The following is a 247,060-nucleotide window of genomic DNA, read 5'->3' as shown; positions in this document are numbered from 1 at the left end:
TGCAATGCTTTCTCGCCAAGCCTTCTCCAGTTCCTGTAAACCTGTGAAGCACCCAGAGGGCATACTGCCCAAACAATAGTTGCATCTATTCTAAAAAAAAAAATAAATAAAAAAGGCGTCCAATAAGGAGTTCCGGGAAGATTTTCAGCCAATTTCTTCGGTGACATTTCTTCCTAGGGGCCGCTTCCTGATAGGACCTTTCTGGACGATTATTCCGGGGCTATATATTTCAGGGACCTTTTTTTCGGGACTGTATCTTCTGAGGAACTCTTTTCTGGGGCCGTTTTTACCTTCACCCGTGATTCCGTAGTTAGGGCGGCCCAGTTCGGTCTCGGGCACTGTGACCGCGTTTCAATGTAGGATAAACCCCACAACTCGCATTCACAATCAGCCGCTGTGAATACAAATAAAAGCGCTCGGCATAAATACAAAATGCAGCTCCAATCCAAATCAGTAGCTGTCAACGTGAAGTGGCAATCTTCATCAGGAAGTAGATTAAAATAATTTGGAGTGAACGCGGCAAAGTTTAGCCATGCAATATGGTACATCACGGATCGAGGAGTGCTACACAGATCACTTGCGTAGCAGCTCACTGCGCTTACATACACAGCGAAAAAACGGGCTTGAGGAACAGTTTACAAAGGTAAAACATCTACGCATGCTCCAACAAAGAAACGCGCAGGTACATATGTTACCTGCGCACCCGCGCCCGCACCAGCACTAAAACAGTACCAAGATCCCATCACGCGTCGTAAAAAGGCCAAACTCGAGATATTCGCGACCTTTGATCCGATAGACCGCTCTGGCGTAAAGGTGAATAAGTTTCAGCTTAGCCGTGACGAAGTATTTGCCACATATTCGATGAGCAGGCGTCGGTATCCAGCCTTGGCGCTTCACCGCGGCGGCCCACCACTGTTTACGGCGACCATTGTCGGCAAGAAACCTATGCAAGCTTACTAAACTTCCTCTTGTTTGTCTTTCAACACATGTCATAGCGACGCGATTAGTCGGCATGGTGCTCTGCATTCCTCGGCAGCAGCAAGCCATCGCACAATCACGGTAGGCAAAGCGACTGAAGCGTGTTTTTGCCTACCACGCAAAGTCACTAACGATGACAGCGCCACCGCATTTTCGTGACGTAGCCGGAGTGAATGAGGTCTCGTCAGCTCCTGCGCCGCCTCAGTATTAGCTCCCGTCGGCCGCCAGGTGGCGCCACATGTCTCAGCTACCCCACTCCCAACTCAACCTGGGAGGGTGTGGCATCATCCCTTCCGTGCTCCTCTTTACCCAATCCTATTTCCTTTTGCGTGTTAGTTCTCTTTCTTTCTTCTTTCCTCCTTTCACTTTTGGCCTATGCACCAATTCTGGTGCCAACCCGTTTCATAGGGTATGACCAAGCATCATCGCCATCTACAACAACGAGCCTTAAGGCAACGGCCTGAGTCTAGTATAATACTGTTGCGTACAAGAACCACACAGAAGACTGTGGCTGGTATCCACAAGATATATGGACTCGTCCCGCTCTACCAGGTGAGAGCGGGGTAGTGCACTATAGCTGCTGGCGTTCGGTCCTGTAGCCGCAGCAACCTCTGGATGGATGGATGGATGGAATATAGGAGCGTCCCCTTTGAAACGGGGTGGTAGCAGTAGCTATCATGCTCATTTTTCTCCCTATATCTTAATTATTGATTTAGAATGGTTAACTAAACCATCATTCTATTTATTAAATTTTGTTCCTACATTACTAACATTATGTCACTTCTCTGCTTTTAAGCCACCAATCTTCCAGTCTGGCTCGCGCTCGGCCAGCGCACACTGGAGGTCGTCATCAGCACCAATGTTGGTCAGCACTCCCCACGACGCATACAGACGCGCTACAACCAATAAAGCAGCAACAGCTGTTTCGCTAAAATAGAAGCTTGGGCGTGTTTGTAACCCATTGCGAAAAGGTTGGTTGGTTGGTTTGTGGGGTTTAACGTCCCAAAGCGACTTAGGCTATGAGAGACGCCGTAGTGGAGGACTCCGGAAATTTGGACCACCTGGGGTTCTTTAACGTGCACTGACATCGCACAGCACACGGGCGCCTTGCTTTTCGCCTCCATCGAAAAGCGGCCGCCGAGGCCGGGATTCGGTCCCGCGTCCTTGGGAACAGTAGTCGAGCGCCGTAACCACTGCGCCATCCCAGAGCGCGAAACAATACATGTGTGTGCGTGTGTGTGTGTGTGTGTGTGTGTGTGTGTGTGTGTGTGTGTGTGTGTGTGTGTGTGTGTGTGTGTGTGTGTGTGTGTGTGTGTGTGTGTGTGTGTGTGTGTGTGTGTGTGTGTGTGTGTGTGTGTGTGTGTGTGTGTGTGTGTGTGTGTGTGTGTGTGTGTGTGTGTGTGTGTGTGTGTGTGTGTGTGTGTGTGTGTGTGTGTGTGTGTGTGTGTGTGTGTGTGTGTGTGTGTGTGTGTGTGTGTGTGTGTGTGTGTGTGTGTGTGTGTGTGTGTACGAAGAAGGCACCACTGCAGCTGTGCTCTAAGACGTACACATATATATAGACATATGTTGCTACAGAAACGAAGTAACGATTGCCATCACACTTTGAGGACGTCGTTTTGCGTCTTTTAAAAGCGGTTATCACTGCAATCCACAGTGAACAATTACGAGCGAGTATTACAATAAAAAATTCGAGGACACTTTGGCGCCTAAAGTGATGAAAGGTGAAACCCTGAGTGCTGCATTCTGCTACGCGACTGTTGCGCATGTAGCGATGAATGCTGCTACGAGTAAAGCGAGCGACTACTCTTTCACATTCTGCGAGTGTATTTATTCAGTGAATTCTGATTGGCAGCGACGAGATCGCACTCCTTGTATCTTCGCAGTTGTCTACGTTTACAGTTGTGTGGTTGACCGGGTGCGCGGCATTAATTAGGAATTAAATAGTTACGCAACTGCCACCAATTAGCAATTACTGAGCCATTAATTAGTAATCAACGTTTATTATTTAGTAATCAGTACTTAGTATTTAATTTACTGATTAGTCATTAATCAGTAATTGGTCATTGATTGGCATATGGCCATATAAGGAACGCATTCGCGTATACTGTGGTGGTGCTCTGTGTGGTCGAGACCTCCATGACGTCATCCCGTCTCGACCAATCAGAGCCGCCGCAAAAGCATGACACTTTTGCTGACGACAACAATGAGGCAATAAAGGCTTTCGCCTTAATATATAAAATGTACTAAAAGCAGTTATTTGCGCCATAAAGAAGAACTACTTGCAGCCTGTCATGCTTTTATTCATTTCAGCACTTTCGAAATGAAATAGTCTTTCGAAATGAGGCAGAGCTTGCTCTTTTATTGGTGCAGTGTTGCTTGGCAAGGTTTCTGCCTCGAATAAGTGAAAAAGGAAGAAGTTTGCCCAGACCTCGACGCCAGAAGAAGGCGTTACCCACAAAGAGCAGACAGTCCCAATCTCGAGGTTCCCGATGGAGCTGCCCGAAGACCCCCCGGAGGAATTCCAGCGCCGCCCTAGCTTGGCCCGCCTGCACAATAAGGACAGGCATCCCAAGTCATGGAGCCTGGACAAGGCCAGGACACGTCGTCCTGACACCGTGGTCCAGACGCTGGTGTCCGACTCGCCGCCTGGACCGGCACCCATCCTCGAAGGGGAACAGGTGCGCAACCTACACAAGCCGCAGGCTTACCCAGGTAAGCCAAGACGGATAACATGTCCCTGTTGTGACGTCACAGCGACTTCGTATTGCGACGCCCATGCTGGTGTCCAGAGTCACGTGCAAGTGAAGTTCATTCTGGGAAAAGGAGTTTGCATACCGACAGAAAAACACCTGCGTACTCATACCTAGAAGACACGAACATATATATGCTACTCTGAATTTCATTGTCGTGTGGGAAATCATATATATTGGACAGACAGAGAGAGGGGCGTTGCTTGAATGACTGACTTAAGGATCATAAAAAAGGTAGAGAAAAAGGTGAGCGACTTGTCTAACACCGCAGGGCTTGCATAAGTAGATAATAATTAATAAGCCATTTATTAGCAATTGAAATTTAATTACTTAATTAGTAATCAGTAATTAATTGATTAGTCATTTATCAGTAATTGATCATTGATTGGCGTGTGGCCATATAAGGCACTCATTCGCGTATACTTTGGTGGCGAGGATCATGGGTAGAGGCAGACAGCAGACCGATAAGAAACTGTGGAAGCCCTTTTCATCAAAAAATAGGTTTCGGCTGTGTCAGTGACACGTCGATTTTTCTCCATGAGGCTCAGCAGAAATTTCTTTTGCGCCTATACTTCGATAAGATTGTATTTTCCTGTCCGCGTACCCATCCTTAGGGAGGGCTACAAATATAAATATATGTAAATTCTTTGGATGGCAACATTCGTGCACTATCAATCTCTGATTTTGCGTCGGCAATTGAGTCGTAGCATTGTATGTTGTTTTTCTAGCGTTTATATTTGTAATGCTTGTATGTACTTTTGTATGCGTGGAATTGTTCCACATTTTTTGTACCCACTCCTGCTATAGCCCCTTGAGGGGCTGCAGTATTTTCAAATAAATAAATAAATAAATAAATAAATAAATAAATAAATAAATAAATAAATAAATAAATAAATAAATAAATAAATAAATAAATAAATAAATAAATGTCAACTGCATATATTTGTCGACTGCATATATTGTATGTATATATTGACTGACAGTTGAGTAAGCGTCCTCGTTGTTTTCTTTCTCGCGTTTGCCTTGACTGCGTTAAAAATCCCGTTATTAAAGTCGGTAATCAGGTCGGGGGAGTCTTGGTCAGATAAGAACAGCCCAGCCCGAGCATACACAGCCATGACCCCAAGACATCAGTCAGTGGCGCACGTCTCATATGACATATTCTTTGTAGGTGTATTCCCAGTTGGGACAGCACGGCAGAGTTTTGAATTGCTTGAATCCGTTTGTGAACGCTCCCGCGGAGCGTTCCTCTACGCAGTGTGTTGTTTTTGTCCCTTCGGATCAAAATAGCCCATATTTCCGCCTTAAACATTCTAGCTCTGTCTTTAGGAGAAGGTGACTCAGTGTGGTGTGCCAACAGATAATTTATTAACAACCTTGTCCCGGCCTCCTTGAAATTTGTCCATGTTGTGTTTGGGAAGAGTGGAAAGTGGCGATGCGGCGCTTAATAAAATAGATACATAAGTCAGTGTCGTGCTAATTGAGTTCACATTCTGAGCTATCTCCCGTTTATCATTTCAGGTGAATTCAAGCGTGTGTAAGTACAAAAATGACTTTTTGCTATCTGTAGCAAATGCGGATGCAAAGAAATGCATATACATCTGCGCGCTGATTCGCACTGCACTAAAATGCGACAAAAAGACTTTTCAAACAGGGCACAGTTCTGGTCTATTGCGAAACGGTCAAAAGTAGATCTGGTCGTTAAATGTGCAGCTCATTGCTGGAACCTGCAACATCCAAATTCAAAAACGTGTACCCGACCTTCTTCAATATTATACATAATCGACGTTCGCTCGTATTTCAAATGTATTCCCACTCCTTCCATAACACCTTCAGAAATGGGGGCTTTTAAGGAATATCATTGAATTGAGCTAAACCCACCTCACAAAGACAACTCGTAGTTGGAAAGCGGCGGTGCACAACAAAGCCTTGCGAGAGGAAAGGAACGCATGTAGATTACCAGGAATTCGGGACAGTTCTCATCAGTTCACTTCAGTTGTTCAGTCGTGTCCGACTCTTCGTGACCCTATGGACCATGTCACGCCACGCTTTCCGGTCTCTCACTATCTTCCTAACATCACATAACTTCATCTGCAGTGCCTCGAGGATGCCATCTAACCAACGCGTTCGCTGCCTACCCCTTCTCCGGCGACCCTCAACCTTTCCCAACATCAAATCTTTCTCCAGCGACTCCTCTCTTCTCATCAGATGACCAAAGTAGCTGAGCTTTAACTTTAGAATTTGACCCTCCATTGAGCAGTTATAGTTAGTACCAATAAGCCTGGCAGACTGTCGCATTTTGTTTTGCAGCCACTAGGTCACTTTCTTACTTCCTTATGTCACTTATGATGTCAACGGGCTATTTCCTATCTTTCAGAGCCATGCACTTTGTGTGGTGTGGCAGTGCTTGTACAGTCCCTATAGATTATTATTATTTTTTTTTTAAATGGTGATCTAGGGGAGAATGGCCTGCTGAAGGCGCTTCGATGTGTGGCTCCTTTGTACCGTCCACTTTTGTGCCGTGTCGAGCGGAAGAGCGAGAGGAAAACAATTAAAATAAAGTATACATTCGAAGGACGTATTGGTTAGGCACACGGCCGCTCAGTGGAACCGAACTATACAGTGCGCTCCGACTGAGTGGCCATGGTAGGCGTAACGCTGCTCCCATTCATATTGTTATTCACTCTATCACTCCGTTTTTTTGTAGCTCCCATTCATATTGTTAGCTATCACTCCGCTTTTGTTTTTATTTCAGATAGAAAATTCGGATGGTCGTTCTAATCGCGGATATCTGTCAGGCAGCACAGGCTATACGGGTAGCTTTTTGTTTTCTTTAAGTGTATACAGGATATCCGCATATTTATACTATTGACAAAATATTGGATCTGAAAATTTTCCCATCATTACATTCAAGCGCGTGCCATCCATACCGAAAATGACTCCGTGATCGCCGTTTAGCAGTGAGGTGCGGTATTACTAGCCTCTAAGATGCAGGCGCGAAAATTTATCTTGACACTCAGCAGTTTGCTGGCGAAAGCGGCCACTGTTGCGACATCCACCATTCCCTTTTTAAACGTTTTATAGCTTATAAAAGGTTGTTTTTTTTTTTTTTTTGCGAAATTGGCACGTGTTTGTCATTATAATGCGGCATAATAGGCATTCGCCCCTTTAGGCCTCAAAATAATGTTCTCTGAAAACAAAAAAAAGAGACATTCCAAACTTCCATTCCAATGTGAGATATTTATAAATTATATCACTCACAATTGTCGATAAAGTCACGGCCCAGAAGGCGTCACTTCTGAACACATCCCTCACATTTGCCCGTAGCACAGACAACATTGTTCAGCCGTGCCTCCATTTTTTACTTCGCGGAGTACAGAAGTTTCCACGAGTCTGAGCTGGGGACGCCAGATACTACGACGCAGCTTACCCGCTTCGCCATCGCCCTGGCTACTCTACTCACCATCCTCCTCGGATCCGTGGCGTACAACTACACGCGAGGTGAGTACCATCACGCAGGTCAGGTTCTTACTCGACCCGTTAAACTTCATGCCCGCCAAACGGTACCTATACAGGGTACACACTAAGCCATTGCGGCCACTATTTTGACGTACAGGCTCAAATTAACGACTGTCTAATCGGTTTATCCTCGTTTGGGCCGGCCTGCATCGCATATGATGGACCCGACTGCGGAGTCGAGTTGAGTGGACTCGACCCCACCGGACCCGACCTGACAAGCGTAAAACCTCTCAATAAACTAAATGTAGCGCCATCTCCTCTCTCCCCCTCCGGCGCCGACGCACCTCTTCTCTTATTTCAATCGTGGCTCCATCTACGCGGTGCGCGGCTAGCAGACGCTCTCCGGAGCAGGCGCTGGTAAAGGCGCAGGCGCCGGTAAAGGCGCAGGCGCCAGGTCTCACCAGCACATTTCAGCTTGCATTTTCTCGTAGTGTGTTCACGTTACAATATTACTCGCTGCTGAAACATCAATACAGAATGTCGAAAGGGATTTTGCGCTGAAATAGTTTCAGCTGTCAGTGTCTTACACCATACGTACGCGATTTCGGCGTCGGTTCAACTCACCTTCACCTCTGTGCGTCTTTCGTTCGTCAACCGTTGGCCAAACTGCGCGGCATGCGTTCAAAAAATGTAACTAGGTGGCAGCGGAGATCAATTTAGGAACAGCGTGTATGGTTTCTTTGCAGCTTGAGTGACTTGTGAGCTGCCTGTAAACTTGAGAAGCGTGGCAGCAGTTAGTTGTTTTCCATGTGTTTTTGACTTCAGCTACAGATCTATCACCGCTTCATGCATGGCGGGCGAAATCGAGAACTAGCACACCGAACGAAAGCAAAGCACGAAAGATGTGGCTTTACCCAGCTGCCCAAGAGTCGTCACTGCTTCGTTAAATGCGGCGACACAATCAAAACATGCAGTTAGCTTACATTTACAACAAAGACAACACCAGAAAGCATGGCTGAGTCGCTGAAAAGCAAGGACTTTATTCTATACCTAATCGACATCGAACGGGAAAACTGAAAAAAAAAAAAAAAAAAAAACATTAAAAAAAATATGATGCACAGGCAGTGTCCCTTGGCAGAGCGAAAAAAATGAACGTATCCGTACACAGTGTGTGGCGGCATATTAAGTTAGAGATGAGCAGTTGCTCACTTAAACAGAGCCGCGACCATGGTGTTGAGTTGAAGTCAGCCGATCCGATTAGGTACAGCGAAACCTTCCTCGAGCCGCATCTCGATTCGCGGACGGTATCCTAAATAACCATTTGCAATCATGATCACGTGTGCTGCACCCAAAAGCGCAGCAACATATTTCAATCAACGCAAGTTAAAAAAAAAAAAAATCAGCGCGAAAGACATGCATGTCCTCTTATATGGCTGACGTCTGGGAAACGCGGGCAACACTGCCTTAGGTGTAAAGAATGATGCTAATACTTATTCTTGTCCATTTCAGGTAGCGCCGAGTTTCCCACAGGTAAGTCAGGACGAAAATAAGTACCGGAAAAGTTATCGCGATAACGCTGCGTTTTCTTTCAGCTCCATCAACATTTGCCATTCCGGTTCCTATGAACGCTTCCAACGTAAGTCGATTAGCAATGTCTCCGGAATTATAAGGCGACAAATACGCACTTTGAACCGCATACTATATAGCACATATATAGCCATCGAGGACATGTTCGTAATAAACGATTTGGTTAAGAGAAGCTCGCGAATATAGGGGTAGAAACGAAACAGCCACAGTATGTGTCTGAGAAGTGAAAATATATAGAACCTATCAACGTTATCACGTTCTTTTTTAACAACGTTGCTTATTGCCACAGGGCATAAAGGAAGATGTAGAAAGAAAATTATAAGGGGTATTAAATGAAAGAAAAAAGGTTGGCTGTTCTAATAAAGTTTAGGAGGAAACGATGAGGCCCTTGCGTCCACGTGGACACCTTTAGCTGTATTCCGAGTTTGCGTCTTATCGAAAGTGTCGCTATCACCCTATCACCCTGACCTCGAGTCATGCGAATTACAGAACTGCGTTCAGTTCGGAACGCTGTGATTGGTTGGAAGCACTTCCGCTCAAAGCCTTAGAACTGAACGCTTTTCCTTTCGGCGAAAGTGCGTATCAGGTGAGGTAAAAGCGTTCAATTTGCGTTCACTTTCTGTAATACCAGCCCCGTATCTGTCACACTTTTTCTGTGGACACCTGCACCGTGCCGGAAGGGAAGGGAGGAAGGTGGGAGTGAAAGCGGAAAGAGAGAAAGGAGTGCCTTAATGGAGGGCTCTGGTTGATTGATTGATTGGTTCACAGGAAGGGAAAGGCGCAGTATCTGTCACACTTGTTTCTGTGGACACCTGAACCGCGCCGTAAGGGAAGGGAGGAATGTGGGAGTGAAAGTGCATAGGGAGAAAGAGGAGCCGTAGTGGAGGGCTACGGAGTAATTTCGACCACCTGGGGATCTTTAGCGTGCGCTGACATCGCACAGCACACGGACGCCTCTTCGTTTCGCCGCCATCGAAACGCAGCCGCCGAGGTCGGGTGCAGGGCTCTGGAGTAACTCGATAGAGGCCAGGGAGATAGCAGCAAGTACGTTCGACCACCTGGGGTTCTTTAACGTGCACTGGCATTGAGTGCGCTATTTTTGTGCGGTGGTAGTTAGCTCCTGATCCTACGGGGCTGGGACGTAGGTCAACGCCGCTTGCGGCGGGGGCCAGCCAGCCATCGAATTTTTATCTGTTGTAGGCCGTCATTGCACTCGCCACCGCTTCGGGGGCGGTGGACAACGGCCGTTGTTGCGGCGCGCGTCTTTCTTTCCCTCTTCTTTTTTTCTTTCTTTGTTTTCTCTTCAGTCCGCACGAGGTGGCTCGGCTACACAGCCAGTAGCAGGCACGAGCATTTTCTTTTCCTTCTTCCTACAGCCACGGCAACAACTGGCATCGCACAGCACACGGACGCCTCTTCGTTTCGCCTCCATCGAAACGCAGCCGCCGGCATTCGGATTCGAACTTGGTAAGACGCCCGACTACTGTGCCGGAGTTCCCGGGATCGAATCCCGGCCTCGGCGGCTGCGTTTCGATGGAGGCGAAACGAAGTGGCGTCCGTGTGCTGTGCGATGTCAGCGCACGTTAAAGATCCCCAGGTGGTCGAAATTCCTCCGTAGCCCTCCACTACGGCGGCCCCTCTTTCTCTCTTTCCACTTTCATTCCCACCTTCCTCCCTTCCCTTACGGCGCGGTTCGGGTGTCCACAGAGCAAGTGTGACAGTTACTGCGCCTTTCCCTTCCTGTGAACCAATTTAATTTAACTTGAGCACTCACGGTTCAGTAGCCGGGCGTCTTACCACTGAGTCACCGCGGCGGGGCCGCTACATCGTCACCCAAAACATGAGAATATACAGTTCGGTCGAAAAGGCGTCGCCGTTGCCGAGAAAAAAAAAAAATTAGCACGGTTTCAACAAAGGTTAAACCGAGTTAGACGTGCTAAAGCACGGTTTAATTCGGTTTAACTGTTGGTCGGCATTTTTTGTTTTTTTTTTTGCTCTAGGTTATGCTCTAGGATACACACATTAGGCATCGTGTTCACGTTTACGGTGTCCTCGCGTTCCAACTCAGCTCACCCGCTCAGCTCTCCTTTTTCCCTCCACTCTCCCCCCTCGAATACTCCCTCCTTATCTCTCTATAGAGAGAGCAGAGAGGGAGACTCTCTCTCTTCCTAGAGAGACGGAGACTCTTCCTCTTTATCTCTCCCTCTCGAAATAGGGGGCGTTCCAAGGATTGCAGCAGGGTAGTCAAAATGCTTTCTGCTGCACGTAAGGCGATTTTACGACGAAAGCCTTTCTAGGCTCATGCAACGAAATCCCGAGCGTGAGATCTGTCATATTCCGCGAGATTAGCGTTCCTGCAATCTGCAATGCCCACACTTGAACGTGCGCCAAGGAACGCCACGCGACAGGAGTGATGATGTACCCTACCCTCCAAACACACTTGTGTGACAGATATTGCGCCTTTCCTTTCCTGTAACCCAACGAGAAGCAAACAATGAGAGGCAAATGATAGGAGAGGAAAGGTAGGCTTTCGCTATTCTCCTCTTGAGAGAATCTAATTGACCATCTAATTTCTTTTTTGTGTGTGCGCTGAATTACGATGGAGGAGAAATGCTAAAGAGGCTTGTTATTTAACCTCTTCAGCTTCCCTTTAACGTCCCAAATCGACTCAGGCTATGAGAGATGCGTTCTGGAAAGTTTGACCACTTTGAGTTCTTAGCACTGACATTGCACAGCAGACGGGCGCGTAGCTTTTCACCTCCATCGAAAAGTGGCTGCCGCGGCCAAGATTCGATCCCACATCCTTCTGCACAGATATCTAGCATCCTAACGAGTGACTACTGAACGACCGTGGCTGGTTAGATTATTAAGGGGCCTTCACTTTAGCCTCTTCCTCCCACCCCTGCACATGTGATGCGAGATATCATTGTATAAAAACGACTAGTCCTTTTGGTATCACTAGATTAGTTGTTACCTACTTGATTAGAAAAAAATTATTCCATTTTGTGAATAACCTAATGTCACCATTTTATCTTTCCAGGCATCCCTTTTTGAACTCTACCGCTGAACCACTCATGCATCGCTGGGGTGCCTTGCACTTCTCATATCTCTATTTATACTATATATCAGCACTTAAACGTTGAAATAAACGAACATTTAAAAATGGCCCGCAAAATTCACAAGCCTCATATACTTAATCATGGTCAGTATGTGTGCGAAACCAGCCAACAAGCTTCAGAACCATAGACATTCCTGGAATAGCAGAGCTATCCTAAGAATGGAAAATCTGGATGCTGCACACTGACACATTTCCATACTTGGAAATTCTTAGCTACAGCTGGTACCATGTTTGACTAAAGTAACCAGGCAATGGGGGTTGCTCTTCAGACATTTGCCCCCTTACAGGCCTCTTAAAGACTAAAAGGTCCCAAAAGATGAGGATAGGGGGTTCTGCTTGCGTTCCACAGATTGTGAGTTTGAGGGGTGTAATAAGTAGCCCACTACATGGGTGCATGGGAAACAAACCCAAAAGCCTGGTGGTTTCTTTTGGCAAGGATTGCGCATATCAGCTGCATTTAGCACGAGTCTAGCACTTGAAACATATTGTTGGCTTTCATACTTAAAAATCCCAGCATGCAAAAAATTAACAGAAAGAGCTAGTAACCACTCTCTATATTGCACTTTTCACACTAAACAATTTGAGCGCTAAGCAAAATATTCATCTAAATAAAGATTAAGTTCACTATCCAGCACACAAAAGATTAAGTAAGTTTTGAGGAAGATGTACCAGCAGCAGTGATATAATCCACAAATTTGACTCAAGGTGAAGACGCCCCTTTCTTCTACACATGCACGGCCACATGAGGTGTAAAATTTCCCCTGGGAAAACCACATTAACCCCATTTTCTCAGTGAGAAAAGTTAAATAAATACATTTGTGCACACAAACTGCGGAAAAAATTAACTTGAACATTTCAACCAGTCATGTAATTCACAGGATTCGTTGCAGTCAAAAGCCTGCAGTGGGCACGATTTCCTGGAAAAAGATAACCTCTGCTTGGTGCTAAATCAACGTTTTGTAGCAAGCATGATTTCCCAGATATCTAGGAAATATCTCTGGCCAGGACAAACATTTTGAAGATGCAGAGAAGGAACTTTTATTCAGTCATGAAGTGTAGCACTGCATTACATAAAAATGTCAAGAAAAACATCATAGTGACTTCTCTACTGATTATGCTACATATGCTACAGCAGCAACAAAGGAAAGAGGAAGCCTCTCTGCTATTTACAGCCAGAAAACTTTCATTCCATGGGTGCTAAAGGTAAAAAAAAAGAAAGAAAAACAAATGTGTGGACGCTATATATGCTTCAAGAAACATATATATGCACTGACAACGCAGATACTAAATGTATTGCAGAATAAATAAGTATACAACCATGGCATGCAAGCAAACCCTGGCAGTGTGGGAATCCTAAACCGGCTCCAAGCCACCTCATGATGATACGCTGAGAGGGGCTTTCACTGAATCAGTAGACTGCTACAATCACAGAAGACACCTGACTTGAAAATGCAGTCTCTGCTGGACCCTACAAAACATTTCCGCAGAGGCGCACGCAACTCTGCCCACATTAACACCCTTCAGTAAGTGGCTTTATGAATAACTAACATTTCAAAACAAAAAACTTTAAAAAAGTGCAGCTTGTCTTTATTCTAAGCCACTTCAATGCGATGTTGAGGCATAACACAGTGGCATTAACGAAGCAAACAAACTCAAAGAGAAAAACTGGTAGCTAGCCTGGTGATAGCACCAGTGAGTGGTACGCGCAGACCAAAATTGTTGCGCACTGCAAAATAGCTGCACAAATGGTGCAACTCAACAAAGCCACACTGTGCTTTGCTATTTGTGCAGAGACTACCTAGGATGAGATATGTCTGATGAAAGTTTATGACACTGAAGCACGTACGATGAAAAACATATGAGAGTTATAACATTGGTGTAGAAGGTAGAGCACTCACAAGTAGCCCCCACAAACTCGTTCATACAGCAGCTCACTGCAGTACAATTCTTGCAATGTTTCTGTTACAGAGCAATGTCCACTCATACCTTACGCAGACCAGAAACGCACAGCTGTTCAAGGTGCACTCTTCGCAAGTTGTCAAGGTCTACCTGCTAGTATACTTCAAGACCACTGCTTACTTTGCAGCTCTTTCCAAGGTTAAGCCATGGCCGAAATTTACCAATGTTTAGCAGTGCCATATTTGCCACGTTTAACAGCTTCAGTGACCAGATCAAGCCATTGCTAATAAAACATGCAGTCTTGAATAACACAAAGTATATTTCAAAAAGTGTTCTTGTAACATAGAACTGACTTGGTTACATGATTGAACGGAGGCGTAACCAGGAAAATTTTTTTTTCCGGAAGGGTGGGGGGAGAGCGGTTAAATGCCGCCTGTCGAAAAACAAACGAAAAAAAAAAAAAAAAAAAAAAAAACAAACAGGAAGGCCAAAAGGAGGGTGGGATGCAGCTCTCAGAAAATTTAGGGGGGTGTTCTGACATCGAACCCCCCCACCCCCCCGGCTACGTCCGTGATTAAACATTCACATACAAAAAATAAAGAATGCTATTGGTGCCTAATGCGACCGCAAGAGTTCAAACATCAAGAAATATACTGTTGGGGAGAATACAGGCCTGTTTTGCTTTCATTCATAAACAGCTGTCACAGCAGCGTGGAAGTGAAAGTTAAGCATCCAAGCCCTTAACAACCTTCAACTAAGATTTGACAACTTTTCTGCTATGCTTAGAAGTGTGATTTGTATTTTAACATGCAGTAGCATATGCCCATGCTGCTAAAAGACCAGCTAACATGATAGCTTGTCATTAGGTTCACCAACAAACAACTGAAAAAAAAAAAAAACTGTTAGTACTGCACTGTAGTCTTCCTGGTAGGTGGTGTTTGCAATTAAACGTAACACACTCACCCAGCTGCACTGACTGTGGAGATCATTCAACTGACACTAAACTTCCTTTACATATATCTGACTAGTTTCATTGGCTACATGCATTTTCTTCGTTCCCAGAAGTGAACGTAATGGTGGAAAGAAACGCATTAGTGTACATTGTAATGTAGACAAGGCTGGTTTGTTGATATAGAAATGTTCATGGCAAACACTGCACTTTATTTTTTGAGCCCTGAAGTAGGTTCATGATTTAAACTAAGCAAAGTGATATCTTTTCACAAGGAATAGATAAAGCAGCCAAAATTTCAAGGAATAAGGGGAGGGGGGTGTAAGATGATCCCAATAATCTGCATTCCAGTTATCTAGTGAGCTACTGATCATGCCCGCTAGTTGGACAACAATACTTAAAGAACATTTTGATGTAGTGAAGCTAGAAAAAACTCGAATTAGTACACACTTTGCCTATCAACATTAGTACAAAATGTCAAGATCTCCATCCAAATGTCACTAAAAAGTATCTTCTCTGGTCTTTCAGTGTCACTCACCGAGATCGCCTGCAGCTAAAAGTCAACATGTTTGTCAAACTGATGCCACATGGCTTTGACAACACTGTAAACATACATCAGTCTTCCGCTCTTTCCACAATACGGCATACAAAGTGGTCCAACAAAAAGAATGTTGGCAGCAAAATAAATATAACACAAGACTAAAGGCAAGACACACCATAGGCACCAAATAACCCCATAAAGCAGCAATTTTATGCTTTACAAGTATTCTGCTTTTACTATAAATGAGCTCTGTAGATGCAGTGCTTGTTTCCTGCATCCTGCATAACAGCATTGGACCACACAGGACAGAAGCCAGCACACCTGGCCTTCACCGGTATTTCTCTCAAGATATGTTGCCTGTGTATCCAGTCTGTCCCTGTAGAAAGCTGCCTGAGTGGGCTATCAAGTTGAACAGTACTTGTGAACTATGAGCATTTCCTGAAAAAAATTACCAACATTCCAATGCACTTAAGTCCCCATCACAGGATGGTTTAGTTTGTGATAACAGCTCAAAAACAACGCGCAAACATGTATAACACAAGGGTCTTGTTTCAAGCAAGGATTTTAGAACCGATAGTTATGACAACACGAAAAATACTGCAAATAGTGTAACCTGCACTCTGACTTATTCAACCCTTTGCCATATATTCGCAGAAGAAGGCATCCATATGTAGCTCGATGCCTTGGTAATGAAACATGACAATTCTCCTTTGATAGTACACAATTTGCCTAAATATGCTGATATGTGTGTGTGTCACCCTCAATAAACAGTTCGGCATACCATTCAGATAATAAACTCTGTATGTGTCTTGAAGTGCGGTATGAAAGAAAAAAAGAAAAGAAAGAAACGCTCGATTCCAACTGACCACATACCAGTGCGCCCAACTAGATGAGGATTAAGCAAAAGTATTCTGCCTTCACTGGCACGGTCATAATGTACAACATATAGCAAATAAACACAACTGGCAGTTTTGTTGGAAAAGCATACTGCGATTCAGCCCAGCTGAATTCACTGAGCTCATGACAAGGATAGCTAGACATGTAGAACTGTCAAAAAGACAACTTGGTAAATCTATTATGAATATAATAATGCTTGATATGTTCCATAATGGGGCTTGGAACAACTTCTTTCCATCCCAGTTGCCACCTTTGAAACCTGTCAATAAAATGTTCATGCCAAAATTTGTCAAGTCTCAAAACCTGTTCATGATATGTCCCCATTCTAAAGAAACTAAAATATAGCATTCAACAACTCTGAAAAACTGCTGTGATCATTGAGAAACACTGCGTTTTCTTCCATTCAACTCAGAGTAAAATTTATGAACTTAATTTTCATGCACTAGAACACCGGAAAGCAAACAGGGTCTCTTTTTCGCAGCAATCAAGCTCCGAGTAAAGGTGAACGCATGCCCCTCTCTTTCAGAGCAGGAAAGTCGGCAAATGCTGCTGTTCTGTTTTCAGTGATATGCACTGGAATACGAGCATGCTTATGCATAACGAATGTGGCAAGACATCTAATTAAGCACAATGACAGGCCAAATGGAATTTCTGTAGGACCTCTTTATGGATCCATATCTCAGTCTCAGGTTCAGCCTGGACTTCGTCAGTATTGCAATGGCAGCTTTTTGTGTCATGACTATGAAGGCTAATTACTTGCTGCCAGGTAGTCATGTGAACAAAGTACAAAGTAGACAATTACGACATGCTTCAAAATGATGAAATGTATTCGCCGTTTGTGTACGATTCTGGCTTTGTCCTCACTCCTTTGTTTTGGTCGGTGAACAATGTGTTCCACAATGTGGACTTCTGTGAAACTGCCCCACAAGCAAGGGTCAAATCAGTAACTCTTTTTTTATTTTTTTAAGTTACGATGATGTCATTTCCTTGTGGCAGATTCCCTGCAAAAGCCACACTGTACAATCAGCAAGTGCTAGATGTTATTGTGACAGATGCACCTTCCCGGCAGCAACACTCCTGCACGGCAACCAACCAAGGCAACTTCACACAACGTAAGCGGGGCACATCTTTCCACTTGCGCTACCATTCGAGCTAAAGCATGCTTCACCTGCCAACATGTAGGCCCTAAAGTAAGATAAGGGCCCACTTAATTCGCAGCTGCCGAGAGAGGCTTCACACCACCGGTGGTGGCAAGCTGGGTGTGATCCTGGCGGCAGGTGGATCGGGAAGTTCGCGCGTTTCCTCGCTATCGTCTGCCGCGTCGTCACTGTCGTCTGATGACTGCGGTGGGTCCAGGGCCGTGTGGACAGTCAGCTGCACGTTGCGGTTGAGGCTGAACGCCGGGAAAAGAGCGGTGTTGGGTCCCTGGACGGGGGGCCCCAGGGCAACGGGTGGTCCCTGGCGCTCGTCGTTGACGTAGAAGCAGAGCTGGCGCCTTTCCAGGTCGAGCAGGATGCCAATGACTGAGCCCCTCTCGACGCCACCGTCCATGCGGTGTTCGTGCCGGTCGGCGTGAAGGAACCAAGAACGCTGGTGGTCTATGTACATGCTCCAGCCCTTGTCATCCTTACCTGCAACGGGTGATTGAACACTCACATCACTCATACGAAATACCGCAATTACCCGATTTTAATGCGAAACTGTAGGAAAAATAGAAAAGGCCCAATTTGTGCAGGGGCCAAAAGTGACATATGTATTTGTGTCGCGTTGCTCCTCGTGGCACTCTCAATGGTATTTCGCGACAGATGCGTAATAACGCAAGCACATGGTCTGCGGTTGAAAGCAAATGGAGGTCCATGGCGATAACACAGCACATTTTCCATGCTTTGTGTACTCACTGCTGCAACCCAGCCATCTGCCTGCAAAGCAAACTGTCCCATTGTTTCGGATTCAGGAACGACGCCACGCTCCCCTGAGATTACCGGATGTAAAGCCACTAGTTGAAAGTTTTTCAGTCACACGCCTCCTCTGTGAAAACAACCGCCACAGTATGTGAGCCGGGTAGAACTTTCTTAGTGCAATTGATTCACATGTATAGTTAGAACTTTTCCTCCCCACTCCCTTTTTTCTTGCATAGAAGGGGGAGGGGGGGGGGAGCAGAGAAACTCCATGCATCGCGGCTAGAGCGGCCTTTAGCACGGGCACTTGTAAATGGTGGCTTGGTAATGCAATTTTAGATGGCCATTTTTGCAAAAACAAAAACAGGTAGACTAATTATATACAAGCCAATAATGCAGTTCAACTTAATGGCTCCAAAGTACTAGCCATACCAACTGGTAGGGCAGAAAAACTTGACTGGCATACTGTAGTGACGCCGGAGCTGTTCGCAGTTCGGTTTCAGCTTTGCATCAACGAGAATGCTGTTTTGAGGAAAAAAGCGGTCATGCGAACTGGGTGAATATGTGACTGAAAATGTCCTGATATGTTCTCTTCAGCATTTTGTGACGAAAAACTGCTCGATCAGCGCAATAGTGGAATATCGTTGATATGATTAACACGCTTATTGAATGTTAAAACTTATTATCCGAAAGTCGTATCATCCGAAACAAGTACCAAAAGGTCGCGAATGAAACATACTTGGCATACAACTTACTTTAATCACTGCGCTTTGAATAACCTGTCATTTTGTGCCTGACTTTTTGTATCTCAAAGCCAGAAGGAAGCCTTTTTGAAACTCGCAGAAAGGAGTCTCAGTTTTATAACTTAACTCCGCAGCCGCGGGAAAGCCAGGAAGAAAAAAACTTGGCGCCCTGCCAACTTTGCCGAGATCGTTACCCCCGCGGTATACCCGTGGGAGATCTGGGCAAGAGATAAACATGCGGAGATGTTATCGGCGCACAGCATCTTGACAGGCTGCCAAGGTCAGCACTATGGGCTGCGATAGCGAGGGCACAAAACACAAGGACCACTAAAAAAAAAAAATAATAATAATAAATTTTCAACTACAAAAGTGAGAGGAAGGGGGAGGGGGTCATTATGTGAGCAAATAGTACTGAAACATCGGCCACGACCGTTGCCGTTATGCGGCTACTATCGCCCACCCTCTCACTTAGACAAATTTCACTGCCTCTTCGAAGGAATTTCGAAACTATGCGAGTTTTTCATATCTTTTCGCGATCGTATAATCCAAACCAACGTGAAAATAGGATCGCGTTATATTACAATTGTATTTTGTGAGCCCGGATGAAAATGCGTTGCTTTTATATGACGTCGGCCGAGAACGCAAAAAAAAAAAAAAAAAAACTTCGAAAAAAAAAAAACGTATTAAGCGGGATCGTATCAACGAGATTTCACTGTTATGAGTGTTTACGTCTCTTGCAACCAAATAATTGCATATAAGTTATTAGAAGATCTGGGAGAACCGATTATCGCCCATCATTGCACAATAGAGAACGCATGACCATGCCGATCTCCATGAATCCGGAGTCACCTTTCATCTGCAGCCTGTCTTGTATCCGCGAACTGCGCCTATCTTCATCCATCACAAATAATTTAAATGCAAAAAAATTTGCGACTGTCTTTCAATTGCTTAGAGAGCACCGCGAAAAGACCCTTCTACTCACCCAACATGATGTCCCTGGCCACATCGGCACGTGCCACTCCAACCACGACGTCGGCATTGTTATCGCAGCGGTCCACAGCAGCCTCCCAGTAGTGCACACCACGAGAGAAACCCAGGGAGCCGAGAACAACACGGTGCTCGTAGCTCTCGCAGCGGGCTGTGGCGTTCTCCTCCGACAACACTATGTCGGGATGGCATGCTACCGGGTCCAGCGTGAACCATGCCACTGAGTCGGGGTAGAGAGAGAGAGAGAGGAAGATATAGTTTAGAGAGAGAGAGAGAGAATACGCAGACTTATTTACGATTCCGATTTTCGGTGTTGTAAAAAGCTCGTGGAAAGGGGACAACCACCCAATCAACTGCCACCTACCTTCGGCTGTGTGCAGCACGATGACGTCACTGTAGGGACCCTCGCCGGTGGCGTTGTAGGCCTTCACCCGGGCCCGGTACGCACTGTTGAAGTGCAACCCGTCCACCGTGCACAGGGTCTCCTTGCCACAGTACACCTCCTGCAAGCATCGCGCGTAGACAGGGAACGTTAGGTGCGCCGCACAGCTTGCGACCGCGCATACAGTATGCGTCACCACTGTGCAGAGCGCAAGGGCGACTATAACCACGGTGGAAGAAGTGGCATTGTGGTTTGCGGCAAAACGATAGTTTAACAAACCTGTACTTGAGCGAGATAGTTCTCACCGTAACTATAACTATCCTTCAAACAAAGCCACGTCTCATCGCAACTGCTAGGTTCTAGAGGGAGCACTGTCGCGGAAGTACAGCCGCGTACAGCCGCAAGCCAGGCGCTACATACGAGCACTTTGCCCAGAAATGATGAGTTGCTGTCTATTGTCAGTTTCTGTTCGTCGGTGCACGCTTTCCAGCGCTTTACACGATGCTGGCGCAGACTGCGCCCACACCCCATTTTGCTGCCGCCAGAGCGAGGTCGTCCCAATAAATTAGCCCAAGTTTCCATACTACCACTGACAGGGGCGAGTCGAGCAAACCGCACTGCCTGGTTGCTTTTTGCAAAGACTGCGCTTAGAAATATCCAAGCGCTCGTCCGCGGTCAACAGCTTCATCAATACGCGTTGTACGGATAGTCGATCGATCCACGATGCGGCAATTCAGGACTAGCAAAGAAAAGAAAAAAAAAAGAAAAAAGAAACGCTGTAAACCCAGGGAAAACGTCGAGCGGCATAAGCTACGACAAAAGACAACGAAGAAGGCGAATGAGTCGGGAAAGCAGCTCGACAGAGGAACGATGAGGAACCGCAATGGCTGCAGAACGATCAAGGGAACTCCAGCCAGCCTACACTAAAGTGAACTATACTTGCATCCCGCTCCCCCGCTTGTGGCTCGTATATGGACGGCCTGCTCTCCCCTCCATGCATTGTATATAACTATAAACTATAAACACGGGGAGATGAGGGTGCGGGTTCTCTGGCGGGAATTCGGCACGCAAAGAACACAGCTAAAGCGTGAGCTGCTGCGCCTTGCAACGTATGACGTCATTGCACAGGCGAGCTGGCGCCCGCACTTTTGTCGAGCTGCTGAAATTCTCTTTCGCGTGATTTTCGCCCGCCTCTTAGCTTCGTTTTGCCCCGTCACATAATTGTAAAGTTACGGCATCATCCAACCACCACGCTTCATTATACGCGCACTCAAAGCCTCGAGCTTGGCCACCCTGTTAGCAGTGCTTGACCACCTGCTCCCGTGTTGTTCAACCAAATGGCCCTTGTCACCGATAGCTACAAAGCACTTTACCAACCCGGCGATTTGAGCAGCCACTCCGCAAAGGGCGCCACAGCAGCCAAGTTTTGTGGCTGCCCCCGATTTTAAAATATGTTGTCAGTTGCTCCGGCAACACTGGGCCGCGCCAGCCATGTTTCCCAAGGCGGGCGGCGCGAGGAAAGGGAACACGGTACTCCGAAAACGTATCCAGCCACTCAGCTGGACCCGGAGGGGACGTTATACTGGCAGATAAACTTGGTTGCAATAATGTTGTCGCTTTCAACTCTAGGTCGTTGGGAAACTCCCCTGTACCGTAGCTAGTGGACTCAATGTGGTTAATGATGATGATGATGATGATGGCGGAAAGACTCTTTCCGAAGCGGATATAAGCGTCCAATACGACCAACAATGCGGCGGCGACCGAATTTTTATCTGTTGTAGGCAGTCATTTGCACCCGCCACCGCTTCGGTGGTGAACGACGGCTGTTGTTACAGCGCGCGTCTTTCTTTCCCTCTTCCTTTTCTTTCTTCTTATCTTCTCTTCTGTCTGCACGAGGCAGCGGAGGTGGTTCAGCTACAGAGCCAGTAGCAGGCCTGTGCATTTCCTTTTTTTTCCTGCCTACAGCCACAACAATAATAACAACAACGATCACACACGCACGCGTATCAGAAAATAAGTGTTGACAGATGAGCTAGGTGGCAACGCCATATCTGGGAAACATGGTCGTGGGAAAGACCATCCCGATGGCGAATCTCAAGAGCCGCGCAGGTCGAACCGACAATGAAACAAAACTTCGCATACAATACCTCCAGTCCCCTGGAAATTGGACGCTGCTTTTGAAACGCGTCTATTTACGGTCCGCACTCGGACCTCGCTCCTGATAAACACTTGCAATTTGCGGGCCTTATAAGAAGAGGTCCCAGAGGAATACTCCACCACCCCCGCTTTCAGTATTGCTCGTTTTCAATATTTCCTTTTCCAATAGTCTCTCAGTGCTAAGCTCTTACGCGGATTGCTCGGAGCAGCAGAAATGAAGCGCAGGGATGAAAAAAAAAAAAAGCAAAAGAAAAAAGAACAATAAGACATGAACATGAGGCAACAAGCCTCCGCCTGCGATTTTACTTCACGCTATTTCTTAGCTAGAAGCAAAGCACAGTGCTTCCCATTTTTTTAAATATTACCTGGCAACAACTTCTGGGACAGGAAATAACCTACAAGTGCTTGATGGTGGTGGTAATGAAATATTTATTACAGGTACCCCTCCTCAGTCCGGGAACGTAAATAAAGAGGGCAAAGAAAGGAAGATATAGTTCGAGGACGAGGCATAATTCTCCGTTCGCTGCCGCACATACGAGGATAGTGATAAACGAAATTAAAGAAACGGAGAAAAAAAAAAAAAAGTTCTGTGACTATGGTACTGGGTTATAGGCGACAAAAAAAAAAAAAAAAAAAAAAGAAGACCAGAAAGCGCCGACAGTGCAACAAACACAACCAGCTAAACAAGCATCCAGTTCGGCGAAACCGGGGTTCGTTAGCTTACCATGGAAACGGGAAATAGTAAAATAAAAGGAGGGGTAAAGGAGGAACATACGCGCATGCAAGAAGTACGACGCAATCGAACACATTCGGAGGGACCAGTCGCCAGTAGGAAACGCAGCGATGCCTAATAACGGCCCCGATAGCCGACTAGTGGTGCGGAAGCGACGGCCAAGAAGTGTCTCCTCACAATGTCATATCCAGCGCCCAGGATTTTAAGCGTCCGAGTTGTCACCGCGGTTTCCCAGCGTTCCGATATTAATCCCTTCTACAGCGTACGACGGAGGCGGAGAGACCGCCGCGGCTCCACAAAATGCCCCCCTTCGCTCAGAACCAGAGGAGCAGCTGGGCTCTGCTCCGCAAGAAAGGAGTCCGCGTCTGGCGTACGCGCTACACGCAACAAGAGGACAAGGTCCATCCGTGGTGCCACGAGGAAGAACAAAGATTGAAGAGGAGGCGTAGCGCACTGCATTCGCGCCTCGGCACCCGGCGCAGCCTCCGAACTGAAGTCCATCGAGTTGGACAGGCGGCGGGGTCCGCGCGTGCGGCTCAGCCAACTGTCAACGCGGATCGCCGACGACCATGCAGCATCCTCCCCACCGCTCTTCATCTACCAGCGCGGCGGGAGTGTGACAGGCAACGGCGTGATGGCAGGCGGCAGAATCTCTGGCAGCGCGCAGCTGTCTGCACCGTGTGTCGCCCACTCTGCGAATCTCGAGAGCGGAGCGACAGCGGCTGGTGCTGGCGCAACGCCGAAAACAAAGCCAAACATATAAGACAGCTAAACCAACTAGTAGAGCGACCCGCGCGGTTCACTGCAAAATTCACTTGCTCGACTTTCGCCCAAGCGACGACCAACGTTCAGTGCGCCCCCCGACAGTGCGATCAACCACGCGCCATGCAGCAGCCGTACAAGAGAGGCAGAGAGAAGGGAAGCTTCGCCGTTTCGGAACGCGGCGGCGGGTATGACGCGGGAACGCGTTGCGTCGTTCCCCTCGTCGATCTTTGCTGTGCGCGCGGGCCTCATTCGATTACGCCCGTCCACCGCCGCGGCCGACCCAAAGGTGAAAGCGCCAAAGTCAGAAAGAAAGAATGAAGGAAAGAGGAGAAGGAACATGTTTTACGAGCCGTCGGGACACGGGGCCCCAAGAAAACCCAATAAAGCTAATGCTCCGAGGGAGACGCGGTCGACAAGCGCGCCAGGGTGCCATCCATCTGGAGCGAGCAGTGCATCCATCCACCTGAAACCGGCCGCACGTGTTGTTGGTCGGCGTGTGTGGGTTAGCCGCGGCGGCTGCCCTTCGCCCGTTGGACAACGCAGAGCGCGGCCGGAGCGAGCACGAAGGCCGCCGTGGTCGGCGGAAAACATGGCCACCTCATTATCCGGCAATTATGGGTAGAACGCTCGCGAGAAACACTGCAGCGTGCAGAACCGGTGAGAACGGCGACACTGGATCCCAGATGGGTGTTTCACATTTAGGCGCAGCTACCCGAGAGCTGCAGCCGCTTCGAAAGTTCAGAACAAGAGTCGAGCTTTCACTGCGTCTACGTCACAACCACCTTTAGCAAATACAATCACTGAATGCACGCGAAAGGGGAATCAAGAGCTCGGAATTGAAAATTGAGTTTGTTTTCACTCAAGCAATGTTCGAGCCACGAAAGACGTGAAATCGACCATGAGCGTAGAAGAGACAAATAACGAAAAATATCCTCACTTGATCTTTTATCGTTGACTGCGCGCTGATAATTCTTATACCTTCGAGATACGCGTTGTCTTCCCGGTTGCCCTCAACGATCATTGGCCGCTTCGAATAATCAGGTGGTCCAGTTTAGACATGATGCTCACGTTATCCCCTCTTCAAACTTTTTCTTTGGATCGTGTGCCATCGGCTCTCGGAAAAGAAACGTAACTCCAAAACGCGCGCCAGGGATGTGATCGATCCAAAGAGTGCTTCCCCGCGCGGCCCCGTCTCAAGCGTCAACCACATCGGACAGGGACAAACGATCCAAACACTGCTCACGCTCGCTAATAAACCGCGCAGGTATTGTTCACCAGGCACTGCGTACGTTCGCGATGAAAATAAAATTGCAGTCATTGTCATGCGCTGGCCCGTCGTGCTTTCTTTGATGTCCACACAGCACGTACCAAGGGCAGTGGTATGTCAGCTATTTCTTTTTTCTTTAGCTTTAGCATATTCTTTCGCAACGCTCCACATTGGAGACCAGTGAGGCACGTATATTTCGTACATATAGAGATTTAGCTTACTGGAGACGTACTCACATAGACGTATATCGGTTTACCGTACCCCTCTCACGCAGGCGCAGTGGCCGCGATTGCACTCACCCTGTCAATGCGCGTGCGCAGGAAGGGTCCGGCAAACCGGTATACGTCTACGTCTGTACGTCTCCGGCAAGCTAAATCTCTCTTAATATGCTGAAATAACCTTTATACTCGGGGACACTTTTTCTTGGCAATGGGCGCAAAGGTAAGGAGGCGGGGCATCTTTAAACGTGTTGCTCCGCCATGTAGTCCGACCGCGCGGCTTTCGGCCTGCATAGACATTGCAGATCATTTCTTTCGTTTGCTTCGACAGCCAGCGTCTCTTGAACTTGACTCGAATCTTGTCTGGTGAAAACGCTTCCAACCGTTGCAGAGTGGACGAACCAGTACCAGAACGATCCCGAACAGGCGGCAGCCGCCATCTTGTCTGCAAAGTCGGGGCGTCTCTAAAACCCGTGACAGGCATCGCACAAGAAAACCCGGTGGAACCAAGACAAGTGTTTTAGGCATAACAGTTTCATTTCGGAAAATCGTTATAAAAAATTACCGTAAATAACTAGCGCTATGATTTCAATTTGTTTTTGCAGAGACTGGTCATGTAACTAGGGACTATACTCAGCTGCGTAGGAAGATGATGCGTTTTGGTTGTGTAGCTTTGGCTCCATTGCCAAGAAAAAGTGTCCCCGAGTTTAGTGGTGTACAATGATGTCTCCTTACCCGGAAAGGTCCGGCGTTGCCGTCGTCCAACTCGAGTACGTATCCCTGGACGAAGCTGCCGGCGTGCTGCTGCCAGGCGACCGTGACGCAGTTGTTCTCTGCCGTGGAGTCTTCCGGTATGAGCTGCGGCGCGCCCGGTGCTGTGGCGGGGGAAAAGGGGAGAAAGGATAAGGGACGTAACGCGCATCGTTGCCGCAGGCTCAGTGGTGCTTTACAGATGTCAGTGAGAGAACATATCCGGCTCGCAAACAACCGCAACTGTAAACAAAATCTACAGCTGGCGCAAGCCAATCAGGAGCCGAACTTTCAAAGCCACTCTAAGCAAGAACTGCGCGCGATTGGCTCATATTTCCTTTACGGTGAAGCCTCGTTAGGTCCAACCTCGCGTAGCTTGAACTGCCGGTTTATAACAACTGACGTTTTTGTCCTGACGGCATCACGCGCACGACACAGGCTCCCGCTATTTCGAATGCTGCATAATTCAAACAAATTTTCGGTAAAGTTTGATTTTTAATTATAGCAACACGACTGTAATGTACCGGTAGAAGGAACACATAGTGGAACACTTCATTCTCGAGCGGCTACGCGCCAGTAGAGTTCTTTTTTTTTTTTTCTTCTAGTAAAGTTTCTCTCCAGCTATATATGACGGCGTTGCATGGAGCATTTTCAAGTACCACACAGAAATATTAAAACAACAGGTTTGGTCCATGGGCGTGAAGTATTTGTTGCCATTTACGATGGTCCAACTTATACACGCTAGCAATCGACTGTCAAAGTGATGGAAGCAATCACTCGGGAACCGCAAGAGAGTGCATGAAATGCGTTGCCAGCTGGGATTATGACGTCCGTTAGCTCAAGCTGTAGCTTCTATTTCAGTAACAGCGACCAACAACAGAACACTTGCCTCCAAAAAAAAAAAAGAAATTTAAAATAAAAGGGGGGGGGGGGTATTCAAAATCAGCCGTTAGAAAAAATAAGTTTTCATATATACACCTAGGCGCGCATGGGCAGATGATAATGAAGGGCGGCAACGTTCACGATTTATCCTACAACACTGTTCGGTATTTTCCCAGAGTGGATTTATATCCGATTATCGAATGATGGTAATCGGAGTTTATAAACAGTTATAATGCGAGCATTTCCATTTTTCGGCGCTCTAGAAGCCTGGAATCTCTTTCTATCAGTTAAATGCCCATCTACCTTTGGTGGAGAATAACACGAGTACATGACTAAATCCTTGCCCTCCCTCCCGCCTTTCCATCATGAAAAAAAAAAAAAAAGAGGCTGCACGGAAGATGAATCACATAGCAAAGAAGACAGCTAAGCCGAACGCTTATCCCATATCGCTGAGGGGACTGAGCTACTAGGATGTTGAAATCGGCAAGCGGGGCTTTATGTCGTTTGGTAGCGCATGTAATGCATTAGCTTGCGACTTTATGCTAATGACTACGTGTGAGATAGTAGAGGCACAAATTACGGGACTGTGGGCCCCCCATCCTGCTCTTCTTGGGAGGACGCTGTGCTAGCTGCTAAACCATCCGACCAGCTGAGGCTCACCGACAGAAACAAGCTGTGAGGGAGCGGATGGAGGATGCTAACAATTCCGGAAGAGGGAACAGTCGCCCTAGTGAAGGGCTAGGCAGTAATTTCGACCACATGGGTATCTTTAACGTGCACTCACATTGCGCAACACACGGACGCCTTTGGTTAGGGCGCTCGACTACTGTGCACAAGAATGTGGGATCGAATCCCGGCCTCGGCGGCCGCTTTTCGCTGGAGGAGGAAAGCAAGGCACTCGTGTGCTGTGTGAAGTCAGTGCACGTTAAGAACCCCAGGTGGTCGAAATTTCCGGAGTCCTCCACTACGGCGTCTGTCATACCCTGAGTCGCTTTGGGACGTTAAAACCTCATAAGCCAAAAAATAATTAAAAAAAACAGCCTTTAACAGTTCGTCACAGAAAGAGCCCAAGAGTACAGACTCTTCTCCGAGAAGAGCGACCGAGAGGGTCATCAAAAGGGGACGCAAATCGACACTCGTACATAAGCAAAATGCACCACCCGCGCTCTGTGTACACTGTTATTTACGCACGTGACAGCTTGTTCGCAGTACGCGAAGCTCATCGCGTTCTCCTAGAGTGCGCCGCATTTCATATCAAAACCCCCACTCGCTTCTGTCGCGACGAGCCGAGAAGAACGAAGCACTACACCCTCGCAGCTCATACAAGCCGCCCCATTCTCCTACCAGCCTCTTACAACCTCCCCATTCGCACGACGGCTCTGCCTGCAAGAAAAGAAGGGGGAAGGGGGGCGCAACCTGCTGGCGCTGCGCCTTTTAAAATTGGCCCACCTGCTTGATATGCAGCGGCGGCACCAGCGCGAGGAAGAGAAGCGGGCTTTTCGACGAAGCTCCCGTGTTCAACGGTGCAGCACCGGTTTCGCGAGCCGCCTTCCCTCCTTATCCCTACACACACCGGAAAGACGGGGTAGGAAGGGGGGAGAGGGGGGCACGCGCTGACTCACCCTCCCGACACCTTTTGCCCCCTTCTTCAGAGAGTGCCAGAGGAAGGCCATGCCTTGCTCGCGCCAAGGGCTCGCAACCGTGGGGGCCGTATAGTCGCCGCAGTACCGAGTTGACCCGATGGAGACTCAACAGCACCACGCAACAGAAGAGCGAAGGGAGGTCGTGCGCCTAATCGAGACCCAGGGTTGCCAATTGAAGTAGCGGCAGTAGCGGCGCTGGCACCGACCATAAAATAATGAAGTAATCAACACCCTCCCCAATTTGCGACATTTTGTTTCTTTCCTCAGCTTCTCATAATGGCCGCCGTTTCGGGGCCAAACAAGTAACAGCAGCATGCCTGGCTGAAGTAGCTGCACCGATCCTGTAGCGAACAACATCTCGCTCACGGCGCAATTAAGAGAGCGCACCATGGGAGCGCACGCTACCAGTTCCTGTATGCTAAACTACAGGTGTCAAGAAACCTTCGGGCCGTCCATTACGGAGAGGCAGAGCGTACTAAAAACCGTCCACGTTTGCCATACTCTTTTCTTCGCTGATATACCTGCCCAAGTGTCGCTTGCAGCATGGCCTGCAGAAGCCCGTCATCACAAGGCATGCTGCGAGGGCCACCAACAAAGCGATGAACTTGAGGCAATTCAGCGCGCCTCAGGAACGACACTTTCAAACTGCAACTATATAAACCCCTCGTTATACCGACTACTCCATCTTCCTTGTCTAGGCGGAAGGCATAAAGAAAAGCAAACGGTGAGAGCAGCTAAGTCCCTCGAGAGAACTGTTTCTCAAGTTAGGCTTAGCTTACAAAACTACGGCCGCCATCTGCACGGAAAATCTGATTAAAATTAATCAATTTTGCTTTACGCAAAGTTTAGTTAGAGACGATTCCCACTGTCTGGCAAAGGAAAGAGTCCACTCAGGCCGCGACGGCGGGAGCGGCGGTCGCGCCACTCTTCGTCTCGCGCACCAGCCAGCCAGCCAGCCAAACACCAGTGCAGCCAGTGTTGTTGATTCGCGCCACTCATCGCTCAAAGGCGCGCAGAGGAAAAGAGCGCCGGGAGCGAGGAATCGAGGTGCACGGATGAAGGCGTTGAATCGACGGCTCCACCGCAGTACACCGGCCTTCTCTTCCTCATATTTATTTTCCTCCGGAACGCGCGTCGGCGGCGAAGGAGGGAGAGGGAAGGAGCTTTGAGCACGAAGCGCCGATGTGCGTTGAGCGCTCTTTCTTGCGCGCAGTTCGTTACCGTAGAGCTCCGTGCTCGCTTAAGATTCCGCCGGCGTGTGCGTCTGAGAAAAGTGAGCGGCGGCGACGAGGCAAAAGCAACACCGGCACCACCTCCTTTCTACGAGCGGCGCCCCAATCTCCATACACGAAGAGGGCCGACAGGTGCGATGCCCCGTGCCTATATGTACATGTCCCCGCTTTCGGACGACCTACGACGAACAAGCCGAGTGTGCGACTGATCCTGGGTCACGCAGGCGGTGTCTCTTTTTCGTGCAGCACCCTTTCCTGATCGTCGAATCGCGCTGAGTATCCTCAAAAGGCGACCTGTGTCAGCGAAGACGCAGGCGCGAGCTGCACTCAAAGAATCGCGCGCGATCAGAGAGATAAAAGACGCAGTACTAAAATCAGAAGCAAAAACAAGCAAGCAAACAAGCCAAAATAATAATTACGAGGGACTTTAGCGACTAAAGTAGTGAAAGGCGAAAGCCTGAGCGCCGCATTCTGCTACGCAACTAGCATTGATCAGTAATTATTAACGAACTGATTAGTGGTTAGGAAGGTAATTATTAATTTAGACAATTAATTAATCATTAATTAGCTAGTTAACGAGTTACTTTATTATTATTTATAATTAATTAACTTATATTTCATTGACATATGGCATATAAGGCACGCATTCGCGCATACTGTGGTGGTGCTCTGTCATTGGTCGAGACCTCTATGACGTCATCCCGCATCGGCCAAAGGCTTTCGCCTTAAAAGACTTTTCGACAGAATGAGCGCTGCTCCTTTGGAGGATCGTTCCGCTACAGGTTCCTGTCATTGCAGCCCGACGTGCTCGTTGTCGTTCTTCTACTGTCCGCTGTTCTACTGTTTTTACTGCTGTTGCAGACTACCAGCGCACCTGCAAACTCCTCTAGGTCACGTGATATCGTGACGTCACGCACCCACCGGCCAATGAGCACTTATTCATGTCACGTAAGCCTGTGACGTTACAAATGCCTTGACCAATCAAGAAATTTCCTGAAACCGCCGTTTTTTTTTTCTGCTATCACATTAACAAGAGGAAACAGGCGGCGAGGCATGCACAGGCGCGACACGTTCGCATTTACAAGCACTCGTGTTTACCTGCAGACTCGTCTCCGTCAGCTGCATGAAAGTGAAAAAGAGAGAGAGAAGGAGAGAATGAATGCAGTCGGATGGGAAGGGCACTTAGATGCTCCGCTTGTAAAAAAGAAACAAGACAGAGGTAGATGCTACCGCTTAGGCAAGCCCATAAAGCAACTAGCCGTGCTTTGTCGCTATCTAACGAAGACACGTCCTGGGGAATTTGTAATGATGGTGGTTCATGGTGCACAACTCCGGAATGCAAGAATCAGAGAAGCAAAAGCCTGCATACACACATGAATGGTGCGTTACGTCATCACGGCGTTCCTATCACAAACAGCAAGGGACGATAAACTGAACAGGTCGCGCCTGTAATATACACATCGCCCCAATACTCCCCGACTGCAGGACCACCTTATTTCTGCTTAGTTTTTCCGTGTTTATTGCATTTGATTAAAAAAAAACAATAACCCCGATTTTTATTCTGGCAGATTGGTTCTGAGAGGCGGGGAGACGCGCGTGCACGGGGTGAAACAGCCACTCACGCTTGAGCTGCGTGAAGGTGAGCTGGTTGACGGCGTCCAGCACCGAACGTTGGTCCAGCGTCAGGTCGAAGTCCGGAGAGGCCCAGGGCGTGGGGGACATGTCCTTGTGCCACGTCACGTCCACGTTGGCCACCCGGTTGATCAGGCCCGGCCCAATCTGAAAGGAGTGTATACGTTTTCTATCATCGTTACCTTCTTAGGTGCCAGAGTCCGCGATTAAAACTGGCCGCTAGGTACCTGTCCTGACGTCACAGATGGTATACAAGGTGTTTTCTAACATTTATAGATTTTTATTCAAGCAACTATCAGAAATCAGTCACTGCGCTCTGATAGATTCTGCTGCTGGACAGGCATAATGTGCACTTTGAGGTAAATGATTATACGATCAATTTGCGAAGATTATATAATCATTTTTTATTTTGGGAGCAAGGCTATATTGCGAAACTGAAGACTGTAAACGTCAAAGTGAGCGAATTTTTTTTATAGTTATATTAACCGAGAACGTGGATCGAACTATCACGCGTCAAAAATACTCATCTGACACCTCGCTGAGTTGGGCTGCCCCGCAATGAGCTTTTAAAGAATTGTTAGTATTAAATACAGACGCCGTCTGTGTATTTGACGGTGCACAAGTTGACCTGATTTTGGCGACAATGGCCCGCGCAACAACGCCCCTTTATCATATATATGCAATACGGGAAAGCAAACTGCGTGAGTTTTCAAATTAATAGTTGTGACTTTCGATTTTCGACCCACATTGGTGATCACGATCATTAAAAACTAATCTCACTTTCGACGTCAACGGTCTTCAGTTTTGCAATATAATCTTGAGCTCACAAACTCCAAAATTAAAAAGCCGATTAGTGAATTAATTAGTCGTTCAAACTATTTACTGAGCTATATCACGTTTGTAATCCATGCAATCTTTTATAAAAACGACCCGCAACATAGCTGCCAAAGATAATGTAGCAATGAAAGAATAACCAGAAAATAATCGTTAAAATAAGCTGTTGCCAGAGAAAAGGGTACAGTATGTGGTATACGAGTGAATATGCTTTAAGTGATGAAGTAACACTTTCTCGAATTGTGATGCTGATCGTAAAGCTACCGTAAATTAGGCCGCATGTGTTTTTTTCAATGTGTCCTGACATATGGCACAGCACACAGGCGTGGCCTATAGCGAAATCTTGCTTATATCGAAATGCGCTATTCGCGGCCGAGATTAAAATCCGCGAATAATCCCTTGCTCAGCAGCCGAACAGAGAATCGTCAAACCACCGCGTCGGCGTGAGAGTGCGTTGCAGTGCAGCCTACCTGTAGGAAGGCTGCGTGGTCTGTCTCCTTGAGTGCCTCGATGCAGAACTGGAGCAGCGCCGTGGTCCGCTGCAGCGTGACGGTGCAGTTGGACAGCTGTCCCTTGAGCGCCTTGAGCTTGGCCTCGCGCTCACGGCGCGCGAACGCCAGCAGTTCTCGCCGGCGGGCCTCCAGGGCCTCAGCCAGGGCGTCGCACTGAGCCGATATCTGCGCCTCGAACGCCGAGCAGTTCTCCTGCGAGACAAAGATCTAGGCTTACTCAAACAGAACAAGATGCGCACTGCACGATCAAAATAAAGCGAGCGTATGCAGGGGCAACGCAGTTGAGGACAACACGCAGAGGGCTATGGAACGAAAAATGGTAGGGGTAACGTTAAGAGATAGGAAGCGTGCAGAGTGGGTCTGAGAAATAACTCAAGTTACTGACATTCTAGTGCAAATCATGAAGAAGAAATGGGCATGGGCAGGACATGTATAGTGCGAAGAGAGGATAACCGATGGTCGCTTGGAGTAACAAACTGGATTCCAAGGGAAGGAAAGCGTAGCAGGGAGCGGCAGAAAGTAACGCGGGCGGATGAGGTTAAGAAGTTCGCAGGGGCCAATTGGATGCAGCTAGCACAGGACCGGGTTATTTGGAGGAATATGGGAGACGCCTTCGCCCTGCAGTGGGTATAGTCAGGCTGATGATGATGATGATGATACAGAGGCAAACCGCAACTCCAGAGGCAGCATATATACTTTGCAACCTTCCATTTCCGTTACATTTTACGTGATCGTCACGTGACGTGAGTCAGAGCGAAAGCAGTAAAAAAGGTGGCGACCAGTATACCGCACGACACGGCCGCTCTGGACGCAGCGCCGCCGATAGCAGCGTCGAGATCGGCCCAGACGTACTCTTCAGCTCGCATGCACTGCGTTTAGCCGGGTACATCTTAACGAATTCGGTTAAAAAGCTTATCATCAAACAGCTCTGTCAAAACAAAGACCCGGTGAAACTGGGGACCGAAACCTCCCGAATGCAGGGCGGATGCTCACGCCACTACGCTGTTTACGTTTAACTATTTATATTTTTATATTGTTGGACTCTACGATATAAAATACAACAATATTACATCGTAATAATGGTGCGGGGGAGGTCATCTTCTTCGGCTTTAATCTACCTGCTGTTGAACCCATCCCTATGTATAGACAATGGCTGCAGATTCAGACAGTGCTGAGCCATGTACGAACTTGTAAAGGTGGCGCAATTAGATCATTCTCTCTGGCCTTAATGTACCCTCTGGTGAACTCGTGAGTGACTATATACAGCTTACGGATACGGAGATTCAGACTGTGCTGGGCCACGCTTATATCGCATTAACTACAAGACTCACCGAAGAATTGGAATCTGAAGTAATCTGAATGCAACACTAACAAGTCATAACATTGGTGCAATTAAGCCGAAAGAGAACGGCTAACGCTTTTATTTTTTTATTTATTTATTTTTTTTTTTTTTACAAACCGCAGCGACCGACACGGCCGCTGACGGCGATACTGAGGAATTCGTGCCTGCAGAGACCACGACCAAGCGACATTCTGTGCTGTGACGCGCGGCTCGAATACCACGCATACCCGGAGAATGGACAGCATAAGAATGCACCACTTGAAAGAGCGTCAGTTGAGGAAAAAAAAAAAAGAAAGAAATAAGAAAATGCCGAGAACGAAATCCTCTTAAAAGGATGACAGCGTATCACGCAGACTAGACTGTGAATCAATCGGGATTTGTCGGGAGTTATGCAACGGTTGTAATAAGATCGCGCGCTCTCTGCCGGGACCGGTACCGAGAGCGGCGGGCGTGTGCACGCTGAACGACACCTCCATACGAAGAGAGTGCGGACGCATTCCACGCTCTGCTCAAAAAAAGTATTTTTTTTTTTTTTGCGCATACCGTGATTCAGTAAAAAGCATCGGAAGGCTAAAAGTGAGCCTTTCGAGTCCTTCCGCGCTCGTGCCTTCAATTTTTTTATTATTATTATTTTTGTACACTCTTCGTTCGGTATTCAACCGTATATTTTGACACTGGCAGCACGCAAGATTAGGCTACAGTGGTGTGGATTAAACTGAGTACGAATGGGTATCAAAAACGAAAACGATAAGGGAAATGTTAGGGTACATAGCGAGCAAGAGCACAAAAGGAAATTAATGGCATCCACAGAGAGGTTACAAGGTATACGCGGTTGTAATCACAGGGTTAATCGAGGCCGATAGAAGCTGGCCTCATTGTATGGCGGACGCAGTCACGCCTACGACGATGCTGGTGGTGAATGTTGCGCCACGGTTTAGGTGATAACGATGACAGGCATGCTTCAACACGCAAAACCGCCTTGACGGCAGCGGCACCAAAATACAGAAACAGCCGGTTGCCGAGCGGCCATTATTTATAGGGCCTGGTTGTTTGCTGACTAGAAGTGAGCAGCAGAAACACAAAAAGGTCAGGATTATTATTGCAAAAGCAATACTACGCCAGATCTAACCGCTCGTCGCGTGGTCCCACCTGCAAGAAGAAGAAGTTGAAGAAGAAGAAGGAGGAAGATGAGGAGAAGGAGAGGAAGAAGAAGAAGAAGAAGAAGAAGAAGGAGGAGGAAGAAGAAGAAGAAGAAGGAGGAAGATGAGAAGATGAAAGAGAAGAAGAAGAAGAAGAAGAGAAGAAGAACGCTCGGTCACCGGAAGCTAATGCTTTCGCTCCATATTCGGTTCAGCAGCGTTGAACCCTTCTCATTTTTTGGTTTATTCAATGGATAACATCTAAGACCCTCACACTGCCAGCTGGCGACAGGCGCCCTTCGGCAACATAAAAGTGAAAACGTATACAGCACGCAGTCCTCTGCAAGGCCAGTGAACTTGAGAACCAAATCGTCAATCGACTCAGACTCAAGGCGGCCTACGTAGCAAGCTTGGAATTGTCGTCACTTGCGCTTTGGGAGGGAGGTATACGCACAGAGAGCGAAAGTGGCGGAGCCATTTCGTTCCTTTCTCGCTCATTGTTCACGGTTTGCCCAGCTTGCTGCCAGTCGGTCTCTCGGCGCGACATGTCGCGCTGAGGGCCTCGCAACAACTGTAGCCAGAACAGAGGCGCCTGTACTACCCAGAAGTGTCGCGCGCGCTGCATCGACCGCGCCGAGCGCCTGCCGAGCTCGGGGCCGCGCACATTAGATGTGCCAGTCTCCTAATGAGCGGCGGGGAAGAGGAAGGGGAAAGAAGGAAACCCGCGGAGGCCTGCCGAAGACGCGCGCTCACCCTGGGAGGGCTGTTCGCTTGTCCATCTCGTCGTCGTCGCGCGCCCTCGCACGTCGTGTGGTGCGATTGTTATTAACACCGTGGGGGGCGGGGGCCTAGCGGGTCATTAAAGCACGCGGAAGCGCGCGCCAGCCAAGGAACGCGTCCGCGCCAGCGGGGAGAGCTTGGGGACACTGGGGGGAACCGAGTGCTACCGCTAGGGGAAAGCGGGAGGAAAAATAGGGAGAAGAGAGCGCAGCACGCTGTCGCCGCTTGACGACACCCCCGAGGGCGGCGGGAGCGAAGGGAAAAAGGGGGCAGAAAGGAAGACAAAGGGGAAACGAAGAGCGCTGGTCGAAGAAGCTAGTAAACGACGCGAATGAATACAGACGGCCAGAGGAACGAATACGGAACGAGACGAAGATGGTCACCGAAAAGAGGTGGGGGAGGCGTGCGCGAAGGAATGATGGGCGCTTTATTTAGCTCCGGCTGGCGAAGGAGAGGAAGATGGGCCGGGTACGGTTGCGGGGACAAAGCGGAAGGAGCAAATAGGCAGACAGGAACAAATGCGACGAGCGCTTGCGCCGGAACGAGAAGAGCTCGCAACAAAGTATTATGCAGGCACGAGAAAGTACCACGCGAAGAAAAGAAACTGACACGCGGGTCACATGCCGTCATGAGAGAGATTTTTTATTTATTTATTTGAAGATACCTTGCAGGCCCATTAGGCATTGTGTAAAGGGGACATAAAATCTATACAGTGCAATTGCATGCAGTGCAGTGCAGATTGCATGAATGAATACAGAAATATCAGGTTAGGGAAGAACTACAGCTAAGAGGGATTAACTCGGTTAACGTGCAAATGTTTGGAGATATAGATAAGAGGTCTGTAAATATAAGTGTCCCCGGATGGTTGCTCCAATTTGTACAGAAAGCGAAACAGAAACCCACCAAAGAACTGATCCACCAAGGGGAAGACGGCGAGGTAAGAAGTCAGGAGGACGGCTAACAATCCAAGAACGGGACACGCGGACAACCAAGGCGCTTGTCTTGTACGTTGTCTGGATACTGTCGCATCTGTTCACGTCTTTGTCTAAGCTTGCTGAGCCAATGGCAGCCGGCACTAGGCACGATGCTCCCGGGAGCACCGCTTTTCAAAAATTCATCGCGTTTCCGCCATGACCCCGCGCCCGGGCTCCCGACGGTCGAATGCGCCGACGGAGGACGAGAAGGGGAGCGCGAACAGGCCACTGACCCCTCCAAATGAACGCCTCCGTCTTGTTGGAGCACCCTTATTTGTTTGCAGCCGCGGGGTATTTCCCCCAGTTTGTTACGAGACACTTGACCAGTAGAACTTTCTCGGCGTGTCGAAGACGAAGTTTTCTAACTAGCCCCGACTCTTACATTACGGAAGGGGCAAACTGAACGTTCCGGCTTCGATCTCGCCAGGGGCACTTTGGAGTGACGCTCAGGTTCCACTCTACATGACTGATATGCCAACATCGTTGGTCCCCAGATGCGCGCTGAATGCGCTATGCCGATGTTCAAATTCTTTCAAAGCAATTCCAGATCTGCGAGCCAATAACGTGGTGTGAACGCCAGACAAGAAGTCTTTAACGGAATGCACGTCGCGACACAATCCTCACTTATGAAGTGACGGCGCTGCCAGTAGCGCTTGAGGCAAGCAAAATAAAAAAAAAAAAAATCAAGCGACCTTACAACCCCGTGATGGAAATCCCAAAAATGGCATTGTAACCAATTAAATGGAAACCACGGAGAATCAGCCAGGTTAGAATTTCTGCCATCCGTGTTTTCGGACGCTGCAGTTTTTTTTTTTTCCTTTCTTTTTCTTGTTTGATACTTGGAAGGCGGCACCCTGCAAATGGCTCTTGACCACCCTCGCTAGTCTGGGTCATTTACATTTATCGACGGTGATCAGTGAGGCAGCTCCTTCAAGAGAAGAGCATGTGTACACTGTCGAAACTCTACGTCGGAGCGAGGTACTACTTGCTGAAAAGCGTCCACCGGCAGTGAGGGGAATCGGGAGCGTCAGTCACGGCTGCAGTCGTCCCACCAACTAACCACTAATAAACCCCCTGTGCGAGCACGCGCGGTTCGCCGATCCCTTGGTAACGGCTGCTCTACTGAGCTTGCACGTAGTCCTGACACCGCTACACCTGGGGTGCAATGGTCTAGATAATGAACCGGCGACAAGCCGATAAAGAAAAAGGAGCATCAAACAACTATCAGTATTCTCCTTCTCTAAAGAAAACAGCGTTCCATGGTGGCACCAAAGGACAGTTCATTCATAATGCCTCGTCAGCTGACCCCAGGTCAAGACCCTGTTGCGCGCAACGCCCTATACGTATGCCGCGCGAACCACGCTTCGCTCGCGCCTCATTCCTTTGCCAATGCCAGCCAAGTGCCCTGTGATGGTGCCAATATATGATCAAGCACAGTGACCGTAATGCACCGGATTACAGCGACTTCTCACCTACACGCGACTACGCACATATACGCATGCCTCGCACCTCCCTCGGTTACACGCATTTTTTTGCTCATTTCCCCTAGGCAGGGAAAGAAGCGCCTCGGACAGCGCTGCTGAAGCGCAGAGCGGCGCGGAATGCGGGATGGCGACAAGCGACGGTGGGCGCGCAGAAGGGGACACGTCGGAATGTGCCGTCGTGCAAAGTCGCCTCCCTGGACGGCGAAAGAGGATCTCCCGGCATCCGCTCGATTTGCTCGGGCGTTCCCCGCGCTCCCCTCTTCCGTCGCAGAGAGGAGCCAGGTCATCGCCGAAAAAGAAGAAAAGAAAACATACAAGAAACAACGGATGAGAGACGGTAGACACACACGCGCGCGCGGGCGAAGTGGAGCTGCCTCGCGAACGGATCCCGCGCCAAGAGGACGACGCAAATGAGCCTATACTGTACACCATCTCGCAATTTACGTGGAAGCCAAGTGGAAAGTATACAAGAGGTGCGATGGGTATTTTCTACAATGCGACTACCCCTATCGCTCACTGAGACTTGTCCATCATTGCGCGCATTTTTTTTTTTTTTTTTTGCGCGTTTCTGCACAAATGACGTAGCTTTTGCTGATTACGTTAACTTCGTTCATAAAATATCGATCGGAAATTCGAACTCACTTGATACGAATCTCCGGTTCATTCGAACTGACGATTACGGCCCCGTCAGCATCAGGTGCACCATGAAGGTTACCTTCAACTTGAACTCAACACTAAATCGAGCAAACATTCGCACCCACTCGAGTTCCAGCTAACGAGTATGCTTAAGTTATTACACTTCTTCAAGAGGTGCGTGCGTCGTTAATTGCGTCGACGATATAAGTTACCGCCGAGTGTGCGGGAGATGTTCGGCTGCGTCAAGCCCTCGTTGGCGAGTGACTACCTTTTCTGCTGGCCCGGTTCACGACGAGTTTCCATGCTTTTTCATGTGCACAAACTAAAGGGGTCATATTATGTAAGTAAAGTATAGGGACGATGCTCTAACTTGTCTTCGTTACACCTGTTCAATAAGCCGCTACCAAAGATGCGTTCCAGCTCGTCCAACTCCAACGCTTTTTCGAAAGGGCGCAGCAATAAATTGCTCGTTCTTGAGCAATCAGATGCGGCGAGTTCATTCGTTCCGGCGCGTCAAGGTTCTTGTAGCTACCCATTCTTCCGCCGCTTCTTAGCCTCGACTCCGATGCAGAACCGGCAAATGGCACTGCTTACCAGCTATCATGTGTTGACGTCACAGGTCGCACCTACCGACAGTCGACGAAGAAGGACCAAGCAAAATATGGTTCAGGAATTACAACAGAGAGAGAGAGAGAGAGAGAGAGAGAGAGAGAGAGAGAGAGAGAGAGAGAGAGAGAGAGAGAGAGAAAAAAAACAGGCCTTCGTTAATTAATTTTAAAATATGTACTCGAATTCAGTCGAAAGGTCACTTCCACATGTGAAGGCGTATAAATAAATGAATGCCGAGATGCCCGGCAATCTTTCTACATCGAGGCACAACCGGACTGTTCTACACACACAAAACACATGCAGGGCGGAGGTGAAGGAGGTTGGGCTGTATAAAGGAAGTCCAATGCTCAATACCCTTGACGCCGCCTTTTATACGCGCGCGGGTGACGTCATTTCGCGACCCTCAAAGCAGCTACGCCGAAGAACGAAGCGTTTCAATACCTTTGAGAGAAGACCGACAGCGATTCCGGAAGCATTTGGCAGACTCGAATTCCCTTCGTTTACCACGGGGGCAGGAAAAAAAAAAAAAAGGCAGCTTCTCGCTCCTTTCCTTTTCGTTTTCCTGTACCAGCTCTCCGACTCTACACGGCATGCTGGCTCAGAAAACTAGGGAGGCGTGGGGAAAATAAAGAGAGAGACCTTTTCGCCGGGGCAATATTTTGCGGACTCGGCCGAGGAAATGAGGGCCGTGTGAGGAGCTGCACTCCGCTGACCCATCGCCGCTGATCTTCCGACCCCGGTACCGCGGTCCGCGGCCGTCCGTAGACGTCGGTCTTTTCCTTCATTTTTCCCCTTTTTCCTCGGACTTGGTGGGGAAGCGTGGCGGCGGAAGTCGTGTTTCGCGGCAGCCGATCAAGACTCTGCCGTCCCTCCCGGGGGACCCTCGGGTCATTTGCATCGCACAGGACGACGACGCTCGAGCGTGGCCCAATCGAAAACGGGAGCCTTGGCAGGCTCTCTTTCTAAATGTCCTCGCCATTTTCATACGCTCCACTCACGCTGTACCAAGACCACGGCAAAGGGAGAGAATCCCAACTCGGAAACGACGACAGCTTTTCACAGCAGCGGAGAAACACGAACGGAGGGTGCTGTGCGCGGAGTAGTCGGATAAGGTCCCTGTGGAGGGTGATGAATGTAGATGCACCGTGCAAACAGATAAGAACAAGAACACCTCATTAACACATCGTTAATGATCTCTTCCTACTCGAGTGAGAAGAACACTTCTCGCCCCTTTATCCTAGTGCGAAATATAGTTCAAGAAGCATTGGTTTCCGGATTGTTACATGTTTGATAATCGATGGTATGGAGGATGACGTGGCCAAAAGCGGCGTACCGTGACTTGCAGAGACAACTGCAGATATGGTGCAACCGCAAAGTGGATGGTGAAGTGCACTAAAAGAATGACGGGCTGCCCCGATCGTTACATGCATTTACTTGAGTGACGACGCAAAGTTTAGACTTCAGCAGTCCTACTGCTTATCGAATACGAACTAAGAGTTCCATTCGGTACCAATCGCACGTATGCGTACATTTAACGATGCAAAAAGGCAAAAAAACAAAACAAAAAAAAGACTTTATAAGGCTTCCTTACGGCGAACATAGACTTTAATTTACCAGTTGCCCGAAATACATATGGTAAACAAGCAGATAAATGAAGGAGAAATGAGGGTGCTCGTTATAATACATGAAGGAAAGAAGCCAACAGTCGGCGAGGCCAAGGAAAGCATTGGGGATTGTACTTTGTACTTTGTCTTTTTTTTTTTATTTTTTACTTCGGTAATCAAATAAAGCAGTAATGTAATCTGTTTAGGGGAAAGATAAACACAAAGTAGAAGGAAAAACAACGTGCCGATGATGGGTTCGGTTCCCACCGGTAACACAGGACGTTCCACGTCCACCGCTATGGTTGAGGGTGGCGCTGGTGAACACTCTCAAGGTTCATATACAGACACCAATAATACCCAAGAAAATAGCAGGGGGGACAGCGGCCGATGTAGCTCAGTTGGAAGAGCACCGGACGCGATAGTCGGAGGTCGTGGGTTCGGTTCCCACCATCGGCACGTTGTTTTTCCTTCTACTTTGTGTTTATCTTTCCCCTAAACAGATTAAATTACTACTTTATGTGATTACCGAAGTAAAAATTAAAAAAAAAAAGACAAAGTACAATCCCCAATACTTTCCTTGGCCTCGCCGACTGTTGGCTTCTTTCCTTCATATGGTAAACGACTAATTCAGTATCATGGTATGAAGATATTTAACACTTTATACCAACAGAGTTGAATGTTGCCAATAACTTTCAGTTAGGCATGTCACCCCGCCTCCATGTTGCTCTTGATTTGTAGTCATATTATCTTATTCCTGGAGTTATGTTTATTAAGGCGAAAGCCTTACTTGGCTGTTTGTGAAAACATGTCTGCAACACGCGGAAGCAAACAGTGGAATCATAACACGGAAGCAAAATGTAACGTGTGATATGACGTCACATTAAGATGAGACTTGTAGTCATGAATGTGTATGTAATGAGGAGTGGTATAAAAATGGCATGTCATGTGAGTCATTATAGCTTATTCATGAGTCATAGTCGCTTGTCATGAGTCAGGACGGTCAGGTGTGGCCAGAGTTAGAGATCGGAGTCTATGACTTGTGCAAGTGAAAGTTATGGTCATGACTTAGTGTCGAGCCATGACATTCAAAAGTGCTGTCATGACATATAGAAGAGCCGAGTCATAAATCTCAAAAGTGCTGAGTCATGGCACTCTGGGAGCCATTAAAGAGCAGCCAACGCACATGCTTTCGCATTTGTACAATGCAAATATCTCTATAGTGCCTTCAAATCTTTTTTGTGATTCTAGTTGATTTTCAACCAGTGCGCGATTGTTTATCTCTGTCTTGAATCCTGATCGCTGCTGCACATACGCATATATGCATATATACCATATGAGCCTACACTAGCTTCGACTATGGGCCCTACAGTTGTTTGCTTATGTTGTTGTAAACATTCATGATGCTGAAATAAATAATGCCCAATGTCTAAAGTGACTCGTTCTCGGGGCATATCGGAGCGAAGCCGCAGCATATTGTAAAGCAAACGTAGGCGTTGAACATTAAACCGCGTCTGATGGGCTACGTCGACTAAACAAACAACCTTCATCCTGACAAGCCGACTCGTTGGCATGAATTTCCAATCTCGCAGCTCCTCCAAATCACACAAAAATTTATGCGAATGAACACGAGAGACGACCACAACGCATGACGGCTCGCGAAGGAAAAAAATAAGAGTAAAAATAAAACGCGAGACAAGACAGAAACGCCATCTCGTACGGCGCGGCAGCGAATATACCGCGAACAGCGTGTCAGGAACGTGCGCCAAGCGCGAGCCCTCCGCCGGCATGCGTGGCGGGATTGCTCTCGATTCCTGTGCATCCGCGCTTGCCCGATGCAATATCCGGTGGCACACGTGGCGAGCATACATAGCAGCAGCAGCGAGTGAGCATTGTTTGCGGGTGCTGAGTCACGCCGCACTCCATCGGCCAGCCAGGCTTCTACCCTCGCAGCAGACATCCGGCCGGCCCAGAATCGTGCCAGGTTGGTGACCTCTGCACTCCGTCTACTACCACTACGGAGGACAGCTCCCCTCTCTTCACCCTTTCCTCTCGGACCGGATGGCTCCGTTTCTCGTGGCCGACAGCCCACGTGACCCAGCCTCTCTCTCTCTGTTCCCAGACAGCCGAAAGGGCGCTGCACGAAACAAGGAGGCCCCTGCGATTGCCGCGGTTACATTTCTCTCCCGTGTCACACAATCGAGTGGTCTGTTGCGACGTCCGTGAACCCAGGCGGGCAGCACGCGCGTATCGCAAGCGAAGGCGAATAAGAAAGGCGGTGCTCCACTTCTTTCCGTCACGACACGGGAGGGCTGGCTGACACCTGCCACGGCAGCTAACCCAACGGAAAAGAATCTAGAGCTGTGGTTTCAATCAAAGGGCTAGGCGTAACTACCGACCGTGATGATAAGGACATCGTAGACACTTGCGGCACCTGCAGTGACGCGCACAACGCGACCCCGTTGGCAGATGAAAGCGGGCATTCCTCCGGAAAACGACTGACCCAGTCCTGTGCCAGATGTGGCCAGCGGCCACAGTATCACAACAAACTCTACCGTTTCCTGCTTTACTAGAATTTTCTTGGAATTACGTCAATTAGCAGGCTATATATTACTTTCCATTTATACTATATACGTCCTGCCCACGCCCGTTTCGACGCGTCATGTTTGAAGGCTCCGTTCTACAGAAAATCCGCCTTCGTCACCGTTTTGAGCGAAAAATCGCGAACATGGCCTCTAGCAGGTGGTAGCTGGGAGGCGGCGTGATCAGGCACTGATTGGTCGGCGGATCGTATGACGGCACAAGATCACGTGACATTGCCGAATTTGCAGGAGCTGTAAATTCGGGGGGAAGCTCTTTCGAAATGAAACTCTCCGGAACCCTTGGATTGCGATTCCGACATGTATGCCCCCCACAGGCTATGCAGGAACATTAGTATGATTTGGTTAAAACAAGTCTTTATATCTATGTGATGAGGCTTTTCACATAACTAGGTGGCTTAAGAACGTACGTTAATGAGTGCGTGTGAGATAACAAAGACGCAAATTAGGGAATTTGCGATTAAGCGAGTATAGCAAGATGCACGAACGCGAGCGTAGATCCGCAAGCAGAGCGGCAGAAAGAAATGAAAGCTGCCGCGGCACGCCCTTGAGGCCGACGCCGCGCTTCTTCATCAAAGTCTCGAAGCAGATGACCTTGGCTCAACGAGGCCGGTGAAGCTTTCGCTTTAAAAATGGAAGTAGGATGTGGATGAAGAAGGAGCGGCGATCCAGTGGGCACAATATCCCCACAAATGAAACAGCTACTCTTCACTGCATGGCTTCGCCGCTCAAGGTGAAGCCAGCTTGCGGGTGTGAACAGCAACTGGCCCGCAGGCCCGCATCATGTGCTGCGCCACACAGCGGCTCGCCGCAAACAGGATTGTGGATCGTTCGATGCAGGTTTTGGTAGCTGCAGAGCTGCAAGCCATGGGCGCGGACAGAGTGCTGCAGTAAACGCCGTTCTGTCATTCTTTCGAGGCTCTCATGCACTGCAGCGGCTCGCATCCGCTAAAGTGGCGACACTTGTGAAAAAACCATCGGAAGCAGCGACGCAAAAGAGAGGGCCTCCTCGCCAGCAGAAAAAAAAAAAAAAAAGAAAAAAGAAAAAAAAGCGCACTGTGGCGGTTATCAAAAGCGCTGCAGTTTATCCTCATCAAGCGGGTTACGCTCACTGGAGGACATATACCTCTCTCGCTATATTATTGGTGATATAATGAATGGGACAGTAGCAGTTCTCCCTCACAGCCATTGAACAACAAATTTGAAACCTCGGCTCTCCATAAGACCATCCTACGACTACAGCCGCGCATTCAGCGAATGCAGCCAGTTCAGCGAGACAGCTTGATGGCTTTCGAACTGTTATGATGGAAAACTCTGCCCGCCTCTATAAAGCCTCGGTGGGAATTAAGCAGCAAAGTGGGAGAGGAAAGAGCCAGTGGGACAGTGAGGGGTGGGGGGACAGTGAAAAGAGGGTACGGTATACGTCACACTTCAACTGCGGGGTTGGCCTGGGAGAGTGGAGCAAGGAAAGGAGAAAGAAAGGCTGACAGACCGGATCACGACACCATCTCGCACGGTTTGAACCCGTCAGCGGCCGCTTCATGCAAATACATCACTGATCGTTTATACTTTCTTTGAAGCTGACGGTGTGTCAGACACAGGCGGGAAAGAGAGTAACTAAAGATAAAATTGGTAATTATGGACATTAAAAAAAAAAAAAAAACGGCCAAAATAACAATCTGCGCGACTAACCGTCCGGAAATACCAAACGCAGCGCCAAACACTCTAATGAAAAAGGTTTAGAACGAAAACTAGAGGGTCTCTTTGATGTATCTTAAGAGGAGAACGGCGAAAGCCTAGTCATAGAAAGCCTAGTTTCGCATTGATGATGTCACGGCTAGACACTGTAGTCATTACCACTCATAGCTAAACATTTTTACTCATTTTCAATCAGTTGCGGTGACATACTGATCATTTCGTAGTCATAAGCAGTCATGATGAGTCATACCTAGTCATTTTATTCATTTCCAATCAGTTACGTTCATTTCAAGTCGTCGTTTGACATACTGGTCGTTTCACAGGATGAGTCATGCCTAGTCATTGTAGTCATTACCACTCATAGCTAAGCATTTTTACTCATTTCCAATCAGTTCTGGTCATCACAAGCCCTCGTTTGACATATTGGCCATTACAAGTCATATATTAATCATCATTATTAGTCATTAGTAATTAGCCATAAACTCTATCGATGTCTATTTATAACTTGTATTCATTACCCATCCCCATCAATCGTTTTCATTCTTACTCTTCCTCCTCACAAGTCCGCAATTTGCGAGTGACATATCAGCGCACAGATGCGATGCACAGCTCCCGCGCACGTATTTTCACTCAATGAGCCTAGATAGGCTTTCGCATTAATAACAGAGAGAGAGAGAGAAAGAGAGAGAGAGAGAAAGAGAGAGAGAGCACTTTACCCGGCTAGCGCGCGCCTCGCCGTGGTGTCTCGGGGGCTGAAGTAGGCAGTGGAATGCAGCACGCGCGTGCACGGATAGAGAGAGAGGAATGTCTTGACAGATTGCGCCAAATGTGACAGGAACGACGAGAATTCATCTAACGCACACAAGCACATATCATAGAAAAATAGAAGGAATAATAAAGAAAAGAAAAAAGGAGGGCTACCCGCAGTTTCACGTTCGCTCTCGCTGATGGCGAGATTAACAGCATCTTCAATATTATCACCTAATGCTACAATCACGCTCAGTGCGACTCGACAGCTTCGGGGTGAAGAACAAAAAAAAAAAAAAATTATTTTGCATTTTTTTTTTCCGTCGCTTCTGCAGTGCGCTGGTGTATAGTAACCATCTCTTCCCATCTGATTGTATTCGTTTCTTTTCAATTTCCCCGCGCAGATAGGCAAAATTCTGCGATGGGAGAGGCGACAATCTGTCATAATCAATAGCGAAGAACGAAAAGAAGTGTGCGTAATAATTATTAACACCCACCTAAGCACACCCATAAGGCTGCAGAGAAGAGGTACATGGCTTTCGTAGAATCGTTGTTGATAGAACAAAAATTCTTTCTGGTCCGGGATTGCAATAAGCAATTCCTCCCTTATAACAAATCTACGCCACCTTGCCGGGAATGCCCTAACAAGTTGTTAAACCAGCAAAGTTCATGCAACGTGACCGCATTTCAGAGTCAGAAGGGTTATCATCGATACTTTGACCGATGACAATGGACCACGTGACTCCGCTGTGTGATGACGTAATTTCACGCGGACGGCCACCAAGAAATTTCATAAAAAGAAGGGGGAGGGGAATTCTAGCATGCACCAACAGCTTACAGGCTGCAATAAAAAGTACAATGCAATTAGAAAAGAACCGCGATATTATCCGGGCCCTGCTACTCCGCTTAGCGATCCGTTTTCCTATTTAAGAACACGACGAATGCGAGCGTCAATTTTCGCAAGAATCCAGAGTGCGCCTTCGTTTTAACGTCGAGAGGAAGAAGCTGCTGACACGGTCACGTTTGCAGAACGAGAACACGCGTAGGACGCAGCGTTCCCGGGGGAACGCCCCGCGGCGAACACGTGAGGCGTCGGGAGCGTCCACGTACTCCTCGTGCGCCCACGTCTTCCGCACGTACGCGCGTAGTACAACAACACGCGGCGAATTCGGTCAGTGGACGCTTTCTTCTCATTGCGAGGGAAGCGGACACGAAGCACACCCGGCGCGCTTCACGGCTCGTTTGGCGCGATGCGAGGCGGCAATTTGGAGGGAGCGCCTCCGCCCCGCGCATCCCGCGGAAAGCCCAATTAGAGAGACGCGCGCTCGAGAATCGAGGATAGAGCGGCATTGCTCTTTTATTTTTTGCCCTGCTTCGCTCGTTCTCTGCAGCCGGACGAAACGAGGCCCGCGCAGTACTGGCAACCAGCGCACACTCGGCGGAACCGCCGTACGATCTCGGAACAGACAAGTCCTGGGTACGGACATAAGAGCATCACGTGCGCTCCATTCTTGAGACGTCGCACTGAGAGGACCGGGTCGTCTCAGAAGCCAAGGAACATCGCGGTATAACGCCGACCGTTGTCGCGAAAAATCGCTCACTGTCAATTAACACCTTCTGTCACGGTGTCTTCACGTGGGCATGCAGCGGCATGTTCGGTCTCGGTTACATGGCTGATGAATGCAGCTTATATCCGGGAAGTTTTGAGACAAGCAGCGTGGTGGAACCTTAGGAAGCAAGCGTGAGAGCAATGGGCGCAGCAAACCATTTTCGAGGCGGACACGTTTGGGTTTGACGGGAGTTGCGATAGTTGTCCGCTTTCGTCTGCATATTAGTTACAAGCCCGAGTGCTTTAGAAGGCCGACTGATATATATTGCTTTTATTATCACAATGAGAACAAGTATATTTGGGAACATCGAAGGAGCGCTGAGTCACGATGTATACGTATGAAGGTGCGGCGAAAATTGCAAAGTTAGTCACCTAGACGGAAGGTAATCTTTTCTTCTATGCATGCATGGGGCTGAAACGTGGAGGCTAACCAAGATAGTTATACCTAAGTTGAGGGCGACCCAGAGGGCTATGGAACGAAAAATGGTAGGGGTAACATTAAGAGATAGCAAGCGTGCAGAGTGGGTCAGAGAAATAACTCAAGTTACCTACATTCTAGTGGAAATTAAGAAGAAGAAATGGGCATGGGCAGGACATGTAGTGCGAAGAGAGGATAGCCGATGGTCGCTTAGGGTAAAAAACTGAATTCCAAGGGAAGGAAAGCGTAGCAGGGGGCGGCAGAAAGTTAGATGGGCGGATGAGGTTAAGAAGTTCGCAGGGGTCAAGTGGATGCAGCTAGCACAGAACCGGGTTAAGTGGAGAAATATGAGAGATGCCTTCGCCCTGCAGTGGGTATAGTAAGCTGATTATGATGATGACGATGATACATTTTCCACCAGGTGCATAGTTACCAGAGACTGAATGACGTTAGAGGAAAAAAAAAAAAAAGGTAAGCTCGACGAATATGATTTTCTACCTCTCGAGAGGTACGCCAAAGTGAAACTTTCTTTTCATGTGTGCTGCCTCGTCTACTTGCTCTGCGATACACACAAACACAGGCACCAATGCTCTGCTTCCACAGAGCGCGTGGCCGGAAGACACAATGCGCTTAATTGAGATCACTGCAAGGTGCACTTACGTGGACGCGTTCAGACATGCCCTTCAGCCCCTGGATGAACTCAGTGGCGGTCTTGGCCTTCTCCGAGAGGGCCTGAAGGTTCTGAGACAGCTCCGTCTGCGAAGAGAAAATAGAAAAGAGGAAAGGTGTGAGCAGACGACGAGAAAACAGACGAGGAACTGTTTAAGCAGACGACACGTCTCTGCACCGCTTGGAGCAGATAAAAAAACATTGTCATCGCTAACTGCTGCAAAGTTGCTATTTCTGAAGAGCGACAGAGCAAAAGAAAACGCATGTCACGGCACAATTCAGCCTGCAAGTCGAGTATGGAGCTGTAGTTAGTGCAACGCGTCATATGCGGATGTCGCGTTTTCACTGAGTATATTCAACGCCACTTAGTTGAGTCTAGGGGCTTTGATTTATTGCGGGTATAACGCATTTGGTTTCGGTGTTTTACGGCAAAATGCGCCGGTTGTTGCCACCTTGTGTACGGCTTCGAACTCCCCGCTGGTCCTAACCAACCAAACGGGTTAATCAATAGGGTTCATTAGTAAAATATTAGTTGATTAATTACAAAATTAACAAGAGTTTGATAGAAAAAATTATGTGCGCCGCTGTGAAGAGTAGTCTTGAAAGTACACATTTCTTCCTATTTCAAACACACTTTGGGAGAATTAAAAAAAAAAAAAAAAAGAACTCGTCAATACACCCGATAAATCCAACTTCCCCACTACTATCATCTCTCCATCCACGTTCGCTGAAAGCGTTACCAGTCATTTTTCTTTGGGTTAAGACGTCATTGCCAGGAACATTTTCAACCCAAACCTCAAGTAACAGCCCCCAAAAGGTAATTCAAGATACTGGAATTGAAAAGAAAAGTCATTCCGCACTTATTTTTTTCCGGTGAGCCCTGGATGCAAAGTTCATAAGTGCAGTTTGTGCGACAGTGCTATTGAGCTTCCCTACAGCGTAGTACAGGTAACGGGAGTTGAACAGACAGTGCGATACCTGCAATGAACCAATTAGTGGTCCCTGACTGCAAGAAAGTAGCACATCACTCTCTTTCTATTTTTTGTTTTAAACTGGAATGCGGAAACAAACGTTCGAGGTTGCACGCGAACTGCGACTATACCTCGCGTAAAACCTCTGTTATGGTACCTTTGAGGGTTCAAGGACTTTGAGGACATTGCTGATATTACAGAGATATGCACTGGAGAAATGCGAAAGCATGTGCGTTGACTGCTCTTTAGTAGCCCCTAGACTGTCATGAGTCAGCACTTTTGAGAACCATGACTAGACACTAGTCATGGTAATGACTTTGAATGACTTACAAAAGTCTCATGGACTTTATAGTCATGCACATTGGATCGCCGATCTGACTGACTCAATACAAGTGACTATGACTCATGACCAAAACTATGACTCACATGACATGACATTTATATGTCATTTTTCATTACATACATATTCATGCCTGCCAGTCTCACCTTAATGGGACGTCATATCCCACGTTACATCTTGCTTCCACGTTTTGCGGACACATTTTCGTAAGCATATCTAAATAAAGTTTTCGCCTTAATAATGAAAAACGAGCGTACACGCATGCCCTAATATCACTGCGGACAGTGTCCATAAAAACAAGGAGAGAAAAGAAAAAAACCGCGCTCGTAAAATAAAACCGACAGACATGTTGGCTCTATCAGAGTGCCGCGGTATTTTGCGGTAGTCGTGAACGGGCAGCATCGCCCTCCCTTCCTCTTCCCTTTCCCAAACGGCTCTGCCCATGCTAGAGCTGAGCGCGACACCTGGCCGGTCACCTTTGTGTTCCGTATCGTTGCGTGTCGCTAGAGAGAAAGAGAGAGAGAGAGAGACGAGGAAAGGCCGCTGTGTACGAAGCAGTGCAGAAAACCAGGTCGACGGCAGCTTGCGAACATGCAGGCACCCGAAGCCAGAGTTCGGGCCCTGCACACCACAAGCCCGCGTGCCAGGCTCGGAAACAATACACCCCGCGGGGCCGCCTGATTAATAAAAGCGCTCGGGTAGCTAGGAGGGAGGGAGCAACTCCATCGCCTCCGGGTCCGCGGTTAGGGCAGTTGGCGTCAGCTGAGTGCACTGGCGGGCATTGCTAGCGTTCCACGCGGCACACATCGCGGAGGCGTCGAGAGCCCGGTGATTAATCGTTAGCCGGGGGCGCCAGTATGGCGTTTTCGCACCACGGCCGGAGGCAAGACGCCCGCGCGACGGGGTGGCGAACACGCGCTGCCCGCCCAGCGACTTACTTGCGCCTTTTAACTATAACGCGCGCGCTTTGTATAGTTAGAGCTTTCTCGCGACCATTGCGCTTTACTATGTGCGCCCGCGCTTTCTCCACACTTGAGCGGCAGAGGCTATTTGGGCGTGCACGCGGTGCAACGACCTCGGCATGCCTATTCATTACTGAAGTGACGACCTTCGTCGCTAGAGCAGTGATGTTAATTAGTGAAGTTACACTAACCCTGTAACGACCAGCCATTGCAAACCGCAGATAAAAATAACGAGCTTGCCGGATTTCGTCCCTAATGGGTCCTTTATTGATCCAATGTAATAAACAGTGAGACTGATTAGAAAAAACAACAACAATGCTATGGCAAATTAAATCCTGCTAGTTCTGATGATTCCATAATAATTACGGGAAGTAAAGCTGCGGGCGAATACACAGGCGCATGCAATAAATAATTTCGAACTGTTCAATTACCTCGTAGTGCGGCGCTAAACGAAGATAATCTTTTAAGCTGTTTTTCTACCGAGGTTACGTATACATAAATCTTTCAGCAGGCCTCTTGAATCAACGCCAGCCGACAATTTGGCCTTGCAAAAGCGAGTCGGAAAGGCGGTTTCTGTAACTACGTTAGCAATGAACGTAGTTCTGTAAGCAGAAATAGAAATACTATTTACTTCGGCATTCTATGTCACAGTAGAGAGACTGGGAACTGCGTGCTTAATAAACATTGCAGAGGCCCCCAACGAGACTCACAACAGGGCACGGCAAGACAACGTAAATAGGACGGCTATAATGTTAATATTGGCAGAATTTCCCGATGAACGTCGAAGTACCAGCGCCAGCCTGCACGAGTCGCAGCCAAAGAAGAGTCTGTATGATTACCGGGAGGCTTAGCGCGGAACGCACAAGGACAAGAGAGGCACACAGGACGAGCGCTAAGCCTCCCAGTAATCCTGTCTTAACTAGCCCAGCTACTTTGCTCAAGAGTCTGTATTGCCGTCGCTTGTCGATCGTCCAATACATAAGGTGGAAACCCTTAAGATGTTTCTACATTATGGCGTCTGGTGCATGATGGCCTTAGCAAAAATGTACCATCAAAGCCAGCTCAACTCAAGTTTTAGACGTAAATATAATTTTTTCTGCATAAAAATTAAGCGAACATCGCATAAGAGCGAAGAATACATGACAGACGTGAACTTCGGTTTCACAAATTAAATAAATAAATAAACCTAGCAAGACGTGTACATAAAATCCTGTCATGCGAATGACCCTATATATCACCATGTATAACGTGACAGTTTTGCAAAAATTAGTGCCACCATTTTTGCTACTATTTACAGGCCTCCCTACACACGTACCAGAGGAAGGGATGCGTATACGCTGGCGTGTTCAGCACTATCGACAAAATGGGCAGCACATATAACCCTGCTCAATAACTGCTGCGGTGCCAGTCCGCAGTCAACCACGAAATACTCGGCACGCCTATATATATACATATATATTTTTTTTTCGCTCCGTTTTTATCTTTCCTGTTTTGCGCATACCTATTCAGGAAAACACCGGGGCGTGCCTGCTGGGTATGAAGTACGTAAACCACCACCAATGGTTGAGGCGGCAGCTGAAGTGCGTACGACGCTACAAAAACGGACGGAGCGTCGGCGATCACGCCAATCGCGCACAAAGAGGACGCAGACAGCGCAAAGAGAAGAAAAAAGAAAAGAAAGAAAGCGGTAGCTTTCTGGACAAGCAGCGTGGCGTGGTCGACTGCAGTTTCTTCGTTCGCGTCTCATTCTCTCATTCTGGAGCGATGGCAGAAAAGCGAGTTAGAAAATGCGATGACCCTCGCGACGGATACCACTCTCTCTTCTCTCTCTCTCTCTCTCTCTCATAGACACATGCAAGAAGCACGCACACACGAACAGGACGCTTGTTCATCGTCAGGGAGCAGGTGCCTGCCGAGCACGCACAAAGCAGCAGCAGCAGAAAGGGGCGGTACCACTCTAGTCGGGGGAGACACGCGTGTAGCGCAAGGGAGATAGGGGGGAATGGGTTACAGAGGGGGAAGCCCCGGGTCCCAGGAAGAGGCCCGGGTGTGTTGCGACGACCACACCCACCGGAGAGGCGAGAGCCGCCACCCGGGCTCGTTAAGGAGCTTCATTAGGGGGCGCCTAGGCGAAGAGGAGGCATCAACGCCGATGATGCTGCTGCTGCTGCTGCCGTCGCCAGCGTTGTACACATACAGGGCATGCTATATAGCGCGCGAGAAAGGTGTCCGCACTGCACGATACATACGCCGCTCCTCTGTCTTCTCTAGTTCTGCAGTTTCTTTAATTTCTTGCTTTCTTTCCGACTCAATCGTCGCTTCGTAGCAACGGCGTAGTAAAGGCAGGAGCTGGCCGCCGTGATCGAGATGCCTCGGGGTGGGATGAAACCCAGGGTTCAAGCATTCTGCGTCATTTTATTTCAGCACTGCTGGCACGGCATATGACGGCTTGTCGAAGCGAATACAGATCGAGCTACGATTCGAGTGATCATCATCATCATCATCAGCCTGACTATACCCACTGCAGAGCGAAGGCCTCTCCCATATTTCTCTACTTAACCCGGTTCTGTGCTAGCTGCATCCACTTGACCCCTGCGAACTTCTTAACCTCATCCGCCCACCTAACTTTCTGCCGCCCCCTGCTACGCTTTCCTTCCCTTGGAATCCAGTTTGTTACCCTAAGCGACCATCGGTTATCCTCTCTTCGCCCTACACGTCCTTCCATTCGAGTGATCGTCATAAGACAAATCAAGATGCGCTCCTACAGCTAAGCCTGGTCGAGAGAAGAACATCAGGTTTGCGAGCGCTGCATGGGCGACGGGTTGACACCGGAAGCGTGCAGGGACTTAGAGCAAGCGAAGAGACCACAGCGGATTGCTTCCGTCCAACGCTGGCACGTGGTGCTGGACCAGGCACGGAGCAATGGGAGCGGAGCGCGATCGCAGGCTCAGGAAGGGTTTCGGATAACTCTATCATTGCCATTACAAGTATAACATGGTTTTCCATTATGTATACATATGAAGCCAGTTTCGGTTTCTACTTAGTGTTTGTTGTGCCGGAGACAGGACGAGGAATTTAATTCAATCAATAACAGAAAATGATATAAAAAAAAGCACCGGAGTTGCATGTCACCAAAGAGGCGCCAGCAAAACTTCTTACGGTATCCCCTGGTTCATTCTCCAACCTTCGCGAACATCACAACAGCAAGAGACGAGCACAACATGAGTGCACTTAGCATCACGTCTCCTGTGTATGTGGTTGCCTATCGTTGGCACAGGTTTTTTTAACATCAAAGAACAATGAAGCTGGTACATGTGCGCTCAGCGGGACAGGACATGCAGCCTCTGCCCGTGACCCGAGCCCAGGTGCCGGCAGCAAGGTCGATGACCTCTGGCGCTGCGAACCCGCGTACATACCAGCCAGCGGCGATCGCAACCTGTCCCCCTTCCGCGCTCTGCGCCGAGCCGGTGCCTTCGTGGCGTCCAGAATGTGTCGCCGGCTAGTCGGCCCACTATTCGTCAAGGCGACGGCAGCTCTACGAGGCACTCCCGCGGCGGAGTGCAGGGGACATAAAACAGAGGGAAAAGGGTCGTGGTTACCGACTTTCGTTTCTTTTCTCCTTTTTTTTTTTTTATTCTCTGAACATTCTGCGGACGAGTGCGAGGCTTACGACAACCAGGCAGGAGTCGCGAGCGAGAGAGACCATCGGGACCGTGGGATCAGCGACAGCCTGCCCGCGGTGCCGTGATTAACTACCACCGTCGACTGGACTGACTCTCCACAGCGTGCACCGTGCGCGCCCTCCGAAGTTGCGGCCGCACCTATATGTACGACCGACGACTAGTTTCTCTTTTTAGTCTTTTCGTACTCGCTTTGAGCTCACGGGCCGCTGGGAAAAAAAGAGCCGCAATGGAGTGCATGCTGCCAGCGACAACTTGCGAGCACGCTTTATTGCGTTAGACTTAACCAAATAACCAAAGGTGTGCACAGTGAGTGAGATATTAACGAGTACATGGGTGGAGCAAAGACTGCGCTGAAAGGGGTGACGCTACCGGACAGCCAGACGAAGCTATAACAGTATTGGAACTTCGTGCCCTTAGAAAAGCACGGCCCTCCCTGCCGCAACCCTGTATAAGGTGCCATGGTCATAGGCGTCGTTAACATCATTAGTGCGTGACAAATTATACGAAGGTAGACCTGTACACCGCATTTTCCGGGTAATAAGACGACCAGCCGCTGTATAGCTCGAAAGTAAGGAGAGGACACGAAATTAGGAGATTGGATGCGGTCATCTTTAGTGCGCGGTATATAAGCACTAGTCAATGGAGACTATTGAGAGATAATTGATCGATCGATCGATCGATTGATTGATTGATTGGCAACTGGTAGCTCTTCTTTGGTAGCGATCAAACGTAATCTGGCTAAGTGAGTTGCATGCTGCTTCTATGCACGATGCTAAAGACAACAGCGCCCCAGCTGCTGACAACACAAAACACCTCTTGCGATGTCTTTCTTCGCCGCTGCCTCGTGATCAACGGCGCAGTTCCGGCGGCGCATCTCGACTGCTCACTCAGCGATTCGTGGCATCCACGCATTTCACGACCCCGGCTCAGGGCCTGACAAGACTGCCCACCAGAGATCGTGCAGAGAGAAAACGGAGTAATCCGAGCCGCGAGAAGTGTCAACGACGCGGACCTTAAAAGTGAATCCGACGTTCCAAATCACCCCGGAGCTCCCCACGCGCCCTTCCCATAAATTCCAGTTCAGCCACTCGGCGCCGCCTTCTCCTATATAAGCTCGCGGGGCTTCATTTATACGTGCATTTTTTCTTCATCTCGCACCGACGCGGACAATTACCCGTCTATATATATGACACGTGAGACAATCAAGGCCGAACCGGACGGATAAAAAGAAATAACGCAGAAAAACGGCCCAGGAGGACGCATACGGAAAATAACGAAGCACGGAAATGCTCCCCCCGGAGGCAATTGACACCGGCGAAAAATGCAGCGGCGTCATTAATATCTTTTTTCCTCCAGCTATCCGGTGACAATTTTTCGCCACGCGCGAGTAACGTAGAAAAATAAATATAAAAAGAAAGGATACGGGCCAATAGGGAGGGGGTCCGAAACTGAGCTAGAGGCGGCAGGATATGACACTTCTTCGCCACTTCTCCCGCCGCTTCCTCTTTCCAACTCTCGACACGTATGCCCAGGAGAGAGAGCGCGATGGCAGTGCGGCTGCCGCGGTGTTAAAAAAGCCCGGGTCCACAAATCATGAGCTGCCCCTTCAATTTTCTCGACCGCGAGAAGGGCGCGCAAAATAACGAGCTCGTCGAGAAGAAGGCGGGCGCTGAAAAATGTCCTCCAAGTTGCATTACTAATTGTCGCCGCCGACACGGCAGCCCTGAATATATTGATCTGAGCAGGAAGAACCACGCCAGCTTGCTCACGCACACGGTGTAGTGATGCTGTAGTCAGTGTGCTGCCAGTTGCAATCAATGACGTTTCATGGACGCATGCATGTGGTGACACTTCGACTCGAGAGGTGTGGTCATCTGGTGGGACTCGCTGCACGCCCCCCCCCCCCCCCCCCCCTTCTCCCGCAAAGCAGTCGTCGTGAAATTCATGTACCAGGATTTATTATAGCAATGCATAACGCGCCTCATCGGTCCGTTCAAACTTCGCTTTCAGTGTCTGCGCGACGACACTGACAGTTTTGACCGCGCTTTTCTCTATTGAAAACATGGCTCTTTAAAGGGACCCTGCAACACTAGTCAATTAAGTTCTGGTGCACCTGAGAAGTTAAAGGACGCTGCCTCGCCAATATCTACGAGCGAACATTTCTTTAAAAATCATTTTGTACATAAATATAACCTCTTCGCGCTTCGCATCCTCCTCTGGCCACATTTTGAACTCTCAAAGGTCGGCGCTCTTCTTTCGGCTTCGCCCGCTTGGCCCCACCGCCGAGCTACATAAGTAAGCGGGATCTCCCCAAGGAAGGAGTCGGGGCTTTTGGGTTTAAAAAAAAATGTTACAGATATCCACTTCATAACCGACATATATAATAAGACGCGCGACATGTAGGATGGCGAGAGTCTGAACAAGACTTTGGAAAGGGTCGCCAAGTTTGGTTCGCGACTGGGGGATATTGCTTTCCCAATAATCCTGGCAACTTTTTCTTTTTTAACACTCCTTCATATTTTCTCCTCGAAGAAATCAGCATTCACAACTGTGGACAAGCTGCTTTGTTTTGAGGCATAACGCTCGCTCTTTTAACCGCGTACCTATACATATCCTTCTGGACATAAACAGGTTGCAAGCGACCTTGAATCAGATGGAATGGCACGAGGTTAGGTATTTCGGAGGTAACAGTATGCTTTAGTATAAAAACAAAACCAGACCTGCATCGAAGCGTGTTCAAAATTAAAAAAAAAAAAGCACTTTGCTCACAAGCAAAGCTCTACCTACCTAATACGAACCAGTTCACTGGTTCGGATTAAGCTCCTTAGTTAGAACCTACATTCCCAGGCCATCTTTGCCGCGGAAAAACCCTCTATTGTTAGCAGGCATTCAAGGACTCTGGTGCTACACGTGCAAGGCTTTAGTTCGTTGGTCTATAGATTAAAAAAAAAAAAAAAAAAAACGGGAGGACACTTAATCTATATATATACACAGCCCAAGGATGCGCGATCGAATCTCAGCCTCGGCCGCCGCTTTCCGATGGAGGCGAAAACCAAGGTGCCGTGTGCTGTGCGATGATAGCATGTACGTTAACAACCCCAGGTGGTTCAAAGTTCCGGAGCCCTCCACTACGGCGTCTCTCACCGCCTGAGTCATTTAGGGACGTAAACCCCGACAAACCAAACCAGTCCACACACACACACACACACACACACACACACACACACACACACACACACACACACACACACACACACACACACACACACACACACACACACACACACACACACACACACACACACACACACACACACACACACACACACACACACACACACACACACACACACACACACACACACACACACACACACACACACACACACACACACACACACACACACACACACACACACACACACACACACACACACACACACACACACACACACACACACACACACACACACACACACACACACACACACACACACACACACACACACACACACACACACACACACACACACACACACACATTCAAACAGGATGGCACACAACTTTTCCAATTATGCATTTTATTCTAACAGTTTCAGACGGTGGGCCGTCCTTCTTCAGGGTAGAATATTCTCAATTCTACCCTGAAGAAGGACGGCCCATCGTCCGAAACTGTTGTTAAAATAAAGTAGATAATCGGGAAAGTTGTGTGACATCCTGTTTGAATTTAACTCTGGCCCATTAGTCACAAGCAAACCATGTCTATAAACACATGACCCATGTCACGTGGTCTCATGACGTCATGCAGGCAACAACACTGCCATTTGGCTTCCGTGACGTCACACCGCGACGTCAACACACATCACTTTCCGCAAACTGCCGTCAACAAACGAGAAGTAGCTGCGCGCCGCAAATAATAACGGGTTTCGTTTCCCAAACCGGCAAACGATATGTCCCACGCCTCTAACCCATGTGGTGAGCGCTAAAAAGCAACGCGAAAAAAAAAAATAAGAGAAAGGGGGGGGGGGGATTGCGGAGGTGGATTAGAAACGCCGACTGGAGCGCGCCGTACATTCCGAACCAAACCGAGCGGCCGACCGAAGCGCGGCCAGCGAAAGCAGCGAGCAACTGAAGCGGGCGGTAATGGAGAGGCGCAACAACACAAGTTCATTACAGGCTGTTTCCCTCGTCTTGGTGCCAGACCTTGTGTAACCGGCGCTTCCCCCCCCCCCCCCCCCTTCTTCCGGGCCGGGGCAGATGCCGGGCGGCGGTCAAATGGGTTCTTCCCTTCAAATCAGGGAAAGTGAGGCGCCAGACATCGGCAGCTTGCGTACCCGGCCGCGGGACCTGGGGAAGAGCAGACGGGTGGGAAATAAAAGGGAAAAGGGGAAAGCATCAAGAAAAGAGGGAACACGGCGCGGAGGCCGGAAACCGAAAAGCGCGTGAGTGCGCAACGGAGGGAAGCGAGCGGCGGCAGAGAGTGCATGCGCGCCGCGGGTTCAGCAGGGCTCCGCCGGCGACGTAATGATCGTTACCTAGTTCGTTAATCATCGTTAGGCCTAATTTGCCCGTCCCTCTCCCCCACCCTCCTCACTTCACTGCTCCTTGCTCCTGCTTTTCCCCCACTGTAGTCCACACGCAGTATCCCCAATACCCGAGAGAACGCACTCTCCTCCTTGTCCCCCTCCCTTTTCTTTCTTCAGAGTCAGCAGCAGGCGATGGTCCGAGACTCCACACATTCAATACGAAAAATCCCGTGTACGAAACGGCGGCTCGCTTAATGTGCCGCTCAGCAAGCTATCCGCGAAAAGGAAGTGAGGGTGGCTCGTTTGGGAGCCAAGCGTGCTGCACCCAAATGCTCCGAAAAAAAATTAAAAAAAGATAAAGACAACAGGAGTTTGCCGACGGGTCTACAAGTCGAGGCGCTCGCTCGCCTTACTTCCCCCTCAGCTGTTATTTGCAGTACGCTCTCCTTTTCTTTTGCCACGATCGCTTCAAGTAGTAACACGATTACTGAACAGACAACGGTTCTATACGCCCAGCAACGCATGCATGTATATGTGAACGAGAGGCGAATCGTGTATATTAAAACGCGCGTGGCTGCACTGCAAGAGGGCAGATGACGTCACGAGGCCACGTGACATGGCCGATTCGGCAGGAGTTGCGAGCTCGGTTAGCTCCTTGAGGCGGGAATCGGACGCAAGACCATCCTTGGTTCTCGAGTCAGAGAGGCTGCCCTTATGCTATGCCAGCACGTTCGTTTATGGCTTAATTAAAGCAGGGCTTAATATCTATGCCGGGAAGTCTTTTCCATAGTGTGGTAGCGCACGACGGCATGCAAATGCGTGTGTTCACAAAATAGGCATAAATTAACGGGGTTGGTAATGAGTATATATGAGCACGAGGAGCTTCAGACAGGAGTCATTAATGCTGTTACTTCAAGCCTTTAAATTAAGTGTCCTGAAAATTGTTTTCCGTTATAGCGCCCGTTATTACGAAACCACCGTCGTAATTGTGCGCTGCTGAAACACGGCATGCGGAAACAAAAGCCGCCGTGGCCAATCAGCAGTTGTAGCCTGTTGGTATACACTGACCATAACGCAGCTGATTCGACCCCGACATGTCCACGGAACCAAAATATTCGGGTATCATCGTCCGCAGAGTTTCTGGTACGCGTTAAAGACTGCCAGGTGGTAGAACTCAATCCGGGGCACTGCAACACGGTGTGCTTAATACTCGCGCGCACCCTTCGCTACGGAAAATGAAGCCTTAATAGCCTAATAAAAAGCCAGTGCAAAATCTCACGAACCTCATAATCGTGCTGCCCACATAGAAACTCGGGTTACAACCGCAATTCACAAGCATTCCAGTCACGGAAATCAATTGTTCCAAACGAACGAGTACCGTTTAGTTTGTTTCTCCACACGGCCTCACCAAGGCAGAAACATGGCGGCACAGCCTGCTCTGGAGCGGTGACCTAGACTGCGTAGCTGGATAGGTTGCCCATCGACACGATGTCGGCCCCCCGCGATTAAACAACGCGCGCGTTTCAAGTGTCCACCGCACGCGGGCCCAATACTTAATCTTCATTTGATCCACGCTCCCAACCGCCATTAGCAGGGGACGCGGGGAAATTCGGGGAAAGCTACCTTAACGACTACGGATGAGGCTTTCCTGCACTTAGTGTGCGCGTACGCTACGATTATGACTCCCCACTCCCCTAACTGTAGGTACCCGTGCCATCCTCTCCGTATTAAGGATTAGTATTCATCGCGCAGTATAGCAGCTCAGTTAGGTTTACTCTCGTGAACTAGGCGAAACGAAACTGTATTTTCTCCCAAAGCGTCTCGTGCGTCTCACGAACTTCGTGGAGAAAAGTGTGTGCGGGCTTCCATGTATGTCCTGTTCGACTAAACAAAAAACAATTGCGTACATCACGCCTGCAGCGTTTTAAACGTATACACTGCACGTGAGAAGCGCCAGGGGTGTGGACGGGAATCACTAAAGACGTATGAGAGAGATCGAAGAAAAAAAAAAAGACAAAAAAAAAAACCACTACACTCCCGCATCAGCGAACCCTCGAAGCGAGCAGTCGGGCATTAATTTTCATTTATTAGCTTTGTGGGAAAGAAATGCAAAATTTGTTTGGGAAGACAATTTGACTGCAAAATAGACGCGCTCAGGAGTGAGCATATCGTCAGAGTTGATTTTAGAACTGGCATAGTTACAACACCTGTTTCACGTGCATGGCTAAACAAAAATAAAACGATATATTTCTCTCTTGTACGCATTGCGCATGCACCGCTGACGTCAGCGGCAGGCTGCTACCTGATGCTGAACCACTGCTGACTCGGCACTAACCAACGTTCTTAGATACAGAGCTGACACTCGCCGACTAGGCCGTAAAAAAACATCGCACTCTTGTCGTATAGAGAAACTCCGTCGACGCAGTGCACCCAGAGCAAAGGGACGGTAGCGTTCCTCCCAAACAAGTCGGCAACATTCGCGCTTATTTCCAGAGCGGGGGAGAAGACGACGACTGTCACAGCGATCGAAAACGAGTAGCTGGTCGCCTCCGTTCGGGAACACGAACAACTATAACCACAACCGCGCTAGACCAACACCACGCTAGACGGGCTCCCAAGACAAACACTGGATTCGCCAGGAGCATCCTCCGACGTAACGCAGAAGCAGCAGCCGAGTCATGATGACAGCCTCGCGTACGCCGGAAAGAACGAAACAGCCCGACAGGCGAACAGGCAGCCACGAGTCTACCGACAGAACTCCTATGTTGGCTATGTTGACTGACTACTGCGCGGTAGAACACATATACGAATTGAGCAACGAAACATGTGACGGCAGTCCTAGCTAGCACGGTAAAAAGCAGAAAACAGAGATACGCGTTTTCCATGCACAAGCTGCAGGTACGGCTTAAAGACGAGAGCCTGAAAGTTGAGACCGCAAAAATTTGAAGGACAATACACTGGACAATGTTAATATAAATCGAATAGGCGTCGTTGTTTTCACGGGATTAGGGTGGTGGTATAGCCGGTAACTATCGAAGACCCCGAAAAGCAGCTTGCACTAAGGAGAAAGAGTTAACAGAAAAAAGAAAAACGAATAAAAACGCACAACAGACCTCAACCAAGAACAGCAGTCATGGGGGACCGTATTTTTCGAGTATAACTTTCCCAACATTTTCTATCAGCCCCGCCTTAAATGATACAGTTGCCAAGTGTGGAGTAAGGGAACACAGCTAGCAAGCGGTGCCAGTCGACAGCAAGGGTGGAACAAGTTTCAAAGCGTTACCTCCATAAAAAAAAAAGATCATAGGAGACTCGAGATATAGCGTTACGTCCAGGCGAGTCGGATGAAATCTCTATTTAATTTAGCGGGTCTCATAAACAAATGATAGCTCATTAGAGAGTCCTCCCCGAAGGTATTTCTGCCCCAGCAAGGCACTCGATCGGTACTGGCTGTGCTCGCCTATTATATGTGACGCCTACTCAGAGGCCATACAAGCACCGCAACCTTGTTTAAGTGCCAACAATATGCCGTAAGAATACAGCATGGCAGAGGTGAGAAAAACGTTGTAGCAGCAGAGCCGTCGCCTCAGGCGCGAAATCGAATAAAGAAGGACTGGTCGCCAACCAGAAGAGCTCCGCTCGGTCGCCACACATGGCATCAATGCTTCTCGCGAGAAACCGGGCCACCATGACTCCAAAGAAAGCGCAGCAAAGTTTCGGGGTCGAAAATCAACCCTATATTGAGCACACAGTGTCGCTGTCCGCTTAATGACTGTCGAAGGCCTGTACACTGCATAACCACGTATCATCCCAAAATGCAGCCGGCAGGTACGAGCTCACGTGCAGCTGATAAATGAGAACACGGAAAGAAAAATCCAACGCCGAGGCCAGTTAGACATGAGTGCGTGTTTGCGCGCTTTTCTTGTCCCCCCTTTTCCCGATTAAAAAAAAAAGGGAATATGGGGAGGACGCCGATGTACGATAAGCAGCGCACACAACAAGCTGAACGACGAGTGAGTTGTTCTTTTGCCGTCTCGCCAGCGACTGTCGCCAGTGCCGACGAGCAGAAGCACCAGCAGAAGGTGAGCACACGCCAAGACTCAACATTTGGAGCACACAGAACGATCAAAAAGCACGCGAGATCGCAGCAGCAAAGAACGCTTGTCTCTATTCCCCTTTCCCCCAATGCAGTTTCTTTTTTTTACGTATGCCCTGCCAAAAGATCCAGCAGGACTCCGTTCCCTTTCAAAAGCATGTATCTTGTTCCCCGCACCGCAGATAACGCGGCTGGCTGCAGAAGTCAGAATAATGTTATGTATTTTTTACAACAGCGACAGACAAAAAAGGCGAGGCAGAAACCGCAGCTCCCAGGAGGGGAAGCGAACGGAGCGCACCTTTTTCCCTACGCACCTTTCGCAGAAACGCGGGTAGGAAAATGGAAAGAACAAGAAATCTTTTTTTTTTTTCGAGACGCGCAACTCCGAGGGGCGGTACACAGTGTTGCAAACCGACTCTCCCGAGCTTCAGCTTCGCTTTACAGCCGCGCCAGCTTCCCCAATTTATGGCGCACAGTAACAGGGCAAGGGGAAAACGGCGGAGATTGCGAAGGGAATGGGGACTCGATCCCTAAAACCAGCGGATATAAACCACAGAAGTCAAAATAACAGACGCATAGCCGGGGCGAGCTGAAATAAAAAGAATAGCAAAAAAAAAAAAACAACTACAACGATCGAGGCTGGATCTCGCAGGTAAATGTCGTGAGCGCGGGAAACTCGGAGCGCCGATTCATGTGGTGAGCTGTGTGTGCCACCTCGCCCCGCGCATTGACGGGGATGCGCGTGCTCCTGCAAAGTCAAATCCACGCCTGATTAATAAAGCACACACGTACTACATCGGCGGAATGTACCGCCACACCACGACACGACACACGGCATAACAGTTCCTATAGATCGCCCGCCTATTCCCCGGACGTACGTCGTCCCACGGGGCCGGACATTCCGCCAATTTACACACAACGCAAACAGTCGACAACGAGCGAGTTTCCATCAGGTTCGTAAAGAGCGATATAAGAAAAAGCAATGAAAGAAAAAAAAAATGACGCAAGGCGGGAGAGCGGTGAAGAGGAAACGGAAACTGCGACCGTTCCCGCGGGTGCATCGGCGCGCAGGGGTGGGAAACGAAATGTGAAAAAGGGAATATAGGGAAGAAAAACCTATGACGCGATACAAATGAAAGGGGACAAGAGTTAAAAAATAAACAGAAAAGGACAATCGGCAAGAGAACGACGCAGAGTTACAGAAAAGGACAAAGGGGCGAGGGAATGAAGCAGAGTTACAGAAAAGGACAAAGGGAGCAAGGGAATGAAGCAGTCACAGAAAAGGACAAAGGAACGAGGGAAAGAAGCAGAGTTCAGCAGCGCGGCGGCCGCCCACGGCGCATTTCCCGAATCAAATGAACGTTTCATGGCGGAGAATTAAGCGACTGAAAGCGACCGTAAGACAGGACCACCTGCCAGCGCCACACGCGAGGTCCTTTCCCCTTTCCTTCCCTATACCGGGCCGCGGACGCGTTGCGTGTGCTTTACGTGTATACCTGACGGTTCGAGAAGTCTCGGATTAAAGAACGACCGAATCAAGAACAAACGGGGTGAAACAAAATGGGGAAATTAAAGTAAGAAAGACGAGCCTATAGGGTCTGGTCAGAGCTAGCGGGATGGAGATGGGGAAAAAGGGAAGGTGAAACGCGCCGCGCGAGCCAACAGGGCCGCCCCTTCTCGGCCGTGATAGGAACCAGGCGCCCCCACTCCCGACGTGTACTTCATTCCGGCGCATTAAAAACACGCGTCCCGGACAGCGAGCGAGGGAGAAAGAATAAAAAAAAATCGGAGCGGTGCGCGGGACTGGGGATAAAAGGAGGCGGAGAGCGGAAGGCTAGCTCCCTTCTTCCCCCGTTCTTGTCCTGCGCCCCAAGAAAGGAATAGCGGAGACCCGCAAGAAATCCCCGTCGACGACGTAATAACGCGGCCCATATTTAATGCATACACGAAGGGCGCGTACGAGAGGGAAGAAATATGGCGTTTTCCTTACAAGCAAGCCGCAGTGTCGTCGACCAACGATCTTTTCCCCTTTGTTCTTTTCACTCCCGCGCTGACTGTGCGCACCGGAACTCGTCTGAACAGAGTCCGTCTTCGGACGCAATCCGTCTAATCGACGCTGAGGCAGACATTCATCCCTCTATTCGAGTTCGGTATGCGTCATTGATCCATCAGGAGTGCCCCCTACGACCCAATTAAGTCCGGTGGATGCACAAACTTTCTCACCCACCCCAAACCAGAAACGGCTAGAAATGCTACAGCGTCTAGTTTTTTGGGTTACTAACTGCACCACCTACCCTCTAGAGGCAACCGCTATCCCCTTCGATCTCCCCGCGGACTAATCGTTCGCAGCGAGGACTAAGCGCTGCCATTAGTCCGACTCTCCTTAGTTAATGTTGCAAGTTGGGTGTGTTGGTACTATAGTTTTCAGAAAAGCAGCGCAATAAAGACGCGGACGAGACGACAAGGACGGGCGCTGAATCCGATTCTCCTCTTTTCTCGCAGGGACTGCGGGTGACCAGCGACCTTAGTCTAAAGCTCCCACCAACCCACCTAACTTGTATAGCCGGATACAACTCAGCAACGAAGCTTATAATGCCCCCGGTCAGCCAATAATATCAATCAAATGTCATGAAATCGCGATTAATCTCAATAATAGCCTATCTGATATCGAAGGAGACTGACCGCGAAGCCATGACAATCGGTCGACGCCACTGGCTGGATGGCTAAGTCACGACGGGCATCAGAAGTTTCATTAACTGCAGCTGTTTCCGAAAATCGGTGACATCGCTCACTCAGTGGGAGATAAAGAATACATAGATGGGAAGGACATGACGCAGTTTGGCAGCCGACTTTTTGTGAGGAGTGATATTTGGGGAAGAAAAAGGGACGAAAAAAAAAAGAGCTCTCAAACTCTCTCAAACGCTCTCTCTATACGGCAGCGGTATACTGTGGCTGCGATAGTTGCACCACGCTCCGGCGACGCCTCTTCACCCCTTTTACATAACAGTGTCAATTCCAAAGTCCTACACGTAGACGAGGACTCATGCATGGGTAGCATGAATACACAGGGTCGACCCATTTTTGGCGACCACAGTGGTACAGGAAAAACCCTCTGGCTGGCTAGGTGATGAACTCGAACATTTCGCTTCTGGCACAAGGGTCTCCAACAGCAACACCTACTCCGTTAAACTCGAAGATAATACTGCACAAAGTTTTATCCTTCATAAAGAAAGAAAACGTCTCTGGCAAAAAAAAAAAAAAAAAAAAAAAAAAAAAACTGAGCGCAGGCGTTAAAGCGCTTAACGCGCCGTTACAAAATATCGCGCGCCGACTGAGAGGCTACGGTTGCCGTAAGCTGTGCAAGGAGCTTTGTCACGGTGGTATCTTCTTGTCATGAAGTCACTGCTTGCTTAGGCGGCGTGGTAGGAGTGGATCCACGTTTGATTTTCAGCTTCACCTCGAACACAGCAAGTTGCATCACAGACCTCTTCGCTTTGGACTGATACACGAGATGACGTTTGGCATCGGTGGTGCCAAACTGCAGGTGAGATCGCAGTGGGTTATGTACGAACTGCATCCCAAAACAAAATGCATGGACAGCCCCAAATGGGCGGCCCGCTGCGACGAACAATGGCATGACGAAGTTAGTCGCGTTAACAGATGCCGATGAGGAGTATAGAAGCCTGGTACGACGCTGCGAGTCTCTGCCGCCTCTTGGCAGATCCTCGCATCTATTTCTAAGCAGCAGCCACCGGAGGGACAAACTTGCGAGCGAGAAGGTAAGCCGAACGACAGAGGAAAATTCCAACTGGGCAGCGGTGCTGATTGCAATAATAATGAAGTCAATACGCTAACCAATATTTAAAACATGGACCGACGATGTGGTCCATAAATGCAGGAATAAATAAATAAATAAATACGCAAGCAGATATGGAAGGAAGTGAAGGAAAGGAAGGAATGTATGAACGAAGAAAAAACAATTCAACAAACAGATAGACAGAAAGTAAGGACAATGGAGAAATAAATGCCGCAAAAAAAAAAAATAGAAAACACACATTCGGGGTATACATAGCCTATACGTAAGTATCATAGCCAATAAACCGCCAACTTGCCAGACTTGAGAAAGTAACCAGAACCGGCTCAGGTTAAGTACACGATCGAGCTTATAGTTCCTGACCCTGTCTTGCGCCCGTCGTATTCAACGAGAGGGGATCAATTATTCCGGAGCCAATTCCGGTCACGACGAAACCCTCGAAATATTTCAGAACGTCCGTCAGCACGGCAAACGGACTGCGCCGCCGAATACGAAGAAAAAAAAAAAAGTAAGTTCGGCGGTTCCCAATCAAGTCAAGACGGAACGGAGGGATCGCGCTGCGCAAACGAAAAGAAAGTATCACTCTCATATGCGTCGCGAAGTTTGACGTCCGAAAGCCTAATTTCCTTTTTTATTTGGTAAGTTTTTATATTCGAAGCAAGGATCGCGCGGCTCTTTCATTTGAGGCACCGGAAACCACCGATGCCAGCCTCACCACGTGCGGCGCACCTTTTCATAAGAGGCCGCCGAAAGGAATCAAAAGAAGCGGCGCGACTCTTAGTTTGAAAGAGAGTGCGTATCGTTTCGAGGCGTACAGCCAAAGTGACCTAGAATAGATGGCGCTGGTACAGCACGGCTCTTCTACACTAGTAGCTCCACGGCAAAGTCGACGTTCCGCCCAAAATGAAGACGGCCAGCAAAAAAAAAAAAAAAAAGAAAAAAAAAGTGATGACGACAGAGGTATCGAAAGGGCACGTCTACTGCGCACTTGGAAAGAGGCGGGACCCGTAATAGCGAATGAAGTTGGAGCCAGTCCCTTATACCGCCACTAGCGAAGCGCCACGACGCGAGAGTTTCTGCTGCGTTGGTGTTCGCCTCACGTCCTCATTTGGCCCGTTCGGTATGCGCAGAATTCGGGATGCATGTATGCTCGAAGAGGAAAGGTATACGTGGCCGAACACACAGAAACGAAGTTAGAAAGGTAAAACAAAACAAAAACAAAAAAAGACTAGAGAGACGTATACTTTCCTCATCGCAGTTATGTTCCTCTTTCACTCCGGGTTCCTCCTTGAGTTAAACGAAATACAGAAAAAAAAAAGACTGTTCCCTTTCTTGGTATACGGCACTGAAGTGCCCCATATCCACAGCGATAGAAAAATAATAGGGAAAAGAAAGCGGAAGGCCGAAGAGAGCTCGAGCAGCCTCGCGGGAGAAACGGCAAATTGACGTTGTCTATCGGCACGCGCGTGAGACTTCGCAACACGGCAACAGATGCCATTTCCGACACGCTGTTCGCAGAGTCGTCCTTCGGTGTTTCACAATAGACTGCCGGACAGCGAAAACAGGAAAGTGGGCGATATTGAGAGAAGCTGAGCCGAGCGCGAGGTTCTTTGAAGAAACCGGGGAACATCCTAGCGATGGGCCTTTTCGCTCTCGAGCTGAAAGTGACGAACGCCGAGCGCCGCGAAAAAGATGGGGAAAAAAGCGTCATCTGTGGGAGTATATACCATAAATATCCTTTCAATTTGATTTTTTCACTCGTACAGCTTTCCAAGTGGCCACTCAAGCAGAATGGTTTACTGTTACAACTCCAAACAAAGTGCGTTTCATTCCAAATCGACGCGTAAGCGATTCTGACCGTATTCGACTCGATTTCTAGATTTGAATTGAAAATTGAATTGAAAAAAAAAATTATTTCCAGTAATATACAGGAAATGGGCCTCGGGCGAAAAGCTACAACAATAGCTTGAGAGATGCCTGAGGCCCAGTAATGGCAGAGCAACAGGACGTGAGACATTAGGGTGAAGATATACATATATAACATGAAAATTATGAAGCACAGAAAGAGCACATATATACAAATGAAACAGCAAGTTAAAAACCAGCCCAGTAAATTAACGTCCCACAATGATGTAACAGTATGCATGAAACATGGCAACATGGCATTTGACTCGTGTTAACGTACAGGCACATGAGTCTACGAAAAAAAAAAAAAAAAAAACTTTGTCCAGATGACAGAAACCGATAAGTCTCTGAAGGTACGGACGCACACTTTATCAGTTTTAATCATTTTTATTTCGAACACTGAAAGAGAATCTGAGATATCGTGGGATGGCCGAAAAGTGCCGCTTTCAACGTTTCTCGCGTGTGGTTTTCGAACAAAGTCCCTAGCAGGCTCTTCGAGAGCAAAGTACAAGTTATGGGGCATCAAGCTGGTCGCTCCAGCCACTGTAGCGAGATCCGCTCGAAGTCGTCCAGGCAATCTTCCGCATCTTCATACACGCCGCCGTGAAAAGATAATGGTGTTCGCGGCGTGTGGTAGAGGACGCGGGCGTCGGGGACCTGTTATCAGTGGCCATTTCCGGTGGACCCGTACGTCGAGGCTGCATCGTCCTTGTCGGCGCGGCGGCACGGGGCCCGAATTCAGGCTATATTGTCTACGGCGGCGGCGACTCTGGTGCTCGTGGACCAATAGAGAGATTTAGCTTACCGTGATCCGCGATCCGCCACCATGACTCTCTACCGCGCGTGGGCGGGGCGCTCAAGCTGATTGGTCCCGACGCGGCAAGTCTGTGTGTCGACATCCAGTATGTGGCGCCATCTATCGGCGTCAAGGGGGTCTGGGCATGCGCAGTAGAACGCGCGGTGGCGGATCACGGTAAGCTAAAACTCTCTAATGTGAGATCATGGATGTACCGCGCTCGTATAGACGTGCGCAGATCTGGAAGCCCGCTCAGCACCTCCACCAGGTGCGTAGCAGATGGTACACGGAAGCACAGAAGGCACACAGGCGGCTACTGTGCAAGCGTGCGAAAGAGGGCTCTTCACTACCGCTAGCTCGATTCCTAAAACACGTGCCAATATTACGGTGGCCCCGAGCCCCAGCAATAACAGCGCGTTATTCTGTCATCAAGATAAATCGGCAAAAAAAAAATAATAATAATAATCCTTTCACGGAACATCAGGTCAGCGCGGGAGTATTTACGGCGTACATGTGGCATCACATATGGCTGCCTCTTTCATAAGCAACAACAAATAACAGTAATGGCCGCTATAACAAAGATGTAGACAAAAAAGACCAACTCTCTCTTCATCCAGTTCCGCGTAGCCCCATACCAAGCCTACATCTGTTCGTAATTTGCTGTAAACCTCCTCGTAATTAAAATTTCCACAGCAACGTACTGCCTTACCCTAACGCAGTACACATACCAACGCCCAAAACGAAGTCTGGACGGCGGAGGGCTGAGTCAACTTGGCTTCGGGTAGCAAAAGTTGATATAACTGGCACGTCTCTGGCTCACAATGCCATTTCAGCCTCAGAGATGAGCGGGCCTCTCTACTGCAAGGACTTGGACGCACTCGCTTCGTATACAGACTAATCCACCTACGTTGCCTCCCCCCCCCCCCTTTCTTTCTACTATCTTCTACGTAACTCTTCACTATATAAGCACCTAGAGCGAAGTTCGTCGAAGAGATTCAGTAGCTGCGAAATTACGTCTCTAAATGGCAATGGAGAGTTCAGCACGATATATTTTTATCGCTACAGCATCGCAGTACGTTTTAAGACCCGCACCTTGTAACTGCACGCACGCAATTGAGTTGCGTTCAGCAACGTTTCGAGCAGTGCGTACGAAGTCCTCGTAAGTCGTGGCGTTTCAGCGCGGAGAAAAAAAAAAAAAAACACTGTAATAGCGAAGCGGCTACAACGACCGCACTTGAATTCTTTGCGCAGCCAGCCGTACACAATCACGAAGAGAGAACCGAGTGGCTTAGACCGGAACGCCATTCACACGTGTCCTGGTGGGAGCCTGGCGGCGTGGCTTAAAACGGCGTCCACATCGCCCAACTCGCAACCCACTGAGCGATGCTCGCTCACCTCTGCTTCGCACAGGGCTTTCTTAAAGAAGCCATTCGGGGTCTTCAAAGCCCGTTTCATTCGCTTACTTTGAGGGAGCGCGGCATCGTCCCGTAAAAGGAGCCCGTAAACAGCAACCAAGTTTCCGCGCTCGAAAGATAGGGGGCTCAGCGGTAGTGCGAACGTGCGAGAGGCCGCCGCCGCCACGGCCGTAACAACATGGGTCGGTAATGCCACTCTGACCTGATGACAGAGGTAATCAGTACGAATTACGTCGTTTCTCGAGCGCACTCTTTTATGGCCCGCCGTACACACGCAGTTGCCTCGCCACTATACCGCCGTAAATCTCCGTTGTTCGCGGCAAAAACAGGCACAAGCATTGTCGCTGACGTAGCGTGTAATGGCCGCTACACGAATGACTCACGCACGCGCGAGAAAAAGCGCGACCGAGCGCATGAGAACGAGAGAGAGAGCACGACACATGATGCTCGTTGCAACAGTGCGCGAGAGCTGTCTCTATACTCTGCTATCCTTGGACACCGATTTCTAGTTGATTTTAGCTTCAAAGTGTGGCGCTGCCAGCTTTTGACAAGACATATGGCCTTAGCGAGCAGCAGGATTAATCGAGCAATGGAATCATTTGTCAAGGCACAGATAGAATAAACAAGCACGGAAGACACGAACCACGAGTCTCTCCATGAATATAACAACGCTTGCGAAAGGTCGAACGAATGCGATCGAACTAATTGCTCATTATGCAGGGAAAATACAAAGTCCCCCCCCGTCCCTCTCCCTCCTGCCCCTGAATCTAAAAGGAAAGAAATAGCAAGGATTGACAAATACAAGCCCACCCAGTCCTTCCTCACTCCTTGCCTTATTTTGTGCTACGTATTTTTCCCTGAATCAACTAACGAGACCAAACATTGCCACCCGATCATCCATACTCCCTGACGGGTGGCAATAAAGTGCTTCCTCTCTCTCTCTCTCTCTGTTCTATCTCAGATTGATCATGACTGGCATAGTCTATGAAGTGGTATCTTTACAATTAGTACATTAAGTCGTAATGATCGACCGTTTAAGAAATTATTGGCCGTGCAAACGCAGTTAGCTATTCTTTCAGCGTACAATCATGCGGAACGGACAAACTATGCCTTGTTCGTTCAAGTCCATCTTTCTAGGACACCCCTTTAGTTGTGAGACTACTGCGGGATATTGCAAGATGGGAATGGACTAAGTTTCAAATGCTAACCATAAATTTGCTTTTGAAGCTTTTCCCGCGCTCTTGCCGACTAGTTAAATCTACCACAGAAAACAATTGGGCCACGTTTACGAAAAAAAAAAAAAAAAAAGAGGGAAAAAGTGAGGCAACTGTGAAATATTGTAAGAAATGTTCGTGAACATATCGACTGAAATTGTCTAAATTCAGATGCGCAGCAAAGTTCTTGCTTCTGAAGTTTCTCCTGCGATTTCACAGCGAGTAATTAAAACTGCCAGAGAAAACCAATGAGGCGTTTTTCATAATTAACAACAACAAAAAATAATACAAGCCTGTCAAGGGAGGGTCTGCGGATATATATTGTTTGGTGCAGGTTTACAATGCGCGAGAAAAAAAAAAGTACGTTCAAGAACTCTTTTGGGAATTTGACCCAAATCTCCGCGTTATTAAAGCTGAGATGGGGTCGCACTGAACACATACCGCCCTAATCGTAAACACAGCCGTATGTTCTTCACGACAGACGCAGCGCACTAATCCAACTAATTTTAGATAAGCACTACTTTTTTTTCTTTTTTTTTTTCTTGCGCACGCCGTATTAGGCGCACGGACAACGGATAACGGGGCAGCGGTTCATCGAACTGTGAAGGGCAGTGGCTGTGCGCTTATTGGTTCCAAGTCACGCGCGTCATTCGAGTCGTGTCCCAGGAAAGCACCGGAGACAGCAAGGTGCGACGGGCGCTTGAACGCGTACATATATAACAACGGTCATCGCGCGAACCTTTGCTTCGCCGCACGCACGCCCCTGAACCCACCCGTTCGAATGGGGACGACAAAAAAACATGTACCGACATGCCGACCAGAGGCCACTGTGACAATGGACTTACGCGGACGCATTTTCCCCTGGTTATATACGCTTCAAAACAAATGCAGCATTTAAGAGGCGGTGACACTTTTGCAGCCTTTAGTTTGCTACAGGCGTCTCGGCGAAAACAAAAGCTATAATAGGCTTTGAAGCATCTAAAACTCGTCTCAGCTGCTCCTCTGTGAACGGTGTGCCTCCATTTCTGCAGACCTCGTTTCGGTAGCGGTCATTCCCTCGGATGTCATTGAGGCGAGACCGAATTTTCTGGCGCTCTTGTAAAGTGCCACTCCTAGCCGAAATTAGCATAGTAACAGCCAGCACGGCCCATCGGGGTCCAGCCTGTTGCCTGGAATGATCAAAACGCCCCATTTTTAAGGCAGGTGGCATCATCATCATCATCAGCCTGACTATACCCACTGCAGGGCAAAGGCCTCTCCCATATTTCTCCAGTTAACCCGGTTCTGTGCTAGCTGCATCCACTTGACCCCTGCGAACTTCTTAATCTCATCCGCCCACCTAACTTTCTGCCGCTCCCTGCTACGCTTTCCTTCCCTTGGAATCCAGTTTGTTACCCTAAGCGACCATCGGTTATCCTCTCTTCGCACTACATGTCCTGCCCATGTCCATTTCTTCTTCTTAATTTCCACTAGAATGTCAGTAGCTTGAGTTATTTCTCTGACCAACTCTGCACGTTTCCTCATCTCTTAATGTCACCCTATACCATTTTTCGTTCCATAGCCCTCTGGGTTGTCCTCAACTTAAAGGTGGCATGAGGTATCATCATATAGCGCGCTGCCATTCTGCAAGGCCGCTTTTATGGATCTGTAGGGCCCGGGAGACCATGCGCGAGATTTGAAAACTTGTTGCACACAGCACAGGTAACAAACGACAGACGGTCAAGCTCAGCCGGAAAATGGCGGCACTTCCCTGCCGTAAACGCCGCAGTTTACACTCATTTCCACTGTCAATTGAAGATTCGCCCGACACGCGAGATGCATTTCATCAACTCATTCTGCGAACGCGGTCGAATGTTTTCCAAGGCGACCTAGCACTGACCAGAGAGAACAATAAATGCGACCCGAGCTTGACGGTTGTTGGGCCGGATCCACATTCAACGCATCCATTCGAGAGCTTACTCGACAGCCCGGCTGTGTGGCCATCACACGTTTTGGCGCGTAAATCTCCCGGTCACGCGCCAGCCCGAAGAAAGGCTTGCGCGTCAAAGACAATTCCAAGCGTTAGGTGCTCCTTAGCGCACACGCCCATCAAACGGCACAAAACATCGCAGGCTTCGTCTCTCTGCCCCCGACGATACAACATCGATGCCGACCGCCGCGGGAATATATAGCTGGTGGACAGATTAAAACGCAGGTGTCATTGGTTACACCGCACCGCTTATTTCCCGCGTCAGAACAAAAGAAAAAAAGAGGACGACAGGTGTCACCAAGATCCCAATACAAAAACAAACAGCAGGTATACGGCGCATAAATGCAGAGTACACGAAAAAAAAAAATGAAAAAAAAAACGAGCACACAAGGATCCTTCCAAGCTCAGTGCTTAGGACATCTCAGTGCTTTGAGGGGGATAAATCTTTCTGGTGTCGACAAGTAGTGGTTTACTAGCACGAGGAGGAAGGGGGGAGGGGGGAGGGGGGTTACCAGTCCGCCAGACTTCTCGCAGACCCTTCAAGTGGCCAATGAACCCATGGCGCAAGGCGATTTCGAAGGACCTTGCATGACGTTCGAGTCGGAACTGAGCAGTGCGGCCTCGCACTGGCCCGGATTCGTGAGCTGCAAACCTGGACAAGGTGTGTCCTGAGGGCAAGTCCAGAGTACGAGGGATAAAGTGGTGCATATTGGCCACACAGCTTACAGGACGGAGAGTAGACCCCACGGTATAAAAAAAAAAAACACCCTTACACCCTTTGAGATAGGCGGGGTGCATTTTACTAAATGAACCTTTTCAACACCCCTGAAATTCCGAGTGGGGGTAGAATGGGTGCGAACAAATAAGAACACCCATTTCACGAAAAATAAGGGTGTTATAAGGGTGTTATAAGACAAATATACCATTAAGGGTGCAAAGTGGTTTACAGCGTATACTGCGGGGTTAGCGAAGAAATTCGTTCAGAGTTGCCTCAGTGCGACTTCTTGAGGCTTGGGTGAGGGAAATATTGCCGCGACACATCGTAACCTTTATTTGCTGCCAATAACCACTGGCATGCATGCGGCCTTGCCGCTTTGCTTGTATAGGGAGCAGTACTGTTCAGTAATGCCGCGAACATTTTTGTGCTCTTTGCTTGTTCACTTGACGCTCAGTGATGGGAAGGGAGCATGCAACTAAAGGCCATCCACAGTGGTTCATAACCGCGAGCAAAAAAGCATCGCGGTCGGGGTATTCGGCGGCGTCGACGTAGACCGAGGGTTCTATATAGGGTTTCAGAAAAGGGAGTCAAAGCTAACTTCAGCCACGGCCGTTCGATCTGACGTGCTCCATCAGTTTGCCAGTGAGGGAGATGGGGCGGAGGTTGCTCGAGAGACGCGTGGTACGTTTGCCGGGCTCCGGTACGAAAATAATCTGGGCATGTTTTCACGCTACGGAATCGACCCTCTGTCAAAAACACTTCTTTAAACGATTTTACGACAAAAAAAAGGAAGAAAAAAAAAAGTCCCAATTCCAGTACCCGAAGTGGGCACACATACCTGGAATAGACCTCAGAGATAACGAAGCGCTCATTTACATTAGGACCTGAATGTAGAATGCCGTCCCTTCAGGTAAACAGCTTTTTTTTGTGCTTGTTTTTGCACCCTTCTCTGTGTAGGGAGCAACAAGACGTATCGGAGTTTCTAACTACACGGGACGCGTAATAAAACACCGGCGTCCACGCACCGTCTCAGGTGCACCGCAGCGAAAGGGCGCGGGCAATAAATAGCGCGTGTAAGGCGAAGAGGCACCCACGTACGATTTCGGCGTGGAAGAAGCAGGGGAGCACCCAGGTCAGCTCTGGCTCTGCTCTCTAACGCCCACGCACACAAGCACGACGCCTGGGCGAGCACGGCCTGCGGTGGCCGCTCCGTAGAGGAGGTTCGCGAGGAAGGCGAGGCGGATGCGCATATGAACAAAATAAAAAGAAGGAAGCGGGAGGAAAAGTAAAAGGCCCGCGCCATATGGACCACTTTGTGGCGAGGAACCTGGCTTGCTCTGGAGGTAATGTAGCGATCTCGAAACCTAGAACCCTCGGTGCCATTTTGATTCTTTTTTTGTCTAGAGCCGAAGGTGTCTTATAGTCCTTTTCTTCTTTTTTTCCTGTCGTTGCTCGTTTCATGATCAAATTTTTAGACGGCTGCACAAGGGAAGAAGGCGTGCAGTACGCATTAGCGCGTACTCCGGGCAGCCCCTAAACTGCGTATAAGTTCACATCGAGCTACTGAATCTCTACGCAGCACCTGCAGCAATTTATATGCATCAGTGCTTTGCTTTCGGACTACAGTGTATACATTATCTTTGTTTTCACACACACACACACACACACACACACACACACACACACACACACACACACACACACACACACACACACACACACACACACACACACACACACACACACACACACACACACACACACACACACACACACACACACGCGCGCGCGCGCGCGCGCGCGCAAATCAACTTTTGATCTCCATGTTTCGATTATCCAATGAGCCAGAAAAGAGCACGAAGGAAAACAAGGGGTGAGGAGGGTGCTTATCAGCCTCGTAATCCCCTAAACCCGCGCGGCCGCGCCGGTCGCGGCCCGAGCCTTTCATTAGTGAAACGCGGTTTCCCGGCGGTGGGAGAGTAGTAGTAGTTCTCGGCGACGGCTCCGGTTCATCTCTCTCTCGTCGGCGCCGTCACTGCTCCCAAGAAATTAAAGGGTGGAAGAAAAGGAGAACAGTTCCGATCTCTTTCGCTCTCGCCTTTTCTCCTCGTTTCTTCTATTGCGCCGCGGAGCCGCCCTGACGTTTCCCGTCCATACATATATACTCCTCAGTACTGTGTCTCGAACGAGCCCGCAAAATCTTCCGTCGCCGATAGGTCGGGAAAGAAAGGAAATGACAAAGCGAGGCCGGAGAAAGGAAAGCAAAAGGGAAGTTGAGGGTGCCGAAGAAACGGGAAGACCGAAGCGAATCGAGATAGGAATTGGGGAGTGACGAGGGCCACGCAGACACACGCGAGATTGGAAAACGCAATAAAGCGGATTTGCGGCGCGCCGCGCTCGCGGCAACCGCAAAGCCCGCCCGACAGACAGACCGACCGCCCCGTCACTGCTACACTCCCCCCCCCCCCCCTCCCTTTCCACCTCTTCTGGCGCTAATGGGCTCCAAAGCGACCGACAACTGCGAGGCGAGAGCCAGAGCTTTGACGGCGAACTGGCTTAGTGAGCGGGCTCAGATTGTTGGACAGCCCTTCTTCCCCACTGCTTTGCCAACCTTTCCCTCACTGTCCCATTTTCGCCTCGCTGTGACGGATCAGAGCGCCAACTCCGTGACAGTCGAAGCTTCACGGATTGTATACCATATAATCGACGTTCGATTTTTTGCCCCACCTACCCGATTCTATAGTCAGAGGCGCACATTCAAGCACTAACGCCATCTCATAATGGCGTTCTGCGAGTGGGGGAACGGGGCCGGAATATGGAGAGGGGGGAGGGGGCTAATGGTGGCTTTACCGTCAGCCCATATTACATAACAATATGATTCGCAATAGCCGCTAAAAAAAAAAAGAAAAAGAAAAAAAAAAAAAAAAACAAGATTGAGAACGGAAGCCGGCTTCGAGCCTGTGCGCTGCTTCCAGCGGATCGAAGATACGCTAACGAGCGCTAAGCCGGTCCCCACTGGCGTTCGTCCAACACTTTTCAGCGTTTTTGAATGACAGCTACTCTGTCTGTCTCGACCTGCGTAATGAGCACAGAGGAAACTGGGCCATTACGGCCCCTACCGGACTGTTACACATTGCCCTATCCGACATAATAGTCAGAAGCACATTTTCTATGAAGGCCACTTTGTTTTTCGCCTATTTTTCACCATTTCACTGTTCCCACTTTTTCTTAGGCCAAATGAATAACACATAAATAGTGTATAGTTCAACCAACGCACCTTCATGTATATATACACAGCATGCTATACGCGAACAAATGTGCAGCGTACGCTCAAAGTAGGCACAAATGCAGCGTGCAAGGATGATTATATTAAAGGAGACAAATCGCAGCATAAATATAGAAGGCTGCTTCCTTTGAGGAGACATGGATAGCACAGTCCTTGCTCTTTGGACACCTGCTAGCAGGTGCGCTACCGCCTCTACCGTGCCTGCGCCAGTCCAGAGAGCAACGTGCATGGAAACACCTATATGGAGCTGGCGACTTCCAATCTCGGAGTTGCAGCATTTCTGGGGCAACGCTTTACGCCCTTTTCAGAGCAACTTTATTCCAGTTGTAGATCCGGATCGCAGATCGCCTCTTCCAATCGTAGATTGGGAGCAGTCGCCGAGTCAAGTCCGGACTCCCTTGCCGAAATCGGTGAATCCGAACGAAAATCTGCGAAACGTACAGGGCGCTTCTTTACCGTGCTTCCTTGTCACGCGATCCGTCGACGACGCACGCGAGTGCACTGGGTACGCTCAGTATTTTGTACGTTAACAGTGAATGAGCGCACTGGCTTGCTCCGACCGGAGCAAACGCTGATTCGTGGGGATAATAATAATATTAATTGGTTCACAAGAAGGGAAAGGCGCAGTAACTGTCACACTTGCTATGTGGACACCTGAACCGCGTCGTGGAAATTGCCCTATACCGGATTCAGGAGCTATGTCACGGCCGAGAAGGAACAGTTTTTACATTCTATAAGGATGTTTCTTTTTTATTTGAGAGGGGGGGGGGGGGGGGTCGCACTTAGCTATAACGGACATCAGGTTGTTGCGTGCAGTATATATATATATATATATATATATATATATATATATATATATATATATATATATATATATATATATACGCTATTCCACCTGCTGCACATGTAACAAATTTGCAACTCACACAGACAACCTACAAGCTGGGTCAGCATGCAATGCTGTGTGTCTGGGCTATGCCCACGCATATTTAGCGCCCAAGGCAGCCAAGGAATGCATGTCCAAACACCTGCGCGAATAAAGCAACAACGCCTGCTCAAAAGGCTGTCCGCGCGCAACAGACGTCCCGGCTGCGACACTCCGCAGGTCCTCACAAGGGCAAACATTTGGGCGGCAAAGACACACCGCCGAGTAGCTGAGGGCGAGGGGGGCACACTATATGCCGTTACACGTCGCCTATAGAACGAAGCGTGTACACTAAACACGCGTCCATTCCGGGCTCTTTCGAAGAAGAGGCCGCGGGAAAATGGCCAGGAGTGCGTTCGAACCGCTCTCCAAGCTGCCGGAATCGCCGCGCGCGGCGCACGAAGACACCAGATGCGCCGGCGGGATGACAGAAACCAGGCGGCAGCCCCGTTTGTACAGCACGGCGCGCGCGCATCGTGTTTGGCGCACAGTAGATCGCGAGCCAGTGCCTTATACGGGGCACGTGGAAGCCACATGACAAGGGAGGGGGATGAAGAGGGTGGGGCAGCTTTTATACACAAGCGGTGCATTGCCGTCGTTTCGATACACAAAGCGGTGCTGCGCGCAACCTCCGAAGATTCGCAGACCCGGTAGCGGAGCTTGCCGCAGCACCCTCCGCGTTCCTGCTCTCGCCAAGATTTGTGCCATATCCCCGTGCGTGAGGAAGGCAGCTGGTGGCGCACGTCTGAACACCGAAGCGCCCGTAGCAAATGCCAAGCGACTTGCGGCAAGTGACACACTCTGGCGTTTTCCCTCAGAACCTCCTTATCCCCCCACATGGAGCGTCTTCGGTCTTTGGCTGCCAAAATGTAAACATTTAGCTCCAGCGCGGACCCAGGAAAGGCAGTCGCCTTTACACGCATTCGTTATGTTCCAACGGCGCTGATGCAGTCAAGGCGGTAGCAGGCATAACACATGCGCTATTCGGTGTTGCTTGTGCCGCGGGTCTAGCGATCACCTTGGTGCTAATCACGAACTCAACGCTCACGCAATTTTGCGTACTCGTTTTCTTTTTGTTTTTTTTTTTCGCTCTGTACGCGTCGCACCAAGAGCCGCGCATGTCACCTCATCCGGAGTACCTAATTACGCGCAGGTGCATGTTCAGGTGACTGACACAAACGTGGACCGGCGAAGGCGTTTACGTGCAAGTCGGACCGCGTTTACTCGGTTAGAGCTGTCTTGCATAATCCTGCTGAAGTATGGCCCCACGGTGCCCCAAACGTCGCTCCTTGCGTAACCCGATGGTGGCCACTGCAACACAGGCGTCGCAACACCTACTGTGCGAGTGGACCCACAAAGAACGATAGGAGACTACACACACACACACACACACACACACACACACACACACACACACACACACACACACACACACACACACACACACACACACACACACACACACACACACACACACACACACACACACACACACACACACACACACACACACACACACACACACACACACACACACACACACACACACACACACACACACACACACACACACACACACACACACACACACACACACACACACACACACACACACACACACACACACACACACACACACACACACACACACACACACACACACACACACACACACACACACACACACACACACACACACACACACACACACACACACACACACACACACACACACACACACACACACACACACACACACACACACACACACACACACACACACACACACACACACACACACAAGGGGGGGGGGCAAGTGCAGGCAGACATAGGGCAGACAGAGGCAGTCGTACTAGTACCAACCATAGGGTGCGATATAATGCGCGACGAGGTCTGAGTCCACATTGCAGCACCTAGCGGCGGCACGCGTGGGTATATCTAGCCAAGCCGAGCCAATCGAGAGCCTTCGCTGCCCCGGCACGGCGGCGGGCGGGGGAAGCGAAGCATCTAGCAAATTGGTTTCCAGCCTATTGCCACGGCACGGGCCACACCGGCGGGGTCTAGCTTCGCCCTGCCGTCGATATCGCGGTGCGTCACGTATGAAGTTGCGTGCAGGGGCGCGTTGGAAAACGCACCCTCGGGTACTCCCATCAGGTCGGCGAGCACGTTGAAGCAATGTGTCAGCCCGATGGTGACTTCACATGACTGTAGAGAAGCCGCTCCCACGCATGAGGCCGGGCACTTACCTAAGCTTTCCAGCCTCTACTGCTACGCCTCAGCACTGGCGGGGAGACACGCTTGATGTGACAGCAGATACACCGACTTCCCTTCCACACCAGGAGATGTACGGTGCCAGTCACCTACTGGACAGTTTACTCGGGTCATAGACAAGATACTATACATGGTGAATTGTATCTGTGTTGACCTGGTAGTGCGTCTAGTAAAGATTTTTCTTATAATTTGGTCGTTCGCGCCCGTGGTTAATATATCTGCCATCTGAGATTTGGGGGATGGTGTCCAGTCACTTGTCATGCCTCTCCATCCAATCGATATCGATCGCTTCAGTCTAATCCATACGTAAGGCGTGTAATACGAAGGGGCAGTAACGAATGGCTCCTCAGAGTAAACGAATGAATTCCAAGAGGAAACAACGGAGCAGTGGCGGCAGAGATCAGGGAATTTTCTCGTATACAAGGTGATCCCTAGCTCGCTCAGGAAGGGTTTAAGTAGTGGGATTTCCAGAGGCCTTTGTGTTCTCCAGTAGACGCTAGCTGGTGCGTTCGTGCGCGGGTCGTTATGACGTCATCAGCGCACCGGCGAATTACGACTGAAGACAGGACAGCGCTGGTGAGCCTAGCTCATTCCGATGTGTAAGTATCGGCTGAGTTTTCGCAGTACTGCGCGGCATTAGGTTAGGGAAAGAGATGGCCGAAATAAAGGCTGGGGCAGGGTGCGGGAAACGGAAAAGAGGACGATGGAGGAGCAACGAACGTATACGTGTTGTGGATGCGGGCCGTGGCGTATACGGCTCGTAGATGGCAGCCGCCGTTATCCCGACACTGTATGTACCCCCCCCCCCCCCCCCTCTTTCTTTCTCTCTCTCTCTCCACATAGGCTGCTCTCCCACTGAACACGAAATGCCGGGACATATCCCCACCGCTGTCGCGAATGGCTCGCTTTCAACGATAACAGCAGCGGCGGAGGGATAATCAACGAAGTGACGGAAACACTCGTGCAGCACTCACGTCCAGGGATTCCCCATGGCGGCGCGCCATCTTGCGAGATGTGACGTTAAGTTATAGGTGCGCTGTTTCGCTAAAGACTAATACGTATTTCAACATCTCTTTGCTGACCTGACAGTTGTGTGACGCGAGTCAAAAGCGTCGTCATTTTGCCGAGAGCATCTTCCCTCGTGCGGGAGCTGACGCATATAATCAAGCCGCCCTATCAAGGCCGCGACAACCCCCATGGAGTGTCGGCAGGCGACGCTGACGTAGGCATGCTCTTCGTCCTTAGGATGCACCGAAAGAATAGAACGGAGATTGAGATATCAACAGAAAGAAAGGGCAATCACGGGAAGTGATGAGGGGAGGGGGAATGAAAGGGCGAGAACACGCGACAGCGACGGCAAATAAAGACCAAGGCCCGGCATCTGCGCTTCAAAACGCGCCTGTGGCCTACGCCACACTATCACAGTCACTTCACGGAAAGACACACGGCGCCGCATCAGATCATACAGTCACGTGAAACCATAGGCACTGGCGCAGAGCAAACTGACCGAAGTGGGTAGATTCCCGTGAAATGTTTCTCGGAAGCTTTAAAACGCGAAGATATGACCTTAGCTGAGAGAGAGAGAGAGAGAGAGAGAGAGAGAGAGAGAGAGAGAGAGAGAGAGAGAGAGAGAGAGAGAGAGAGAGAGAAATATGAGGTAAATTACTGCCCAAGACAGGCACTGCGGACGCGCCAAAGTTCTTCTAGGAAATTATGGCTCCTTGCTTCCTCCGCTAGCATGCCTCTAGCTCCCTACACATAGCCGTTGCGGCCAACGGGAGCCGACCTGTCCAGTTGAGCGGCCCACGCAGTCGCAGCGCAAGTCGAGGCCTCTTCGCACACCCCGTAAGTGCTCGCGTGACCGCCGTTCTCTCCCGAGACGACGTGCTTCCGAGCTCGCCGCAGAAACGAGCCGGGCACATGCCATCGGCGATCACGGCAGCAACAGCGGCAACTCGCCCGCATGGACTCTCCCCTTCAGTACACACACACGGGGGACTGCTGCTTCTGCTGCGTGCCTGCCCCTATTTATATATAGGCCGCACGGCGGCAGTTCCCGCGTAAGCCAGCCACGGGGCCGATCGAAGGAGACCAGGCGGGCACGGCGCGAAAGCACTGGGTTTGCTCAGGCCGATGCTCTCCATGGGCTACGGGGCAGCGTTGCACTCTTGCCCTCCCTGCTTATACTTTCCTTACTTGCAGTCGTTCGAGGTATACTTCTCTATCTCGTCCCAATCACAAATGATGCGCTACAAATGAAGCTACCGTGTTTCTATTTTGTCCCACACCCATTGAATTAGGTTCACCCGTAAAGAACCATCTTTCCGGTTCGTGCGAGGACACGTCTTTGGAGCAGATGGTTACAACATAATAATCTTTATCTCCAGCCTAAATTCGCTCAGTGCAGGGGGGGGGGGGGGGGGGGGTGCCTCTCCCATATCTCCCCAGGTAATTTTGTCCTGTGATATTTGCGGCCACCATGCTCCCGCAATTCTTAATCTAAACCGCCCGTCTAAGCCTGACTACCACCCCTCGCAAGGCTTGGCTTTTCTTGGATTCCAGTCATGTTACCCTTAACGACCACTGGCCATCTACAGTCTTCTCATAAATGCCTCGCCCGTGCATGTTAATCACTTCCTCTTGATTTCGACTAAGACATCATCAAGTTCAACTCTCGTTCGCTCTCACAAGAACTCTGACCTCTTCGTGTCACTTAATATTATAACCACTGCACGTTATCCTTTGGGGGCGCCAAAGTACAACGCCTTTGTCAATGCATATCATCCTCCCACAGCACTTAGAACAGTTAGAATTCAGCGTGGCATTCTTTAATCAAACCAAACCTTCTTCGAAACCACCTGCGCGCTTGAAGTGCATGGATAAACACTAACCCTATATCTGCGCCACACATCGTGCCGTCCACAGCTACGACTCCTTTACATTGGGAAGTGTACAACCCACAAGGTCCCTAATCTTGGTGTGACGTAGTACAAACCATCGCGTGTAGTGCATCCTATCTGCAAAAGCTTCGCAAGGTTTCGTGCCCTCCTGCAATCCGAACAGGCACGACACCACTGACACGACAGGTCCGCAGAGCATGCGTGGCGTGCGATCAGTGTACAGAGAAAGAGAGACACGGGCCGTCGCAGCGTGTCGTGGAAAGATCGCGGCCCGGCTATCTTCGGGAGACCTACTGCTCTGCGGGGGCGACAGCACGTTCGACCGCCGTCCACGACGGCGGGGGCCTCTGGGCGGCACACGCCGCGCTTATCACTCGGCCAGCACGGGTTGTGACGCGGAAGCGCTGCATCACGATCCTGCCCGCAGTGGCCCCGTTATTTCCGGTTCCGCTTCCGGCCTCTCACTGAAATGCGCGCGAGTGACACGAAGCAAGGCTTGAACGGCGTCTTTGGAACTCGAAGCCGCCGCGCAGGCGCCGGTCTGAAATCACAAGCTGTACTAATAGAACACGCGGATAGGCTCGGTAACATCATATATAAGTTAGTGAGTGACAGAGCGGTAAGCCAATTAACGCCACAGACGTTGCCCGCCGTTGAGATAGGCGAACGAAGAGCGGTGGAGAAGAAAAGACCACTGGCAAGCTAGGCTTCGCCACCCCTTATGTATATGTATACTGTGAAGCTTATGTACACATAAGCGTCAATTGGTCCAAAGGTGATCAAAATAGAGGGGGAGGAGGGAGGGGGGGGGGACAGGGCATAATTGGCGGTGAAGAAATAGAGTGAAGACGTCTCGGCCTTCCTCCTCTTGCTTCCAACCGATGAAAGCATCCCATCCCATAATGTTGTAACTGAAGCCATTCTCCGTAAGTGCGCGGTTAAAGTGTCGTATGCTTACAAAGAGGAATAAAGCGTTCAAATTGCAGTATTATTTTTTTTTTAAAAAGGAGCGGTTCCTCTAAATGAGCAATTCCGATTCCGTTACGAATCCCGATGCCTACACAATGATGCGTCAGAATTTGCTGGTGCGCTGTCATACCCACAGCTGCAGTGGCGGCCCGGCGATAGGATAAGTCACTGTCGACACTGCCCTTCCCACCTTACTTTGTACAAAAGGAAGAAATTGAACACTCGCGGTTCAGGTTTACACTCAGGCAAGGCTTTCATTTTTAGTGGTAAGAACAAACAAAAAACAAAGGGCTGCAGAGAAGAGGCAAGAGAGAGATGGAAGCAGCGGAAGTATCAGTCGGCAACGAAAGGTGCAGAGCCTGGCGCATGCATTCCTGCCATCGTCACGGACTCCGAGAGCCATTCGCGACACCTATGCCCGCAGGTATACGCAGATGGGAAAAAGCGAGGGGGATCAATAGTGGGTACCAAGACGACGTGTGGACTGAACGCGACGGCAAATAGGTGGGAGCGTTGAAGCACTAAGCGAGTGACGCGTGAAACAACAACAACAACAACTACAACAGCAGCAACAACAACGGCAGTGAAGGCGTGAAATTCTGAAACGCGGAAGGGGCCGTCCGTCTAGCGCCGTCCGCGATTTATGGGGATTTTCCGGAGAGATCGATCCTCCAGGCGCACAACAGGCAACAGCCACAAACGCTATAAACGCGCGCGCGCCAGAGAATAAAGGAATGTAGAGAGGAGAATCAACATAATGCGCGCTGTCGGGAACTGCATAAGAGAAACGCACGCATCAGACGCGCACTCTCTGACGACGAACAACACGCGTATGCCGTCAATACACAACACATGGGAGAGGAGAAAAGAATCGAGCAGGGACGGAGCGCACAGAGCGGTCGAAATCGCGTAAAAGCTCAAGGAAAAAAAAATAAATAAAAAAAATAGCGAGGCAGCGATAAAACAAGGAGCGAGGAAGCCTGACGTAGACAAAAGAATGAACTGGAGTAACAAATAAGTCGCGGCAGGAGCCAGGTAGAAAGGAGAGTGGAGGAGAAAAAAAGAAAAGAATCCTTCCGGAGCAAGAACCAAAGGAACAATAATAAAAAAAAAAAAAGTCTCACGACGACACCGCGCATTGGAAGCATTTCGTGCCATCCCTGTGGACGCAGCACCATACCGTGGGGACTCTTGGCTGGCGAACGGGCGACGGCGCGGTCTCAAGCCGTGTATACAAGCGAGAAATTCCACCGAGGCCCGAAACAAATAGACGAAAAAAAAAGAGCTCGTACGAAAAAAAAAAAAACACTAAACTAAACCATGCGGTGTTACACGTATACACGCGCATGCCTCGTCCACTGAGGCAAAAGACGACGAACGTGCTCTGCGCACAGGCCTGCACAACCTGCGCGCGAAAGAAAAAGGGGGAAAAAAGAAAGATGGAAAGGGGAGATCAGGAACGAATCACCGGAGAGAAAGGCGGCAGAGATTCCGAATAATAATAATAATAAAATCAGGTGAAAACAAACAATCTCCGGCCCGCCGAAAGCACGCGAGGCAGGAAAAGAGCATTCCACGACGTCGCCCGACTTTCTTTCTCCGCTGGAAATCAAAAAGCTTTCAGATCGTTTTTTGATTGATAGTTTCGGAAAAGGATCGGCAAAGGAGGGGGTGTAGCTGTCTCGCACGCGGAGCCGCACATCGGAGACTTATGCCATATCCCTACAGCTTATTTCCCTACGTCTCCCGCAGACGCGAGGGGGAGGAATAAGAGGGATCTAAGAGGGGAAAAAGGGGAGCGGGAAGACGAAAGAAATGCACGAGGGCCGTACACGAGCCCCGAGCGAGACGGCGGGAAGCAAAGCCCTGCTCGCAGAATCTGCTCAGGAGGGGCCACATTTACCTGTCCTACCTGTAATGCTATCGTTTTTCTTCTCTTCTCCGAGTTGATAAACAAACAAGATGGGATTTTTGTCGTCACGCGGGAGTATTGCGCTGTTACCTGCTGCCGTGGCGCTGACATCGTAAAAGCGTTCATGGCCACGGTGGGACGTAAGCCTCAGTTGCCCTCTGAATTCTTATACCTTCTTACTCCTTAAGGTATCAATGTTTAGTGCTCACGATATAAAAACCTCCAGATGTCGTGCCCATGCTACACACTTTACTCATTACTTTACTCATTACTGCTCCTCAAAAGTAATGAAAATACGTTACAATTAATTCAACTGAGTAATTCAAATACTCTAAATTACTTTCTACTTGTCATCCATGTAAAAACTAAAGCTAATAAAGAAAGCAACAACATGTTCTCGCAGACGCGAAGTTCTGTCGTCTTCCCGCCAAATTCCGTCCCAGAGAGCTACTTCTTCCCTCTTTCCTACAGCAATTGCCATTACAAAAATAGAACAAAAAAAAAAGGGAAAGCAGAAGCATGGTCGAACGGTCGTGAAATGAGCGGCGAACCGAGCGGCGAACCGAGCGTCTTGCTGGCCCGGAGCTGTCTCCGTCATTTGAAGGTCCCGAATTGAAGCTAGGTTTTTTTATTGCTTACGCAGTCCCAATAATCGACGCCGGCACCTTGCGCCCAGTAATGCTCACGCCACAGTGGCTAACGCCATGGTCCCTTCCGCCTGTCTCCCCTCGCCCAAATCCTCCCTCGTCCCGTGGTGACGAGTGTAACTAGGCGCAACTGTGCCCTATAGCCGACGCAACTGGGAGTGCCACTGCACCGCGCTCCCAACTAGTTTTCAACTCCGGCCTTCTTGCACTATCTGCCCCTTCGGCATTCCCTTGACGCCTTGAGTTTCCTGCTGCTTGGAGAATGGTTGCCATGAGATAGCTATGACGCTGCTACACACGAGGTCTCAGACGCACTGTTCTGCTCAATTCAGTCTCCTTTTGCCGATCACTGGCTTCGGCTTGCCGCACGTCGTTCCTGCTTTCGCGGTGCTCTACTTTGTTGTCTACCTCGCCGGGGGGGGTGCAGTGGTAAGATGCCCGACTACTGTGCCGGAGTACCCGGGTTCGAACGCGACCTCGGCGGTTGCGTTTCGATGGAGGCGAAACGGAGTGGCGTCCGTGTGCGTTGCGATGTCAGTGCACGTTAAAGAACCCCAGGTGGTCGCAATTTCCGGAGTCCTCCACTACGGCGTCTCTCATAGCCTTAGTCGCTTTGGGACGTTAAACCCCACAAAACCAACAAAACCAAAACCAACTTTGTTGTCTATTGAAGGAGTAGTGGCGCGCTGTAGTAAACGCAATTTCGAAACGAATTAGTTACTTTTGTTGCGAAATTACTGCCAAAAAGTAATTCATCACATTAGAAATTACAGGAAAAGGTAACTAAATTATAGTAATTTCATTACTATATAACTATTGCAGCAAGGAAATGCTGGCGGTTCTGCTAAGGTGGTAGATGGGGTAGAACGTCCCAAAGCAACGCACGGGCTTTTTGAGGGATGCCGTAATGGTGGACTCCGTGTTTATTTGAACAACCTGATGTTCTCCTTAGTGCGAACTGATGTCGCACAGCACAGGGGCGTCCTTTGCTTTTTGACTCCATCAGAATTCGGGGGCCTTGGTCAGGTTCCAACCCGCTTCCTTGGGCTCAGCAGTCCAGCTCGGTAAACACCGAGCCATCGCGGCGTGTACGGCTCTGTGAAGAGAGTCGACTATGGCAGGAGGTACGCCAGGCAGCGCTAACCTAAAGTGCTGTTCTGTTTACCCTGCATTACGTCAGGCTTTCCCGAGCCCCTAACAGAGCGAGATAGGTTGTGCCCCTCAAGAAGGATCAAAGAGTTGATCCCCATTCTTACTACCCCCCTCCCTTTACCCCCCCCCCCCCCCCCCCCCACTTACACCCCTACCACGTCGCCCTTCCTCCGGTTACGTCATGCCGAAAGTACGCCCGAAGCCGACCTCGTTCCGTTGCCTGTCAAGCTCGCCACGTCGGGTACCGCTGAAAACCGCGCGTGGGAGGCTGCAAAGCCCGTGCATAAAGCAAGGCATAGGAAAGCTGTTTTGGCAGGCGGGAACAACTGTCAACGACAGTGCGTGTGCGCGACATTCTATTCGAGCCGGATCGCGGATATCAACACGCTGCTGTGGTGCGCCTATGTAAACTGGCTCTTCTGCAGGGACTGCCGCTGCAAGCGCCCTGGGTGCACCTCCGCATCGGCAGTTTCGAAGTGTGATGCTTCCAGCTTTGAAGTTTGGAGATGTCACTTCGCGTTACGTACTGTTCAAGGCGTACGGATTACGAAATTTTATTTATTTTATTTATTTATTTATTTATAGATACTGCGATCTGGTACAGATCATAGCAGGGTGGGAAGACCAAAAAGAAATACAAGCATATAAACGCCCTCAAATTCAAAAAAATTGCAGGCACTTTTCAAGCATTAGTAAAGAACTCTCCTCGCAATTGTCCTCGGAAAGAAAGAATATTTAAAACAGTTATTTCGCGCGTTCACAGGGCTTATTGCTAGTGCATGCCTTTGTCTCGTATTATAACCTGAAGAGTAAGTAATATAATTGGAAGTGTTAATATTATAATGACCTTTTACGAGTTGGAAAAGAAACTTTAATCGGCAGATACGATTGCGCTCAGTCACAGAAGGTAATCCACTACGCTTCACAAGCTCGCTGACAGACGCACGGCCATATGAATTAAATACATACCTAACGACCTTATGCAGTATGCGCTCAAGTTTATGAATGTTAGTTAAGGTGAAAGGGTCCCATATAATTACGGCATATTCTAACAGTGGACGGATGAGGGAGTTGTAAGCTAATAGGCGGACACTGGGCGGAGATGATTTCAGTGAGCGCCTCAAGAAAAAAAGTTTGCGCAGTGAATTAGCTACAACCGTATCTATGTGTTTTGTCCATGAAAGGTTGGAATTTCTTTCTTCCTCTCTTTCTTCTTTAGTTATTATTATTATTATTATTATTATTTATTTTTATTTTTTTTGCTGCAGAGTTTGTATGAGCCGTCTGGCGATGCGCTTGCAAACATTTCGCGAACGCAGAACGCGCGTGAGACAAGGACGCAGGCGTGGCGCCGTATGTGCTACCGCGTTCCTTTCTTTTTAAATCATCATTCAGCGCGTTATATGGGGAACTTCACTTCCAGCATCCTCTGGCGTCGTTCCGAGAGGCGTTGTTCGCCTCTCGGAACGACGCCTTGAACGCCTTGAACGTCGCCTTGAACGTGCCGTCACACAAGAGCACCAGACTTGCGCGCCGACAGTACCGCTCCCAAGTGGTCTACTCTGGTTTTAAAGGAAATCATTAAATGACCCACTCAGCAACGAAACACGGCGTGGTCCGTCGTGTGGGAGATTGATTGGCCACGGGGAAATCGGGAAACAGGTCAAATGGAGATCGAAGACATTCGATTCACGCCACATTTCTGAGCAGTGTTCATATAACCGAAGGAAAGTATAATCGAGTCGAAGGGAAAACATGTGTTAACTTGCATAGCGTGGAAGGCGAACCCATTCATGGCCTCGGGATTGCGAGACGAGCACGCCATTCGCAGGCCACGAACGCCAAGCTGAGTAAAAGCGGACCCAGTGAAAGCGCGATGCAGGTAATGATAGCTGAAACGAGTAGATCTTTGACCAGCATATGATGCACAACGGCTATAAATGCTTTCACGTTCACAGCGAGCAAGCAGCCTTACGTGCTAGGTTTTATCATCGTCGTCACTGTTTCTCACCCTCACCTTAAAGGCCTTCGTGTTAATTAAATGAAAACGAGGCGGGGGAGGTTAACAAACGGCGATCCCCAAGACGTATGAAAACATGTTTGTTGTCATTAAGCATAAATACTCCATTGTGCGCAACGTCACTGGCGATCAACACTGTGAGGTTCGCGTTGCTCCGTCCAAATGAGCTCTGTCCTCGGACAGTGCATCACAGCACCGCGCAGCGTGCTAGAGTACAGTACGCCACGCCCACTTTATGTAATCCTGTACCCTCGTCGTCCCTGTTTCTCACCCTCACCTTAAAGGCCTTCGTGTTAAATGGAAACGAGGCGGGGGAGGTTAACAAACGGCGATCCCCAAGACGTATGAAAACATGTTTGCGGTCATTAGGCATAAATACGCCATTGTGGGCAACGTCACTGGCGATCAACACTGTGAGGTTCGCGTTGCTCCGTCCAAACGAGCTCTGTACTCGGACAGTGCATCACAGCACCGCGCAGTGCACTAGAGTACAGTACGCCACGCCCACTTTTATGTAATCTTGTACCCAGAATTATCAAAGGTGCGTGGTTCCCTTACAGGTATGCTCTTACAGGTATGCACACTTATAATAATATACTGCAATCGAATAGGCACCTCCCGCGGACTATTGCAGATTGTTCACACATATAGTGACAGTGGAAATACTTTCTTCTCCATTCAGGAGCTCTGTATACAATTTGCAGACGTCACTGAAAACGTATACATAGACTGACTAGAACTGTCGAATGTTGTTGTTGTGGCTGTAGGAAGAAGGAAAAGAAACTGCACGGGCCTGCTACTGGCTCTGTAGCTGAGCCACTTCCGCTGCCTCGTGCGGACAGAAGAGAAAATAGAGAAGAAAGAAAAAGAAGAGGGAAAGAAAGACGCACGCCGCAACAACAGCCGTCGTCCACCACCGAAGCGGTGACGGGTGCAATGACGGCCTTTGATATGTTTGCGAGGATTGTAAAAAGTCACATATCAAGTGCGACAGTATTATCATTTTTCATTTTACGAAACGTGTTTACTATTAAACCTTCAGGCTGCACGCCTAAGCAGTGCGAGGTAATTAATGTATTATGCGCGTGAAACCTTCATACAGAAGGTGCCCGGCCCACAAGCACGGACGAAAATTACACATATATAGGCCTATATTGCCACAACTGCAACTGTTGCAATGAGCCTGCAACACCAACGTGCGAACGACAAGCTTCACCAATACGACACGGCGCGGCATTCAATTTTCGAAAGAAAACGTGTCGTCGGTAGCCACAGTGGAACTGCCCTAACCCGAGGTCAAAAAAAGCCAGCAACGAAAAAAAAAGGGGGGTTGTGCAAAACCTTTTTTTTTCTTTAGTACGGAGGGAGGGGGGGGGGGGGGGGGGCAGGAAAATACAAAGGTCCTGCGAAAAAAATGCGATCTAGACAAAAAAAAAAAAACAAGGGGAGGGACAAATCAGTAGGAATGAAAGAAAGGAATTCTCTGAAAGCTTTCTAAAATCTACCGCGCGACACGCTCCATGCACGGTTTATTATTTTCCCCTTTTCGCTGCGAGCCCAGACTCGAGGCATTCCATTCTTTCACGTATTCTTTTCTTTTTTTTTTTTTCCTATCGCGCTCCTTCAAGGCTGCCCGATTCCTTTCCTTTCCGCTTTATAATGATAAACAGAAGAGGGGGGAAGCGACAAAAGCTGTGACACAATAAAGCGACGCGGCGGCAACCGACGCCGCGAGGAACAACAAAGTACACGCCACACACAAAGTATTACAAAAAACACATAGGAAGAAGGACACAGCGAAGGAATAACCTCGGGCGAGCAACACACATTACGAGCATGTCTATCTCCTCGTCCCCCTCCCCTTCGCGGGCCTTTTCTTCGCGCCCTGCTTTCTCAGCGGCGTCGGCGAATAAACGCGCGATGAATTATTGAGCATGCTTCCCCCCCCCCCCCCTCCCCCCTTTTATTTCCCTTCTTTGGACTTAATGTCCCCTTTTGCCAGCATCCGTCTGTTCAGTGCTGAATCCTCCCTCCCAAGCCGTCCCCAACGCTGCGGCACATTCCTAAGCGCATTTTTGCTTCCAGCCGAAGATTTATTCACGAAGCGCTGACCAATGTGTTGCCGCCTTCTCCCCCTGTGCTCCCAACGGTAGAACTTGGGCCGCCAGAATTTGCTCGGCCGTAGACGACGACGGAAGATGGAAAAAGGCTAGAAAAAGGAGTGATTGAGAAGTGATTGGGTGGGGTGTGATGAGGGGGGAGTAAGAATCCACTTCAACGACGGCACCCTTTTGAGGACCGATTTCGTTCTGACATGCTTACACTCATTACGTGCTTTTCATGCTCAAGTCAGCTTTGAATACTCCATCCGTAGAATGGGCGTCCAGAGGTAGCCTAGTTTGTGAGGGGGAGGCAACGGAGTGAGCGTTAACTGACGAAGACGCGGGTACGAGTATTCAGCGTAAATCCGTATCTATTAGCGAAGGAGGCGTGGAAGTGAAAATAGGATAGTGTGTGGAAGTTCCTTGCTCCCGCACCGCGGAGGAGCCCGCCACCCATGGGGGAGGAGTCATTCTCTCTGAGACGCACTCCCAGTAATATCGATGGGTGAGCAAAAGACGACAAAAAAAAAAAAAAAAAAAAAGTCAAGGTACGTATGTGGTAAACATCAGCGCCTTCCTACATCCGGGAGCGTCTGAAAACGGCGGCGTGAAAAGACACACAAAGCTGCAAGTGACACGGGTTTTTAAGGACGGTAAGAGACACTGCACTGTAATGGCTGTTTTGTCGCGCAGTTTTCTTGTGTGAGCTCTACGCGGCATCTTTAAATCCAAAACTTACCGTCGCACGGCACAAACGGCGTAGGAAGGACGGGCAATCGAGTTATCAGTGCTGTGTTCCTCCACACGGTTCTACTGCACTCATGAAGAATTCATACGTGCCACCCCGCCCCCCCCCCCCCCCCCCCCCGCAAAAAAAAAAAAGAAAGGAACAAGGAAGGACAAACTACTATTCCAAAGCTGACTGCTTAATTTGCTCGTGAAGCGTACTTTTCCACGGTGCGATGAAGGGAAAACAAATTTACGCACGACAGGCGGATAACCACCACGTAAACGCGACAGGAAAAATGAGAGCCGAATCGCCACGCCGTCACCGTTCCACTATCATTTTTCCAAAGGTGCTCGAAAGGTATCGACGGAGATTAATACGTTGCGCGAAATTAAAAAGCCACGCGCGTCCCAATCAGAGAGCGGATCCTTATAGTTTGCGGTATAGGGCGGGTATTAAAGCTCGACGGAGACCAATCGAAAAAAAACAAACAATAACGAAGTGACGCTAGGGCGGAGAGTACTGCGTGACACTGGCTAAAAGCACGTCCAAACGACGTGTGCCTCTCTCGATACCATACATGCACGCAAAACAAGATAAAAACAGAAAGATAAGCGCAACGCGAAAACAAAAGACACGGGACGCAACGGCAGCAGCAAGGCGAACTCAGTCATCATCGGCGAATGAGAGAAGCCCCCCGCTATACCTTCGAGACACGTGACTCGCACGCGTATGCGCGCGCGCGCGCTCTGACGCGCTTGGCCGCGCCGCCGATACCTCTCGCCGCGGGGAGAGCGCGGGGAGCCAACCCGCAGGACTCTCGTGCCGCGAGGCAAAACGTGCCCCGCAGGCCGCAGCCAGCCAGCCAGCCAGCCCATCCGCCTGCCTGTGCCCACACTCACAAAATGCTTGTGCACAATACAATAAAAAAGAAAGAAAGAAAAAGAGAGCCGATAGAAATAACCCAATTAGGAAAAGAAAAAGGAATGGAGGCTGACAAAAGAAGAAGAAAAAAAATTGGGGGAGTGTAGAGGGAGGAAAGAAGAACGGTACGGCGGTGGCCACGCGTGCGACGGCAGGCACCGTCTCGATGAGATGAGGAGGATAAGATAAAAGAAGACAGAGGCAGAACCAAGTAACGGAACGGACAACGACGACAACGCGGTAGGGCGCACACATTCATTCCCGTCACGATTCTTATTAAACGCAGGGGAGGGACGAGGGCCGCCGGCACTCACGCACACGGTGTGTATGGTATATAACGGCGAAAAACGCGCATGATAACAGAAACCGCAGAGTGCAGCAAGCGAGAAAAGAAATATTATTAATAAGAAAAAAAAAGTAAACGCTAGAGAGATGAGTCGGGAGGTACGTTGTCCATGGGGGCGGCCACGTGCAAGTGAGCACTGTCCTCTCCAACTTCCTCCTCTCCCTTCTAGAGCACCGACCGGAAAGCTTGAGGAGATGGGGGAGAGAGGGTGTTTGGGTGCCCATAGGAAATGACTGCACGATGTGTGCCATCTCGAATTTAGGGGGCTGAAGGTACTACAGTCCCCCGACAAGCGTATATGTGGCACCAGAGGATCCGACGGTGACGGTGATTCGGCACCCGCGGCGTCCTCTACAGACAACTACAGCGAAGACAAAGGTAGAAAAAAAGAAAAGAAAAAAGAAAGCAGTTCTGTGGTCTACACGCATTAGCTATGCGTCTGCAAGCCCTTATTCGAAGCAGCGACAAAAAAGAGTAACGTCGTCTATAACAAATTCAACCGGCAATGGAGTCTACCGTCCATTCAGGGATGAGAGGGTGCCGCCTCTTCGACGTGACCAAAGACACCGATGAAGGAGCGAACTACATTACACTACGCAAACAGAATTTATTCAAGTTGAGGAAGGAATGAGGAGGGAGCGGGTGGAAGCGAGCGCGGCGGACGTTCGAGGCAAAAAAAAAAAAAAAAAAAAAAAGAAAAAAGTGGGCGAAACGTAATTTTAGGCGGTGGTGTTGAGAACGCGCTGTAAATATCAATTACCCGCGGGAAACTTACCGGCCAAGATCCGCAGTTGGTGCGCAACGAAGTTATGCATACGTCGCGCCGGCTTTCGAATATGCAAAAGCGGGCACTCAGAATTTTTCTTTTTTTTTTTATGCAGATGTAATACACTAGGTTTCGCTTAAAACGAACTTAATACGATTCCGAAATTAAACCCGTAATTAATACGAATTGAGCTTGAACTGATGCGTTCGTCCGGACACCATTGCGCATATATATATATATATATATATATATATATATATATATATATATAGAGAGAGAGAGAGAGAGAGAGAGAGAGCGATGAGCATCTGCTTAACAAGAACCCTTCCTAATTCGAAGATGGCGAGGGAACAGCGCGGAAATTCCGAGGGGAATAGCGGTTGAAGGGAAGTGGGTCGTGTGATGAAGGAAGTCACAACTGCAGTCACATCAGGCAGGTTAACCAGACTCCTCCACAGAAGTTCAGAGCACGCTATGCGCCGCATCCCCCCCCCCCCCCCCCCCCATTCCCCCCTCTCTTAGCACTGCATCATCCATCGCGATTTCAAAATGCATTTGTGCTGAGACGAATATCGCGAAATCTGGGTCAGGGCGATTACTGGGATGCCTGCCCATTCAATTCGATATAAGAGATTCGCCGATGGCAGAACTGGCCTTGTCGGCGACTCGTTTTCCATACTGACCCCAGTGACTGAACGGCGTCTAAAGGGAGATCCGCCCCCTGATACAGCAATGCCTGCAAGGCTTGAGGGATCACCCATCATCCATGCCACAGATCTCGCCACTATAGGTATCTCACTGTTTTAAGAAATGAGGGATCATCCAAAGGGTATGCGCTTCGTACCCGACGGAGAGGTCGCCGTAACTGTGCGCCTCTGTCGCCAGTAACCGCTCTGATTTTGCTGTATGAAGGCATGCGGACACAATAGTGCGCGTATGGCGGATGGGCACCGCTCTAGCCTTTCATTGTCACCAGATATGCATTCCCCAGTAAAAGGGAAATTACGTTTCGATGAAGATAACTGCTTATACGCCGCCCTAACCGAACTCTACATCCCGAACCGCACGACTAATTGAACGGCGACTCGTAAACGCAAAGTACGACATGCTGTTCAAGTGCGCACTTCTCTCACGAGAACTATGAGGGACCCGTCGCACCATTTATTGGGTAATGCGGGGCCACATAAGTCAGCCTTCTTTTCATATGCCTTCTCCCACATCGTCACCCATCATGACCTTCTTTCTTCTCTCCTTCCCCTTCCCCAGTGCAGAGTAGCAAGCCAGATTTGAATTATTCCGGCCAACCTCTCTGCCTTTTCCTCTCAATAAATCCACCTAGATTCATGTTTAGCATATACGCGCCCATGCACTGCGCAACAAGAACGCTTTTTTTTTTTTATTTTTTTTTTTTTTTTAATGGGCGGGTATGGAGTAAATCAGATTACCCTTTAAGACATCCACACTTTTCTAGGATTCCATAGAAGCGGCAGCGCAATGGCTGTAGCGCAAGACTTTCAGGGTTATTTTTTTTTTTTTTCCCTTCTGGTTAAGCAGACCGTAGGCAGCATACAAGGGAGCCAACAAGCTGTTTATCGAAACTGTGGCGAGGGATACGCACAACTGGCCCCGTTCCGGACGAACATGTCTGTTACTGGCACTCCGAGTGAACAGATGCATAAGTCTGTTCTGAGCGTCAAGTTGAAAGTGAAGTTGCGAATTTTCTCCTCATCCCACGACGAAGTTCCAACTGTGAGATAAAACGGCACCCACCATGAGTAAATAAATACCCAGGTATTGCTTTTACAACGACTATATATACAGCTGGAATCTGTTATCCTCGTCGTTAGAATAAGTCAGCGCAAGTTGGTTTTAAGCCCCCCATTCCTTTCCCGATATTAGTCAGTAGTTGAGCTAGTCGTGCTCGAGCTATCCTAACGTTCCCGCGTCTCAGCGATGTTCATTCCTAAGCACGCCCACTCCTCTCGACTGCCGGCTTCCTGCGCCCGCAGCCAACAGTGAAGGGTGGTGGGGGCACAGTTAATAGCGCCCCCTGGGCTGTTGTCGGAAGCAGCCAGCGCCGATGCGTGCAATGCGGGACGCGCATTCTCGGGGCCATTAGAGCGAAACGGCGGCAGCAGCAGTGGACCAGAGGAAATGCACCCCGTAATTGCTCGCAGGGGTGGTCGCGCCAGCGCCGGCCAGACGGGGCGAACACGGGAGCACGTCGCACACGCCCTGCGCACACGGCGGGGTTCCCAAGCTCACGCCACCGTCGCCGCACCCCCATGAACCCTGGTTCAACGACGCCACCCTCCTACGAAAGAGGAGAGCGCAAGAGCCCGAGAGCTCTACGCGCCGTCTCGAACAGCCGCAGAGAGGGTGCACATCAAGATAAGAACAGGAAAAACGGTAGAAGCTCGCGGTGCCCGACGCTATGTGAGGGGAGCCCATTAAGCAATGCGACAATCGTTGTGGAAGTCGACGTGGACGATCAAAGCTGCCCCGTGCATAAATAAGGGCACGTGCGCGGAAGTGAAGACCTCCCTAAATTCCCGCCATTCCGCATGGGCGACGTGATGATATCGGCAGTGTGATAGGGATAGCTGCGCCGTATTCTCGGGAGCGAAGAAGCCAGTAGTCCTAGAAATCAAAGGAAGTCTGAGGATGTTGAGCGTTTAGAAGAAAATTGGAATTATTGTGTGCGACAACATTGTTCTTTCTCGTCATATAATTAACACGAAGCAGAGAAGGGAAGCTAACATTCTGCGTCAAGTTTGCGTCCCCTCTACAGGTGCTTAACACACCTAACGTGTGTCCGCTGTGAGGTGTTGTGAGTTGTGTTTTTCCCGGTAAGATGAGAATGTCCAACGCGTGCTTTTAGTAACTTTATTGCACCAGTCAAAGAACAGGGCAACCATCGAGTTTGAGCTGTGGCTTTGAGTAAGGCGCGGAGGCGATTCAGCCACTCTCGTAACACTTCCTCCTCGTCACACTCCTCCCTTTCCCCCTCCTGAAGAAAAAGGATAAAAAGGCACCGCTTGCGAGAGTATAGCATTTCGGTCGCCCCGTCGTCCGGTTCCGGAGTCCGCAATGTGCAACCTTACTAGAACCTACGCACTGTGCTGTGTACATGTGTGCGGTCACATCTGCCACGTAAATCAGCTTGAAGCGATATCAACGCACAAAAAGCTGGCACCATGCACGATGCCACGTAATTCTCTCCCTCTCTCTCTTCAAGCCCTTCACTTTCCGTTTTTCCACCTCCATATGAACGAAACGGAGCGGAACCTAACTGAGAGGGTCGCCTCGCTTACAGCCGCGCAGCTTTCAGCCCGGCTTGATGAGGGTGCCGAGTAAAATTGACTTTCTCTTGTTTTGCTTTTCTACAGTAAGGCCACCTCTCGCCAAAGTTAATCGAATAGCACGAGCAGGTGAAAAAGAATAAACTAAGCAGCGGAACGAATTATAATCGAGAAGGAAGAAAAAGAAAATTGCTCCGGCTTCCGCACGAGCACTCGACTGCGTTCGGTGTGGGGGAAGACCTGGAGAACCCTCTCTCGGAATTAATTCCTTTCCTAGCGGGAGTCCAGGAGAGCGGAATTGCATGACGTCAGCGCCCGTGAGTGCCCAAACAGAACCTGCGAACACGGGAGGCTTGGTGCGTAAGCCTTGTGGAAGCGAAACGTCGTACGAGGGTGGCATCACCGCAAACTCGCGAGCACCGCACGAAACCACCTTACGAGTATGCCGGAGAGGGGGGGGGGGTAACAATAAGCAGCGCGAAATCATAATTCCGTTAAGTGGGGAGAGTAAAGTCGAAGCCGAGCGCCAAAACCACGCCTGCGCGTTGAGACAAAGGCTACATATGGTTAACAAGTTCTGGGTGTCTTGAAAGCAACAACTTTGATGTCATAAATCTGACAGGAGTTGTCTCCCGGGCTACTCTAACCTTAAAAGTAACACACATGTAAACTTAAGTAAGTTGGCCAGATTGGATAACAAAATAAATATACCGCTTGAACAGCTGGGAGAGAAAATAACCGCCCTCTAGGCCCCATATGCTGCACTCACGACGACAGAGAAAGTCCGCTCCGCAGTGGTAGTGCCGTGATTAGGGCGCTCGACTTCTGTGCCCAAGGATGCGGGATCGAATCCCGACCGCGACGGTCGCTTTTCCATGGAGGTGGAAAGCAAGGCGCCCATGTGCTATGCGACATCATGTGCACTTTAAACAACTCCAGGTGGTCAAAATTTCCGAAGTCATATGGCGTCTCTCATAGCCTGAATCGCTTTGGGACGTTAAACCCCACAAGCCAAACCACATGAATCAACCAGGAGAAAGTCCCGAATTTTAAGAAAATATCGTCGCTGGACATGCCGCTCTTGTGGCCACTTAGTATGTAAGGCGGGTTCATTCTGTCAGTGTGAGCTCCGGCGACCATTTCGCATGTGCCATAGAGAATCCAAAAGAATCCAAACTTAAACAAGCCTCTACGAATACAAAGAAACGCATCACAAGATTCAATTTGTCAGGGTACTTTCCTTACGCCAATTACTTGCAGAAGCTCATTTTACGGGCTGCGACACACAGACAGACGTCAGTCAAGTCTCCGCGCTAGCCGCAGTGCTGTGACAAGAGCGCGCAATTAGTTTATTTTGTGTAAACTGAACACCTATATGCCTGACGGCAGTATCAACAACGGCTTGCAAAACCTATCGCACGCAGAAACTTCGTAGCCGGATGGCGAGATCTATTACGGGCGGATGTGGTACCCCGTAACGTTCGCACCGCATAGGTCCCGAGCTAAAAAACCGATAACGCATCGCGCACAAAAGCGTGACGACAAACGGTACCCTTTAACAAAATTAATTCCAATACTAACACAACGATATCAAAAAAGGAAAAAAAGAAATTCAGCGTAATCAAAACTATCGACTTTCAGGGACACCTCGGCTGGGTCGAGTACGCGGGGTGAACCTGACGCGGGTAGTGTCAGAACCCCGACCACGCAGGGGTGAGCGCAGGCGGGCGGGGTGACGTCAGCACCACACAGACACAGAGGGAGGGCCTCGGGAGAGGAAAGCCGACCCTAACACCGAGCTGCGCGCGGTCGGGGCCGTCCCACCCCATCAAGGTCGCACACGACCGGGCCCCGGTCGTGGACAGCATGCTTTCGACCCCGCTCAGCTCGCGGGGAAAGCTTGGGGCACCGCACCACAGGCAAAATGCCCTTGTCCATATAGCTGATCGAACGCCTTGTGGAACACCACACCGCCCCTGCCCAAACACACATTCACGCACGTGTATGTACCGCACTTTCACGCGTACAACTAGGCCCGATAGCAGGCACATCTTATTCGTAGAATAACAATGATTCGTACACGGAGATGACCTGCACAAGTCCACGAGCGATACATCGCGATACTGCCATAGGAGAAAATGCGGAAGTCAGCGGAGCCCTGAAATAGGGGCTCCGACTATTGATATGCCTAACATGAGGGCGGTTCAGTAACCAAATATTAAATAAAGTTTACTGACTCACTCACTCTCACTCACTAAGTCACTCACTCACTCACTCACTCACTCACTCACTCACTCACTCACTCACTCACTCACTCACTCACTCACTCACTCACTCACTCATACTTAACCAGCCAAAAGACGAGACACAGCAAAGAAGAGGACAGGACAAGGCTAGAGTCCAGCCTTGTCCTGTCCTCTTCTTTGCTGTGTCTCGTCTTTTGGCTGGTTAAGTATTAACCCATACCAACGTGCCCAGTCGTCAACCTTGTTGAACTCACTCACTCACTCACTCACTCACTCACTCACTCACTCACTCACTCACTCACTCACTCACTCACTCACTCACTCACTCACTCACTCACTCACTCACTCACTCACTCACTCACTCACTCACTCACTCACTCCAGATGTTTGCACAGCAACTTCTTTCATATCGGAATTTTCAAGTTAAGCAGTAGTAGCACGTGTGGCTGTTAATCCATCAACTATCAGTGCATAGCGCGGTCCCTCTCTATTACCACGGCAATAAAATTGCTGTTTACAGGTTAAATAACGACACCTCTTCGGTACAATGGAGTCGGCTTCTTTTGGCTAATACGAATTAAGATTTATCTTGCGCACCTTCTTATTGTGACGCTGAGTCAGTCTTGTGAAGATGGCGTCAGAATGGGTGCGGTGCAGATCCCGCTGGCACTTTTCTACCTCCAAAAAGGCAACAAAACGGGCATTTTTCCTTCTGTTTGGACGCTATAGTACATCTTCACGCGGTATATTGCCGAGACCCGTTGAAAGTTTTATTTTTGTTGTTTTCAACACAAAGTGGTAGGATGTTCGCATTCCCGATTTCGGCGACCAGCGAGCACGATTGCTGCTATCGCCGCCGCCGAGTTATTAAATTATTTTGCCGGCGCAAGTCAGTTCAATGAAGAGTTTATTTCAGTGACATCCAAGTCTCTTCGATTGTTGCCTACGGTATTGTCGCTACCACGTGACAATATGTGAAATGCGCTCTGAAGCTGACGCTGCCTTACACCCGTCGACTCGCTATTGAATAAGCGTTTTGGTGAGCCAACTGTAGCAAACTTCTTAACTGTCCGCATACATAGAACCAGGCCCTATCCATGTATGAAGGCGGGCAGACTTCTGCCGTTTTGTGCGGCCAATATTGATGGCGAACGCGGAATTAAGGAAGTTCAACGAGTTTTACTCATCAGCTTCAATTTTAACGGCAGCATAATAAGCACTCGGCTGTAAACTTTCCAGATTTAAATTTACGCAGCGAGCAGCGTGCCGTGCCGGCTTCAAATCCATGTATTTGCATGTCATCCATGCATTTCTGAAACGCGACCTTGAGAGCCACAAATTCACAACGAGGTTCGTTGACATGTAGTTGGCTTCTTAGATTTGTCAACTTGTATCATCATCATCATCATCGTCATCATCATCAGCCTGACTATACCCACTGCAGGGCGAAGGCCTCTCCCATATTTCTCCACTTAACCCGGTTCTGTGCTAGCTGCATCCACTTGGCCCCTGCTAACTTCTTAATCTCATCCGCCCACCTAACTTTCTGCCGCCCCCTGCTACGCTTTCCTGTATAATACTATTCTTGTATAATACTATTCAAGGCGGGCTCAAGAACAAGTAAAAAAAAATGGGAACGTAGGTCAGGCGCCTAGGATGTCACAAGGACGGGCAAAAGAACAAAAGGGGGCAAAAATGCACGGTGGTGGGACACACGTGACGTCACGGGGCTGGTCAGTCCCGCTGACAGCCACCTGTTTTATAACGCGCCCTCCCCCTCTCGACGGCCTCCCGCATGACGTCAGCTCGCGGCAAGAACAGCGCTCATAAAGCGGGCGCGCGCAAAACGGGGTTCGATACGCACGCACCACACACGGCCCGCGGTCGCAAACACAACGGGGAGAGACGGACCGGGAGAAGAAGGATGGTGCCGTCATCATGGGGCATAGCTGGAGCGTGACCATCGAGGGGGGAACCTGGCCCCGACATCCGGCTAGGCGTCAGAGCCGCACGGTGAGCAACAGGGCGCCTCCGCCATCCCGTCCAGGGTGCGTGAGTCAGGCGCCGGGGCTTGAACGCAGGGCGCCGCACCTCAGATGGAGCGGAATGGATCGGCGCGTGCCGCACACTGCCTCCGGAGGTACGTTCGCGGTCCTGGGCGTCGCATGGGCGCAGTGGGCTGTGATGGCGCTGTGGGATCTCTTAAACGAGCACACAACGCTATGTAATTGCTTCTCTTGCCTTTGCCTTGTTTGTGAGCGCTGTTTTTCACATTTTGCGACGAACGAACCGCTCGCCATTGCTTGAATTTACGCACAAGACACGACAAAAGAGGCGTTCGCGCGCATGCTCAGTGACGTGATGTTTAGATTTCGCGCTCTTGTACACATGTTAGACCTCGTTACCGCGCCGGGTTCTTTGAATTTACGCTTAGTCTGGCTGGTATACGTTGCTTTGCGTGATGGAAAACACAGGCGAAATCGGTGCGCAAAGATCAAATAAAGCGTTTATTAACCCCCCCCCCCCCAACGCGCACACACACACACACACGTGTGTGTGTGTGTGTGTGTGTGTGTGTGTGTGTGTGTGTGTGTGTGTGTGTGTGTGTGTGTGTGTGTGTGTGTGTGTGTGTGTGTGTGTGTGTGTGTGTGTGTGTGTGTGTGTGTGTGTGTGTGTGTGTGTGTGTGTGAGGAGAGAGAGAGAGAGAGAGATCGTAAAGAGAGCGAACTATTCACCGGTCCATGTGCCCAATTGGTTTGATTTTCAACCACAGGGAATGACCACAGCTCGGTGTATATATGTATTCTGGACATTTGTCGTACTGGACTACTGAATCCACTCAAGAACACAATAATTACATAACTGCTATTATTATTATTATTATTATTATTATTATTATTATTATTATTATTATTATTATTATTATTATTATTATTATTATTATTATTATTATTGGAAATTTGGTTCAGGAAATCAAATCCGCCGTGCCTAATGAAGCCCAGCTGTTCAGCGGTAGCGCCGACCAAAGCGAATAATACTTTTTCAAGATTACTTCGCCCGCTTACTTCCAAGCTGGCAAAGGCCGCAGTCAGAGCTCAAAACTCGTCACAGAATCCAGAGCAATGCGCACGTCGGCTTATATCAGATCTGACATAAAAGAAAAAAAAAAAGGAAAAATTAACAAGAAGACCGCCAGTAGCAAAGTTATGCCAAAAGTACAGATAAGAGAGGAAGAGAAATGAATGGGGCGAGTGCATAGATCAGGCCAAACTCAAGGAGACAGAAACCAGAGGTGCGGAAATGAAAGTCGGCCGGTTCACGGCAGCAGAGGGGAGGGGAGAAAGGAGGCAGCCTGGAGGAGTCATGGCTTCCGACTATATACACTTTTACCTATTTTTCTTCGTCCGGGGGAACCCCCCTCCCCACCTCTCGAGATTAGATTAAAATATTCCGCGCCAGCCGAAGCAAGACAGGCAGGAGATGAGTTTGCGCCAATCCTTAAACCCCCTCCTCTTCCGCATCTGCCGGCTCGTCTCTTCCCAATCACTCGTGCGCACCTTACATCCAGAGTGCACCGACTGAGACCTGCTTCCACCGCACTCGAGCAAGAAAAGCGCGCGCGCGGATGAAGAAGACCAGCGCGCGACGCAAGCGCGAGGGCCTGGAGGATGCGGCGTCCCGGCCGGGACTACGATTACCCTGGGGACTCGAGAGAGAAAGAGAGAGAGCGAGGGCCGATTACCCCGGCCCCGTATGCATTCACAGCCAAAGGGCCGTAAATAATCAGGACCGCACGTAGCAGCGTACACAGCCAGAGACGTCAAAGTCTGCGCAATGCTAATAACCACGAGGCCCCTTGAAGTGCCCTTTTCCCTTTGTGTTTGGATTCTAATTACTTCTTTACCGCTTCCTGTTGATTAAGTTCACTTATGCGTTCAATCAATAAGCGCCGAGGCTTTGCATGTCCTCTCCACCCACTATGAGTAAACAACATGCATAAAAGAATTTCAAAAAAAAAAATACAAAAAAAAATAAAGAGAGAACGCCGTATATAACAGCTGTCCCCATCCCGTTTTCGCCCCTTGGACAGCAAAAAGAACCGGGAATTCCGTCCTTTCTTTTTTTCCCATAAGAGCGCACAGCTGCGCTCAACGAGCCTGAGATCACAATACGTCAAAAAAATTATTCCTTAGTTTCCTATTGTCTCTTTTTTACGCACATCAGCTATATTACTTCGACCGTCGTTAGCAAAATGATGAGAAAAAAAAAGAGGGGGGGGGGGGGGGGTAGTTCTGAAGTAAAATGGACTACAGGGTCCCAGTATAGACATCGTGCCTATCCTCACGAACTGAGGGGGGGGGGGGGGGGGGTATACGTTTGATACCCTGCGTTTATACCTAGCGACAAACTATATGGACACAAGGATGACCTAACTATTCACGTAAAAATAAGCTAACAAAGCGCAGTTACTTTCAGTCGTTACACTATACACTCGCTAACGTTCCTTGTTTCTCCCGGTTTTTTTGCTGGCTGCCATGATTAGAGAGATTCGCGCAGGACAGAGAGCCGACAGCAAGGAGGGCTCACGATGCTGGACATGCAGTCAGCCAGGTCCGTTACGAAAAGGAAATGAACAGGAAGGAAGGCCCGTGAAAGCACTGGAAGCACGGCTGGGGCAGCCAAATGACCAAGGAAGCCGGAAGGGAGCACCCCCCCCCCCCTCCCTCTTCAGCAGGGAGATAATCCGCTCTAATCCGCCGGTCCAGCTCGCGTGGCGCTGATTAATCCGCCTACGGAAGGACCCGAGGCGGTGCAGCGAGGGACGAGCGCATGCGCGCTGTCTAAATGGCTTGAGCTCTCGCGTGGCCCAGATTAGGATCGGAATAGCCGTCACGCCGGTACCTAAGTAGGCTTGTTCCTCGGCCTAACTGCTACGCTAAGCCATAGCGTGTATGCAAGTCAGGAGCCTCCGGAAGGGCTCTGATAGGACCCGCCGCGCACCTGTGTGTACACTTGGCGCGCACGACGACGTCACGTGCCCTGCAGAGAGTGCTCCTTAAGTGTCTCGAGAACAATTAGGGCCGTCGTGTGCGCAGCACGATGTACGGAGGTAGAAGACGTCTTTGCAGGGTAACCTCTAAACAGGCTACAATACGCAGCCATCGCACCTCATCCGACACTTGCATTCTCCTAATGATCCTTTTACATTGGGGAGCTGCGCTGTTCTCGTGCCAGACTATGGTCAAACATCCCCAATGTGCACTACTCTACTGGCATTGGGCCCTGCAGGCTCTTCACTAGTCTACCAGGAAACCTCTTCTTCACTACCCGTACGTATGTCGTCGTGAGCAAAAAAAAACAACAACTAATTAACTGACCAGCTATTTAACCAACTAACTACCTACCTAACCAACTAACTCACTTCACCGCTTCGAATAAGGCCCTACACGAGGACCAATCAAGGATGAAATAAGAAATAATCTGAGAGATAATCCAACTTCAGGGAGCGAATAAGTAGAAACATTTCGTTTAAAATTTAGCTAACAAAAGGAATGGGCAAAGACAAAATTACAAAAGCGCACTCGGGAGACTCTCATCCCTCAACGATGGTGCGAACGGCATCCCAGAACTTGTCCAGTGCACACGCAGGCACTGCACTCTCATGAAAACGCGATTTGCTCAGCGATGCGAGGCAACTCAAAAGCATAACGACGGAATATGCTCAAAGAACCGGCGATTACAGTTCGCCTGCCGGGAGCGCGCACTGGTTCTTGCTGCTCGCGGTGTAGCCTGCCAGCGACAACAGCGATGGGGGAGAGCCGGGTAGCCAGACAATGAAAAGAGAGCTACAGAAAAAGAGGCGCCTAAACATCGGAGCAACAACCACTGCGAGCGTTCAGCATCGCCGTATAAATTCTTCACGGTCGGGTAAGGTCCTAGCGCATACATTCAGGTAAGGCTCTATCCATGCCCCGCAAAACCACACTGTATGTGTAGAAACGCTCTCAAAACATTGAAGAATATATATATATATATATATATATATATATATATATATATATATATATATATATATATATATATATATATATATATATATATATATATATATATACTTTTTGGTTATATTTGTGCCTCCGCAGGAAGAAAGCCGTGCAATGGAGACCGTGAATATATACCACTCGGGCATCAACGGCACTGTCTGACGGCCGCTTCTGTGCAGCGCGCGGGAGATAGCAAGGAAATGGCAGTAGCAGGAATATTTTTCGCCACTCGCGTCAATTGTGAGTAATAATTTGCCGGACGAGCGAAACTTGCTGCGGTTCCCAAATCGCGCCCCAGAACACCTCCAAACATAAAAGCCACGGCTAAATCTAGCGCATTCAAAAGCGTAACACAATTGACACGAATCAATTACTTCGAAAACCGATCCCGTTAACGGAGGGTTCTCGGCTTGCTTCAAACTATAGCAGGCGGCAAGGAACATAGGAAATCACCAACGCCTTTTCTTCTCATTGTCATTGTGGGGATACATATTCTAAGCTGTTACACAAGTCATCACTTTCTTCCACGAATGCAAGCAATCCGAGACCATGCACTCGAAGCAAGTTCGAATGCTTTCATGTGGTGGCGACTTTTGGCACTGCAAGCAGATGTGCGTTCCGGCCTGGTCACTATACGCATGCGCAGAAACGCTGACATATCTATGCTGCGCTATATCTCAGTCATTCAAAGAGAAAGATAGCGTGACGCTCAACAATGTCCACCGATCTCGGCAGTGACACCCGTAGGTCGAATTCACTAACACGCGAAACCCAAGCGAAGGCAAGGGCGACCGGCAATGAAGAAACTACACATCCTGCACTTAGTGGTGCTTGTGTGTCTGCAACCCAAACTCTCACGCGGCGCTGAAGTTTAATTAAAAAGATCGTACGTGCAATTATAATTATACCCCTTCACTGGAAGACTGCTTCAACAGGCCGCACACGCTACGAGAGGTGTAACAAGTATAAGGACTCAAGCTCTGCTTCGTGTCCCGCTGCACGCAACTCCACGGCCAAGTGTCTCCAGTCGTGCGGACGACGACGTTCTCCTCTTCACGCAACACCGACCAGCGCCGTCGCTCTTGGAATGCACTCTCGTTACCCGCAACGCTTCGGGGAGCGCTCGTACACAGACCGGTGATTGTGCCACAAGAAGAAGAAGAAAAAAAAAAAAAAAGAAAACGAAGTGCTTACAGAAAAGAAACACAGTGCGCCCAGGTTCATGAACCTCTACTCTCGCGAGCTATTCCGCCGGCTGAGACGCAGTGAAGCGTCGATGTAACGAGACTCGTGCTTTCGAATTTCGCTCGAATTGAGGGAGAACGAGCACGATCCCCACGCGGACAAGCGGCAGCGACAAGCTGCATCATTGCTTAAAGAAATCGTCGATTCAGGACTCGCAGAATCCGAATCGATTAGCCGAACCAATCGATGATTCGATTACCTTTGCAATAGCCCCGTGTCGCCATCTCTCCGTCTCGTTCCATTCGACCACTTTGCGAAATTAATATGAAAGCGGGGAGATCCTGTTATGAAATGTGGCAATGAAGCAATTGGCCGATCGCTGATCCAGGCGGAGCAACCTTCTCCGCGGCGTTGCAGAAATGCTTTCGGCGTGACCGCGACCGATTAGCCAGCATACGAGCGAGCTAGGGTATCTTCTACGGAGCAATTCTACCACTAGGCGATTGCTAGTCCGGTATGTCATCACGTGGCGAATGCGGTGGGAAGGTGTATTGTTTCGGCTAGCAACTATGACAATAAAACTTTTTTTTTTTTACTTAATTAACGCAAAGTAATGCATTTTAATCGGAGACCGCGTACGCTAAATGAACATGACTCGGAAGACAATTAACCATAAAAAAAAAAAGAATATGGAAGAAAAGTGCAGAGAGGGACTCCAATCTGACAGCTGCAAATTCCCGCTTTCCTACGAGCAAATTATGAGGAAGATTCAGTAATGTCACGTAAGATGTGCGCTGTTTGATGATGCAATTGCATTGCGGCTAGCCAACAAAACTCGATGATCAGAGATGCGACATGAATGAGAGAGAGAGAGAGAGAGAGAGAGAGAGAGAGAGAGAGAGAGAGAGAGAGAGAGAGAGAGAGAGAGAGAGAGAGAGAGAGAGAGAGAGACTTTTCTCTCCTCTCAAAGCAAAGTCCAACGTGGCAACCATCGTTCCGCTGAATGCGCCGAGAAAACAGACCGTTTACGGAATTCGTCCAAACACTACTACGACGGCGATGCGCTTTCGCTCCCGCCCACCGAACAGGCGCGCCGCGTGCCAGCCCAAAACATGCAGGAAACGTCCGAAGAGCGGCGAAAGCAGAAACTGCGAGTGTCACGGAAGGGGGCGCGAGCGGCAACATCGGCGGGCAGGCGCCTTGAATAAAGATAAATCACGCTTCGCGACGAACAGCGGCGTCGACGCTCTCGGAGGACGCGAGCGCTACAAGGGCGAACGCACTGGCGAAGTGAGCGGAGCACGGAAGATGCTGCACGGGTGGAGAAGCGGAGGAAGGAGCATTCCACTGCCGCGCCACAGTTTCAGAGGCATGCGCTTTTGAAGGCCGCGTGCCGACAGCGACACGTCGCCGAAACAACACGGGCTGAGTGCGTGCACGCAAATGGCAGGGAGAGAGGGAGAGACTGAGAAAGAGAGAGAGAAAAAACGGCAGAGGCGAGGCGTTCTTATCCCGAACAAAAAAAAAAAAATAATAATCGAGATGGCACTACAATCAGGCTTTGCTTTCGCAAGCGGGTGGATGTTGCAGTGCTGCAAAAAAAAAAAAAAAATGCAGTGAGTGCCGTGTGTTGTACGAGCCGGTGTCCGCACTTTCAGCCAACTGGAAGGTCTAATCTTTTCGCTGTCCTTGTTTCTCGCCCAATAAATGACCTAAATATAGCTTAAATGCACTGAGAATGTCAGCGAGAACTTATATTTAAACTCAACGAACTTTTCTCCGGTTCTCGGGACCTCACTCTTGCCTGCTTGTTCCTTTTTGCCACAGTTTTATGTTCGGTTGCTGTGTCTATATAAAGCCGACACTACAATTTGATACTGGGACCTGCTTCTCCTTGCACATTACTTACGCATTCCCTGCTCACCAACTGAAAGAATCGAGATTTTCATAAAACTCGAATGGACACGATGTTGTGTCGCTGTCTTTACGTGCGTCGACCAATCAGGATTGGTTGATGTACGCGGCTCGAGTCACTTTCTCAGCTGGGCCGTTCACTATGACTGTGCCAGTCGCACGCTTTCCCCAACGCTGCACACAGTTCCCTGTTCGTGAAACGGGACAGGAGACGGGGGCAAAATAGACACACACATGCCGCGGTCGTTTCTTCCGCGCTCTGGGAAGTGTCGACTCTCGACGCAGCTTTCGCGTAGCTTTCTCCCTCTCCGCGTTCCCTACCTTTCCCCTCCTTCCCCTCCCCGTGAAGTGGTCGACGATGGAAGGCAAGCACGCGATGCGGGCGGCTCGTCGTCGTTGTCACCCCCGTCGCTGTGACGACTACCCGTCTTCTTCTTCCGCTTGTTGCCTCCTCGTCGGGCTCTCTCGTCCAGGGGAGAGAAGCTAGGCCGTGCGGGTCCCCAGGGACTACAGCCGCGGCTCCTTTCGACAGTGGAGACCAGCTGCAACGGCAGAGTTGGTACCCGTCGAGCGGATGGCGGTGGCTAACTTCTCGCGAAAGAACACACGTTGGCGCCGGCGACAGGGGAATGCTTTCGCCGAGGTCTCGTTCACGGCGGCCGCGACGAGGCGACGGATCTACGATCGTTCCGTGCAGCGCCGCCAAGGGCTGCGGCCGGCCCTAGCACTGGTGGATTAACTACAGTACTGCCCTATACGGCTCACCGGCCGCAGCACAGGGGCTTCGCTTTCGGTTAGACTATTCGCTATAACGGGAACGTGTACGAAGAGTACGCCGCGCATAACCAAACGTCAGCGCGTTGCGATTTGTGATTGCCGCAAGCTGAGGACACTCGCCCGAGATCTCGACTTCCAGTTGGGCGGAATACGCGAAATTTACGGCGGTGCTGCGTTTTCCAACGCAAACATTGTGGCGCACAAAATCAGGTCGAAAACATGCGCTATGGTTTCGACCGGGTAATAATCGCCCCTTCCATGACGTACACAGCACTCCGCGCGTTCCACAAGAAAACGCCTACATGGCCCTCTTTCGTTGCGTACAGTGCTGTAGATCGCCCATCTGACAAACAGGGCTGAGCACGCAGCCAGACGTTGTAGCCTCGGCTCGCGTGTTTCCCCGAGTCGACAGGACCGCAAAGAAAGCACATTAAGTTTCTGTACGTCTGTCATCATCACCATCAGTCAGCTTAGGTGGGCTATGACGCGAAGGTCACACAGTGGCTTCCAGCTACCCTTGTTCCACACGAGCCGCAGCCAGCCATGCATCCGTGCGAACGTGCTTCCTAATCGTCGTGACGGATTTGAGCACCCTGCGCATTGGTTACCCTCTTCGGTTTAAAGTCAGCTCGAAGTTCTAGAGCTGCGGAGTACAGCCCTTCCGACGACTTCATAGAGTGGCGATCAAACTCCCTTGCAGGCAGCTTTCTGTGGATATCGTTCAGTACAGGGGCCTGAACGAGCACAACAAAACAGCACCCGTGCGGGCCATCGGTTCGCACTAGCACAGTTAATGCTGCACCGCCAAATAAGAGTGGATACAGGATTACACTTCACAACCATGATTACCTGCATAACGCAATTACTGCGTCTGGAATTAAAGTAAACCATTTTAGGTTTCGTGTTCAATACGCGTGACACTTGTTCGCCGTTCACAACGGTTCCACGTGGAACACGAAACGCCATCTTTTTTTTTTTTATTTTTTTACTTGATTAGTGACAGTCATAGCCCATTTGTTAAAGCGCTTCAACTCGACCAGCCGGCTCTTCCGCCAAACGCTAGACTAAGCCTAAACGTCGCATAATGTGCCCCGGCCTCGCCCGAGGAAGGAAAAGGAAGTCCGAAACGCCGCGCCAACTTCCGCGCGCGGTGCACCCAAGTGGCACGCCCAGCGTCACCGGCGAAGCCGGTTTGGCCTTTTGGAGTCACCCTAGGGGAACATTGGCGCCAATTTCCTGGCCCTTCTCCGCCTCTTTAGTCTAATTCCCGGCTCTCGTCGCCGGCCCGAACGTGTAGCCCTCCCGGGAGACCCCTTTTCTTCCCTACTTTCCGCTGTTCTTTTCCCCTTTCGTATTCCCGCTTTCTCGGCCTCCACTTATCCCTCGCACGGAATCCCGAGGTGTAGCAGCAGTGTACGAGACGGCTAACGCGAAAGAATGGTCGGTCCCCGCCCGGCTCTTGCCTGCTGCCCAAGGCGCGAGCGAAAGGAGCGGCTCTTTGTTCCATTCTTTATGAGAGCAAGAACTTGGTCACGGCCGCACGCGTGGCGATGGTTAACGAGCTGTGCGAGTGATGTCGTAGTCGTCTACCGGGACCGCTAGAGGACGAAGCTCTTAGCGAAGCGACCAGGCAGCACGGCGTTGCAAGACTTGGCTGTCTACGACGTCGCAATTTATAACTTGCTCGTTCGGTAACTGACATAGCTCAATTTTTGAGTTACTGAGCAATACAATGCCAATTATTGTGCAATTTAAGCAAGCCTATTGTCATTCGCACCCGTACGTGTCTGGAAGGGAGAGGCGGGGTGGGGTTTACACTCGCTACACAACACCGAATAGAAGGGAACACACACACACACACACACACACACACACACACACACACACACACACACACACACACACACACACACACACACACACACACACACACACACACACACACACACACACACACACACACACACACACACACACACACACACACACACACACACACACACACACACACACACACACACACACACACACACACACACAGAACTTGACCTATTTTTTCCTCATTCCGTATTTTCTGTAAAACCCATCGAGCAGTGCAGTTAATACAGTGACAATCGAAGGTCTTTTTTTTAAACTGCTTTCCATTTTTCCTCGTCCCTCTTTCCGAAGCACTTTTTTCCCCACAAATCAGCAAAATTGAGAGTCTTTTTCGCGTCCTGGATTTTCTGTAAATCCCTTCGAGCAACGTGGTTTAAACAGTGACAATAAAAGCTTATTAATGCATAAGCATTAATTGGGTATGTCTTCAAGGTCGTGTCACCATAAGTTTGTCGGCAGGATTACGTTCGAAAGAAACAGGTGATGAGAAAAGGAATGGTTAATTAATCAATTAAATCAATCAGACGTCGAATAGATAAGAGGGGTAATGTCGACATCCAAGGGAAGTGACGTGGTACCCAACTTCCATGGGGTGTTACGTCATAGTGCGACGTCACAGACCGGAAGTTTCTTCTCTTTTCGTCCACAAAGACTGCTTACGCATTCCCCCAATGTGGGTGCCGCAGTGATATCGAACGTTTTTCTTTGCAATCATTTCCTCATCCCTCTTTCCTGAGCAGCTTTTTGCGCATAAATCAACAAAACTGGGAGTCTTTCTCTTCCACCCCGTACGGACAGAAAAGGGCGCAAAGTGAGCCTATTTTATCCAATTTTATTTCGCCACGTGAAAATGTTGGAACAAGCTTACCTCATATTGATAGAACACCGAACGAAGGACGACACGCGTTGTACGAAGGACGAATACCAGCAAAAGTTGGGCGTCCTGGACGTCGATATCGCAAGCGCGTAAGAAGTGAATGTATATGCGGGAAGCAAACGGGGGAGCTGGCGAAGCAAAAGACGGCAGTGGCCAGCCCTGAGAGAGCGAACCAATCTTGCTTCGGATCGCGCGTGAACGCCTCGTCTAGTTCTAACTCCATCAGCCAGCGAAGCGAACCAGTTGCGACGGCTGGGGCAGCGAGGCGGCAACAGCACCAGCAACGAGCGGCTCGCGGGCCAGATGAACGCGGATGATGAAGAGGAGAGAGATCAAACTCTGCGTGCCAACACCACATGCACACAGCGAATAGGGGGTTGATGGGACCGAACAGAGAGATGGTCCAGCGCGCTATATCGAGCAAACCACCTCTCCCCTTTGCCAATTCACCTAAAAAAAAGTGAACATAAAAGAAGCGCCGCCGTGGTCGGGCCTGCCGCGCCGCGCGGAAGAGACACCGCGGCAGTAGGCACCTGGCAATGTTGCCTCTCCAGCCGGCGCGGTGTTGACACGAGCGGTCGTTCTTCCATCACGCGTTTCCGCGTTTGCTCGCTCCGGGCTCACTCCCAGTGAGAAACGTAAAAAGCCTCCCTACTCCACAGCGACCGGGTCGTGCTGGCTTCCAGAGCTCGAACGGTGCACAGAGATGCGCCCGTGAATGCGATGCCGCGTTGCTTTCACGCATGCTGAATCGCAGTCACGCACATTGTTCGTGCGCATGCGCGTGTGATCGGTATAACCCCGTAACGAATAGTAAAATGGCCGAGATTTAAAATTCACGCTACCCTCACTCAGCTTCATTCCAGCAAAGGCGTACGTGCAAACGCGGGCATTAGGTGACGCCGACATAAGGGCGCTGACAGGCACTCACGCAGTCTCACGCGTTTCGTCAAGGAGGAAAATATATATATATATATATATATATATATATATATATATATATATATATATATATACATATAAAAAAACTGCGCGTATCTAGTAAACATCACGGGCCCATCAGAAAAAATAAGCACTGAAGCTCTTTCTTCAACGAAAGAAAAAAAAAACAGAAATAAATGGAGCTTTTGACATTTGTAACAGCCCTCACTAGCAAGAAAATGCGCGCACCTAACTGATGCCCACACCACCTCGAGCCTGGCTGTTCATACAGGTTATCGAGTTAGCTAAAATGAAACACCCGCGCTGCTCAGACCAGCTAGACCCTCCCTGCGGGGGTAACCGACCCACCATCACGGCCCGTTCCACAAACCAACAAACTGTCCTACGTAAACCGGTCGCGAGCGTTAAAACCTTCGAACAACGGCGCCCCTCAAAGCGTTCACTGGCGCGACTCTCCCCGCCCTTTGGTGGGCGCTGTGCGCGCGGAGCCTCGCGCACACAACGCAGCAGCGCCTGCCGCTTCTGGTCGCAAGAAAAACACGGCGCGCGGGCACGTGCCCTCTTTGAAGGCCCCAAGCGTCAGGCTCCTTTCGGCGCGCCAAAACTTCGCCGGGGCCCTGAGTTTCCCGCCACTTCTTTCGGCGCGGACCATTCTCTCCTCAGCGCCGTTCACTCGAACGGAGGAGACGCTTTCAAAACAAACGAGCTGCGAAAGGGGGCGTTTATCGGCATCGCGGCCGCCACCAAGCGCCGCCAGCGTGAGGGGCTTTTCGTTCGCACGCCGAGTCCCGGAAAAGGAAAGCCTGGTTCCAAACATGCGCGCTTCTTCCGCAGCCCAGTTGGGCCGAACAAGGGCCGAGCTGGCGGTGTTGTTCTGTGCAGCGCCGATGACAGTTATACAAGCGCTTCGGAACGACGGAGGAGAAAAACTAAGTTGCTGACGGAGCAAAGTGTACGTGAACAACGTAGTCATATAGTGTCCTAAAAGATTTTCTAGAGCACTATACCGCAGTGATGGATAAAAGATTGCGCGATGCGGGATCACGGGGGATTTTTTTTTTTTCGCAGTCTTGCAAAACAGATCAATGAAGAGCGCTGAAGCACGAGAGCACATGCGTGTTCCATACGCAGGACCAAGAGTGTTTCACACCAGCTGAAGTAGTGGATGTTCGCCACCTGCTGTGGACTTGTGCAGGGTCAAGGGCATCAAGGACACAGATTCTGCGGGAAGTGGGACTAAACACAGCAAGGGAAGAGGACTTCTTTAAATGGCTCACCAACAACGATAAGAGCGGGAGCCTGCTCCGGTTCCTTACGGAAAATAATTTACACGAGTTTCTATAATATGCCTTATGGCAAGCTTGCGTAAAAAAAAAAAAAAAAAAAAAAAAAAGTATCACTGACTCGCTCACGAAGCAGCGCGGAATAATCTCTTAATACTTTCTATTTATTCTTTAAGCAATACGAGAATCGCTATACAAGGCAAGATAAAAAGACACCATTGGCCTCCTGGACTAGATACCGCAAATTCGCATCCCGTCCATGTTTGTGCACGACCGAGCTCTACTATCGGTTAAATATGTGACCAGGTACTGTGCAATCGTCTACGTCTCAACATGCTGCGCCTGCGATGTTCAGGAAAAACTTGCTAGTACTTGTCTAGCACGTCACCCTTAGTCTAAACCACGTCACCATTAGTCGGCATGAGCCTTGTCGTAATGCTACGGCCTACAAAATGTTCACCCACCGCCAGTTATGTACATACGTGGAACAGGAAATGTGAACAAATTTCAGACTAACTCTTATATAAATAGGCCTGCGCCGTCGGGAGAAGGACAAACTTTCAAATACTGCGTTAGACAGTAGCACACCTTGATCACCTGGCGGTATACCTTTAGAAACGACAATTCAAGGTTTAATATTTTCTTGCACCTCTTTCGGCTGTGTTATTCGAACAGTGGCTATGACGAATATGAGGTGTTTAGGTTATGTAACACACAAAATCAGATTAATCGCTCATGAAGTGAGTTTGTTTACTACAAGGCTTAAGCCAACCTATTGCGAGAATTTGAAAACAACAAGTGGCGTATCAGAACTTATACTGCAGTTCTGTCCATGCCTCACGTGACTTAAACCTTTCTTACATGTTGCAGGCAAGGTTTGTTCGACGAAGCCGAAAGAGTATGAAAGACGAAATTAAACTATTTAGCGTTTGGATGCGAGTATCACATGGTGAGCCATACATTCTAACGTCAAATGCTTCATTACAAGGATGAAAATATGTAGCCGAAATGAAGTGTCTGTAGTTGTTTATTAAGTACACATGCCGCAGGCTTCTACAGCAGAGAACACAAACCATGAGTTAAACCATCCCAACAGCTTTGACCGCACGGCCTAAAGTGGCCCTATAGTTCCGGATGAAATAATTTTTAACGTCAGTATTTCAGTACATTATAAAAAAAAAAAAGATTTATCACCCATATATTGATTGTATTGCTAGATACATTGACTAATTTTATTAGATAGTGAGAATGTCAACCTATCTCGTTCGTACCCTCCCCCCCGGTCAGTGTTACAGCGTAAAACAAAGAGCCTCGTTTGTTGTGGTCCATCCATTGAACAAAGTTTACTAACAGGTGCCGCAATTATTCGGCTCATCGAATGTCGAACGTGAAACGAAGTCGCTGCAACGCTATCACACCCTGGACTCCGGACTACGCATGCTCTGACGTCGGCACCCGCTGAACGGAATACGCGGGACCTATAGAGGGCAACGTGAACGGCGGCGGTAGACGCGCGAACTAGAGCACAAGAAAATTACCCATCGAGGAACGAGAACGACAGGGTTGCGCAGAGGGCGCGAAGCGTGCCGGGGCAATAAACGGAGCTTTCAACAGCGGGACCCGCTTCAATGCTCGCCGCCACGTGCACGCGGACGGCGCGGCTAAAAAAGCGGCGGACGCGGGAGAAGAACAGCGGCACTCTGCTCTTCTTGACGGAGTTCGTCGAACTTTCGCGCCGGCCCAGACGCGCCAAGTGCCTAAACTCTGACCTTCGAGGCGAAACGCGCTGCGTAGTGAGTGACAAGCACCTCTGCACGTGCGTCCCAGAAGATACGCAGGGTCGACTAGGGTTGCTCACACTTGACCATACTGACGTATATAGAAACGTGCCGGAAGCAATAGAATCGTTTAACCAAAACAAGGTGCCAGATGAGAGAACGAAATGTCTGGACTAGCTAGAGGCAAAGAGATGGGGGACGGGATACCAGCAGAAACCTGTGTTAAAAATGAAGCCCAGAAAGGAAGTGAGGTCGCGAAAGTGGCGCCAGTTTAACACCTATGTATAGTGGATGCAGAGAGTCCCAGAGAGTCCCTACTCTGGGGAGACTGTGGTGCTCATGGTGACGATTACAGTTTAACACCTATGTATAGTGGATGCAGAGAGTCCCAGAGAGTCCCTACTCTGGGGAGACTGTGGTGCTCATGGTGACGATTACAGTTTAACACCTATGTATAGTGGATGCAGAGAGTCCCAGAGAGTCCCTACTCTAGGGAGACTGTGGTGCTCATGGTGACGATTACAGTTTAACACCTATGTATAGTGGATGCAGAGAGTCCCAGAGAGTCCCTACTCTGGGGAGACTGTGGTGCTCATGGTGACGATTACAGTTTAACACCTATGTATAGTGGATGCAGAGAGTCCCAGAGAGTCCCTACTCTGGGGAGACTGTGGTGCTCATGGTGATGATTACAGTTTAACACCTATGTATAGTGGATGCAGAGAGTCCCAGAGAGTCCCTACTCTGGGGAGACTGTGGTGCTCATGGTGACGATTACAGTTTAACACCTATGTATAGTGGATGCAGAGAGTCCCAGAGAGTCCCTACTCTGGGGAGACTGTGGTGCTCATGGTGACGATTACAGTTTAACACCTATGTATAGTGGATGCAGAGAGTCCCAGAGAGTCCCTACTCTGGGGAGACTGTGGTGCTCATGGTGACGATTACAGTTTAACACCTATGTATAGTGGATGCAGAGAGTCCCAGAGAGTACCTACTCTGGGGAGACTGTGGTGCTCATGGTGACGATTACAGTTTAACACCTATGTATAGTGGATGCAGAGAGTCCCTACTCTGGGGAGACTGTGGTGCTCATGGTGACGATTACAGTTTAACACCTATGTATAGTGGATGCAGAGAGTCCCAGAGAGTCCCTACTCTGGGGAGGCTGTGGTGCTCACGATGACGATTACATTGTCATCCTAAATTCACCAAGCGATGAAACATAAAGGAAGAAATCAAAGGGGAAGTTTGCTTAGTTGCTTATTCAATACGAAAAAACAAAAAAAAAAAGATACATTCATCAGAAGGACTTGCGGTTGCTGGTTCCCAATAGCCGCAAACACCGTTATCTTCTAGTAGCACCAGTAGAACATGAGAATTGCATATTAATGCGCGGTGTACCTATTTCGCATACCTATCGCGCAGTGGCCGAGCACATTTTTGGCAAATTGTGGAGTTATTTTTTCATAACATCTATAACGTTACCTGCATTAATGCGAGGTAACGTAATAGGTAAGTGCGAAGAGAGGATAACCGATGGTCGCTTAGGGTAACAAACTGGATTCCAAGGGAAGGAAAGCGTAGCAAAGGGCGGCAGAAAGTTATGTGGGCGGATGAGATTAAGAAGTTCGCACGGGTCCAGTGGATGCAGCTAGCACAGAACCGGGTTAAGTGGAGAAATATGGGAGAGGCCTTCGCCCTGCAGTGGGTAAAGTCAGGCTGATGATGATGAATAATGCGAGATATAGTTTCGGATGCAGGATTTGCATTAACGCAAACGCTAAATACACGATACGTTTCATATTACGCATAATCAGCAATTTTGTAACGTTATAGATCATTATGAACTTGGCCGCTGCAACACATAAGTAGTTTATAACGTCATACTCTAGTGTACACAAAAATGTTACATGAACAACTTCACTTTAATAGAGCTCTCGCGCACCAATTTTGTCGAAAGCAAACTACGGCGACTTGCCTCAGTATATCGTGTATGTATATAAGACCCCCTTCGACGGGCGGTGGCTCGCCCAGCGACGGCTGATTAAACAACTCCGCGCACACGCGACCGACGCATCCTGCGGTCAGCTGGGCGCGATGAGGGAGCCCGATATCACGTCGCGCTCTCAGCGCGTTGCTCTTCTCCTTCTCCGCGTCCCTCGGCACAAGTCGGATCCTTCCGCTCGGAGTGCTCGACCGGCAGCATCAGGCGCCCCGGCACAGTGCACGCTTCACCGCGGCCGCTGTGCCGCCTCTCGGCTGCTCGGCCAGCCGTGGGCGCCAGATGTCTCCCCCACTGCCGCGGCGCCTCCCCGGACAACTTGACCTCTTCCTCGGCAGGAGAGGCGTCAGCCGCCAAAGTCGTTCCGCGCCTCGTTCCCTTCTTCCGCTCGCCCTTTCTTTCCCACTCAACCCCTTTTCCCCGGCCTTTCGACCACCGACACCACAACGTCGGGGTCGCGTCTCAAATTGAGGGACCGCTGAAATCTCTACCACGCGAACCGTTTACCGAAGCCGGAAACGATCGAGTGTCCGCCCCTCTTGTGAAAACAATTGAGACGACTGTTTACGTTCCTTTTTTTTTTTTTTTTTTTGCGACACAGAAATGAAAGGGCAAACGGGGTCGCTTTCGTTGACAGAGACACGAAGTCCAACGTGAACTTTTTCTTCTCCTGTGTCAACAAGAGATGACACCGAAGATGTCGGTGCTTTCATAGTTTGATTTTATACTGTATCAATAATTTTTAAAAATTGTCATAAGGACAGATTAGGTACAAATTGTAGGAGATGCAGCAGTTGGTTATACGACAAGTCGCATAGCTCTAGGGCGATGGTCATCTATCATGCTTTCTTATCTGAAATGGTCACGACTGGCATCCATCGTCCTGATTCACTCTCTAACCTCGCTAGGCTCTCTAATCTCAGTAAGTCGTCAAGAAGCAGTGTCCGAAGGCAAACTCGCCAGCTATTTTGTGATTCCGTGCTTGAGGACCAAAGTAAATTCAATGCTTCCAATGTAGAAACGGACTAAGCTACAGTAGCCGCCGATGGGCTCCAACATTGACTTGATGAGTTTCTGCGAGATCCTTAGGCACAGTCCAGTTTACGATTACTCAGCTGCAATAATAAAAAAAGTGCAATAGGGCAGTTGCTTCGCTCACCGCTGTCCTACAAAGGCAACAAAGAAAAGTTTGCAACGACAACGTCGAAAAACGACCAGGAACTTGACAGCTTCACTAGATGGAAGCATGACATCCTGTAAAGCGTGCACTGCCATTTGCACCGGTGTATGGCGGCAAAGCCATACTACAGATGCGAAGGAGGCAGAGTTACGGACTGTAACTACCAGGACACAAGACACCGTCAGGATGACGTAGATTGCATGGTTCTCTCTCTCTCTTTTTTTGTCCTCATTACTTATAACATTTGTTTTTAACTAGGACATCACAGAGAAAGAGCACTTTACATTACACAGAAAAAGCTATACTGTGCAGAACTGTCCGAAATATCCCACCGTCTTCTTGTTTCGCAGCTAAATAGCCGCTAGTAACAGCAGTGCCCGTAGCAGGAAAAGAAGTGGCTGGCCAGAGAAGAGATGATTACCTTGACAAAAAACGGGCTTGCTAACAAAATGTGGCCCACCTTTCAGAGGCGTCTTACCTTTAATTTCCCCGTGAATGCCACCGTGTGATGTGTTGCCTGAACTCTCGAAATGCTACATCTCGTTGTATTAAGAAAGGAAATTAAGTGACATCAAAAATCAAAATAACATAGTATAGACGATTAATGCTACTGGCGGTGCAAAGTATGCATTAGAATTAGTCTCTCCCCCAGATGGAGCGCCGCCACCTGCCTCTCTCTCTCTCTCTCTCGTCTGAAACAAAAGAGAACTGTTCTCTACTTCCTCACCATTTTTCCACCTGCCTACACGTATCTTCAGATGAAGGAGCGACAGGCAGGCTTTTCCAGCATAGTGGTTGTAACGCATTAAGAGATAGGAAGCGTGCAGAGTGGGTCAGAGAAATAACTCAAGTTACCGACATTCTAGTGGAAATTAAGAAGAAGAAATGGACATGGGCAGGACATGTAGTGCGAAGAGAGGATAACCGATGGTCGCTGAGGGTAACAAACTGGATTCCAAGGGAAGGAAAGCGTAGCAGGGGGCGGCAGAAAGTTAGGTGGGCGGATGAGATTAAGAAGTACGCAGGGGTCAAGTGGATGCAGCTAACACAGAACCGGGTTAAGTGGAGAAATATGGGAGAGGCCTTCGCCCTGCAGTGGGTATAATCAGGCTGATGATGATGATGATGGTTGTAACGCTAGCGCATTAAAGCATGAGAACACCTAATCACCCTCTATGCTGTCAATACGATAGCATTAGAAACTGCTGACGCCTTTACATCAAGCTGTAATTGTCTAATTATTCCGTGGTTCTTCGCGGACTCCTGTGTACATGTCTGTCTGCAAAAAATCATACATTTCTCCGGACCATCTAGCTGGTGGTTAAAGTAGTGACACGGAAGTAATGCATACATACACCAAAACATGTAGATGTCATTTCCTGTATGGTGACGCCACTTCGCTCCAGCCAACCACCGAATTCGATGACGACACTTTTTTTTTTTTTTTTTTTGCCCCGATCAGACTCCTAATGAGATTGCAATAAAAGCGTATTTTCGGAAAGGGTGCAGCTGTCCAGCGTGTTTTCAGATGACAAGGCGAACGAAAGTCAACTACCCAATTTGATGACAATACACTTTTTGTCTCGATGATGCTTCTGATACTATTGAATAAAAAACTTATTGCCAAAATGGGTACAACTGAACTGCATGTTTTCAGCAGACAAGGCGAGCGAGACACGGAGCAACGTGGCGCAGTGACAGGTGAGCGCATGAAACAGAATCGACGCTTGGCACTGTTCGCAAGTATTTGGACGCGTTTAATTTGGTTTTCACATGTGTTACCCTAACATCGCTAGTCTTTTGTTATGACTAATTAGTTAACATTGCACTTACTCGATAGATGGAGAAAGTGTCAGTTTAGAGGTTGTAGATCGTTGTCAAAAACGACCCGTTGCGATGGAACCGTTTACGTGCCCTTATTTATGGGCTTTAAAATAAAGCTGTCATGTTAGCACCCTGGGGCGTACATCTCTCGACAAACGCACACGGAGAGGCTCACCGAGTGCGGTAAAAAAAAAAAAAAAAAAAGAAAAAGAGAACACGGATTTTGTTCCCTAAGGCGCTTCTCGGAACGAAACACCGTCGCAACGTGAATTTTTTTTTCTTATTATTATTGCAAGAGTCCCCATTTTTAAGACCGGTGAAGAAAGAGAAAAAGGCTAGGTAAACTGCAGCTTGGTGCAAACAGTTCAAATGGCTTTTTTGTTTTTTTTTTTCAAGACCATCAACATCTTCTAAACTGACACTTTGTTCATTAAGCCAATAATTTATAAAGTTAGCTCATTAGCCTTTACCGATCCGTAAACTCTGGAGAACGAGAAAAATAATTAGCTAGGTAACACGACTCTCAGCCTTCGGAAACTAGAACTTTGTTGAAAACTTGGTCACAGTTAGCCGAGACATCTCGTATAAACTATGTACAGCTCGCAGTTTTTCTGCAGCCAACTCGACTCCCAGCGCTCCGACAAATTTTTATTTTTTCCTTTCTGAATGCTTCAAGCCTCGCTCTCTCTTCCTCGTCCTCCTCCCTTTCTCCCTACATTCCGGGAAAATAAAGCGCCGAAAGTTAATTACGGCCGCTTTGCGCATACTTCAGGCTAGAGTTCCGGGCTCCCATGCTTCCAGATTCTCCAAGCTTGAGTGCCTACATTGCTATTCTCTCAAGATGAACTGCATTTGAAGAAAGTTGTCAAAGCTATCAGTGACGAATCCGTTCAATGACGGCTTTAATGAGTTTTAAACATATAAGCGATCAGTTAGAACGACGAAATGGGCTAGTTGGAATGAGTCCATTTTTGGAATAACCAGCCCGAAAAACTCGGACAACAGAGAAATGAACCACTCCTCTGCTGTCCGTGTGTTTCACGCTGGTTATTCCAAAAATGAACTTCCACGATCCCAGAAGGAGCGCGTCTACAGTTATGCACAAAAACACGATTGAGGCTAATGCAGGCGCGGACATTCACTGAAAGGTACACGTGCTGAAAGAAGAGGAAAGTGTATATTTTGGAAATTTTAAGAAGAAAAATAATCCTCCTCAAGTTTAACAGACTCCTGGGCTTGGAAGTACATAACGCCACAGATGAGCTTAAGGAACTTAACAACGCAACGAGGCCGGCTTTCCCGCACCAAAGCAGGAAGGACCATGCTTGATCGTGTAGTACTAGGCATCGAGTTGCCACCACAAAATACCAAGACACAGATACCTAAACGCATCGCTATGGCAATAAGAGTCAATCCACTACCTAAGAATATGCATCTTATTCACCATGAGAGGAGGAGGAGAGCTAGGGTATAAGATCTACACAGTATATAAGCCAAGATGAACTTGCGGTATATGTAGATGCCGCATATTATCAACAGAAACAAGCGTTCGCACTAGCGGCGGTGGACACGCGAGGCAGACTGATAGTCTCCGGCACTACCAAAACGAGATCATTTGAAACGGCAGAAGAGGCGACAATTGCCCTTGCCATCGTTAACACCGAAGCTAATACTATACATAGCGACTATAAATTCGTCATACGCAATTATGCGAGGGACATAATTTCTCAGGCAGCAATGAGCATATTCGGTCTAGCCAAGCACTCAGACCGAATTATTGAATTGATATGGGTCCCGGCTCAATCGGCGAACCGTGGTAACGAAGCGGCACACATCAAAGCTCGAGAATTCGTCAGCCGAGCAGGGCACGCGGTAATTACTGAGATTTTCTCGAAGGACGGCCTAGCATCATTTCACGACATTACTAATCACTGTAAGCTTGAAAGAAGCATATTCCCCCTCCATACAAAACCTTAGATAAGGAGCAGAAGACCACCAGAAGGCAACTCCAGAGTTTATCCTTTATGACTCCTTACCTGTTGTCAAAAAAATTCTACCCCGGTGATTACGACCCGGAAGGTACACTATGCGGTGAAATGGCCACTTATGATCACATGTTGTGGAACTGTAAAGAGGAGCCGCCCCCGGAATCTAATACAAGTTCCTACTGTCGAGCAGTGGAAAGCTGTGTTGGTCATCTGAGACCTGGCCGGGAGTTCAAACTCGGGTCATTGAATGGGCTGCTCAGGTCGCTGTCAGCCGTGGACTCGTAGCACCTAGCACGGATCATCCGCATTCTGCCTTTTCTGATGAAATAAAGTCTTTGCAATCCAAACAGGCGATAAAAAAAAAAAAAAAAAAAGAAAAAAAAAACACGTCCCTAGTGAAATGAAGGAAAAAGAACAGTCGACAATCGCGTTCCCACGGGCTTTCGCGTTTCGCTCCGCGCTTAGTGACCCGGTAAGAGCAGCGAGATAAAGGAACAATCCCAACCGACTCTGCGTTCATCCCGGCGCTAAGCCCCGCTGATCCGCGCCTCCTTAGGACGGCTGCAGCCGGTCCAACTGTGGACGGTCGGCGCAGCGACAGATGCGCCCCTTAATGACCGAGCCAATCCCGCTTGGGAGCGTCCTCAGCATCTCATTTGATCTCCGGCAAATGCGAACAGGAAGAAAGCGGCCCGTTCAGTGCCCTTCGTTAATGTTGATTCATCGCAGCACACGAGACGACAAATTAAGTAAATACAGGAAAAGAAAGGTAAGCAGTGAAACACTATTTTCAACCAAGTCGTCTCACGCGTCTCACAGTACTCCTAGAATGGCGCTGCGAGCAGAGCATTCCGAAATCACAGGTTCATTTTATTTATTATCTTTTTTTTTGTAATGACTACGCGGCTGCGCTTTCAACTATCAACTGCCGAACGTGCGATTGATTGATTGATTGATTGGTTCACAGGAAGGGAAAGGCGCAGTATCTGTCACACTTGTGTCTGTGGACACCTGAACCGCGCCGTGAGGGAAGGGAGGAAGGTGGAAGTTAAAGTGGAAAGAGAGAAAGAGGAGCCGTAGTGGAGGGCAACGGAGTAATTTCGACCACCTGGGGATCTTTAACGTGCGCTGACATCGCACAGCATACGGACGCCACTTCGTTTCGCCTCCATCGAAACGCAGCAGACGAGGTCGGGTTCGAACCCGGGTATTCCGGACAGTAGTCGGGCGTCTTACCCGAACTTGCGATGATAAATCGCTTTTTTGTTTTAAAGGAATGTTTGCAGCAAGTGCTCTCTATATACAAGATTTGTTCGTTTGTGGGGTTTAACGTCCCAAAGCAACTCATGCTATGAAAGACGCGTGCCCCGCCGGGGTGGTGCAGCGGTGAGACGCCCGACTACTGTGCCGGAGTTCCCGGGTTCGAACCCGTCCACGGCGGCTGCGTGTCGATGGAGGCGAAACGAAGAGGCGTCCGTGTGCTGTGCGATGTCAGCGCACGTTAAAGATCCCCAGGTGGTCGAAATTACTCCCTAGCCCTCCACTACGGCTCCGCTTTCTCTCTTTCCACTTTAACTCCCACCTTCATTCCTTCCCTTACGGCGCGGTTCAGGTGTCCACAGAGCAAGTGTGACAGATACTGCGCCTTTCCCTTCCTGTGAACCAATTATTATGAAAGACGCCGTAGTGGAGGGCTCCGGAAGTTTCGACCACCTGAGGTTCTTTAAAGTGCACTGATATTGCACAGCACACGGGTATGGTGGCTAGAAGGGAGAGGTGGCGCGACCGCGCATTCCGCCGCTTGGAGAAAACGCGCCTTCGGTTCATGCCGCCGCCACTGGTCGCCGCTGTGGCGCTGCTGTCAGCTCTTCGATGCATTCTCTCCGGCGCACGCCGGTTCGTTCGTTCTTGTTTGCCTGTAGATGCTGCTTGAGCTGTGGTGCTATTTTTCAATCGGCTTTGCCCTAGCTCAGGTTATCCTGTTTTGTTTGGTGCCTATGTAGTTTTTCTTGCCGAGGTGCTAGTGGGAGTATGTAGTACATGTGCATACTTTTCTGTTTCTCTTGCGTTTAGAAACCCCCCGCTAAAAAAAAAAAAAAAAATGAAAGAATCGTTGTCAGGCAAAATTACTTTCAATTGCTAAACAAAAAAATTAATGAAAGCATCGTTGTCAGGCAAAAGGCCAGTCAATTGCTAAAAAAAAAAATTAATGAAAGCATCGTTGTCAGGCTAAAGGCCAGTCAATTGCTAAAAAAAAAATTAGTGAGAGCATCGTTGTCAGGCAAACGGCCAGTCAATTGCTAAAAAAAATTAATGAAAGCATTGTTGTCTGGCAAAAGGCCAGTCAATTGTTAAAAAACATAATGAGAGCATCGTTGTCAGGCAAAAGGCCAGTGAATTGCTAAAAAAATAATGAAAACATTATTGTCAGGCAAAAGGCCAGTCAATTGTTAAAAAAAATTAATGAGAGCATCGTTGTCAGGCAAAAGGCCAGTGAATTGCTAAAAAAAAAATTAATGAAAGCATTGTTGTCAGGCAAAAGGCCAGTCAATTGTTAAAAAAAAATAATGAGAGCATCGTTGTCAGGCAAAAGGCCAGTGAATTGCTAAAAAAAACTTAATGAAAGCATCGTTGTCAGGCAAAGGCCAGTCAATTGCTAAAAAAATTAATGAAAGCATTGTTGTCAGGCAAAAGGCCAGTCAATTGCTAAAACATAATAATGAAAGCACGGTTGTCACGCAAAATGCCAATCAATAACAAAAAAAAAATAATGAAGCATTAATGTCAGGCAAAAGGCCAGTCAATTGCTAAAAAAAAAGATTAGTGACAGCATCATCCATGACCAGCTTCTTATGTGGGAGACCTGAGTGAGGCAAATGAAGTTCTCAAAGACTGTGGCATCGAACACACATCTTTCATCACACAGGCCAGTTATTCAAGGCTGATATTTTATATCGCTGGATATGTGGCGAAGAAATGCATCGCTGGCACCAAATGTGAAGACTGATGCAGACAACTCCTCAGTCTCAAGAACGGAACTGAGCGTGTCTTAATTACCAGTTGAAAGTCAGCGCTCGTTGTGTCGTCTTCTAATCTTGTGCTCCCGTCCACGTTCCGCGCTGTTACCTCAAGATGCATAACCAACATATGCCCAAGCTGCTATTCTAGTTAATTACCAGTGCAGTTGACATAGGCGGTCTTATGTTTCCATCAACCAATCTAAACGCCCCTGTGACATCCGATGAAAACACCTTTACTCGCTGTTTTAGTGCGCGTGAAATCCGAAGAGACAGCCTTATTGACTTGGTATCCATTCTCCAAATGACCAAACTGCAGCTGGTTGGTTGTCACGGACATATTAAATTTGTGACAAAGTGATCAAGTTCTATGTTCTTAGCAGACTACACCTGAAGACACAGAATTCATTTTCAAAAGAAAGACAAGGGAGAATGAAACTGTTGAAACTGAGGTGGGTTGTTTAATTTGCTATTTGGTTGTGAGCAGTTGTGTCTGGAAATTGTGTTTATTCTACCTGTATTACATGTATATTTGAGGCCATCAACAGCAACCTCAACATTGTGATATTTCACTTTTCTTTCCAGCATTCTTGCCCTTAAGTGCAATAAACAAAACTTTGCTTATCCATGAGAGGTTTTTGTGAATTAAACTGCAATTTGTTCCTTCTGTACTTATAATACCGTTTCACATCGCATGTTGCACGTTCTGGCTAAAAATTGCACTTTCCCACTTTAGACGCACCGGAAATTCGCAGACAACAAAGAATACAAATTAGCCTGATGCCTGCGTACTGTGCGACGTAACCGCACGTTAAATAATCGCTTGTCATCTGCATTCTCTGTAATCTTCGACTGCAACGCCCCTCAGCCCGAGTCGCTTTGGCTTTTTTAAAACTCACGACACCAAACCAAAATATTTAGCTTTATAACTTCGACCACTGTGCCCATCGGGAGATGATGTAATGCATCTTCAGACCAAAACTTCGTCATTTAAGCAGCATTTAGTAGCGCGACAAGCAAAACAACCGGCACAGCCGCATCGCCTGCTTTCACGGTGCCAAAGTGCATATTAGCAGTCGACGTCACTCCTGACTTGCCTATTTTGCTTACCTGGTTAAAATATTTCAAGTGGTCACAATAATTTTAACATTTTGTTGGTATGACTGCGCTGCAATCGCACCAAAGTTTACCCCAGCCACGGCCCGTCTCGAGGGGGGGGAGCGCGCGCTCTCCCTCGAGACCGGCGACCGGCCGTGCCCCAGCGCGAGCCGAGCACGCATCGAAGTGCTGAGAGCAGCGCCACCTACGAGAGGCATGAAATGTAGGAGCGGCGCTCGCGGCCCGCTCGCGTCACCTAACCTTTCTAGCCACCATAACACGGGTGCCTTGCTTTTCGCCTCCATCGAAAAGCGCCCGCCGCCGCCCGGGACTCGATCTCGCATCCTTGGGCACAGTGGTCGGGCGCCCCAACCACTGCGCCACCACGGCGGGGCCAATACAGAAGGGTGGTGACGCACACTGGTCACAGCTGTACTTATCACTAAGCGTAAATGTTCTTTTCATTCGGTCGCGTTTTAATATAACCTAATATCCATCCTGTGAGCGAAAGCGCGGAAATAACCTCCTCGGGCTAAACAACTATAGACACAGCGAGCAGTGTTATATATGACCCGTCAAGGAGAAACAAGAGCCTTTCTCCGCCAAATTCTCTCTCTCTCTCTCTCTCTCTTTTTTTTTTTTTTTGAGACGAAGAAGACAAAAGCGTCACATCCCCTCGTTAAAATTTTAGGCAACGAAATGACCAACAAAATGAAATATTTCTGCTTCCATATTTCTATCTGCACCTTTTTTTTTTTTTTCCCCCGTCAACAGTGTATCGTTTAAAGATAGACGAGGTTGGACAGGGGGAAAAACAAGCGTCACATGGCGGGAAGCAAAACGACATGAGCCGGTGAGCGCGAAGTCGATAAAAAAAATAAAGAAAAAGGGTTTAGCCGGGGAAGGAGGGGAGCACAAGCCAGGGAATGCCCGCCATCCCCACGCCACGGGATCGGACGGGCGAAAACAGTTCGGAGAGGCAGAGGACAGCTAGGAAAGCTGAAGAAAAAAATAAACGGGGAAAAACGGCGGAAGAGAGAAGTCGAAAGGATTACGCGGGAATGCGTGTGGGCGGCGGCACAGACGCCGAGCGAGAGGGAGCGGGTGGATAGGTAGAAAAACAAGTGACAACGTTAAAATGGGGAAATGAGAGAACTGCGGGGAAGTAATAAGACGGAAAAAGAAGCGGGAGAAAAGCAAGATGGGGATGAAAAAAAAAGTGGGACCAGCGCGGGACAATCGCGGCAGCGCGCGCGTTTTACGAGCCGCCGAGGCAGCGCCAATTTACGTCGACGCAGCAGGTGATTGGGGGCGGCGGCGGGACGAAAGGGGAAAAAACAGGGACGACGACGCGCGGCGAGCTAGCGCCGGCAATTTTCGGCGCCGTCCGGGCAGCAGCGGCTTCCTCTCCTTTATGCCGGACGAGGCCGACGTCGAGCAGACGCTAACGGTCATTCGAGATAAAGGAGCAACCTGTCTCCCTTCCATGCTCCCTTTCTTCCCTCTTCCTCTCCCCTAGCAGTTCATGTCGGTGTGCGTTGTATCCCGGTCGTGTCGATGGCGGTGGCGAACCGGCGGCTGTAGCGATGGGGCAACTGCGCTTTGTCCCCAAAAGCGCGGTCACAGCGGCCGCAATTCGTTTACGTAACTGCCATTTAAGCTCTTCGCCGCTCGCTCGGCTTTCGATGTTTAGGCTGGTTGGACAACGTCACAGCTGAAAGTAACGCTACTTTAGCTTCCTCGCACAAGGCACTTCCTGTGCCATATTCTCGCTTCCTGCTGCATATAAAGAGCTGCACTAAGCTTGCGGCATGCTATAGCTGCTTAGCCACCAGAGCGTGGAGGAAACAGTCACGATGTCAGAAGCACCGATAATCAGATTAAATTGAGCAAGCCTTGTGTGAGACACAGAAACGTGGTTTCAGCGAAATCGCTGTTAATAGAAACAATGGCGGAAACGGTGACAAAGAGCGAAAAATGAAACCTGAATCCCACCGTTGCGACATATTTTTCGCACACAACGAGGAAGCTGGTCTTTACGCTTTCATTTATGCAAACCAGTTGCGTATAGTTACAAACCTTTCATTTAAATATCATTAAGGAACTTCGCGAAAGTGACATGTTTGCGTGGTTAGAATCCCCGTCTTTATTTTAACTACTCGTTTGCTGCCTCTTTAGCGTGATTAGAGCATACGAGTAAAAAAAAAAAAAAGAAAATCTATTCAATCGCACAAGAAGAGAAGAAAAAAAAAAAACTACAGCCACTCACCTAAAGTGTTAGCGAGTGCATGATCAAAGCGGATGTGCACCATGACCGCCCTTGAAAAAAATATATATATAAACAGCCGCACTACGCTTTTGATGCTTGGACATATATTCCCATGTCATAAAAAAGCCAAGTGCGGCTATGTGTTTTTGCCCTCCAACGGCAAAATGCACTCAACACCAAGGTCCAGGCTAGCTAGCGCATCCAGTCTGAATTCGGTCGTTCATAATGGCACTCGTCGAACGGTGGGACTGGGTGGGAACAAGGATGGACGGCCAGGACGAGAATCCGCGGGAAAACAAAAACTGTAAAATGCAGGCGTTTGACCTTCTTGGTCATGATGCGGACCGAAGTTTGCGACGCGACGCAGTTTCAATAACCAGTCTGTACCTTTTCCAGCCCACCCACGAAGGCAGAACGAGGGCCATGCATGAACCGCTCAGCTGTGCGGGCCCCCAGCTGGCAAGCTGGCGAAAAGCCGAATCGGGCTTACCTGCAAGGAAAATAAAGGAAACTGTTAGCGAGCACTTCCCGTGGTTGTTTCATTACAAGGCACAATGCACGAGCCAACAAAACTAAAACAAAGAACAAAAAGAAAAAAAAGGGAGATAACTTCACTCGGACAGGGCGGTTGTTTGTACGGAAGAAAAGAGTCAGCAGGTCAAAATTTGAAGCCGACAATGCGTGGTTCATTGTTGCACATGGGGCCCAAAGGCATAGTAAAACATGTTATAGCGCCTAAACATAAAAAACAGCGCTACGTCGGCGAAGAACAGGCCCGTGGCTGTCTTTAGACGCTGTAAACCTTTAACACCCGACAGCGAACGGCATCAAAAAGGGAATAGTCACGAACTATCCAGGATTGTGCGGGGGACCTAAGATCGTGCTGTCGACAGATTCCATCAACCATATACAGGACGTTCGCAGACGTCCCCTGAAAGCCCTACCGAGGTGCTGCATCCCTCCGCTTCTCCCTACTCCACCAGCGTACCCGATTTCTCGGGAAGGCATCCGCAGGGCGGCAGTTTACACCCGGAGGCAACAAGGCGACTTCGCAGGAAAGCCGACAAATGACGTCATAAACCGACATGCACAAATCATACAGCGCGCGCAAGGGACAGCGCAACACAGCAGCCCCGTCGTTTTTCTTTGCAGCCGTTCTTTTTTTTCACTTTCTTCTTATAAAACCCCGTCATTTCACGTCAACTTTATGGCAGCGACATGTCTTTATCGTTCGTTATGAAAGGAGGAGCGCGAAATATGAAAAAAAAAAGAAAGGGGAATAAAAGGGATGACAATAGAGCGCGGGAGAACTTGCCCCTGGTGGGCCAAGGTTTAAAGGTAGCGTAATGGCTTCCTCCATGGCGGCGGTAGCTAGCGCCAACTTGCGGCGGAGAAAGGCCGCTCCTCCGAGCTGTGCCCGCCAACCCCTCCACCCTCACATCCCAACCCCGACGTAAATCCCTGTCCCCCGGCTTATACTTAAAAAAATAAAAAAAAAAAACACACGCCACGGATAGAACACTACACCGTGCTCCCAGTGTGCCCAGGAAAAACAGACCACGACCCAAAAGCCAGTGCCAAGCGGTGAGTTGCTTTCCAAGGGTGCTGCCGCTCAACCGCTATGGCCCTTCTCACCCTCGTCCTCCTCCCTAGCGTCAACAATGAGCCATGCGTATAGAGGTCGCCATGATTCGTGCGTCTGTCTCTCTATAGGCGGCTTGCGTTGGTGAGGTGCTGCCTTCACACCATCTCCTCCGCCCCTTTCTCCCTCTTCGTGAGGTGACACCTAGCAATATCATTTGTTGGGCGTTTTTCATCTAGCTGTCCGCTAGCCGCGCTCGTGTGCGCCCCCGCTTCCAACTCTCTTCCGTCCTCGTTTCCCCCATTTTATTATTTCAGCCCAGAGCTAAATAAACGACGGCGAAAAGTGTCCGTATATACGTCTTCCTGTTGCTTCGCTCTCTCTTTTTCATCTCCTCTGTCTGTCTTTAATGGTGTTTTTCGCAAACACGCGCAATATTACCTTTCCTCCAGCGAACTCCGCCGGCGCCTAGTGTTTTCCCCACTCCTCCCTCCCCCACTTCTTTAATCCTCCACGAAACGCCCGTGACAGCACGTCTGCACAGCCCAGCGCTTGGCTGCTGCGCACGGGGCTGAAGTAGCTCCAACAGCCACGCTGGACGCACTGACTTTTTTTGTTTAACGCTCGTCCTTTTTTTTTTATTTATCGGCACTCTTTTTAAGCGCAAGGCGCTTGGACAAGCTTCAACGGCGACGCTCGCGACAGCACTCGGCAGCCAGAAGGAAGCATGCCGAGGCGACAACTTGAGGCGACAGGGGGGCTAAGCCGAAATCAGTGGTGCTCGCAAGGAGCGATGCGCGCGCCCCCTGGACCCGCCCAGCTGCGAGTCGGGCGTGAAACAAAGAGCAAAAGGGAACAAGTTCGGCCGCTTAGAATACTTCTGCTGAAGTGCACCACTTTCACGCTTCGCTATTCAGAGTGACGGGAGGTCGAAAGCTTGAGTATTCACGCAATGCAGACTCGGAGTGGACTCCGCGCAGCATGGCGGGATGCTTGGCTGACAATTTCACGTCATAAGAACCAACATAGTTGAGACTGCATCGGCTACAGAGGTCCTTTCGTGGGGAGAAAAGCATGCAGACAACAGATGACGTATCAAAAAATTGCGGGATTGCACTCAGCTTCGTTTAAAACCTTTCCTCTTTTTTTTTCTTCTTCCTCTTCTGTGTACTTCTTATCTTCTTCCTCTATCTTGCGTGTTTGTGTTCTCGATATAATTTCATTATTTTCTTTTCTTTTGCTTCGTCGTCAGAACATGTTACGATGTCCTCACCGGGAAAATTATGTTGACGTCAGAACATATTGCGAAGTCTCGCTGACAAATCTCGCGGAATCTCGCTGAATCTCGCGGACACGTCTCGTAAACGCGAGATATTCACCATGAGCCTAGAAAGGCTTTCGCCTTTAAGGTTTTTAATGGCAAAAAAAAAAAACTAGTAAAAACCAAGGTCGTTTGGGTTCACGTGCACGCTGTGTACGTTGTTAAATTCAGCCTCCACGCATAAACACTATCACTGGCTTCATGTTCCTGAGTGACACGATCTTTCATAAGCAGTGAATTTTCCGTGACACTCGCACGTACATTGTTTGTTCTCGCGTCTTCTGTGCTTCGTGCATCTCTTGCTGTACGGCTAGAGGCATATCTCACTAAGACCGCAAACGGTCGACCGGGCAAGCTGTGTCTGGCGCGCGTGCTCGCAGAGCCTGGTCAAGTTATCGCTGCCTCTATTTTCTTTTACTCAACTAGAACATACCCCTGTGGGGATGCGTTAGTAAACGTTAGAGTAGTTCTTTCTTTCTTGGCGGGCCCTGCTGGAGGCAAATATGTCGCAGAAATGAAGAAATGATGAGCAGCACATGCAAATTATCCGCACTCAATGAGAAAAAAGAAATCACAAAAACAAAAGGTTGAAACCGTCGGTCTGGGAGATCTCTCCTCACGATTCAAAAGCGGATCTTCTTTCTAGTTCTTTGACCATTCCGAAACCCTGTATTCGTAACAGTTCGTGTCATTCAGAGTGAATAAGTTGGCGCACAAACGTTCCTTTATCTTCGAGGTCACTCAGCCTTCGGCAAGATGCGTTTCCTGAAAAACGCACCCGTGTAGTGCAAAACCGATCACTCCTGTCCCAGACAAGAAAGGAGAGAAGAAAGAAGACGACTCCGAACCGCCGCTCGCCCCATAACGTAAATTCCCTTACTCATCCGCACCATTCATGTCGGGGTGCGCGCCGCTGCCAGAGCATGCGATGCGCCGATCGACAGCCAGCGTACCACCACGCGCGCCGGTATACCACGCGTGTCGGGGGGTCCACGGTAAGCGCGCGCCAACACAGACCGAAGGCAGAAAAAGCAGAGGTTATAACGAAAAGAACGCGATGAGATACAGATAAAGGGATAGAAAGTGAGCAGAGAAAGCTGGTAGCGTAATGAACACAGCCGAGATAGGGGCGAAGGGGGGGGGGGGGGGTGTATGAGCCGCGCGTTCCCATAACGACGCCGTACACAGCGCGCGTCGTCGTCACCAACGCGGGTGGCGGCGCGGCTTCGATCGCAGCGGCCACGACCTGCTCGCGTCTCCACACCGCGGGTGGGGTGGTGGTGCATGGGCAGCGGCGGAAGCGGCCGGTGATAGCAGCGGGCTTCGGATACGTGCCCACGTACGCGACTCGCAGTCTCACACGCGCGGCTCACACACTGAGAGCCTTTTAAGCGCCCTCGCCACGATCCCAGAAATGAACAGACACACCCATTTACCAGCCATCAATCATTACACACCGTATAGAATCAGCGTGCTCAGACCTGAGCCGCTCGTCAACCGGTACAACAGAGTTGTGCGAACTGAATGCGGAATCATATGTGTAACTGCATAAAACTGTGCACGCTGTGTCTATCCTTTCTCCTTTCTTTCGTGCGAGTCAAGAATATGTTCGCTCACGAGTATGTCTCATTAACGCTTGTAATGTTTATTTTGAAAAGAAAAAGCACCCCTTTGCGGAGGTGCGCACACGGAAAAGATATTTCGCTCGTATTACACCAGCTTCATGCTTGCTGGCACTCTGCCAAACAACCTCCTCGAAAAAGTGGATTAGATATTATTGTTTGTGCATCAGGCACACTCCCTCCGCGTACTCGAGGTAAAACGTGCTACCTAAAAATAATTATAACGAAAGAAAATATTATAAACGTGTATTTTACACCTCTATAACCAATGACGTGATAGCGCCACCTCTGTTAGCAACGCGAGTACTGAACAATGTGAGTGTCACGTGACTGGTAATGTCGTATCTCGTGACGTCATCGCACGTGCACTATACTCTCACGAATGGCCACCTACGAGACTGCTAGTCAAGCAATGCTACGACGTCACACAGCACGCGGCTACATTAACCGAAAATGACGCGGCGAACCCCGGAAATATTGCCCAAAACAACTTAGACGAGAACCATCTGTCAACGTGAGCTCGTGTTGAGCGTCTGCCTTCGCTTGCCATATGCTGGCGACGAAGACGCGAATCACTCCAACCATTGCCACCTGGCGCTGAGGAAGTCGGCACGACTCCAGCAGTTATTCGCTCTTTAGATGAGTAATTAGGACAGAACCAAGAAAGAACCGGTTCGCACACAGGCACGGAGTGTCCCACTAGCTTACCAGATGGTGAGCACGAAACGACGTTTTGCCCGCCGGCTCCTTCTGCACTACAGTAAAACACCCTGCCATGCAGCGCAGATTATAGCGATAACACGTGACTCCCTTTGAAGCCCATATAGCGTGACAAGACTTGTTTCAAACGAGACACGTTTACAAGTTGTTTGAAAAAGATCTGGAAAGCGACCGCACGCGTCCAAAGCCTCAGTGAGGACAGTCGCGTAGGGTGGCCATACGTTCTCTGTAAATCAAACCATAAGGAGAAAAAGGAGGAGGAGATGGTGTGAAGGCAGCACCCCCCCCCCCCCCCCCCCCCCCCCTGGTTGCGGTTTCGAAGCCTTCAAGATCGCCATAGGAGAAAAAAAAAAAATGTGTGCACAGCGCGTGGCCACGAAGGCCTAATAATGGCGGTACAAAGGACGCTGGCGCGCTGATGAGACGACACGGGTCGGCATTGAAGAGAGGCGACACCGCATTCAAGGGCGACACGGAAGACAGTGGAAAGGAAATGCCTGCGCCGGTGCGGGACACATTTCCGGTCGCCGCGGCCATCAAAGGGTCGAGACAGAGACCAACTCATCAGCGCCCTCTGCCACAAAGGGACAGCGCAGCGGGCCGACAACAATGGCTCGTGCGAACCAGACGCCTCGGAGGCGTTACGCTTACGGCGTCGCTCGTTAAGCTCTCGTTCGGACTAAATGCGTGCAACGCTGGGAGAGGCAAGAGATGGCGCCACCTATAATCTAAAGGCCCCAACTCGACACAAAATCGCTCGCGTTGTTCAGACTGCTACGACAGCCGCTCGTAATGGCACAGACCAACCAAGAAGGTGTCAGTATACAAAGAACCTCCCAGGACGCGAGACGATCGACGTACAGCTATATTGAGAAGACTAGAAGCACGATTGGAAAGCCAAGAGAGAACATTAATGACACGAAATACACAGGGGTCAGCTGGGAAGAACGAGCCCGCAGCAAGCTATTCTGCACTGGAAGATAGGGGAAGCGGAAAAAAAGAGTTATTGCGCAGTTTCATATCAATTGACATCGTCTTCAGAAAACGGTCGCAATGCCTCAAAGTGCCAGGTTTACCTGCCTGCTCTGACTGTCGCCACCAGATATGGGGAAGGCCCGCACGCAGCTGAATTACGGAGCCCACAGCATCGGGCACAAGTCATCTACATGTATATGCCAAGCCAGGCAATGTCAAGGAGACGACACTGCCCCTCAGAGCTCCTCCATACTACCAGTTGCGAAACTTCCCATACGGCCCATGTATTTAAAAAAAAAAAAAAAAAAAAAAAAAAGAACGGCGGTTTTGATTGGTCAAAATTCGGGTGTTTACGAATGGTGGCGGCACCCGCGGCCGCCACCATTTGGTTAAGATGGAAAGGAGGAGAGAAAAATTTGATTTCCAAAAGGCAATGGCGGCAATAGCACACAGCTTGTATTGAGCGCTTCCAGATGGCGCCGAAAAATGCGTACGAAATTCGGTCACTTTTTGAAGCGGAGTTTCGCAACTGGTATGATCCAACAGCTCTGACTGCCCCTTTCTTGCACTTGACCTCATCTCTGGTGTCGATAGCGAATTCAACCTCCCCATTGTACCCTGCATTGACTCTGAGTGACGGGCCACTGATGTGTCCCGCACTTCTACTGCACGGTTCTTTTTGTCGCTGAGACGCCAAACGACGTGCGATGCCTGGGCCTGCGCGCCCACACAGCGGCACAAACGAGGTTCAAGGGCTCGCATTGTGCAGTGTTCGCAGTCTCCACGGAACAACCACGAGGCGCAATACCGATGCTCATGCCTCGTGCGGCTGCAGGAAGGCCGAATTGTACGGAAGTAACCGACTCGCTAGATACATTTGGCGTCTGCGCGCTCCCGTTTTTAAGCCTAGAGCCAGTGCCTGCAGACTCGAAACCGAGTTTCGGGATACTACAGCTGGCTGAGGCGAATAATAAAAAAAGGGGTGGGGGGGGGGGGGGGGGGGAAGCAGTGGTTTAACTGTTATACCTACTGGGACAAGCGAAAGCTCTAGTTAGGCAAGGTTACACATTGTTTTACTTGATTAATCTTCACTGATATATTATTTGTATATCTTGTTTTTTTCTTCGTTATCAACGCTAAGATGGTATTATGGTCGGAGAAGAAGTTGGCGATGGTTTCCATTTGGTCAGGCGCACTTCTCTCCCTCCAAGACTCTCATTATCAAGTTAGCTTGCCACTTTCTAGTCCCTCGGCTCGGCGAGCATTGTAGGCCGAATTGTCCGGTGAAGCCTGGTTTCTGTACTGAACCGTTATTCTAGCATGGAGATCCAAGAATCCCGATGCTATTGCAGCGTCTGCTAGTGATGATGGTTGTGAGTCAGCCTCATGATCAGACGAAGAGGAGGATGACGCCTGTCCCCTCGGGAGGATGGTGGACGTGCAGCCTTTCCCTCCGGACGGCTTGCAGCAGGCGCTCGGGGAAAAGCACCAACCGTCCCCAACCATGGGACAGGCACCGCCGCCAGGCGCCTCCGGGACCAAGAAGCAGGACGCCAGTGTGGGCCCCAGCTACCCGAGACAAGGAGGTAAGAGCCACATGTCTGGTCGCTCGCGGGCAAAGCTTTGGTGGTTGCCATTTCTGTCTCGCAAGACGTCGCCACGCTCGTCATTTCCTGCACCCAGCGCCCTCTGTTGACTGCCAGGGAACAGCAATACTGCGCATTATTCGGAATGAGATAGCCACTAGTAGCACTGACCGTACTCAAGGACGTTCGGCCTATCTCCAGCACCTTGGCGTGGCTTCCTGACAGCGCAACACTGCAATGCCACTATTCACAAGGCCGCCCTAGTTTCAGCCATGCTGGCATGGAATGGCGCATCCGTTAAAATCGGTATAGAAGCAGATGTGGGGGAAGCTTAATTTATTTTCAGCCTTGTTTTCTCTCACCGAAGGTAATAACTGTGCTGACTGTCGTGTCGTGCGCATTTTCGTGAGCCAAACGACGCTCGGTCACGGCGGTCGGCTCTTGACCACCAAGCTGCGGGCACTCAGTGGAGGCCGAGGCGACATCCGCTAGGAGGAAAGACACCGCCCGCGAGCCACGTGACGTCAGTGCCCGTTAAAGAACATCGGCCACGGTAGAAATTTATTCGGAGAGCTTTCCACCGCGGCGCCTCTTTCTACCTAGGCCTCTTTCTTCCCTTTCCTCGTGGCGTGGTTATTCAGTGCCCGCCGACAATGGGACAGTAGATGAACATGCATCTCCCTTCGTCATGCAACGATAGCATTTTCGTGCAACCGGTGGCCTCTTTGCTCGGTTCTCCCACGCGCAGAGTTCAATGCCAGCCAAGGCGAGAGCGGCAGCGGCGGTGGCCACTCTAGACCCCCACCGCCGTGGGGTTTTTACGCCATGGTGGCCGCGCTGGCACTGGGCGCCATCCTGGCCGGTGCACTGCTCGGCAACTCGCTGAGCACAGTGGCTAGCGCGAATGCCCTCGCCGGCAACGCGAGGGGCGGCGCGGAAGAGGAGGGATCCACCGTCAGCGCCGAGGATCCGCCGGCTCCCGCGGTCAGGTACTACGTGAACAAGGCAACGCCGGCCGCCACCAGGAAGACGACCAGGTAACATTGGACCCATTTTAAGTCTACGATCCGGGGAACTTTAAAACGCTGAGTTGGGAGAGTTGGTAGTGATTCATGCTATAAAAAAAAATGCGAAAAAACTCTAATTTCATACTATTATGGAACCGTGTACCCAAATTATCCAGCTGGAAAACTGTGCTTTCCAGCTGGGAAAACGCAATTCCAGCTGGAATGACATCTATTTCCTGTTGGATTAGGGAACCGGAAATCATATCCAGCTGGAATTTTGAGACTTACAGCTCGAAAATTTACACCTCCAGTCAAACTCCAGCTGGAAATTTTTCAGCTGGAATAACTCTAGCTGGAATCTCAATCCTTTCCAGCTGGAAAATGGCAATCCAACTAGAAAACCAGCTGAAAATGTGCTTTTCCAGCTGAAATGGGTACGCCTGAAGAAATTCTACCAGGTGTCTATTTTCATGGGGGAGCGCACGAAAAAAAAAAAAAAAAAAAAACAACCAACAACATACAAGAGGAAAAGATGTACAGAACGCGCGCTTGTTATGTAGCCCTTGTCAGCCGTTTTTTAAGCACGAAGTTGATTTTAGCTCCCGTTGTGGGCAACAATGAGGTGACATCGCGCCAAAACCGAGAGCCGTCATCCAGGCACCGAACGAGTTTTAAGGAGAGGATCGAGTTCTCCGCCCTCATACAGGACTGTCATACAAACGCTAGGTGCTACTCAAGCGAGTTGCAAACAATTGTTTCCAATTTCACAGCACATTTATAATACGCTGAACATTAATGTCATTTCTAATTATGCCGTACAAAAGGCGGGTACATGGCACCATACACTTCAGCGTCATCCTTTGGCTGTTAGGGGCTTTTGAGAGAAGGCCGTTCGAGGGTAAGAGAGGCGCTGCGTGGAACAACAGCTTTCGCCCCGTTCCCAAGGATGACGCCACGGTCAGATGCCCAACCATTCCGTGCTAACACTTTTTTTTTCTTCCGAACATGTCAAGGCAGTAATTTTTGTGCACTGTTTCTCTAAGGCAGTTTCCTCTCATCAGTAATTCCATGTCATTTAAGCTGTGGTCCTTCAGAAAAGGAGACAAAAATGTTCTAATGATGTTAAGCGCTCAATGTAGATGATGCTTATAAAACGTCCCGAGGATATCCAGCAACATGCCAAGTGTTACCTTCACAATACGGGCTCCTGGTCGTTCGTGTTCTTCTCGTAACGTAAACAAATTAAGGACTATTAAATAGAATTTCGCAAGCCTTCTGGGCGTCCTATGGACGTTTCAGAGCTTCCATGAACTACTTGTCCATCAAATCTGTTTTTCTGGTGGCACATAATCACTGCCATTTACGCTGCGTTCGCCGTTTTGACGAAATGAATTGCTGCGACGACGCTTTAATCAGAAGCACTCCCCACAGGATGGACGTCCGCTTGGACATATGGGATTTGCTACGAAGTATGTGAAAAATAAGGACTCGGTGCTTATTGCGTTCGTCTTGCAGGAATTGCCACAGGCAACTGAGCCACCACATTATGCGCACTCTAGACGTCCTTACCATTGCCTAGACGCTGAGACGATGTCTGGACGTATCATTCCTGAGGCTGCGGGCATACACGTCAGATGTGTTACGGAGGCGCAGAATGTCCAAACGAACTTGGCGACAGTCGCCATACAGTTGCTTGCAGAGTACCAGGGGGATGTGCTGTATATGTCCATACTGGACACTTCTAGTATACACAGCAGCGGTGGCCATGTGGTCTGAGCGCCTCCCTCGCGTGGATGAGCAGGGTTCGGCCTTCAGTACACGGTACCAATTTTCCGATAGCGCAAGCTGTCCCGTGGCCAGCAGTTCGCGGTTAAAATATTAAGGCCCTCCATTCCACCTCGTAAAGGCCAAAAGATACGTTAGCCACTGTGCTCTTCGGCCTTTGCGCTGCTAACCAGGAAGCACAATCAATCACACCGGGAGTGGGTTGTCAATGCCCGGCTTTACATAAAGCCAGTACTGACGCTCTTTGACTCCTGTGTCATTGGGGTCATCGCCATCACTTCCGGAGCACAAGCCCACCAGGTAACCAGGGCAAATCTGACCGCTGTCCTTTTTTATCTTTTGGACGCAGGACAAGGCGTACCACGGTGGCAGAGACGGAGGGGGCCGGCCTGGAAGGCAGCGACGAGGAGGAAGAGGAAGCCACCACCAGGACCACACGCCGCCGCCGCACCACCACACGCAAGCGGAAGGCGACGACGACGGCCAAGAAGAACAAAAAGGGCAGCGCGGCCAAAAAGGTGACCACTTCCACTAAACGCAAGCACAAGCGAAAGAACGAGGAAGCCGAAGAGTGACAAGGACGGACCACTTCGACGGATTAAAGCGATATATATGCGCCCCTTTCTAACCCGAGTGGCCTGGTTTATAGGAACCCACTCGTCGGACGACTCACGTTTACGACTAATTCCGCACTTTCCCGCACATTAGAGAACTCCAGGTTCTCGAAACACACCCTAAACCCCCTACCCTCTAAGGATATCTGGTAGAGCGACTGCCCTGGACACAGTGCGATCCCGGATTCGATGTCCGAAGCCAGACCACCTAGACTAGTCCAAATGGTTCCGCCCAGACGGCGATGATCGAGTCTTTCAAGTGCGATGTTCCCGTGAAAGCTATTTACATTTAGCTTTCCTCCGTAATCATACGTACTGCTGCGCTGGGGCGAATGCTAATAACTGCTCTCGCTCCGCCTTCGGAAACACCACGAGCGTGCCTGTGTATGCTTGGTCCCACGGGAAGGCACAACACTACTACACAGGCTGTGCCAGAGCAGCCAGTCCGAGTCCGGAGATTTACCCAGCGTAAAATGAAGCACGAGACGTACAACAACATCTGCAGCTTATATGTAGCTCTTATCACATTGCTCTCTTTTATATGCATGCTGTTTACTTCCAGCAGCAATTGTCATTGAGATTGGCGACATTGTCAAACTGCATATGTGCATAGAGAATGTAGGCATCGCACTCAGCCAGGCGCGGACCCTAAATTAAAATGCCAAGCCGATCTGTACAGCACGCAAGGGCTGCGCACGATGGCCGGCCGTCCAATACGGTCGGCCTCGAACCAGCATCGCAGCTGTCCTGTCCGTCATCATTTCATTACATTTTCTTACAACACCTGCAGGGGTTCAGATCATAACAAGGAGGTTAGCACCAAAGAGGATTTTGTACCTCCTTAGATTTTACGCGGTCGGGCCAGCTGTTAAGACCCTTAGGATGTTCTTCACGCAGCACCTGCTAATCCTGTTCCTTTATACTCTTGTAAAACACTTTCTCCACCAACTTTCTACAGCTAGCGTCCTCGCGAGACAGCACGCTCGAGGCGACGCATAGGGCAGGAGAAGAAAGATGGGGCCGCCGCAAACGGCAAGCTGCTTTCACCGCAACACTCAGCTGCCTGTAGGAGAAGTATATACGCATCGTGAAGAGCAGGTCGTCAAGTTGACAGGAGCGAACATTACGAGGTATGGAAAGGAGAGATGATCTTGTACAAAGAGTGAACATCCAAACAACATCATGAACAAAAGGAGTAGAATGAATAAAGCGCATATATTTACGTGGCATGGTCTACGGCGCGCGGTAAAAAAAAAAAAAAGGGGGGGGGGGGGGGATAAAGGGGTGGAAGCCAGTCTCACCAGCGGATACTTCCTCCCTCCTGTAATTCAACAGGTTTGCTCGGTCCGTTTTTCAAGTGTAAAAGAAACTCACCATCTAAAAAAAAAATCTATATCGACAGAAGGCGGCGCTCTGACGTGACCTTCGAGATTACTTTCCCTTACCTTGTTTGTAAGTGCGCCTTTTACCCCCCTTGCTGACCTGGAAACTGCCCCTTTGTGCCGCATATCCTAACCTCTACCATGTCACATCGGGATGCCCCAAGCCTCACTCGGCACCGCCCTACCCCAACCCTGCTGATAAACATTGTTCTCTCTTCCTCTCAAAACAAACATCAGCGCGTGAATAAAACGTTTGCTCGTCTGAACTTGTTATCCTGTCCACCCACTGCTTCCTTGCTCTGACGTACACCCCCCTCCACACCTCCGAAAAAAAAAAAATGACCCATGTGCCTCACTTAAAACCGTGAATACACTACAGGATGGACACACAAGTTCAGCAAGCCCTCCTTACTATCTCCCCTGATACAACTAAAAGGCACCCCTCGCTGCACACTCATTCGTACCGTGCCGCACGTCACGAAGGCGTTGCGGAGAAGCAACCTCAACGCTACCGGGTGGTATGAGCGTCGGTAAAACGGATCCGTGTCTCCACTTCGGGCTTAATATACAGATTAGAGGCAGGCAGCAGCGAAAGAGACACCCGCTTCCCAGCGGCATTAACGGCGCGTCGCTGCCGCTCACCGCCAATGTGGAATAGATATATAAGGCGCAAGTATGGCAGGCTCGGCGCTTCAAAAAACGCTCCCTGGAGCTGCTTGCTGCCGGGGCGCCCATAAATCGAGACCGATACATTATTCAGTGGGTCCCCGAAGAAACCCGAGCCGCGGCTACAAACCGCCGCTTCCTCCTCCTCCTCCTCTTCTTATTCGGAGGTCCGGCGGCAGAGGGTCCTCTTCTACATAATGCCCGCGATAACGCGTCCGAAGCTTCTTCGCGGGAGGGGAGGCTCACTTTGCCTCGAAGAAGGCAAAGTGAGCCTCCCATAGACTCGTTCGCCGCATGGCATCGCCTCGGACTTTGCTTTCTCCTGTTTCCTTTTCGACAAAAAAAAAAAAAATGTTTTACCCCTCTTATGTCTTCTTTTCGAAGAACGCGTGTACGCTTTTTGCACTACTCGCGTACTTCTTGACTTTGGCGCGTGCGAACGCGAGCGCGTAATGTGCCTCTCCTCCCATTCTTCGTCTCGCCGGTGCCTTTCGAGGCTGGGCTCGCCGCTCGTCCTTCAGCGGAGCAGCGACCGGTGGCCTCAGCGAGGAAAGGAAAAAAGAAACGATTAATCTTTTCGCGCGCGTCGTGAAGGAGCGCGCGAGAGCGCGACTGTGCGCGCGCGTGCGACGTCAGCTGCACAAGCGGACAGCACAGGTCTCTTCATGGACACACCTTCCCGCTTCTTTCGTAGGTTGATAGCTTTTAGTACGTTTTTTTTCTCTCTGCACTCTTTTCCTCCCCTTCTTTTGCTCTTTCAATCTGTTCTTTTCAATGCTTCTTTGTTCTTCTCTCTATCGCGCGCGCGCACAGGCGGAAGGAAGAGCGCGAGATACGCACCGACCACGAAGGCCGGTCGTGAATTGCCAGATTACGCGTAGAGCGAGACAAAAATGCAGGAGGGGGGAGAGAGAGGGAGAGGTCCCTAATGTAAAACAAAGTTCTGCGGGGATGGAAAGGCAATGTAGAGAAGGTGAGCGAAAGAGATGAGAGAGGAGTCTTGCAAAGGTCGAAAATGCAAAAGCGAAGAGCGGCGGAAATAGCGAGGCAAGGCAAGATCGCGCGTGCGGCCGCAGCTCGCCTCCCTCGATGCCGAAGCCATCGGTCAAACTGGAAAAGTGGCGCCCGCTCAACGCTCGCGGAAAAAGGAAAAGCGCGGAGACGACGACGAATGAGCGGCTTGACCACCACTCCGTCGTCAGCTCGACGAGGAAGTTTCAAGTCAAGAAAAAAAAAAGGGAAAAAAAAATAAAAACTCGTGAGATCCACCACCCTGCACAAACACAACGCCAAAAAGCGCCGTTTTTTTTTTTTTTTTTTTTTTTTTTTTTTTTTTTTCACGGTCTCAACGCTGTTTACGACACTCGTCTCCGGCTAACCTTGCGCTGCAAGGAAGTGAAGTCAGTCGAGCGGGACAGGCTCGAAAACTGGCTGGCTGGCAAACTTGATAGGGCCTCTTTCTATATATTTGTGTCTCCCCCTGTCTCACGCTTAACCTACGTTCACAGGAGTCCTCGCCAAAAGCTGGCTGAAACTGACTTGTCCTTGGCCGGACCACAACAACAAACCGTAGATTGTTCGTTAGTGGTCAGGCAAATGTAGGGAAAATGACGCCAGTTTGATCGCATAAAAAGAGCAACATCGTTATTTTCGGTTCCCATTTTCCGTTGTGTTCCTTCAATGGAGCATTTTGTTTTATCGCCGCTTCTTCAAATGACATTTCGAACGGAGAAACTACGCGAAAATCAAAGTTAAAACGTGTACTGTCCTGTTACCCTTGAGTAGACCGAGAGGTCTCGGTAAAGGGCTGAGCGCTTGGCAGTCAAGGGCGAAGGCTTGTCAAGGCTACAAGGAGGTTATATATAGAATTTCCTTTCAGGTTTTACGTAACCTTTTTGGGCTACACCCACAGACCAAAGTAACGACGTGAGAAGATGTTAGGCTTAACAGGTGGGGAAGAAACTGGCAGGCAAAATAAGACGAGGAAAAGAAAGACAATGGGAGATGACTTTGGCAAGCATTCCACACGCTGCCCCGTGCTAGCATTTGGCACAGTTCGACGTTAACCTAACGAAAATAGCTGCTCTAACGTAGCAGCTGAACCGGGAGGCCGGGTTTGTCGCAAGTGCACAGTCACAGCCCCTCGCAATGTTCCCTTGTTAGGCCTGCCAGATGTGATGCGCCGTATTAAAAGGGAAATGCGGACACAATGAACGCGGTAATAAAGGGAATCATGGTCTATTAGCGTCGACCCGATAAGCGGAATCATAGGGGAACAGACTGATGCTTTTATCGGATCTTCGAAGCTGAAACTCACCTATAAAGCGGGTTCGAACACAAGTCCATATTCTGCCCGGAGTTAATGAGTTATTTACTTCCTTGGCAGAAAAACACTTGACCAGCGCGCGGAACGAGGTAACAGTTGAACCTGTTCCGTCGACAACAATTTACCGGCTCTCATCGCAACGCTACACATCTGCTGAAAGGGCCAGTATCTCGGAGCCGCGGCATTGCAAAAGCGATATGCATCCACGCGTCAGGAGCGTCAAATCAAGCGCTCCTTTGTGCATAGGGCATGCTTCGCACTCGCTGATCATTGGAACTATAGCGATGACGCGAATCGGTGCGGGTCTGCAACCGCATCGGACTGTCGTTGTTCTTGTTGCCTTCATTCAAAGACCCAATGAACTGTCGCCAAATAAATCGCGACAGAAAGCAGCTCAGCGGAAGTGGGGGAGTACGTCACACTGTGTAGCGACGCACCATGGCAAAATGCGTCCAGCATACATCCTCACAATGCGCTTCCATCCCCTTCTTCCCACTCATTTTCCAATAGCATTCGGCAACGCATCGTTCGCCACCCCCGATGCAGCTCCTCGTCTCCGCATTGAAGTGAAAGCTGCCAGGCTCCGACAAGCGCCTGCCACACAATGCTAGGGCCGAGGGAGAGGAGGTAGGTTCGAGCGCAAGGCTCGCACGTGTGACACTCTCCCCGCGCCAGCCATAATACACAACACATCGAGGACGAAGAGAGCCGGATTTAAATGGACGGCGGCATTGGCGCGCTCGCGCGCATACGGATCCGTACGGACACAGAGAAAGAAGAAGGGGGGAACGGGACCGAGGCCAGCTGAGCTACACAACTGTACACACATGCGCGACCGCCTTTGAGCGAGCGACAGAGGCCCGCATTCAAGCTGCATGCAGCGTTGCCAGGTGTTGGGGCCGAGCAGCGGAGGCGGCGGCGACTGGGCGAAGCCAAGTCCCTTTTCAACAACGCAACCCCCGCGTACGACAGAACGAAAGACGACGAAGAATAACGAAAGCGTGAAGAATCTGAAGGGACGGATGGGGAGCGATCGTAGTTCCATCCACCACCTCGGGCAGCACAGTGTCTGTACTTTCGAGCGCCTCGTCGTGTTCGTCCAAACGTGCTCGAACAACGGGTCTCCTCGCGCCTGGTATGCGAATGAAGGAGACGAAGTTGGAGGGAGGAAAAAAAAAAGGCAGCGAAAAACGGAGAGGGATGAGACAGAAGGAGGAAAAGCACTCATCGGCGGCCCTTCGCCCTTCGAAGAGCGATCCTTTTGTTCTCGCGCGAGCCATTCAGCGTTAATTTGCGATAGCGCGGCACCCTCGTATTCGATCGACACACATACACTTGGCTCTTCTCAAGAGCCCGCGGAATGCTCGCGGATGTAAGAGAAAAAAGAAAAGCGGGAAAAGAATGGGGAAGGCGGGGAATAGGGAGGCGGACAAAAAGACGCGCATTTGGAGAGCGTGTGTATCTCAATGCGACCCCATTAACCCAGCCTGCCCTCCTCACATTGTTCTTTCTTCCTGGTCCTTCTCTTCTTTGTTTCTTCTTTCTTTCTTTTTTTTTTTTTTTTCTCCCAGGACCGACTGAAGGAGCGAAAAAGCCCGCAGAAAGAGCGAGGAGACAGACCGGCTGGGCATAAATGAACAGCGTTCCTGCGGGCGCGTAAAAGGCGCAGAGCGCGGATAAGGGCGGAATAATGCCCAGCAATAAACACTCAATCGGTTCTTCGCTACCCACTCCGTTTGGGCCCAAACGAGAGACGTCTGCGGAGGTCCCCGTTTCGGACATTCAGTTGTTCCGAAAGCCGCACTATCTGGCAGGGTAACAGTGGTAACTGTGGGAGACATTGCCAACATAAAACGCAGCAATGAATAGATCAATCAATCAATCGATAGGTGAATCAATCAATCAATCAATTAAAGCAGTTCATGAACAACCCTATTAAGTGATCGATCATAATGACAAGCAGCAACGGTTCCTCTGTTTCTCATATCCGTATACTTTCCACGAGGACAACAGCTGCCTTCCCTCTCACCTCTTCATATCTGCCGCTGCCGTTACAGAAATATGTTTATACATTGTACAGGCAGCACTGCACACTGAACGATTTATACGCGAAAATGTGAATTCTGGAAGTGTATTATTAGTATTACTGCAATTTGTTTTTTTTTTTTTTCTCTAGTTGTTGGCAGAGAGATCCCTTCGTGATGTCTATACAAATGCGAGCACATCACAATGACATGCAAACTCGTCACGTGAGGCATCGCAGCGATCGTCGGCCGCCGCGAGGAAACAGGGAGCGCAGGCTGCGAAATGCGGGGTTGCATTCACATGCATCCACTGCCTCCTCTCCCGCTGACAGCTGTTGTGTCTGTCTTCGGCGCGTGAGACGAGGCGGGGTCGCCCGACGAGCGCGCATTTCATCCACAACGCCAGCCCTCGTCGTCTCACTTGTACACACACACTGACAGTCACGTGTAGGCCCCATTTCGTCAACACGCATTCCCGACCACACGAGCGCTCGTAGAAGTCTCCCGAGTAGTGCACGCGTGAATTCGTTGCTCGTCCCTCGCGCTAAAAATCTTGCGTGGGGAGCGTACCTTGTTGCGGTATCACTTCCGCCTTACCGGCTGTGGAAAGAAATACAGTCAAGGAGAAGGAGGACGCATTTTCTTTATTTAACTTTCCAAGTGTTTATAACCAGCTTCTCAGTGTATGCCTTGTTGTTGTTGCTGTTGTGTCTGGGGTCTAGTTTGCTGCTCAGCGGCCTTCTATTCCGAACAAGTTCAGCTACCAGTTTGTTTATTTGCTTTTTTTTATATATATTTTTACTCTTGCTAGCAGTCACCGAGCCTGTCGGATACTGATTCCTGCTGATAGAATTTCTCCGAACTTAATTTTTATCATTTCCTTCAACTTTGCGGACTGAAATAAACATTATCACAATCATCAATCACAGCTGCTATCTAACTGTATGCGAGGATAAAGAAAGATATACTGGCGGAGTACGAGGAGGGCACGGAGCACCAGTCTGCTCAACACGCGGAACTTGTTGCATGCTCTCGTGTGCCGCAGTCGCAGAAGAGGGCAGTTCCACGCTTATTTTGTTTGTTTTTTACTTCTTAGCACGACAAAAGGATCATGCGAGAGGCAATCACGGCTTTAATCCAGTGGAACAAGAACGTCTTTAATCCAGTAAACAAGGGGAAAACTGAAATATTAATCAGCGCCATTCTGCGCGCACAGATAGGCGTTCGCGAGGTCTCTTCAAGTGCAGCTATATACTTCCCGCTGAAAGTTCTCTCAGCGCGAATCATTGACACAGTTCTCACGCATGCTTTGTTCATCACGTCTTGTAAAAAGTGTCCATCCTATTTTTGTTTTCTCTCCCTCTTTGACAAAATGGAAACTGAAACCGATGTCGGCACGGTCTCACGCCACCATGAAAGCAATCCCCCGGCAGACTCAGGGCTGGTGGGGGAAGCATGGGGTTAACGAGATAAGCTGCGGCAGGTCGGGTTCTACGCAGCTTCTCGTCGACAGTGCAGCTGTGGCAGCGAGGGAGACCGGGCGAGAGAGGCGCGGTCCAAAAATAAGCACATGTGGCGTTCCTCTAGCTAGGCCAGAACCCTGCCGCAGTTACGCAGCGCCACGCGAAGTCGAAAGATCGCGTTACGGTTCAGAGCCGACTGGTGTTCGTTCCGTGCCACCCTGTAGGACATGCCTAAAGGGGATCGATGGAAAGGTGCCTGTGCTCGGAGCTGCACGTGGCTGATGCTGATGATGCGGAGGTGGCGATGATGAAGATGCGCGACGATGGTATTCGTGACATAAATGTTCCATCAAAAGCGGAGTCAGATAGGTGTGAGCACCGCTGACGTCAGCGCAAGAGAGAGAGAGAGAGACATTATTTAAAAACGCATACGCCGGTTCTCTAGCTGCGTGCGGGTTCGCAGACCTGCTCCATTGCCAGATGTACAGAACCTTCCTGTGCTTCCTGTTCCTTTGTCCTTCGTCCCTTTGCGCTGTTTTTCCATCCAAAATGGATGTACCGAATCTCCGTGAAGTAAGATGCGGCCGTAAGAGTTTTACTGCGGTTTTATATACATCGGCTACTCCTATTCGGTTATCTCACAAAGCTTAGTGAGCGCGTCGCGATAATGACGAATAATATTTCTGCTGTTATTGACACACTGATAACCTCTTGCGTTCAGAATAACAAAACAAAGAAAGGCTTTGCTTCGACGATGCGTACTTTTCTGGCTTCGCACTTGCCACCTTACGCAGTAGCGCAAGCATTCAGATCGTCGACTTCAAAGAGGCAATCTGCGGGCCCCCTTGGCCACGTCCCAGTGTGTGTGTGTGTGTGTGTGTGTGTGTGTGTGTGTGTGTGTGTGTGTGTGTGTGTGTGTGTGTGTGTGTGTGTGTGTGTGTGTGTGTGTGTGTGTGTGTGTGTGTGTGTGTGTGTGTGTGTGTGTGTGTGTGTGTGTGTGTGTGTGTGTGTGTGTGTGTGTGTGTGTGTGTGTGTGTGTGTGTGTGTGTGTGTGTGTGTGTGTGTGTGTGTGTGTGTGTGTGTGTGTGTGTGTGTGTGTGTGTGTGTGTGTGTGTGTGTGTGTGTGTGTGTGTGTGTGTGTGTGTGTGTGTGTGTGTGTGTGTGTGTGTGTGTGTGTGTGTGTGTGTGTGTGTGTGTGTGTGTGTGTGTGTGTGTGTGTGTGTGTGTGTGTGTGTGTGTGTGTGTGTGTGTGTGTGTGTGTGTGTGTGTGTGTGTGTGTGTGTGTGTGTGTGTGTGTGTGTGTGTGTGTGTGTGTGTGTGTGTGTGTGTGTGTGTGTGTGTGTGTGTGTGTGTGTGTGTGTGTGTGTGTGTGTGTGTGTGTGTGTGTGTGTGTGTGTGTGTGTGTGTGTGTGTGTGTGTGTGTGTGTGTGTGTGTGTGTGTGTGTGTGTGTGTGTGTGTGTGTGTGTGTGTGTGTGTGTGTGTGTGTGTGTGTGTGTGTGTGTGTGTGTGTGTGTGTGTGTGTGTGTGTGTGTGTGTGTGTGTGTGTGTGTGTGTGTGTGTGTGTGTGTGTGTGTGTGTGTGTGTGTGTGTGTGTGTGTGTGTGTGTGTGTGTGTGTGTGTGTGTGTGTGTGTGTGTGTGTGTGTGTGTGTGTGTGTGTGTGTGTGTGTTTCAATCGGTGAGCCGGAAGGCTGCGGCTATGCAACAGGCCGCAGGAAAAGCTGCTAACTGTGTAAAAGAAGCGAGGTCGCGAGGGATCGTGGCGTGCCTCACGAGGAGCGATCGGTGCATGCATCGGCCACCAGCTTCGACGGCCGAAAAGAGTGCGCCAGGCGTGATCGCGCGCCCAACTGGCCGCCGAACTGAGCGAAGCGGCGTGGCGCACGACGAGCACGCGCACGTTTCGCTTGCCGAACGGCGCTGTGTACGCCGGCTGACGCTGCCGCGCTGGGCACAGTGCACGCTGGACTCGGAGAATAGAAAAAAAAAAAAAGGAACACAGAAAAGACGAAGTTCATGTAACATGACACAGGATTCACCATCGGCAGCACGGGTCAGGGAAACGGGGCAGACACGACGTGATCTGCGTTTCGGCTGCAAAGCTTTAGAATAAGAGAATAAGGTAAAATTTTCATCGCAGCATTCCGCGCATACGTATTGTCACCCCGCTATTAGAGACATTTAGTTTACCGCTGCCGCTTACCGCGGCCGTCTACCGCTACAGCGCACGTCAGCACCGCACGCGCTGATTGGTCCCTACGTGCAGAGTCCGGCGGAATTTGGCAGGAACGTGGCACCATCTGTCGGCCTCGGCGTTATCTGCGCATGCGTACTGACGCGCGCGGTAGCGCTAAACTAAATGTCTTTTTTACCATATCCCCCCTAACCGATTGGGTCCGCCTATTCCTAATCTCCCTAACGTAACCCACGGGTCACACACAAGGTCGCAAGTGACCCCTCGCTATGTTATGACGCGAATTTCACGCGGGTGACGACAAAAGGACAAAATCTACTGCCAAGCTAAATGCAAGTGTTGTCTATAAAAGAATAGCAGGCATTCGGCTTTTACCAAAGTGAACGTAATGCGACGGCGATGGGCGGCGATGGGTCTGGTTTCTCTTCGCGTTGCGGTAATAAAGCATCTTGACCCCATTTGGGGTTCGGCTGCCAGTTATTTCAGTACTTCTTGTGAGCCGCGACACTTGAGTGACACTGTCGCAGGCGCGTGTTCATTTTACGCTCGCTCCGACTAGTACTCTGACTGATGGTGGCGACTGCATGAAGATGCGTCTTCCGAAATGGCGCACTGCAGGAAAGTATTGCCCGAAAAAATAAAAAGAAGTAGGACTAAAACCACGAGAACTAGAGGTACACACACACAAAAAAAAAAAAGAACAAAGGAAACCGATGACCCTTCACCAGAGATTAGGCGGCGCTCGTCAGACCCGTCCTTGAGGGTACATTCCGTGAAGCAAATTTATATTACTATTTTTTTTTCAACAGTCGTTTGGTTCCAACTGTTGAATTCTCTTTTTTTAACAGTTGCACCCTGCAAACTTTAGTGCGTGGTCACGACAGAGATTCCGAATTATTTTCTCCCCATTAAAATCACCAGCCGACATATATATGCGAGCTACATGAAAACGAGTAGGATTGACACACTTCTTTACGCATTGTATTCACAGTATGAACAGCCTTCTCGTGATTCAGACTCCGTTGCATAACCAATTTGTGAATTATGTGTGGGTTTGAAGGCGGTTCTCTCGCTGCGTCGGTGCCACGGGCAGGCTCCTCTTGCAGCAAAAGCTTCACTACGCCATGTAAATCAAAGATCGCCGTGCGTGGCACAAGCCGCTACTGCGCATGCACGAAACCATGAGAACCAGCTGCCGTTCCGCAGGTATCCCGCAGCTGCGCTCACTACAGAGAGGAGGAGGGTAGCGGCATCCGAGCAGATGCGCGCGCCGTTTAGGAAAGAAGGGCAGTATCCCTGACGCGCATGCGCGCGCAGCGGAAAGCTGACCAAATGGAGCAGGAAAGCGTCTGCAGGCATCGCATGCGCTGGGCATCAAAGTGGATTCTGCCTACAACGGACTAATTTCGACCACCTGGGAATCTCAAACGTGCACTGACATCGCACTGCACACGGACGACTCTCTATTTCTCCTCTACCGAAACGCAGCTACCGGCGGTCGGCTTCGTAGCCAGGTGCTCTTGTTCCGCAGCCGATTTCGCTCCACATTTCGTTCAGCAGCGTTGAAATCCTCTTTTTTTTATTTATTTTTTTTTGTAGGCCACAAAATGAACAGTTACAAAAGCGGGCGTTGCAACAGCGTTGTACTTTTCTTCCATTAGCATCTGAGAGATAATGGGACACGGACTGCGGGGCGCATGTGTCCCACTATCGTATAAAGGGTGGTGGGATTTCGGACCACCATCGAACAATCTAGGGAATCTATACTGCGACAACCCGCGATAAAACCGACGCTCTCACTACGCACGGCAGGAATCGTGTCCCGTTAAAGTGGGGGAGGAGAAAATGAAAACCGAGGAAAAACAAACAGCGCTAAAAGCCCGCATCTTGTATTCTCAGGCGGCCGAGAAAGCCGGTTGTTCCTCGATCGCTGTTCTCCGTCACTGCAGGCCTCCCCCACTGACGTTTTTATTACTCCGTAGGAGCTAGCGGCGGCGAGCACAACGCGGCCGCCGATCGTTCGTGAATACCCTTCTCCTCCTGCCCCATCTTGTATTACCAGCAGCATTCAACGTGGAAGGCGGCTTACGAAGGGTGCGCTCAAATGCGGCGCTGAGGTCGGCGTGACCGGACCACCACGCGCGGCGTGACCGCGCCCGGGTTCGGACGGAACCGCCACCATCGGCAGCGATCGGGGGGAGGTCATTGGAGGCGCTGTTCAACCGAAGTGAACCACGAACAACGCAAAAGAAAGTCATCCAGAAGGCAAAAGAAATAACAAAAAGGAAAAGGAAGACCACGCGGGAAGGTAGCGAAAGTTGTAAGAGAAACCGAGAGCGAAAAACAGATAAAAAGAATGAATGCACGTTTAGGCGTAGCCGAAAGGCTGAAATCTACGAGAGGAAGCACCCCCCCCCCCTTTTTTTTTTTCTTTATCTGATCAAGAAAGTGTATGTAGAAGAATCCCTTTCTGCAAATAATAGTCTGTCCCCGGCGCGGTGATGCAGTGGTTTGGTGCCTGACTACTGTGCCGGAATGCTCTGGTTCGAACCCGACCGCCGGCGGCTGCGTTTCGGTGAAGACGAAACGAAGAGGCGTCCGTGTTCTGTACGATGCCAGTGCAGGTTAAATGTTCCCAGGTAGTCGAAATTTCTCCTAAGCCCCCTCCCCTTTAATTTTTTTCTCACTTTCACTCCCACCTTCATCTCTTCGCTTACGGCGCCGTTCAGGTGTCCACACAAACCAGTGTGACAGGAACTGCTCCTTTCCCTTCCTGTGAACCAAATTCTTGTTAGATAATGCTCTGCAGTTTCCCAGGCTCAGTCGAAGTCAGCTCCAGCGTCCAGTAGCGGCTGAATGCCCGATCGAGGCAAACCAACGACAGAATTTGCGCTCTTTACGCCAGCAAAAGCACTGGTGCGACAGCAGAGAGAGCGTGTTCTCAGCAGCCTCGCATGCTTATGCCGGCAGCCGCAGAGAGGTCTATAACAAACCCGACACCATCGCTGTCGCCGCCGAAGTACCCGACGATGAATGCCAGAGCCGCGTATTCGCTCCGCTGCTTCCCACGCCGCCGCAACCTTGGTCAGGCGACACTCGCGGACGCGGAAACTGCGCGAAGTGTGTGTGCTTACTTCCCTACGCTGGCTCGCAGCGCGAATTCGCGTAGCACCGTCGCAGTTCGATCGGTGCACGCGAGAGGCGCATGCCACGCAAGGAGTGAGAAGCGATCGGCCGTGCGCTGTGCAAACATGTCGCGCAACTGCCATCCCGCAGATTGGCGCACACGTCGAGCGGCGTCTCTGCAATTCGCGTATACGGTGACAATGCAAACACGGGCGGACAACATCTAGAAGGGAAACGTGCGCCCACTAAACTCCTGCAGTTTCCGGGGTCACCACGTTGCAAGGCTTGCGTGTAGTGCTAAGCAGCCCACCGCTCCAAGCAATTCTCACCAATGCGAGCACTGTCCAAACTGAGCAGGGCATAAACTGGTTCTCTATTGGGCACTGGCTGCTCTGTTTCCGATGGGTGGGTGAAATGTTAGGGGAAATGACGTTTTGACACGACGATGTCCACTAACGAGTCAGCCACGGCATTCATCATCATCATCTTCTTCTTCTCATTGTGTACCGTGTTTCGTTATTTATACGTATCCACACACAAAGCCATATCTGCGTAAAGCACTCGCACTGATTGCCCTCTTAAACCACTCACTTACTTTCCTTGCACGACCCACATAGTACTTCTGTGATAACCTGTTCGATACGAGTCAAACTAGTCCAGATCGGAAGTGCGCACAACTACGACGCAATCTAGCGAAACAATTCAGTCTCGCTCAGGCATAAGTGGGGTCTGTGAGTCACGACCACTGGCCGAAGCCTCCGGCATACAGTCGTTAATAGAGGCAGTGCCAAAGCTGCGACTGCATGGGCCGGTGACGTTCATAAAATAAGGTATAAACAAAGCCGAAAGCACTATATAAGCGGCAAAGTGAATCAGGTTAATTCGGCGATGAGACACACACAGAAAGGTCGGGTACCCTCCACTCTTTTTTGGTGGCATACATTCACCACGTTGACGTGCCTCACTACTCAATTCTTTTGTGTCGCGTCCGACACAAAAGAAGCCGGGTCACAGCAGCGCCTTAAGAGAACCGCCTTGTAGCATGCGGCGCGCCTCTTTAAAAACGCGTCTTCACTTTCTGCTTCTAATGCATCCGAAGAAGTAAGCTTGCGCTGCTGGAATATCGACAATAACCATGACAGAACCCTTTAAATTAATTTGTTCCCTCTCTCCCGAAAGATAACCGGTTCGCATACATTTCTCTTCCAGAAACGTTTTTAGACATAATTCCGCAATATTTTTTTTTACCCCGCCAGCCATCGAAGACGTGGTCCCAGGGGGCGCCGGCTGACCACGGCGAAAATCACACGCGCGAGCAATCGTGCAAGTGACTGATGAGACAAAATAAATCGGGTGAGTGACAAAAAGAAAGAGTGAGCAAGAACGTCAACCAGCTGGTGACTATAGATTTGCTAGGGTGAGCGAGAGGGTAGATTAGTGAAACAAAAATTAGTAGAGCAAAGCTCAACTACTTGGAACGTCAAGCGTAAGCTGGCTGACATTACCCGCCGAAAGGCCGACAGTGCTAATTTAGGAGTGCCTTCGGGGCCTCACTTGTTTAAGGGATGCAGTTAGCACTGCAGAACAGTGAGTGAACGAGATAGTTGAGAGAGAGAGAGAGAGAGAGAGCGAATGAGAAAGCGTTTACTCTGTAGAGTCTGTATGTCCGCCGCCGTGATAAGCAGCAGGTACTTGAGGTTCTTGGGAGGGGGGGGGGGGGGGGGGGGGAATGATGGGTGGGAGTGAAAAGGGGGTAGGTAGCAGCAATACGCGCGCTGCAAGGAGGTAGAGTGCACTCGCACACAGGACGCCTTCTTCCAGGTGCCGTGCGTGCCCGGCTCTGGCAACAACGGCCACGCGCACAGGGCACCACCGGGTGCACGCGCGTGCTTCCCCTTCCACGGAGGCGCATATGCCACAAACACGGGGTGCAGAGGAGAAGAGAGTGAGCACGCGTGCACGCCGCCGGCCTGTGTAAACACTGGCGCGGCAGCCGCGCCCGGGCCGCCCCGAATACGAGCGGTGCATTTACGCTCCGCTCGCGTGGCGGGCCAAAGGTCGCTCCCGCCGGCGCCATGATATTTAGGCGGAGGCAATATGGAAGCAGCAGTACGCTATAGGCTGCAGCACGCTGGGAGCGGCGCTGCTTTGGGCCGAGGCCCTCTGGGTGCGAAAAACTGCCGCTTCATAATGGAGAAAACGGCCAACGGTTGCCCCCCTTGCAACCCCGCTGGGTTTCTCAAAACGTTGATGACTAGCAGGATGCCAGAATCCCACTAGACAACCTGAAAACACTGAAAACAACCAACGAGGCCAGAAAACGAGGAAGCGGGTAGGAAACACTCCAATGCACAGGGAATCGCGCGCATCGGAAGTGCGCGAACTACACGGTCCAAGTGCTTTAAAAAAAAAAAATAATAATCACAATCTCCCACAAAATTTTCCACGAATACGAGCACAGTGGAGGAAGAAACGACAACAGTTTACGCGCAATAATTTGAAAGCGAACGGGATAAAATTCGAAGTGCGCGGGAAGTATGCGATATACCAAAGCGTCAGTCTCAGCGAACCGGAAGTTCGAAATAAGCGGCTTCGAATTAAAGAGCATTTGATAGGCTGCGAAAATCACGCCGAGTTTTGCGTGAACGTTGAAACCGAGCACAATAGCCATCAAAAACGGGGAACGGTCTCTTCGCGAGTGACCTTAACTGTTTCGAGATCGACAAATTCAATTGCAGCTGTGTGAGGTACTCAAACGCGAGGCGCTTGCAAAAGAACCACCGCGCAGTCGCGCGGATGTGATGGTCTTTTGACGACGATGTCCGCCGCTGCAGCCGCTGCGAAGACGAAGCGTATCGCAAACCCACCACGTTTCCTTCACTTCGCTACCGCGAGCTACGAAAGCCCGGGCAAACGTCTCGCCCACTTGAAAAGCGTGGCTGGTCATCGCACCGACCAAGCGAGGACCATACGGGGCCCTCCGCGGGCAGAAGCGTACACTACCATCTGTGGTGCGGGCTTGAGCGTCAACGGCACTGCACCCAAGTGCACGAGGAGGACGAAGACGGCTTCTCCTGTCGACACAAGGGGGCCAGCGGAAGCCGCGGACCGGAGGAGGAGGGAACTCAAACAAGGCACAGCACAGGCGGCCGACAGTGCGTTCAGCGCGCCCGCTGAGTGCACAAGCGGAGGAATACAACACACGTTCATCTCTCCCGCGAACACAGCAGCTGTGCGCGTGGCTAAGGCGCGCGTAAATCCTCGCACCGTGTAAACTCGCGGGTGATCCTCATTTACCGGACGTTGATCCCCCCTGCTGTCTGAGGCCGAGGACACAGCAGTATCGTGTGGTGCGGCTGTTTCTCGCAAGCACTGTTTGGCGGTAAAGAACTCTCGAGACAAACCTGGTTGAAGTGTGGAGTACGCGAGACACTCGGAGCGGCAGAACTCGGTCGGACGCACATACCGGCACTTTATAGCTCCTCTGTACTGCGCTAACTGTCCTGCCTCTGTCAGAATACTTTGATCAATGGTTCGTTATTAGAAGGTATAAGGGCCTTCCGTCGTATCCACCTGCTATCGTTCTTTCCCTTCAAATGCTGTAAAAACATATGGCTACCCCTGTTAATACAGAACTATGAGTTGGTACAGTTCTGCGTCACTTCTCGAAGCACTAAAACCACGCCACTGAGCTACTCAACTTCGATCGAGGAGTGAGCAAGCATTGCGCTATCGAATTTCTTTGCCGGAGGACAAACTCTTCGGGACAAATATCAGTCCTGAAACATTTCTTCTATTTCGTTTGTTCTTAAATGTATCTGCGTCCACTAAACATCCACTGATCTTTGTCCTTCGTAGACGGGTAAATTGTCATTTCATTGGGAGACACTTAAGCCTAGGGAAGCAATGATCCCTAGACGAGGGAAAAAAAAAATAAAAACCTTCACGCGCTTCAGTCAGGAAAAGTACCTCGCCATTTAAACCCAACAGGAGTCACCCCGTCAAGGGACACTTGCTCTGACACGTATCGCAACGGCGGAACTACATTCCGCTATACGCCTTTATTCAGAGCACGCGAGTTGTCCGCGCCGTACGCAGCCTCCAGGCGATCCGTGCCGCAATAAATCGCCAGCGCAAAAAGGAACGCACGGGAAACGCTCTCGCCACGCCGCCGGGCATTCCGAGCAGCGCGAAGACGTACGGGACAGCGTCGCAACGTTCCCGGAGGCTACGACAAGCCACGCGCTATGCATACGTCACCAAACTGCATCAACATCACGCAAAGATGCGCGGTGCATGCTTCCAAGACGACCTAACGGCAGTTTATCCTCTGACCGGCTTCTCTTGCAAGTGCGCACATCAAGAAAACGGGTGAGGGGAACTGCAGAGAGAGAGAGAGAGAGAGAGAGAGAGAGAGAGAGAGAGTATCCGCCAAGTGGACGTACGCGCGAAAAGCCGGAGTCTTCCGGGCGGGCCCCGGGGCCCGGAGGCAGGAGCGACCCAACGCCCGTTTGTTTGCACGTCTACTCCGCACTGACTCGAGGACCCCGCTTATCGCAGCCGCAGGAGGGCGTTGGGCTTCAGGCACCACTCTTCGCGAAACGCCCTGGGTACATCCAGGGGCGGCGTGGGGGGGCCCCATCTTGAGGTGGCGCGCTTTGCACTCGGCACGCGTGCGTCAAGGCACCACCCTATCCACTCGGGTCACCCGAGTGGATAGGGTGGTGACTTGGCAGTAAGGTCGGGAGGCGTTGAGCCAGTGCAGTAAACTGAGATAACCACAGTGCATGAGGGACGTACTGCGTTCGAATCCCCGAGTTAGCGTGTTTATGCACTATCATCATCAACATCGAAACAAGCGCCCTGAATCAAAGCCGTTATGAGCCAGCCGCAGCCACATTGCGCCGGCTAATTTCATTAGCTCTTTGACCGGAGGATGTTTCGGCCCTGATTTCGTTTTTCGACACTCGGGCCCTAGTTGCCAGCCCGGATCATTAAATGTCGGACTCATCCAGTCATACTGATTCTAACCGTTTTTTGTTGTTACCTGTAAAGATTCTTCTGTCGACTGGCCCTACTGGTTCACTACCACATGGGTGACAGCAGCCTTGAACGTCACACTTGGCGAGCAATGCGCCCTGTCGGTTCTGGAGCCTCAGACAATTCTGACAAATGACAGAGAGCCAAGAAGAACGGCAATAAGGGGGAAAGTCGCCGCGGAATGCGAACCCAGAGTGCTGACAAGAGAGGCCCAACAGAGGCCTCCAGGTTCTCAGGAGGCAGTGGCTTTACGCGAAAATTTTCCCGGAAAAAGGGGGGGGGGGGGGGGGCGCAGGACAGAAAGGACGACTAGGCGAAGCGACGCGAAAGGAAGAAAGCCGAGACGCGTCGTCAACGGCGCGTGACGCACCCGTGTGCCTGCGTCCACACATTGCTCCGAGCGCCGCCGCCCGAGTCCCGGGATGACAGCCGCGGCCCAGTTCTATAGCTCTGCGTGGGCCCCTGTAGCAACCGTGCGAAAACCCCGTCGGCGGCGAACCGAGAGCGCGCGGTGTCGTGTTTCCCTTTGCCCGTCGTCAACGGGTGCCGAAAGACATTGCGCGTGGCCGGAGGAAGAGCTTTCGTCGAAGAGGCGTCGCTGAATCACTCGCTCGATGCTGGCCGGTCGGCGAGTGACGGTCGGCAGAGCGTCGAGAGAAGCTGTGGCGGCGAGCCTGGCAACGGATAACCACGCGCAAGCAGACAAGCACGGTGTACATTTGATGAGCCTGTAATACTGGCAAGCCTGGCAACCCGTCCTCCCTTAGACCAACCAGCAATCGTTCACTTGTTTGTACGGCGTTTCAGAATGTAATCGGCAGTGAAGAAAGAGAAGGGGTGCTGCCACGGCCACACAATGGAGACAGATGAATAGAGAGGCTCGACTAAGTAACCAACGTCAGATTAAGTCGGCGCACACAAATGTGAGAAGGCAATGGTGTATCGAAAAGCGGCTCTGAAAAGCATCAACGCGGCGCTGCAGAAAGGCGCCTATTCCCCTGTGTAAACGCTGTTAGCAAGTGGATGGTGGGGTGGCTAGTAGGTAGCCCTTCACAACACGGCGCAACTAAATATCGCTGACATAATTTTGTGCTAAAGAGGGCAGTCCTTGCGCTCACAACATTCACCTCCAGAGCGCAGCTCAACCAAGACGATTATCCACGATTCTTGCATATTTAACTGTCGATCGTGACGCCAAAAGCATGACAATGGCATACAAAGCCAACATATAATTATTTAAAGCAGGGTGAATGAATAAATTTAACCGCCAAAGGGAGACTCGAGCCCTCAAATGTGCATAACTTCTTTTTTTTTTTTTTCTTTTTGTTCCAGCAAACGGCAGTGCGGCCGCACCTTCATTAGTACCCAACTGTCTAAGATCAGTAACTTCACTGCTCGTCTTGGTCGGCAGGCTGTGACAATATCAGTAGTAGCCTCTTCACAAATACGCCAGCTACCCCTTTCCAGACCGTGCAATTAATATCTAACCACTCCTTGCAATTGGAGTAAGTCCCGAATGACTGGAAATCTGCGCAAATCGTTCAGTCTTTAAAGGTGGCGACTGCGAATCAGCCTCCATCGTCCGATTGTTGTAACCGGAGTCCCACTACAGCAGCTCGAGCACATTATCTAAGCGAACTTACAACTCGAATCCAATAAATTTCATCCGAACCAGCACAGTTTTAGGAAGCACCTTTAATCTGAAACAGCTTTCCGAGTTCACGTACGGTTTCCATGGACTATAGTTTCCACATTGGCAATTTGATCGCGTTATCCGCAACCATGTATTACTAAAGCTTTAATCACCGGCCTAACCAGTTGCATTGGAACTTTCTTTGAGGGCGCAAGCAGTTCGCTTGCACAATTGATAGTCACTCACCACTTTCCAATAATGTAGCACTGGAGTCCTTCCAGGACCCGGATGGAGACCACTACTATTCTTAATTTACATTAATGACCCCCCTTGCAATTTCAACTCGAAACTACAACTTTTTCAGAAGTTGGCATCGTTTATTGGCGACTGCAGGGACCGTTCGTCCCTGCAGTCGCGCACTCACATGACGCGGAAAGCAGCGGGCGGAAAGTGACGGCAGTGGCGGCAGTCGGGTCTCCGCCGGCGACGCCGCTAGGTCGTTTGTATCCTCCGCCAAGGACGTTTCCGTGTTGCCACCATTTGAAGACGTCTTTGTGCAGGCGTCCTTCGAACCGCACGCTAAGTGCCCAGAAGAAAGAGACGCATCTGCGGAATATGCCAAGCTATAGACAGAATCGAGGGTGGCCAAGAAGGCACATGCCGCGGCCGCCTCAGTGAGAGATCGGCTACGAAGCCCACCATCCCTAGTGTGAGTCTGGCGCCACGCGCGATATAAAATTGCTCGAGGGGCAACGCGACATCTGAAGGTTTTCAGATTGTCGCGTCACCTGTATTAGAAAAACGAAATAAAAGTGCTCGCAGTGATTAGCATCGGAAAATTAAACGGAAAGTTTGCCTTACGATTAATTGTACACAAGTGGTTGAAATTTCGACGTGCCTGAATTCGCAGCGCATACTCAAGGACAGAAAAAAAGAAACAGGCAATTCGCCTTATCAGCGAACTTGGGGAAGAAGGGCGACAATGTAATTGTACAATTTTTAGCAAAGTGTACCTTTTAGCAAAGCAGAGGTAACGCTACACGAGTTGGAATATCGTTTCTATCTTCTGCGTAACACATAACATCTTATATATGCACGTACACTTCAAACACCCAAGTCGATAATCAAACGCACTTTTGTCAGATTTGGATGTCACGGGAACTAGACTCCTTTTGGTCGGCCGCACATCATCCGCTGCTGGGCCGAAGAACACTTAAAAGAAGAGGTAGTGAGTGAGTGGAAAACGTTTATTTTCTGATATGGCGATTACATATTGAGGGACGAGGAGTGGTACGAAACGCGCCAGAAAGCGGGCGAGCGGTTTCAGAAAATTTGAGCGACAGAACGAAGGCAGGCGAAGGGGGATGTCTTCCGACAGCTGTTTCGCCTATCCTCAATTTTATATACTCTGGTTTACGTATATAAAGCACAGCAACACACACAAAGGTGCGTTATTATTATTTTTTTTCATAATAATTTTGCTGTGTGTGGTGGAAGAACCACCTGCGTTTCTCAAGCACTACCGCATTCACTCGTACGTAAGCAGGCACGAATACCAATACGAGTCGACCCCCTCAACTTCCAAGACTGTAACAGAGGCGAAATGAAAAAAAAAAAAAAAAAAACTGTAATGTCAGTCTGCTGAAAAGCGGTGAATTCGCTGTGAATTCCTTCGGCCGTGCACAGTATACGCGTCACTGTGTTGAGATGTACAGCTCTGCCCTCCTTTTTAACTTCAAAACTTGGGAAATGGACCTGGTTGTGTTGAAAATCAATTTCACAGAGAGCTTTGAAGTTAAAAAGGAGGGCAGAGCTGTACATCTCAACACAGTGACGCGTATACTGTGCACGGCCGAAGGAATTCACAGCGAGTCGTAGCAATGACAGCCATTGCACTTTTCCTCTGACTTTTCCAGTTGGTTAACTACTACTACTACAACTAAGCGCGCGCGGGCCCACATGGATGTCGGACGTTTCGAGAAGCGTAAATTCCCTTTCCTTCTCTCCTGTCTAAAGCGCAGTGGAAAAGGCCCTCACACAAACGCATGCGCGCTCAAAGTGGACACAGCGAGTGCGGCAGCTGCCGTCGATTTCCGGCCGCCCTAACGAAGCCTTTGTGATGCAAAGAGCGCGGCGCGTGCCGGCGGCGGGCCCCAGGAATTCGCTAATTAGAGCGCAGAGGCCAACGCCGCCACGACTCCTATTCGGCCGGCGTCGCTTGCACTGTGTCTCTCTCCCTCCTCTCAGGGCCCCTCTCTCCCTCCCCCACAGCGTTGGGGGTTCGCGGCTCTCTGACGCAGTGCACTTGGAAGCACGGGGAGAAACCAAGGCTGGCCTCAGGCCTAGCGTAGAGAGGAAAGAAACATAGGCCGCGTAATTCGTGCAAGCCATCAAAAACGGCCTCCAAGAGGCATGCGCGTCTAGTTTTAGCATGTTGCAGCTTGAATGCATTGCGCATGCGCGTAACGCATGTACAAAGCGCACATACGTCAGCTTACACACGTAGCGTTTTTTGTTTCGTTTTTTTCTAGCTAACCTTGCTTATGCCCCAATCTACAGGTGCGAATCACGTACACAGGTAAAATCTCTCCACTCGCAGGGCCAAGGTCAGGGGCCTGAGTGTTCAGCGATTCTGTATCGGTGAATTAAAAGCACCCGCATGCGGAGATGCATAAGGACGAACTATTCACTGACCTCTATAATGTAATCGTGGCCTCGTTACAGTCATTCAGCAGCCCTGGTATGCAATCGAGAGAGAGAGGGAAGGGGGTGGGGGGGGGGGGGGGGGGGGTGAGCCGGGCGTTGTAAATACTATACCAGGCGTCGCGACTGAATACACAATCCCCACACGAGCACGCCGTCCTGGTACGCGACAGCGATACGTCGCGACGATTATAGTGAACACGGCGTCGGCGTGATCCGATTCCTTGCAAGGCGAAAACCACTAACGTCGCGCAAAGCAAACCAGTACTACACCCGAACGCGCAAAATTCAAGCGCAACCGATGCGCAAGGGTGCTTGTGCACAGACTGGCTCATATGCAGCACGGAGCCTCCAAAAGGGAGCAAACGAAGTAGATCTTACGCGACTAATCTCGCCACAGCATCCGCGTACGGGGCCAGCAGCCCGAGAACCAAGTGTTTTGTTATTTTCTTTTTCTTTTTTTACACTTTTTCGTACCGCGCAAGTGCCCACAAAACGACTCGCACTGCTTCGTGTCATTTCCTCACCGGCTTTGCGATCTTTTCGACGATTAAAGCAAAATAATAACAATGCTAATAAAGCGTGACGGCAAGATTAGATGCTCGCAGCAGTAGCCTCGCGTAGGCGAAAACAACTCGCGGAAGCTGCGAGCTCCGCTTCCTGTCGCTTGTCGGGGGAAACAATCGCAGAAACAAGTGGCCGCGGGCACCCACACGAAAAAAAAAAAAAAAAAAAAAAAAAAAAAAAAAAGGAAGAGAGAAAATTTCGCACCTGCGGTTCTGCGCTCACGATGAGGACAAGAAAAAAAAAATCAAATAAAATCCCTAAGAAAACAAGCTCCCCGAGGCTCAGCTGGCTGGGATGTATATAGTGAGAGACTCGTTTGGCGGGTTGCAAATTGGGCTCCCCGCTCTAAGCGCCATTTTCTGGCCGCCCGGAAACGGCGATGATACAGGCTTCGGAAAGAGAGCGGCCTCTAATGAAATAATGCAAATGCGGGATCCGCCCCTGCCGTCCGGAGACTACTCCTCACTAGGCATGACGGCCGACACAGCTGAGTGGAGTGATCCTGGGCAAGGCAACCCAAACGAGGCCAGCATCTTGCACCCAAATCTCAGAGCTTGTCGCGGCGCCGAGAACAATGCGAACCCGCGACCTCGTACAATGAGAGTAGAGCATGTCTGTGCGCGAAGAGGGAGAGGTTCGCCAATAAAACAAGCGGCTTCTTGTGCAAAGACGTGTTGCGTCTTTCGCCAGGGCTCCCAGCCCTGAGACGACAGTGGATGCTACGAGTGGAAGCGCTCTTCTCTCCGGTGACGGATCGTCTCGCGAGACGTGACGTGACGGCGGCACTGCAGCCGGCCGGCGCAGCCAGTCAGGTGTGTCCGGCGGGCAGCTTGACGGATCGGTTCTTCCTCTACTACTATGGTATATGCAGAGGGGTCGGGCTGCTGTTACGTGCAACGCTCTCCAAGCCGCCTCTCTCGAAACGATCGGAAGAGTGTATCATCGGTGCAGGAGAGTAGGGCTGGCATATAGCTTCGCCCCTTATGACTTTCTTCGAAGACCGTGCCCCTACTACATATGACTGAAGAAAAAAAAGAAAAAAGTCGGCTTTCCCGTCAGCTTCATCTCTGACTGCTTTTGCAGTCAAGTTAGAATGGAAGCAGTGGAGTGCAATGCGTTTCTTGGATACTGACAGCGCAGCGAAAATCGGAAAAGTCGGCTTTGTAGAGAACGCATTGAACACCAGGAATAGCGACGGCCGATTAGCAATGTCAGAACGATGCTCATTGATAAAAAGAAATGCAAATATTCATCGATCACACATCGTTAAGCTTCCGCATATAACTTCGCTACAAGAGAAGATGAAAAGTGAGGAACTCACTTTTGCTACGCTCTGGCCCCGTAGTATGTGAGTAATCAAATGATGTACCAATCATGACAACTAGTTAATCATGCCACATACTGAACTTAACGGAACTGTAAAGGCTGCTGAACATGTTTCCTCAGATGAACATCGATTGATCAAGTCGCTGCACGCCACTTGGCAGTCTCCCCCAAAAGGCCTTCAAGCCGTGTCCTGATTTTTCTTTTTTTGTTTGTTTTTTTCTAGCTCATGAACCGTGTCTAATGTGACTACTTTGCCCAAACGGATGACGTCGGGTGAGAATGTCGCAATTTGAGATAAGCATCAAGTTATAAATGAGATTTCTCTTGGTAGTAGTTGTTCAGATGTAATCTTTTCTTTTCGACGCAAAAAAACATCTTGACAACGCCGCGGCTGCCCAGTCTAAAAATGTCGTCGACAAGACTTTTGATGGGAAAAGATAAAACATCGAGTCTAAGTTTTTCGCCTCGACCGTAGAAAAAAAAAATAAATAAAGAGAAAAACCATAGGTAAAGCCCTTCGTTTGCAGGCTTTTGGCAATGACGACAACTGCGATGGCGGAGACGATAACGATAAGTGGAAAGGAAACTACCAGCAAGGCTGCGTACAGGCAGCGTCATGTTCGAAGGCCGACTTAAAGCGGCCAGAAAGTTACCAGAAAGGTGTACGAAAAACCGTCAGACATCCCGGTTTCAGCTAGTTGCCCCGCTGAAATGAAAAGCGCACGCACACGTAAAAAAATACAAAAAAAAAGGACGAAGTTGCACAAAAGTGCCTGCAGAGACGTGCACGGCTGCTCCAAGAGAAAAACTTTCTAACAGACTGCAATATATAAAAGCACACGCAAAAAAAAAAGAAAAAAAAAAGAAACAAAACAGACTGACTCCACTCCAACCGAAGCTGCGACACTACAGCGAACTGCTAACTCAGCTAGCTACAGCCAAGGGTCGACGGGGACCGCGCTTTAATAATTCCGCAGCATCGGGAAGCAAGAGTTCAGAGACGCCGAGGGGCCGCCACCCGAGCCACACAAGCACTTCTCTAAATTCCCAGCCACCGAAATTCAGTTCTTGGGTACGAGCCGAAAGCGGTCTTGAAATATAAACGACGCTCTCAAATAAGAGCGCGTGAGAAAAAATGGGGAAAGGGAGAACCAGAAAGGGCGAAACCATTCGGTTCCCGAGTGAGAGAAAAAGCGGCGCTCTACAATAATTGATTCCCACGAGTTGGCCTCGGAAGTTCAACGCACACACGCCCCGCAGAGAGAGCGCGCGTTGTCGGTTCGCGCGCGCGCGAGTCCAGATCGCGGCGCGCCAAAACCGCTGCGCGCGAAAGTCGGAGCCCGCACAGCTCAGGGCCGCCGACGGGCCGGCGAGCCAGGCGGTGGGGGACACGACGGTTGCGGCGGCGGCCAGTGGAGAGATGGGTCGATGGCAGCACGGCCCGCGCTAACAACAATTGGGTCACCACGGGTGAGCGCCCGGGAAAAAGTGATGCATCACCTCCGTCGTTGCCCCACACGGAGCCGCGGAATGTCGCCAGCCATGTGGGGCCAGCGGGCAGCCACCGAGGCGACCGGAAGCGAAGATTCCACTCACTATCGACGCGGCGTCGAAATCGCTACGCGATTCGGAAAATTTGGCGACAGTTCGGCCGTGCACACGAGTAGGCAACGGTGGGACTAATCGATTAGTTTACGAGGCGCAAACCACAGGGCAGCCAGAGATAGGCGGACTTACGCAGAACGAGGTAGTTACTGTTCACGAACAATCTTGTGTTACAAATGTAACGGGAAATAATGATTTCGTTAAGAGCGCTAAAGCACGACGCTATCCTGTTTGCTACGCAAGTCACATCGAGACGGGCGCGTCCGCGACATCGAGTCTGACGACGAAAGGACAGAGTCATCCCAACGACAAGGCAACAAATGCGTTCTCTCTGCCCCTGCTGGTCCGGTACGCGAGCTATCGGAGACGGGACCGTGGCATCCTCCGGGACCGCCGGTCGTTCCCATCCGACATCGATCCTTATTCCGTCCACGAGCGCGCGGGCTCGCAGCACGTGCGGTCAGGTGTCCATGCGTCCACGGAATTGAGGCTGGTCAAAGAGGGGGAGGGAGGGAGTGCGCGAGGCAGCAGCGTGATGATGAAACGACTCGGCTTCGATCGGATGGATCGAGCAGAGCTTGGTGTCGACTTTCCCTCATCCGCGATGTTCGGCCTCTCAGGGTCCCAGCTCCCGGGGGTTCGATCCCGCGGCATTCTGGTGAAATGCAAAAAGAGGCCGGGTGTTGGTATTCCGGGCGGGAAAAATAAACCGGCAGCCCACGAAAACAGAATGCTTCGAAGTTCTCCAGTTAAAGTTTCGAGCATAAGGACTGATTAAAAAAACCTTATTAACAATCCATACAACCCGCAGTGCGTGTCTGAGGCAATGCTCGGCTCCGCTGAATATAGCCTCTACAGACGCCATCGTTTCGTATGATTTCGTCGAGCATGTGTAAGAAGATAGCCGCCGAACACTGCACGAAACTCGGCAGAATAACAAACGGGGAGGGGGAGCGACGAAGTTGAGTGCGGACGTGTTTGAACTCGCGGGTCGGTGCACACTTTCTCGTACCGCTGCCGCTGAACGAAGGCCACTACGGAGCTCGATTGTCTTCAAGCTGTCTGTCCATTGTGAAACTGGGGCGTTGCCGCCGAGGCTGTACACGAGCGTTTGTACTACATGAAGAGCGGTAGAAAAAGGTACGCATCACTATGGACCCGACATGCGCGTCCTCTTACCTCCACATACCCCGCCCAAGGCATTGTTGAGGCTATAGGAAAGACACTGCGTTGACACAGCATTTGTGATTAACGTGTGTTGCGCCTAGCGTGTTTGCTGTCGTGCAGGAGCACTGCAGTGAGGGAAGATGACGAGACGTGCTCTGATTTTCAACATGGCGACCACTACGGCATGCGAGTATAGAAACAATCTGCGCTGACCTGTCGCGAAGAACATAGGTGGCCTCCGAGGATTGTCCCTTTGTGAGGCCCACGGGTGCTGCGCTTGTTCTAACATGGCAGATGCGAGAATAAGCCGACTGGATCTATACTATACCGTCATACGTTGGACGTAAAGCTTCACCAACGTCCCACTTAGGACTCAGGCTCCCAACGTTGTCTGCCGCTTTTTCTTGCTCACTTCCTATTTTCCTACACTCTAAACAAAATAAGCCTATAAGGGAGTATAAAGGGAGTATCATGTCCTCTAGCGCACTATTAATGGCCAAACTCTGGCGTACATTTGCATCACCAAAAAGGCGAAATATAGTCGGCAAAGGAAGCAGAAGCCCTCACAGAGATATTTTAACCCAGATTTCAATATCCTCTAAATTCTAATTTCAAAATTTCTAGTGCCCATGTTAAATGTTTTCTGTTATTGATAATTGCATCCAATGAGCGCTATTTGTGGTGGGAATATGTCTCTGTTGCCAGCAGTATAGAATTTTGTAGATTTAGAATGCGAAAATCTACCCCGAGGTTCGAACAGAATACCGTGCTTCTAAGTGAGTGAGCTAGAGGACACGTTACTCCATTTTTACTCCCTTATAGGGGTAGAGTACACTATACCCCAGTTCGTGATGAAATTATGCTGATCGTACACTGCAACTGTACTCAGTGTAACAGCCCCATATAGCGGAGGAGTCAGCTGAGTTATCTACTTACTGTGCTAGAAGCCAATTTTACATTTCAATATGACCAACAGCCCCATATAGCGGAGGAGTCAGCTGAGTTATCTACTTACTGTGCTAGAAGCCAATTTTACATTTCAATGTGACCACATATACTGCCCGCACTTAGCTGGAGCCGCGGCTTCCCAACGTGAGAGGCGCAAAGCAGAGCTCGAGCTTCGGAACGCGCGATGGAGTTTTAATAAACACGTACAGCTTCCACGGAGGCCTGGAACTTTGAGAAGAACTGGGGCAGCCCTCGGAGACGTACACGAAAGCAAACGACGGCAATGGACCGGGCGTCGAAAGGGTCCGAGCCGAACGTGCCGGGAATAAGCGGCGGCGGCGATGACAAGCGGCCAAGGGCGCGCGCGCGATGCTCAACAGGGCCTTCCTCCTTTTGCGCGGGGTTAGAGTGGTTCGATTGAGGTGCAAGACCTGGAAGACGACGACAAACGCCGTAGAAAGAAGAGAGGTCATGGAGGTCATGGAAAGAAGAGAGGTCATGGACGGATGAAGCACCTTCTTTATACTGCTTCGTATATTGCTTGCTTGCTCTTCGCCGGTCATCTGTGGGGTCACGGACCAGCGGAGAGAACGACCTCATAGAAATTTCAGCAGTCAGTCCATAAACTGAATATACGCTGTTTACGGTTGTCTACGGATTTTCTCCGAGCGTAACCTCATCGCAGTCGGGTCGTGGGGTGCGATATAGAGAGGCCGCTCTTCTTATAATTTCTATCCTCGGAAAATTCGATAACCACTACTCGAAGAGGATAGAAATTTCTTACAATTACACGAATTTCGAATTAAGGAAGGTCTTCTTGAATGCACTCGACGCTGGTGGGACCAAAGCATACCAGTTCGTGTTAACCGAAAATTCGAATTAAACTAGTTTCGGACTAATGCGATTCCACCTGCACGCCGCACCGACTGGGCTGTTTCTTTCAAGGAGAAATGAGAAATCAGTCCGTCTCGTACACCGCCCGCTTTGTGTTGTGGCTCCTGATTCCCCACACTGGCTTACTCCAAACCCCGCAGCAATGAACTGATCGCTTCTGCTCCTCGGTAAAAATTAGTAAATTCACTTCCGGCTTCACCCGTTAAATTCTGTCGTAACTAATTCGAGGAACAGCGCCTGTGCTCAGAGATATCGAACATTGCCTATGTGAGACTTTTTCTTGGTCTTATATCTATAAACTATATAAAAGTGTGGGGTTAGGTTAGTCCCTGCGACTGGTGGCCAAGCTGCAGTGCAGGGTCATGCGCGCCAGCACCTTTGCAGCTGCACGCGGTGTGTTACAACAACATGGCCTTGAGCACAAAAAGCGTTGAGATGTGTACCTACCCATGCGAGCACTGCACCATGCACGGAGTTCATACCTGCCAACCTTCGCAAGAGGCAGTGCAGGTGTGTGCCCGGAGCGGGACGACTACTGCACCTTTCCAATCCTCGTAACATTTCCCTGCTCGCCTCCACTGCAGTAACAGGGAGACGTGCCTCCTCGTGATACGAGGTCATTTACAGCGGCACACGGCGTAGCACCCACCGTGAGTTGGTCCCAGTCTGAGAAACGGCGCACACACGTCGGAGTCGCGGACTAAAGCAATTTAACAACCTATGGCAGAACCAGCGCACAACGCTTTGAATTAAGCCTTCCTTTTCTTCGATTTCATTCACGACAGCGAGTTCCATATGTCCAAACGCATCGGCGCGGGAACACTGCAGCCGAAGAAAAGGGGGAAGTGGGGACTCGCGCACAAAACGGAATGGTGGAGAAACAAGGAAAGTGAGAGACGGAGAGAGCACAACCAAGCCAAGCCGAGCACAATAAAAGGCCGCGACGAGTCGGTCTCGCGGCAGCGACGACGACGATTTCCGATTCAGGCCCCACAGAGGGTCTCGCTGGAATTCGATAACGGAATTACTCCGGCCGGCCGAGAAGGGAAGCTGCTGCCGCGCGAGGAGAGGAGGCCCCACGGGAGAAGCCGCGAGTAAGCGGGAGAGAAGGGGGGGGGGGGGGGAAGCAGCGGCGGCGAAACGCACACAAACACGGCGCCCTCTCCCCCACCTTCCTCGCTGCCTTCATCAAACGACCGATCCCCGGGTCGTCGCCGACGCTAACGCACAGGTAATTTGCAACGCCGACCGGGCGTTAATGAACCGACGAGGCGACCCCCGGCTCTGCTCGGTCGGTAGAACGCTTTCGCCCTCCTCCTCTCCCTCCAGGTAGAATTCACTTGCATGCAGCGGTGAGGTAACCCGGTGGGGCTCGGCCCTCAGTCGACGAGAAGCAGATGCTTTCGCATTTTCCGAACAGCGGAGCCGCTGCAGCGTTTGCAACGTCTACGCGGTGAAGTGGGACACGGTTTAGCCAACTAAGCTGAGGAGAGGAGGAGACGCTGCAAATTGCAACAGCCAGCTATCCGTGTGTACGCTCGAGCGACTCGCTAAAAGTGAGACCGGTTTGCGAAACAAACGACCCGAAACATGATCTATGCGTCTGTGCTCCGGATAGAGGCGCGAAGTGCCCGCGCACTGTAACAATGTCCTTTAATTTTTATCTTTTCTCTTTTCTTTCGTTCGATAGCAGCAACCTGCAGACTTGAACGGCCGTTTACGCAGGGTAGTTCAAACGGCACACCATTTAATTTCACTCCAGCTTTCGCGATGCGCGAACGTTGTGTGCAACGTTGGGCCACTTGATCGCTTACTGTGAAGCCAGAAACAGAAGCTAATTTTGAAACAGGCGCGGTTTAACGCAGGCATGTATAAAAAAAAAAAAACTAATAATAAAACGAGCGGCAGCTGTAACCGTGTTGCATCCCCTGTCGCCTCTAGCACAAATTACCTTGAGAAGCAGCTCATTGCGCGCCCTTTCCCAACTATGCCAGCAACCAACCAAAATTTCATAAGCATGGTTGTAAATCTCGAGCGGCAAAGCTATAAGAATAGCATTTAGGTATCTTTTCGAAGGCGTATCGAAGTACATCGAAGGACTCCACTGTGAGCGCCGCTTCCTGCAGAGACAAGAGGAAGCTTTCGTAACGTTGCACTCAACCTCAACGCGCGAGGGCTCGCGTCTCGCGCGCGATATCCGGCCCACTAGACGAAGGAACAGCCATCAAAGCACTCGCAGACCGAATTATTCATCCCGCCTGGCACTGAGTGAGCAGAAAAAGAAGAAATATCCCGCATCAGTGAGAACGATTATAATCGACAGTGAGGGCAGAGCACGGGGCGAGCGTGCGCTCCGTGCAGCAGTACCGGTAAATGCAGCAGTACCGGTAAATGCAGTATTACGGGCCCCGTATTCTTCGGTCCGGGGAGCCTTTCTATAACGTCGTGCACCTACGCGCCATGTTCACAGCAGACATGGCAGTAATTGAGGTACAGTAATTAAATTACTGTAATTTAATTACTTTTTACGGAAATTTCTAATGTAATGAATTACGTCTTCAGTTTGGTAATTTAGTAATGTACCTAGTGAATTACTTTTTGGTAGTAATTTCGCAGCAAAAGTAATTAGTTCCTCTCTAAATTACTTTTACTAAAGTGCGCCATCACTCCTTCAATAGACAACAAAGTAGAGTGCGCGAAAGCAGGAACGACGTGCTGCAATCCGAAGCCAGCGTAACGGATTGGCAGAAGGAGACAGAATTGAGCAGAACTATAGTCAACTAGAATACTTTGGAGAACAAGTTGTTGTTTTCTTTAGCAGCTTTACTTAGGTTTAGCATTTATGGAAACTAGAAAGTAATTTCAAAGTAATTGAATTACTCAGTATAAGTAATTGTAATGTAATTTCATTACTTTTGGGGAACAATAATGAGTAATGTAATTTAATTAATTTTCTGCGATCTTCAACAAAGTAATTAGTAATGTAATTTAATTCCTTTTCAAAAGTAATTTTGCCATGTATGGTTCACAGCATGCACCCTCTGCACCCAGGGTACATGCTGCGAGAATTAGTGTATAGGTGCACACAGGTGTGCCCATGCACCGCACGCACGCACGCACACGCACACACAGAGAGAAAGAAAGAAAGAAAGAAAGAAAGAAAGAAAGAAAGAAAGAAAGAAAAGAAAGAAAGAAAGAAAGAAAGAAAGAAAGAAAGAAAGAAAGAAAGAAAGAAAGAAAGAAAGAAAGAAAGAAAGAAAGAAAGAAAGAAAGAAAGAAAGAAAGAAAGAGAAAATGCGAACCAGTGTCCCATTGTCGGCATCTCCGGACAGAATGAGCAGATACACTGAATAGGGAGCAAGATGTGGCTTCCCCAAGAAGAATGGGAAGCAGATGATGGTGGGAGGAGGAGGCGAGACACCCCTCCCGCCTCTCTTCCTCACCCATTCGCCGCCGCTCCATACGCTTTCGGACGGCGAGAAAGCCCCCTGTCGTGAGAAACCCCCGGAGGCGGTGATCGAATTACAATCAATCACGCCCGATTGCAGCGAGGCTTTTGAATGGAAACAGCGCGGCGCGCTGTTAGAACAACGCTGCTATGCGAGAGCGAGCGAGGCCCGTGATTGCGCAAGCGTGCCTTTCGATTCGTCACCGCCGCCGCCGCTGCTGCACGCAGCCACGCTAGCTCGCGAGGCTGTCTCAATTATCCGCCAGTCTCTTAATGACGCGAGGCTGCTGGAAGAGGCCGTTGTCGTATACAGTGAAGTTCAACTCCGATAATACTTATGATGATTACATAGAAGAAACAGGGTATAGACTGCCCCGCATATGTATATGCTCACGCAAATAAAAAGAAAAGATTACTATTCAGAGTTCAATTATAGGCGCAACTGAAAGGCGGGCACAAATATGGCCAACAAACAGAGTGGTCTGTAGTGTCCATCCTTCATACAGTTTTAACTTGAAGATACATGAAGCAGTACCCCAGCATCGTATCATGTTACCCGTGTCACACGAGCAAGCAAAAAATTTTTCAACTAAGTGGTCTTGTAACGAGTTGAAAGACTTTTATTCAAAAGGAGTTGCATAACACACACACGGCGCTGACGGCCTCTTTTTAGCGTTTCCTACAGAGGACGCTATCGAAATCGTAGCGCTAGATCTTGAAACAAAACCACCCAGAATAAACCGACGTATCGCAACATATAGATCAAATACGTGTGTTATATTACACGCTGTTTATAGTAAATTTAACTACAGTATGTTCACTAAAGAAGATGGCGCGCATACTCATCTGCGGTTAGCGTCACCACGTGATATGTTCGAACTGGTTACGAGAGTGCTGCAGAAAAGCTACATTATTGTGCCTAGTTAACCTTCTGCGAAGCGTAAAACTCTTTTTTTTTTTTATAATGTATAAACGCGACACGAAAATTCACCTTTGCTTCCTTTATTAAAATATAATCATTGGTGTCCACTGGGCTAGAGGTTACTCCTTTCCAGTCGTAAAAGAGATCGGCGATCTCCGCTTACGGAAAAGACCGCTTCTGGAAAGGCGATTGAACTCTGTCGTGTGTCTGCGGATGAAACTCTTTTTGGGAAGGTGTCTTTTTATTCAAACGCCTTTACAGTGCCCGTGTGACACGGGGATTATTGTACTATACACTCTTAAGAAGATTATTACGATAGTAATAATTTGGAGTAACACTGGAACCGCGGATGTCAGTTTGGTTGCCTCCCCTTCCGATTCCGGTGTTCAATTCCACCAATCAGGTGACTCGAGGTCACGGAGATCAGCGACACTTTCAATAACAACGCAAACTGGGAATTGCATCAGTATGCACCGTGCAACGTGTAGTGTCCGAGAATATAGAGTAGCGATTCACCCGATTGCCAGATCAGCCGGCTAACATAGTCATGCACTAGCCGGCCACACCCGTCCGTCTTTGTGCATTTAGTTAGATTCATTCATTCATTCATTCATTCATTCATTCATTCATTCATTTATTCATTCATTCATTTATTAAAAAGTGTCACGCTCCCACAATAAAATTGTTGAAATTAAAAAGGCCAGCTTCGTAATTTGATTCGAAGAGCAGTCGTTGTCTACAGTGTGCCATATAAAAGTGTTCAATTTCACACTGATTTTGACGCGTGCGCAGTGCTTCCTTTCTCCTGGGCCATTCAAGGGTGACTACGCATGCATCCCTACATAGCGTTACGTTGAATCGCTTGAAAACGAGATGAGCTCTCGCGCTCACCGCTCTGAAGCTTTATATTTGTCACAGCGGCTGCCCTTCGCTCCAGCATAACAGCCGAGTATATAGGAGCAGCAGCGGTGCCACACATCCTGCAGGATTCCGGGATACCTGTTCATTGTGGGCCAATTGTATAGGATACTGCACGACAGTTTTATGCATATGACGATGGGAGTGATGGATGCGTGGCAAAAAAAAAAAAAAAAGCCTTTAAAGTTTATTTTTTTCCTTGCGTTTCAAAAAATTCGCAGAAAATGACAAAATTTCTGGAAACGCTATGCGAGCTGGGCAAAGGAAGCGAAATGCGCTTATTGGGACGATTCTGGATTTCCGGCGGGAATCAAAGACGCCCGAAGGCACCGGGTCGCCGCGGGACGCAGTGGTATCTCGCGACGACAGCGAAATGAAAAAATGGACGCAATCATTGAGAGGAAAAAAGCCAACTGTATAGCGGCAGTAACACTGTAGGATGTGCCGGTTCTCTTCGGCAGCAAGAAAATAAAAATAAAAATTAGCAAAGAAAGGAGGGAAGATAGAAAAATAAATGGGGGAGGGGGGAGCACACACAACGGAAATGAAAATGGTCTAGAGCTCGCGCACGCGGAATGTGCTGTGCGCACACGTGTGTCGCCGCGCACAGCGGTTCCGCCAACCTGATTAACAAATGCCGCGCGGCGGCGCAGCACAAATTACCGATTCTCTTTGGGAAGGCGAGCGGCGGGGCTTCCGGAAGAGACAAGACGGCTCGCCGTCGTCTCACAACGAACAAGTAGACGAACAGCGCGGCATCGTTCGACGTGGAAGCCAAGGAGGGGTAAACACGGTGCCCCCATCCCACTCCTCCCCCAATAAGAAGTCGAAGAGAAAAGGGCAGAACGAAGGCGACCAGGAAGACGATCTTGGGAGACATCACAGAACCACCGTCACTGTTTCCTTTCTTTCTTGTCGAACGACAAGGGGAAGCCCGCAGGGAAAGATGGGTCACAGGCTAAGGTGATGGTGAAAAAAAAAAAAAAATCCTTATACTAGTTCGTCAAATAATGAATGCAGCAGAACAATGAAGAACACGATGCCAACGTAAGAGAACTAAAAGCGAGGCGAAACGCCCAGAGACGAACATCACTCAGAAAACGAAGATCAAACGCGGGGCAAAGCACGTGCATAACACAGGCCTATCGAATTCGGGAGGGGGGGGGGGGGGGGGGGAATTGGTGCAAGAGGGAATAAACGCTGGCGCACATATTAACTTAAGAAGCAAGTCAAATTAAGCAAACTCTCCTCCGGTGGGGCCAATGGCGAGCGAAGAAAAAGAAGTCACGGAGCTACGCGGCCGCAAGCATTAGGGAGCTGCGCTTGGCAACCGAGGGCTTGCAGATTTAAGATGCGGTATAAAAAAAAAAAAAAAAAAAAAAAAAAAAAAAAAAAAAAAAAGAAAGGGAAATGATTCAGTGAAAAAAAATAATAAGAAATAGAAGATAGGTGCAAATTGGAAGCTGGGAGCGTCTTAAATCTGCTTACTACAACACAGGCGTGCGGCTCCCCCACGTGACGTGGCTACCAGGCGCGCTGTACGCGCAAATGCACACACAACACACGTACGCGCCTCGCGGAACGGCCAGCTTTTCTGATTGCCTCCACTACCACCTCCTCTCTTTGCTCAGCACGCTTAACTTCCCTCGATAATTGGGCAGCAAACAAGAGCGCCCCCCTGCCTGTCGCTCTTGTCGAACATATATCAACAATATAATAAAAATGAAATAATAGTGCGCAAGAAATAATAAGTCAGCCGAAGGATTTCAAAACAGCGAGAAAAACAACGCAGAGGGTGGCACTAATGCACCCATGGCGCACAGCTGTAGCATACAATGTTTTGCTGCAAAAACTCCCTGACGAGCTGGCCTCTTCAAGCGTGAAACCAGGCGGCGCAGGCCACGAGCTCAGCGCGGACGGACGAAAACGCGCGTGGCCGACGCCAGGGGGGAACAGGCTCAGAGCCACACATCACAAGAGGAAGGCATACGGATGCACTCGGATACAGTTTAAGTGTGCTCTGAAAGCTCCGCCCACATTCAGGAACACCGCACAGAATCCGTGCGCGACAAAAAAAAAAAAAAAAGAGTGATTCTCTGTGACAGATTTCCACGCCATTTAAAGAAGCTAATCGCAAGACGAAAGGGTTTCAGCAGTAGTGGAAAACGTGAGCTCAATGAAAAGAGGTTAAGAAGTAAGGACGGGGTTGGTGGGTTCTCCAGTCCGAGACTCCGTTGGCTGAAGACGCAGCGCGAGCTCTATCAACCGAGGGCCACAAGGTTGCTGCTGAACAGCTATGACCGCCTCCCGGCTGGCAGTGCGAGTTCTGAAAGCTAAGCCGAACGCTGTATAGCGAAACATTCTCTTTAACGAAGCCGTAATGTCGGCTGGCAGTGAGCACTCCGAAAGCTAAGCAGGTAAGCGCCTATATATTAACAAGTTGCCGAACTTGACTATAAAACACCTCAAGCCTCACTCAATATATCTTCTTGCAGCTTGGCAGGCGTAACGCTTCGTTTCCGAAACAACAACCGCAAATATGTCCCAGTGTGTTTCGACAGTCTGTCAGAAAAGGTGTCTTTTTACTCTGTTCTTGTCAGCGCTGCTATAGATATTTGCCAGCAGGAGTGACCAAGTTGACGGTAGGCATTTTTCCGCAAACAATCATTTCATAGGTCACGCACGAAAAGTGTCACGGGAATATAAAGAGCAAAGTGCTACGCCGTGTTCCGAATTCGAAAACCTTTCACCGCAGAAACAGAACAGCAAATCGCGAGGTAGAGCGTTCCAAGGTAGCGCATATCGCCGAGAAGCCGGCACTATAAGATCCCTCGTAAGATTTCCAGCGATTGGGCGCTTTTCATTCCGACGTAAACCAGGGGGAAAAACTAGAGCCAAGGATGAGAAGACATACGAGAGTTTTAGCACATCGTTGAGGTGCTACCATGCGTAGACATGTAAAGAATTAGGGTGTGTCACATGCACACTGACAGACGGGTGGGGACATGCACCTATAACTGGTCATGAGCAGCAAACATCCGTGCATTCGGTATACATTAATGCCAGTCGTACCAGAACGCCATGCTAAAACTCACTAAAGTGAAGGAGATTTACGGCATCCAGTCGCGAGCGCGGCATTCGGTCAGCTCGCCGCCTGGTGGCCGGCGCTGCGGCCTTCCGAATTCTTCTGGGGCCTTCGATCGAGCCTTCCGACGCTGTGGTCGAAAGCAACAGGCCGATGCTGCAACAGGCGGCTATAGCTCATTCGCTCCTCCGCACGCTGCCATCCGCTATTCCCCTGTAGCTAGCTAGGCAGTAAGTGAATTAAATTAGGTCGTCAGTTATTGCTGCAGAAACAGCGCGGAGATGGGACGCTGCAGGTGATTAACGCAACAAGCGTCCCCTCTCAATGTGCGCGCGCCCTGTCTCTATTGTGTTAATTATATCCTAGTACCAAGAACATCAGCTCGAAGACTCAAGTCGATTTGCTCACTCGCTTGTTTGCTAAAAAGTACCAGAAGAGGGCGCGTCGTTGAGCAGAATGCATCATGGTCGTTCTGAATAAAAGCCAGAGGAACGAGGCACATTTTGGAGGAAATGACAATCGGTACACAGAATAAGATGGGCTAACTGCTCAATGTGCATGATGAGAAAGAAGCGCGTGTGCTGTCTTCCTCCTTTTCTTGAGCGCCGCCGCCCAGTTCGCGCTTTTTCACCCTGACAATGTTTACATGCGTTAGTGCGTACAGCGAATAACAGATGACTTCGATAGCCTCCTCGAAAAACGCATGTAGATAACCGGTTCGCGAGAAGTGGTCCCATCCCCCGACGGTGAATGTTGGTTCGGTTGCTTGGTCTTAGCAAATCAAAGTTTCTTCCAAGGTCAAGCAGCCAGCGGCTTCGACCTGTAGTCATGACGTCAAGGCTGGCCAACGGCCTTGCACGTGATAGAGTGGCGTCGCAATTGACGTTGTAAATGAGCTGAGCGACGCCATGACCACAGGTTGAAGCAACTAGATGGAAGGTTGCAAGAGCATTTGCCTCTTCGTCCGAGTTGTATCCAGCTATAACGTATTCCAACCGACTTTACACGCCGAGAATCGTACAGCCAGTGCGGCTCGAACTGAACCAGCATGCCTATTACGGCAAGTGCGACCACTTCCTACAGCCCCATTCTTTCTACACTCGCAAAACAACCTTCATCTTTATCCACTATTCACCACGGGCGAACAAGTATCGATGGAAAGGTCCAGGCAAGACTTCTTTTCCCTCTAGTTAGCTGACAGCCAAACCTAGCCGAGTGGAGATGCCAGCATGACAACAGGCGAACAAAACACCCCCAAGCGGAGGGAGGCCAGCTGATGAAAGCGAAACAGAGGAGACCACAAACAAGAGGCTCCGGACATTTCACTCTTGGGCAATGAGTAGGAGCGGTCGCTGTTGTGTACGGCCACTATTTATACCGCCGTATATACATACTACTACTACTACTACTACTACTACTACTACTACTACTACTACTACTACTACTACTACCACCACCACCACTGCTACTACTGCTACTACTACTACTACTACTACTACTACTACTACTACTAATGCTGCTGCTGCTGCTACTACTACAACTAGGAGTGGCGTAGCTATAGGCATTTGTTTTCTTATAGGGGAGAGGGGGACTCCTGTTGAAAAAAGATGGCCACACAAAAAGGCCGAAATGAAGGGGGCGAGGGGAAGCATAGAGCTCAGAAAAATTTTGGGGCGGTGTTCTGACACCGACAAATCCCCCCCCCCCTTCCTTCCCCCGCAGTACGCCCCTGACTAAAACTACTACTACCACTACTGCCGTTACTATTACTGCGCTGCTCCTGCGCGCGCCAACCAGGGGCCGCAATTTCACCAATAATACAACAGCCGAAGCCACGTTTTAATCAGTAAGCTCAGCTGTTTTGAACCGGCTGTTTGTGACGGCCTAAAAGCCGCACCGAAACGAGAGCAACCCTCAAAGAAAACGAACAAGGCATCCGCAAAATCGAAATAAGCCCCCACCCACACCCTCCTCTCCTTTCGACAAGCACCGGCGGGAGGAGAGCACCCAAGGACGGCGCATCGAACTAACACACACTGCAGGGGACGCGTGAAAACTCGCCGCGAGAGCTGCACCAGTAGCACACCACGCCACGCAAACATGCATGCCTCGCGAGCGGGCATTGATTTTCGATGTCTTCTCGCGAATCCGGTGCCATCATTCACACGGAGCGGCGCCTGGCAGCGGAGGAAACGCGCGAAGTGAGCCAGCTAGCTAGAAAGCGGGGACTTTTGTTTCCCAGCCATTAGAGCCGCGGCTCGCGCTGCCGCGGGCTGTACGCCAGGGCCCAATTAATTGCCGCCCGCGCCTGTTAATTCAGGTGTGAGAGGAGCCGAGCGCGCCGCCGCAGTCAATTACGCGAAACAGGGAAAAGAATTACGCAGAGACGCTGGAGTTGCTTTTTTTTTTTGTTCTTTTTTTTCCATCGTGATCAAATTGGCTCGTGATGTATCAATGCCTCATCGATGTACTTAGCATTGTTTCGACGTGGTTTTGAAAGCAACATCGATCGACCTGGAATGAGCGGGTCGCTCAAGCGAAAATTTAAACACTGTTGTACTCACGCTAACGTAAGCGCTTCGCTTTTTTCTTTCTCGGATAAACAGGCTTTGGCGCTGATTCCACCTCCATTTTACACAAGAAGCGAGCCGAGTTATGCGAAATAAACGCCTGTCACAGTCGCAAATGTGAACGCACGTCAGCCGCTACCGAACAATTATGTACTGAACATTTGTGCGCAAGTTGTGCTGATGGGGCTGGGGCAGGTAGGTCACCGCCGCTTGCGGCGGGGGCTAGCCTGCCAACGAATTTTTGTCTGTTCTAGGCCGTCATTGCACCCGCCACCGCTTCGGTGGTGGACGACGGCCGTTGTTGCGGCGCACGTCTTTCTCTCCCTCTTCTTTTTCTTTCTTCTCTATTTTCTCTTCTGTCTGCACGAAGCAGCGGAGGTGGCTCAGCTACAGAGCTGCAGTAGCAGGCCCGTGCATTTTCTTTTCCTTCTTCCTACAGCCACAACAACAACAACAAGTTGTGCTGGGTGCAGTGGTAAGACGCCCGACTACTGTGCCGGAGTACCCGGGTTCGAACCCGACCTCGGCGGCTGCGTTTCGATGGAGGCGAAACAAAGAGGCGTCCGTGTGCTGTGCGATGTCAGCGCACGTTAAAGATCCCCAGGTGGTCGAAATTACTCCGTAGCCCTCCACTACGGCTCCTCTTTCTCTCTTTCCACTTTCACTCCCATCTTCCTCCCTTCCCTTACGGCGCGGTTGCGGTGTCCACAGAAAACAAGTGAGACAGTTACTCGCCTTTCCCTTCCTATAAATAAATAAAAAAAAATCAAAGTTGTGCTGCTCACATATCGCTTTCCGTGACTCACCCGTCTCATCCACGGTCGGTGTCCACACGGCTGCGTAGAACAAGCACAGCTACATAACAGATACTATGCCTGCAACTCGCGCAGCATCAAGGCAGCACTCGCAACACCTCCAGATGAGGCGTTTTGTCATATATTCGTATACACGCTGAAGCACGCCGTACCTTTTGATGGCTGCCGCCCGTCCATTTCTTTGTCATACTACAGTGTGGTTTCTTGCTATTATATTTCCAGAAATATCAGAGCCTGAATCGCGAGAATATTACGTATAGTGTCGCCATTTCGTTCCCCGTGCAAGACGCCCTCACTTCGAGCTCCGGTCAGATCTGGAACGCGCAGCTGCTGCACACCGCCACTACAGCTGCGCCGAGATGGGAAACCTGTATACCTACATCCGTCCCAGACACCCGGGTCGGGTGAACGGCAGAAGGAGAGGAGGACGATCCCCCCCTCCTCCACTCCGCACGCCGATGACATTTGAGAGAACCTCCGTTTTGCATGGGCGTCGCGCGGCTGCTATGCGCGGTCGCGTCTCAGACTCCCCGTGCCGTGTCCCAAACACCTGCGTGCGCGATCAGAAGAGGCACAGCCCCGACGACTCGGGCTGCGGACAGTCGTGAAAGTGGGCCGGGGTTCCGTGCCTGCGACCGACGTGTCCGGATCCTCGGGAAACGAGCCGACTGAAATGCGGACAAAACAAGCGAGCGCCCGAAGAAAGCAATCGGGAAAGCCACCCGAAGGAATGTTCCCCGCGGAAAAGTGCGCACGCGACACACGATGTAATGCGACAAGTCCATGTTACTGGTTGGGCCTGGATGCACATCATCACCATCATTATCATGGCGCCGATATATATTGTGGTTTCTACTTGGACATAGGCCACGAACCACCGCGGGTTCGAGCGTCGCGCGAGCCGAAGCCCCGATCAGCCGTCACCACGCGCACACTGAAACACTGCAGCGCGCACTCAACCTCCATCGGGAGGAGAGCACTTCGCTGCAAGGACACAAACCTCCGAGTTCACAAAGGAGACGTTTATTGAAACGCCATCCTCCAGCGGCACACACATACACATATTTACAAACGTACATACGCACACATATACACATATTTACAAACGCACATACACACACATACGCAGTCACCGTGTCAAGGGAGCGCGCGAGGAGCTAGGCTCCCCTGCGCGCACGAAGTGACACGGAGTGCGCGCCGCAAGCACGCAAGGGCGTGCTGTGATCTCTCTCGCAGTGACGAAAGGGTTCCTTTGAGAGAGTGTGGGCAACCACCGCAAGGTACGCCTGTCGCGGATCGTTGGATCACCATCGACAGGCTCGAGCTTCGCTCTCAGGTAAGACCCGGAGCAGACGAACTCGAGTACACACTGGTCTGCGCGGACAAAGGCCGGCAGACAAAAACAGTAGCGTACGCACCTTGCGATGTCTCGGAGGAGTCTCCCTCTCTGAGCTCCGCTCGGACAGTCGCGCGAGCGCGGCTGTCGAAGCGGTGCCGTGTTCCCGCCAAAAGGCGCCAATGAGAACAGTCACTGGGACGCCAGGGCGGAGCTGTGGCCCGAACGACAGTGACAAGTCGCTCGAGCCCCTCTCCGCCGCCTCAGGCGGGAGAAAGGGAACGGGGAGAACAACTGGGAAGCGGGCGGCGGCCGCGCAAAGGGCAGCCGCAGCAAGCCCGAATCCCACATCCTCCTCTCCTTAATTGCCCTCCTACCCATCAGTGAAAGCACGCGGCAGGTCCCCAGCATGAGGAAAAGAATGCTATCCTCACGCAACAAGTCAACTACACTTCAGTTCCAGCAAGAAAGATCTCGAAAAGACAGACACTCAAGAAAGACAAACATTAGCAAGGCGCACAAAAAAAAATGAACAAGATGACATGAAGAATAATGTACAAAGTTCCGGAGGCTAAGTAACAACGACTATGTACAGAACAGAATCATGTACAGAACACAACTATGTACAGAACAACTATGTACAAACACCACTATGTACAAACACAACTATGTACAAACACAACTATGTAGAGAAGTTCAAAGTTCGTCGGTGCAGCTCTGGGAGCCTGCGGTGACTCACCGCTCGTTGACTTCTGGGTGGCCAACGTTCATCCTTGGCTGCAAAAGATCTCGGTCGGTGGTGGTGCAGGTTAGGTGCAGGAGCAGCGAACACGCCGAAGGGGCCCCAGGCGTTGAAAGTCCGTGACTCCGTGGCGATCCAAGGCGCACATGGGAAGACCGCGCGGGGCTTCCTTTCCACCGCGCTCCGCACACGCCGGCAAACACACATGGCGCGACGTCGTCGCCTCCACGCCCAGGCACGCACACGCACAGCCACTCACACACCAAAGGGTGATGCCGACTTTCCGCGGCGAACCTGTCCCGAGCACCTTCGCAACCGCGGCGGCCTTGGGTGAAAGGGGCATCGTCCATGTTCCCCGTCCCCAAACGGCCCCAACTTCATCTCCACACACACCGGAAAAGCCGCGCGTCGGGGCTGCCTAATGAGCAACCCTCGCAATTTCAAAAAAAGAAGAGAGATGACGCGCTGTACAAAAGAAGGCACTCACTGTACAATATTTACAAGTTAAGAAGCAAGAATGGAAACAGAAGAAAGCGAAAAATGGGAACAGAGGCACACAAAACAAAACAAAAAAAAAATAATAAAGCACACAGGCTGGAACTGAGCGAGCCAGAAAAGGGGGAGACCAACCTTGCTTCCGGGTAGGGTTAAACGAGCAAGCTCGCTCGGTGAGGCGGTATGCCTTCGGTTGCGGAAAAGGCCCGTCGTCCGGCATCAATCCCACAGGTGAACGTCGCCTCACCTTGTACCGGTGCGGGGCACGGCTGCGTTCCACCGCATCGGTTGTGCCTTGGCACTTGCCTGTGGTGACAATGGGCACCAGCGCAAGCTCGTCAGACCGTTATGCATGGGCCTTCAGGTCTGCGATGTAGGCACGGCTGGTTTTCCCCATAGGGGGATTCTCCAGCAATGAGCCCCTGCTTGTTACTGGGGAAATGCCCCATGAAATCGCAGGTGGCCATCTGCCACGGACGCACACTGTCAGTTGGTTTCGTCATGCCCGGTGGCTTGCCACCCCTCGACTTCTCCATTTGACAGACATGGCAGGAACGGCAACAGCGGAAAATGTCGCGCTTCATGCCGGGCTGCAGTCACCGATTGACTCAGTTTCTTGAAACCTTGGAGCCACTCAGATGACCAGCCAATGGTTTGTCGTGAGAGAACGCAACAGAGCGCCGCTCAGACATTGGGGAATAGCCACTTCAAGTGGTTCATGGACTCATCATCCGTGGCTATGATTTCAGCGCGAGCCCGTCATGGCCCAGCAAACATGAATCCCCGGGGCACGCCGCGACACACGCTGGCTCGTGCCCCCCTGCGCCCGCTCAATACAAGTAGCGTAACGGCGCTTCGTCTCCCAGAGACCGTCGCTGACATCGCGACAAAACGGGTCATTTTGCTGGACCGTCGTAGCTCTTCATGGCCGAAAACGATCCCAGTCATCTCAAAGAAGAGCCTGGTTTCGTCCCCCCGCAGGTTCGCAGCAAAACTTCCGCTAGCATCGGCGTCTCAGATGTGCTCACAAAGAGCTTTCACCCTCGCCTGCTTTGCGAAGCGCTGCTTACCCGGATAGCGGAATGGGGAACCCGTCTGCGGGCGTCCCCTCCGTGCCGATCTGCGGCTCGTCCGCTGTTTCGCCCCCTTCGCCCGCCGTCCGTAAAGACGCCGCCGCGGGCGAGTGGGGCACGGGATAGCGCGTCAGCTACCACGTTCGTTCTCCCCTGTAGATACTGCACCGAAAAGTCGAAATGCTGTACCAAGAGAGAATGGCGCGCCAGCCGGCTCGCAAGTTCAAGGAGCCGCATCAGCCAACTGAGCGCGCTGTCGGTCCGGTTTCCAGAGGGAGCCCGGCCGACGCCTCGCCGTTCCCCGAACAGAAATGTCTGCAAGTGGGGTACGGGTGCTGTTGTGCGAAGATGCCGGCAGCGGCGGCGTCGCGCACATTGCTTCCGCAACGGCGTAAAGCTGAAACAGCGGAGGCATATGGTCAACGGTCGCACCGCAGGGTGGTCCGAAGAACCATGTAGCGTGTTTCAGTGCCTTTGCCGAGTGCCGCGCAGGGGGCGGCAGGCATGGCGCATGAGCTTGATCGTCAAAGCGACCGGCTCGGCCGATGTGTAGGCCAACGACTCATGGAGCCAAGGACAATTCACGTTGGGCGCCAGTTGTGGTTTCTACTTGGACATAGGCCACGAACCACCGCGGGTTCGAGCGTCGCGCGAGCCGAAGCCCCGATCAGCCGTCACCACGCGCACACTGAAACACTGCAGCGCGCACTCAACCTCCATCGGGAGGAGAGCACTTCGCTGCAAGGACACAAACCTCCGAGTTCACAAAGGAGACGTTTATTGAAACGCCATCCTCCAGCGGCACACACATACACATATTTACAAACGTACATACGCACACATATACACATATTTACAAACGCACATACACACACATACGCAGTCACCGTGTCAAGGGAGCGCGCGAGGAGCTAGGCTCCCCTGCGCGCACGAAGTGACACGGAGTGCGCGCCGCAAGCACGCAAGGGCGTGCTGTGATCTCTCTCGCAGTGACGAAAGGGTTCCTTTGAGAGAGTGTGGGCAACCACCGCAAGGTACGCCTGTCGCGGATCGTTGGATCACCATCGACAGGCTCGAGCTTCGCTCTCAGGTAAGACCCGGAGCAGACGAACTCGAGTACACACTGGTCTGCGCGGACAAAGGCCGGCAGACAAAAACAGTAGCGTACGCACCTTGCGATGTCTCGGAGGAGTCTCCCTCTCTGAGCTCCGCTCGGACAGTCGCGCGAGCGCGGCTGTCGAAGCGGTGCCGTGTTCCCGCCAAAAGGCGCCAATGAGAACAGTCACTGGGACGCCAGGGCGGAGCTGTGGCCCGAACGACAGTGACAAGTCGCTCGAGCCCCTCTCCGCCGCCTCAGGCGGGAGAAAGGGAACGGGGAGAACAACTGGGAAGCGGGCGGCGGCCGCGCAAAGGGCAGCCGCAGCAAGCCCGAATCCCACAATATATATATATATATATATATATATATATATATATATATATATATATATATATATATATATATATATATATATTGAGAGTGTTCACCATAGTGGTGAACACTCTCAAGGTTCGTACACAGACAACATTAATACCCAAGAAAGCAGCTAGTGGGCAGCGGTCGATGTAGCTCAGTTGGAAGAGCACCGGACGCGATATTCGGAGGTCGTGGGTTCGGTCCCCACCATCGGCACGTTGTTTTTCCTCCTACTTTGTGTTTATCTTTCCCCTAAACAGATTACATTACTAATTTATGTGATTACCAAAGTAAAAATTGAAAAAAAAAAAAAAAAGACAGTACAATCCCCAATGCTTTCCTTGGCCTCGCCGAATGTTGGCTTCTTTCCTATATATATATCAATGGGCCGCGCCGCTAATAGGACGCCCCGCAGGCTGTGACAGCAGGGGCATCCCCCCCCCCCCCCCCGCCTCCCTCCCAGGAAAGATTCGGCAGATTCGGCCGGGAAGAGGAGAACAAAACGAAAGGAGGAAAGGCCGGTAGTGTTCTGTTTGAGGCACAATGGGAGAGGAGATTCGCTCTACCGCTGGGTCGGCGCCTGCGGGTCAGGCCGCGCGCGCGATGTGACCGACGCGACATCTTCGCGACATCCGCCGCGGTCGGCGCACGTTGCTGATGCTGCTCGGTTGTAGTAGACTTTTGGGATTTCTCTGACTCCAGTGGGGCCGACACCTTGCATTTAACGTAGTTGGAATCAAGAGTATAAACTTTGTCATTAAATTTTATATCGACGGAGCGTCAATTTGTATTATGCGAGTTCGAATTGGCTTGTTTGCGTGGAAAAGTTGTGGCGGTGACAACCTGCCTGTTCCCTTTTGAGCGACAGGCGCGTCTGAAGACGCGCGAAAATAATCCTGAAACTTATTTTCATCCATGGTCTCGGCGGCAAACGTCTGAAACAGTGAATAATTACGTGCTTCAACAAGCAGCGGCGCTCATTACAGCGCATAGTAATATATATATATATATATATATATATATATATATATATATATATATATATATATATATATATATATATATATATATATATATATATATATATATCATCCTATTAAGTACAACGCCCGCCGCAAGACTGTCAGTGCACAACGGATTGAATTACAAACAACTGACTTGAATAGAAAACTGTAAATTACGGGGCCACTCAGTCGACTTCTTTCTTGCGTTCACCAGACGAGCGCCGTAACAAGTGAGCCCCAGGTAACAGGGACTAGAAGCGTTGATGCTGCTCCTGCCCGTCCCAGCTTATTCCCTATAGCTTACTCAAAGGAGTCACGACCGTCAGAACAAAGCGATGCGCAAGATTTTCACATACAGTACTAGTAACCTTCCAGGCTATTATTAATTAAAAAACGTTACCGCTTCACGGATAGACTATGCGCTGTAATGAGCGCCGCTGCTTGTTGAAGCACGTAATTATTCACTGTTTCAGACGTTTGCCGCCGAGACCATGGATGAAAATAAGTTTCAGGATTATTTTCGCGCGTCTCCAGACGTGCCTGTCGCTCAAAATGGAACAGGCAGGTTGTCACCGCCACAACTTTTCCACGGAAACAAGCAAATTCGAACTCGCATAATACAAATTGACGCTCCGTCGATATAAAATTTAATGACAAAGTTTATACTCTTGATTCCAACTACGTTAAATGCAAGGTGTCGCCGGCCCCACTGGAGTCAGAAAAATCCCAAAAGTCTACTACAACCGAGCAGCATCCGCAACGTGCGCCGACCGCGGTGGATGTCGCGAAGACGTAGCTTCGGTCACACCGCGCGCGCGGCCTGACCCGCAGGCGCCGACCCAGCGGTAGAGCGCCTCTCCTCTCCCATTGTGCCTCAAACAGAACACTACCGGCCTTTCCTCCTTTCGTTTTGTTCTCCTCTTCCCAGCCGGCGACGACTGCCGAATCTGTCCGGGGGGGGGGGGGGGGGGGGGGGGGGGGCCTGCTCTCACAGCCTGCGGGGCGTCCTATTAGCGGCGCGGCCCATTGATACGCCGCCGCCGACGCTGCTTGCGCCTTCGCAGTCCGGCCGACCTAATGGGCAGAGCAAACAGGGGGGACGCCGCCGGGGTGAGCGAACTTCCCTTTCGGACAGCCAAGACGGCCGACGACGACTCTCCCCTCATCCCATCTCTCTAGCGCCGTTCGCGCCAATTTCCTCCTGGTACACAAGAGTGCGCGCGCCGCTCCCGCCTTCGCAGCCCCCCAAAGCGCACGCCTCTCCAGCCAGTTATCTCGCTGCCTGCGGGCGAGAGCACCACCGAGTATGGGACACAATCCGCCCCCGCTGCCCTCCTAGAGCGGTCTCCTGTTTCAAATTAGACAAAAGCACCGAATGCAGCGAGCAACGCGACGCCGTTGGACCACGCTATGGAACACGGCGACGGCTGCCTAAGGGCTGCAGCAATCACTACGGGCTCTCGTCGCCGAATGCTCTTCTGCCGGGTTTTACGCAGGAGGAGTAAAAGAACACCGTTGCGCAAATGTCCCGGAGTTGAGTCCTCTTCATGCAACGGTAGAGGCGAACGCACGATGATGGATTCGCGATTGTTTCTTAAAGGTCTCCCTCGCCGACAGCACCTGCAGGGAAGCTGCGTAGGAGACAGCATTCATCTTGCTTTCCCCCGTCACAGTAGCAAGGAAGACGAAGCTCGGCGAACCGCCAAATCTGCTGTGCAACATGTGCTGTGAAACGAGGGCGACGTGTTTTAGCGAGGACGCCACTGCGATGCTGTATTCCACGTGCCCTAGAGAGCAGTCGGTTGCCTGGAGACAGCTACAAACTAACACATACCCCAACCTGAGTCTACTCAGTAAAATCCATCCCACAATGTATGAGAATAAATGCCTACTATGCGGGGAACCCCCTACACTCTACCATGTTACAATGGGCGTGTCAGAAAACACAGGTAGCGCCAATAAACACCACACCAACACCGGAGCAGTGGGAGGCTGCGCTGTCCTGCTCGATGCCTGATGACCAGCTCAAGCTGATCGACAGAGCGCGCAAGACGGCAAAGGCCACTGGGGCCCTGGACTGAGGGCCCCAGTGGCCCACGCAGGGAGAATTCCCTCTGTCTGAATAAAGTTTTTCGTTCATTCATTCCACGTGCCATACATTCTTCATGCACCCAGAACACATCGCTACCAATTTTGAAGCGAGGAGCAAGAAGTGGTAACACCAGCCCTCAGGGTGTCAAAGCCGCCTGTTGGACCGCAGTTGGGCTGACCGAATGGAGTCCAAGGGGACGGGCCAAGTTTCCGCCATCAAAGTGATAATGGCTCGCACAGACAAGGGGAACAATTGCAGAATGGTTGGGGAATGATCAACGAATGAACTAGATGGGTGATGCCGCAATTAAACTTGAACAAACTGATGTGGGCGTCATAAGAAAAAAAAAATGAAGGTCAATGGAACGGCGTTGCCACTCCGAGATTTGTGCGCTTTTTTTTTTTAATTCTTCTCTATCTCCGTTGTATTACAAGTAGAAACGAACACGACAGAAGAGAAAGGTACACACAGACGAGGACTAGAAAAACAGAACACGGAAGAAAATATAAGTAAAAGCGTGGACCAGTCAGAAACTGGAAACGAAGTCCCGGACACGCAAGCGCAAGCGGGACGAGGAAACGGCCAGCGCTGAACGCCGATAAGGTACACACACACCAGGCGCCACCTAGCGGGATAGAAGACAGAACAAGCGCGGAAAGCAATCAGCCGCGCCGAGAGCCGCAGGCAATCAGGCCGGGGACACCTTCGAGGGGGACCGGTAACGACGAGGACCACATCCGGCGGTTCGAAGGGAAGACGTCGTCGGCTGGAGTGCGCAGTCCTAGAAGTGGACCCGCGCTGCCAGACTCAAGTCCGAAGCTGCCGGATCGAAGTGTCGCTGCCGTGGCCAGACTGGGACTCCGAGAACTCAACGAAATGGGTTCATTTACATCCGCGCTGCGGTTCGATGGGTGTCGCATGTGGCTGCCGAGCCTAAGACAGCTGGATCCAAATCCGGCCACGGAATGCAAACGCAAACGTATGTTGCCCGACATAACGTAGGGGTGAAATGAAGTCGCAGCTTATCCAGAGCCCTACCTGCAGCATCCTGTAGCATATGGACGTTAAACCCCGCATAGCATAGGACACCATACGTTTATATAGTAACCTTATCCATTTACTAAGGTTTTGCCGGAAACTAACAAGAGAAGACGCTTACTTCATGCAGTCGACCATCGATAATTCACCAAAACAACGTCGAAAGTGTGTTTGAATTTTACGAAGTGTGAAATGTCGATGGTTGTCAGCCGTAGCATAACCGATGTCAATTTCCGTGCACAGACGATTTTATGGATCACTCCGAGGAGCAGGCGGTCGCGTTTGAACAATGTATTTCCCGTCCACTATAACAAGGTGCAACACGATTTTCCTATGTCTGCATTTTGGGGGAAGGGGGGAGTCGAGGATCGTTTTCTTTGTCTGGAGACTCGTTTCCGGAAGAGATTCGGAAACGCATAGCTACTACGTCGCAGTAGATCGTCCTTACGACCAGCTGGAGCTTGTTGGCCGCTTTCTCTGACCTTCACAAGAAGAGAGCAAAGACCGTGCTGTCGTGGCACACTCTAGGAGCATTGTTGTTGTTGTTGTTCTCCTCTAATTTGATGGCACATACCCACACAGGGGGATCGGCCAAGAATTGGGGTGCAGAGATATTAGATTTTGAGATGTATAACTACATCGCCAAAAAATAAATAGAAATAATTGCTAGGGAATAGAGAAGGAAATGTAAATATGAAAAACCAAAATAAAAAAGAGTAAATACTAACGCACGCAGTCGGAGAATACTAAGATTTATATGTACAGATTAAAAAAATTCAAAGCATATTAGCAAGGCAGACGTTTTGTTTCTATTAAGAAGTTTTGAATGGCGTTAAAAACAGACCTATGGCTGTACGCAAGCATGGTGGCACCGAACGATAAAGAAATCTGGCTGCTCAAATTAAGACCCAGCTGTTGTAACGGCTTCTCCAAAAACCGTTTTCTCATCATGGTAAAACGGCGGCAAAATAGCGAGAAATGATCTATTGTTTCCGGTTCCCCGCAGAATGCGCAGACGGGAGAAAGCGCCAAACCACACCTGTGCATATAGAAATTTAGGAGTATTTTTTTCTCGGGACGGAAGGAATAACCCACTGGGAGGCTGGCGTGGTCCAGTTGCGGTGTTTCTCTTAAACCAGGAGGAAGTTACCGGACCATGTCACCATCATATTGCAGTCTACTAGAATATTCTAGTATAGTATACCCATATATCTTCAACCCCCCCCCCCCCCCCACACACACACACACACACACATACTCAAAATGTTATAAGTTATTCGTAATGAATAAGCGCTTCTAGGAGGCTAGCAAAACTCAGCGGCACGCGGCAATACCTCACGAGGCGGTCTGTCGACCTTGGAATCACTGTTTTCCAAAATTCACGTTTACAAGCGTGGAAAACGGCTCATTTTTCGCACCCGACCAACGTGGAAGCAATCGGCGCCAGCCTTGCTCGCCAGCCAAAAGATGGCGCCTTGATATCTGTAACTTGACGGCTGGCTTCCCCATGGCGGCTAGCTTTAGCAATCTTAACAAGAGTATCAGCAACTCCCGATACAACGTGTCAACACGCACGCTCGGCTCGGACTGATCTCGCTCAGCTCACTCGTCGTCAGACAAACTCAAGCGCACCCGCATACTCTCCGTCCGCGCTGCGCACCCCACCTCTTCACTCCCAAACACGTCGGAAACAGCCCTATAGGGTCGCGAAGAATGAGTATACGCGTAAGTTGCGAAGGCAGGTTCAGTCATAAACAAGAGAGCACCTATATCCACGATCAGAAAGCGATCCGCGGAGAAGCTTGCATTAGCCCAAAGCGCCCATGCATCGCCGGTTGCCTGAACAGTTAACGCGTTCTCAGCTGCGTCAACATAAGAAACTACACTGAATTTTAGTTGAATTGGAATGAACAGGTTTCCTACGAGGTGCCGAGCAACGCAGCGTGAGCAAACACTGCACGAGCAATGGCGTGGAAAAAAAAATAATAATAAATGGGGCGGGGAGGGCAATGGGAGTATAAATATTATTATAGCTACAAATACAAAAGAAAAAGAACATTTGGTAACAGCTTATGCCTGTATAACTGCGCTGGCCAACCGCAACCGCAAATGAAATTATTTTTTAAAAATTTCACTATATCAAACAAGCAAGACGCATAAAAATTCCGGAGCTCATAAATTCGTCTCGCGGTTCGGCTTTTGTTTAAGTAGCGTAAAATAAATCTTTATCTTTCCTCACTTCATAAGTGCTGAGTAAAATATACCCGGAGGAGATTATGATGCGGAGGTGATGTGCATGGCATAGCGCCGCCACCGGCGGATATTATGCGTGATCCTTCAGTCCAGCAGTAGGAGGCAGCGTTGGCCAGCTCAGACACGGTCGTCCAGAATTGGGTCGTGAAAGCGGGCCACCCACGGCGCAGTGGCCATCTAACATGGAGTCGCCCGCACCTGCTTTCCGACGGAATAGTGTTTTCCCGTCCGTTCATCCATCCGGTACAAAGCCCGTCAACCACGACAGCGTCGTCGAATCATCGCCCCAGCGCAGAGCAAACCGCGTAACACTAGTGAAAAAATCCCCATGAGTCACAATAACCTCATACAGATTTCTCATACTAAACATGTACAATTCTCATATCATCTCATACAAGTATCATCCAGCTTATGAGAAATATATTCGATTGTATGAGATTTGTATGAGTTTAGTATGAGTTCAGTATGAGAAATCTGTATAAGTTTATTGTGACTCATACAGTTTTTTCGCTAGGGAAGCTTCCCCATCCACGTAACTCTTCATATGTCCTCACATGCGAAACAGCTCCCGGCCGGCACGTGTCTTGTCGGGACGAGAGTCCGCCAGACATCAAGGTGGCTTCCGCAATGGCCGAACCTGCCGATACCAAGCCACACTTTTCCAGAACGTTGACACCGCACTGCTAATTGGTGCACAGAACAGCGCCGTGGTCTAGAGAGTTACTCGCTTTTCGCAACGTGACTGAGGTCACAGATTATGAACGCTTGGTGCGAGAAATTTCCACAGAGCTAGAAAAGAAAAGAAAAGCAGCTATGCTCTCTGTCCTCCGCTGCTTTTTTTGCTCGCGCCGAAGGACGGCGCTCGTGCAGTTCAACCTTCAACTCGATCGCAAACCTGTGCGCGCTTTTTCAGTTTTATACATTGACGACGCACAGCTCTAGCTTGTCCCAAGCGCGGTTACAAATGCATACGCGCGCGCTATGCCCTCACCATGTATAAAGCTTTCCTCTCGGGAAACATTCGACCCTTCCCCGCGCACGGAATGTATTTTCCCTCTCTCTCCGGAGAGGAAGTGAGGCCCAGCCTTTAACTCTGCACTGCGTACAGGTGGGGCGACGAAATCTCGACGATAACCAGGATGTCCTTCGGCGACGTGCGCACAGAGCAGCTGGCGCAGCTCCCGGCTTAAAGAGCAGAGATATGTCCCGCGGACCACCGGCAACGCGGAAGGCCTCTCGCGGTAATCGCGGAGGACAGCGTCCCCTCACTCTCTCCCGCGGTATTTCTTCATAATATGCGGGCGCACCTGGCGTGTGGCCTCCGGCATATCTGGTTAAATAACGACGCCGCATTCTTGGCTGCTGTACCAGAATGACGACGGCGGTAAACACGGGCGAAACACATCTGTGTTTTGCTCTTCAACATCCAGAGCAGCGCATGGGGACTCTCTCGAGAGTAAACGGCGACTCTGTCCTAGTTATAAGCATGACTTAAATCATAAAAACAGAAAACCTAGCAAAAAAGGGTTGTTATATAACACATGCAATTGCAATGAAAACAAAAATTGCAGAGCGATTTCTGCCTCCTGAACATGACACAAGCTACAGTGGGTGCCCCTTCCATTCTTGATAACTTGTGTGCAAATACCGCCAGTGATGTGATAACAATATCGGAAAGAAAACTTTAGTCGCGCACAAGTTTCAGGAACACATTGCGGTATTCTTTCGACCTCGCTGTGGTGGCGCAGTGGTTAGGGCGCTCGACTCTGCACCCAAGGATGTGGGATCGAATCCTGGCCTCGGCGGCCGCTTTTCCGTGGAGACGAAAAGCAAGGCGCCCGCGTGCTGTGCGATGTCAGTGCACGTTAAAGAACCCCAGGTGGTAAGGTATTTCTGGAGTGCTCCATTACGGCGTCTCCATAGACTGGGTCGTTTCGGATTCCTTTAAGCAACAAGTGAGCGCATCACAAGAGCGTTCACAATCAAGGCATGACAGGATTCGTTCCGTTCTTACGTTACGCTGACTCAGTTCAGTTCAGTCGTTCAGTCGTGTCCGACTCTTCGTGACCCTATGGACCATGTCAGGTCACGCTTTCTGATCTCTCACTATCTTCCTAGCATCACATAACTTCATCTGCAGCGCCTCAAGGATGCTATCTAACCATCGCGTTCGCTGCCTACCCCTTCTCCAGCGACTCCTCTCTTCTCATCAGATGACCAAAGTAGCTGAGCTTTAACTTTAGAATTTGACCCTCCAATGAGCAGTCAGGGTTTATGGTCGACAATATCGACTGATTTGATCTTCTGGCCGTCCAAGGAGCTCTCAAGAGTCTCTGCAAGCACCACAATTCAAACGCGTCAATTCTTCGGCGGTCAGCCTTCTTCACAGTCCAACTCTCGCATCCATACGTCACAACTGAAAAGAACATAGCACGAGTTATACGGATCTTGGTTGGCAGACTAATGTCTGTGCTCTGCACGCTGACTAGACCAGCACAAAGATTTTTTTTTTTTTTCTCGGCTTCGTTAAAATATACAGCCAGCCGTCAACAGCCCATCCGCAGATCGGTGGTCTCTCGGTTCGAGAGTTGCATTTTTTAAAGGGATCGAACCAAGTAAGTACCTCGGCGGGTACAAGGGGTCAACAACGTCCGGCGACCATCACCGGAGAAAAAAACGCGGCCACGCTACGATGAGCAGCGAAGGCAGTCTCCACGGGTCAGCGCGTCCACCCTCCTCCCATCCCCTACGTCCTCGCTCATCTTCGCCACGCATCGGGCGCGCGCTAGGCTGGTACGGCACGCTCGGGAACGGCAGCCTCCGCCATGGAAGAGTCCAAAGGGGGGAGGCGAAAAATCATAACGGTACACCAAGAACATAACGGCGCGCCAAAAACTTTCAGCGCCACCACGCAGTAGCGGGAGAACGCGACCGTGACCGAGCAAGAGCGGCCCCTTATCTGCGCCATGTTATGAGCAGAGGAGCCCCGCGCACACAGTGTTTGCACGTACTAAAAGGGCGGCGCCCCGACGATAAGCGCGTGCCCAAGAGGCGTAACAGGCCTTATCTCTGCAGTCACAGGGAGGGGGGTAGGTGAGGGGCCTGTCCCACACGATCACCGCCGGCAAACGGCTACACGGGAGCGTCGGCACTTGCCTGCAAGAAAATCGCGATGGACCCGAACGGACGGCATCACTTGCTGCCAATCAAAAGGGAACGCGCGGCATGGCTGCAGGGAGCGATAGCATACCCCTCGTCCCATCTCCCGAGCTCTTACTACTATTTTGCCGGCCCGGCTCGATCCGTGCTCAATCTACCGTGAACCTGCGCGTGATGACTACGAGAGGAACGGATTCCGTTTTAACGCGCCGTAACGGCACGTTTCGAATGCGCGTTATTTTTTATTTTTTTTGTCACCTGCATGTTCAACACGCACTCCTTTTCACGCCGATATGAGGACGCGCAACCTTCTTGCAGTACACGAGAACGGCGTCTCTGCCAGGGGTGTGCACTACGCCTTGTACAATTGCTTTCGCGCTTCCCTGTTCGCGGGTTTTTTTTTTTTTTTTTTTTTTTTTTTTTTCCTGCGCGTTTATTAATGTGTTACGAATGACGTGCAGCGGAAGCTGCAGCCCACCAGCCTTACATTTCGGCACGGGGATCTGTCTTTCGTCTGGGCGCATTCAAATACAGGTACTATGCTCTTCTCAAAACGTCAGCTGGAGTCCCAGGGCATCCTTCACGCCCTTAATTCAGTTTTTGCCGGCCAATGTCATTTTCCTTACCCTCTCTGTGCTGCATAGGGAAATGTAGGGTAAGCTCCAATCCATTATTTCCAATGAACATGGCCAAATCCCTGAGTCCCCCCCCCCCCCTCCCCTCTTACTTCGGAAGCATAGAAAAGCCAACGTGTACGCAGCGGAAAAAAAATAAAAGAAGAAGAAAAGAAACAAACTTGACAAGGCGGTCGCAAGGCTCAGAGATGCAAGCGGATCCGAGGGCAGGAAAAAGGGCACACATGTCAAGAGTCTCGGATAACGGCTAGAAACGACGCACGCGCCCCGCCTCTGGAGCTACGTTCGAAAGTCTGCGCTCTGTTCTTTGACCAACACCTTAAGAGTGCACTACGTCTGCAACCTATGCGCAGTTCGACTGGCTGTTTAAAGAACACCCCCCATGCAAGCTTGAAGGGGAACTCGCATACAAAAACAAAGAACAGAGAGAGGTGCTTTTGAAGACTGTTTTGACGCTACGCTGATGGAAGCGCTCGGATAAGTCCATCCTGCTCATCTATAGGGCGTTCCAACAATACTCAGACAGAGGCGCTTTCTCAAAATCTCCCGACTACGTCCACACACACGACTGTGTCCACGGTATCGCCACGCGCAGAGTCTTACGAACACCGTTCCCACGCAGCGACCTCTCTCGTTCGTGACCAGCTCTGACAACGCACGGCCACGCACGCAGAAAAAACAGGACAGCGCCACGACCTTGGACCTCGCGCGCACCGCGGCCGGCCACGCCTGCTCGCGACCCGCCGGCCGAGATCTAGACTGTGCAGTCGCGGTCTCCGCCGATAAGGTGTACTGTGTACAACAGCCCTGGGAGGAAGATAACGGTAAGGGCACCCCGAGTCGGCCACCGCTGTGTCGTCTCAGCGGTGAGCTAGATAGCGGCTCCGCCCAGAACAAGATATTTGGACCGCTCGCACCGCTTTCTCGGCGATCTTTTACTGTTTCGCTCTCGTTCCAGCCTCGATTGAGTGGCCTTATGCGCTGGAGATGTCCAAGAGCACCCCCGCGCACCCGATCAACCGCCTCTGCTTCGAACGAACTTCCACGAAATCGACGTCTTCGTCGAACGGGTTTACGTAACGGTCGGGAGTGAAGAATCGGGACCCGCGCTGTCGCAGGGCATCTCGACTGGGAGCCAGTCACATATCGCGGCCACTTCTCCGCGACGGGGCGTTTCTACTTCAATGCGCCGACACAAACGGGACATAGAAGCTGCGCCACAAATGGCGATGCAAATTCCGGCAGCGGTCGCGGGGTTATTGCTTGTGGTATCCAGCAGCAGCCTCGTAACACCTCTGCTCTGCTTCGAATGGCAATTTTCCGCACACAAAAGCGCATGCGCGCTAACGCAAGAAATGGCCGACCAGCCAAAACGAACAGTACTGCGACATCATCGAGCCCTTATATACTGAAGATATCCACGGGGCAAAAAGGCGCCAAAACTGACACACCGGCCCCCTCAGGAAAGGCCCGCCTCATATGTGGAAGAGGCCGCCTCACGCATATGCACTCGCAAAAAAACAAGGCACCGTCGTCTTCCGAAGAACAGCGTTCATTCGCCGCCGAGGGCTGTGAAACGGGAGGGTGGCCCCGCCACAACGCACCACCAAGATCGGGCCATCAGATGCGCAACGGCCACCTGCGCCCATTCGCGGCGGCGACGCCGCGAATGATGCCGGCAATGTGCCCGGGGGGGCTGGAAACGAGCCACCTTTGCCGCCACTTCCACGCACCGGTTAAGAACAACAGAAGAGCGAGAGAGAAGGGAAAATGAAAACAATGCCGGCGCCGAGCAAAGAAGGCACCATCGGCGCGCGCGCCAAGCTCAATTTCCGTTCTCCATTTCGCTTACGCAGCAACCGACGGAGGCGAAAAGGGCGGCAATCACCAAAGGTGCCGCAACGATAGACTCTCCACAATACGGCGCAACAGCGAGGCGAGGTTTTTTTCTCTTCATGCAGCACGTCACGGAGCTCGTGTTCAAAGCAACAACGACCCGACATTCCCGTGGGCTGCGCCTCTAGTGTGCAGGCCGCTTCCTTGAAGCGTTTGGACAAGAGGCGCTTAGCAGGACAAGGGGAAGGGTGTCCAGGCAGTGCGTGCTCTTTGCCGTTTTTTGTGCGCCAGCGGACTTGATTCGCGTTTGTAAAGCAAGCCACTGTGCCTGTAGATATGTATTTCATATGCCTTCTCCCACATCGTCACCCATCATGATCTTCTTTCTTCTCTCCTTCCCCTTCCCCAGTGCAGAGTAGCAGGCCAGATTTGAATTATTCTGGCCAACCTCTCTGCCTTTTCCCTTCAATAAATCCATCTATCTATCTGTCTATCTATTTGCCAGCGCAAATGCGGAGCGGCCCGAGTGCCTCGTGCCCTGACCGACGTTTCTCCAGGAGGACTTGCCCTTTAATAAGTCTGGCGAGAAGCCCCGCCAACATTCGCGACCAACGCCCAGCTACCCAGTGAAACGCTGATGCGTCGCTGAAAAGTTTTTGCGTTTCCTGCCCCAAACGCTAACGATAGGGCAAATGTACTACTGTATAAGCGCAAATATTTTGCGGCAACTGGGCTTCTCTCTCTCTCTCTCTCTCTCTCTCTCTCTCTCTCTCTCTCTCTCTCTCTCTCTCTCTCTCTTTTTTTATGGATTGAAACATCAATTAAAGCGTCGGTTTCGTTTTAGTGAGCGATGTGATTGGTCGGCGAAGTAATACAACACACTGCATGTCACATGCGCTGTACTTGCCAACTACTTTAACTTTTGACATGTTTCTGTAAAAAGGTTACTGATGGCATGTACTGCTTCCCCGCTCATCCTTCTGTCCAATGGTGCTGTATTTTAAGAATTTCACCGTCGAATTCCATCTGTCCTGCCCTCTGTTCACTCTCCATGTACCGTACGTGTCCCTCTCTCTGTAAACGTGACTGCTTGCACACCACCCAGCTGAACTGGCGTCGACGGGCAAGTACGGTGAACAGCCGCGCTAGAAATCGTTTCGAGAGCGAGCGATGCACGTGCAGTTCAAAAGGTCGGGGGTAGAAAAACCGATGCTGCTTTCACGTGCACCTCCCAGCCAGGAGATCGTGCTGCGCGATTATTTGCGGGTCGCGCACTGCAAGATTCGGAATCTCAACAGGTTTTAACTTGCTTAACTTAAAATACGACACCAAAAATGATAAAGTGAACTAGATTCGGCAGTCAGAGATTGTAAGAGGAAACCGGATAAAATGGCCACAGGACCGAACCCGCTACATCACGCTGGGGGGGGGGGGGGGGGGGGGGGCATCTGCAGGAGAATATCTCCGCTGCGTACGATATGATGTCTCCGCCGCGGTGTATTACCGAGGCCACTAACCTGCCGTAAAAGAACACGGGCCTCTTTTAACGACACGCGCAGTATCTTGGTGTTGATTTGGTACTGGTTTCGCCTCATTACCACGAAACCTTCCGCATCACCGTAGTTGACTTATAAACTACTACCCACACCGCTACCCGCTGCACAAGACGCGTGAAAACTCAACCAACATTTTTAGGCGATTTTCCTTCTGACCGAAGAAAGCAGCTTTTAAAACAGGCACAACTGCGCACTTTCTCGAGTTAGCCGCAGAGTACACGCACGCAGAAGGGTCACAGATTTCGTGGCCTTTTTCTCGACCACCTTCTTTTTTTTCTTTTTTTCGCAGCGCGATAACTCACGAAGCAAGTTCGACATAACCACTCCGGTAGATAGAACCACTTCGGGGACCCGGCGCGTTGTACCGTCGTTACCGCCTTGGGCCGCAAGTTAAAACGGAGAGGCATTCCGCCATCTGATCATTTTGCCTTCGGACTCTCTACCGAGCCACGCGGTGATAAGCCGCTAGAAAGCGGCGGACGATACGGCGGAGAAAGAGGGAGAGACACCGGCGCCCAAACAGCACGCGCTCTGCGCCACCAGTGCAGAGGCAAAAACGCGTGCGCCGAACGAGGTGCACTCCCCCTTCTGTACTGGCTACGCAAATCGCGTCCGCTTCGAAAGCGAGCAATAAAACTGAACCGCGATAAAGATGGGAAAGACAAAAGTGGGAATCGGCCCTCCGGAGTAGCAAACCGGTATGAAGGGGGGCCGCCGAGCAGGGCTGGAGCAACTAACTGGCTGGGACGGCGACGGCCAAGCTGAACGCGCGCGGGCCGCCGCCGACAGATGGAGGAGGGAAGGGAGGACTCATAAAGGACTTGGACGGTACGGAAGCGACGGGGCGCGCATCCTCGACGCAATCGCCGGCCACGCAACGCCTATCACGCGGAACTTTTGAGCGCAAAAGGTAGACATTTTTTTTTTTTTCGGACCACAACACAAAATAGAGAAGGGGGGGGGGGGGGGGGGGGGAGTGCAGTAGTAATGGTGGGGCACTTTTGATGCTCTAGAAAGGCGAAAACAATACATGTAGCTTAGCTTTCAGTAAATAATGCCCTTTTCAGATGCCTCTCACTCTGCGCTATTAGTGTCAAGGCCAGAGCAACGTGCCGGAAAGACCGGTAGTACGACCACTACGCGCTGAAAGACAATTAACCGACCGGGTTTACAGCATAGTGACTGCAATGGTAAGTAAAAAACCACTGACCCCATATTTACTTCAACCGTGTAGAGGTTACCTCGCGACGTGCGGTCGGTAACAAGGCTCGACTATTCTGCATCTGTCCCTATGCTATCGTGCACTGCCTTTGTTGCCGACAGAGACTGGACCATCATAGCTTACTTTTCTTTTTTTGCATCGTCCGCGTAGTTTTTTTTTTTTTTTTCTTCCTCACATCACCTGCATGAAGCATGACTAGTGGAGCGGGCCCATTTGAACCATACATTTATTCGGCTCTTTCTGGACGAAAAGTATGAGCTTCAGCATGGTTTCTTACGCAAAATTTCTCGCTTGGGGGAGTAACAAGCCCCCCCTCCCCAATCCGCCCTTGGCATGAACCGCATTCTAGGCCTAAACGCCGTGCCATGCCTGTTGCTAGTTAGATGTGAGTGCGGCATCCACAAGAACACCATTTTCTCCTCCCAACAAGCCAAGCAGTTCATTCCTGTATCGCAGATGGCGAGCCCGTCTGCCAGAATAACTCAACGCGGGTTCTCAAGATCATCAGTACAAGGGGCGCAGGTAGAAAATGCAACTGGAACACTGTGCACGAGACGGGAATGCACCGCGTCATCCCAAGCACATTTCTGCGCGCGATGTCGAGCACGAGGAATGCGCAGTCAAGACCGAGAACAGGGGGGAGGGGGAGAGAGAGAGAGAGAAAAGACTGCGCGCGAACATTTTCCACTGCCGCGGACGGCCAGAAAAAGGGGCCTCTCACGACCGACCCAGGACACGCCCCCTTCTCATTTTTTCCCCCTAGGGCAGAAACAAAAAAGCATACCTTCTCCCCCTCCTTACTTCGCAGATCCGCTCCCACAATAACAGCTCGGGAGAGAAGACTGTGCCCGCTTCTCTTGGAGAAGGAGAGAGACAGGGAACGATGACGATGTAGTACATACATACACGCCGTAGCGAGCGCCCGCGCCATGATCGCGCTCTCTTCGCCCCGGTAGCGGGAGAGAAGACTGAGGAGCGGCGATGAAAAAGCAGTGAAGGCGTCTTCGCCGCAGCGCACGCGAGGGCAAACCTGCGGAGTGGAGGGGGTGCCACCGCGACCACGACGCAACGGGCGGGCGAAAGAGCCCCAAGACAAGCGCACATTTTCCCACGACGAGCTCCAGCGGCAGCAACACGGAGGGACAAAGTGGTCTTTCTTTCGGGGCGTGCTGCGCCGCCTCGGCGGAACGGGAAAAGTCGCACCTCGCACGCACGAATGTCTCACTCCAGCGCGACCGTCATCTGTTCCACCTGCGTCGTGCCGATGACTGCAAGCCGTTCGTGTTCCCTTAAAAAAAAAAAAAAAAAAATGTCCGATCGATTGACTGACTAATTGATTGATCAGTCGATCAAACGAATCGATCGCGATTGAGCCGACATTACATTCGAGCGATGCCGTCGTTGTTTTGGACAAATGACCGGCGGTGGAAGACAACCGTAAGAGCTTGCTTTGTCCCAGGCAATGGTATCTTAACATGTTCCTCCTAACAGGACGGCTTTTACCAGTAAAGAAGACTCGATCACACTAGGAAGCAATCATCAGTTTTCAAAACCTTGGCGCTTGACAGGTTTCCTTCGAGGTCTATGAGGCCGGTTACGCATCCCTGCTTTTGCAAACCTCCTTGGAGATGAGGGGAAGTCTTGTTTTTCACCCTCCCGAAACTTTGGGATTTCCACAAATGCAACACCCGAACCCCCACGCGCGAAATCCTCTGGGTCCTTTACTTTTGACGCAGGCTATGCTCACTGTTTCTCGCGCATTTCCCCTCCGGCGGTCGCAGCGGCGGGATTAGCGGCCGCATATTCCCAAGTGTGCCTCCCTAATCCTGACACCTGCGGGGAACCACCGAGAGAGAGAGAGAGAGAGAGAGAGAGAGAGAGAGAGAGAGAGAGAGAGAGAGAGAGAGAGAGAGAGAGAGCCGCCAGCAAACAAGACGATGTGATGAGAGAAGCGCCTGCCTTTGTTTGGGCGGTTGATCGGGGATTTGGGACGGCTTTGCGGCAACCGACGCTTTGGCACCAAGAGGAAGAGGCCGCGCGCCTAAAGCAAAAAAGAAGCAGTGGCGCCCAAAACTGAGATGGAAATCAACGGCGGGGTTTCGGAAGCAACGCGGTGGATCTGTACACAACAGCTCAGTTTAGTCAGAGTTATAGTTTAGTTCACTCCTGGATTGCCTCCCGCGCGCTGGTGTTATCAGAAGAGGGATCTACACGTCCCCATCTATTCATTTCCATCTCCCTTGATCTATTTTATTTTTATTTAGGCGAACATGAACGGAGAGGTTAATGGCCTTTTCCTATCTTCCTTAAAGATGCGGGTAACGTGTCCACCTAAAGAAACAAGTGGTGCGTCCTTCTTTCCAGCATAACTATCCGTTTCAAAATGGGCCATAATAGTGAATAGTGAATTTAGACAATTAAACGTTCAGGGAAGAAGGAGGGGAGGGGGATGATAACCTTTAACAAATCACAGGACGGCTTATTCAACGCGAGCTCTGCCGCTTTATGAAACACGAGTGCAGAAATCAACGGCAGAAATGTGGACTTAACACGAACTAGTTTTGACAAGTGTATAAACAACAGCCCCCTGTAGCTCGCTCGATACGAGTAATACGCACAGTCCTTAATGACACACACGTCGGGGCACCTATGTAGTTGCTTGCATACCTCGCAAACACTTAGGGCCGCCTGATGTACAATTCTGGGCTTGTGCGAGAATCCCTCCACGCGTGTACAGTAGTAGCCTATACTGGGGCATCGCCTAGTTAACCGCCCTGCCTTCCCGTTCTTCACTTTCTCTCTCGCTCTTTCCTGCGCGAGAATATGAACCTTTCTAGTATATCCGAAGTCTTTTCTTCACGTCCCTACGCTGAAGTGTGATCAGTTGTGGGTGTATACAGTCGTGCCTCGTTAATACAACCCCCGTTAATATGGATGTCTCGAATTATGGACAGTTTTTCTGGGGACCAAATGTTTTCCATGCATTTACGTCTCGTTAATATGGAAACTCGCTGTCCGGACAATGGACGAGGAGAAAATGCACAGATATAATTAGGGCCCATGTATTTTTGTCGCGCCAATATGGAGAGTCATGAAAACCAAATCGTTACACTGCTTAAAGATAATTTCTTGTATAGATTTTGTTGACAGGCACAACATGAACGTAGTGCAAAATAACTGATTGACTGCCCCTTTTCGCTTGTGGTTTCATATTCCAAACTGCGAAGTTGAGCAGTCGATGCATGTTGAGTTTTTGCACTGCATGAATTCACTTGAACAAAACTCTGACACCAGCTTGTGCCTTGTAGAAAGTTGGATTCAGCAACTTTCAGCCGACTGAATGCTGATACGTAGCAGGGGTTCGTGGGAGATGAACAGTAGAAGTCAAGTAATTTATTAATGAAATGCCATCCATAACAATATGCAACTGTATCACAGTACTTTCAATTGCACCGCATTTGATGCATAAGGGTAACCCGGATAATGATTTTGCAGCTCCTAATGCCAACTTCCCTGACATACGTTATGTTCTAAAGCAGACCTTATCTTTAGCTCACTCTCTTTTTGTTTTGTTTTTAAGAAACAAAATTCGATTTGTTATTACGGACAACTCGCTTTTTGGACAGTTTTGTTCGAAAACCAAACTGTCCGTATTAACGAGGCACAACTGTATAACATGCCCACCATTGAAAGAGCGCCGTATTATTTACCGAAATTCCCTATGTGAAAAAGAGAGAAAGAGAGAGTTTGTTAACGTAGAAAGACGGGCTAGTTGGTCTTGATAAGTAGAGTGCATATTTTGGCAGTGTAAAATTAAAAACAGGACTAAAGGAGAAAGACAAGGGACAAACGCTGAACTTCCACTGATAGTTTAATGGACGTAACATCAATATATACAAAAATTTTTTCAACGCCATCACTTGAGCGCATGCTCCCAAACCTTCGCCTCTGCATTATCGAACAGATTGGAGCCTCATCACCTATGGCCACGTGTCATCCTCCTCTTTAAAAATTCCAGCTCTTTGGGTGACAGCACAACCGAGCTACTGCTAACACAATTATCACCTTGATTGTGAATCTCAAGGGCCTCAAATATCTCCCTGCTCAACTGCTGCTTGAAGCTGCGCAGCACACGTGTGTCGCTCAGCGCAGGGGTGCATGATGGACTGGTGGGGCTAGGGCAGCGACTGCAGTGCAAGGCTAAATGACTGCTCTTTACAAGGGATCCTACTGCTCTTCGGTGCTCTCGCAATCTGTCGTTTATGCACCTGCCCGTCTGTCCGACGTAGGTTTTCCCACATGACAGAGGAATCATGTAGACTACACCCGTTCTACAGGGGACGAAGCAGGTGTCATGCTTCTTCGTGCATGCATCAATGCCACTCTTTTGCCCATTCACTTTAGGGCAAAGCCGCGACAACTTTTCAGGAGCAGAGAAGACGACAGGGACGCCGCACTTCCCTGCAACCTTCTTCAGACGGTGGGAGAAACCATGAATGTAAGGAACGGCAACAGGCCTTGTTTCCTGGCGTCTGGATTGTTGTGATCGCCCTCGTTCCTCACTCTCAACTTCGCGCAACAGCTTATTCGCTACCGAAGCCAGGAGTTGATTCGGGTAGCCGGCGGCTTTCAAGCGTTCGATCTGGCCCTGCACGCTGATGGTCATAAAGTGTGCACACGACTTTGCGAGAGCAGCACGTAGAGAATTAACAACGATCCCTCTTTTTACCAATTTCGAATGGGCCGAATCATACCTCAACACTTCTTTTTTCGACCGCGGCCTGTAGCTCCAACACACATTCGCCTCCCTGAAGATCAAACGTACATCCAAAAACTGAAGTCCGGTGTCCTCTGGCAATTCAAAAGTAAAACGAAGCCCTTTCGAGCAAAATATGCACTCTACTTATAGAGAGAGTTTGCTCGTCGAAACGGGCAGTAGAATCGAGAGCGAGGTCAAAGCAGAGAGACAGTCACGCCTGCAGCGGACGTCACCGCTCGGCATTTTCAGCGTAACGCGTTCTACATACAGCGAGCGGGGCACACAACGAGTGACGAACACTTCGACGCGACAGGTGCCTCGCGTGCCATTGAAATTAATTCGAAGCTTCGGCCACAGGCGCCGAAACGCCGGTGCTCGGGTGGAAGATGTCGAGTGTGAAAGAGCTTACGCATGCTTCAGTTTTCCAAAAATGAGCAAAAAAAAATAAAATAAAAAATGGCCGAACTTCCCGCAGCCATAAGTGAAGGGGAGTGAAGCTGTCAGTGGCCTGTTTCTTCCACGATTATTATTACGGTTATTATGACATAATAGCGTGGCTGAAGGCGTGCCGTCGTCGATTCCACCGAATTCCCTGCAGCAAAGCTACAGAGACCGACCTTGCGACTCTTCCAGTAGACACTACGCATAAAAAGAAAAAAGAAAGGAAGAAATAAAGACAGTGCGCGCGGCGCATCCGGTCACAAGCCACCTGCGAGCAGTGAAGCGGATAAACAAGAGTCCGTAACGGGCGTCATGGTCGCCGAGGAAAAAGCAGTGTGCATTTTCCCGCATCAAAGCGCGGACGGCCGGCTTTCTCTGAGGTGGACGCGCCGCGTGGGGCTCGCCTACACCCCAAGAGCTCGCTTTCGGCCGAGACCCTCTCTGTCGCTATCTCACTACATGTCATCGAAATAATTCAGAAAGCAACACAGTCCCGCTCATACACTCAATCAAACGCTTACCGACCAGAGGTGGGCAACCTCATGAGGTTTCGACCTCATGAGGTCAACCTCAACCTCAAAATGACCTCAACCTCACGGAGTGAGGTGAGGTTGAGGTGAGGTCGACGACAGCTCGAAATGTTTTGAGTGAGGTCTCGAAATTGGACCTCAACCTCACGCGTGAGTTCGAGGTTGAGTGAGGTCGTCATTGTGTGAGGTCGAAATTGTGAGGTCCAGGCTTTTTGCTGTTGCCGCGGCTTACTTCGAAGAGCGCCCATTTTGACGCGGAGTTCGAGCGTACTGCCGCGGAGTGCCCGCCGACTCCTGGTGTTCGGTTACCCCCCGCTCGGACGACCGGATGCGCAGCCCCAGCTCAGCTTTCGGTATTCCACCGTAATGTTCGCAGCCCGAGGACGCTGCCCTCTGGTCTTCTTGGAAGGAGGGGTTTTATTTTATTTTTTACTTCACGAACTCCTCGTGCCGCCCACCCGCCAACCCCGTTTCCTCTGATTTGTTTGTGCCGATGCTTGCCGCCGGCTCAAACACCCAGGAGCGCGCAAAGCAGATAACTCACGGTGACCCGCGGTGCTTTTGTCGTATGCCGCAAATGCGCAGACGGCGCGGAGCAGAACTGTTTGTAGTGTGTATGCCCGTTTCCAGGCGCTAACGTCACGGCTGCTGCCTTACATTCGATAAAGGACCCCGCTCAACATTACACGGAAACTTAACAGAAAATGGTGCAGCGAAATTGTTAGAGAACCTAATACGGACAAATTAAAAAAAAAAAAGCAAACAAGAAGAAACCAGGAAAACCGGCACAATACCGTCTGAGCCTTTTATCGAGGTCCTCGCTTTGAGTTGTACGTCATCGTTTTATATTCCGGTCCTGTAAATTTATATTCTTATATTCTCCAGAATAACCTCGCTTTGGTCTTGTGCTACTTGTTCCATCTAACCGATTCAAGGGTGACCCTAACAACTGCAATGAGATGAAGGGGCTAGCGTTCCTTATATAACCAATATAGCGGTAACACACGCAAGACGATGAAACGGACGGCACAGCTGCCTGCGCATGTTAACCATTTGCCTAGCTAGAAGAGAGAAAAAATTATATTGGGCTTGTGTATAGTAAAGCCCATTGAAAAAAAAAAAAAAAAAAAAAACGTTTTTCCACTGCTAACCAGCCCCGCCGTAGAAGACCAGCTCGTCCTGATTTCCAGGGGCCAGGCGGCCAGGCATGCATATGGGTTTCGTGAAGAGGGAACCACTCCCATCGACGGCGTCTAAGCAGACGTCGTATTTAGCTCGAGCAAATAAAGTTGTTTCTCTCTCTCTCTCTCTCTCTGCACCGCTAAGGTCCTTTGTTGCTCTCTCATATTCTAGTGAAATCAAGCAATGCAGGAGGAAGGAGGAGAGTATGAGATTCTCAACTTCATAATATCAGGTCTCTCTTGAAATCTCTTATTTAGGCGCAGAAAAAAAAAAAGAAGAATAGCATTCTCCTAGATGTTTTTATGAGCTTGAAAGTATTGAGATGGTTTCCGGCTCGACATTTTGGTGTCTAGACGGACGAATTGGGGTTGCGAACTGAGCGTGTCTCTTTTGTGCTGCCGTCTGCTCGAGACGGACAAATCTATCGGATGAAAATTTTTGTCATCAGATGTCGGAATAATATTTTCAGACATTCGTTTTTCCTTTAAAAGTCAATTTCGATATACGTGAATGAAACCAATTACATGCTAGCACTGAGGAATGTAGTACTAAGTCGATGTCCCAAACCTTCTATACGCTCTGGGAAGCGCGGTTCGCTTCTGTTTTTAGTGGGTGACATTTGTTATTACTTTTGTCAATATGGTATTTCTTCATATATTTTTCTTGGATGTCATTTAGGTTCGTGCACTGCCGAACAGAGAACAGGCTTCTCCCTCACATTTGGCTCTTTTGGCATCTTTTCAGAGGCCCATAGCACAACCCTCCTTTCCACTTACCGGCGCAGTCATTTAGTTTTTCTCTTTTTCTTTTTTTTTTGCAAATATTAGAAAGCGCGATGTACTCTCTGAAAGCGGAGCTGACACACATACGCCACTGCCTTTGGTGTGTATTGATGACAGTTCGGCATTCACCGCAGGAGCAAAACCAGATGCCTGGAGACGGACGGCGAGGGGCGCGTTCACAGCAGGGAGCGCGGTCCCTCCGGGCTGCTTGCTCGCCTCCTTTCTGTTATTCTTGTCTTTATTTTATGTTTATGTGCTGTGACTATACGACACTAACTAAGAAATGATGTCTCTGGATGCACATACGGCGCATACGGTGAAGCAGCTTCGGAGACACCACCGTGCAATTTTCTTTAAAGGAAAACAAGTGAATACCACAAAGAAGCTCGTTTCAGACTTGCCGGCGAAATGGTATCCAGTATTCTGTTCGGACGTACAAATATTTATATCGTGTTTTTTTTTTTTTTTTTTTTTTTTTTTTTTTTTTTTTTTTTTTTGAGGCGGTTGGGAGTTGGGCATTTTGCTCCGGCGAAATTTGACGGGCGAGCTGATGTTCGCGACAGCAAAGTGGTTCACTTTTAACCCTCTTTCCTAGCAGTCCCGACCCCTGTAATTTTTAATGTAAGCGGGATGTTCGAAGAAGCAATTTCGCCAATTCTTGGAATACGCCACGGGATCACAGAATTATAGACAAACACCTAGGAGTGGCCGGTTGGGACCTCATAACATAAACAGCATTCCTCTTCGAAATTTTCTGAAGGTACATTTGTTTACACGGCGTTGGCCGAGTTTTATGATTATTTGGTGTGTTGCTGTCTTTTCCTCTTTTGTTTATTTTGTTAGGATTTAGTCTTCACGATAAAGTCGTTTCATGAATGGCTGTTATGGAAAATTCGTGCCGCGTTAATATGGACGACCCGAATTATAGATAGTTTTTCTGGGGACGAAACGTTTTCAATGTATTTGAATATGGAAACATGCTCTGTGAACAATGGACAGGGGAAGAATGCACACAGCCCACTCGGCCCATGTATTTTTGTCTCGTTAATATGGACATCGTTAGAAAAAAGCAGGGGCGTCGGAACGCAAGTTAAAGAAGGGTGCACAGGCCGGGAACCTATGCGACAATGCGACAATGCGACAGCCGATATGGCGGGATGCCTGAACGAATCCTGTGGAGATGGAAAGAACCAAAGCAGGCGTGTCGTCGTTTTAGGAGGGGGAGGGGGGGGGGGGGGCGCAAGAGCGGAAAGGATTGCGGAAGGCAGGGATCGTACACAGCAAACCGAGGGTCAGCTCACTAAGAAAGACCCCGAAAGGAGCGAAGGGGGGAATTTGGAGACTTCTGGGTGCAGCGGCAGCGCCGCAACGAGAGGCTGCAGTCAGGAAAACAGCAACATGTGGTTGCAATAAATTCTGCTGGACGTGAACAGAGAGACCGGTAAAAGCGTAAGAAAGAAAGACAAGTGCCAAAAGGGGGGGGGGGGGGGGGGGGGGAACTGAAGTTTTTTCTATCCCAGAACACAAAGTGTGTTCCATGAAGTCGTTAACGCTTTTCGGTCAGGGTTAAGACACACTCACGAAGTAGAGCTACAAAAGAAAGGCGACGAGCACGCAACCAGGACCGGGCGTCCCGTCCTGGACGGCCTTCCTTCTCATGCTTCTGGTTTTCGTCCCTGTTGTGCTGCCGAACTGTCACATCTTGCACCCCAGGTGGTCTGGTCCGCATGTCGGCTTCGCCTTGAGCCAACTATGCGGCCTTGACAAGGTCTGAGCTCTTCGTAGTCGGCTAGCCATCATTCTAAACTGTACTTCAGCTTGCAGTGTTTCTTTTATAGGAACACATACAACGGCACAGGAAAGGGCTGTTCGATAGCCCTTTCCTGCCAACTTGACTCCCTCGCTTCCTTACAGAAACAGTACAAGGCAAAAAAGAGAGAATCAGAAGAACGGAAAGTCAGGGAGTTTAACTAGGCAAAAAGAGTGCAAAGAATCAGAAGCCTGTAACCCTCAACTTTATTCTGACTTTTGGCATGGCGGGAGTTAAACGCAAAAGAACGGAGCTGAAGTTAGACGCGAAGCGGGAAATCTGTGAATACAAGCGGCAAAAGCCATCTCAGTCAATCCAAGCCGTGAGGGACTGGACCAAAGTTCAACTAGGCCTCAGCCTCGCCAGGTCGACGGTAGCATCGATACTACAGGACTCCGATAAATGGCTCAACGGCGGCATCGCAGCGTCAGCCACAGTCCAACAGCGCCCAGCACATTTCGAAGGAATGGAGTCAGCCTCGTTAATGTGGTTCGGGAATGGGCGTGCGAATGGTGCTGTCGTGAACGATGAAATGCTTGAAGAGAAGGCTCGCTGCCTCGACAAAATTATGGGTGCGTACCGTTCCTTCTCCTCCGTCTTGATAAGTTTTACCTGTGATGACTTACGGAAGTTTTGTTCACTAAAACAGGGTGATGTTTACTGAGGAAAATTATTCTACGCTCTGTCTAGGCATTACTGACTTCAGCTACTCAAGAGGATTGCTGACAAGGTTTAAGAACAGACATGACGTTTCGGGTCGACGAATTCATGCAGAAGGGGGTAGCATCGACAGCTCGGCTGTTTTTAATTACAAATTTAATTAAAACAGCAGCCATTATTTAGATTTTTTTTTCTGAATTATATACGTTTCGTTTTTATTCATGACTCATTACTATGGATGACTCGCTTTATAGACAGTTTTGGTCGGAAACCAAAGCGTCCATACTAACGAGGCACGACTGTATTCCTATTTTTTCCTAATTTAATGTATTCGGTCGCAAGACAATGTATAGTGTATTAAAAAAAAAAGCTTGGAAATCAAAATTTTTTTTCGAAATAAGAAAAACAGCATATCGTCATCGTTGTCATCGTAACTAGGGTCAACAGCATTTGTCTTTTCTTTATATAGTAAGAACTTGCTTGTTTTATTTCTGATACTAATCTTATTCACGTGGGTCAGATGGAATAAACTCGTTGTATTGCATTATGGGCCTATGCATAGTAACGTGGTACCCATGTAGGCCTTAGAATGAAACTGACCACAAAAGGATAGGCGAGGAGGGGTAGATGATTGCCACTTTAGTGCAGAGTTGGACATGTAGTCGCCGGAGTTTTTCTGCTTTTATCCGTGATATTAATTGTTGCATAAAATTAAAAGTTAAAAAAAGACTTCATATGACAAAATTCTTGCTTGCCTATATATCTCAGGATTACCAAGAAATGTATATTTGGTTTAAGTTACGGTTTAATTTATGATTCTTTTTTTTTTTTTTTTTGAGGTCGAGCGCCCGACCTCAACCTCACATTTTGAGTTTGAGGTGAGGTTGAGTGAGGTCGCCAATGTTCACCTGAAAAGTGAGGTGAGGTCGCCTGGGGGACCTCAACCTCAATTTATGAGGTTGAGGTTGAGTGAGGTCGCCAAATATTTTTTGAGTTTGAGGTGAGGTCGAGGTTTTTGAGGTCAAATGCCCATCTCTGTTACCGACGAAGTCATTCCCGGGTTCACATCATGCATCCACCATGTCGCTATGACTCAGTGGCTAACAGTTGTTAGCTAGAGAACGTGGGTTCGACCCGGCCGCGTTTCGATGCACACGAAGCGAAGGGGTCCGCGAGCTGTGCGATGTCAGAGCACCTCAAAGAGCGTACCCTAGATGGTCCAAATTACCGGAGCCCTCCATACGGCGATGTCGCTTTCGGACGATAGACCCAACATAGTATACGGTACAGTGCAGTATGGTATGTTGAACATACCATACCGTACCGTACCATACTGTACCATATACCATTCGTGCACTTGCGCATTCACTCATTCGATCATTCGCCCAGTCACTTATTCGCTCTCCCTTCTTCACTGACTGGATTATCTGTGCGTTGGTAGCACTGAGACTCGGGACAGAAGCGACCGCCTGTCCGGACCTTCGTGTTCACCTCCACGCGCGTGATTTTCTCCCATGACGCGATCAGCCCATGCAAGCTCTTCCCCGAGTTATAGGACTGTGAAGGAAACACCTGATGTCTACATTAAACTACTCGTACCGCTCGCCAGTCAGCGAAGACAAGGAAAATATTGGGGAATGTTTCCATTTTTAAACATTATTTTTGTGGTGCTGATAGAAAATGACACTGTGCTCGTTTTACGCCTGAAAAATAATTAATTACAAAGTGCAAGACGAACATTAAAAAGCATTGCGGGAATCATGCTTCCAAAGAAGAAACGGGGACAATAACAATGCTCTTCACTTGTAAGTCTTCAAGAAAATGTCGCGTCCACGAGGTCACCTGTCCAGCCGTGCATAACTGGACACTCTAGCGGCAGCCCAGAAGCTCCAAATATGCGTAGGATGAGGAGAACTTTCTCCTCACCCCAGTGCTTCATGTGTACTTCGATTCCTCGAGAGCCCCGTTACTCGCAACCCTAAGCATCCTGCGCTGCAGTTCGGTGTGTCTACACTAAACCGGTGTTAAGTTGCAACTCTCGCGGACGTTTCATTGAGTGCACGTGAACAACCAAACATAAAAAGCTGAAGATTACGGTAGGATGCAACCGAAATCTGCAGTAGCCGACATACAAGATCCCTCAGCAACAGAAAGTATACTGTTGTTAAGGCTTTTCTGGTTACACACACAAGAAAAGCTAACCCTGAGGCCAAATTAAAAGTGCAAGAATTTCGAGCATCTGGCTTTTTTGGCATTGTGGAATATATATAAAAAAGCTATTGTTTATTGTTCAGCGGAGTAACACACACGCAATGTACCACTTCCTATAGATAGCAACTGTTTTTTTTTTTTTTTTTTTTATTCTGCCATAGACACTTTTTACAAAAACTGCACCTATCCGAAACCAACTGCAGTATTTCGACTCTAGATTCCTCGAGACACTCTCCAGCAGGGCACTCAGGAGGGCCCCAATAGGCACTCTAGGAATCTAGACTGACCCTTGATTCCTGGAGCGACCATAAAGGGATTCTAGGGTACTACGTTCACTCGAGGAATCTTTGATTGGTCAACGGTATCCCGCTCGCTAAGCGCAGCAGCCTGCGCACTTGCGGCTTCCCACCGGCAAAGGGCGGCGCGGCGTGGAGCAAGCGATTAAAAATAGGAGCGGGTCGCACCCTGCACTGCCCCTTCCGCCCTGCCTTCTCCAGCGCGCGCCCCCAGCAACCGGGGCGCCGGCTCATAACGCCGCCGCCGATGCACTGTCGCCCACGGGCCCGCGCTCCAGGAATCGCTTGCTCACAAGCGCGGAAGATGCCAGGAAGCGCTGCGGGGGGGAAACCCCCTCTGCGCGCTAATTCATGAGGCAATGGCTCGTATGGAACTCTCACCAAAGAGACAGAAAGCACCTCCAGGTCAGGCTCTGGGCCAAGTAGCCAAATCTCCCGTCAACAAAAGGGTAACGGACACAAACTCGAGCCTAAGTGGGGAATTCCCCTCGAAGGAGGCCCTCCAGCGAATGACGTCGACGGACTGCCGTGACATTGTGGTTCATCGGCTTGCTCCTGCCAGCCATCCGACTGTACAGCTGTATATACGTAGGAAGTATATTGCAGAGTACGCAACTTAACTTGACCGCGTTAAGCGCCCTGTTCTGCAAAAAGTATCACGTCGGTGTTGTGGACGAAGCGCACGCCTCCGGCAGGTGGCACTGACGGGAACTGATCGGACGGCGGGTTGTGTGACGTCACAAGACCACGTGACATGGCCGAGATGAGAGATGGGATTCGAACTGGGAAACCTGGGCCCAAATTAAGACACGCCGCCCCTAGGTAACGCAGCGTTCACGTTCGCACGGCGTTGTTAAAAACGAGGCTTTTATATTTGTCTGGTGGTGCTTCACATAACGGCTTATCTTAAGACTCTATGCTGTCCAGAGTATGTGTTGGATAACTGAGGCACAAATCAACAGAATAAGCGAGTTGTGAAGTGCGCGTGCGTGAACGAGGATCCGCAAGGGAAGCTGTAAAAGGGATCGAGTCATTACAAATGTAGCGTTATACCCTTAAAAGTGGAGCTTAAGAGCCTCCCCCCCCCCCCCCCCCCTTCCTTTCATTTTCCTCAGAGTAGACGCTTGAATATGCGAGCTTTTCAAAGATAGCAGCTTGTCGGTTTACGCTGAAATTTTGACATATTTTTCTCTTTCCACGCAACTCGAGGGCCAACTCTTCGAATATATATTACTTTCCCACACGAGAAAGCTGTGAAATAAGTAGCCTTGCCGAGCTCGCCATTCGACAGCTCTTCTGTGCGGGCCTCCACATCATACGTCCTACTGCTCGCCTTGGAGCTGAAATGGGAAATCTAAAGGTACGACCTCGCATAAGGCTGTCTTAAGTACGAGAATGAAGTATCATTGCACTGAACTACGCTACAGTGCATTTCCCACGCAGGCCCCTCACCACCCTCCGGAAGCGAAGAAGACTCTGGAGAACATGGGAAGGCTGCGGTGCGGCTCGCATCTCGCACCCACGGAGCGGTTGACCCGCCCCTCCTCGACGACCGGCTGTAACACGCATCGCGGACTTCGCGGCGACCCTCAGTTACAGCACTTCCGCTGTGATGTAACTCGCAAGAGTGGCCGTCGTTGCCCAAGAAGCGCGTAGCGCAAAAATTAAGAGTTGTGGACATAACGCTCGGGAAGTTCCGCCCCTGCTTGAATGAGAGCAACCGTCCCCTTTTATTACTCTCCCTTCTGCCTTCCTTTCTACCCTTACTTTTGTAGTTTTGTCATCTTAAGGCGAGCGTCCCGCGATGGCCGCGGTCACTGGCCGTGTCGACAACGTTTGCGAAGAATTAAAAAAAAAAGTTATGAACCATTAGAGAGAGAAGTGTGTTTGCTCTTCAACGGTAGGCGTTTTATTACCAGTTCACGTCGGCAAGTGTGTAGTGAGCAAAAATATGGAGAGCGGCACCCGCGTGTCAGCGATTTATGTTTTCTTTTTTTAAACTCTACTGCGATGAAAACGGAGCTGCAACACCTTGAAGAGAAATGTCCATCGTGTGATTTCAGGAGCGGTTGTCTTACGCAACCTAGATAGATTCAAAAATTCCCCAAGACCGCGTCTGCTGCTCTTCTACTATAGACTCGCTCGGGAGAGCTTTTCTGATGCGGAAGAGGTCGGCCGGAGGGGGCTAAGTTTAGACCGCCCTCGCAAGCCTTCTCCCCCCGCGGTTTATGTTTTCACTTCACCCGCGGCCGCCATTCCTTGTTTACCTCCAACGACGCTAGAGAAGGCGCGAAACAAGGGCACAAAACTGGAGTAATCGTAATAATATTCAACAATCTTCACCAGCCAAGTTGGCTTCGATGAAGCATCAAGGCCTCTCTTAATGAACTCTAATTACCCCAGCATACACGCGCCTGCCTGCTTCTGTCCTTACCTTCGGACCTCTGCGGCTAACTTTCGTCAAGCGTACAAAACAGGGGTTGAGACTAACAAGTCAAAAAGCTATGAAACAGAGACGATATATGTGGGGTCTCTCTAAACGCCTGTACTAATCGATAAGGATTTGTCCTTGTACTCAACTGGTCACTCAGCCTGAGTCCCGACCACACCCGATAACTTTTACCATACTAGTGACTGTTACAAACTAGGGTAACAAACTGGATTCCAAGGGAAGGAAAGCGTAGCAGGGGGCGGCAGAAAGTTAGGTGGGTGGATGAGGTTAAGGAGTTCGCAGGGGTCAAGTGGATGCAGCTAGCACATAACCGGGTTAGTTGGAGAGATATGGGAGAGGCCTTCGCCCTGCAGTGGGTATAGTCAGGCTGCTGATGATGATGACTGTTAAATTCCAATAAGAATAAAGCGTACTCCTAACGGCAGCAAAAAGAGTAATGGGGGAGTAACGAAGGTACGAAACACTGATACGAGGGCAGGCAGGTCGGGCCACCGGTATAGAGAGTTCCGCACAGTAGTACACACATCATTCGTGCTCCTCTGTCGTTATTAAAAACTCTTCACACATATTTCCGAGAAAAACTACAATAGAAGTCATTTCCATTTATATTTGCTGAGCCATTTCAGATTCCTGCAATCGCGGTTTTTTTTTTTTTTTTTTTTGACAACGCTTTCTTACGGTTACAATGCACGAGACAGGCACAATAGGAACCTCTTTACAGCTCATGACATTTTGTTTTTTTCTTTAGGGGGGAGAGGGGGGGGGGGAAGCAAACAGCATCTAACGAAATATTTTCTAGTGTCAAAACGGCCGGCCGAAACCGCCGGCTTCGTTCACAGATCAGTACGCTACAACTCATTTTCCTTTTATTTTTCCCTCTTGCAACGCGCTCGAACAAAAAAATTTCCAAAGAAGCTGATCTCATGGGTGTATTCCATTACACGATGCGGAATTCCGCATTGCCAAGTCGCTACTCGCGAGGAGGAAATTTGGAGTGAGGATCGGATCGTGACATGTTCCCTTAAATAGCGCCTCTTTTTTATCCGGAAAGCTGTCACAATCTTCATACATATTACCTCGCTCTTATCTTAAAAACACTACTCCCCGGGCCGCGCAGGTGCGACATCGGGAACCTACTCTTATTTGGCAGACATCGCCAGAGGTCGAACGGCACCAGGTGGTAGCGAAAGACCGGTGAATCGCAACTTGTTGCGTGGTTGAGGCAACTCGCGAGTGATACAAAGTTCCCCATAATAATGTAGTAATACAGAGAGAGTGAAGAGAACCTCTCGCCACCATTGGTTCGAAGGGGAAGATCTGTCTCGGAAGCTACAGCATCAGCGAATGTTAAAAGGAACAAAGACCAAGAAAACCACCGCTCCTTCGCACGCGGCCCCAGCCGTCTCTGCCCGCCATTCTACCTGCGACGCACCGATGAATGCAGAAAAGAGGGGATGCTCAAAAAAAAAAAAAAGAGGGGGGGGGGGGGGGGGGGGGAGTGGAACCGAGCCACACGCCAAGCAGCTGCCACGGGCGGCGCGCGGCCAAAAACATCTGCCGCGGGAGGTGGGGGGCATCACCCTCTCCGACACACACGGCGCGGGCATCAGCAGTGCTCGGTAGCTGCAACACAAGCGATGCAGAACGACCGAATCAGACCCAACGAACAGACCCGGGACACCCCTGGAGAGGATACAAGGCGGCAGATGAGGCACCGACGAACTTGCCAGCAGGAATGGCAACTCTATTTACGAGTTGCGCTGGCCTTCGCTTGATATCTTGGCAACGCGATAATGAATTGCACAAACACGCCGAGGCAACGCGTCCGAAAACCTTGGCGAAGCGGCCAATGGACTGAGTGCAACAATTTGTAATAATGTACACATACGCATAGAAACACGCGAGCGCAATACGCGCTTGAAGCACCAGCTGTCAAAACAAAACGCGGTGGGAGAGAAGTGACAATTAGACGGCCAAGGTCAAATTCAGCATCCTCAAGCAGTACGGAAGACGCGAGGCCCGCAAGAAGAAAGTGTAGCTGAAGCAGGCAGTCGAGCGGTGGGAGAAGAAATGCCTTCGCGGCGCGCCGGACCGGCACGAAATGTCGCTCAACCGGTTACGGCCTACGAACGTCGGCACTGCAAAAGGCAAAGCACGCGTGGCGACGGCGGCACAGGAAAGTCCGGCCACCGCGATATGCCCGGTTCTTCGCCGGCACCTGAGGCCACGCTGACGACGCTAAAAGGAACGCTTATGTCAACGACCAAGGAGGCATAACAGCCTGGTTGCTCCGGGAAACGACCGGAACGAGCAATGACACGCGAGTTGTGGAGTTGATGCCCGCTCGTTCGACTCCGTAGGTGAACAAGTACGAAATATAGACGTTGCATGTGGAGTCATCGTATGCGCCTCGGAGTTAAATCCGCAAGCTGTCAAAACCGAGACAGCATCCACAACCCGTCATCGCGTAGTTTCGTCGTGACTTGTACTGTATTGTACGGACGGACAGTGTGTGAGACGGAATCAGCACGCACCTTTTGCGCCTTGCACATGGATCCGAGGGCTTGGACGTCGTGACTAGCGTGCCGTCCGTCCTGAAGACAGAGCACGCAGGCGGCGACCTTGCACACCATGCAATACATGCTGAGTGCCTCTTCGGCATGCTCGGTACACTTGGAGTCCCGGCCTCCCTGCGACCGAGCGCGAAGGATTTTCTTCCCTTGCTGGGGATCGAGCAGTGTGTGCTTGGCCAGAGGTCCCCGAGCCGGGTGGCAGTTTTCACGACACGATTCGCAGTAGAACACCTCGCACTGATCGCACATCACCGATGCCTCCCGCGGTCTATCGGCCTCGCACAGCTGACAGGCCACGGGTAGGCACCGTGTTTCGCCGTACTTATCCACGATATTCTGCAGCGCTCGGTTGCGGGACAGGTTGTGCGCACCATTTTCGTCGAAGTACACGAGCTTGTGGCACTCGGGACACGCGAGAGACAGAAGAGCGACGCCGCTGTGGAGCAGAGGTGGGAACAGCACGCCTTGGAGATTTGGAGTTCCTACGTACGAACTCGGCCGGCTCGTGCACACAACACCACTGTCCGTCTCGCTGAGCAGGCTCAACTTGTCGCCATCAGGGTAATCCGCTGTGGTGCCGATCTCCGACGGCCCGACCAGGCCGCTGTTGCTGCTGTTGCCGCTGTCTTCCGAAGAAGCGGTGGAGTTTGCAACAGGAGCAGTTGTCGGCACATTGGCCGGTTGTTGGGCACTAAGTGCACAATTGAGACACAGGGAGTGTGCACACGGGAGCAGCACCGGATTTGAGTAGAAGTGCTTGCACGCGGGACATTTGAGTTCCTCTTCCATGACGCCAGCGGCAGAAGCCCATCACAAACGCATGCCGAAAGCGCGCCAGGAGAGAACTGAAGAGAGCGGGCGGGAAGACACGCTCTCGCAGACGGATCGCACGCGGCGCGCCGGGAGAGCGAGCACACTGCGCACGCGCGCGCGTCCTCACGTGACCTTTGTTTTCACGTGACCTCAAGTGGGTGCGCTCGAGTATTTGAAGAAAAGTAAATTATCGACGCTGCGCTCTATCCACTTTCTGCCGCTTCTACCAGCGTTATTTGACGTCATGCTTCGCATTTCTAAAGGCTTATGACTGCCAGTTTACGAAATTTTCGAGCAAGCTTTACTATGGCGGCGCCCATCTCGCGCTCTGTAATCGGTCGCTTCGCGCTGAAGATTGTGTTTCCTAACGTCTTTGTACGATGTCGTCCAAGTTTATCTCAGTGGGACAGCAACGCGCCCACTCTGAAGTGCATGTGCTCATCAAAGTGAGTGTCACTTGACAAGGGTGGCGATAAATCAGCGCGCGAGCGTCATTTAGCTACTCGACTAGTACATAGCGATGCGATCATCGAGCTTCAGCTTCTGATAAAGAGCAGTTGGAGTCCGAAAGCGTGCACCAACCCGCATATAGACTCGTGCACAGTAGTAGGATGTATCGTATATGTAGTAATCGTGTCTCTTGTTTCTTCACTTCGCGTAAACTCCGGTTGTGCGGGTCATCTAAAGAAAGAACTGTTTTATGCGTGCAACTTTCTAGCGCTTCTACGGCGAAAGAAAAGGAGTACGACGTAGTTGTCGTCGGTGGAGGCATCGTCGGAGTGGCTACGGCAAGGGAGTTGTCGCTGCGGCATCCAAAACTAAAGTTTGCTGTTTTGGAAAAAGAAAACAAACTTGGTAAGCTGCGATTTATTATCGCTTTCCTTTCGGTTTCTGCTCCTGCATGCTTACGTAATACTTCTACACAGGTCATGGGCAGATACTCCGAGACATTTACTTTCTTTCATTTTCTTTCTTTCTTTTTTTTTTTTTTTCCATTTTTGAGAGAACAGGAGGTGAGGTCTCGGGTTTGTTTTATTGTTCATGTGCTTACTTAACGTTCTTATTCAAACATTTTTTTAGTTTTATTTTGCACTGTTCAAAAGTGTGTTTGTTTCTATAAATCGTGAAATGAAGCGCATCCTTTATGTAAACGTACACACGAGGTGTGATTGGCTGCATTAAAATTTCACTCATATGTCTTTCAGCTTTATTCATTTATTTCATTTATTTATTCAAGTACCTACAGCGCCCAAATGGGCATTATTGTAAGGGGTCATCATCATGGTCATCAACTCTAATTCAGTCATTCAATAACTTTAGTTAGGACGTAATTGAAGTAGCTTATTCAAACAAAGAACTTCAAGTCTGGCTACTCAGTCAACAAATCCGCGACATTGTGTTTCACATTGGTAATGTCCCAGAATTGATCTGCTTGCCAGAAATCTGGTACGAGTGCAAATAGTGGGAGACAGGGGTGGATGCTGCCCACTCTAGAGAAATGTTTGAGGGGTGAACCTCCGCCCTGTTTCTTTTTCGGGGTCCGTGCTCACCATCTGCTGTTATGTGCACTTTTCAGCCGCTCACCAAAGTGGCCACAATAGCGGAGTCATCCATGCCGGCATTTACTATGCTCCAGGATCACTCAAAGCAAAGCTATGTGTGCGCGGTCTGGAGCTTTCGTACAAGTATTTTGACACGCACAACATACCATACAAAAAGTGTGGAAAGGTGCGTTCACGCCTCATTTTCGTTAGGCTACTCAGTTGGCACAAGCTAGAGATTTGCAGGTTTTATTTCTGGCATGTGCGACAGTATTGCTTCCATGACTTTTTAGTTCCTGCTCTACAAAAAAAAAATTTGCATAACGGATCTATGAAGCTAAAAGCAGCCGTTTATAGCACTTGCAAACACAGCCTTAGTTTCTGTTTTGTCATAAAGTTATGCCGTGTACCTATGAAGGATATTAACTTGATTGGAGCGCGAATAATTTTGTTGTAGTGCCCTTTCCAGGCTAGCAGAAATAAGCTTCCTGAAGGTCACCTTTAAATGTGTATTACAGCATATGAGTATCACAGCATACGTGTGCATTTTTCATGATCCCTTTCTTCATAATACAACCTAGTTTTGATTGAGAACATCAGTGCAGCCCTGGATTTTTAATGCCAGACTTGGTGTTAAACTAAACACACAACTGCACCACATAATCACATTCTTAGTGAAGCATTGAAATGGATTCTCATTGCAGCTTATTGTGGCTGTCACCCCAGATGAAATTCCTCGACTGGACGTCCTTGAAGAGAAAGGTATTAAGAATGGCGTAAAAGATTTGAAGAGGCTCAACTCTGATGAGATTAAAACTGTGGAGCCCAACTGCACTGTAAGTAGACACCGTATCGAAATCATACAAACATTTTGTTTTTTGCATTATGCTGTTGGAAAAACCCTTGCTTGAGCTTGTGCCCTGTGAGGTTATGATCGCTTTTCATTGGTACTGTTTTTGCTATAGCTTTGTCACTTTTCTCGATTTCACCCCTTGCAGTCCTTCCTATTCTGGTCACTGTTATCTTGTAATTAGTAAGGTGCATTTGAAACCCTGAGTGTTTCACCATTTGTGTGATGATGTGGGATAGTGTGCTGGCATATATCCTACCACAATGGTTCACATCTCATGACCATCCAGCGCATATCTGTGCTCAGCCACTGACAGCTACTGAATGCAGCTTACAGCACAGCACGAGCTAGAGGGTTCTCTTTACATCTACACATTCATTAACAGAGAACTGGAAGGCACTTTAGCTGAGCACATTGGCCCTCACATTAACCAGGCAAAATGGCTATTGTTAAGGCATCTGCATTTTTGTACTGCTTTTAATTAGCATCTTGCTTTGAAAAGACAGAAGAAGAACACCCAGTTGAGACATTCGATGTTTTGTCATCACTGTCTATATAAAGATAACAAAAATGTATGGGCCCTTATAGTTTTTCTCTTTTTAAACCCCGTGCATTGTCCACACAGTGAGTTTCCATAATAATGAGGTACTAATGCATTGAAAAACTTCCCATGTTTCCCAGAAACGTCCACAATTAGAGTCTCCATAGTAATGGGGGTCATATTAATGGGGCACAACTATACATAACCTTTGCTTACTACGGTAAGTAATTTCATGTGCTCTTGCTATTTTGCCCGGAGCAGGAGGCTAAGGCGAGTAGTTACTCTGATTAGCAGAAACTTACTGTTGATCTGAAATCATGAAGGTGTATATGGCGACAGACAAAAGCATTGGCTGTCCATTAATCTTTAATCCTCTCTGTTTACAAATGAAACCTTACTTGTTTAATGATTTTACATGCATTCCTTCTTTGGTTGTTCTTGCTTTCATTAATCTTTGCACTTGCTCACTTTACGAAGGCAAGCCCTTTTTCGGCTAACCGTGTTGGCTGACTGTGCAAGTGTGGTGATGTTGTGTACTCTGCAGTAATTACGGGAAATGATTTGGTTTTGAGAGGGACGTTGAATTTATAGGGTACACCTCTACGTATTAGAGCAGGGTTTATTGTGCTTTTCCCTTAAGGTTTTGTATCAGCTGGCCTTGCCATCATCAAGAGTACTGTTCCGGGCAGGGCGGTATAATGGTGTTGTCCCTGGCTTGTGGTTGCTTGGAAAATGTGCTGAAGAGATTTTCCACACATAGTAAAAATTTAGATTTTACAGTACTTGACTAGACTAAAGGTATCCAGTTTAGGCATGCATATGATCAGTAGTGCACTAGGTACTAAAAACGAGGGAGAACAAAACAGAAACCTAACATTCTTTACGAGCTTTTATTGATGGGTAGCAGCAATACTTTTCTGCAGCAGTCGAAAGCGCATAGTGAGCTATATATATTCCCTTACGGTACTGCATGTACAAAAGTCCTGAATCCTGGTAACTTCGCATATGAAAAGTACAATGTGCAGAAATCTGGGTGCTAAGCCAAAGCTCTGAAATCCTCAGAACCATTTCAATGTAATCAATGCAATCAATGAAAAAAAATTGATGCTTCTGCATTTTACGGTGACTGCGGTACAGCTTCGTCAGTGCACATTTTCACTTGTTTTACAAGGATGTGTACTTCAAGAAGCCTAAAACTTGCTAACTTGTTTACATAAATTTTTATGATAGGATTGAATCAAAAGCACAATAATTCTGTCCCTCAAACCAATATTGATAAAGTTGCAGAAGCGAAGTACCGAAAGTGTGTAATTAATAATTTGGACGAATGGAAATTCCTTCTGTGCCACCTTGGCATGCTTCGCAATAAAATTTGCAAATTTCAATATTTTCTATCTTTTCGGCGATTTCCGCTTGGGGACCTTTTTATTTTTTATTTTTTTTTAGGAGTGCTGTCAAACAGTGCCCATTCTCCATTTTCAGCGTACTAGTGCTACCATCTTGTAAGAATGTTGTTGCCTGTCCCCAATTACAGGGCTTGCAGGCACTGTGGTCACCGCACACTGGAATAGTTGACTGGGGTGAGGTGACACAGTCGTACGGTCAAGACTTTATTGGCCAAGGTGGCGATGTCCATCTTAACTTCCCCGTCAGGGCACTGGAGACCGCGGCTGAGAGTCAGTCCAAGGTTGGAGGCCTCACTCATCCTGTCAGAGTGGTCAGCGACAAAAAGGTACCGCATTATGGGAAGCGATGTGGGATAAGCACATGAGCTGTAGTTATGTACGCATACTCTGATAATAGGCATGAACGTGGGCAGGGCATGCTAACCTACGGTCCATAAAGGAGGCAGAGTGTTATTACGAGAGATGGTAAGTGTAGCAGGGAATATCACAAAGTCAGGTAGGCATACAAAGCCAACAGATTAGTTGGTATATTATCACTGCAGCTTGAATTACATGCACAAATCACATGCAGGATGCTAGCAGTTGTAGTCCCCATGCTATGCGTGAATGAGCCCATGGGCTAACCTAAACACTCAACTTATAATATTCTTTCTGCCTTGGGGAATGTTGATCTGGAGCCTTCCCAAGTGCTAGAGGCCAATCATTAACCTTGCGAAAATTACACTGTATTTTTGGCTCTGCCACGTTAGTATTGCAGTTTCCACCTCCGTAAATATGGCCACGAAAAGTGTAATAAACTACAATTTTCTTTGTAACGTTGTGCCTTTGATGGAAATTGAACAGCTATTTATAACTGTGATGCAAGTTTTATTCTGAAGTGGCTTTTAGTCGGACAAGAAGCAAGATCTACTTCTGGACTCACTCAAAATCCTGCATTTGAAGTTTATTTGTATACTTATTACTAATTTCAGTAATTGCAAAAAAAAAAAGAAAGAGTACGGCAGCACTGCAGCTTTTGTATTCTTCGGTATAGCCTGAACCATCTGGAACGCTTCTTCAATAATTTTCTTCTGATAAACCCACAGTTTTCTAGCCTGGTTCGTGAAGTGTCTAAAGGTGATACGAGGCAAAGCGTGAATTGTTTGGAGTTCCAACGACACCCTCTTCACAGGCAGTGCGATGCCGTTACGTTGTCACCTGTGCTGGTCTCTACTCGGACAAACTGGCCACACTGTCGGGGTGCAATCCAGAGCCCAAAATAGTGCCATTTCGTGGGGAGTACCTCATCCTTAAGCCTGAGAAGGCAAACCTGGTTCGAGGGAACATTTACCCGGTGAGTTTGTTTGACTTTTCATTTAGCAAATAGTAACTCTGAATTAATATAGCAGGTGTCAAGCTTAATGGGAGGTCTGTGTCAAGTCAGGCTACAGTTGTGCAGTGCAGCTACTCATGGAACATATAAATTCTTAAATATAGAACTAATTGAAATTTTTGTACAGTAAGGGGCTTCATTCAATTTTTCATTCTTGTTTAAAAAAGTCCACTCTGCGTCTCTTCCTAGCCATTTAAATTCTTGTCTGGCAGTGAAATACACATTTTTTGCTGATAATACTAAATTTAAAGCTTTCTTGCTATACAATCCAAATTTCTGATGCCTACATCGAAAAGCATTCCGTGATCACCATTTTGAAGTGAACGGCAGCATATGTTAGCCTATGGGATCCAGACTTATACAACTGTGTTTGGCGGTTTTCTTGTGATAATGGCGATCCCTGTACTCCATATTTTGTCCTTTACTATTGTGTAAAGACTTCATTTTCATTGAAAGTAACATGCTGGTTATTATGAGATGATTATTCTATTGATGCAGGCCAACTTCAATGTGTCCTCAGTTACCTTATGACGGGAAACTTGAGATGTCATGAGTGACAGAAATACTTGTTATGTCTTTCACTATTTTCTCCTCAAACATTCCCAAGTATAAGAAAATAAAAACTGGCTGTATTGTAAAAATATGTTTAAATATATTCTTACGTTTGTAATCCCTGCATTAACCTTCTGTCTTCGAGATGGTCCTAAATTGGTACACACAAAGATAATACATTGTCTTACTGGTGGTATTTGTGTGTATTTATAAATAAGGCATTTCTCCATGAAAATTGGCCTGTTTCTATGCCGCTCACTCAGATATGCTTCACATGTGACATTGCAAAACAACAATGATATACCTAACCAAGAATATATTCGTACCTGGTATTGCACCGGAATGGGAATGGTATTTTGTGCATGTCCCTAATCATCTTGCTCAAATTGTAAATTGTGTTCATGCTCGGCAACCTGTTTTACAAGGTCTGTTCAGCCCACACTAAACAGTGTAACAGGTGGGGTTCTTGATGTAGGGGTGGCTGCATTCTTTGCAAAGCTTGGGCACCTTACCAGTGTCACTTTTCAACTTACCTAAATTTTGCAACTTCATGAAATTTCATCAAATAAAATGTGAGCCTAGATCCAGATTGTCTGTCTATCAGCTAATAGAATGAAAGCTTTTTTTGTTTCAAGGAGTGAAGCAATTTTCGTCGAATGAGTGCACTACTGTTGTCAGATGGCATCATGAGCACATGTGCGAGAGTAGGGCAGAAGCTTCATCCTAAAGACGCTGACTGTTCCTCACAGGGAAAAAGAAAAACAGCCTAGGAACAGCGCACAATTTTTATATGAAAAGTCTTAATGTATTTGTGTGCATTAGGTTTGTGGTTGTGGGTAAACAGACCAATAGAAAAGTAAGAAGAAAGAAATAGGATAACATAATTTTGTGATAGCAGGAAAACTTTGTACCAGACAATGCATGTTCTGACTGTGCATAAGCCCACAGCTTCATTCTTTTCATTGCTGTCATCTCTGTTTTTCTTCTCTCTTTTCTTCCTTCTTCAATAGAAATTCAGTTGGTGGCATATCAATCTAGGGGACACGAGAACATGCAAACCAAGTAATTCTTGACTTTTTGTATTTAGTTTGTACTCACATTATTAAACTAGCAGGCTCTTTACTTCGTCATGCAAATTGTATATGTCGAAATTTAGCTTTGCATTTTTCATGCTATGCAAAGAAAACCTGAATGACAGCCATAACATATGCAAGGGACTCAACAACCATCAGTGTTGCTTAAAGGTTGCCTTTTAATTCAAGGGTTTGTTGGGCCTCTGTAGAAAATATTAAAATAGTAAAATCCAGGAAATTGAAACTGGGTTTCAAGCAAAGTATGATGCCACAATGCACCAAAGCCTGACGTCACGGACACTGTCACACAACCTTTTCTGAGTATTGACCACCCAAACTGGCCGCTGCGACAGTTTCGATCCTTAATTGTGTGAAATGGCCAAACAGAAGTTTTATATTTGTTTTCCTCAGCAAATGCAGGGTGAATAGCAGCAGGTGCGCAGATCGTAAAGTCATGCAATCAACACTGCTTGTGGATAAATAGATGGATAGATGGATTTATTGAAAGGAAAGGCAGAGAGGTTGGCCGGAGTGATTAAGGTCTTTCTTATTGGGGCTACAAACTATGAAAAGTTAATAATTTATTTACACTCAAACAAAGTGCTACCTAGTTGCAGAGTGTGGTGCAGAGGATCAGAAGACTTCAGACAACATACTTTGAAAGTTTCAGGTAAATGCATATTGGCAAAGAAAAAAAGAACTGCTCATTTGGCTTGGCTTGGTTTGGTTTTGTGGGTTTAGCGTCTCTATGAGACGCTGTAGTGGAGGGCTCTGGAAGTTTCAACTGCCTAGGGTTCTGTAATGTGCACTAACATCGTACAGCAACAGGCGACTTGCTTTTCATTTCCACCGAAAAGACACCACCGCACCACGTGAAAAGCGTCCTTGGGTTTAGCAGTTGTAGGAACAAGTTGTGCACAGAAAGACACACACACACAGGAAAAAAGCACAAGGTAGACAAGTAGCTCTTTCTGTCTACCTTGTGCTTTTTTCCTGTGTGTGTCCTTCTGTGCGCAACTCGTTCCTACAACAATATGCACCAACTCGCCCAGCAAGAAGTTCTTCTAAATTACCGGTTTAGCAGTTGAGTGCCCTAACCCCTGAGCCACTGCGGCGGGGCAAGCCTTCTCGTTTGTAGGGAATTTCTATTATCAGAGAAGTCTTTTAGGCCTTCAGACATGTCATATGGAAGGATTACAGACTGATTTCGATCACCTTAGATTCTTTAACATGCTCTACAACCTTAATTCTTGGGCATTTCATAATTTTTTGAAGAGGGCAAATACGTGCTGGTTGGTATATGCTCAAAGAAAGTTATTGCACAGAAAGATTACAGTTGTTTTCTTCCGCGCTGTGCTTTTACCGAGTCATGCACCATTTTGTGTCTCAAATGCAATCATGAAATGCTGGTTGACAGCATAAAAGTGGGAGAGGATATCCACACTGTTTCCGAATTCAGAGGTTTCCATATCATACTTATGTAAATTCTTTTCAGGTTCCAGACCCACGCTTCCCTTTCCTTGGTGTACATTACACACCTAGGATGGATGGAAGTGTTCTCCTTGGGCCAAATGCCGTTCTAGCATTCCGACGAGAAGGCTATGGTTACTTCGATATCAATTTGCCAGAGCTTGTGGATGCATTAACGTTCAGGTTGGTGCTGATCATTAACATGCTTGCACTCTTGATGTAATTCTACAAACTTATAGCAATGCAAAAATTTCTCCTACCTTCGCAATGATGCAATAGCGTAAGCTACCAGCCAACATATAAAGCCCCTCTTTAAGCGAGCCGTATGGACGTGCCTGCGTGGCCTATGGATAACATGAATACAAGGGTCTTGCCAGGCTGATTGTGATATCACCCTCCCATATGAAAGGAGAGGCCCGAGTTGGCAGCTCCTGCCAAACCTAATGTCAGGAAATCCTACATCCGGTTAATGCTCGACCATGTCAGCTGCCAGCTACCACCTCACACGTAACGAAAGTGTTGCGGACGGACGGACAAACGGACACAATCGGCGAGCATGAGCCATTAAAGCCTATCGCCTTAAAACAACGATATTGAGACCAGCTTAAGATTGGGCAAATACTGCAGTCACTAAAGCAGCAGAAGTTATTGTGTTGCAGTGATTTCACACCTAATTTTATGATCTATGATTTTTCATGGTGTAAATCTTCTACTGTAAATTAATCTTTCCTTTATAGTTACAAAGAAAAAAAGAAACGAGTATTGAAAAGGCATCACTATTTGTGTAAAGGTGCATTTGGAAGTGCAAGTGGTGTATATCGCTTGAGCATCAATTAGGCCCCATTTCCGAGCCACTTTTCCAGCAGTGCCTGCTGTCAAGACAGACGAAGACATTACCATTTTATTCACATGCATGTCAGCACATATGTAATCCATGGCCCTCCAACTTGCTGAAAAAATGCAAGAGGGTCCCCTGAACAGCGAGCCGCACAACAACAAATGTTGTACACCGCTTTCCCTTCCAACTGTACGTAACTCACCACTCTCCCACTGCCATTTTCGGTGCAGAAGTTCTTGTGGGCATCTTATTGTGAGGACTGCTGAAATCTACCTAATATATATTAAATCGTCTTGTACAGTCGCGGACAGAATAGTAATATGGACCATACTTTAGCAGTCGGTCTATTTTGGTGTGTTGATAGTGAAAATCGGTGATTTTTTAATACTTTTGCAGCTATCACTTGTGTGTTTGTTCACAGGTACTGCAGACCACTCTGTTTCAGTAACATTCTCTGGCAAGAGTTCAAATGATGAAGCTTAGTTTGATTTCGCTCCAGGACTATGCATAAATTTTTATTATAGGTAGGATCTTGATGATACTATCTCACGGGTTCGCGAAAAATATTTGTGTCATCCAAAATCAGCAAAGTCAGTTTGCAAAAGCACGGGAAATGCATTCACTCAGATATTTTTAAGGCCGATGGGATTTATTTATGGCCATGCTATCTCTCACTGCTAGCAGTGTGTACTTTGTGACTCGCTGTCACAACGTCAGCACATGTACAGACCTCATACTACCTTCTATTTAAAGTCAGCAGTTGCTAACCTTATGGTGCATACTATGTGGCTGGCGGTTGCGGTGTTGGGAAATGTGTGGGCAGCTCTTAGTGCTTAAGGCTGTGGTCACAGCTTGTGTGTTAATACTGTCCTTAGTGGCACAGAAGAGTGTTTGCAACATCCAAAGTTCTGCACATTGTGATGCACTCTGGCTGGAGTATTTTACAAACTCATATCGACCCGAAATTCACATCATCTGTGATTTTATCTTTCTGCTATTTAAAACCGTGTGCAGTATTTACTGCTTTTCGCTCACAGTGGTTCACATACTGTCAGTGTGCTTTCTTTTTATTTTCTGAAAGGGGCTTCCAAAAGCTGGTTGGTCGCAACGTCTCCTATGCTTGGCAAGAGCTCTACCGTGGAGTATACATCAGGGCTCAGGTGAAGCAATTGCAAAGATACATCCCACAGCTGCAGTTCTCAGATGTCTCGAGGTAGGTGCCTCGGCCCATAGGTAATATGTACTGATTTTAGTTCACTTTTGATGGCTATAACCAGGGTGTCGAACCAGAACAGGAACCGAACCCAAATTTTTTTCCGCCGTTTTGAAACGACCCCATCCGAAACGAGTCGGAGGAATCATTCTGAACCGGAGCTTTTGTCAGCGCCTTTCGGGCCACAACACATGGGTAGCTTTGCGTTCCATGTTTATAGAAATGCGAAATGCAAAGGCGTTCGCGTGCTGTGCGATATATACTAGTCACACATACAGTATATACATTGTTAGTCTTGGAATGTGTGCTTGGTTTGATATTGATCTGATTTCAGTCTTTTAGTGGTAGCCAGACAAAACATTGTTGTATGGGTAGTTGCAGAGGTTTCGCTCTCAAATAAAATTCATGCTAGTTTACCTGAAAAGAACAGCAGGAAACATTATTTTCTTTTAAGTTTCTTTCAGCATGTGACAGCTTTAAGTGGTTATGTGCCAATTAAAAACAATCATTATTTTTCCCCCATCCTGTTCTAGTCGTCAGTCACTCATTATAGACATTTTTCTGAGGTCTCTACAACCAAGTTAAGCCCATCACATCTCATGACATGACAGCCCCGTTGGGGTAGCGCGGTGGTTACGGAGCTCGACCACTGTGCCCAAAGAAGCGGGATCGAATCCCAGCCTTGGCGGCTGCTTTTCAATGGAGGCGAAACGGAATAGCGTGCATGTACTGTGCGATGTCAGCGCACGTTAAAGAACCCCAGGTGGTCGAAATTTCCAGAGTACTCCACTACGGCGTCTCTCATAGCCTGAGTCGCATTGGGACATTAAACCCCGCAAACTAACCAAACATCTCATGAAAAAGACGATAGACGGAGTACTATATGAATTTTCAGCTTTTAATATATATACTGGAGCAGGAAATAAAACACAGTATTTAAAAAGTATAGTAAAAAATTTTTTCTGAACCTATTTGAACTGGTTCTAACCGGACCAGAATGTGTCTCTGGAGCCGAAACTGAGCCAGAACCTAAAAGGCTGAACCTGGAGCTAGAACGAACCCCCAAAAATTCAGGTTCAACACCCTGGCTATAATATTCATACGTGGGGATATTAATGCCTCAATAATAAAACCTAAACATTTCAAGGACTATTATTACATACGCAAGAAAAAAAAAATATGGAGAAATTTTCATGAAGCCCTAGCAACAGGTTTTAGTGAAAATAGCCGTAGCAGCTTGGAATGGGTGGCTGTTCTTGCTATTGTTTATCACATTTCTTTTTTTCTTTCTTTTTGGGGGGTGGGGGGGGCACTGTTTCTCAGTTTCTGCTATAAAATGGGTAGGTTATAATATTGCTTGTCTAGAAATTTTATTCAAGATATTTGTAGATAAAGTTATTGATTATTGATTCAATGCATTTTTTTATTTTTCCAAAATTTTTGAAGATTTAGGCCCAAAATTTGTAATGTTTTCATCTCAGTCACTCTGGTAATATGTGATTGGAGGGAGCAAAAATAGTGTAGGTAAGCAATCAGAGTGATCGAAAAGTGTTGTAACATGCTTTTAGTTTCATTTGTATGGATTATTTTGCCCTTTGCGACAGTGATATTGTTGTATTTGTTTTTATTGTCGTATATTCCACAGCTTTTTTATGACTATTGCTGCTTTATTGTTAGGAAAATGGTATCTGAAGAATTACTCTACACCATTGTCACCTACCACGCGCAGAGAATGCTGTTTCCTGAGATCGCGGTAATGCTGAAATTGCTACAAATGCAGGTTCATTGAATCATAAGCCGATTCCAGAAAACAGCCGGCATCAAGGACCATCAGCAGAGCAGGAGACTTTGAACAGCTGGAACATGGGAGCTGAAATTGGCCATGTGCGAAAAAGCAAACAAAATCTTTTTAAAACTATGTGGAAACTCACCTAAGAACATGGAATTTCCAACTGAACTATATAGTATTTACTCGCATAATGATCGCACTTTTTTTTTTTAAAATACTGACGCAAATTTCGGGGTGCGATCATTACGCGGGGTAAATTTTCTACAAAAAATTTTTGAGCACCGAAAACGCAAACAAGTTGCAGGTCAGACGTCTTAGAACATATATCTCGATTACAACCAAAAATAAAGCTGAGTAAGGCTTACCTTCGCAATAAACACGCACATTAAGCACCACATGGAGTGCACAATGCCGATTTATTTTTTTTCGTCAGTACTCTTAATCAAATTCTGAATCCTCGCCATCCTCGCTTTCACTGCTGCACGACTCATCGGCAACGGCAGTGTCGTCGCTGGGAGCATCTTCACAATCCCACAGGAAGTCATCTTCCGTTCCATCCAAAGCGTTAGATATGCCTGTCTTCTTAAAACGCTTAGCCACTACCTCGTCGGGGATACTGCTCCACGCTTCTGTGATCCACGAGCACAGCATCTCCACGGATGGCCTTCTAATCTTTCCGCTCGGCGTCAAATCATGCTGGCCCATCGCCATCCACTCAGCATAAAGTCGTCGAACGTTGTCCTTGAACGGTTTGTTCAAAGACACGTCGAGAGGCTGCAGCAGCGAAGTCAGGCCGCCAGGAATGACTGCAATGTCCGTGCGCAGCTCTTTCAGCTTGGCACACACGCTGTCCACAAGGTGACCCCTAAAACTGTCCAAAACCAGAAGCGAGGGAAGCAGAAATGCTCCTGGTCTTCTTCCCCAAACAGTCTTGATCCAGTCGACCGTCAGGTCTGCAGTCATCCACCCTTTCATCTGTGCACGTATATGGATGCCACGGGGAAAGTTTCCCTTCGGAATAGTCTTCCGTTTGAAGATCACTTATGGTGGCAGCTTCCGCCCGTCGGCCGTCACAGCAAGCATGACTGTGCATCGCTGTTTTTCTGCGCCAGACGTCTTCACGAGGACGCTCCGAGCACCCTTCTCGTTCACAGTTGTATTCCGGGGCATGTCGAACGTCAGTGGAGTTTGCTCGGCGTTTCCAATTTGCGACATGAGGTAACCGCATTTTTCGCGAAGCCTAGTGACGAAGTGATGGAAGTCTATCACTTTGCTTTCATACGCGGCTGGGAGACGCTGGCACAACGACGTCCGCCGCCTCAGGGAAAGTCCATTCCATCGCATAAAGCGAGTCATCCAACCGGAGCTAGCGCGGAAATCCTTTGCGGCGATTCCCAGCTTCCTGGCAGTTGTGCGCGCCTGCGTCTGTATCATTTCTAATGACACTGCACAACCATCCTTGCGCAGGTCCCTCACGTATTCTAGGACCGCCTCCTCAACACGAGGGAACTTGCCCGTTTTGGGTCCACGGAAAGCCCGCCGTGTCTTGTTCGTAGCCATCAGCTTCTCGCGCTGCTTCTTCCAATAGCGTATCCTCATTTCGTCCACGCCGAAATGCCTACCAGCAGCGCGGTTGCCATGCTCCAGTGCATAGTCGACAGCCTTGAGCTTGAACGCGGCGGTGTAACTGGCATACCGCCCCATGGTGAAATGGCGTAAACTCGCACAAAAACACAAAGCACGCTACGACGCTGCCGAATTGCAAAATGGCGAACGCCGCAAAGCATGGAATCATGGGAACTCCAACGTCACTAGACTAGGTTGGGAACTCGTCGGAATGCATTCGCTGCGGGATGACTGCAGATCAACCACCAGGCGGCTCCATGTTCGGGGTGCAATCATTACGCGGGGAATTTAAAAAATGGAATTTTGACCTCAAAATTCAGGGGTGCGATCATTACGCGAGTGCGATCATTATGCGAGTAAATACGGTAGCTACTCATCAAAGAGGACTTCAAACTTCAAGTGCACAAATCAGCAAAAGGACAGCTGCTCACGGATCAGATGAAGGCCCCTGGGCTGGAAAATTGCCACACGATATAGAAGCTGAGCCACAGTGTAGCCCTGAACCGTATTCTCTTCGCTCTTGAACTCACCTGGAGTTTTTAAGATCACCAAGACCTGCTGTTAGACAGTTATTCCTACTGGGCTAGTGGAACAAACTCAATTCTAAAGCATCATGGTTTTTGGCGATATATCGGACCAAGGTTGTTTTTCACAAATGGACGTCAGAATCAACATTAAGACGCACGATGAATATATCCTGGAGGGCGATGTCATCCTATGTGCTTAAGAGAATAACAGGAAACATTGACTGGCAGTTTCCGCGGTGCTGGGAATCTTGCTCATGGCACAATGTAGGCTTCAGCGTGCTTTTTCGAGCATAAATCCTATGAATCACTGAACCGTACTTAGGAGAAGGCCTACAGCAAAATCACTCTAGAAAGCATCAGGGCTATTTTGAAGAATTTGCAGAAGGCTGTGAAATCTTGCTCTTAAGAATAGCATAGGCATCTTAGAACTGAAATACATATGAGCTGTTGCACAGAGTTGAATTTATTTGCATTTAAAATAAAGCACACCCTATTTCTTTTGTTTGTTTAAAAGTTATAGCTTTTTTTTTATTATTATTCAAGTTACAGTATTTATTGGTCACAATTTGCTATATAATCTTATACTATTCTTGTTAATGCAGAATTAATTCTGAGAAAAATCTGTTTCTAATTTTGTGTTTTTGTTTTGCACCCCCCTCTCTTTCTACATTAATGACCATGAGGGTGCTGTATGTGTCTGAATAAGTAAATAATCAGTATTTCACAAACAGTCATTGTTTAAATTTATAAAGTGGGAAAAATTTGTAAATTTTGGCTGAAATCTTCTATATTTTTTTGTTTGTTTTTTCAGTCAATTGTCAGTGACCACTTTTTTGTTCTTACAGGGGACCCACAGGTGTAAGAGCTCAAGCATTGGACCGCAATGGAAACCTTGTTGATGACTTTGTTTTTGACAGTGGGGAAGGGGAATTGGCCAAGCGTACCCTGCATGTTAGAAACGCTCCTTCGCCAGCTGCAACATCATCCCTTGCCATTGCTGAAATGGTCGCTGACAAAGTACAAGAGACATTCCACTTATAGCTGGCTAAAAAATATTCTAGGGGGCATGTCGGGCCACTAAAATAGGTGAAAGCGTCTATTGCGCAGTGGTTCAAAGCCCTCCACTACAGCACCTTTTTCTTATTGCACTCTCACCTTCCTCCTTTTTTTAGGGCTCAGTTGAGGTGTCCGCAGAGCATTGTTAGCACTGCACTTTTTCTTTCCTTTAAACCAATTTTAAACGCCGCTGATGCCTGCTGTCCTACATCTGCTTCTGTATGCTGTGTGGTGCGCCATTTGAGGAAGCGCCAAATGAAAGGCAACGCATGGATGCCTGGATTGGACACCCGGCAGGGTCAGCTTCTTATATGCGTGAATCGCCTAGTGACGTCATGACCAGTCGTTACGTTATGACCAGATGTGACATCGTGACGTCACATTCGGTCATGATGTCATGACTTGTCATCACGTCGCCAGGTGATGACATCATAGTCAGTCATCTCTGTCATTATCATTGCTTATTACTACTTAACTTACTGACTAATTACTAATTAACTACTTAACCAATTACTACTTAGCATATTAACTAATTATTCTGCGTGGCAGCCGCGCTGGCATGAGACTAGACAAGGAGAACTGTCCGGCGTAGCTGTCAGGATGATTGACAGCTATAGTGGGACAGGACAGGATGTCGGACAGCGCATGAGGCTTTTTTCGCCTTAAAATGCATGGACAGAGACTGAACATAAGGCAATCTGTGCCACTTTGTAAATGACAGAAGACTTGCATTGTCACTGTGCAGTGAACAATTAATCTAACTAGACTATTACACTATTACACAATTCAACTCTTGGAGGGGACAGAAATGTCACCATCCAGTTTTGTTCTAGGTAGCACTTCTAGTCACATGTGATATTTTTACTGTTATGTCTGAAGAGCTAAATAAAATGCCTTGTTTTTGCTTTCGGCTTGTGACACACACATAAGCATCACCCAAACAAATGCTGCAGTAAGCAATCTTCTAATGTGCTTTGGAAAATTTTTAAGGTCTGTGTACAAGTTTAAATAAATGTCTAAACAGTTAGCGAACTTTTCATTCTTCAAGCGAAATTCATCCTGGTTCAGCGCTCAAACATTGGGCCACCTTGGGTCCACTGCATTCACTGCCACAAAAAGCAGGTCTCCTTCATAACTGCGCAGCTTTGGTGCTCAGATACGTTTCCATGGTTATTGTTCCTTAGTGGGCAGTCGGGTGCAGCCTGATAGACTCTGAACATCAAGAGAGAAGTATGGATCAAGGAAGAAATATTTCTTTTAGTTATAGATACTGTAAGCCTTTGCAGGCTCATACAGGAATGCGTAATAGCATTCAACTGAAAATGAAAGCTAGAGCAGGCTTTGCCAGCTGTGTAAGTATATCTGTTGGACAGGATAGAACAGCTGGCCTATAAAATAGTGACTCTGGCAGAGTTGTCAAAGCGAGGAAAACATGGCTGTTGAAAACTTGTATTTTTCTCCTTTTTTGCGCACTTGACATGTGTATTCGCCTGACAAAAAACAGGCGCCTTTCAGTTATTTATGGCTGGTGATAGCCCTCCCCCGGGTGACCCTCTGCGGGAAGTCGTGGGAGAGGGGCCAAGGCAGAGGCGAGTGCACTGCGGATCCCCTTGGACTGTCTGTACAATAGACCTATGCGTCTGACTTCTCAAGGTTGATTTTTATGACAGTTACAAAAATGTGCTGAAGACTCCTTCTTTAACACGTGACCAAGAATTTCTGAGAATTTTCCTGGTAGACGGAAACATCTAACAGACCTTCTTTGCAAATTTGATGCGAGAAACCATTTTGAGGGCCTTCAAAAAGTTATTTCCGTGTCAGCATTCTCAGTAAAAAAAAAATGAAATCATGGTCATATATATCTTTTATGTATGACGATTTGATACCCAGATGTCATCAAACATTAGAATAATGTTGAATGAGTGGCCTGTGTATTGCCTAATGTTGGTGTGGCAAAAAATAAATTAGTATAGCATTGAAAATATATTATACGCTGTCTTTTGAATTAGTTTTGAATATTTTTTTTCTTGCATTATATTACTATAATGCTACAAAGAAACTTTGAATATAATCGCCTCCACATTAAATTATGTTTGGAATTGTAACATGTAAAACAGCATAGCCGTGAACATAACGTATATATTTCAAGCACAGGTTCCAGCACTTTTGCTCTTTTTCTTCCAGTAAACATGTTTCTTTGTTCTTCGTATATGTTCTTTGCAACTAAATCTTTGAGATGATGCCATGCAATATATATAAATTGCACACACAGTTTGTTTGTTTGAAAGCTTTGCTTATTAATCCATTCACAACTGTCACTCATGAACACTTTCAGTGATGGATAAAAGCTTGATACTGTGCTATTTATTCGGAAGCGAGTGTAGGGGTTGTAGTGTGCTGCAAAAGTGCCGTCGTCATTGTTGGTCTTTGCAAAATTTTCATGTGTGCCATTAGGTTGGCTTACATGCGCGTGCAGGATATTGCTTTATCATTTCTAAGATGTATGTTTAAGTATTATTGAAACTCTAAATTTAAATGCAGCATTGCCTAAATGTTAGCAAAAAGGACATTAAGAACATCGTAAAAATATTCGACTGAAATAAAAATGTAACATTGCTGCAATGTTTCCCTGCTGCCTGGGTAGAATGCCGCAACACATAGCCAAAGGCGGATGCAGCTTCGATCTGCAGTGCTTGAATGTCCAAAATGCTTGTATGCACCGCTACGAGTGCAGAAAAGCCTATCTTGTTGATGTCTGTATTCGGACTTTTGACAGGGCGTCAAGGAAGCGCTCCTTTCGGCTTAATTGTAAGACGCTCTATCTAAATTTTGCAAAAGTGCGATTACGAGCCTGAGTAGCAGACAACTTTTGCGGCAGAGGAAGAGGAGGAGGCGCCAGGTTTGCTCCGTGGCAGTGCTGCCATCTCTCCAACAAGGCGCTAGGCGTTGGCCTAGGCGGTAGCGCCATCTAAAGAAAATGGAAGGACTACAGCCGAGGCCTGTGCCGCGTTGTTTGAACAGCATTGGAGGCGTTGCGATTGCGACGTGAAATGCAATAGAGTTAATTAAAATACTTTCCCAGTGAGAACACTTAGGTTCTGCGGAAACCCGTGGGATATCGCTACAGGACATGCGGATGATCCCTGGTAGACCTCATCTGGGACATCCTATACACATCCTTTCGGCCGCTGTTTCTTCGACAGACATTCGCAGCATATCTCGGTGTCTAAAACGGACTGCGGTCTTTAGAATGCATTTTAGAGTACTAAAGGAGCAGAATGCACAATAAAACGGCTAAGTTTCTCACTGGACGAAATATTTCTCGAATATCTTTGAAGTCCCACCTGCAAGGCAGCCATCTGCATCACGTGCGACCAGCGTGCTTAAAACTATGCCAACATAGCAGAAAATGGTGCACATCTGTAACATCTGAACACACGTTTCTCCGTCATCACGTCGGTTCCAGCGTAAACAGCGAAGGGCTAGAAAAAAACATGCTGACCTTTGCGGTTGGACACATGTGCACTAATGGGAACATTTTCCGTGCGTGATGAGCACTGGTGGCGCCTCGAGGTCACTATATATGCTGTGGACGCGCCGGCTCAGCATGCACCAATGGCTACGAAACGTATGAAGACTCTCTTATAATTGCCGTACTTTCCTTACGCATATGCTTCGTGTCGATATAAGCTTCTTCCTTGACCACAGCGAACTTCGATCGTTTACTAACAGCGCTGGCTCCGTCGTCACCACGAAGTGTTTCTTCTCGTGGAATGCGATAGGAGACAGCAAAGAAATTTCGACCGGTAAATTTTTTTCCACATCTTGCGTGTGCAGGGGGCATGTGGTAAGCCGCAATAGACCTTTGCAACGAGGGCCCCCGGGCCTCTTCATAATTAATGCTCACTGGACTGTTGTGCACGCCTGACGTCAGTACGGAAGTATTGAAGGACTCTGGTACGGCGGACGCGGCAGCGGAACCGGTTTGCATTAGCCCAGATAGGAGGCGCTTTGACCTCCTCCTCGCTCGACGTAAAGGTCTATAGGCGACTCAATGCTCTTTACACCGCTCCTCTTAATTATGAGTGTTCGGAGTGCTTTGACACTTGCGCGCGAGCTAGTTTAGCTTTTGTATTTCCGAAAACATGTACAAAGCTACCCCTGTCCATTCTTGATATCGCTGGCCTCTGTACTTCTCCTCGCTATCCTCTCCCTATCCCCCCCCCCTCCCCTGTTTTTTTCTGTAAGATATGTTGTTTAAGACCGAAGTTGTTCCGTGTAGCTTGCGCACCTGCATGTGTTCGCAGCAATTACGTAATCGTGACAGATGGGACGTCATGACCAAATATCATGACGTCGAAGCTGGGCATGACGTCACGTCCGGTTCTACATGTCGTCATGTGGTAGTAATGACGTCACCATGACCGAAAGTGACCAGAGCCACCTCTCCCTAGTTGAGGTGGTTTTGACGTAATGCATTGACCGGAACTGACGTCACATCTGGCCATGACGCCACGTACGGTTATGAACAATGTCTTCAGCAGGCGATTCACTCATACAAAGCTGACCCCGCCGGGCGTCCGATCCACGAGTTCGTGCTGCGCCTTTTATTTGGTGCTTCCTCGAACTTCGCACCACACCTGCGTACAGAAACACTTCTCGTTATGCTCTCCACTTCATTTATCCTCTCTACTCTCCTTTCTCCCCTAAAAAAATAGCTTGGTGTATTTTTCGGTCTCTCTGAATACAGCTTTTTTTGTCTATAATTAAGGTACTTTAATAGCATTCGTAAAATAATGATGTATGAGTATAGCATAATAAAACAGTTCCTGCATTTTGAGTATACCAAGCATACTATATTGCCCCTGCTTATTAAACTGATGCAACGTATTACCGCAAGTTATGCGGTACACTATTCTTTTATTAGTGCGATTCATAGCTTCCATTTTTTTTACCCGAAGTGTCCGCGCACTGTCTGCGCTATCGTTTGCGTTTGTTCACTCTCGCCGCCCCGGGAAGATGATCGAATGTAACAAGGCAACACTGTGTTCTTAGGCGAAGCAACCTGCTGCCGCAGTGGTGACGGCTGCTGTCGCGTCAGCGCATGACACCCTCCCCCCGCCCCAGTGCCAGGATAAGGCAGTTGTCCGAAACTAAACACAATTCACCCCCAATAAATCAACAATAAACAGCCTAGCGTGCACCTTCCCCCACCCTGAAAAAAAAAAAAAAAAAATTGCAATATTTGCCTGCGCGGCTAACTGCTAATCGTAGAGAAACCTTCGCACATTCATTTAGTAACCTGGCAGTGATTACAGATTAGCTTGTGTTGTGTTGGGTTTAATGGCGCATAAGCAGCTCATCGTGCACCATGTAGATTACACATTAGCGTTTAACCCAAGCACAGCCATATGGCGAAAAGCAGCGGAAACTGTATGCAGTTGAACATTTCGTCTTCAAGCAGAATTCGAAACCGGAAACACCGTCTATCCGGGATGGTTGCTTACTAATTGCGCTAACAGGAAATTCGTTTATAATTGCCTGTGTTTGAAACTACACAAAATATTTAAAATATTGTTTGCAATGATCCCCTTTCATATGTGCGAAATTTATAATCAACCACTCATAGCCATGGCTTCGTCATATGAAAATCTCATCAGGGATAAGGGCTCTACTTTCGAGAGCCAATCAGGAACTTGATCAGCTATCTTCTCTATGTTCACAAACCAATGCATGCTTTCGCGGAATTAGATTCGGGCAGACCTTGCAGCTGGTTCATATAGTATGCCATTCTCGAGCCCCAAAAACACAGGGGGTTCGGCGCCCACAAGCATGTTATAAGGTTGTCCCTCGTCATTTTGTACAGAGGGAAATCATATGCTGCACGGGTCCAGTGCAGTCTTTTTTTATTGTTCGTTGCAAGGTGTCGCAGACGCACACGCTTTCACAGTAATGGAACGGTACATGATTCGTTGTCTCCACTTGCTCCGCAAGGGAGGAACAGTAGTCTTTTTTTTTTTGCTTCCCTATAAATCCATTGACGGTCACATGTTTTCTTTCTTTACCTTTAATGGTACTGGGATTGGAAAGAGCAGCGGCGAATAACACAGCCCGTAGACAGTCAAGTCGAAAACGCGCAGCGATAGCAGTGCCAATGACTGATATGTTGCCCACGTACTTATTCCTCTTCACAATTACCCGCGGGCCGAAGAGGAGCCATCCTGGCGACTTACGGCGTAAGCAAGATGGCAGGGTCGTAATAGGGGATAAAAGGTAAGCTGCACGAATGAAACGGGACACTAGACGAAGGAACAGAAACGACAACTCGTCTAGTGTCCCGTTCTATTCGTGCAGTTTACTTGTTATCTGCAGTGAACCAACTAGACCGCAAAAATGTTCTACTTCGTAATAGGGCTTGAGGCGCTGGACGTGAACAGTCTCACGTCAGCGCCGGCGGAGATTATGAGACAACACAAAAACCAGGAGAGGTGCGCTCCAGAACACGGTATGGGCCATGGTATTTGGCAAGAAATTTCGACAACAGTCCAGGAGTATTGGAGGGTATCCACAGCCACACAAGAGCGTCAGACGAGAAGTCCGGTGTTAGTGTTGGTTGTCATGGTGGGATTTATGGCGGTACTGGGAGATAGTCGGGAGTGCGCGGGCGATTTGTCGACAGCCTTCAGCAGGCTTGAGAAGCAGGAGTATACTCGGATATGTCAGGTTGAAACGGGAATATGGTGTCGATTGTAGCAGAAAGATTGCGGTCGTAAAGGAGAAAAAAAAAAAAGGAGAGAAGCCAGTAGTAGACTGTGTTGCAGTATTGTAAGCGTAAGCGACATACAGAAGGATGATCGAGGTGCTGGGAATAGCAGCGGCTAACACAGCCCGTAGACAGTCAGATCGAACAAGCGCGGCGATAACAGAGCTACTGACTGAAATGTTCCACATGTACTTCTCTTCACAAAAAGGAAACAAATCAAAACAAAGAAAAGAACGTTGCCGACCGCTGTAAGTACTACTGTCGTAAACACCCGCGCTGCGGACGACGGAAACCAGAGGGACAATGAGGGGACACCAGGAGTAAGTACAAAGGGCGAAAGCAAGAGAGGGCCCAGGGGTAGTTTTGTATAAGCTATTTACAAAACACAAACGGTAAACAAGTTCCCGCCATTCACGCGCAAGTGTCCAAGCACTGTCTGAAAAATGACGGCGCGCGCGCGTGCGGTCACTGAAGTTATTTACGCAGTATGAAAATTCGTTCGAGGCACGTAGATCTCTTTCTTTTTAATATAACACCATCACCCACCCAGCGCACGGGGATCCAGGCGCCGGTCAAACCATACTTGGAATCCTTTGTGGAAGAGCATCCGCCTCGCATTCGGGGCGTACCAGGTTCGATCCCCGGTGCCGCCGGTTACCAACCGGGTTTTAATGGGTACAAGATTTCTCCCGATCTGGTGCTCGGCTCTTCTGGGGCGAAATCCTTGGGAAAAGAGGCCATGGACCGAAAATGTTGGTTAAAAAAAATGTCACTTTATGTCACTGTCTGCGTTTTCGTTTTTATCAGGAATCATGTTGGCCCCTTCAAAGGCAACATGGTGTACATTGTATCTTTGGTACCATTGTACAGTCATGGACAATTTGCGGGATGTGGGTTCGCAGGAAAAAAAAGTTATTCCATCGGGTGCGGTCCCACAACGAAGGTGAATGAAAAGTAACACGAGGTGACATGAGCGCTTATTCACTCATAGGAAATAGATTAGCAGACTAACAAGCGAAGGAGAAGCAGAGAAGCAAACTTTTGTCCGCGACTGTACATCTTTGACAGATTTCCTTTTCGAGTCCCCCTGTCCTTTCTTGCTATCGCTCTCCTCTGCACTTCCCCTGGCTATCCTCTCCCTACCCCCTTTTCTTTCCCGCCGGCTGGTGCTTCAGATTTTAGATAGCTCTTGCCGCGGCTGGCAACACTCTTTCATTCCTTTTTGGTTATTTAATAAACCACTACCACCACCGCCCGGCGACGATCTGGGCTTCTATTAGTTTCCAAGGAATCTCAAGTGTCCTTTCGGAAGGTCATCTTTTGTTTTGTAACCAGTCTACCAAGGACCTAACCTGGAGTTTTCTGCGAACGATCCATTGTTGAAATCGAATCGCTATTCTTCACGTTCGTGTGTGACTTGTCACCAATTGTGTGTTGTTCCGCTTAAAAAGAACTGACCCAGCAGCGGTATGCCCGCATTTTCTGCCATGCCTGTCTTGCAGCTGTAGTTTGCTTCGACAAAGTATCTGTCCGTCACATGTCTGCGCTAGATACCGCGGGCTGACACTTTCCTCAAAAGTCACTTTACACCATCGACATTGCCTGAATAAAAATCTTGGTGCCTTTAGTCAAGTTCCAAACGCGGGGAAAAAAAAAGAAGAAAGGAAATTGGCAGCCAAAAGACATTCAGGTGCTTCAGATATTAGATAGCTGATACCAGGACCGAGAAAGATCTTTTCCGTTTGTCTTTGTTATTTATTTAAGAAATAACCACCTACCTTTGCATCCTCCTCAACTTAAGTATAACCCTTTCAGTTAGCCTCTATGTTCTTGCCTCATAGGTTGGTATCGGTAAGGTACAACTGTTACATACTTTCCTCTTGAGGGATACTGGGAAGATCTTAGACATGATCGGCGAGTAC

The 247,060-nt window shown here is 49.3% G+C and overlaps 2 protein-coding genes across 2 annotated transcripts; one reads left to right on the top strand and one right to left on the bottom strand.

Annotated features, from left to right (window-relative positions):
* Positions 1-12,905: 12,905 nt before the first annotated feature.
* Positions 12,906-222,595, bottom strand: Trim9 (E3 ubiquitin-protein ligase Trim9). The gene is made up of 8 exons (XM_084582230.1): positions 221,670-222,595; positions 49,111-49,206; positions 32,772-33,005; positions 31,458-31,614; positions 26,064-26,203; positions 20,171-20,309; positions 19,802-20,026; positions 12,906-17,809 (listed from the first exon to the last, which is right to left on the bottom strand). The coding sequence occupies exons 1-8, from the start codon at positions 222,495-222,497 to the stop codon at positions 17,412-17,414; spliced, it is 2,217 nt and encodes a 738-aa protein (XP_084438356.1). The 5' UTR covers positions 222,498-222,595; the 3' UTR covers positions 12,906-17,411.
* Positions 222,596-222,710: 115 nt separating this feature from the next.
* Positions 222,711-239,604, top strand: L2HGDH (L-2-hydroxyglutarate dehydrogenase). The gene is made up of 9 exons (XM_084582229.1): positions 222,711-222,967; positions 223,240-223,376; positions 224,098-224,249; positions 224,767-224,898; positions 226,988-227,185; positions 228,031-228,192; positions 231,352-231,509; positions 233,246-233,377; positions 238,165-239,604. Exons 1-9 carry the CDS (start codon positions 222,789-222,791, stop codon positions 238,358-238,360), a joined length of 1,446 nt encoding a protein of 481 aa, XP_084438355.1. The 5' UTR covers positions 222,711-222,788; the 3' UTR covers positions 238,361-239,604.
* Positions 239,605-247,060: the final 7,456 nt, after the last annotated feature.

This window comes from Amblyomma maculatum, chromosome 10 (assembly GCF_055883805.1).
Source record: "Amblyomma maculatum isolate TAMU_Amacu chromosome 10, ASM5588380v1, whole genome shotgun sequence".
Taxonomy (NCBI): domain Eukaryota; kingdom Metazoa; phylum Arthropoda; class Arachnida; order Ixodida; family Ixodidae; genus Amblyomma; species Amblyomma maculatum.
Note: the sequence above shows the minus strand (reverse complement) of the source record. Positions and strands in the feature narration are given on the sequence as shown.

Excerpts from the sequence above, each read along its gene's own strand:
- Trim9 (XM_084582230.1), bottom strand. The coding sequence starts at position 222,497 with ATGGAAGAGGAACTCAAATGTCCCGCGTGCAAGCACTTCTACTCAAAT. Across the intron at positions 49,207-221,669 it reads CCATGTGCAAGGCGCAAAAG|ACGGAGCTGTCTCAGAACCT; the intron begins GTGCGTGCTGAT and ends TTCTCTTCGCAG. Across the intron at positions 20,310-26,063 it reads GCAACGCCGGACCTTTCCGG|GAGGTGTACTGTGGCAAGGA; the intron begins GTAAGGAGACAT and ends CGATGCTTGCAG.
- L2HGDH (XM_084582229.1), top strand. The coding sequence starts at position 222,789 with ATGACTGCCAGTTTACGAAATTTTCGAGCAAGCTTTACTATGGCGGCG. Across the intron at positions 223,377-224,097 it reads GGAAAAAGAAAACAAACTTG|CCGCTCACCAAAGTGGCCAC; the intron begins GTAAGCTGCGAT and ends TGCACTTTTCAG. Across the intron at positions 228,193-231,351 it reads TTCGAGGGAACATTTACCCG|GTTCCAGACCCACGCTTCCC; the intron begins GTGAGTTTGTTT and ends AATTCTTTTCAG.